The sequence below is a fragment of the Podarcis tiliguerta genome (genome assembly GCF_965153285.1).
Source record: "Podarcis tiliguerta genome assembly, chromosome: 2".
Taxonomy (NCBI): domain Eukaryota; kingdom Metazoa; phylum Chordata; class Lepidosauria; order Squamata; family Lacertidae; genus Podarcis; species Podarcis tiliguerta.
This window is the reverse complement of record NC_139535.1, coordinates 78,597,492-78,837,110: the sequence shown is the minus strand read 5'-3', so window position 1 is coordinate 78,837,110 and position 239,619 is coordinate 78,597,492. Positions and strand designations below refer to the sequence as shown.

At 41.2% G+C, this 239,619-nt stretch overlaps 2 protein-coding genes and 1 long non-coding RNA gene across 9 annotated transcripts; 1 reads left to right on the top strand and 2 right to left on the bottom strand.

The window, feature by feature from the left end:
- Positions 1-10,050: 10,050 nt before the first annotated feature.
- GABRB2 (gamma-aminobutyric acid type A receptor subunit beta2) lies at positions 10,051-116,571 on the bottom strand. 7 transcript variants are annotated; one of them, XM_083430859.1, is made up of 12 exons: positions 116,054-116,571; positions 114,860-115,093; positions 114,632-114,723; positions 113,541-113,608; positions 81,512-81,732; positions 66,800-66,882; positions 33,076-33,213; positions 31,367-31,519; positions 28,504-28,748; positions 22,683-22,793; positions 17,207-17,257; positions 10,051-13,168 (listed from the first exon to the last, which is right to left on the bottom strand). In XM_083430859.1, the coding sequence occupies exons 2-12, from the start codon at positions 114,934-114,936 to the stop codon at positions 12,821-12,823; spliced, it is 1,587 nt and encodes a 528-aa protein (XP_083286985.1). In that variant the 5' UTR covers positions 114,937-115,093; positions 116,054-116,571; the 3' UTR covers positions 10,051-12,820. The 7 variants fall into 7 exon arrangements, with proteins under 7 accessions (XP_083286985.1, XP_083286987.1, XP_083286986.1 ...); XM_083430861.1 differs by having other exon boundaries at positions 114,860-115,073; XM_083430860.1 differs by having other exon boundaries at positions 115,952-116,065.
- A 62,132-nt stretch (positions 116,572-178,703) lies between these two features.
- Positions 178,704-207,512, top strand: GABRA6 (gamma-aminobutyric acid type A receptor subunit alpha6). Its single transcript, XM_083427129.1, has 10 exons — positions 178,704-178,875; positions 179,091-179,230; positions 179,768-179,835; positions 182,777-182,997; positions 183,099-183,181; positions 188,376-188,519; positions 189,275-189,427; positions 190,126-190,385; positions 203,388-203,651; positions 207,422-207,512. The coding sequence occupies exons 1-10, from the start codon at positions 178,838-178,840 to the stop codon at positions 207,470-207,472; spliced, it is 1,422 nt and encodes a 473-aa protein (XP_083283255.1). The 5' UTR covers positions 178,704-178,837; the 3' UTR covers positions 207,473-207,512.
- Positions 207,513-226,942: 19,430 nt separating this feature from the next.
- On the bottom strand, positions 226,943-227,524 carry LOC310670051. Its single transcript, XR_014507502.1, has 2 exons — positions 227,331-227,524; positions 226,943-227,115 (listed from the first exon to the last, which is right to left on the bottom strand). It is a non-coding gene; the product is annotated as an uncharacterized lncRNA (long non-coding RNA).
- Positions 227,525-239,619: the final 12,095 nt, after the last annotated feature.

The window sequence follows — 239,619 nt, the reverse complement described above, 5'->3', positions numbered from 1 at the left end:
ACTCTTTGGCAGGCTTTAAATAACTTACATCGACTTTGGATATAATGGACCAGGGGTGCAAGGGGTGTGGGGCACCTGGGCGCCGAATTCTGGGGGGCACCAGGCACCCACCACTGAAGCCGCTTAAGCTCTTAACTATCTACCTATTATGAAATAATAATTTTGATCAAGCTAGAAAAACAAAATACATATATACCTAGGTATTATCGAAATGTATACCTACTGTTTCACTAAAAGACTTTCGACTTTGTGCGCTCATTTACCAAAGATGTGCCGTGCCAGCAGCGGTGCTGGTCATTCACAAGGCTAAACTAAATTTGGGGGCGCTGGGTGGATCTTTGCACCCCGATGGCACATATGCTAAAGACAACACTGATAATGGAGGGCTGTTAACTAGATGTACTTATAATATGCAGTTGGAAAAGTTACTTAAAGAATCCATGGAGGGGAGGAGGGAAGTCTTAAGATTCGAAAGAATCTTGTATAAAATTCAAATATTTGCAAGAATATTATTTTTGTGAATGAACTTGTAAACTAATATAGTGGTACCTCGGGTTACATACGCTTCAGGTTACATATGTTTCAGGTTACAGACTCCGCTAACCCAGAAATATTACCTCGGGTTAAGAACTTTGCTTCAGGATGAGAAAAAGAAATCATACTCCGGCAGCGCGACAGCAGTGGGAGGCCCCATTAGCTAAAGTGGTGCTTCAGGTTAAGAACAGTTTCAGGTTAAGAACCGACCTCCGGAATGAATTAAGTACTTAACCCGAGGTATCACTGTATAAAGAAAACCGAGAGAAGAAATCCAGTACTGAAGCATTCATTGAGGAATCATTCAGGGGCAAGTTAAGGGTCAGCCAATTGATATTTTTTCCCAAAACACTATAATTTAACATGGAATTTTATCCTGTCTTCTAATAACAATATTCAGCAGCTTCGTGTGCAGCTGGTTTTGAGCACCTCAACACTTGGAGCTACTTTAAAGTTTCTAAAGTTCAGATAAATGGATCTTCTAAGTAGGAGTCTATAAACACCTGGACTTTTTTCTTCTGCTCAGGCAAATCGACAGTGACAGTGGAATAGGCAATTGCGGCGCAGGGGGAGGGGACTTTGGTAGTGATAATAATCAATTTGGTGGCATGACTGTGGAAAGCTGCAATGGCCCTTGAGAGGAATCGGAATACTTTTTTTCTGAGTTAAGATGCTAAACAAACAATCAAATCCATTACTTTGAAATAATATCATATTGCTCAGCATTATAGAAGCAAGGCATCTTCGTTTTACTGTCTGTTTTTATCATCCGTTGTGCCAATGTTAAAAAGCAATAGTTTTATAAGCTGTAGGAGCCAATCTGCTGTTGTCTGTCTGTATATTGCTGAAAACTTTACATGGTCTGACAGAGAAAATTGCCCTTTGCATTCACTGTTGAAAGAGGAAACAAGCTGAAAGTATGTCCAGTTCTTATAAAACACTGACAACCTCACAATACACCAAGCAATAAAAAGAATAGATTTTCTATCCTCTGCTTAAAGTGGTAGAATAAAAGGGAGCTGGAAGAAAAGGGGAAACTTTTTTAAGGGCCATGTACGCATCAGAGTTAAACTGGGTCACTCTGCAATGCAACGTAGATTTTTACCGCATATAAATTTAGCAGCTTTCTTTGGCATTAGGTGTGTGCCAGCAGCATTTTTCTGTTATCTCAAGTTCAGAGCAGGTCCATTGAGGTACTATGAAATTTGAGCCAGGTATCATAAATTGTAGTAGTTAGAATAGAAACTGTTGTCAATTATAAAAGACATGTTGGTTGATGTTGCACCTAGAGTAAGACTGGGGAAATGTTAACTGAATCTGAAATTGGATAGATGCAAGTAGTTTTCCTGCTTGTTTTTCAAATGCATGACTGAGCACTCTCTCCTTAGCTGCATGTTAAAAAATAAAACAAAAAAAAAAGCTTGCGAAGGCAAGGGATTCAAGCATCTTTTCCTGGAAGACTAATGAATATTAAGTTCTCTTTCAGGAGATTCACAGATATGTATTTCCACTGGAAAATCAGGGATTTGTGCGCAGTTAGGAACAAACTTTCACAAGAGATCATAGAATCATAGAGTTGGAATAGACCACAAGGACCATCGAGTCCAACCCCATGCCAAGCAGGAAACACCATCAGAGCACTCCTGACATATGGTTGTCAAGCCTCTGCTTAAAGACCTCCAAAGAAGGAGACTCCACCACACTCCTTGGCAGCAAATTCCACTGTCGAACAGCTCTTACTGTCAGGAAGTTCTTCCTAATGTTTAGGTGGAATCTTCTTTCTTGTAGTTTGGATCCATTGCTCTGTGTCCGCTTCTCTGGAGCAGCAGAAAACAACCTTTCTCCCTCCTCTATGTGACATCCTTTTATATATTTGAACATGGCTATCATATCACCCCTTAACCTCCTCTTCTCCAGGCTAAACATGCCCAGCTCCCTTAGCCGTTCCTCATAAGGCATCGTTTCCAGGCCTTTGACCATTTTGGTTGCCCTCCTCTGGACACGTTCCAGTTTGTCAGTGTGTCGCTGCCTCTGAAAACAGGAGCCTCAGTCACATTCCTGCCTTCTCTCTTCCCTGCTAACAATACCTCACCATACTGTGTGCTTTGCCACCCTGCTTCACTTCCTTGGTTGCTGCTTGGGGAGAGGGGCTGTCCCACATATGTTTTTTACTAGTTATTTGAAATATGCTCGGAGTCGAGAGTGGTCATGCTTTTTATTCAGCTCATAGTGGTGAGGAGGAATGGAAATTTCCCCAAAATGTCTGCTTTATATACATTATTTACACAATGGGCCCCACGTGATTGGTTAATTTCGGGATTCCCCTGTAGGCCAATCAGGTTGCAGATTCACTTCCACCTGGAGCTGGATTGGATGTCTCCTGTGGACCAATCAGGCTGATGCATTCCAAATCCTATTGTTCTAGGCCCAATCAGACTGCTGTATTTTGGATCCTATTGTTCTAGGACAAATCAGACTGCTGCATTCTGAATCCTATTGTTCTAGGACCAATCAGACTGATGCATTTTGGATCCTAGTCAACTCAGTACATAACATTATTGCAGAGGGGAGGAGGAGTTGATTTGGGGTTGCTGCTGTCAAATTCATGCCATACATTTAAAGCACATGGCTTCCCCCCAGAGAATCCTGGGAACTGTATCTCCCATCTCACAGAGCTACAATTGCTAGCATAGGTGCCAACTCCTTGGGGCCCTGGAGCACCCACAAAATTCCCCATGAAGAAGCCGGGCACCCACAAATTTTGGTGCCAGGGCCCTTCACGCTGCATGGGTACCCATGGCCCCGGGCACCCAAGTCATGGGGCCAAGCTGGTACTCCTGATTCTGAGCATAGTTCCCATGATTCATGTGGTGAAGTCACATGCTTTTAATGTGCATTAGATGCGCTTTTAATATATGGTGTGGATCTGTATGCTGGCGGCTGCCTGTCTTACCTAGCATTTAGTTCCAGTCTGATGAGCGCTCCAGGAATTGCACTTGGAGAGATCCCAATTTGATAATTAAATTCAGAGTGCTTACCTCAACTGTAAGTCATCAGCCGGTGACTAAATACACAAATGCATGTTTTGACACGAAACTACAGCTATGTTGCAGCCTCTGCTTTTAAGTGTGTGCTCCTTTTCATATTGTTTCGTCATTCCCCTTCAGACCCCATTTGATACCAAAACAGGAATGTGGTGAATGTGCCAGTGTGGTGTACTGGTTTAGGTGTTGGACTAGGACCTGGGAGACCAGGGTTCAAATCAGGCATGGAGCTCACTGTGTGGTCTTGGGCCAGTTCCCTTCTCTCTCTTAGCCTAGCCTACCACACAAGCCTGTGGTGATGATAAAGTGAGAGCGAGAACCATGGATATCATCTTGAGTTCCTTGGAAGAGAGGTGGGATATAAATGCTAAAATAATAATAATAATAATAATAATAATAATAATAATAATTATTTTAAACCCAAATGAATATCAACTCACCAAAAATCTGGAAAAAATACAGCAATCCTGTTCCAAAGCAGATCTTAACATGAATTTCCATGTGCAAGCTCACTGCTGAATTTTCTTTCTCAGAGGCAAGGTTCAGGTTGGTTTCTATGCTATTTAAAACTCCACAATTTTCCTCTTTGACTGAAACTGTGTTTCTTCAGAGCTTCCCATTCAGAATTGCTTCAGAGTCAAGTAGAAGCTCTTTATCTCATGATCTCTTGTTTGCAATTCAGCAGGATGCTGGCTTAATTACAGAATGTGATGGTGGCTGAGTTTACGGCCCACCAGATGGTTATGTCAGTTGTTAAAAGCGCAAGATCCCCACCCATCCACCGGAATGTTGTCACAGCTCTCCTACGCTGGATTGGCATTAGTTAAGATGGCTGCTTTGTTTAGCAGTGAATGAAGTTAAGGAAAGATGGTGAGGTTTGCTGCACTTTTGTAGATGCCAAATGTGCAACAATATGGAGGACGCCATAGGTTGTGTGGTTTCAGCTCCCTTAGGAAAGCTGGAATTTAGATGAAGCTGCTTGGAAAAATTTGCAACACATTGGCAAGGTGCATAATAAAGGTTAAAGGCATAGCCTGTATTGCCAGTACAATTTGCAAAAGGTGGCTTCTTGTAAAGGACAAGGCAATTTATACCTGGTGCTGGACTTGCTGCACTAGACAGCCTATTCCCTTTTAAAATGTGCTGTTTTTATTTTGATTATGTATTTTGTGGTTTTATATTCTGATTTTATTCTGGGAACCACCTTGAGACCTGTGGGTGTAGGGCGGTATATAAATTCAATAAATTAATAAAATAATAGAAAAGTGAAAATTAAATCATGTGTACAAGTGGAAGCATGAAATCTGAAAACATAGCACTGTAGGAAGTCCTGCATGACCATTTGTGGGAAGACGATTTGCCTTCCATTCATGGTTTTATTTTGTTAACTCCCTGCTTTTTCTGCATTGTGTTTCTCTTCTCCTACTTCCTAGATTTAATGCTGGCTTTTTCTTTGTTAGCATGAAAGTCAAAACCTGCTCAGATATTGCATGATGGGCTATAATTTAATATGGTATTTAACCTTTTAAATGTGCTTATCCTTTTGTCTTTTTTTTTTGTCTACCGCTAAGTCATTTCACAGTTGAGTTGCAGTAGTCAGCAAATGAACCCATTCACAATATCCACATGGATATCACTGAAATAAAACCAGCTATGAATATCAACCAGCTACTTCTTCTTCTGCCTTCATAAAACCTTCTATATTGGGGTGATGCACAGGGATGCAAGATTTAGGCTGGGTTCTCTGCACGGCGTTGTGACTCTTGTCTATTTCTTGACTACTCCCCATGCTTGTCGAGACAGTAAGCTCTTCTGTGCAATGCCTTCTTTCATTGTAAGTCCTCTCATATTTGCATAGATGGCATTATGTCAACATTATACACAAAAGTGTATATAAAAACCCACCTCTGGGATCCCCACTCTTGTATGCTAACAGTGCAATCCTACATATTTCTGTTCAGAAGTAAATCTTGCTGAGTGCAATAGGACTTAACTTTCAAGTGGGTATAGCTTTGCAGCCTGAAAAACTAAAACCAAAGCAGGGCTGTGCATTAGTAGGTGGCTTAGTGACCAGGGACTCTCACTGAATTCTGTGCAGCAAAACAAATAGGCTACAAATGGCAACAATATTGGGAGATAAATTGGGTTCATTGGGTACAGATTTAGCTCACATTCCAATAAAATTATTGGGAACACGTCCTTTAATTTTTTTAATCCTTTAATTTTGCTTCCAGGGCATTTTGAGATGTATTTTCAACAAACATGGAAGGTAGTGCGCCAAACAGCTAGAAACTATTTTTAAAAAAGAAAAGAAAATTAATGCAGCCCTTGGATCACCTTGCAAAACTGTAGGTAGTTGACCAGTGTTCTGGAGGTACATGCATTAGACTTATTGCAGAAGTCTAATGCATGTACCTCCATCCTCATCCATGCACTGGTGTGGACGGTGCAAACCAGGGATACTGGCTCCAAACTGTGGCACAGACATAATTCTCTCTCACTGTTCATGGGCCCTTTTTTGCATTGAGATGGAGAAATGAACTTGCTTGGAAAAAATATGGGTTTGTTCCCACTGATAATAGTATAAGGTCAGTGGCAGAGAAATAGAGAGACAGATTAAGAGTGAATCAAACAATGAAATCCAAGCTTCAATTGTGCTCCAATTTAAGCTGTAAAAAAATCACCAATTGGAGACTATCCTCAAGGTTGTATATAGAGGAAATCCAGCAAGAGAAATATATGTAACTTGGCCTTTTACATATAGTCATATTGCTACCACAGGGGAGATTACTTTTATTGTAAACCATCTTGGAAGTAAATTAAGAAATTGTCCAGTAGCACCTTAGAGACCAATTAACTTTGTTCTGGGTATAAGCTTTCATGCGCATGCACACTTCTTCAGATACAAAGTTGATCTGAAGAAGTGTGCATGTACATGAAAGCTTATACCCAGAACAAACTTGGTCTCTAATTTTTGGGACAATTTTTAATTTTTATTTACTGATATTTATTTCAACCGCGTCAGACCAACACAGCTACCTACCTGCACCTTGGAAATATTTTATATTGAAAGGAGAGGTATGAGTCAAGAATAAAATCAAATATTCTTTTACATTTTCTTTATTTATATTTTTTTTAGTTTAAGAATTACACACTAGCCAACATTATTATATATTTACATGCTGAAACTGGCTGTAGTAAGTTTAGATTCAAGAAAATATCTCTTATGTGCTACTCAATTTACAATCATCATTTGATTACCTCCATGATCCCAGAGGTTAGCAGTCCTTTTGAGAAAAACATGAAAATCTGATGCAATGATATCCACTAGTATTTTGCATTTTCTAGCCATTGGAAAATGTGCATTATGTGCATATTAGAAAGGCTACAAGGTCATTAGTAAGGCTGATGATTACTACATTATGAAGTAAATAGTACTAAGTAAAAAAAGAGAGAGAGAGAGAGAGAGAGAGAGAGAAAGAAGAACGGTGCAAAGACAGTACTAACAGAACCATTTAAACACCCATGCAAATTAAAATGTGAAAACTCAAAACATAGTCATCTTGATAGAATTTTTGGATGTTTTAAATGCCTGTGTTAACTAACTCAAACTGTACAATGAACCTTAAATATATTTCTGGGTGAAATTTTCTATAAATGGCATTAACAATGAAAACATATAAAATGCTGATAAACTTGAATTAGATAACTTTTAGAGATGTGTGAAGCATTAAGAAAATAATTTAAACTAACTCTCCAACTAATATCAAACTGCAGCTAAGGTTGCCACCATTTCAAAATAATAGTAACAACAAATTCATCATCAGAGCACTTACAGAAATAATTTGACGCATAAGATATGTGTTGTATATAACCTGCAAAGATAATGAATTCCAATGTATCAATTAATTAAAATGGATAGAGATGCTATCTGTATAAGCTAAAATATGGTAGTGATTAATTAACATTCCATTTATTCCTCAAAAATTCAGACAAATGTTTCCTAGTGCATTTTGTTAAACTTTACCTTTGGTGTTAAGCAGTGTCTTGATAGTGTTCCCTTTAAATAAATTTCTAAAGTAAAGATTCTTTGGCATGGGGGGGCTGGAGTAGGGCTAGGTTGGTGAGGAAGAGACTACTATACACTGACAAATATGCCTTTCTGAAGACATTTACCTTCATGAAACAATGTCTAGAGGCCTGACCTTCATTTATACTCAAGGGGAATGGCGCAAAGAGCATGTGGGGTTCTGATATGCACATGGAACTCTAAATGTGCACCACCCTGCTTTGGTGTTTGGTACGGAGGCACCAGGCCCATGGTAAACTCATTGGTAGAGGACAATCACACAGGCACAGTTCTTCTGTTCTAAGCCCACGTACTATAACATGCATTGTCCGTCTGCATTGCTCATTGTGCAGACCGCTTGCCTTTTAATTCTCCCATAACTGGAAACATGAGCTTTGTTCCTCTGTCATGACGGCAAAAAGCCACTATGTTCTAAAAGGTAGAGAATTTTTAAAGGAGCCCATCATAACACACAGGTCAGGTCTCCTCTCTCTACCCATAGGTATGCTCAGTCAACTACATGACCTCATGTTGCCTGGGGTCTACTTTATAGCATGCTGATTAGCCCAAAGGTTAACTCAGAGCTGCCCATTAAAATGGAGTTGTACCAGCCCTATTCTCTCAAGATCATAGCTTTAGTGCAAGTGAACATCAAAGCACATCTTTCTGTTGCCGTGTCTACAAAATTCGGCTATGGATCTCCAATCTTAGAAGGAGCACTGCGCCAGCAGTTACTGCCCAGTCTCTTTAGTGTTGAGAAAGCTGAAATATCAATCACTCAATATGTGCAGGTATTTACGAGATGCTAATGCAAATAGGGCATGCGCACATGTACATCAGAGCCACTGGGTGGGGTTGCTAACTGAAAACTCTCAGTCGCTTGATTTCTCTCTGCATTGTGTCAATGATCCAGCTAATGGTCTGTGCATTGACTGTTATAAAGTTGCACTTCCCACAGATTTGTGTGTCAAAATTCTTTTCTGGAATCCAAGTCTTATGCAAAAGGGTGTTTAAATTATTCTGCTAGAGAACTGCAAATATTGTACTTGGTATTTTTAAAAAAATCACTGAACAATTACTGTTTCTATTGACTGCTCATTTACAGCTTATTTAAATATTTACATGATTTTAGGACACTAACCTAAACCATAAATAGAATCAGCTTTTTGCCTTACATTAAGTACAAATTAGAAGTTAAAAATGTTAAGAAATCTGATAATATTTACACATGTTCGGTTTTAATTATGATTGCTCACTTTGTATGTTCTATGTACAGATAGCAAAATGTTATGACCACTACTTTAAAAGTATTGTACCCTGGCCTTCCTTTTCACTTTTTTCCATATAAATATTTCGTATTTTTTCAGCTCCTTCTAGGTATTAGGACTTTTTTTTTTAAGTTACTAGTGGACAATGTTTTTATTTTAAAAAAAGAGAAGAAACAGGCAAGCAATGTGAGAGCTAGTCTATTTTGAGATGCTAGGAGGTACAGTACTATCATAATGTCAAACTGTGAAATGCTTCGTAAGAATTATATGCATTGATCTGCTGATATAGAAATGCCCAGTTACCCTGTATAGTAAGATTTTAATTACATTAATAATTTGCTTTCTCAAAAAAATATTCACATATCATTTGAATATAGAAAGAAAACTGTTATTAGCTTATTCCTTTAAAACACCGATGTAAGAGTCTAGCCCAAATCCAGACAACCACAAGAGCTACAGGAGGGAGGATGCTTGCCTGCATACCAAAAAAGAAATAAAGAAAGAAAGAAAGAAAGAAAGAAAGAAAGAAAAAGAAAAGAAAAGAAAAGATAGGGCTCAGCAGCACTGTTTTAGTCTCAGCCCAGATCATCCACCAGGAAGGCAAGAGCAGGCAGTGCTTGTTTTTGACTCTGTGAGCCCTCTTCTCCTTTCCCATAACTGACTGGCAGCATAAGCATCACACCCCCTTCAGTACAGATCATCTCTATGTTGGGGGGCAGGAGCATCACGACAGAGTCCATGTGACCTTTTGCTTACTCCTCATTCCTGTTTCCTTCTCACTGTGCAGATGTGATATAATGGGAGAAACCACGATCTCACAACTCTGCTGGGCTTACAAACAGTTTGATAGATCTTGGAATTTCATCTCCCCGCCCCCCAAATCCCTTTTGGCAACCTTCCTGCACCTCAATAAAGCAGATCTGTGGGCAGAAACCCATTTCCATGTGGGTCGCTCTCACTGGATTAGGATGTCTGTGTGCATATAGCACGCACACACACACAGAGGAATATATATACACATATTGGCATACATGTCTATATATTCGTTGTTTGCTTGGATAATGCTTAGTGTTTTGTTTCGTTTGCTTACATTAACTTTGCTAACTATGAAATTGGAACACAGTTTCAGGTTTGCTTTTTGTTTTTTAAAAAAACATTATTTCAGTTGCACTGTTAATGTACATATTACCTTAACTTAAATGGGATTTGTTCCCCAGATATATCTATACTGTATATCTATCTATATATGCACTTACTCTCATGTTCTCTATGCATTGTGCTTTTGTGTCTGGCAGATTCTAAGTCCCATCCCACCCCCATATTAGAATATAAAAATTCTCAGATGTTTCCTTCAGTGCTATTATTCAAGACTTTTGTTTCCCCCTGGGGATGATAACAGAAAATGTTCAGAATGACATTGCTTGGTTCTTTCTTCCCAGTCATTAAAACTGCAATAATATAGAAACATAACATTCCTTAGGCAAACACAAATATGCTGCATGATTCTTTTAGTTTGGAAAATGCATATTAGACTTACTAGCAGTCATATACAGAACATATTTACAGAGCATTGATTGCAAAGATATTGTTAAAACTGTGCCGTATTATATAGTAATTTTGCCATAAATTTCACAAAGATGAAGAGAAAACACCTTAATTGCTGGCTAGTATGCATCCTGAAACCTGAAAAGATGGAGTGATTATTATGTGGAAATATAGACCAAACAAAACTGTGAGAGAGTATATTTTAGCTCAATTCAAAGGTAACCATGTATTTAAGTTTGCTTTATGCAACGATATTATGGTCCCCCACTTTTTTAAAAGCTTAATCTAGTCTGTACACCTGTACACAGTATTTAGAATTAATTAGCTCAGAAACAGGGTAGTCTGTCTATTCCTGGAAGCATCTTTTCCTTAATAACAAAAAGGACCTCATGGAGGTGATTGTTTACTTGCTTTGTTATCCCTGTGGGTAGAATTTCATCCTCTCATTGGCAAGGTCAGATAATATTATGGCTTGTACTATAAACTTCCAGATATCTTAAAGTGCAGTACTAGGAGCTGATTTTGTAGTTTTTATTATAGCTGACCTGTTGAACCAATGTGAGAAAAAAAGGTATTTTCTTTGAAGGCCTATAAATCCCATGCATTAATTACAAGGCCAATATTTTTCACACTCCTTAAACTTCATTTCTTAAAATAATAATGGGTGTTTGTACAAAGAAAATGAAAATCAGAAGAAACCATGAATACAGCATAGCTCAGCTGTCACAAAAGATGTCCTAAGCAAGGGTTGTTTAAAACATGACTAGTCCAGTTGTGGATGACATCAAGACAGATGATGCCCTGACTTGTGAAGTGTACTCAGCCCCAATGCACATGGAAAAACATGAGTCACGTGATCAGTATTTTTTACAAATACATCATGATGTTCGAAATTCTCAACAATCATGTATGAACACTGGGTGCTCAGTTACCCCAATTTTAAAATTCTTTACAGAGGAAATGCTCAAACACTCATAGTGCTACTAAAAAGTCAGGTGGAGAAGATACACCAATAAATAAATAAACTCTGCAGAACTGACTGGAAGATTCAACAATACTTAGTGGATTTAACTTTTTGCCTTTATTTTGTCCCACCGTTTCAGGAATGGGGACCATATAATAGTATGAATTACTTGAAGAAAAATGGGGGCATTTCTATTGTTCATGATTTTGAGAAAAATAATTCAGCCTCTTCCACCAGAAGATGCTGGAGAATCCAGCTATTTAAAATAAATATTTCCCCCCCAGTACTCCCTTAAGTATTGCGTCTAAAAAGAAACACTTCTCAAACTGAATGCAATGGAACTGGGTGAGGAAAACAACCCAACTCTTATAAGTTTATAAGCTGTCTGTCTTTTAAAATATATATTGTCTAAACAGCAGACGTGATTCTATTCCATCTATTTGATGTGGAAATGAGATACAAATCAAAACAGCAACTGAGAATCCGTAAGAGAGGTTTATACTAACAAGCAAACTGACACCAATTATTTGTATAGTCTTTACCTGTCCCTTACATTTGGAAACATTTGCCACTGTTTTCTCTCTTCCACAGGGAAGGACTGAGCACCGAGAGAAAGCCTTGCTGGCCCACTTACATTTGGCACTTTACACTTTAGACATTATGCTTCATGGCACACTGTAGCACATAGTTGGGAATCTCTCAAACAACTCTAAGGGTCCTTGTCACACAGCACGGTAACCACTGTGCTGCATGAACTCTTTGCAATTTATCTTCCAAATGAAATGCTTTCAAGTTTCATGAAAACTCCTCACTCACCCAAAGCTTCCCTTCTCTACATCAGTAACATCATCTATTTGGGAAACCTCTGATACTCATTCCACATGGTATGACGGTAGGCACTACTTAATTTCAAGTTAATGCATTTGACAGGTAACACAGGAAGATGGTTTGGATTGCAACTATAACACTTCTCTCCATCCAGGTAATGTTGTGAATGCTCCAGATGTGAAGAGAGGCATGAGATACATTGCTCTTTGAACTCAAACCTATTTTCTTGCTTCCTCTTTCTGTGCTTAAACTTATGAGTGCTAAAAGGAGGGTGGAAACAACAGAATGAGGAAGTTTCAAATTCTGCCTCCAAATATCAAATGCTATTATATATTTAAAGGTCATGTTGTATACATTTGTACTGTAACTTAAATATTTCACAATTTTGCAAAGAAAACCCAAACATTACAAAACAGATTATAGAGTGGGCCAGCAACTAAGGTGTTTTAAAATAATTTTTTGTCCTGAATAGGTTTTTTTTTTTGTTTTCCCTAAGTCCCACATTTGGCTGTACAACCGATTTTGAAGAGAAATCCAGTTCTTGATAGCTGTGTGGCTTTATTTTGTTTTAGTTCACATAGTAAAGCCAATAGACAATATTGAAGAAGGAGAAAACAACAGGGAAGAATATGCGTGACCATCGATCTATGGCATTTACATCAGTCAAGTCAGGGATGGTAATTTTCAACTGAGAAGCACGTCTCCTTAGCCGGCTTTTCTTTTGTGCCACGTGCCGTTCCAGCGCATTGCGGCCAAAGCTGTGTCTTGGTAAGCCAGCCTTCCGGTACTGAATACTTGAAGTATCATAGGCCAGCATAGTGCTTCTGGGGTCCCCAAGGCCTATAACAGCTTCAGAGGCAGCCATCTCATTTTTTATTTCAAGCGTGCTCAACAAAATGTTTTCATGTGGATCCATCTGGAAAACACAAGAGGTTGTCTTAGAGTGTGTAACGAAACGTCAGACTTAGCCAATCATCAAGCAGGCAAGACCCAAGAAGTCCAACTCAATGTTGGCCTACGGAAGTATGCAACTTAAAGTGGCATACATACATTTACTTGTGGGTCCTGTATTTCGAAAGCACAGGCAAATACATTGTATGGCACTGTGAGTAGCCACATGTTTGTCTGGCAGATATCTCGGAAACTTGCGGCACTGCCACTATGCGTTTGCATGAAGTGCTGCACTTTGCTGGCCGAAAAGTTCTGTTCTGACAAGACTTCTCAGCATTTACAATTAGAATGAGCTCAAAAGAATGACGCAGCGATGAGATACATCAGATATAAATTCTGTACTTCATCACAGGCCTTCTGTTTGGATGCAGTGTGAAATCCATTGGAACAATTTTGGAACTCTCATATCACTAGAGTTCAAAATGCATATTTTGATATAAAGATTAGATTCTGTGTTTAGAGAGAAAGCTGATGAGCTGTTTTACACCTGCGCTAGGACCTCTTTCAAGTTGCAATGCCCAGGATAACAGTGTTCAATTCATCGTGGAACATCTCATCAGAACAGAAGGCTGGCCATGGCATTAGGCTGCACTTCAGAGGCAAGTCTAACCAGGCATTCATTTCAGAGTATAATCACATTAAATCTCAACACTGGTTTTGAGAGTGTTATTAGTAACTTTTTAAAATGTGAGATTATATAGTATACTGTAATAAAAAATAATAATGCCATGTTGTTTCTGGCATTAACTGTACAAAAGGAAAGTGGCAGAGCTCTCTGTTACTCTGAGGTAAATCTTTCACTATCTGCATTTTTCCCCTCAAAAAAGTTGCCATTTTGCTTGGCAGGAGATAAGTACCAATCCTTAATTTTAATAGCTGTTATAAACCAGTTTTCTTATCAGACAATTAAATTTAAATTGATGCTGAATATTATGTTAACACATTTTATAGCAATTCAGTAAATTCTTTACATTTTCATTTGAAAAGTGATGTGTTTTATTGGGCTGACTTCTAATGGGGGACAGATTCCATTTTCATTACATGAACATATGTATAAATAGTTCAGAATAAACTGCATTTTTCTACTCTTTCACTAGCAATTCCTTACATGATTGTGAACTCAAATGTGTCCGCAGGATTCTCACCCCATTTCCCAGGTCCTCACTCACTTGCATTTCGGCAATAGTTCCACCTCTGTTAATTTCTGCTGCTAGAGGGCTTGGAGAATTTTAATTCTCATTTGACAGTATGTATGAAAATTTTCTATGGAGAATATTTATGGCAAGGGTTTCTCAAACTTTGTTTCTTATCAAATCTTGCCTTCATTTTTTATTCTTCCAAGCATAAACTAAGGGAAAATTAAGACAACTAGATAGGTTTAGGTGGGATATAATACACACAAACAATGATATTCTGAAACCGCTAAAGAGAGCCACACATTTAAAGTAGTCTTCCACGACTGCCATTTGCTAGATCAGGAGCTGTGGGTGGGCATAAATCAAATGCGCATCTGAGTTTGGATGCTGTATGTCAACACTGCTTTATTTTCAGGTCCATTTATTGATAAGAAATAAATAAATAACATTGCCAGCATGTAAATTTGATTCACGTGTGTTTAGGGAGGAGGCCATACTTTCAGCCCCATCCCCACTGTTGCCTGTTCTTCCTGCAATAATTATCTGTGCTGCATGCTGTTTTCTGCAGAAAAATTCAAATGTGCACACAGCTACTTGAGTATACAGGTTATGTGTGATAGGCATACTACAGGTGAGTACGTGCTCACACATTTGCATTTGTCTGCTAACAACTACAGACAACAGGGACAATATGGATGTACACATGAGTAATGAGTAGTTTGAAAACTGCAGCCAAAGTTTTACATAGGTTTATAGATTATCAGTGAGGATTTATTATTATTATTATTATTATTATTATTATTATTATTATTATTATTATTATATTTAACTGATTTAACTCATTAAATGTTTATCATGATATTATATCGAAAAGTTGTTTTAAATCAAGGATTCTGAAGTAAGCTGAGTATGTTAAATTTGAAGTTGTGCTGCTAAACCCATGTGGGACTTTGCTTCTTAATTTATGAACATTTAGGTTTCAAAAGATCAAGGTGTAATTTAGTCAAAGTGATCCAATTTTGCTTTCCTATTAAAATCATGCGGAGTCGGGTATTGTTTGAAACCCCATATAATTTCTTTTTGAATATCTGGAATGAAATTGTAATTCAAAATCTGTTCCACTGTCACAAAATATGCCTGTTGCATAGGATATGTCTGAGCTGGAAAACATTTACGGTCTAGCCTGTAACAAAAGCAACTTAATTCTGATCAGAATGCCTGGAGTAGGTTCTCTACCACTTCCCATCGAAACAAACAGCACATTATTTCTGCAGTCCCATAACAAACATTTATGTATGTATAAGCATAGCCATTTCATTTTACAAGATATTATTACTACCCCGTCACTGAATTTTGAAGTCAGCCAGCCAATCCCAAACAGGAGTAAACAGGCAGGGGGGAATATTCCGGGGCCCCCACAGTGGATAATTGCATATTTCAACATGTATTTCATGGCATCAAGCTTTATTAAAGAATTCACCATTTTGCAAACAGTAAATTCTTTATAAAGTTGTTTTTTAAAAAAAATCATTTTAAAACGAAGGAAGTTAGTCTTGTGACACAAAAACTGCAAAACAAATACGGCATTTTCAATTACATCCAAGGTTAAAGAACAGGAGCACTGGTTAATCTGAACAGCTATACTGGGGGTGGTGGGTAGGTTGGATGGGGTGAGTCACACAAGCAGGGTAGCAAAGCTATTTTAAAGTTTCATTTTCCATTTCCAGTCAGAGTCCAGACCTCAGGAGTTAAGCCAGTCTTCAGCCTTCTACACACTTCAGGTAAAATGGAACTGTGCACTTGGCCAGAGATAAATTTGCTTGAATGTAAAATAGGGGTTGGTGTATTCTGACAAGGTAACTTTACAGAATATTGAGGGTATGAAACACTGAGTAAAAAAGTGCCTGGTAATAAATATAAATCAAATTCTCAAATGGCCAGCTTTGGAGTCTTCTATGGCTGCTGCGGAGATGCGATTAACGGTTGCTGCAATGTGAATAACTTGTCACACACCCAAAAAATTTAGGAGAAAAACAGCATATAAGCAATTTAGTATTACTCTTTTTTTCTTGTCAGATGTTTTTCTGCTGTTATCAGACACTTGTCTGATAACACCACAGTTTGAGAAGGCTGGAGGTCTCTACACCTTTTCCAAAGAGACATTGGAAATTACTACATAGCCGTAAATTAGTAATGGATGAACCTCCCAATTGATTTACTGTATAGCAGTTAGAAAGTGATTGCACATGTCTTCAAGTTTTTCCTCGTTGGAAATTGGTCTACCTTTCATTTCCGAAACAGGAAATGCACAAGGTTACGATAAAGGATAAAAGGATGAAAAGTAAATTGAGCTGATTTTTGGATCTGAAGTTTTAGGAAGGCAACTGAGAGCACCATTGCAATACAGCAGGTTCACCCATCCCTAATGAAAATGTATGCTTATAACTATATAGAAGCTTACAATACAACAGTGAAACACATTAATTCTGCAGGGCGCCTTTTATCCAGACGGATCCCAAAGCGCTTTACAGATTTTTAGAAAGCGACATCACTTCACCAACAAGTGCAATCACCTCTCAGGCGAAATGGGGTGGCTATCTAACATCGCCAAACAACGCATTGTATTTTAGTACAGGAAATGAAGAATGCTGTAGCCAATTAAAACTATGCAGTGGGTGGGTGAGTGGTGGGAATGGTTCAGAAGGTAGAAGACAACTTAGAATACAACTAAAACTTGGACAGGATCCTGGCATTAAGATGCTAGTTCTTGCAAAAAGTGCCGTGGGATCTTTAATTGACCACTAATGGTCCAAGATCTCACTAGTAAGTCTCTAAGGATAGAATCATTAGAAAACAATAAAATATACCTTTGTTGAATACATTTCTGGACAATGATATGTGCCAATTATTCTTCTGTCCTGTAAGTTAATAAAATCAAGACCGGTTTCCATAGAGAAAAGGCAGCTGTTAGCTTTCATTAAAAATTAATGTACTATAGGCTATTATCATAAACGATGCACTTTAATTAAAAGCACAGGGCAATCTGAGCCAACAATCAGCAGAAGTATATCCTTGGTTTAGAGGTGCTGTTGTTGTCTTGGCCCTGACATTGTAGACAACACAAATTTGTAATGGAAATGTACAGCCTCCGCACACACAAAAACCTGGTCATTTTTGACCAAGAAAGGAACGATGACATGTAAACATTAGTTAGGAGAGAGGGGAACAACATGGGGATTTAAAAGATGGTAGGGGGAAGGAAGTCTGGATGCTGATGTGGTTCTTCAGCCACATAACGGGATTCTTGATAGGGCAAGACAGACTTTATGTATAAAAAAATCCACAGAGCAGGGAAAATAGGTAAACGTGAAAGGGGGACAAGTAACAAAAATAGAAGATGAATGGTGCAAAATATTAATTTGAACATAATAATCATGGAGGTATCAAACAATCACTTTAAATGATAACATGACTAAGTCATAAAAATAGAATTCACTCTTGGGCCTAAAATCAGCTTGCAAAATGTAGACCACAGAGCATGGGACATTGCTGACCCTCCCAGCTCAAACAGCAGATAGACCTACGTGGCAGGTGATTCCGAATATCTAGAAACTCCAAAATGATGGCTCTCTATAGGTGTTGACTCTTTAATATCAGCAGCACACAAATCTAACAAATTATTCAGGTGTAAAATAATTATAACTATATAATAAAGTGACAGTTTTTATTTAGTGGTTACATTAGTAGCTTTCTTGCTTTAAAAAAACAGCTTTATTCTTGTACTTCTGTAGTGCACATTTATTATTTACTATCAAACATGCATCAAACTGACACAGTAAAGCATTCAGCCCTTCAATTCCATTGCCTGCAAGCAACTCACTTTTAAAACATGGACAAACAAAGCTGTCAATACAGTCATACTTTTTTTATTATTATCTCTGATTCTGAAATCAAATGAAACAAAGAAAACAATGTGTGAGAGCACTAATGCAACATTGTCAAAGTTGGCCCAATTATTGGATGGATTGTCTTATCCATTCAGCATTTCACCCCTAACAAAGCCCTTCAGTAAAAGATCTGACTGATTATTTCAAATCAGTATGTCTTCCTTACTGTCCTTCGCTCTACTCTTCTTTTCCATGTCTGCCCTTCCCTTTTCTCAATTTATTTAAGACTGCTCCTTCTGTCAAAACCTTCTGTTTTCCTTTCCCTGCTACCTTCTCAATTCAGGTAAAGAAAAGGAATTGAGAAGGTTTAGCCTGTGCTGGACATGGATTGCTCAGTCAATGGCAGTCAGAGAACCTTAGGATCAAAGCAGTTCAGTCAAGGGCAGCAAATGACTCTTTAGTTTGCTTGCCTTGTTGTTCTACAACAGTCAGTCCTTCCAGCTACTCTACAGCTATCACAACAATATACCGTAGATTACCGGGCCTCTAATCTTGTGCACTTGACCCATTTTAAGATTAATAAATTTTCTGAGAAATTGTTTCATCGATGTACAATTTACTATATAATTTTAACAACAACTGAAATAAAGCTGACTGAAATTAGATCTGCGTTTACAAATGTGCACCAATAGGTGTGTGTAATTGCAACCCACTATTTGCCCAAATGATACCACTGCTTCTGTCGAAGCATTATGCAGTTGTACTTTTCTACACTGTCTGAACTGCTACATTTAAACATTCTATTTGTGATAGCTGTATTGAAATGTATTCTCTATAAAAAGATCTTGAACAACAACAACAACAACAAAAATACTTTCTGAGAATTTTTCTGTCATGGCGAAAGCTAATTATTTAGCTCTCTGAAAGGATTGGAAGGCAGGCTTTCAGATTATGTAAGATAACTGATGTATCTTAAACAAGCAGAAGCTGGATACGCACTGTCCTTGTGCAAATTAAAGATGGCATTCTGAGATTGTTGCTATGGACAGAGAGCTTTACACAGCTGACTTGACCTTTTTTCTGATGTCACCAGGAATAGCACTACAGACTGTATGTAGAAGCTACCTTGTGACCTTTTCTGTAAGAGGCCACAGGCAAAGTCTGCTGCCACCACTGCCTCACATTACCTTCAAAGCAAATTCTTACATAATGCTAATGGAGAGATGGAAAACAATGGCGTGTACACTGCTGGTTTATAGAAAATTCTTACACAACAGCAATGCATAGTTATAAATAGTTGCTTTTAGGCACTTTCTTAAAAAAACCCAACAAATTCAATGTGGAAAATATGGATCAAAGTAGTCATTTATTGCAGACTGTTTTAATTTTGGCAACTCTCTAAACCTGCGAAGTATGCAGTATAGATTTTGACCACATTCAAAACCAGAGCTGGCTAACCTATAGCCCTGCAGATATTGTTGGACAACAATACCCATTATCCCTGACTGTTTCCCATGCTTGTTGAAGCTGATAGGAGCTGGAGTCTAACAGCATCTGGAGGGTTACAGGTTTTTCATCCCTGTTTTGAGCTGTAGCTTAACCATAAATATTTACATGGTGGAAAGCCATGTATACTTAAGCATATCAAAGCTTCATGATATCCTAAACAGTAGGAATAACTCAAGATAAAGGCAAACACTTAGCAGGATTCAACTAATGAGTGCTATCAGCAGGAACTCTGTGCAAGGACTTCCTCTAGCACAATGGGGTCCCCCCCTCCAAATGGATGTCCCTGGGAATTGGATCTGGGGGGGGGGGTGTTACTTTCCCTATACTCAATTTTTAAAGGCACTGGGATGTCAGAGGAAGTGGAATTTCCTTTACGAATTCCCCATCCCTGTCATTCACAGTTTGACACCTGACACTGATATAGCATCATCATACAAATACATCTGCATTTATTGCACTTTTTCATTGGCATATTTATGGAAACTGTAATGAGCGGACCAGCTCTATGCTACATTTATTTCAAATTCATTTGAATTTTTGCTTGTCATCGTGGGAGTGCAAAAGGGATGCAAACTTGATAGGTAGCTAGAGATTTAGTACTGAGCAAAACTGGTTCTATCTCCTTTGTGGCTACGAAATAGGTAGCCTTTATACTGCAATTCTCTTTCCACTTTCTCATGGACCTATGAAACTACTGAATGACACTGACAGCTGAAATGGGAGCCAAGAGCAACACAAAAAAGGTCTCCCACCATGTTCTTCAATCCTACCTTCACTAGCAAACTAAAACACAATGCTGGCTAAAGTCCCTCAGGCTTGCTCTTTCTTAATTATGCCCCTCTCCCACCTCTTATTCTGGCTAGGGAAATTTAACAAAATGACCTGGAACCGGTTGCCTGAGATGGAGACACTTCTCAAACAACACAGAAATACAAAAAGAGAACACATAATACTAAATAAAAACACAAACAAACTGATAACCCTCCCCCCCTCAAAAACATTTAAAAGGACATATACAGTGGTACCTCGGTTTACGAACTTAATCCATTCAGGATTAAACTGAAACTGTTCTTAAACTGAGGTGTGCTTTCCCTAATGAAGCCTCCCTCTGCCAGTGCCCTTCCACCATTCGGATTCTGTTCTTAGACCGAGGTAAAGTTCGCAAACCGGGACACTACTTCCAGTTTTGCAGAGTTCGTAAACCGAATCATTCGTAAGGAGGACTGTTCTTAAACTGAGGTACCACTGTAATGTTAATCAGCCAAAGGCCTGGTTAAAGAGAAACTGGCGCCTAGCACCTAAAGATATGTAATGAAGGCACCAGGTCAGCCTTAGTTGGTTGTTTCTGAGACAATGAACAGGCTTCCAAGTTTTCAAGCATGCTGTCCGTAGATATGTGACATAATACAGAGACTACTGAGCCAAAGTTTATCATTATATGCAGAGTACTCTTAAATCACAGCCAACATGTCCACATAATATACCTTATCTAAAGGTGCAGATGCTGGCCACATCAGTTCAGACTATATTTTGAAGTGGGGTTTGCCTCATAGAATCAATAATGGAAGTTTTATTAACATATATTGAAATGATTTAATTGTCAAAGGAAGTGATTTCTATATGAACGCTTCTACAAAATAGCAGATCCTATTTGTGTATTATTGGACAATGATATTGTGGGATAAAAGTTTAGACAAGAAAAAATGTGTTTATAAGTGAATAGACTTGAAAAACAAATAAATCTCAGGCAGTAAACTAAAAAGAAGTTTGCTAGTAGCAAAGGCAGTTGAACTTTTTCAACTTTTGCAACCAGAAAGAACATGTGCAAATCCGTACAATTCTGTAAAAGAACTGAATCTTGGCACAGAATTCTAGGCTCCCTTCTTCTACTAAACACTGCTTAGTAAATACTGTTGCTTACTAGCTTGTTATAAATTACTACTGCTGTTATTACTGTTGCATCTTCATATAAGATAATAAGAGCATGCAAGGTGCATCAAACAGGTTAGAGCAGTAGCAAGAGAGAAGAGATCCCAAGAGAGGAAACAAGGGAAGCTCAGAATGTTAAATCTCAGATAGGCATAAGCCCCAAAGAAGCTATCCAGAAAAAATTGCAGTGCTAAGAAGTTATTGATAAATGATTTACATACTCTGCATGGAAAATGAAGAGAAAAAAATTGCTCACTGAAGGAAACAGAGTTGCACAATACCTGGAACAAAGCAAATCCAAGATGGTATGATATCCAAGCAGTGTGAAAAGTTTTATGGATTAAGATTTCTAGTTGGCTTTAAGTATGAATGTATATATATATATATATATATATATATATATATATATTAAAAATAGCTAGTAAGCCACAAATGGAAGAACAAAGCTCATTGGGAAATAGATTACACAAAACAAGTAACTGCTTACACACACATATATACACATACACAGAGTCTCATACAAATAAAAGACAAACTGAAATGCATCCAAAAAGAAACTTTTCAACTTTCAGGCACTCCTCAATGAATCTGTGAAAAACTAATGAAGACTAAAATAATCTAGAAGGAGCCATAGTTTCTCCTAAAATTAGGAATAAGTTAAAATAGTGACTCCATACTAGAACCTTAGCAGTCAACTCCATAATAATAAAACAAATGGAGTATGTGCTATATTCACAAAGGGCTAGATCAACATGGTTTAAAGCTAAACCTACTGAATTAATTCATAAATTGTCATTGCAACATAGATTATTTATATAAAAATTCTTTTGTTGCTTTTCTACTAAAAGAATTCAAAGTGACTTACAATGTATGGATGATGAGAAAACAGTGGATATTTTATCTGGGTTTTAGTAAAGCATTTCATACAGCACTATACAATATCTTATGGTTAGAAAGCCAACATAAGATGTCTTGGACAATTAGTACAATCAAATGGATCAAAAACTGGCTATCTAACCGTATTAAGAGAGTAATCGTAACTGGCAGTCCATCTAGATGGGGAGAGATTTCCAGTGGGATCCAGGGATCGCAATTCGGTCCCATTTTGTTTTATATCTTTATAAAAGATCTGGAAGACAAAGTAGAGAATATGCTAAATAAGTCTTTTGGCTTCTACTAATTAGGGAATGGTGAGCAGAGCTAGAACTAACATAGTAGTTGTAAAATAACTCTAAATACTTCTTTGAAATTGGATGATAGATTTACAGACCATATTCTAAATTAAATGTGAGACAGAAGGTAACAGAACACACGGGAGCTTCACAGAAGAAAACAATAGTAGGCTTTGCTAGTCATGCCTGTGTCAAATATCCAAAATGATTTGAGCCTTTTGGACTCAAATACATCATATCTCTTAAAAAGCCAAAGACATTGTCACATGGAATGGCAGAAGAGGAAACGATCTCACATGGAGGTAAATTATAAGAGCTAAGTGGATAGAGAGCTTGAGGAAAGTAAAGAGAATAAGGAATAACATGACAGTCAACTGCAGGAGATTCAGTCAGAAGTAGAGGTGTAAGTGCAATTAAAGCCATTAAAACCAATTGATCTGACAAAACAAGCATTAAGGTAGTCTTGACACTATCTTCCCAGGCTGAATGTGCGGTGTCAGCACTGAACAAATTACACATTTAGAACATAACAGAAAGGGAATTCATGGAAAATCAATGGAAGAGGGGCTTCAATGGAGCTGAAGCAGCTTTGGATCAAGATTTAATGCATAAAATATAATATAATTGATCTATGAATGCATGTTTTCTTGGTAAATGGCTGTGAAATCACCATATGGGTAAACCCTTATGTTTCTTTTGCTAGCAAAACTGAATTAAAGGAAGAATTGAGATGCAGAGTCAAATATATAAACACAAAGTTCACATACTTATAACATGGATACCCAAAAAAGAAAAGAAAAAAAGGAGATACTTGGTAAGAACAGAATGTGAATGTGAAACAGAACAAACAGGTTTCACAGTATATTTGATTCATGGGCAAACCTTTGAGCCCTAAACTCCACCCTGGAATGCTAAAAACCTGACAATGACACTTGGGTAAACATCAAGCAGCTGCATTCAGGACAATAGACAAGAAGTAGAAAGGTGTTACCACTAAGCATGTCTGAGGGCTGTCAATTACTAGGACAGGAGCAACAGGACACATTCTATTAGGTTTTGCTTCTGTGCTGGCAATCATTAGGTTGAGTAGATTGCTTTCTGTTTTTTGTCCGGAGCTGGAACTTTAGGGACTGACTGTGGTTATAAAAATTAAATAACAAAAATATTTTGGGGGCACCGTTGAGAGGATCCACAGCATCAATTCAGATAGGCTTATCTGGAATGGTATTAGGCCAAAACTTGACTGTTTCTGCAATTTATTCTGTGTCGAGTTAAGGGCTTCTTGTCTGCCTGTGAATTTGGTCTGCTTTTTTTAGCAGTTGTCTTTTAGATTTTATCAGTTTAATGGGTTATAATTTACTTCTGGTATTTTTTTGGGTGTTGTTATTATACAGCACCCTGGGATTCATTGGTATGGAAGGTGAATTAGAAACATTAGCAATAAAGTAATCAATAAAACCTGAGACTGATACCCTTCTTTATAATTTGTAAGAGCTTGAGAAACACCCCTTTGGCATGCACAATTCTTGTCCTCTCCTATTTGATTTCCTCTTCCTTTTCCTTTGTCTATAGCTTCCATTGCAACCATGGTTACACTTGAAACTGATATTTGAAACCATAAATCAGGCATTCTAGCTGCACCCCCATCCTCATGGTTGCTGCCCTATTTGTGATGGCAATGGGGAAGTCTCCTGTACTCATGGAGGCTTCTGAACATTTTAAAAACCACAAAACGAAGGAACCTCCACAGATACAGGTCTCCCTGATGCAGACAGCCACTGAGGAACATTTAGAGGACGACGATGAGGAGGATGAACAGGCAGAACTAGTATGCTTGTGGACATTGTTCCCTCCTTACATGTTGACTTAAGCCCTATTCACTATAGTGCTGTTTACAGTACTGAAAAGAGAAGGGTTGGGAGAATTCAGGCCAGATGGAGAAGATAGATCAGGTGGGCCCTTCAGGATTTAGGGAAATTTATACTTGCACCAAGCTACACACAAAGGTTGTTGAAAGAATAAATGAAGCTATCCTGCTGTTGTTTCCAAGAAGGGTTTTCTGAAGAGTGAGAATTGTGACCTCTTAGAAAATAAGAAATGTTGCAAGTTACCTTTTATGAAACATCAGACAACTAATAGCACCACAAAACTGATACTTTGATTTAAAAAAATCACAACAGTTTTGTCATGCCTTATGATACACTGGAGGAACACTTGGTTGTATCTAAAATGTTGGTTCATCTCTGGAGATAAAGTTCTGAAACCATTTTCCTTTGGCACCTGAAACTTCACACTGACTTCCATTGGCCTCTGGAAGCAGTGACAAGTAGGCACCGATGTTCAAAGATGCTCAGTGGCTCCCAGTTTGTTTACAGGCTCAATTCAAAATACTGGTCTTGGTCATTAAAAACCCTAAGCCTGATACCTGTATATTTCAAAGTTCCATCTTCTACAATGGTAACTAAACAATTGGTTCAGATCTTCCCTAGAAGCCCTCCTCTGAGTGCCCCTGCAAGAGGCCAATGAAGAGATGGCCTTCTCTGTCACAGCACTCAAATTGTGGAACTGTTGCCCTACATATGCTCATTTCACACCATCCATGCTTTTATTTTGTGTGGTCTGTTCTGTGTTCTTGAACCTTGACAGCCCTATTCTCTTTTTATACATCATCTTCTGTTATTATTTATTTATGCTTCTATCTTCATTGGATATCTTGTTGTACTATAATTCACCCCAAGTCTAATTTACAAAAGGTAGAAATATATTAAATAAGCAAGTAAGTAATATCGATCAGCCACAGTCTAAAAGGAGACAGTCTAGGCACAGAGAAAGGAACCATGTATGGAAATGGAGTTCCCTTCCCTCTTCTTTGGAAAGCTGATACATATAGAGTATCATTGAGAAAACCTTTGCATAGAGCAAACCTTTGCATGAAAATGTAATATTTGAAATGGCTCTATGAGTGAATGGCTTCTACATTTCCCCAAATAAAACTTGAAATTATAATTTTGGCAGAAAATATTTAATATCCAAAAATTAATCATTTTTTGCCAATAGTTTTTATTGATTTTCCAATTTTAACCCAATTACACAAATTAATTCCAAATTAATACAATTTTGTTTAAGAGGTTTTCCACAATCCATTCTTGATGCGTCTTTATGATCTAATACTACTGCATTTCATATTCTTATTTACTTCTAGCACAATCCATATTACAAATTATCACATAGGCAACAGCTGCACTCTTAATGATTTCTATTCATTTTATTATATTATTTAACTTTCAAAAAACTTCAAGTGAGGAACAACAGATTTTCTTTTCTTTTTCAATCTACATGCGCCCGAAATTAATTCTTAACCCACCTTTATTCATTGGTTTTTTTTGTAAGCACCTTCAGGCATTTTTGGCATGTTTTATTATTTGAAATGTTGAAAAAAAGATTTTAAAAACAGACATGTACATGCCAATACAGTTTTTTGTGTGTATGTGTTATATAAACTGTTTTTGAGCACCACTATGAGAAGATAAGGCTACTGTGATGGTTGCTTCCTGTTTTTATGCAGTTTACCTCTGTTAATTTGCAACTAGAAGTCAAGCAAAATTACCATAGTACCATTATTGTAACAAGCTGCAGGTAGGGAACAGGGAAATGAAGGGTTGTATCCAACAAAGTACTCCCATTCACAATAATTTCTGCTTGCATGACAGACCTCTCCCTTCCTCTTCTCTCTCTGTGCTCCCCCTTCCCAATCTGCTTGGGGGAGTTGAAGGAAATCCCAAAGCAGATTTAGAAGGATGCACAGGGAGAGAAGAGGGAGGGGACATTCCACTACATGAGGGAAAGTCTTTGCATAAAGGGGGAAAAAACCCCAGAAACATACCAAAACATCTAGCCCAGAACCGTGTGAATCCAACAGTTATTAACTCTTTCTCCCTCAGTTTTCACACATTTGAGAAAATACGACTTGGAATTTGGATTTTTTAAAAAAAATAAAATACACAATTTTCTATGAAATATTTCAAGTTTTACATCTATACAATTTTACAAATAAATCCATGCCATATTTGCTGAAATGATGCTTTTGCTGACATTATAAAAATGTAAGTATACTTATATTGATTCTGTATTCTCTGTCAAGTTTATACCCCCTTTTGGTTCTGTTATAGAGTATCACACAGCTTTTAAGCACGTCGTAGTTTAGCCATCATTTTGGATTGTTCCTCTGAGGAACAGCTGGAAAACTCATGAATTTTTAAGTCTTCAAACCTTCTGCCTGACAGATGACAGCAAAGCCTATAGTGAATACAATCCATCTTGTAAATCAGGCTTCAAAAAGAGGAAAATGCCACTAAGTGACAGTGTATCTAAAGCCCAAGGCATTCAAGGGCTTTCCAGATGATTTGGGGTGGGGTTTTTTTTGCATAATAAATAAGTGTACAGCTGTGACAATTGGTTGCTCAGGATCCAGGCATCTATGGATCTTCTTCCAATGTAGGAATATTGCATTTTTTAGCACTGCACAACACCATGTTAAATGGGAAAAAGTTGTTTTCTTCAGCTGCTACACTCTTGTGTTAGACTTTTAACAAGCTAGAGAATTCATGCTATGTAAAACCATGGGGAGGTCTGTTTAGAAGAATGATGAGCGACACTTTCTAGAAAGAATTTGCAACACCAGTTCTTATAAGCTTGTGACACTTTTGATGTGTTTAATGCTTTTAGTAGTGCTGTGCATCTTATTAGACTGTTTTACTATTAAAATACTGTTGTGGCATTTATTGAATGTTTATTGCTATTGTATTTTACTGTCAACCGCCCACTATACAAAACAACAGCAGCAAATAAATATTTGTTGGGGGTGAGGGTGGGACACAAGCACATCAAAATTTGAAAATAGAAAAAAGGGAATACTAACAAAGTCGTCTATACTATATTAATGCCCCCACCATCTCATAAAACTTTTGCATTGCTTTGATTATTTTTAAAAAGCCATCACAGCCATGCACTATTTGTTTCTTTTGCGTGGATATAAAATCTTTTGTAAAGATCCACTAATGAATGTGGAGAAGTCTATTTTTGCTGATTTCCCTTCTCATCTTCAGCCCCTAGAAAATATGCTGGGGGGGGGGTGTTCTAGTTTGGAAAGTGTCATGGGCAACTGTAAAGGTAGCAGGAAAAACTGCCCCTTCTGTGAGCAAATGCCTCCTCTAGATCAAATACTCTTCTATAAAAGCACTTCTTCAGTCTATGCAGAACTGACTGCATCCCTATATTTAGGTCTCTGAACATAGTGTGTTTATGTCCAGAGCACAGACACACAAATTTATTTTTCCCATGGCATATGGACTATCTTATCCCTTCCACAATGCTATATCTTCATCCATTATGTAAAGTTGGAAGTATCATATTATGAACATTGGTTTGGAGCTAGTTCAAGCTTATTTAATAAGACTATAAGGTGTTTTGTTTTGCTCCCCCCCCTTGCTTAGTTTTTAAAAAAATCATCTGGAAAGGCTGTATACTGAAAGCCAAGATGGCCCATAAAATTCCTACTGGACTTGTGCAGCAGAAGAACCAATGTAAAAAAAAAAGCTCTGTTTGGAAGAAAATGAATTGTCTAATGCTGTAACTGTAAGAGGCTAATCATGTTCCATTAGAACTTACCTTATTGACATCCATTCGTAATTTTTCATTGTTAGCACTGGCAGCTTTTTCGGCTGCTTTCTTCTGGCGTTGTGGTCCCCTGCCAAAGAAGATGTAGTTGACTAATGCATACTCCAGTAGGGCCATGAACACGAAGACAAAGCAGCCCATCAGATACATGTCAATGGCTTTCACGTAGGGGATTTTGGGCAGAGTTTCTCTGAGATGAGTGTTGATGGTTGTCATTGTCAGCACCGTGGTGATTCCTGGGGGGAAGCATCAAAAAATTCAAAATAGTGTGTGTGTATAGATATAGATAGATATAGATATATAGATAAAAATATTAGGGGGAGCTGGAGTTCACTCTAGAGTAGAACTAGAAGAAATATTTTCCATACTAGCTTCTTTTTGGTTTTTGGGTGGTGATGCTTATTACAGTAATGAACAAAAAAACATTAAATGCTACGAATTCTCAAAGTCAACACCATGGAAATCTTTCCACTTGTGTATCACACAGGTTATAAGGTGCACCTATTTCTTCAGTGTGCTGGTTTTGCTTAATATTTTTTTACATGTTGTCTTCTGGTTTGAATTCTCAGAAAATCTTGCTTGAAGACCTTGTGCAATATACATTAGCTTGAATAGAGGGAACGGTAGAGAATGCATTCAACCTTCCTTTAGGTAATGTTTCTTCTTAAGAGCTATGTAAACCTGAAGAGGCTTAAGTTTAAATTTGCATTAGAGTTGGATCCTTACCTGGAATGCAAGGTTCAGCAAACTCAAAAGGCTTGCTAATGTAAACTGTTTTAAAAGACCAGCTATATTAGTTTGTAGCAGCAATTAATAATAATAATAATAATAATAATAATAATAATAATAATAATAATAATTTATTATTTATACCCACCCAGCGGGTTTCCCCAGCCACTCTGGGCGGCTTCCAACTGAATATTAAAAACCAATTTGATCATTTATTGGATTACTGCTCCAGGAGGTTAAAAATATTTGTTTGCATTATCAGTTTTGTTGGAATGGCAACACAAAAACTCTTTCAACCTCTGATTTGTGTATAACTGTTGGGTGAATGAATCACAAGTTGAAAGAAAGTAAACAAACCATGACAAGGCCAGTGTCTTATGAGCTGTTCCTATTCTGCCTTGGGACACAATCTAGAGTCATCATTCACAGACCCACATAAAAGCAAAGTGACTTGTCAATTTTTCTGTCAGGGACAAGAGGGTTTGAACTAGGAATTGTGGGGTCTAGGTTTGGGACCTAAGCTGAACTGTAGACTGTGCATGTTCTCAGGCTTCAGAGCTTTCTTCAGGCACAAAAGGACTGTGCAACATCAAGTCGTGTGACAGGTGAAGCCTGATACAAATCCTAGAAGCCATGCCTTTTACTGCTGTATGGTCACAGATGTAGAACCTATTTGCTACTCTTCAAGCCCAGACCTGGGGTTGGGTGCAGTTCCACTCAGCTCTGGACAGCCTTGGCAAATGTCAAGACAAGTCAACAAGGGCATGTGACTGAAGGAAGTGGAATTCCTTGTCTGCATTGCCTGGAGTTTTTACCACAATGTAGCCAGAGGCAATACTACGGTGTAAATAAGTCCATGGTAACTGGTATTATCGGGATTCAGCTCGGTAAACTATTTTACTTGTGGAATTTGAAATGCCCATTAAGAGAAGCAGCCATACTCCTGCAAAGTAGAATCCTGTTTCAACTTTACCCAAATTTTACCTAAGAAGACAATACTACATGTTGAGATAGGAGCGTAGTAAAAGATACAAAGTGACACCATTGGTTCATTAGCTGGGTACTTCTCTATAACGATGGGCATAGAGGCTTTCTAGAGTTCAGGCAGGATCTTTCCCAGCCCTGTGAAACAAGAACCTAGAGACTGAACGTGGGGTCTTCTGCATGCAAAATATGTTTTCTCTCCAGCTTTGAACCCTCCCCATAGTCTGAGGAATTACCAGCAAGGTAAGAATATTTTGTAATTTTTAGATTAAATATATTGCAAGAAAAGTAGCTAAGGTTGCAAAACTCTATGGTCCCTGAAAAGGTGATCTCCCTGAAAAGGTCTTTTGGATCTCCCTGAAAAGAGAGGTGTGCTCTCTCAGGGGAAGATCTAGATTTATAAGCCTCTCTTTGAGGCAATTGAGAAGTCTGCCGTTAGTGCTCCTCCAACCAAATTAGAAAGGGGTGGAAAAAACCTGTGCTCCACACTTTCCACATGAACTGGCAGGGCATAGGTTCTTCTAATTCTATTTCTCCCCACTTCCCACCTCATATAAGTTTGCTCCACTAAGTAAACAGTGCTAATATAAATTGCAATGATTTTAAGCTAATTCGGAGAAGAAATTGTTTTAGCTGGGTTGTGATGACTCAAATTCTGAATCATAAATGTAAATTTAATAGGTAGTAGTACACAACAAATGCTGAACACCAGCACAAAACATCACACAATCTGGCTGAGCTGAAGCACTTGTATTTACTTTGATTTACTCACTTTAAAATTATCTCTAAATATTTTATCCAAACTGGTTCAAAAGAAAGCTTTTCAGTGCTTAAATATATGTAAACCTGACCAGCCTCCAAAATTAGTACAGGAAGCACATTCAAAGGGCAAGAGCCAAAGTAACATTAGTGCAAGAAGAGCTGCTGATGCACAGGTGAGCTTCGTTGTGTGATGGGTATCACAAGTGGAAGTAGCATAATGGCACAAAAAGTAAATGATAGAGTTAAGCTGTGCAACATTCCACCATTCTAAGTCACCCATAGGATTTGGCTATTATGTTATGTTAGGAAAGGAGCTTCTGTTATGGGTGGCTGGCACAACAGGATAGCACTCTATATATGTTGAACAAAAAGTGCTTACCTAAAGCCACTCTGGCAGCTGAAGCATCATAATTGATCCAGAATGAAACCCAGGAGAGAATAGTGATCAGAATGGAAGGCATGTAGGTCTGAAGTATGAAGTAGCCAATGTTTCTCTTGAGTTTGAAACTGAGCGACAGCCTTGGATAGGAACCTAGAACATAATTTATGTTTAGAAGGTCAAGTTTCCGTTCTGTAGCCCTGCAAACACATTGTTAACATTTACAACCCGCAGACTTTTATTGTAATTCAACACCCATAAGGCAAAAATAAAATTTATTATTAAACAAACAAAATGTCAGTTTCTTTAATCTGTGCCTAAACAAAGATGTCAAAAGTTCACTGCCCCTTTGCTAACAGGTGTGCATACACCGAAACCATTAAGCTTTGCAGTAGCTCAGCATCCAATACTGCATTTTGACCTTTGCATGTTTTACCTTGCTATTGTCACTTTGAAATCACCTGAAGTGCTAGGCTCAGAAACTGGTTCATATACTCATAGCCACAAAATTCAGGTAAGCAGAGTTGTATTCATTCTGTACTAGCTGTCATATCAATCAAACATAACAAGTTGTCATGTTGGGTATTTATGGCATGATTCTGCTCCTTCATCATTATCTTCCTGGCAGGTGATGCCAGAACATGTAAAAACTCAAAATAGCCCCTGTGTAACCAAATAAGCGAAGAGTGGAAAAGACCGGGCTGGGAAAAGGGAAATGAAAGGGGATGAGAAGTAAAAACGCCAGAAACAGAGCAATATTTAAAACTGTTTCGGCTCCGAGGTTTGTTTAGGCCTCCCACACAAACCTCCTGTGAGAGGAGCAAAATTCTGATCCTTATACTTTCAAACCACTGATCTCTGCTCCCAAGAAAAATCAAACTGGGACAACTGTTCTGCACAAATCCATGAAATGCAAAAGTGGTATTTGCAATCAGACTTGATTAGCAGTCCGGATAGTTACATCCTGTTCTCTCTGTGTAGCAGAAGCAGGAGTTGCACATCCTGTTTCACTATCTGAGGAATGTGCTGCCCCCACCGAAGCCTTACTTATTGGGGTTGCACAACAGCTTCCGGCAAGATCTCACGAGAGTTGCATGAGATCTTGCTGGAAGCGGTGACTGCTTCTCCTCACTTCCATAGTGGTGGTGGCAGGGGCGCCACCCCATGGGATTCCACCATCCAAGGCAGCTTGCCTCAGTCCGCCTCATGGGCAGCCTGGCTCTGGAAAAAAAGGGGGGGGTAGTATCAAATTATGATTCCATATGGTGTCATCAGGCATAAGAAAAGGGCATCCATATATTTTAATAATGAAAGTGTATGGGAAAAGTAGCTTGCTTTTTTATCAGCTTTGAGAGTGGCTGCGGAAAATAGAAAATAGCTTATTCGTTCAGGTCGATTAAGTTTGATACCCTTTTAAAACAACAACAACCCACATTGGCTGAATACAAAAGTATTTATTATATGTACACCACAGTCCTATACATGTTTGTTTATGTACTGTGTTCAATGGGACTAACTTCTAGGCAAGCATGCATAGGACAGCAGGTTTTAATAAAGAATAAATTGTATTGGTTTGCCTATTCAGTGCTCATTTGTTTATTCTTTATGCGATCCATGCAGTTAGTCATTATGTACTATCCAAAACAACTGATGCGAAGCTTTTCAGCGAGCAGATAGATGCATTTCCTTTGTGGCACCCCTTCACAAACCTGTCGAGAAAGCAACTTTCTTGGTGATAAGTTCATAGTCCACAATGGAGAATTGCGGCAGTTCAATCTTTCGCACTCCTGTAACTGCATTATCACCCCCACGCCAGTAAAATTCAATATCATCTGTTGTGTAGCCATCTGTAAATAAAAAAAGGAGGAAAGCTTTAGGACATGGAACACTTGCGGTATCAAATCTGCTGCAAGAATAATCCAGTCATTTTACTTCGGTTTATTCTTGTTCGAGATAAATATTTACAAAGTTCAAATACACCGAGCACTTCTGCTATGCATACTCTGTACATTTCAACTGGCCTTGATTTAATCTGGGACAAGTGAAACAGAAGCCACTTAGGAACAGGAATCAGAAACCACTTGGTAAGAATAGAGAAAGGGACTTTTTTGTTAATGGTACCTTGAGAGCGGCTAGAAGACTGTCTACCCTCACCCCATTCCACCTCACACTTTTGTTGTTTTCACTTGATATATTGTTTTGTTGTTTTAAAAACCTATGAAGGAGTGGGAAAATGGGTTAAAAATCCTGAGACAAATAAATAAGAGAAATAACTACTAGCTTATAGCCTAAACTGATGAGCCTAGCTAGTAGCTGACAGATTCAGATTTTTGACAGAGGAATCCAGAAGTACCAGGTGAAAAACAGATTTAACAAAAATGAAATCTGCATTTCTATTTTGCACTAATTTAATCCTCTTATACCCAGTTTGTACAACCATAGCAGCTGTTTAGAGCTTTGATTATTTATATACATATCTAATAATCATCTACCTTTCTTTTTTATATATAAAAAACACTCTTAAAAGTTAAAACTCCTTTTTTCAAACAAGTATCACATTTCTGTCAATGTGCTTAGAAAGAATGTCAGGGAGTAATCATGGAAAGTGAGGAAGATTTACGGCAGGGCTGTTGGGCTGCAAATGAGATATTTCTTCTCATTCCTCCGAGGCTGCACTTGCTTCTTCAAGTCTGCTTTTCCAGTACTTACAGCATGTGCTAAACAGACTTTTCTGAGTCAGAGCTCATGACTGCTGGGTGTGTGGCGACCAGGAACACCGCACCAGCTCAACGATCATGCTAAACTGCCTCTCACCATTACTGGACTGCATCCTCCTGCAGGCAAAGTGCCTGAATGGAAAAGGAATGTCACTTGTGCAGCTTGTTGATGACACCAGCAAAGAAACTGTGGGACTGATGCAGGAAATGACAAGCGGCAATTGAGAGAAAAATCAAAGGCTCGGCAGAGGAGTATCAACGTGATCCTCCAGTTTTAGATATACAGATCTGACTCCGATTCCTCTTATCTGATTCATGAGTTCTGTAGCCTGCAGACCCAACAGAGGTCTATTTAGCTATTTAGGGATGCTATTTAGCTAAAAATGCAGAATTTAAATTAGTGCAGTTTAAGTTCCACCGCAATCCAATGAATATACTTTGGGAAATAATCAAAGGCATATTGATTTCTCAGAAATAGACTCTTCTGATTCTAAGTAAGCAAGCAAATAAAACAGAGTAGAAACAGAGCCCCCCTTTCTTTCCCTCACTGCACTCCCAAAATCTGCCCTGAAGGGTCCACCAACCCCACCCCCCATAGAGTTTGAAAGTGTGTGGGGAGATGCAGGGTAGAGGAGGGCAGGGGGAGGAAATGAAGGTGAATTCTTGTGTGCGTGGAATCTCACACACAGATAGGTTTGAATACAGTGCTAATAACTATTTACAGGCCCTTCTGAGCCATTTACAGCACAATCCTATCCACATCTGCTCAGAGGTAAACCCCACTGAATCCAGTAAACTTAATCTCTGGTGAATGGGTAGAGAACTGCAACCTTAATTGCTTTTACTTCCCTCATTGCTATCACGGACTTAATTCTATACTGAAGCCTGAGAAATATTTCATACTTCAAAAATTTATGTTTTCATGCTCTTAAGCAGCTATTAGCATCTCTGGAAACATTTTTCATTTTTCAAAAAAGAAGAAGTTATTTTGGTAGCATGAAATACGGAGCTTCAATCAGGGGCAAACATGATGATGTCCTTGAACTTTATTTCCACTATTGTTCCTTGTTGCCTGCAGCACTCACTCTTTGCTTTCGCTGGAAAAAGCGGACACCAACATGCTGTTTCCTACTGAGTTAACCATATGATTGCTTCTCAAAGGCAGCTGTAAGCACTGATTAGTGACATCATCCTTTCATTCTGTTTCCATCAAAGGTGAGCACAGACTACATGTATAATATTTCTTTATGTTTCCTGTTTAAAATCTCCAAACAATTTTTGTATGCATCCTGCAGAGCTTTCTGACTATATCTCTAATATATATCTGTGTAACCTTGTTATCATGGTGCAATCTACGTGGCTGACCAGACATGGCACACTACAGTAGAGTGACAATTACGAGGACATGACAGTGAAGACTGGAAGACGGGGCAAGTCTAAGCCTGAGGCGGAGGAGGTAGTAAGGGCAGAGGAAGAAAGGTGACCCATTGAGGAGGCAGAGGTGATGTGTGAGGCAGAGCACAAGAAGAAGGAAGAAGGAGGGGGGGGCCTTCAAAACACACCACAGGCGTAAACATGCTGCTAAAAGGAAGGTGAAAAGAAGGTGCATTGAAATTCCAACTTCAAGAGTTCAAAGCATGATGTCAGTTGTTGAATTTGAACTGCAAGGCAGATCTTGATATGGATCAAGCATGCAGAACCAAAACAATTCCCTACATCTGGCCTAAGGTGGGGAGGAGGGCAGTGTGAGAGGTGCAAGTGGGAGCAGGGGGGTTTGCAAGGGGAGAAAACATGGGCACAGGTCCTGCAAGTTATAGAAGAACATACAGAAAAAATGCATCAAATACAAATATAATCCTAAATACATTTATACAGAATCTAGCTTCTCCGACATCAGTGAAAATGGTTTCAATCTGAGGAAATGTTTGAATGATGATTGAGTTGGAAATTCAATGTCCAACTTCTTTTATTAGGCCATACATAAACACACGCACACAACCACAGTAGTTTTATCAAGGCATCAGTTCTCTCTTATCAACAATGAACTAGATTTCCCCATTGCCACCCAACAGAGGTCTGAATAAGAACTGTTTTAATACACAGGCTGCAGAATTTTCATCTGAACGGAATTCAGTGAATGAATCATTCATTTCTTAAGGATTAACTGGGTCATTATATTTAATCCTTCTCTAAACTGGTGGACATGTGTTCCGCTTGACTGTAACATTTTCACTGGATTTGTGTCACATTATGTTTACTTGCTTCTTAAAAGACTGAAAAACTAATCTGCTGTGGAAAACCAACTCTATTGCATTTTAAGATCCATTACCTGATTTTTCTGTACACAAATATATATACTGTTTTAATGTACTTGCTGAGAACAGTAAGGAAGCACAACCACCAGGGACAAGTGCATAACTCCTAGTGCAGGTGTGATCCAATTGTATGAAGGAAATAAATACAAGAGATCTAGCCTAAAATTAGACACAGCCCAATAATTGGTGATGGTGTCATGATTAGACCTCTGATTCTTCCAATATCCTAAATTCTAGAAACATGTGGAGCCCCAAGTTTTAATATATCCCTGAGAAAGCATCTGCAAAGGGTATTTAAGAAGTCTTATTTCTGAAACATTCACATCTCAGGGCAGCACCTACAGTCACGAGAAATTGACACTAAATTTATTTAGGAATGTTTTGTCATAGGACAGGCCCTCTGTGAGAGAAGGAGACCCTCAAATGCTCTCTAGTGTTAATCTGGATTAGATATGGGTATGTCTTTATTAGGCTCTGCTCTTCTGCAATATCATTGTACGTATAAGTCCCCCATCTAGTAAATGTGGCCCACACTGCATAGAAAATATTATCTCTGAGAAATAATAAAAAAGCATACACTTGTAAACCAAAAATGATCAAAATTTCCAAAATTAATTCACTATACAGAATAACAGATTTTAATGCAAAAACTAAAAATTTAGAAACATATTGTTTCTGTTCGAGCGCTTAAAAAATCATTAGTATGGAAAGGTGGGGTTGGAACCCCATAATTTTTGTGATGTAGACCCTCTCCCCCAACAGCTACAGTTCTTAGCAAGGTGGAATGCGATCATGGCTTAGATACAATTGGCGAGAGTCATGTGGTGGGATTTCTGGATTTCTTTAAGGGCACCCCTAACCATTTCTCCATAATCCAGCCCCCCAATTTAATAAATAATAAATTAGACCAGGCATAGGCAAACTCGGCCCTCCAGATATTTTGGGACTACAACTCCCACCGTCCCTGATCACTGGTCCTGTTAGCTAGGGATAATAGGAGTTGTAGTCCCAAAACATCTGGAGGGCCGAGTTTGCCTGTGCCTGGATTAGACAAATTAATGGAGGCTATCAGTGGCTACTAGTCTTCATAGCCATCTGCTGCTTCCAGGATCAGATGCACCCAGCCTCTGAACACAGTTGCTGGGGATGGGGAATAACAGCAAGAGACTACTATTCCCACATGCCCTTGCTGTGAGCTGCCCATAAGCATCTGGTTAGCCACTGTGAGAAAGGGGTTGGGCTAGATTCACCTTTAATCTGATCCAGCAGAGCTCTTCATGTATTCTTATGATTCAAAAAAGTACACATACTTCTGTACTTCCTGGGATTATCTGGTGTTTTGGAACAGAAAGATTTGATATTTATATATTACTCATTTTTCTGAAAGGCTTACCACTGACACCTGAACATTCCCACAAATATACCACAAAAGCTAAATGCCATCACTCAAGTGAAAAATTCACACAAAATCTAAAATGCAGACACCAGTTGTTTGTGGAATGTTACAGAATAGATTGTAGACATACTGAAACCTGCAGCCTGCCATTGCATCTCTCTTTCACTAAAAAGTGAAGAGAATGCAATTTATTGCAAATTCTATGTGTCGTTTATAAAAGTGCCCCAAATTTTCTTGTTTGCTTCAGTTGTAATTGGTTATTAAAACTGTAGGTTGGGCTGACCAAGCTATTCTTCCTGGGCTTATAATTTGTTCACTCTGTTTCACACCTGGACATAATAATTCATTCTTCTGTGCAGTACTGACTACTATCCCAGGTAACCTATGCTATTTCACAAATCCAAAGAAAACAAGCATAATCTCCATGACCCAGATCAAGCTACTACAAGAAGAGAATTTTAGCAATGTCTGCAGTACCTGCAGCACTTCTCAAAACACCATTTGAAATTCCCTTTTCATCGTTCTGATAGCACCATTACTTGCTGTAGCAGAGCAACGAAGCTATGTAGTCCCTGATCCAAATCTCTACCCAAGGATGTTTACCATCCCTGCTCAATATCAGATGCTATGGCATACTATGTGAATGCAGAAAGGGTCCATCAAAGGTGCTTATTTTGCCATACACAATATCATCAAGTGCTGTTGTACTCAGTTCAACTTGGACACACTACTTATAGTCTCTGCAGGCCATTTAACAATTTTGACTTTTGCTCTGAAGGAAATTGAAATCCAAAATAAGAGGTCAAATCAAAACAACCAACCAACCAACCAACCAACAAACAAACAAACAAACAACAAACCCAATTTGGCAAAAATAAATAAATAAAAGAGGTTTGGGGGAAGAGAAGTGGCATTATTTACAAAAGATGGTGGTTATGAACAATCTTAGCAGTGCCATTTTGGCACTGAAAAGACAACAAAAATGTATGTGCCTGGATATGCCAGAAACCCCAAAATTTTCATTCTAGCTTTCAGTACAAAATTAAAAGATTAATGAAACATAACCAGTGAAATGAGGCACAACAATACCTTCTAAGTCAAGCTTTTCGTACAAGCACACTAATATGTAACATCTAACCCCTATCCCCACTTGCTTGGCAGGCTAACGTGGTAGTGAATTAGAACCATGAATAGAAGAAGTGAATAACATCTGGCAGCTCCAATAATGCTGGCAGTGAAATTGCATTAGTGCTCTACTTTGCTCAATTATTCCACAGTTATATCACAAATATAAGTTGCAAGGAATAAACCATAATTCCCAAACATAATGCCCACAATGTAAAGTTACCAATTTCCTTTGTTATACAACGTGCCTATGGGGAATTTCCACTCTGTGCACCAAGCACTGTATTCTCGCAACTTGGGTTTTGGCACATGTACCGTAACATGAGTGTGTTTCATTAATCTGCACTGTTTCATTAATCTGGTATGCCAAATGTTTCCCTTTCCTGGAGAGAGGTCTGCCTTAGCCACAGTAATCCATGCTCTAGTCATGCCGTGGCCTGGGTACTGTAATCTACGGTATTGTGCTCTCTGTTGGGGCTGCATTTGAACTTTCCTTCAGCTAGTTCAAAATACAGCTGCCAGAGTCCTGACAGCTCGACCATGTAATACCACTTGGGCATGGAAGTTGGCTCATGTAACACCATCATTACAGCAAGTGCACTGTTTGTCAATGCATTCCTAAGTGCTAGCTTTAATAATTAAATATTTAATAAATTCGACTTGATATATCTGAAGGGCTGTCTAAAGCATCAATATCAAATTGACCATAGGTTAAGATCAACAACAGAGCCCTCCTAGTCTGCCCACCAGTTAGTTCAGGGAGGTCCTTTTCTGTGGTGACCTCACAGCTCTTGAACTTCATAACAACTTATTTCTGGAAGGCTACCACACAACAGTGTTTTCAAAAGCCTTGGAAACCTACCTGTTTCAGGTAGTCTTCACATGACAGATATCTCTGAAGGCTTTATTGAGCTTTTAATTGTACTATGAAATTATGTTGTATTAGAGTTGCCATATGAGGGGTACTCAGAAAAATGGCCTATTCATATTTAAAAATAAAAATAAATTTCCATCCGAGTTACGAGTAATTTTCAGGAGTTGTAAACGAAGTAATTCATTCTGACATTCCATTTTGGCTTTTCTGGACTGAGTAACCTGTTGCATGGTATCTCTAAGCAGTAACATGAAAGGGCACAGGGATTTCTTACTCATGTTCACAAAATGGTTTTCAATAGTATACATGGATTTCTTCCTTTAGCAGTTCATCTAAGTCTCAGCATGACAAGAGACAATAGGGCAACAACTCTAGATCCTGTATGGTGCCAGCCTATAAAGACCTGCATTTTGCAAGCAGATTCTTCCAAGAGGTTAACCTACTCTTCCAAGTTCTCTCAGTGGTAGCCTCTTAATTATGTCAATATGCATATGAGTGTTACATAATCTTGCCTCCTGGGCTAGAAAAGGAGGATATCTGCATGCAAATATTCATTAAAAAGAAGCCAGCAATAATATCGTAATATCTTTACATACATAAAAGGAACTTGGCCTCAAAGCAAAAGATGACACACTACATTTGTATGCAAAGAACACCACACAGGCTCATTTATGCCTGGGTATGTGAGTCTTGTACCGACAGCAGAATGTATTAATAATAAAACAATGAAATAAACTAGCACAGGAGGGCTTCAGATTTAGGGGATGATTGGAGAATACTAAGCCATGATCTAAAGAAACCTGGGACTGTTGGAAACTTGATCATATGCTGCTGGAGCTCAGAGAAAGAATATGTGACTGCGTGCCTAGTCAAGTAAAAAAGTTTAGCAGAGCATAGTCTGGGGGCGATCCATATTCTAAAGAGTAATCCATAGTGTGGCACAGGTACCTTACAGGGTTTATGGAACATGATTTTTCTTCCTGTCCTATCTCAGGCTTTTCTGTGCATAACACAGCAGAGCGTGGAAACTCATGTCTGCATAGGGTTTCTCTTTGCTGGATCAGGATGATGGACTAAAATGAACTAGCCAAGAATGGATAAGAAGCCTCCTCTCAAGGGAGAGCTCAGAGCTGTGAAACTACATCGGAGCAGTAGGGAAACTCAGGCAAATATGCCCCTCCAGGCCTCTCCATCGAGGGTACTTTCCCTAGACCATGCTCCCCTCCTCAGGCCACACACCCCTCTTCTGAGGCTTCCCATACCCCTCACTACCTGTGTTCTGCATCCTCCCTGAGTGCTTTTGCTTGGTGAAATACGTCTGTGAACTGAAAATACCTATTTCTTGCCCGGATGGAGAGGTCTCTGTGTGCAGAAATCTCTGGCTTCTACATGGTTGCAGTACAACCTAGTCACATCTGTTGCCTAACCCGCTTTTGCCTCTGCGCTCTTCCTTCAGTGGAAGGTTGCTTATAAGCAAATGCAGCTTTTAGGCTAATAAAGGTTTCCAACTCTGCTATATAATTTAATGAGACTTCATTAAATTTTGTCACCTAAGGTCACAAAAAGAAAGAAAGAAAAAGGACACAGCCTTGATTTATTTGAGCAGAAGTTTATCTTCCGGTAATCGTTTAAAACCGCATTCAGCACAGTTCCAAGTTTTCAACGATTTATCTGTACACTGGAAAAATGCCTGCCAGATTTTGGGAATGTACTGTATAAGAAAACAAGCCCCCCAAATACAATTGGCAACTGCAACCACCCTTCCCGCTCTCATATGGATTTCACCAGCTTTCCTTTTTGTAGCTCCCTCTTTTCTTCTCCGTTAGATGCTGTGTTTGCTTGCTTGCTTCCTCCATACAGAACTTGGGGCTTTCTTGCCCTCTGCTGCCTACTCCACTTTCCCCCTTTCTAGCTATTTGACCCTTCTCTCTTAGGTCTTCTCCCACCACCCTTGTTGGCCCCACCTTCCCCACAACTCTCTTTCCCCCCCTAGGACACCAGTTTTGCCTAATACATCTCCTCTGAAGCACTTGGGAGGTAGTCATCCACAGATGCTCTGATCTGGATGCAGTATGAGCAGAGATGACTTGGCCACTGTCGGGATAAGTTCCAGTTCCCCTGGCACAAGGATGTTGACTCAAATGTGTTTGTCCTGCCACATGTACTTCCCGACCGCTGCTGATCCCAGTTTATAAGAGCTAGCTGGAGGGGAGTGGCTGAATTTGTCCAGGGGTTGGTGAGACACTGAAGGCCTGGAGGTGCTAATGGCCTGGATGAGGGCCAATAAACTGAAAATGAATTGTGACAAGATGATACTCTACTGGTGGGTTGCTTTGATGTCAAGGTAAAGGGTAGATGCCCTGCTTTGGATTGGGGTCAACTCCCTTAAGAAGTACTCACAGCACCTGCTTCTTCAAGGGAGTTTAACTCCTTGAAGAGTCCATGGAGGCTGCAGCTAGTGCAGCATGCTACCTCTTCTCCATGATCTGCACATGGTGCAGGGACCAAATTATTGATGAAGTGCCTCTTCTGGTATGTCCCAGCCTGGCCATGGAGATCAGTAGAGGGTACCATCAAAGCAAGGCTAAGGGATAGCAACTTAGCTGAGGACCTTCTCTCTGTGGAATTCCCAGCCTCTGGAGGCCTGCCTGTCATCACCTATACTCTAATTCTGTTGGATACTGAAGACATGCCTCTTTACCCAGGCCTTTGAATCTTATTGAGGTTGCTCTTTAGGGTCAGTGAATTTAACAATCTATGGGATTGTTTTACCTTGTTTGCTGTTTAAAGGCTTGAGATTATTTATTATGATTTTGTATTGTTGTCTACCTGTGTATTTTATATTCTTATTCTGAGCTGCTCAGCAATTTTTAAAAATTAAGATTGATATATAAATGGATTTAATAAATAAATGATCTAAATGAACTAAATAATGCTGTCATTTGTTTTCCTTCTCAGACATTATTTTGAGCTTAACAGTGCTCACTTTCTAAAATATATTCTCAGAAGAAATGTTTGAACAGCAGTTTTGAACCAGCAAGAGAGCCTTTGGGGCATAATTTGTACTGTGAAAATGCCACCTGTCTGTGTGTTGAAGGCATTTTCCTTCCAGCTCACTGCATACCTAGAGCATTTGGACACCCTAGTCAGAACTGGATTGGATTGGATTGGATTGATCTTTATTACGGCCATTGGCCCGTTACACGACAGTTTCCCATACCAACATATTATACTTAAAACTCCAAATTTAAAATCGCCACAGCTTACAAAAGACAAACAGTAACCAAAGCAAAACAAAAACAAAAACCACCATCATACAAAACAGGAACCACCACCATACATTGCAATAAATTTGTAACCTATACATCACCCTCTACTCATAAATTAATCAGGGGTATCAATGGTGATATCGCCCCTAGTCAGAACTCTCACTCAGCAAATTCAATTATCCAGTCCCAATAATTCCTGAGCTCTTAGATACTATAAAAATAAAGTTCTTTTGCTTGTCATAAGGAACATGTGAGCTTCTGTAAAAATAAATAAATCATTTAATTGTTTGCACTGCTGTTTTTATATTATACCACTTAAAGGTTATTGCTAACATTGCTTTTCAAGTGTGGAATCTAAGGTTTACTTCTGAAGCTCCAGTTCCAGAAGTATTTAGATATTTCAAGCTGGAAGACAGACTAAGAAAGGGAAGCTAGTGGGTCAGCTTCTGGATTTGTTTTGCTCAGCATGTACAAAATGAGTGGCAGGCCAGATCAAGGTGCAATGAGGTTCTTAAAATGTGTTTATTTATTTAACTGCAGACCTGACAGCTGGATGTTTACATAGTAATGTGAAGCAGGGGACCCAGATATTTGAATATATATATATATATATATATATATATATATATATATGCTTTCGTAGATTTTCACGGGTACAGGAATGCAGGTTTTGGTGTCCTCGGGTGTCTTCCCGTGTAAAAGTTGGGGTGTCTAGGCGACGTTTCGACGAGGTCTCACTCGTCATCTTCAGGCTGGTGCTTTCGGCTTCTTGTTACTGGAACAGAGCAGGATCTTAGTGTTTGAGTTCCTATAAATACTGTTGAGGAGGTGTGGTGTATAGCCTCCAATGTTCTGGGCAGAGAGGAGGTTCCCAGGCTAGTGTGCCTTTTCTTCTTTTGTTCCTTAATTACTTGAGGGATATCTTGAGTGATTTCTTGAGTGATTTCCTGAATCCCACTTAGGTGGGTCATTAGGTGTGGATTAGTTGCTAAAGCCTTCGTGTCTTGAACTCTTGAACTTTGTGAAGAGTTTTTCTGAGAAGATGGCTGTACTGCACTTGGTTGTGCTCTGGCTTGGCTTCGTGTATAGGGGCGAGCTGTGGTTTTGTGGCCTGTGCCAGCCAGATCTGTGTAGGGATTGCAGGGGGGTGCAGCATCCGGAGGTGCCACCCTGGTTTGGCTACTGGATGGTGTCTGTAATTTATCTGTGGAGAGGGTCTGGGTTTGGGTCTGGTGTGGTTGATTGGTGATGGCGTTCTGTGTGCCTCTGGATCTGGTGTCAGATTTTGTGGGGAGGGCTAATTTCCAGATGTCTGGCAAGCGGGATGTGTCGTCACGCTTGTTCATGTTGTGAGGGTGTTTCTCTATCTCGATGGCTTCCATGATTATTCTCTTGTGGTGATGTTCCATGTTAAAGAGCAATTTGGAATCTGCAAAATTAATTTCGTGTCCTGTTTCTTTCATGTGTTGGAAAAGAGAGGAAGTTTTTTCTTCTTTTTTGACGGCATTCTTGTGTTCTGCGATACGTGCATTTATTCGTCTGTTTGTTTGTCCAATGTACGTGGCTGGGCAGACTTTGCAGGGTATTTCATAGACCCCTTGGTTTTCCAACTGAATTTTATCCTTGGGGTTTCTGAGGATATTGGCTATTTTTTGGTTGGTGCAAAAGGCTGTTTTGATATTGTGTTTATGGAGGATTTTGCTAATTTTATCTGTAGTGCCCTTGATATAAGGAAGGAGGGCTATGCCATTGTTTTCTTCTGTGTCTTGGTTTTTGGGGGGTGTTTCTTTTTGGATTAGCTTCGTAACCCTGTTTTGCTGGTATCCATTGGCAATTAACACATTTGAGAGATTCTGTAACTCAGTTGTCAAGTGGTCTTCGTCAGCCAGGCGTTTGGTTCTGGAGATGAGAGTCTTGGCTACGGAGTTTATTTGTGCAGGGTGGTGGTGTGATTGTGCATGTAAGTAGCGGTTGGTGTGTGTTTTTTTCCGGTAGATAGTGTGTCCTAGGGAGCCATCAGGTTTTTTGTAGATTAGGACGTCAAGGAAGGGAAGTTGGTTGTTGGCTTCTATTTCCATAGTGAATTGTATTTTGGGGTGTAGGCTGTTGAGATGTGTGAGGAAGCTATCCAGTTTTTCTTTCCCGTGTGGCCAAATTACAAAGGTATCGTCAACATATCTGAGCCAAAGTTTGGGTTTGTGTTCTGACTTGTCTAAAGCATTGGTTTCAAAGTGTTCCATGTACAGGTTAGCGATGACCGGTGAGAGGGGTGATCCCATAGGTGCTCCTTCTATCTGTTTGTATCTTTGTCCATTGTGGATGAAGTACGTGTTGGTTAGGCAGTGGTTGGTCAGGTCCAAGATGTATTCGGGGGGATTGTATTTGTTTTGAATGGCTGTCAAGGCTTCATTAATGGGCACTTGTGTGAAGAGAGATACAACATCGAAGCTCACAAGTAGGTCATTGGGTTGTAGGTTTTGCTTCTTTATTGTTTCTATGAACTGGAAGGAGTTTGGAACGTGTGAAGAGATGGATTCTGCATAGGGCTGAAGTTGCTTGGCGAGAAATTTAGCGAGATTTTGTAGAGGTGAGCCTATGGAGCTGACTATTGGTCTGAGTGGTGTTCCTTCTTTGTGTATCTTGGGGAGGCCGTAGAGTTTGGGGCATCTGGATGATTTTTCTCTGGGGATGATTCTTAGCTGGATTTCTTCACTGATAGGAGAGGCTTTTATTTTGGATTTGGTGGTTTTTTCCAGATAGGTGGTGGGATCTGTTTTTATAGGTTGGTAGGTAGGGTCTTGGAGTAGATTTGATAGTTTTGCTTGGTAGTCCGATGTGTTCATCACAACAGTGGCATTGCCTTTGTCTGCTGGGAGAATGATTATGTTGTTGTCTTTCCTCAGGTTGGTGAGTGCTTTCTGTTCTTCTTTGTGTAAATTGCTTCTGGGTGGTTTGCTGGAGCAGAGGATGTTGGTGACTTCAAGTCTGATTTTATTGGCTTCATCTGGATTGATTTTGGTTAGGCTAGCTTCGACTCCGCATATGATGTTTTCCGTGGGGATGCGTCTCGGGGCGACTGCAAAGTTGAAACCTTTGGAGAGTACTTTGGTTTCAGTTGAGGTGAGGATCCTGTCTGATATGTTATGTACTGTTTGTTTCATGGGTTGTTGTGGAGGGTGGCTGGGCTTCTGGCGTTTCTCTAGTTTGTGGAGTTTGTTGGTGTGTGTGTCTGTCTTGTGTGAGGTCTCCGTTTCAGCTCTCCAGACGGCTAGTTGTTTGCATTTGTCCCAGAGTGCAGGGTGGATTTTGTTACAGAGTTTGTATTGCCCACATAATAGAACTCTGTTTTAGATTTACACCTAAATACTTGAGGGTGCCTGTCAAAAACTTGTCATATTTATCCAGCTATGGATCAATATACCTTACTGTGATTGCTATGAAATAGGATTGTTATTAATGCCTTGGATTCATAAACCAACTGAAACTTTGTCTTTTAGCCTTTAATGATAAGCACATTTGCATTTTTGTCTATCCATTCTGGAGATGTATTACACCATCTCTATGCCATTCTTCATCTCCCGTAATTTCAGAAGAGGAAATTCTTCCTGGAAAGAGGAAAAAGCTTATTGCTAGCATGACAAATAGCCTTTTTGGCAACTTCTAATTTATTACAAGCCTACACAAAGAGCATGCATGTGTGCATGCATGCACGCACACACACACGTTTGGATCATTGTTCAGCAACTGAAACCTAGTGCTGATATGCAATATGCTTAGGTTTGGGCTTATTTGGAGCACATGCTGCACTTTGTCAGAACAAGCCAAGCTCCCACCACAGGACTGGAAGTTGAATGCATTATGATTCCATCAGCGAGGCCTTAGGGAATACTCCATGGATATGGTAAGGTATCTAGACACCCAGCAAAGTATCTATATACCCAGCTAAGATATTTTACATCCCCTGCCACTGCACTCAGCACTGCCTCCTTTAGTTTCTTCCTATCCTCCTTGGCCTCTCTCTGCAGTGCTAAGACCTTCCTATTTAGAGGTGAGACTTTAATTCCTGTTGATGAGAACTACAGAGTTCTCCCCCAGTCCATATCCTGAAGACCATAAAGCACACTTTTCATGCATTTATGTATCTGTTGTAAGTTTCAGTATCTCCAATTTTAAATGCCAGGAGCGATATCAAATTTCTTCCTTTAAGTTCACACCGGAGTACCCTGGTGATGCAATTTCTGATCTTTGCTGGCTCCAATAAACATTTTTGTGAACCTATTTCCCCTCCATTCTAATGTTTGACCTTCTATTGCAACGTAGACATTCAGTGCCATATTTTACACTATTTTCTCACCTGCTCAGCCCCCATTTCTGGTCTGCCATCCTCCAGTGCCCAAAGCAATAACCCAAGACTATCTAACAGCTCTGCAGGGTTCCATTCAGAGAACTGCCAGTCCTTGGCAGAGCAGAGCACATAAGAAAAATTCTCTTTCTGTTTTCACAAATGTGCATTGAAGAAATATGCTATTGCTCAAGGTCTCATCGGCATTTACTTTCATCTTTCCTCACATTTGTACCAAAAATACGACATCTTTTTATTATCTTAACAAATTAACAAGACATGGCAGTTCTGCTGCAATCATGTTATATAAACATCTCCCATGAAGATATATCATTAGATTATATTTTAAGCTCCCATATGTCATCAGAATTCATGCTGAAGCAACCTTACAAAGCAATCTTTATGACAGATTTCTATGGATTAACCAGGTTCCCCTCCCCTCTCCCAACAATTTTCTCTGACATTTTGTTAAAACTTTAATACTCTAAGCATTGACAGTTGACATCCTTTCTGACACTACTTTTACCAAACATCAGCATATGCTACAAAATAGTAAATGATGCCTTGCAGATTTAGGCCTCTTAGCTTGAAATACACAGAAACCAATGGCACCACCAATTAAATAATTAATTCTATTAACTCTATTATGCACTATTCAGTTTTCTGGCTTCTTTCAGAAATCACTTAGATCTTCTAGATTACTTTGCATTGTGTTGTTCTTGCCGCCCACTGCATAAACTTTACAATGTGCCGTAAACATTACAGCCTTTATTAATAGGCAGCATGTATTTAAATAGCCTTTTATACTCCAGCTGCTGGTGATGTACATGAAACATGGCGTTCGATGTAACTGGAGCTTATGGTGGGAAGGTGAGGGAGTGTAGAAGGGATCTTAATGGCCATTTGCAGGCCTAACAGCTTTTAGTTTTTTACAGACTAGAGCTGCCAACATACACAGATAGGGGCAAATCATAAGCATCACCATTATGGGCCAGTGCAACTGGTAATTAACAGTTGCTTCACACAAGCATCTCTGGATTGGTTCCCTATAATACATGTTTCATATCTATCTATCTATCATCTATCTATCTATCTATCTATCATCTATCTATCTATCTATCTATCTATCTATCTATCTATCATCTATCTATCTATTATCTATCATCTATCTATCATCATCTATCTATCTATCATCTATCATCTATCTATCTATCTATCTATCTATCTATCTATCTATATCTATCTATCTATCATCTATATCTATCTATATGGGGTCATGGTGGCGCTGTGGTCTAAACCACAGAGCCTAGGGCTTTCCGATCAGAAGGTGGGTGAGCTCCCGTTGCTCTGTCGCAGCTCCTGTCCACCTAGCAGTTCAAAAGCACATCAAAGTGCAAGTAGATAAATAGGTACCGCTCTGGCGGGAAGGTAAACAGCGTTTCCATGTGCTTCCTCTGGCTTGCCAGAAGCGGCTTAGTCATGCTGGCCACATAACCCGAAAGCTGTACGCCGGCTCCCTCGGCCAGTAAAGCGAAATGAGCGCCACAACCCCAGAGTCATCCGCGACTGGACCTAATGGTCAGGGGTCCCTTTACCATAATATTTGAAGAAGAAAAAGGCTTCTCAATGCTTTGAGATGGGAAAGGCTTTGTTTCGAATGAAACTAGTTCACATTTCTATGGGAGATTGAGGTGCAGAGGGATTTTGTTTAGAAGAAGGAGGGAGATTAGAAAAGTGGGGAAAGGCTTCATTGAATCTCCTTTAGAGTTAATTGAATACTAGTTACTGAAACTATCAGCAGATGGAGCTGCTGCTTTACTTAACCCATTTTAAAGAACATACCAAGGAGCAATTTCCACCCATTATAAATAGCAGTTTCAAAGGAGTGATTTTTGTCAGGAACCCAACAAAAGAAGAAAGGGTAATATTCCTCTTCCTCACCTGCTGCAATAACCCAAATGCTCAACATTTTAGAATGGGCATTTTAAAAGACATGCATATAAAGGCAAATATGAATTTAACATCAGATTTAGCTTGGCTCAAACACTGTGTTTAATTATGAGCGTAATATGTTTTCACATGCTAAAACAGCCAAAAATATCAATTTTTCTCCATGATTCTGCTTTTTCAAACATTTTCTTGCTGAGGACTATTAGTCCTACGCTTCTTGCATGAGAAAGCTGCAGGAAAATCCAATGAAGGGCTGTCAAACCCTGCACTAAAAATACAAGGGGGTAAGCATTATTAGAATCAGTCTTTTTTTTTAAATGGAGGTATAGTTTGTATGGTGTGTGGCAGTGGTGGGGAATCTCCAAGCCATAGGCCTGGCAAAATTCCTAATTTGGCTCCCTCAAACCAAGGCCACCTGCCTCAAATCTAATGTTGTATGTGCCATGAGGTGTGAACCTGGCTGGGATATGACTGTTTCAGTTACATAGATGATCCCTGCAGAAAGCCAGGTTGAACTCACCGCCTATAATCTAATAGGGCAATGAATCCAACCCTGTTGTGCAACTGGCTTCCCTATGGGGAACTGGGCCATGCAGCTGATTCTTAAAGAAAGCAGCTCTTCTGCTGCAGTTCCCAAGCACCCAACAACCAGCTGTCCTGTCCCCCATTGAACCCTACTGGAGTATCGTACATATGTCAATAAAGGTTTGAGAGTCTGACATCTCAGCATAGCAAGGGAGGCTGTAACCAGGTGATCTTGCTTATTCAGTCTGCTGTGCAGGTGTTAAGCACTGACTCAGAGCTCCAAGGCTCCTGCTCTGCCTTCTTATGATTCTTTATCTTTAAATCAGACTTCGACTGCACAGCGTTTCAGAAAACTCATTCCAAAAGAGGTCAGCTCCCAAGTCCTTCACATTGGGGACTGTCATCTGTAAAGCAGTACACATGGCTACTACTAGGGTAAGATTATGGGATAGCGTGATCAGAAGAAGAGACTGAGGAATCTGGTTCTTGAGTTCTCAGTTGTTCTCTTTGCAAATCTGGAGGTCCAGTTAGTCAAGAAGAAGTGTGCTAAGACTCCTGAGTTCAATTTTATATATTGGGTGTATGGTATATCCAGATTTAAGTGAGAGAGGGGGGAGACAGATAATACAAAGCATTATCACTACTTTCACAAATCCATACCTTTTTTTTTTTAATAAAAAATATTAAATTATGTTCATGTGGAACAAACTGTGCCGGATTTTCAGCCCCAGCTGGAATCTCCCTAGTGAGCTTTACTATACCTTCTGGCTAAAAAAGGCTTCCTAAAAATCAGCCAAATCCCTGAAGGAAAATAAAAGGATTTAAACATAAGCAGCTGCCCTATGTTGCTTGACTAACAAAATTTAAAGAAATGTGTTCTTAAGAATCCATGAACTGAAAGCCTAAGGCTAGCCAATGGTCCATTTCAAGAATGGTCAAGTGGACTCTGAAATAAAATAATAAAGCATTCAGCCAGCCCACACCTTCTGGCCATTTAACAGCCCAAGATAAAATTCAGCTCAACCAAAGGAGGAGGAGTATAGCTAATTCTATTCCATGGAGCAAATATGTCACCGAAATGTTGAATATAAAAGTGAAGACGGATATTCTAAAATGTGGGGGAAATGGTTTCAACATGCATTTTCTGTATTCTGAGGAATTCTGAGGAACACATCCAAAGTGATACTTAACTTCCTGGTCTTCCCTGCCTGCTTGCTGCCTCAAATTCTGTATGATGTCTAAGATAGACAACAGTTTCCTGCTTACTAATTAAATGTCTCCTGTTCAACACTTCCACTAAGGAAATACGACACTAAGGTATAGTGCTTGCAAAATGATCTCACAGTGGAGGGACATGGGAAAAGCCAATACTGACTTTAGCACAGAGCACGCTTGTCATCTAGTGGTTAGAGCGACAGGCTAGAACCTTAGAAACCACAGGGTTCAAATTCCCACTTGGCCATTAATTTCACTGATTGATCTTGGGCCAGTAACTGCCTCTCAGCCTAACCTACATCAAAGAGTCATGGGGAAATAAATGAGGAACAGAGAACCGTATACACGACCCTGATCTCCTTGCAGAAAAGCGTGGGATAAAAATGCAATACATTAAATAACAAACAAAAACATTATAACATAGGATCATTTGGATGATGTCCATGAGCCTGACAGGCTTAAAGAGAACCAGAGAGAAGGTAAATTTTGCGTGCCTTTTTTGAGCCACAGCAGGACCAACCATGTTTATGAAATAGGAATAATAATAATAATAATAATAATAATTTATTATTTGTACCCCGCCCATCTGGCTGGGTTTCCCAAGCCAATCTGGGCGGCTTCCATAGAAACAAAAAATACAGTAAAATATCACAGATTAAAAACTTCCCTGAACAGGGCTGCCTTAAGATGTCTTCTAAATGTCAGGTAGTTATTTATCTCTTTGACATCTGATGGGAGGGTGTTTCACAGGGCGGGCGCCACTACCGAGAAGGCCCTCTGCCTGGATCCCTGTTGCTTTGCTTCTCGCAATGAGGGAACCACCAGAAGGCCCTCAGCGCTGGACCTCAGTGTCCAGGCAGAACGATGGGGGTGAAGACGCTCCTTCAGGTATACTGGGCCAAGGCCGTTTAGGGCTTTAAAGGTCAACACCAGCACTTTGAATTGTGCTCAGAAACGTACTGGGAGCCAATGTAGGTCTTTCAAGACCGGTGTTATGTGGTCTCGGCGGCCGCCCCCAGTCACCAGTCTAGCTGCCGCATTCTGGATTAGTTGTAGTTTCCGAATCACCTTCAAAGGTAGCCCCACGTAGAGCGCATTGCAGTAGTCCAAGCAGGAGATAACCAGAGCATGCACCACTCTGGCGAGACAGTCCGCGGGCAGGTAGGGTCTCAGCCTGCGTACCAGGTGGAGTTGGTAGACAGCTGCCCTGGATACAGAATTGACATGCGCCTCCATGGACAGCTGTGAGTCCAAAATGACTCCCAGGCTGCGCACCTGGTCCTTCAGGGGCACAGTTACCCTATTCAGGACCAGGGAGTCCTCCACACCAGCCCGCCCCCTGTCCCCCCAAAACAGTAGGAAGACTTAAAAAAAACATTTGCCAGACAAGGGTGTGTGTGTGTGACTTATTACAAGCAGAGATAAAATATGTTTTATCAAGCTCTCTAATGGAGAGTGGATTTGTTGACTGGGAGTTTACTGTTTCCACCTCATATGTCAACATTACCAGCTACTGGGTTTCATAGAAAACAAACCTAAGTATTTGCTTGAATGCATGATTGTCAACATTCATAATGTAACTTATGGAGAACATATTGCTTGCCACATTGTATTTATAAATCCAGCAATCTGTGTTGATGAGGTTCAGGAAAGAGAGTTCTTCGGAGGAGCTGCATCAGTGGTAACAAATGAGGCATTACATTACCTTCTATCACACTATCAGCATCAACAGCTGAGATTTAAGGGGCTTCTGCAGAGGGCTGGAAACGCTTTTTCAATTATGAAATGGATGCAGGCCACTTCTGAAGGAGGCTGCAGATTACCTCTGACAGCACTAGTAGTATAATCCAGTTTAAAGCTATACAGACTAGCCATGGAAGTAAAGTCCACCAAACTCAATCGATCTAATTTCAAGTAGACATGCATTGGATTGCACTGTAAGGGAGAAACGAGGTGCTATGTTAAATACATGTATGCATTTAACGTAACCTTTTTGCTTTAAAAAAACAGCCATTCAGGGAGGGGGAACGAGCATGGTGGGGGAATTAAACTCCCTACAAGCTACAATGTTGATGGATCCCTGGCCCCTCTGCTATTTTCTCTTGAAGGGAAGCTGCAATTGGATTGCAGAAACTGTAAAGTTAAGTAATTATATTAGAAACTGACTTTTTTTTTAAAAAATGCATATTTGTAACCACAACCGTGGGAGTTTGTCCTTTGTCTTCCTTGTAAGAGTTTTGATTTTAACATTCATTCAATACCTTCTAACTTCTGGGCATCGTAGCTTTGCCATGTTCTACTTATACACACCATTCTTGCAAATAAAACTTTAAAAATGTGAAATTGGCAAGACTTCCCCCTTCAATTCTGCAGCAGTCTTGGTAGACTTTCAAAGCAAAATGAGCAAAACATTTTTTTAAATAAATAAATAATGAAAGCCATTGTTTTTGGAATGGTGGCATGATCTTCCTTGCTATAGAATCATAGAACTGGAAGAAAGAATATCACTGAGAGCACTAATCAGCTCCTCAAGATTACAGGGATTTGAGTTCTGTCTTCCTCCTCCTATGAATAGGATGAGCATTACCAGCTGAGGATGGACTGTCTGAATGTGAGGCAATTCTCAAAAAATTAAAATACTATTTTGTTTTTTATTCTTGTCATGTTTCAGGATAAATATTCATAGAATCATAGAATCATAGAATCATAGAATCATAGAGTTGGAAGAGACCACAAGGGTCATCGAGTCCAACCCCCTGCCAAGCAGGAAACACCATCAGAGCACTCCTGACATATGGTTGTCAAGCCTCTGCTTAAAGACCTCCAAAGAAGGAGACTCCACCACACTCCTTGGCAGCAAATTCCACTGTCGAACAGCTCTTACTGTCAGGAAGTTCTTCCTAATGTTTAGGTGGAATCTTCTTTCTTGTAGTTTGTATCCATTGCTCCGTGTCCGCTTCTCTGGAGCAGCAGAAAACAACCTTTCTCCCTCCTCTATGTGACATCCTTTTATATATTTGAACATGGCTATCATATCACCCCTTAACCTCCTCTTCTCCAGGCTAAACATGCCCAGCTCCCTTAGCCGATCCTCATAAGGCATTGTTTCCAGTTATTCATTTTGAGATAGCCCAGCCTTTCATCCTCCAAAGGACTGGAAGAAGCAGAGCTGTTAATTCACAACAGCAAAAAAGTTAACAGTCTTTGCCATAGCAATTTGGAAAGACAGTATGTGCCAAGTTTATATTCCCATGATACTGCACCATATGCATTTTGTAATTTCTGAAAGCTTGTAAAGTTTCCTACTGAAGTAGTCGTGTTACAACTTGCATGCCAATATGCTCTAGCAAACTTGCAATGGCATTTTCTCACATCAGTTACCATAGTTTAGGCTGATAGGAAATGACAACTGCATCCCCTAGCATTGCTAAAAGTTAGATGAAGCCTTGGCTGAATTCTCTTAAAGGAACTGCTGTTGTTGTCAGACATAAACTAACTCATCACTCCAGATTTCATAGATCTAAGGCATGGAAAATGAGAATATTTCTAATGGCAGAATGCAGCTACATTTTCATGATTCATACAGACTTTGAACATGCTGTATTTGCAATACAAACAAAATACTGATTGAAAAGGACAAAAGTAACTTTGGATGGCACAATGTGTTCATTCTGTGCAAATGTCATTCCAATCTAATAAATATAAGATTCCATGTGGTTTAGTGTTTCATTATATTATTTCATAATCTTCCATCTAATGAAACATTGCCTTCCTTTACACTATCGGGGTCTCTTAACGATCCAGCACTTTGAGTTGGCTCATGCAGTGCAAATCTCCCACATGTTTGTCACTGGAGAACGCGAGGCCACAACTGGGAGGTGCTCATAGGTTAGTGCTCCCACCCAGGGGCCAACTAAGCAGTTGCAATGACCTGTGCTATTATGTCATCTTACAAATTGCAGTAGATGCATGGACAACGTCATGTAGGTGCACTGATTAATAGAGAATACCACCTTTGTAAGAGCCTAATTGTGAAACCCTGCAGACTCCCTAAGTAGCTTCTCTGAGCCTTCCCTGAACTAACATTCTGCTACCTTCATTGATTTTGACACTCCCATTCCAAGGACCAACCGAAGTGGTGCAGCACATGACACCCCCTCTCCAAATTAAGATATTATTATTATTATTATTATTATTATTAACCACCCATATTATTATTTTTTTAAAAAACCCATAAGACATTAAAAAATGTCCCAATACAGGGCTGCCTTCAGATGTCTTCTAAAAGTCAGATAGTTGTTTATTTCCTTGACATCTGATGGGAAGGTTTTCCACAGGGCAGGCGCCACTACCAAGGAGGTCCTCTGCCCAAGGCTGGTGTACTTATTTTTCAATCTGAGCCTGATAATCCCACATGTGCCTCTTTGGTCGCTGACAGTAAAAGTGCAATCATTATGGATCTGTAGCTTCTAGTGTGGTGTGCCAGCCATGACCTTGCCACTGCCCTGCCCCACTCCATCTAGCACCATCCAGGAAAGCTGCAGAGATGCCGGTGTTGGGAAAAGCAGCTCTGCACCACCATACAAGACACTACTGTTATGAACTAATTAGCTGCCCATTCAATACATCCAGAATCAGCTGCCCTCCCACTCTGTTTGACGGAATGGCCAGTGCTACCCATCCTCCTTCCCAGCTCCTCCACCTAGTCACGGTTCTCAAATGTTGAACGAAAATCCTCTTGATAGGGACCATAAGGACTAAACTAAGCATGACTGGCAAGATCTATGATTAAGATCTCCCAGCAATGTAATCATAATTTAAAAAATAGTAGCTGTAGCATGCCACCAATCAGATTAGCACTGTGGCACTGGAAATATTGTTCACCTGATAAAAATTATGCCCCTTAGCTGCTAGTATCTCTACAGAGCATATAGTATTTTGGGGGGTGGGGGACAATTTTATTCACAAAAACATCACCAGTGGGGTGGGGGAAGGGCTAAGAGCCCTCTTCACCAGCATTACAGTCCTAAGGCCATTCTCACCACAGCTGCTTTGTTCACTGATTTAACCATCTCCTAACCACAAGTTTTGTCTCCCATGTCATTGCAAAAACAAGATTATTATTTTTTTTAAAAAATGACTACTAATAGTATAATAACGCTTACAGTAGGTTAATCCAAACAATCTGTGATCAGATATTAGAGCCACAATGAGAGATGGTGAGAAAAGGATTATTTTTCTGCTTTTAAAATATATTTTTCTCCTGTTGCCCAAAGTAAGAAATTAGCCCATTTATGCAATTCTACTGGATGACAAAGTTACAGAAGTGGGAATTTGGACTGCAGCAATTTTAAGCTGAGCTGGCAGCACTTTCAACAAAAGAAAATACTATGATTAGCAGATTTCATTATTCCATACAAAAATAGCTGTTCAGTTCTAGCAGGTTTAAATTCTTGTTGCAGCTGTTATAACAACCGGACATCTTCAAAGCCTGAAATTCATCATTTTCCCATGCCAGGAGGTAGGGGTTATTTATACAGTCATTTACAAAGCTAAGTTATTGGTTCAGAAGCAATGTGTAATGAATGAGGCAACTCAGTTTTCCTAAAAGATTTTGCAGAAATACCTAAGGTACTCAGCCTCCCCGCTTCTCTAGAGGCAAAAAGTATAATAGGAATGAACAACACCTGTTCTAACCTAACATGAACTTGCATGTTTTCTAGTATGGGTCAAGACGGGAACATCTTATATGTTGTTTACTGGTCTGGATAATAAAGAATCATATATTTAGTTAAACAAAATGTCTTAGACACGTTGAATGCAATGATAGTGCTGTATTGCTTGGTGAATATGAGACAATGGAATATGAGACAAAGACCCACAAAAAAATTATCTTTCAGTGCAACTAAGGACATAAAGATTGACTAGTATTAGTTCTGAAATGCACCAGAAACTCCAGGCAGTACCTTTTGTGGGGGAAAGAACTGGAGAATGCCTCTACCAGCATGCATTCACTCTGGGATAATCCATTTGCCACTAGTGATGCCAATAAATCAAACTCCCAGTATATTTATTTTGAAACTTTTAAGTATGGATTTACTAACCCTGCTCCTAAACTGGACACAAAGGACAACCAATGCATTACTTAGATAATCTCAGAATTCCAACAAACACAGCTTATACTCATTAAGAATGATGCAGTTCTCCAATATATAAAGTTTGCTGTTTAATATTCTATCCAAGGCACACTAATTACACTTCCTCACTTTTTCTTAAAAGCAGATGTCATTTGCTAGATTTTTAGAGCAGATAATGAACAGCAATGAACATACACAGTGTCAAGAACTGCTGTCAGGAACGTTAGTAAATTTTTGATCTTATGGATACGTTCAGAGTAGACCCTAGTACCGTCGGTGAAGAGTTATTTGACAAATGAAACAAAGGCTACAATTAACTCTCTCCACGGTTTCACACAGTGAAAAATGAACAGGACTCCACATGCTTCTGTTCTTCAAAATGCAAACATGGGTATTGTTTTGTAAAATGTCTTATAGAGCAGCAAGATAACACATTACGTATCTATATATGTCTACAAGCAATAACAGAAATTTGGCATTCATGAGTGTTGCACAGCAGATCTAAAGTATCACATTTTAACCAGAAATCAATATGACAGAAATCAATACTCCTACTTTCCTGGAGCAAGCCCCACTAATCCCATTGACACTTTTTTCTGAGTAGGTGTGTATAGGATTACACTCAAAAGTAAGACCCAGTGAGCCTACTGAAATGTATTCCTAGGTAAGTGTTATAAGATTGCAATTTTGTTTTAAATCAAACAAAACAAAAACATTTCAAAAGACAAGGAAGGATAAAACTGAACAGCAGTAACAAAACTTTTTCCACTGAAGAATGGCTTTTTATGCTTCATACTGTACTTTTATTTAGATGTTTCTAATTACTCTGTAAGCCACCTTGAATCCTGGTTTAGGAAAAGGCAGGGATATTATAGAATCATGGAATCATAGAGTTGTAAGGGACCCAAGGGTCATCTAGTCCAACCCCCTGCAAAGCAGGAATCACATCTCCTCTCATTCTCCTCTTTTCCAAGCTAAACATACCCAGCTTCTTCAACTACTCCTCATAAGTCTTGGTTTCCAGACCCTTGACTATCTTGGTTGCTCTCCTCTGCACACGTTCCAGCTTGTCAACATCCTTCTTAAATTGTGGTGCCCAGAATTGGACACAGTATTCCGGATGTGGTTTGACAGTATTATTCCTATTATTATTATTATTAGTAGTAGTAGTAGTAGTAGTAGTACCTTAGTACATATATGTAAACACAACATATTTGCAGACAATGTTATGCAAGTCAGATATGTATAAACCTAATTGAAATAACTCTTCGCAATGAAGAAGAATCACAATATGCACGTTTTGTACTTTGTGATCTGAATTCCAGTACAAACTGCAGTTTGAAAAGCTGCTTTCTGAACATGTTAAAATGCTCACATTGTATACAGTCTTTTCATGCCACTGGACCAAGTTAGAATGCACATTGGAGAAACCACCATTTTTTGAAGACATGCCCCTCCTTCCCTTACAGCCTCCCTCAGTGTGGAAATGGCAAACATCTTTAGCAGAACCACGGTCATTCTCCTATATGCATTCTGAGGTGGTGCAGTCTTATGACAGAATTGCGACAACCACCACACGTTTGAAACACCTCTTATTTAAGCTTGTTCAATACCTTGGAAAGGATAGCCAAGGGGCTGTTTTTACTGAACAAGGATATCTATTTCTAGCAGAACAGGAAGTATTCTTCAACACAAGAAAATCATTTGAAAAAACATTTTTCTGCAGTCCCCTTGAGTGTGCAGAAAGCTGTAAAAAGAAGGGATCTGTCAAGAAAACCTTTAAACGAAATGAGATTGCATGTAATCTTATGTGTGGTATAAGAAAATGGGGGGGGGGGACCCTTAGCCTTTGATTCAAAATCTCTTTCATGTTCAACTGCTAGAGGAAAAGGTACTTCCCAGGGCAACTGCCATTCAGAGAATTTATCCATGCACATTTGCTCTCTATGTGCCACAAATTAATTTTATTATTCTCAAATTTATTTTTTTCAATGAAAGCTTTTTGTTTTATTTGAAAATGTATCTAGTCAAAACTATTTAGTGCGCTGTTTATTATCATCATTTCTGTGGCTATTATAAACTGTGAAACAAATTAGCCTTTCAGTGTGCATATGTGGCCGTGCATTTGCTTCTTCCTTCACTATTGTGAGCAATCAAATCAGGAAGTGTCCAATCAATCATGGTTCCCATTTTGTCTAATCTGGGAAATTATGCTTGCCAGCTTCAGAAAAAGTCAGTATATTAAACACAAGTTTGAAATTAGTTTTGTTAATAAAAGGTATGTGGCATGTGAACATACAGATTCTACTTTTAGCTGTCATGACAATCACCCATTGAAAGGCTTGCCCTTCATGGATTTGCCTAATTTTGTTTAAAATGCCAGCACTAAATTCAGTGCACAGTACATGTGTTGTATAAATATGTGCTTTTAATCGTTCTGAACATACAATCAGTTCCATTGTGTAATGAAGGTCTAGCATTATGACAAAAATAGTTTCTCTTTATTCACTACCTATATGGTTGCTAATCTGGTAGGTTTCTGTCATGCTTCCTCCTCCCCTAGTTAATTTGTTCCTAAGCTAGCCACCCAACCAACCAACCAACCAACCAAACACTAGTTTAGCCTTTTCTCATAGTGAGATACTCTATCTGGATGATCAGGGGGTCTCTAGTTGGCCATTTATTTATTTATTTATTTTTAAAATACTTTATTGACAATCTTATACAACAAATAAAGTATACATCTTCTTTTACTAGGTAAAGGTCAAGGGACCCCTGACCATTAGGTCCAGTTGTGACCAACTCTGGGGTTGTGGCGCTCATCTCGCTTTATTGGCCGAGGCAGCCGGCATACAGCTTCCAGGGCATGTGGCCAGCATGACTAAGCCACTTCTGGCGAACCAGAGCAGCACATGGAAACGCTGTTTACCTTCCCGCCGGAGCGGTACCTATTTATCTACTTGCACTTTGATGTGCTTTCGAACTGCTAGGTTGGCAGGAGCAGGGACCGAGCAACGGGAGCTCACCTCATTGCGGGGATTCAAACCGCTGACCTTCTGATCGGCAAGTCCTAGGCTCTGTGGTTTAACCCACAGCGCCACCCACGTCCCTCTTTTACTAGACATGAGTATAAATCTTATAAATGAAGCAACAACCATATACAAGTAATACTCCATGCGTTAACAAACAAAAAACTTTCTTATTCCTTTTAGTGAATTTTCCATTATGGTTCCAATCTCTCTTCTTTTATGGGGGGTGGGGGGGGGGTGGATGGACCTTATCTGCTGACTTTAGGCTTTTTTTTATCTAGGTCACTTTTCAGCTATTGCTTGAATTTATTCTGTCCTAATACCTCTCTGGGGAGGCGGGTGGCGCTGTGGGTTAAAGCCTCAGTGCCTAGGGCTTGCCGATCGAAAGGTCGGCGGTTCAAATCCCCGCGGCGGGGTGCGCTCCCGCTGTTCGGTCCCAGCGCCTGCCAACCTAGCAGTTCGAAAGCACTCTCGGGTGCAAGTAGATAAATAGGGACCGCTTACTAACGGGAAGGTAAACGGCGTTTCCGTGTGCGGCTCTGGCTCGCCAGAGCAGCGATGTCATGCTGGCCACGTGACCCGGAAGTGTCTTCGGACAGCGCTGGCCCTTGGCCTCTTTGAGTGAGATGGGCGCACAACCCTAGAGTCTGTCAAGACTGGCCCGTACGGGCAGGGGTACCTTTACCTTTAATACCTCTCTGTGCTGTGCTCCATCACATCTAGCTTTAAGTTTTCATATTTAGCTGCTTTCTCCAGCCCAGTTTGTTCCTTTCTTTCACATTTCAGCTGCTGTTTTAACTTCCTTACTCAAATCCTGGCAACTGACCTTTTGTTCCCCTTGGATTGTGATTTTGGATTACTTTTCTGGTAAATAATTATTGGCTCCATCATGATTTGCCATCCTTTAGAGCAGGGACAAAAAACCTGTAGCCCTCTCAGAGCAAACCATACTGGGCCTGAGAGTCAGGATGTGACTAAAATACATGATGACTATTTACATTTGTTGTGGGAGCAGATGTGCACCCCTGAAAAATACCCTACTGTACCAGGCGAGGAGACCACAGAACTCAAGACCATGCTGAATAACTAAGGAATGACTAATACCAAGATAAACGAAACCTAAACCCCTGAAAATAACCTAGCGTAACTGATTTTAAAGATTGTGTTGAGACCATTTTTAGTGTGCTGTGCACCCTAAAGGAAAGCACATAATCTATGGCAGAAAGCAAAAAATTGCCTAATCCCATGTTTTCAGAAGGTAAAAGTGCTTGAAAATGTTAGTAGTTGAATTTTTTTGTTGTTGTTATGCTGGTTTTTCTGTTGCTAAAAATACATTGTTATAGCTTCCGAGAATGATCTGCCATTTTTAAAACAAACAAACAAACAAACAAACAAACAAACAAACAAACAGCAACACACCCTTACACCTTATCCAGGATACTTTGTGAGCAGAGTAACTTTGTGAGCAATAGAAGCTGACAGGAGCCAATGAAGCTGACAGGCTTATAACTGTGTGTAAGCTGCATGGTACCTGTAACAACTGTATTATTCTTTCATGGCCACCTATGGTTTGATAATATATTTCTTTTTTAAAGTGACAGAAAAAGAGGGAGAGAATAAAAATTCTACCACTAGTCCAGTGTCAGCAAATGCACAATACAGGTTGAGTAGTCTGTGAAATTGTGGGGCTGTGTCATGGAAGTTACTCCTACAAGGGTTAATGAAATGAATGACAAGTCTGAAATGTAGAACTGCCACAGTCCAGAGCTGCTGGCCAAGGCATGTGTCTGTGTGACACCATATCTTAGAACGAACTAGCAAGGTCACCAGCAAGTGAAGGCTACTAGCTTGCGTCAGGGTAGTTTGGAAATTATGGAGAAAGAAAACCACACCATGTGAACACGCCCCTTACAAAAAGGACTGCAGCACAATTTCCTCAATACCCTTTAAAAACTGCACCCTGCTGTCTCCATGGCAAGTCTTTACCACAGAGAGATTAAAGGATGCTGAAAATAAACAAATAATATCTGACCAATTTTCCTTGTGATATGCAGTTCCTACGTTTAAATGGTGGGAAGCCTTTTTTTAAAAGAAAAACTTCACTTATCACAGCAGGTATTTCTTGACTGCAAACAGTCATATTGCACAAAAGTAGTATGCGTGCGAGGGGGGGGGGGATAAAGGAATCCTAGGAAATAGACTACAAGCAAAAATAAGCAAACCATTTAAAACTTTGTGGTAATTCTGAACAATGCAGTAGTCATAACTCACCCAAAGGGGAATTAAAGTTGAGTATCGCAATTCTGAAAATTCAAAATATTCCAGAAAAATCCTATTGGCCTTACAAGAAAACAGAAAGACACTCACCAAGGTGGGTAAGGGGCTTCTGAAAAGATGTGTGTCCCTCATGAAGCAATAACATGGTGGTTGTAAAGAATATAGAGGATTAATGGTGCTTTAATTACCGTAAGTACTATAATGGGGATGAGACAAAGATGACTCGGAGACAGAACTCTTCATTACATAGATCACAGCATTGTGACACACAGGAAGAAGAAATTAACTGTTATCCTCAAAATCATCATCACATCACTGAAATCAATGGTATGAGTGGGACATGATTAGCTGAACGTTTCCAAAATTATTTTAAATAATTTTCTGGTTGTATCTGCAAGCTACACACCATAGCTTTTACATATGGATGGTGTCATCTGAAAACCAGTATCCAGCAATTCCTGGGTTTCTTTGTTTTATTTATTTATACATTTAATGAGAGAAACCGGTGTTCTGTGAACTGCAGAAAAACATCTGTTTGCCTCTGGCACAGAGGCTCATTTGTTAACACACAGCTAATATTGGAACACAGAAAAAAAAAGTTGGTGGAAAGGGAAAAGTCAGATAACGTAGACATAGATTTTGTCCACTTAATAAAATAAAAAAGGAGGGAAAGACCAATGCATGCACTACAATATATTTTTCTGGGAGTACATGTCCCAAGGCTCTGCAGTCAGGACTGAGTTATATAATAATGAAAAGAAAAGTGGTGAAGGACATAGGCAAGATTGCAGAGAAGACCGGGAGCCCGAAGGCATGGGAACCAGGGATATTAAAACAACAACAACATTCATGTAAGCAGGCTTTCCCTCTTCCACTGTCCTCAACCCACTTACACCCCCTCCAGAAAAATTGTTCCTGGGATAGTACAGGGAGTGAAATTAAGATGGAGGAAGCAGTTGGTATAAACTGGGTCCTCCTTATGTGAAAGGAGGAGGAAAGTGAAACCAATCCATTTGGCAGGAATTGGTGCAAGGCTGCAATGGAAGAAAGGAGGAAACGATGGATAAGGGCACCCAGGGACTAGGAAGATTTGTAAGAAGCCCAAAAATTTGCTCAGCAACAGAAGATGGTGGGGAGGGTAGTGGAGTTGCCCTGCAGGTTGGGGATGGGCAAGGTAGTGGCAAGGTTGAGGGAGCTCTGGGTTGGTGACAGCACCATCCAGCCGCATCCAAGGAAGTGTTATGTCACTGGGAGGCTGATTTGTTATTCCCTAGTGTGGGTGGTGCTGTGGTCTAAACCACAGAACCTAGGGCTTGCTGATCAGAAGGTCAGAGGATTGAATCCCCATGACGGGGTGAGCTCCCGTTGCTCAGTTCCTGCTCCTGCCAACCTAGCAGTTCGAAAGCACGTCATAGTGCAAGTAAATAAATAGGTATTGCTCCAGTGGGAAGGTAAAAGGCATTTCCGTGTGGTGCTCTGGTTCGCCAGAAGCGGCTTAGGCATGCTGGCCACATGACCCGGAAGTTGTACGCCGGCTCCCTCAGCCAGTAAAGCGAGATGAGCGCCGCAACCCCAGAGTCGTTTGCGACTGGACCTAACGGTCAGGGGTCCCTTTACCTTTACATTTTAACATTAGGATACATGACTCAATAAGAGGCTGGCTAAAGATCCTGGCTTGTTAGGAAGCAGTAAGCCATGCTCTGGGTTTGGATGTAATAGAGACATGCTACTCATGCAGAATAAATGATGATAAGCCAGCAACCCTGGCTTACCATGATGTGCAAATTTCATTTCTACTGTATATCTAAGCCAACAATCTGAAGGATCTGAAAGCAAGGACAAATCTGCATAAGCACTCTTGCTTTTCCTTAATTTAAACATTTTCCTATGCTGTGAATTCTGATCCCACCTTCAGATTACCTTGTTCTAGTATGCCTATATTGTTATAAGCAACTGGCACTAATTTTTATTTAAAATAAATGGCTTGTTCTACACTTACCCAACCAAACCATTCATCCATATACCTGCCCGCACACTTCTTCCCAGGTGTAACCTTGGAATAAACTACAGGAATAATATCCCTCTATACTTTCCTTCTAACTAATTGTAGAATTTACTTAATTTATTTCTTCTGTACTGTAGTGCCATTTTTGTACCTTCAAGTGCCGTTTCAGTTGTTTTCCATATATCCTAAATGTGCTTTGCAGAAAGCATTTTGAGGGCTGCCTTATGACCTAATTCACCTACACAGAAAATATTGCACTCCCTTTACACACATATACTTAGCACCAGACTAAATGAAATGTAAGGCATTCCATCCTGCTGATACTATATAAAAAAGCACAAAGCTGGCAATATGTCTTATAAATTGTGCTAGTACTTTCTCAGACAGATATAAGTGGAAGGAAAATTTGCCTTCCCATAGTATTTCATGTTGCTGTTACTAATTCTGGGTCATTATTGCTGAACTGGAAACAACCGCAGAATATTGAGAAATCCAGGTCATAGGGAGGAATTCAACATCATGCTATTTTGATCGTTCCATCAGCTCCAGTGTTTCTGCTTGCCAGATGGAGCAAGCACCCTCTTCTCCTCCCTGCACATTGGTCTGGGGGAATCTTCTGATCCTCCAAAGTGGATTGGGGGAGGAGACACACAGGGAGAGGAGAGAGGAGGGAAGTCCCATTGCACTAGTGGGAGCCCTTGGGTTGGCTTCTGGTAGTTCACCAGGTTATATGAATCTGGGCCACAGTTTCCACTAATATAATTCAATGGTTTGGTTTTTCTCTGTTTGCTAACAATCCACCATTGCTAGTTATATATCACACACACATAATTAATCATACATGTATAGTCAATAAGCAAAGGCAGCAATTATTAATTATCCTTAAATATTACAAGTAAAATACTGAAAAATGCATTAGGTAGGTTAAACATCAAAGTTTGGTTTCATGGCAGGATTCAGCATCGTTTGGCCAATTAAAAATAATAATAATGGAGGGACTCATCAATTCAGTGCCACACGGAACCATGACATCACAGCTCATTAACAAACCACGAAGGAGTGCTTAGAATGCAGAAGGAAGGGTTGGAATTGAAGCAATAGTGGATGGGCATAAACTGTCAGCTATGTATTAAGGCCTAAACAACACCCACCCACCCACCTACAATTAAGGTCACACAGCACTAGGGATGCGTGAATCTGTCAATTTCAGAATCTCGCAGTTTATCATTTTCCCAATCAATAGGTGATTGATATCACCTGTATTGATTGGAAAAATGGGAAACTGAGAGATTCTGAGATTGACAGATATATATATATAAAATTCATCAGCATTATATGCTACTTTCTCCTAATATACACATTTCTTTATTGTATGCAATTTTGCCTTGTACAAACATTTGTGTTTGTGATTTTCATTAATATATGTGTTTTTATGCCATTTTGTATGCACTGCATGGCTGCGGAATTGCACTACAAAATTTGGATAAGTGTGAATTTTGAAGGGTGGCCGTATTTCACTTCACTTCTTCTTTCAAAAAGTGCAAATCATGTAAGATTACATTTAAATGCAAATTGAAATGGAATCCATCCCAGTTCCTCTCCAGCACCTTATCCTCCTGCATGAGTGCTTCAACAAACACACCCAATCAACTGAATATGTCAACTAACTTGCTGCACACAATGCTTACTTATAAAGTTATCATCAATGTTTTATGTTCTTGTGCAGAAAATGCAGAATTTGCAATATAAACACTGGGGGGAGGAATCAAACATATGAATCAGTACAAAGAGGCAGGAAATAATAATTAAAGTAAATACACATGATAAAGCAATCACGTTTGCACTGGGAAGCCTAATTACAGTGGTGCATACACCATCTACTTTAATGACCAATCTAAACCCTTCATTTAAAAAACCTGAAACAAATAGCAATCCTGTTCAGCAGCAGAAAAGGATAAGGAATTGATAGTAATCCTCATGCTCCTCGCATGAACTCCAAAAGACATTTGAGTGAGACTTTAAAAGCTGAAAATTGTCCATCAAACACACAAAATAAGTTCCTCTAATCCTTGTGCCACAAATTACTAATCCATCTGGAGAGCTAAATTTGTTTTGTGTGTTTACAAGGATCTAAATGTCATCCGACACACAGACAACTAGGTTAGTAGCATGTGGGTGCAGGGGCAAACATTAAACGTCTGAATCAGTTTGAGTACGTAGGATTTACAAAAAATAAAAATAAAAATAATGTACTTACAGCTCTCTATCTCCAGTGTGCAGTTTTGTTCATCCAGGGGGTATCTTCGTAGATCCATCATACATGCAGCTGTTGTTGTAATTCTAGGAAAAAGCACATACAAAAGCTATTTTTGTGGATTTTGTTCAATCTGCTTGATATATAGACAGATTCTCAAGTTCCAAGAAAAGTCAAGAAAACAATCCATATTTGCAAGGAAACAATCAATATTTTTGCCTGATTTTCGAACAAGCTGAATGCCATTTATATTGCTTTATGAGGCATTAGTCTTTTTTAGTCATGATTTCACTTCCAGTGGTCATAAGCCAGTAGTGGGTGGGTCATAGGCAAAAAGTGGGAGGAGCACTTACCTTACCTTTGTACAATAGCTATGAAAAAGAAATAGGTTTCTACATGCACGCACACACCCTTCTATCCTCAATCCAGGTAAACAAAAGGCATCATCACAGTTAAATGACACATTCTAGCCTGGCAAAAACACTTGGGGAGGGAATGCAGTATGGTAAGTGAGAGGTATGGTCTGGGGAGGAAGTCTGGATGAAAAGTAGTCCCTGCTAAGTGCAGATAATTATAGGACATCACCACAACTGGCCACCATCCCCAAAAATGGTCACACAACTTGTGGTTGTGTGAATCACTCTTTAGGCTTATGAATCTCAGATGAATTAAAAACCCAACAAGCAAGTTTTCTGGAACCAGTTCCTCTCACATAGTGGGACAAAGAATGAGGGAGTACATTGAGACAGAGCTTTTTGTACAGCACCATCTCAGAAGAGCATGATGTCTCGTGTATCCTGCAGTCTGCTGGAAAGATGCAGAACTGTTTGTGACTAATATTTCTTGCTAGTTCTGCCAGGGAAAAGGAAAGGAGTAGTGAGAGTGAGTAACTCTTCTGTGAAACCCATCATGAAGTTGTGTAGCCCTTCAGCCTTGAAACGCCACAGCCAACCAAATCTATAGAGAAATTACGTGTGTGTTTTTTTTTTGGGGGGGGCTTTTATCTCTCACAGAAGCCATGGCTCTACCACCTCCCCCCCCCTTTCCTTAAAGACTTCAGCTTTGGTCTGAGATATTGAATTTTAATAGAAAATTCTAATAATTGTATTTTTCTTCACAAACACAGCTTTCCTTACTCACACCTAATAGGGTGTCGGCTTCCCCACTTCCACACAAAAGGGTATATAAACTTATGACAAACATTCTGAGAAGATTTTCTGAGAAAACTTGTCCACAAAATATGTAGAGTAAGGTAAGTATTTAAAGTTCCTAGTTTCCTACCCACCGCACCCAGCAGAAAACAGGTATGCAATCAGAGGACAGATTTGAGTTCCTCATTAGCAATCTTCAGTATAGAATTATTTTCTGCACCTGATTTCATACTTTTATTAAAACCCTTATCAGAAGTCTCCCATGTGCAATGACTAAGCTCTGGTGACTCTCGTGTCTGAAATAGTTACAAAAGCTGTGCACTTGTAGCTCTGCCCAATGTTCACTTCTGCTTCTTGGAAGCATGCCTGCTTTGTGACAGTTGGAAAGGCTGGCAGCAGACCCAGTTATAATATATGGAAATCTGAGGACAAAACTGCCTTGTGATTAATTTCTCTCCTGCACGGAGAGATCAGCTTTGAAGAAAAATGGTTATGGCTTTTAGCAACAGTATTTTCTTCTTTTCTTTTAATTTGCTGCCTGTTGTGAAATTCAGGATAATTCTGTTTCCAGGTCCCTTGTGGAAAAAATAAAATAAATTCAAAGCTTCCCTTCTACTTGGGCATTAAGATGAAGTGGGGCATTTTAAGAAACCTTGAACTATAGTGACATAATCCCCGCTCCCCAACATGTGAACTTTTCAACAGATTTGGGACTTGAAAGTACTTGGTCTAGCTTGTGGGGTGGAAAAAAATACTGCCACAATCTGCTATTCTTCTGCTTTGCTTTGTTTTGCTTCTGGACTTTTTCAATCCAGGTGAATGAAAAAGCTTGTGCCCATGGATGAAATAAAGGAAAAAAGGGATGCTGATATGATGTTTCACACCATATCTCTTGGTTCACGGTTGGAGAAGGGAATTACAGTCTGCAAGCTCAGATGTTAACAGCAATGATCAGAATCTTATTGACCATGAGAATCATGTGATACCAGAAATCCAATATACTGTCCTTGCCTGCTCTATGAGCGCCCAAGTGGAGCAGGGCCTATGAGGCACAGTGAGGCAACCACCTCAGGCAACAGAGCCCACTTGGGGCAACAGACCCCAAGGTCAATCTTTCTTTCGCTTTGCCTTGTTCCTGATGTAGATCTTCCCTGATCCCTTCTTCCCTGGCAGGGAGGAGGGGCGCCATTTTGGAGTCCATCTTAGGTGCCAAAATGTCTTGGGCCAGCACTGATGTGGTGTAATACAGCATCATTGCACTCTACGTATACAGTGGTACCTCGGGTTACAGACGCTTCAGGTTACAGACTCTGCTAACCCAGAAATAGTGCTTCAGGTTAAGAACTTTGCTTCAGGATGAGAACAGAAATCATGCTCCGGCGACGTGGCAGCAGCAGGAGGCCCCATTAGTTAAAGTGGTGCTTCAGGTTAAGTACAGTTTCAGGTTAAGAACAGACCTCTGGAATGAATTAAATACTTAACCTGAGGTACCACTGTAGAATCAAACTGGGGAGACCTAAGTTCAAATCTCTACTCAGCCATGATGTTCACTGGTTGAATTTGAGCTAGTTTGTTTATCTCAGCTTAAACTATACAATAAGCAGAACCTAGGAAGGGCATTGCTTGTAGCTGCCTGTGTCTACCTCTTAAGAACTGTAGGAACTGTAGTTCACCCCTCACACTGCTATGATTTCCAGCACCCTCAACAAACTACATTCACAGGATTCTTTAGGGGAAGCCGTGTGCTCTAAATAGATGGTGTGTATGCAAACTTCTTCTTCACCTTGTGCCTTGTTTCATCAGCCTTCTGCATTTTTAATGCTCACATCCACTTTTACTATCTCTTTCTGCTAGATTGTATTGGCCTACATACAACTATTATCGACTTTAATCTCAAGAAAATAAATGTTAGATGGGATCGTTTTACTCATCCATCAAATTAGATTACTGCTATTTTAAGCACCCTGCCAGCAAATGGTGCTCCTCAGTACAATTTGTTCACAGAATTAATTAAATAAGTTACTTAATTTTTTAAAATCAAAAACTAGGCAGGCCTGTTTCATAAAGTTTTTAATGTTTTATTTATGCTGTGAGCCACCCAGAGTGGCCGGGGAAACCCAGCCAGATGGACGGGGTATAAATAATAAACACATTATTATTATTATTATTATTATTATTATTATTATTTCCAAACTTTCATGACCCTCTTTTTTGTTTTGTCTTACAAATAAAATAAAAATGAAATTGAAACCAAAAGGCATTTGGGCTAATGCAAAAATTGTATGCCATCTTCAGTCTGTCCTGCTACATAAATACAGCACAAACCAGCATCTAAGTGGTCACTTCATCATCAGGTTTAAGCTTAAAATCTTTAACCTCACAATAAGCACTCAGGTGACTGGCATATTTCACTGTGACTCGTCATTGAAACAAAAGGTCTTCTAAGCTAGACAGCTGTAGAATCACAATTTGTAGTCTATGTAGGAGGATTGCTGTGATTCTATGATTCTATAACTCACAGAATGCCACAGTACAAAGCAGAGCATTTGGCCATAACACAGAGGAAAGCTGAGAAACAGACACATAATTGAGTTAAGAATACAGTCTATCACTTGAGTGATTTTAATAACAAATACAGCTATAGTTATTGGGTCATTAGATGTGTCTGGTGTAGGAGTTGATGGCCCTATGTCAAAACCAGAAAAATGTAGCTAGACTAGGAGACGGCTCATATGTTTAAAGAAATGGCTGAATAAATCTGAGTGATGTGCATGCTTCTTCTTTTCCTACACAAAGAGCTATGTGAAATCAGGACTAACTGTTTGGGCCAGCTCATCTGCTATTAGTTACCTACCTACCTACCTAACTACCTATGTATCAAAATTATATCCTGCCCTCCTTCCCAAAGGAGCCCAGGGCAACAAACGTATCTGTAATAAAAGCACAAAGTGTGTGTGTGTGTGTGCGCGCGCGCGCACGCTCATACACACACACATATACATTTTAAAACTGTTTAGAAATCTAAAAAAACCCCATGAAACACAATAAGACATGTCTGAATAGGCCTGCCAAAAGATCTTTTCAGAAACCTAAAATGTTTCCTGATGCCTTCAGGAAGTTCCAAAATACAGGTGTTGCCACGCTATAGGGAAGCACAGAATTGACACTGAACAACATTTGTAGAAGTGCAAGTTCTGCAGATTGAAGTGATCAAGTAGACTTAAAGTAAACTCTGCACAAAAATTCTACAGAAAAAAACCCTGTACAAAATGCATTTTATTAGTTCGAGATCTCATTAAACAGCTGCCACTACATCTCCCTTTAATATTTTTTTAAGTCTGTTTTGATAAGGATAGCACCTTGATGTGGAAATCACTTAGTATACATTACCCTCCTTAAAGCATCACCACCATTAATTTAATAACATTCTAATTTTACTTTAATTTTCCCCCACTACTTAATTCAGTACTGAAGTCCATAAAAAAACCTCTCATGCTTTCACTTGAATTGGAAAATGCCTCCACTATCCACTATCCATTCCATAGTTCTTTCTATCTTCCTTACCGCTAGGACACTGCACATTGTCCCAGCAATCTTGTAGATAACAGATTTAGATTGTATTGAAAATCAGATGAACAGATGAAGCTTAGAGGAAATTAAATGAGGTGAAACAGGCAAGAAGTGAACAGATGAGACAGATGAAATCTCTCACTCTGTTAGCAAATAAATATACAAAAATTGCAAACAGAACATTTAACATAACTAATGCAATTTTGCAGGGTGGAAATCCTTATTTTTTTAAGGCAGAGAAAGAAAGATGGTTGAAAAAAATAATGACATCTTAAGCATGGGGACATTCCTAACATTTCAATTTCCTGCATATTTTGTGGCTGTATATGTCTTCTTTCTATCGCATTTGTTCATAGTAAAAATAATTGCCGAGGAAAGTGTTGGGGACTAGGGATATGAACACTATTTATGAAAAAAAAATTATAAAAAAAATTACAATGACTTATACACATTGGCCGGAATGTGCAATTCATTCTGGGACAGACCATCTTAAGGAGAGGCCACACTGGGAATAATACAAAGCCATTTGGATTTCTTTATTTTAGATAGGTTGGAGAGAAAAGGATGACAGAAGTGGAAAACTGCAGCAGCATCCTGAATACAGTTTCAAATTCAAAACAACGTAGCTAATCCAGGGACACCTGCATCAAATCAAGAAGAGGGCATACTATGTGAGAAATAATGCCTGAAGGGTTGAGAATGGCAACAGAGATTCTAGGCTGCCAAATCTGAGTCTTGGAGAGCTGGAAAACTTGCCATTCTGCTTGGACAGAAAGGGACATGAACACAGCCTGGGAAAACAGATAGTGCCCACCTCAGCTCTTACCCAAATAAATTATAACCCACAGTGCTATTTTTTCTAGAAAAAGAGGTGCTGGACCTCACAATGAATGCCTCCATTGTTAGAATGGCATTGGTGTCCACCTGAGAGGTGCTGGAACTGAGTTCCAGTGAGAGCCAGTGTGGTGTAGTGGTTAAGAGCGGTGGACTTGTAATCTGGTGAACCAGGTTTGATTCCCTGCTCCTCCACATGCAGCTGCTGGGTGACCTTGGGCTAGTCACACTTCTTTGAAGTCTCTCAGCCTCACTCACCTCACAGAGTGTTTGTTGTGGGGAAGGAAGGGAAAGGAGAATGTTAGCCGCTTTGAGACTCCTTAGGGTAGTGATAAGGTAAAGGTAAAGGTACCCCTGCCCGTACGGGCCAGTCTTGACAGACTCTAGGGTTGTGCACCCATCTCACTCAAGAGGCCAGGGGCCAGCACTGTCCGGAGACACTTCTGGGTCACGTGGGTAGTGATAAAGCGGGATATCAAATCCAAACTCTTCTTCTGCTGCTGCTGCTGCTGAAAAAATGTCCTGCTTACCCAAATACTTGCCTCTTACCCAAAGAAATCCTAATGCCTCACTAAAATTAGCAACATACAACTTGAATGGCTACAGGAAAGCAGTGTCCTCTGTGCCCTTTAGAGATTGCTCCAAAATGCTGCCACTGGAAGATGTGGAATTGCATGGTTCCTGAGTGACCTTTGTACATTTATTGATGTTTGCTGTACTGTGTTTTTTAAGAAAGCACTCCTATAAAATAGTATAAACTGTATTTTATAGGAGTGCTTTCTTAAAAAGCACAGTACAGTGGTACCTCGGGTTAAGTACTTAATTCGTTCTGGAGTTCCGTTCTTAACCTGAAACTGTTCTTAACCTGAAGCACCACTGCTACTGGTTCAGAGTTCAACAGATGGACAACACTAGGTTACCAAAAAAATGCCTGACTGAGCTCGCGAATGGATTACCCCTTAAAAACTGGGTACATCATTCTGCCCAACTGATGGGCAAATATGACCTCTCAGGGATCCGGGCTCAAAGAACTTCCCCTACATTCTCAGAATAATATTTTTAAAAGGGCCACAAGGGCAGTGGCTACTAAAAACTACTTAAACTCCATGTACCTATCCACATGCGCCCCATTATATTTTAAACTTAGAGAGGCCCATGAACATACGTTTTCAATGAACTGACTTTTGTACAACTCCGGAAAGCTGTTACAGAGTTACGATTAAATACAATAAACTCTTCTTATAGAGATGAGAGACATACCAGTAAATGAACATGTTTGTATTAGGGGATGCCCTGAATTAGAGGACCTTACGCATTATATCTTACGTTGCCCCTTATATAATGAAGCAAGAGAATGGTTTTTGACACCTATAATGACAAGGTCCCCTGGCCAGAATCCTTCTGACATGATTCTTTATCTCCTCGCAGACATAGATAAGCATATGACCTGGCGTGCAGCACTTTTTGCAACTGCCGGCAGGAAAATTAGAAAAAAATTATATAACCGAGATAGCTATCAACTGTAAAGGAGATGAATTTAATTGAACCCATCTACACCAAGCCGTATTTTTCTCACTAAACTTTGTACATAATTGTCTATTGTATTATTTAATATTACTTTTAATATATTAGTGGCCCTGTGGTGATTTTAGCTTATAAATTTTATTGTCTAATGTTTCAATTTGTATATTAATTTGTATACTAATCTTTGTGCAGATTAGGTCATGTTTTGACAATGTAAATGTTTTAAGTTTTTGTATCAAACTAGTATATATTTTATTGAATGACATTGTATACACTGTAGCAATCTTTGGCTATAAGCAATAAACTTGACTGACTGACTGACTATTTATGCATTGATAAAACTAACTCCAAGATCCAAATACTGAAATGGCTGCTTGGACTATACATGGGGATTGTATATTGAGACACTGGGGAGATAATGATGCAATGAAAGAATCCAAGAAAAAGATCATTTTTAAAGGATAGAGCTTATCAAAAGAAGCCTACAGCGCTGACTAAATCCTCTATTTTCTGAATTGACTTTGTGAGAGAATGTTCTGTGGCACTGGCTACATGACGTAAGGACTTTCTAAGCTGTGCTAATGTGGCTTCCCAACCTGGAGTGAATGGAGGCTTTAGCTCTTGTTTTTTAAAAATGGTTATGTGTATGTAGTTAATCTCATTCCCACTTTATTATTATTTTATTTAAAAAATAAGTAAGGCTACAAAAGCCTCAACATAGAAGTATTCCTATTTTTCCATACACATCATTAAGTGTAATTTTGTAGTTCAATTATTTATGTTTTAATGCTATCCCATTTTGAAATTGCAGAACAATCTGCTTCCAAGAAATCCACACACCATATAACTGAATAGGAACATTTATAGCTTTTCAGCTGAGTGCACAGCTCATTGAAATTCTAACAATAAAACCCAAAAGGAAACCAAACGCTCCACTCTTTTGAAACCTGGCCAGTTCCCCCACTTTGCTACTTAACTAAAGAAATATGAATGCCTCTCTAAAATTAGAAACATATATACAATTATTTCCCTCTTAACCAAGAGGTTTCATCATACCCCACTCTATCCACAGTATGCATCCCTCTCTTTTAGCAACCTTAACTTTCCATCCAACCGTCCCTTCTACCCTCTTAACTATTTGACTAGCTAATCCTACCAGGTGGCCATGTTTATAGAATTCCATTCCTCATCCAACTTTTTCAATCAAGCTCGAATTTTCCAAAAGATTCCACCCCCCCATCCCCTAAGAAAAAGGCCATGTGCAAAATTTTCTCTGAGCCATCCCATTATTTTTTGTGGCAGCCACCATTTCCTTCTACATTGCCTCAGAATAACACTACATTCTGTCCAACGTTTTCAAGCCCCAAACCGGGACCATGTGTCTTCTGGGACATACTCCCAGGTGAGTCATGTGACCCATGCCCCTTGCTCTCACCCCCAAAAGTGGTGGTGGGGGGAGACCTTGCATGGCTTTGATAAAAGTGCTTATTTGGTGCAAGAGCACAGCATGAGAGATGACAGCACCCAAAATGGCCACTGTGTGTGTGGGGGAATAGGACCTTTTTTTCCTGGGGCGCTTGGGAGGTATGTCACTTTGGGCAGGATGAGATTCATCCTTAGAAGCCCTGCACAAAGGCTCCTGCTTGCAGACTGGAGCTTCCCTCCTCCCTGCTTCAAAGTTGGCTTGGGGGGGGGTGCAGGAAAACTCCCAGACAAACAGCGGGCAGGCAGGGGAAGGAGATCATTTTGTCAGGCTAGCCAAAATGCTTGCCCTGACAGAACAATTGCCTGAGTGCAATCTTAAGTTCATCCCTAGGTCTGGGAAACTGCGGAAAATACAAAACAGAGGCCAGCCGTCAACACCACAGCTACTGCAGAAGCAGCAAAAGAAAAGAAAAACGTGGGGAAGAATAATAAAGCTGTGCTACTGCCACTGCTCATGATGATTCCCAACTGTGAAAAACTGTTGGAGAATTTCTCTTCCCTATGGAAAAATTCAGTCACATTGTCCTCCAGTCCCTCAGTCGCAAATAAAGTGCAGAATGCCGAGAAGCCTTCTGCTCACAGTTTTACTGTCAACAAACCCCAAAGTGAGACATCGCAGCAAAATGAAAGAAATAAAATAAACCCAAAGACAGGAGCATGAGAGCTGCCAAGTCATGATACAGAGGACAGTGACAGGTATAGTCCCTGCATCCACCTGGGGGGCAGAGCCCACAGAAAATGCTGTTTATTTAAGTCTGTGAGCCACAAGCCTTCTGCCACTAAGCACATATAGTACTAAACCCTCAAGATCATGACACAATCCAGAATACAAACAAAAGCCACTTACATGCCGAGCAGATAATTCACGTAATCAAGCCACACTCAGGCTTTTAAGGGTCAACAAAGCTGCAGCCCCTGCCCTACATCATATTTATTATTTTAGGGCTACTGCTGTTTTTATAGTTTTTATGGATTTATGTTTTACGTTAGAAGTTAATATTTATCATTGTCTTAAGTTTTGAATGTAAGCTTACATAAAAAAAAAAGAATTGCAAAGGAGGAGTAGAATTTTAAAAAGAAGCATTCAAGGAATTAAGAATCTAGAAAACACTGACCTATTTTAGAGATACAGAACAGCAAGGCAATGCATTTACCCTTCCCAATCCTGTCTCTTATGCGCACAGGCAGGGTTCATATAGCTACTATAACATTATTGAATTTATATACCACCCTATACCCATACAACCACACTTCTCTCTCTCTCTCTCCCCTAGCTTAAAAATACTAACTTTAAACTATTTTCAATGGTGCTTGTGAGCGTACACTGACTCTAAGCCCTCCAGCAGGCAACACCTTCACTGCCCTTCCACCTGCTGATGCTTTTGCACAAGCTGCCGCTAAGGCTCTTCATCACCTGCACTTCCCTACCAGCACTTTTCCCTACCAGCTGCCTTTCTTTAGCCACCCTAATGCATGGAGATAATATTCTTAAGCGTTTCACAAAGCTGTCCACAAAATACCTTGCCAAAGACTCCTAAGTAAGCTTAGCAGTCATGGAATAAAAGCAGAGGTTATCTTGTGGAGCAGGAACTAGTTAAACAGCAGGAAGCTGAGAGAAGGAATAAAAGGCAATTTTTGTGCTAGGGATCATTAGGAAAGGAATTGAAAGCAAAACTGCCAATGTCACAATGCCATTATACAAATCTGCGGTGCAACCACATTTGGACTAGTGTGTATGGTTTTGGTCGCCCCACCTCAAAAAGGATATTGCTGAGTTGGAAAAGGTTCAGAAAATGATCGAGGGGAAGGAGAAACTGCCCTTTGAAGAAAGGCTACATAACTTGGGGCTTTTTAATTCAGAGAAGAGGTGAGTCAAAGGCAACAGGATAGAAGTGTCCAAAATTTTGCATGGCATGGTGAAAGTGAAGAGAAGCATTTCTACCTCTCTCATAGCACAGGAACACAAAGTGCTTGGTGTTTTGGGGGTCCCCCCCCATTTTCTCTTCCTTTGGTCTCAGTAGGAGGGAGAACAAGTACTCAAACCCAAGGGGTAGCGTACTTAACCCCCCTCATCCAGGGGTCCGTTGGGGTAACCGGATCAAAAGCCTCCCTCAATCTACTCCAGTGCACCCTCTCTTCTTCCCCCTGCTGTGCAGAAATGCTAAATCAGATTTTCCATAGCTCATAGGAGAAGAATGAGTGTTCATATATTTGCAGTGTAATCCCACACATCTACTCAGAAGTTAGACTGACTGAGTTCAATGGGGCTGAGACTCAACACAGTATGTACAGGATTGCAACCTTATTCTTTCAAGGTATAGGAAGGCCACAACCTGAGTGCTAGAAGGCTATACCTATTACAAGCCCTGAGAACATAAACTGTTTTTCAAACAATAGTTTCTAGTGGCTAGTGCCAGAATCAGGCAATTCTAGCATCTAGCATCTAGTCTGTTTTAATGCTTTTTTTTTTTTTTTTACAGTGGATGTAGTTCTTTTCCTTCTGGTTTGATTTTTTGACATCTCCCTCTGGCCCTGTAGCATCTGTTCATACAGATGGCACATTCCAGCAAAGTCAAAGAAACTGGTGTCCCAACATTCCAATATATTATGCTATGCTTGTATGGGCATGTTGCAAAATACTGGGGAAAGGAAGCCATTTCAACTTTCTCAGGAAAATTAAAGAAGAAATCCAAATACAGAAAACTGATACTGTAGCTATATGCCTAGCTACCCATCCCACCCGTTTCCTCCCGGTGGCCTTTTGTAACTAACATTAGAACAACAAGACTATCTTGCAAAGGGGCTTCAATTGGTTAGCCTCAAAGCCAAGCCTTTTGTGACTTTCATCCATATTGGGAGTCTTCAGACTGCCTCTAAGCTTCAGTTAGACTCCCTGCCAAGGAGAAATCTGCAAGAAGACTTCTCCAGGTTTTGTCTCTTTGTAGACAGAGCTGGTATAGTTGGGCAAATAATAATAATAATAAATTTTATTTATACCCCGCCCTGCCCAGCCAAAGCTGGGCTCAGGGCGGCTAACAACAATCAAAACAATCCAACATTCTAAAAACTTTTCACCATAAAATCAATCAAAAACAAATTGATGGCAACCAGCAAGCAAGACCCTGTGCAGATTGCCAGAGGAGGGGGTCAGGCTGCGCCCTGACCAAAGGCCTGGTGGAACAGCTCTGTCTTACAGGCCCTGCGGAAAGATGTCAAGTCCCGCAGGGCCCTAGTCTCTTGTGACAGAGCGTTCCACCAGATTGGAGCCACAGCCGAGAAAGCCCTGGCTCTAGTTGAGGCCAGCCTAACCTCTCTGATTAATCTAAATGATTAAAAACGCAAGCTGATCTTCCCATTCTACGCTTGGCATTATCATAAATATATAATATGGTCTTTGAACTTTTCAAATAGAAGGACATTGGTAGCAGAAGCTCACACAAGGACTTCTGCTAGCACAAATGGGTTCCCCCCTTGTCCCCATTGCAATTGACTTGTGGGTGTTGTGAGAAGCCCCATAACAGCACAAGGGGGGCGGCGGGGGGAGGAGAAGTGGGATTGTTGTACCCAGCAAGCTGAAAAGCTTCTGCTTTACAGAATAATTGCTATAGCAGTAAGTTGAATTCCTCCCAGTATAAATACTAAGAGCAGAATTCTAAGCTTGCTTTCTTAGCTGTCAGACCTGCTGCGTTTAATGGGACTTGGAATGCTTCAAGACAGGTGTTTCTTGTGGGATGGGTGCTCCTCATGCATGACTTTTTTCTTTTTCTTTTTTTGCGGTATCCATACAACATTGTTGGTACAAAAATGCCAGCCCGTATTCCACCCCCACACTTACACTTTATAAGAAATAAATTAAGTAAGTTTTTTTAAAAAAGAGGAAGTCCTGTGGCCAACAACACATTTGCATTATTAAGCCCCCATATGGAAGTACCCTAATTCTCAAGCAACCGTGTTCGTAGTTGGAGCCTAAGTGTTATGATTTTCTCCCAAATATGGAATCCCACCAGGATGCAATCTGGTTTTAAAGTTTCAGGAGACACTAATCGTCACATAAAGTAGCAATCAGTTCTCTAATGTTCTTGCATAAAGTTAGTCATCCCTCCTCCTTGATCACACATATTTGCCTCCTGCTGCCTTTAAAAAGGTGGGTTAGAAAACAGATTCCTGGTTTTCTTCTTCTTCAAACTCTATAAGACAAACCATAGAATGCCCACAGAAGCTCAGTTTCCAAAAACCCACTAGAACTTCATGGGTGTCAAATGTTGACTCATCATTTAAAACATGCCATAACACCATGGAAGCAATAATAGGCTTGCTCTTCTGAAACATTTCACATCACACAGAAGTGAGCATCCTTCTCTCTTTTCTCCAAGGGGACAAGTTTTTGTATGTAGGCAGTAAAGTTTGAGAGTTTAAAATTAGCGCATTTTATGACAGAACTAAGGATTCCGCAGCAAACAACAGTCTGGGAATCCAGGCTGTTGTTTCTCTGCAGTAAAGGATTTTTAGGGAACAAGCAGCATCTGGGTGGAAATGCTGAGCTGTTTCCCATCTTTTGTATGACCCCCCAATGTCACGTTGTTCCCAGTCAGGGTTCTGAAATAGAAAACAGCAGGTGAGGAGAGGGTTAAGCATTCTACTTCTTGCCACGTCTTCTCTACAAATCTCTATTCCCCACTCGTAACTTGCTTTACAATAAAAAAGCAAAAACTGAGATCTTAGGGCTGATCCTGATTTCTGTTGTTTAGTGGATCTGTTCTTGTTCACTTTTAATTTCCCTACCTGGAACCATCTCCAGAAAACCCGTGTTTCTTTGTCCACTCTTGGGTAGTGCTTAGCTTGATTTTTCTGAGTGTATCTGTCTTGCTCCACCACCATCTGTGCTTGCCAGGACTCAGAGGGACTGTTCCTAAGAGGGGTGGTTAAGGGTGTTCTAGGTTGTCAGGACTCCTTTTAGCTCCTCCCCCCATGTTTTTAAGAGGAGCCCTTAAGGGCACTGTGGGCTTTTGAGTCATTGGTACTTCCTCTTCCCTCTCCCTTCTCTGAAGACACTGGGTCCTTTTATTTTTTAGAGGACCAGGTTTGTGATTATGCAGAGATGTGATAAAATGAGAACAGAGGTATGAGCTGATTTATTTATTTTTTGACGGGGTCATTTGGAAAAGGAGGGGGGGGGGGAAACCAGGCAATAATAACTGGAAGCATGCAGTTCAACCTTTTGGAACTCTAATAAAAACTGGGAGGGGGACAGGTGCATGGAAAGAAAGGGAGAAGAGGAGACTGCCTCACCTCTAGATACAGGAGAAGCAAAGTATAGGTGGGCCCTTAGATTTTAAAAACAACACTTGACAGCTCTGAAATATTCTACCACAGCTGTAATTATGATGGCCTTCCAACTTCATCATCTTTATACTGATCTTTATATCAGTTGCCACAAATATACTTTATTTTGATGTGGATATAGGCTGTTTGGAAAACTCACTTGCAACTCGAAAAGGTCAAAAATTAAAAGATGGTAAGGTGGTGTCTCATGTACAATGTAGATGTTAAAATGAATTCTTACCTTTTAAATGTTTACAATATACTAGTGCAGGAAAACTAGTATTTCAGAAATATGCTGCAGCAGTGCAGCTAAAGTCAAGAAGGTAAGCAGAGCATTTGTTCAAAGGTTAAGCACATATCTTTCAAACACACATGTAATCAAGCACATGTTTTCTGGCAAAAAAACCCCTGCTGTATTGTCTGTGCTTAAAGTAGCTGACTTTTTCACAAAGGCATACACTAACAGTATATGATCCACTTTTCACAGTTCAGTTTTCCTTATTAAAAGCTACATGGCTAAGTCTGCTTAGCAAGGAACATGTCTGATTGAATTGAGTGAAACTAACTTTCAGGTAAACATGCACAACACTGGACTGTTCTGTCACATATCAACTCTACCAAAGTTGCATTCCAGAAACCTCCCCTCTCTTCTTTGTTGCATGTGTTTGTATAAAACTCAGTATCACTTAAAGTCTCTTAAAGTACTTAAGACGGGTGGGCAAGTCCAAAATCACCTGGAACTGAAACTATGGAATGCTGGAAAATAAAGGAAAAAACAAATCTTAGCTTTAGATATTAAATTATGGCATTTTAAATATTAGATGCTGACCTGAGACCATAGAGAACTGTCCCATCAGGATGTAATCGAATCATTCTGTTCTTCACAGTGACACCATGCACAAATGACTTCTTATCATTCAGGAAGTAGGTATCGGGAACCCAAAGCTGATCTGCTACTCTATTGTCCAGTGTAAGATTTAAAGGTATTACATTATACGAAAGCCTCTTATCCCTCCATGCTTGCTGAAAGTACATTGTCAAGGTATAGTCCTGAAATGATAGAAGAGAGAGGGGAAAATAGGTTGAAAACGATTTTACCATTTCTTGTGTTACCTGAGATATGCAAAGCAAATCAGGGGTTCTTCCTGCATAACCACCAACATACGGCCAAAACCTAAAACATCCATGTCTGAACTACATCTGCCTCCTAAATCATAAAATAAGAGGTGCACAAATGTTTTGAGTTATAGGATCACCAATGAGTAGCATGATAAAGTCTTTTAATTATTCTACCTTCTCACATTACAGGCAAAAATCTTGAAATCAGAATAGTCAAGTGACCATCCAATAAGTATCCTTTGCTCATTAAAAGGGACTTTATTTAGTATGATCTGCATTACTTGATTAAAATGTGAAAATGTTAGCTTTGGAAATGTACTTCCAGTTCTCTTTTTGCAGATGTCAGTGATAAAATTCCTTTATTTACGTAAGCAACTGAAATAACAGTGATAAAATGAGGCATTGTTTCATCAAAGCATCTATCCAGCAGTAAGACAAAGTATTGTGCCCAAGAAAGACTATTTAATAGTTTTGAATACATTATATTAATTAGATTAATTAGAAATTTATTTGTCATTGTCCGTATATACACAGTATACACAACAATGAAAATCAAACGAAAATCAAAATAAAATAACAGGTTTAAAATAACAGGTTTGTGATGCACCATGCATTTAGTAACACAACTACTTAAGATTCAGTTGGTCAGACAAAAACCAAAACCTAGGCAAACTGTCACGTTCATCTAGGTCTCATATAGACAGTATAGAACAGCGCTGTCAGCCTGAAGGAACTACTAATCTGTGATCTTTGAAAGAAGAGCAGTTATAAATAATTTATTATTATTATTATTATTATTATTATTATTATTATTATCAATAATAGTGTCCTGCTGAAATGAGGTACCTGTAGGAAAGATCTTCCCTGAACTTCTTGGCAGTGTACAAGAACTGTTTGTCAAAATACTCACGAAGGCATATTGTACAATAGTTGGTACAGATAACTTTCCTTTCCTGTTCCCCCCTTTCAATTGAAGTTGAAATAATTTTATTCATTCAGACACATAACACCGAGGCAATCCAATTATCCTGTTTGTGGGGGCAGGAACAGTTTCACTTCAGGTTTCATGGTCATTCCCAAACTTGTAACTGAATATATTTAAATGCTCCAGTACAGCATATCTAAGGCCAGATGCTATTTGCAGCTCTTTGCAACACGTATGCAGGACATAATTTCAACCTATGACTGCATGCAGTAATTTACTGCAAATATTTATAAGCAATCCAAGCACCAAAGCATTCAGCTGCCCCTCAGAAATTTAATACCAGAAGTGCAATGTTTGCACAGTGAACAAACACACTTTTTATATTCTATTATCTGGGACCATTAACAAATTTTTCACCAGAGTTTCCTTTTGTCAGAGGCAAAAAAGGAAGTTGGAAGGAGATGACTTATGCATGTGTACTGAGATCTCCCTTAGGAATGAATTTGCCGCATACACTCTTCAGCTTCCCTTCAGCCCAGAGCAGAACACTCAGGCATATCCCCATTCATTTCTTTGTGCTCAACTCAAAGGCATATGCAGTTTCAATTGAGTAAATTTCAATAAATCAACACTGCATCTCAGTCTCTGTGTGTATATATGTGTATATATATTTTTTTTAAAACCACACACCACCATTTGACTTAGCAATCATTCTCATCTCTTTATCATAAGTTACTGTAATTTTTATTTAGATTGCAGATAAATAGTTGATCAATCCTTCACTAGAAAGTCCAAAATGCACAAACACTGTCCACTGATCTTACAGATTTTCCCTTTAGATAATAAATGGATGATTTTCTGCCATTGATGAGACTTCTATACCAATTTTAAAAATTTAAAAATTGTCTAGCAGCACCTTAGAGACCAACCAAGTTTGTTCTTGGTATGAGCTTTTGTGTGCATGCACACTTCTTCAGATGCACTGAAACAGAAGTCACCAGACCTTTATATATAGTGAGAGGGTGTGGAGGGGTATTACTTAGAAGGGTGGTAGGAATGGGTGATTAGCTGATAGGTGTGGTAAACCTGTTGACGACTGTTAACGACTGCAATTGGTCTTACAGGAAAAAGCAAGGGGTGAGATGGCCAAAAACAGCTTTATCATGTATAATGAGATAAGAATCCAATGTCTCTATTCAGACCAGGTTTCTCCATGGTTTTAAGTTTGGTAATAAGTTGTAATTCAGCAACTTCTCTTTCCAGTCTATTTCTGAAATTCTTTTTGTAATATGACAGCTACTTTGAGATCTTAGATAGAATGTCCTGGGAGACTGAAGTGTTCTCCTGCTGGTTTCTCTGTCTTGTGTCCTTATATCCCTTCTCCTTCAGGACTGCAAAAACAATTCCAGCTGCTTCTTAATTAGCATACCATGTTTTAAAATATGCAAATCATGATTCTGAAGTACCATTGCCCACCGTGTAGTTATACAAATGTCTTCAGTTATTAAGAATAATGCTCAAACTATCTGTGGATGAGGTCTGCAGAAGGTAGCACTCCAGAGAAAAAGAATAGAAAGTATCAAGAATGGAAACACCACATTGAGAATCCTAGACACAAACACACCCCATCGATTGTTTACAAACCTTGTACCTTTAGCAGAGAAAGCAAAAGCAAAACCCTTCGTGGCTAAATGCAGAGTAAGAAACTTGAACTCTCTAATGGGGGGGAAAGGCTGGATTCTCTTGGCATACTAACATGTATCTAGCATTTTGTGTAGACTTGGGCACATATTTTAAATAGCAAATTCTATGTTATATAACATTTAACAGCATAAAATGAGTTGTTTTTAAAGAAATTTTAATCGCAGACACTGTTCAGTTTAAACAATGAAGATATTTATCACTTACTCTTAGTAAATTCATGTTTGCACCAGAAATGCCATCAATTCAAACAGGAATGCTCAGTAAGCTATGTGCTGCACAGTGCTGATTTAGCCTGCTGCAAGTTTTGGCATGCAAGAAACAATTTCAACTTACTGATACCCCTAAATTTTATATGAAATAAACTGAAATATGAAGTCAACAGATTTATAGTCAACCTAGACAAAAGGCTGATTATGGCAACAGATCACTGAAAGAGAAGGAAAATAATGACTGCTGCCACCCACTCACTCTTAACAGGATTAGTATTCTAAACCACATTTTATTTTATTTTATTTATTGCAATAATTTGTATACAGCTTAACACTTCAGTTTCTAAACAGACTACAACAGAGATACAGCATAAATTAAATTAAATTAAATTAAATTAAATTAACTATTACATAGAATACTGATGGGGATGTGTCTCCCCAACATCTTATATATCCTTGGAGACACTCATCATTCCTCCTAACAATGAAAAAATGAGTTACTCAGCTGAGAGTTCTTTCACCCAGTTTCAGCACATCAGAACAGCACAGTCTGGGGAAATGTTGGCAGCAGTTCACCTCAGAACTGCTATTTCCTCTCACAAATGTCTTGTCTTGTAATTATAGATAAAGGGTAACAGCCTATAGTTATTCATCAGCACACGAAAGCATTCTAAACATGTGCAGAGACACTCTCTTTATTATTAAACATGTTTGGCAAGCTCTGGTGCAAATGAGGCACTGGCTAAGGAATAAAGCAGCAATTTAAAATGTCTGGCAGCTGAAGCGATGGCCCAACAATGCATAAAAACCAATTTGGCAGTAACAAGCCACAAGTGTACTTAACACAGATAAATGAACATCTAAACTGTACACCAGAGAAGGTCTGCTCTGCGATGTGAGAGCGTTGCATAAGTGACTTTGCAGACTCCTCAGGAAACTTGGCACAGGCCAATATTTAAAAAGAATGATAGATTGCTGAGTTACTCTCAGATGTGTCTTTGCCAAGCAAAGGAGGCAAGCTGACCTAATTATTATATATCAGTTATAATATTGTGCCAAGATCATTTTGGGTAACATTTCAATAGACACATCACGGAGCTGTTCAGTTACTTTAGTGAGCTCAAACACCTTTCGAAAATAAAAAGGAAATATATAGAGGAGTCTATATAAAGGAAAACAAGGCACTTCCATAAATTCCTTTGGTCATAGCTGTTCTTTACCAAGCCCTCTCAAAGCTGTAAACTGCAATCCTGAACACGTTTACTTGGAACTAATCCTACAAAAAAATCTGTACAACTTATTTCTGCATGAACATAGGTAAGATTTGTGCTTTTTCTTAGGATTTTTAGCATATGTTTCTATGGAAGCTGAGCCACATTGAAAGGATAAGTTGTATCTTCCCAGAGTGTTGTGCGTGTGTCTATAAAGACCTTTACTCAGTACAGGGTTGAGATATTTGTTCATGGGTGACTAACATGTCCCTCATATCTCTTATATCCCCCATCCTGATTTTTTACATTTACATTTTATATTTATGTTTATTTTTAGTGGGGCTTTTTGCAGCTTGCTAGGCAGAGTCTCTCCCCTCCATTTTAATTAGCACAATTTATTTATATACTGCTTTCAGTCCAAAAACACCTGGCTTGGGCCTTCCATGTTACTCTCCAAATTTATCTTCCTCCCTGGCTAGTCCATTTCCCTACCAGTCTCATGGACCCAATAATTGCAGGCCACTCAATGCTGGGAGACCAAACGGTGCAATGGGCTTTGTGGAAGCCTTTCTTCGTGATTTAAAAAAATATAAAAAAATATAAAGATTAAGACCCATAGGGCAGGATAGGCACTTAGGCTCCAATCCAGGTACACTCAGTGGGACTTAATTATGAAAAGATACATATGCTTAAACTCCTAATTGTACAATAGAAGGTATCAATAAAGGTGAAAATATATAGATTCTGCATTGGTAACAAGCAGTAAAAAATGACAACAGAAGAGTACTTCCACTTCTATTTTTATAGCCAGTGATTTATGATTTAGTCTGACTGTAAAAGCTGGTTGTTTAGAATATGTATAATACAAATGCAAAAGAAAAGTAACAATGCCAAACTAAATGTAGGTTGTTGAAAAGAGTACACAATGTGCTCTTCTGGAGTTGAAGCTTATAATAAGAACAAATTCATCTTCATCATTATGTGCTGCTAAACATCAACATCAATCAAGAGACCATTCCATAAGGAGGCACATGCATTCTCTCTCACACGCCTGCACCTCCTTCTGCTAAAGACATCCTGTTGCAAAAGGTGGGGCTCTGAACACTGCAAACAAGCATGCTAATATTTATGAAAAGAAAAAGAAGAAAAGCTGTAAATTGGAAATAAGAACTACTAAGTGAGTTCCATTTGGTGCCCACATTCCTTTTCTCAAAAATTTTATTTCGCTCCATAAAGCTCATGCCAATTTCTTTTAACATTATCTTTTTGATATAGTCTCATCCCACAAAATGAACAGTCATGCTTGTAAAGATCAAGAGAGAGGATCCTATTCAAAATCTACTAAGTATGGGAAAATGAAAAGGTATTCACTCAGTGCTGAAAGAATATTTACTCTGTACCAGGTAAAGGCCCCTCAGGAGTAGGTGCCACAACACAAATATCCGATCTAGGGTCTCCACCCTCCTCATCTCCAATGAGAGGAAAGAGGAAGAGGAAGAAGACCCTTTGATAATATTATACTATTCAGGCTCATTCAGAAAAAGGTGGTCCCTTAGGTATCCTGGTCCCAAACCATCTAAGGGGCTAAAAATTAAGAAGAACGTTTTAATTTTGCTCAGAAGCAGACCAGGATCCATTGCAGTTGCTTTAAAACTAATAGAATATGTTACAAATTATTGGTCATGGTCAGCAATCTAGCTGATGCATTTTGAAATAAGTGAGTTTTTATTTTCACACACCAACAGTATATCCACCTTGATTATTGATTTTAGACATCAGTTCAGCATTTCAAACATACATTCTTAAGTGTTTCTTTAAAAAAATAGTTTATTTTATTTTATTTCTATTGCATTGTTTTCTTTTCAATACGTTTCACTGATTTTGTATTTTTTAATATAGTTTTCATTCACATTATAAGCGACTTCAAGCTTTGGAGGAGGAACACACAAATAAGTAAGTAAACAAACATAGACCACTGCTGTCATAAATGGTTGGAGCAGCTTCATAAAGGCAGTTACAGCTGCTAATTTCCTTCCGAGTTGCTTGCAAAAGGGTATGCTATGACAAATGTATAATAGCAAATACCAAGCATTTTTATTTGTATAAATATATATCTATTTTCTAAGGATTCGGGTTACAATATAACAAGACATCTCTTCTGATTGCCAGCTAATAAACACAACTGTCTCACGACCAGTGGGAAGCAAACAAATGACAATTGTAAAGCTGAAGAGAGAGAGCGGGGGGCGGGGCGGGCGAGGGATGTTATTTTGAAGCTAGGATGTTCCTCAGAAGCTTCAGCCTTAATAACCAAAAAGCTGTGTGCTGAGGGCTACTTCTCTAGTTACTACTTAAGTCAAATCCAATAAAAGTTAATGGGGGATTGCTGGCCTAAAACAAGTCAGCAATGCAGTGCTGTTGCAAAACAGGGAAATGCTATATGGCAAATCTGAGTTCACTGCAATGTAACCCAGATCTACCTTTTTCTGCAGTCCAAGGAAATGTGATATACGTGCTAAAACAAACAGCAGCAGCAACAACAACAACTGTGGCATATAGCCACGTTTTCATAGAATCATAGAACCATAGCTGTCAACTTTCAGATTTGAAAATAAGGGATCAGCAGCCTCGAAAATAAGGGATCAGCAGCCTCACCTGTCCCAGGGACAGTCTACAGGATATCTAACAATCCTGGATAGCAGCGGGAAGCAGCGGGAAACGGCGCTGGAATAAGGGAATTTCTCACAAAAAAAGGGAAGGTTGACAGCTATGCATAGAACTGTAGAGTTGGAAAGGACCTGGGGGTCATCTTGTCCAAACCCCTGCAATGCAGGAATCTCAACTAATGCATCCAAGAGAAATGGCCACCCAAAGCTCAGCTTAAAATGAAGTAGAGTCCACCACCTTCCAAGGGAGTCCTCTCCACTGTCAAAGAAGCTCTTACCATCAGAAAGTTCTTCCTGATGTTTAGTTGAAACAAATAACATGCTTTTGAATTGTTGACAGTGAATAATGATTTTCTATATTGTTCTGTACAGTATTGGTATTCATCTGGTGGATCAATGTCCTCAAATGGGTCGTTGCCCTGACCTAAGACATACTGCAGCACCACTGTATTTTATTTGGCTCAGGGTATATATATATGCAAAGAAGATGGGAGGGAAGAGAAAAGCAAGGGAACATTAGAGAGGGAAAATGTTGATCAAGTTTGTTTACCGTCAAGGGTTAGCATAAACAAAGAAAATGTAAAAATACAGAACAAACAACGATAATGGCTACATTTCACTTCAAAATGAAGAGGACATCATATGAAAAGAAAAGATAAGTATATATGGTTAAAAAGTGGGCTTCATATGGCATGTTGTGCTTAAAGCTGCTTGAATCCTGATCTGCAAAGATTTTAAACTACAACAACTACATTAACCAGAACGGAGCTCAAAAGCAATTTTCATGGCTTTCCAAGTGGTGAATATGCAAAATTTTCCCGTATAAAGTCTGGGAAATTCTCCCCCCCCCCCCCACAAAGATAGAAGCAGCCGTTCCTTCTCCCACAACTAGCAGAGATTCCAAAATGTTGAACACAGATTTTCTTGCTAATCTTAGCCTGCTCTACAAAATGATGGCCTGATTATGCCTAAATAAGAGCAGTATTCCATTGCTGGCACTACAGAGAAAGGAGTAAAGGCAAAACAAAGGAAATGTTACTTAGGCTTTTAAAAAAGGAACTAAATCACCCTTATTCAAAAAGGGCAAATGTATTGAATTCTTCATTATTAGTGCTTGATACTAATTACTAAGAAATATACCAGGCAGACCTTTCAGAATTATTTTCCAATGCACTATGCAGGTAGGAACATGAGGGAAATGTCTTTCAGTAAATGCATGCATGAAAAATGATGCACAAGGGAGCTAGGGAACTAGGCAGATCCATCTACTCTTCAGGACGGGAGCCGAGATGAACAGAAGATCTCAGTTAAACCCTACAGCTTGTTGGAGCAAATTCTTTGCATGGAACTTTCCAAGGTCCTGAAACTCCAGTCAGCCACAACCTGCCTGCTTAAGCTGCTCTCGTGGGCTCCTGTGACATTCCAGGTACTGTTCTTAATTTATGGTAATTTATTTTTTTGCCTGTGTACACATTGATTCTAAAAAAGCAGTAATCACAGTTCATTTGCCTTTTTCCTGGAAAAAACAACAATATAGCTATAAGCTTCTCGTAATGTAGCAACACATTTTCCCTTGCAACGAACCCTTCCAGAATCGCAAAAGAATACAGTACCCTGCTCTTTCCCTCCTTATTTAGCAGTGCAACGTCTGGTGCTCTGTGAAGTGAACTAAGGAATCAAACATGTAGAAAATAATTTAAAAACCAACCCTTTCAGAATGGTGTCGATGTTACCCTGGAGGTCTAACCTTGTCGATTCCAACCACTCCTCTGGGCCTAATGGGTCTAGCTTTGGCCTGACAGGCCATCTGTCTTTCTGAATCTATTTCTACCTTGTGCACAGGCAGTTCTACTGGCCTGTGCTTGACATTTGGTGCAGAAATGCTGTGGGCCTTTTTACGGCTAAATAGAGAGTCTCCCACAACTAATTATTCACACTGTATCCATTTCTCAGTGATAAGGCAGCATCCCCCTTCCCGATTTTATTGATTAGGCCAGTGTGAAAGAAGGAAAGGAGAAGATGTGCATGTGGGAGGAAAAGAATGAAAATCATTCTCAATTGCTAATACAATTCTTCTGTTTAATTTGTAGTTTGAGACTTACTTTAACAATTGCAATCCAATACATTTCAATACATCTAAACTACAATGCAGTAGAATATTGATTATGATTTTTTTGGAATGGTTGCAAGATGTCTCCTAGCAAGCAATGATCTGGCCTGCATGAAGACCAGATGTGGAAAAGGGAAGAATGGTTTCACACTTAAGATGAGCGTACTGCCATGAATAATATGTATAATTTGTTGTATTTGTTGACATATTCCCCAAGTGTCTTTTCAAAAGACTAATGCATTATATCACAAGTTTCTTTTGTGGTAATGTGATGTTGGCTTGCCCAAGGTCAGCTCCTTTTTGGTCTGAAGTTGCTTGTCAGGGGGCTGGCCAAGACAGGACAGATAGGACGACCCTGCAGCAGGATCCAGTGGCCTGGGAAGGTCTTGGCTCAGGTTGGGAGGGCCCAAGGAGCCTGGTGAGAGACTTGGCTGTGGGTGAGTGTTTCTACTCACCCTGTTCCATCTTCCCATCAGTCCCTACAGCATGAGGACTCTACCTCCATCTCTGGAGTTGTCAGAGTCTTGAGTCTGGTTCATTCCATCAACCATAGCCACACCTGCCTCTCCAGGAAACACTGTTGCCCTGCTTGTCCTGTCCACCTGAGGTGATGCACCGCCTATCACAGAGATGCCACTGAAAGCATGAACAGGCAGGTCAAGTTCAGCCCAATCTACGGTTGCCCAATTTAAGGAACCAGTTGCTGTGCTAAGCTGTGCTAATTGTCCTGTGAATATAAAAGCTGCTGGTTTTGGTTTCATTTTGTTGTTTTCATTTCCTCCCCCCCCCCCACTTCAGTAAATTTGCAAAAAGAAAAAGAAAAAAATTGCTACCGCCAAGAAGCAGTGTAACACAAGAGCATTGCTGAAGTATTACTAGGAGTTAAAAAAGTCATATAATTGCCAGGCTTATTTTAATATATTATATTTTACACTGGATATCCTCTATTTTTATCTGATGTGCAATCATAATTACATACTGCAAGTTTTTTGGACAGAGAAGAACTCCAAGGGGGAAAAAACAAAAACAAAATATCAAATATAGATAGCCATTCATTAGCTAAGATGCTTGGAAAATATAACTTTTTACCAAGTTTAAGTAGTGAACAATAAGAACCTGCTGATGAGTAACTAATATGGACTAGCACATTCTATTAGTAACCTGTACTGTTATTCCCTTCCAAGCCTTCCAAGCAGGTTGCTATCAGAGTGGGTGGATCATCCATCTGATTTGTAAAGATGCTGTTATACTTGCATTGCTAATTGCTTTTTCACATACATAGAATATTAACCTTTTTTCTTTCTTTTCTCTTTTGGAGCCAACTGTCCAAATCAAGTGCATCAGGATCCAAAATCTTGGATCCCCTGCAACTGGATGCACAAAAGAAAATGAGCCAAATTACCATTTCACGTATTTGGAAAGCTTTGTCCCTAAGCCATACAAGTAACATTTATTTAAATTACATGATTTAACGGGGGGGGTGTGTGCTGCTAGCCGACTTGCCCTGGAAATTCTTTAACATATAAGCTTGCTTAAGATTAATCACAGACTTACCAAAGTATTTTTTTTTACTTTCTATGATATGGGTGATATCCAATGATAGTCATACTCAGATTAGACCTACTACCAATGAACCTATTCTGAGTATGACTACCATTGGGTATCACTCAATTTCTTAATGACAAGGCATAAAGATAATGCCTGCTAGGATTCAGGATTTTCACAAGGATGATAAATTAGTAAAATCTGCATTCTGTTTTTTATTTAAAATATTGATCACTTTCAGTGATAAATCCCTAATGAATATACAACCGAATAAAACGCATCAGACATAAAACAGCAAAGTATTAAAAGTGAGCAGATAAAATTATCCTTTAGAGGGAATTGCTACCCCGTAGAGAGCAAGTAATTAACTACTGCCATCACACCCATAAAAAACTCAAGATACAACGTAAGTTTCAAAATAGGTTATAACAGATTAGAGGAACTGCCCAAACCAATTAACAAGATCAACCAAATCAAAGTAGTCCAAGCAGGAGTTATCCAATAAGGGGAGAATCTGATTCCCCCCCCATCTCCTGAGTCATGTTTACAGCCATAATCTGTGACCATGCAGCCAAGGACTGGAAATAAATCCTTTCTCCCTGCCATGTGACCCTGACATGCACAACAGGGGCTCTGATGCCCAGTGTTCACCACACCTAAAAATCCCCAGGAATGGAATGGGCTAGCACACAATTTATGAGCTTTGAACTAAAACAAACTGAGTTCTCACAAGGATGTAGTGAGGGGGAAAAATGATTGGGTACATGACTGTGAACCCTGTCACCTGGAAATGACTGTAATTTACCACCTGCAGCTTAAATACCTCTTAGCATATTTGCTGGCCACAACAACGCCAATTCCTCAGCAACAGAAATATATTCAAAAGCATGCGGTCTGGAAAACTGTTGCGAATTTCCTTATTAATTCACTTTTTTTGTACAGTAATGTATCTAAAAACAATTTGAGATGCATTGTTAGCAAGCATTTCTATCCAGTTAAGACCAGTCTGATTTTAGCTTTCTGGTCCTCTTGCTGGGAAACCACTGCAGTGCCTTGCTAATCAGTGGGGAAGTTCTCTAAGTTCTCTCTGAATTCTTGCAGACTGTACATCTGTTCACAAACTCATCCATAATTTGTATATCACTTCCATTTCGTTATTTAAAAAAACACACACCAGCGGTTTGAATGAAAACGATAAACCGAAATATCAACTCACCAAAAGGAAAAAAGAGAGAAAACAATCTTAATCAATAAATCCTAATGGGCACCAAGTTAGATAGCTAGATAAAGCACCACCTAAGAACATTCACATGAAGCAATCTAAGAAATTTTTGATTGCACATGCATAATCTTCACAACTGGAGGTGCTGGTGGACTATGGGCTAGCTATTTTGAGTGGAATGCATGGATCACTGTAAAATATCATATGCAGGATCAGGGTGTTGTCAAAGTTGGGGGGGGGACAAGATCCAGGATTTCATCAAATTTCAGTGTTACTTCACATGGAGGAGGAGTTGACAAATATGCCTGGGAAAGGCCCCTTTTTGGTGAAACTGCAGCCAAATCAGGTTTAAGTGCATAAGGAGGAACAGCCAGATATTTTGTTGTATATGGAAGGTTGTACTGCTGCAGAGAAAAGCTGATCTGCATTGAGAAAGGTATTCTGCATCGACTGTGCATAACATGGTAACATCTATATACACCTTTATTCTACAGAAGTGGTTCCCCATTTCCCCCCTCACAGAACACTTGAAAATTGATAATGGTCTTGGTGGACCACTTAATGATTTTTCAACCTGTTGCAGCAATTTCAATGCCCTGTGCTAGATGCTGTAAGAATTTTAGCTGTGTTTTTATTACTTCTTTTATTTCTTATATTGTATTACAATCTGCCTTCAATAAAATTTAAACTATAGTACAATAAAAAAACTAGACAAAAAAAGAAAAGAAGCAATAAAAATATAATTTGATATCAATATGAATTTTAATATTGACATGCCACAGACCCCACAAACGATGTTCGCAGACACAACCATTGGTGATGCATGAACCAAAGCTTAGAAATCCTTATTCTATAGCCTGGCAATGGTTAATATTTTCATGCTAAATGGAGCACCCCTCCACAAACAAGATTACATTTCAATGTGATTTTTCACTAACAACTGTTACAGACTGTAGCAATGTAGACAGAAGGAGCAAATTTGGTTTCTTTACACAATCCACAATGAGTTTAAAAACTACAACTATCCATAATGGAAAGAGACACGACACAACAGAAAAGTGGCCTTTTAAAATAGTGGTCCAGAAAAGCCTTCTTCTACAGTGCATCACAATATTCAAAGCACATCAAGACACAGTAATGCCCAGCTTATTACACACTAGTTATTCCAGAACAAGCAAGTATAAACAAGTTTAGCCGAAAGGTCAAAGAATACTGATACTGCCATTCTGTGTATGTCTACACAGAAGTAAACCCCACTGAGTTCAATAAGGCTCACTCCCAGATTAGTTGATACAGAATTGCCACTTAAATGGAAAACAACAATAATGATGCTTCCAGCCGTTAAAGGCAGTTGTCAAGATTATTTATGCATGTTATTATAGAAAGTTTTCAGAATGTAATTGCATCTCATTTTAGTCTTGTTTTATTCAGATTAGTTCATTTCTTTAACTTCTGGTTCACTTGTCAACTGTTTAATTTGGAAAACATCCCACAGAATATCTTACAATTCATGGATCCTGCTTTTTCCTTCACCTTTCTGAAGATATTTGAGGTATTAAGGAAATGGAGTGTGGAAATAAATCCCAAAGATTTCCTGTTTTATTTGTTATAAAACAGAACGCCATGCTTCTAAATATCAAGGAGGAAATCATTTCTCACACATGCAGTCCAAATGAAATTATCCATTATAGAGCCAGTCTGCATTTCTTTTTATAGCTGCTCTAATTATTAAACAAGCAAAGTTGTGGAATGCTTCAGTATCCTACTAATTCCATGCTGGATTAAAGTTCTTTTAAACTCCACTGCTTTTTAATTATACTGCTGATGAGAGTCCCAAATACTTCCAAAGCTAAGCTCTTCAGATAAATTGCTGCAATTCCAACCACCACCTCTCTTTCCTCTGGGTCCTCTTTCCAATGCAGTCTTAAGTGCTCTCAAGTCCAGTTCCTTAGAAGAGCATATGCAATATAGCATTGGAATCCTTAATAAGAGAAGTCGTGTCAACTGGATTATGCATAAACTGGACACCAGTGAATTCAGGCAAAAGAAAAGGGGGCACACTAGCTGTGAACTGCAACAGATGCTATGACCAGCATGCCAACAATTGTCCTTCAGTGCCACAAGAGGCCCTGGAGCTGACGATCAAAACCAATTCTGCTGCTTTAATTGTTGAAGACTCATTGAATCTGTTCATCTACAGATGCCCTCCTTTCACCCTTCCATCCCTAACTAGCTGATCAAGAGGTTGTAAGCAGAGACGGGGTTTACTTTTACCATCAGTTGGCAAACAACAATCCTGACTCTTCCCAGAAGCTGATGTTCAAACTAGGAAATGTCGCAGTGTGCTACTAATGCTGCCTTCTTTCTGCCATTGTACGAGTGGTGGGATTCAAGAAAATATATCACATATATAGATTGTTCTCCTTGCTATTATTTAATGGTTTTCATTAACAAAGGGACTGTCAGCATTCCATATTATTCCAGAGGGGCGGTTGTTCTGGCCTGTTACAACAAATATTTAAAAAATATACTGTGTCACTTTGAAGACTAATAGTGTTTTTCTGGACTACTGAAATGTATACAATATGTACAGCATATTCACAACCTTTCAGAAAAGTGTAATTGTCAATAATAATACCTTCCTAAATTTGCTGTGCTAATCTTAATACCTGTAGTGGGAAAGGATACCTAGGTTCTGGCAGTCTGAAACACATACAATTGGATTCAATGAAATTTTAGGTCAGAACTTCCATGCTGGGGTCTCTTTTATGTTATGGGGGGTTGAGGGGGAGAGAATACTGCCTTTTGGTCATATTATTCAGAATTCCCCAGTGCACCAACTGGGCAGAATTTTATGACTTTTGTGTAGTGAACAAAATTTGGAGACTCAGAATGGGAATTCATCTGCTGCCTGTCATCACATCATGTGTCAGCTGCATGGTGCCCTGAGCAACATGCATGCCTTTAGCTTGTTCTAATTTTAGTTTTGATTTATTCATCTTCGCTCATTTCTTTTGTTCTTGGGTCACTTCATTCATCTGCAGTGATTGAAAAACAACACAAGTACAAATAAAGGAATGCTTGCAAGCCATGGTAGTGCATAACATGATTCTCCACAAACAGTCATTTGTTACAAGGTTGTTTTAATTAGCTTTTAAAGGACAAGGCCAGTTAATAACCTAGAGGATATATTTGTCACAATTCACATTCTTCTGAAGAGGTAAACAGCATAGACAAGGTAAGCAACATAGATAATTCTTCCAACATTCATTTGTGAGACCACAGAACTGAATATTCCACTGATTATGCCTTCATAGAAGCATTATAAAAACACTATTCAAATCATAGAGAGGTATTTAATATGCACATGTTGATTTTGTGTTGAACGGCTGGGCAAATGGTAGAGGTTAGAAAAATTCTCGCATCTTATAGGTATGCTTTCCTCAGCAATGAATTGTTTTGCCCCCAAACTTTGGAAAATAAGCATATACATAATAGCTCCACTTTAGTTAATTAATCTACATTTATCTTACTAAATTCAAAATGAATTTACATAAGGAAGGTTTCTCTCAACAGCTTCATTTTTGAGCAGAAATCAACAAGCACTAATGCAAGTCTCAGTCTAATGATGTTCATTCCCTACCTGCACTAATTTCAAAAAATTCACTAGATGATTGGCAGAAAAGTCAGCAACCTCATTTTGGAGGCAAATTCCTAAACAGTGCTTCTTTAAAATGACCACCACCACAACAATCTGAGAGTTGGCGAGAAAATGATTTGGAAGTGATATTTCAAATACTGCTGGATAAACAATGATAAATAAAACCATTTACTGTTTCTATAACATTTAAAATTGTTTAAGGTGATATTATGTTTAACTTCTGTGGTGGTGGTGAGTACGCAGTTCTAGATAATGTTGTATTGACAAGAAGCCAGGATAAAGAAGCAGGCATTAGGGCTCTCGGATCTGGAAGAAGAGGTTGCGTAAGATAGGGGGAAATGACTGCTCATGGGAAGTAGGCAAGCGCATCACCTTGCCCCCATGATTGAGGGGGCTGGGGCCATGCAACAACAGCAAGCCGTGTGTGCACACATAACATCAGCACACCCTACAGCACACCCCGCATGCCATGCTGCCACGAGTTATGTTTTAACATGTCTTGTACTTTCTCTCCAAAAATGCCATTAGCAGCAACCAAGTCAAAGGGGATGGCATTCCAAAGTGCAAGGGCAATTGCAGAAAATGTCCATTTTCTGGTAAACACCCTGTGATATTCTGTAGAGTGTGTTGCCACATGTAAAATTTCTGCAGATTTTCTAAGTGATCTTACAGATCTGTAAAGAGGTAGGCAATCCTTTGGGTAACCTGGCTCCAGTTTTTTTTTAAAAAAATCATTTATCTGCTTTGATTTAAATAAGTATTTCCAATTTACTTTATTTTGGGTCTGACTCTGGTCTCTCTGGTTACCACAGCGGATTCAATGAAGCAAGCTCATTACTGCCAGTTAAAGAACCTATTTTCGCCTGGAATAGCAGCAGCTAAAAGAATTTTCCAAGGACACAGAACAGGAATTAAGCTACTACATATGGCTGGAACTTTCCCTTTTCAAAAGGAGGATCAGAATGAAAATTATCAGATGCTTTATAACAGATGATCTGCTTGCAAAAATCACTATGCAGCATTAGCCAAAGCATTTTAGGAATATCATTTGTAGAGTCAATGAACCTCTAATATGTGGCATATAAAGCAGCTTTGAACTGGATAGGGGGTCATGATGTACTAATTATTTGGTTACTCACATAGTGGCTTAGGCGCAATTGTACAAAGTTTAAGGCATCAAATTGTGTAGCACAGCTCTCCATAAATCTCAAGTTCCAGCATTCTAGGGTTTGTAGTTGATCATAAATCCTTGTTAAAATGGAAACCAAGCTAGCATTAACTGTGCTGAACAGTAGTACTGACACAACACTTGACAATGGTTAAGAGTAGCAGATGGAAGTTTGGAGGAATCTGTGTTTCACTACATACAGTAATTCTGTAGCAGTGTAGCCCTATGGTTTCCAATGTGGCACACTTTGATACTAAGCAAGGGCACTGCCCCTCCCAATTTTCATTAAAAATGACTTTTATTGTTACTTTCTTGTTTGCAAAGGTTACTTGTTTTGAGACAGGTTAGGTATTTTTCCTGGGTTGCTGTGTTGTGTGTGTTATTTTGTGGTGCTTCTTAGATTTCCAAATGTGCCCCAGGCCCAAAATGATTGGAAACCACTGCTGTAGCCAGAGGCACCAGGTTTCGAAGCAGAATGTGGGGGGTTGACTTTATGCACCTGACATCAGGACATCGGGGGAGTCAGGGGCAGAGTCAAACATGGCTCAACCCCCAGGAGATGGTGCCCCTAGCTGTAGCCCATTCCCAACACTTTAACCATTGTAGAAAACTTAATTTATTTTTATCAAATTAAATATTAATATGTTAAAAGTGAGCTCTTCCGTGAAAGTAGCAATAGTGTTATTTATTTAACCCTGAGATAGAAAGGTTGACCAAATCATTACAATGAATACCATCAGTAAGAAAAGCACAGCACTTGCCTATATTTCTTCATGCAAACTGAGTATTAATTCATAATTAATATTTCATTTTTATGTAATTTGCCATAGCAGAATTTTAAAACATCACATCATAGACAAAATGGCACACTCAAATCAAGAGAGTTTTAAATGGGAATCTGCCGCCACAAAACGTTGACCTTTTCAACTTTTCCTTTTCCTTGGAACTCAACACTAACTTATGCAAACCACTGATACTGATGAGTTGGTATTGCCCAGTGCCCACAAGCAAATTTGGAGACAAAAAAATGAACAAAATGCAGGCAGAGTTTGTGTCTCAGCATTTAGTGTGACAGCTTACATTGGGCAACTAGTCAGAATTCAGAGTGAACTGAGAAAGACACCAAGTTCAATTTTAGAACAATTTTATAAAGAGAGGTTTGTGTATCTCTCTCTGTGTGTGTGAACTTGCCTTTAAAATAGGCAATAAGCAGGTTAGCAGTGAAGATGGCAATTAAATAAAAACAAATTCGAAGATAGAGCATGGCAATTTTTAATTATCCCAAAGGTGCACATATCCGTCAGGTTTTCTGAACACATACAAATATTGCTTATAAATGGGGATAATCCTGTTTGCAGCTAGTTATATAAGCTGAGCATATACATGAGTAATAAGCATGAGCTGTCAAGCCCTTAGCAAGTTACAGTTTACTATCTTGCCTTGTGTCTCAAAACATATTATCACCAAAGGGCTGGCTTCTGTTGCCCCAATGATGCAAAACAAGAACATTTTAGAAAATATACTTTGTAATTTGTATATTACAAAGCACAACTAATGCAGCTGCCTAATTTCAGTATAAATATGGCTTTGCATACTTTTGGATTAAACTGTCCATGCTCCAAAATTGGCTTGTGGGGAGTGCGGGGGTGGGGAATCCCCAGAGAAGCGCATTGAATTCACACAAAGTGTGACATTGAATTCTGCCCTATGACTATGCTTTTGTAAGGTTTCGCTTTACTTTTAAAACTGTTTTTAAAATGTGTTACATAATAAAAGCATACATAATAAAGTGCAGATATGATACTGCCTAAACCTTATTCTGTGATGGTTGTTCGCTCCTCTTCCTCCTCCTTTCTTTGGCGATCACTCATAGCTGAGAAAGATTGTCTTCCATGAACACAGTCTTAACAGTGAGTCTGTAAGATTTTGGCCAGCCACAGCTAATACAAAGATAAAGCGATGCCTCGATAGAACAGACTGCGGAAACTATCATCTATTTAAAAAAAGAGATTGATAATTTTGACATCCTTAAAGTCTGCTGGGATCTCCTCTCTCTCCCAGATTTTTTCGTGAAGTTGTTGTGGAAGTTCAATTCTGCCCACTTGGAAGACTTCGGCAGGTCTCCCATCAGGTCCATTGGCTTTGTTGTTTTTCATTTGGTTAATAGCTGCACACAACTCTCCCAGAGAACCTCAGCAGCTATGGGGGAGCTGCAGTTAAGGGGATGCTGATAATGTTCTTTCCAACGCAGTGCAATAGGTTCTTTATCTTTTAGAAATGTGGTACTGTCTGTTGTGCGTAGAGGGCATATGCCATGATTTATTGGCCCAATAAATATTTATTATTTTGTGGCTTTAAAGAAACTCTGTGCATCGTGAGTGTCGGCTATGTGATGGATCTCTTGAGCTTTTTTTTTTTTTATATCCACCAGCTGTTCTTTAGTTCTCTGGTTCTTCTTTGAGCCTCAACCTTAGTGTTGGCATAGATTTTTTCATAATGACATAGTTTCTATATCTTTACCAGATCTGAAAAGTCTTCCTTTTCTTGTCAAGAATGCGTTCAATCTCACTGTCATACTCATCAAACCAAGTCCTGGTGTTTATTGGTTTGGTATCCAATAGTTTGTTCACAGGCTGTAATAATGGATGTTTTTAGCTTGGTCCAGTGTTCCTCAATGTTATCAGGAAACTCCGAAAGCAGATGGTCTTTAAGAGTCATTTGGAAGCAATCCTGCTTAATAGGATTGAAGGGCTTGAGTGTTCATTTTGCACCTTAGTTTCCTTCCTTGAAGCCTGCACTGAGGTATAATATTGATAGCCATCGTGAAACGTATTAATCGGTGATCTGTCCAGCAGTTGTCAGCACTCGTCATATCTCTGACAAAGAGCACATCATGACTGCTTGTGCCTCCATGATTTATTTATTTTGTCAAAAGAGTGTGTTGGTAATAACAAAGTTGTGCGTTGCACATATAGTCAAAAGTCAGATTCTATTCTGGTTGCTGTTGTCAATTCCTTCTTTCCAAATAGTCCCAAGTCACAGTTCGAAATCTTGCCCAACTCTTGCATTAAAATGCATTTACCACCCACTCATACAGATATCCCCTTTTCCTTTTCAGCCCTGGAAATAATGATAGTGCTATATTTGCAGTGCTTTAACAAAGAAAAAGAAAAACCAAACTAAGTGAACATAATTTGAAACCATGATCGGAGATTTGGGCAATTTTTAGTAAGAATATCAGTGATGAGATAAATGTTTGCCACAGTTAAAACTAAAAGGGGGGGGGATAAGTGCACAGGAATAAGTCTGTGAGTTCTGTATCACCAAACTATGGTTCTGTGACTAGGCAGTGTTTTATCTTCGCTGGAGAGTGAAGGGTTATTCATATTTCTATTTACTGTGACTCCAGTGTGCTCCTGTTGTTGTTTGTCTTAAACTAGGTTCACATCAATCTGCATCCTGTGGCTTTTAGAGGAATACTGCTATTTGATGCACTTTCCCTCAAACCAGCTTCCACCTGATTAAAAAATGGAAGCCGCCATTCCATTGTAGTGTGAAAATATGTATTATGATGATCAGGATGGTTTTGTGAATGCACGGATGACAGAATGTGCACAGGTGAAAGTGTCACTGGTTTAGGGAATGAAATCATGGGGAGAAAACATCCCTGCCCTGATATGAACAGTTATTAAATATACCAAGAAACAATCACAAATATACCAAGAAAAAAGCAAAAAAAAATGTCCAGATTCGTCGTAGAGGTCTTGAGAAATGTAGAAAATAACAGGATATATTTATCTGAAAGTCTTCAAACTTACACAACCCTTTAAAAATTAGCTGATGAAGGTGAATACATCAAAACAGGGCTCTGTCCTGGTTTCTAATCCATAACTGACTTCTGACTTCTGCTCAGTGATTGAAACTAAGACCTCCACGACGAATCTGGACTAACATGAATTTATCTCTACTCATAAACTCTTATCTCTATTTCTGTAATGAATTATTGTGTTATACATATTTTTATGAATTTGAGTCTGTAATCTCTGTTAGAGTTTGTAATCTCTATTTGAGTTTGTAATCCTTGTCAGAATACATACTTTTGAATGGATTAGTTTTTGTTACTATTGCCTATTGATTTGCGAGTAGGGACCACTCCCACTATTGAAACTTACATTGGCCTGAGTTCTTGGTGTGCTTTCCCCCCGATATGAACAGTTGCAGGAGAAATTGACTTAGAGACACAGCGGGGGTGGTGATAGTGTTGGTAGTGGGGAGACAGCAATGACCTTGCAGCATTTCAAGAAACTAATGTGAACACATAGAATCTGCTTTGCCCTTTCATACTTTTTAAAAAATATTTAACAGAGAAAAGCCACCAGGAAATAAGAGAACCTTATCATGCTTCCCTGTTTATTCCTTAAAGCATACAGAATGAACCTTAATGCAGAAAACAGGATAAAGATCAAGACAGGGTCAGTTTCTCCCTACTGATCTGAGCTAGTTACCCTAGGATGCTAACACACTTGCTCCGAGACCCTAAAGACACTTTTTTTTTTTAAGTGTATGCTTAAATGTATGCAGCAGGGAAACCTAATGTTGTTTCTTTGGAAAAGCAAAGTGGCATCAACAGTTTGATTCTCCACATTCCTCCAGTTCAAACAATGACTGAGTTTGTACATACAGTGGTACCTCGGGTTACATACGCTTCAGGTTACATACGCTTCAGGTTACACACTCTGCTAACCCAGAAATACTGTTTCAGGTTAAGAACTTTGCTTCAGGATAAGAACAGAAATCGGGCTCCGGCGGCATGGCGGCACGGCGGCAGCAGGAGGCCCCATTAGCTAAAGTGGTGCTTCAGGTTAAGAACAGTTGCAGGTTAAGAACAGACCTGCGGAACGAATTAAGTACTTAACCTGAGGTACCACTGTAATGCTGAACCATTCCATGGCTAAGATTGAACAAACAAGCATGCTTTCCTCCTTCCCCACCCTTCTTCTTGCTACACTACCCAGATCTAAGCTTGTGGTTTGTCTCTCTCCAGAAGAACCATGAACAGTAAACTCAAGAACCAACTTTGGTTATAGCTGCCTTATATTGAGTCCACCTGGCTCAATATTGTCCACACTAACTGCTAGCTGAAATCCCATGTTTTCAAACATGGGACATTTCTAGCTCTAACTAGAGATCCTGGGGACTGAATCTGGGACCTTCTGCTTGCAAAGCAAGTGCTCTACCTACCACTGAGCTACATCCCTTCAAATCCTAAGCATGTTTAGTCAAAAATAGGGCTTACACTCTTGTAAGCATGTTTAGGATTGCAGCCATCGTCACATTGTTCTTTTATGCTTCTAGAAGCTGGAAGATTTGTAGAGAAAATATGTATTATTGTGATGAGGCTGGTTATATTTTAAGTGAGAAATCAAAAATCTATTCTGCTGTACTTAAAGAACTTCTGGAAAATGACAATCAATCAGACGCATTTAAACACATGGGGATGGAGTTGTTTGCCCTCACGTAGCTTTAAGCAACAAAAAAACTCAAAATATCAAAGAGTTCATAATGACTATTCTTTAATTATTATTTTTTTTTAAAGATACATGCACGTTTCTGTTATCATTACAGAAATGTTACCCTGTGCTTTTTTCATATAATTTCTGGTTTCTTTTCTTTTTTAAAAAAAGAAAGCAATACAGCTAAGAGATAGTTATTCAGTCATTGTACATACAGAATAGATGCCTCATCACCAAAATGTCAAGTGATGCATCGAGTGTTGATGCATCATTCTGTTCTCAAAAAGTCAACCCAATTAAAAAGTTAATCAAAATGAAATCCTGCACTTCAGTGCTCTTATGATTATGAGTACCTTATCTAACACATACTCACTTCTGATTTGATGAAAAACAGTTTCCCCCTAAAAAATAATTATTATTAATTTGCTTACTGTGTTCAGCTCTGGAGACTGGACATCATGCTTATTTATTATATTTATTAGTCAACTCATTAAAAAAAATCTCTAGACAACACACTGATTAAAATAAAATACATTAAAATTCAGCATGGAAACCATAAGCAACCCTACATGTTAAAGAAAATAAGAAAAACTGAAGAAAATATAGCAAGAAGTACTATGTGCAACTACAAATACATTTAATTTCAGCCACATACACTTTCTTTCACTTAGATAGTATGGAAATTTTGGATGTTACATTACATGAAACAGACTGCGACTACCTACCACTATTTCTGTGGAGCAGTGGGAGAAACTTACTCTTGATGTTATAGAGCCACTAGCCCTAAACCTATTATAGCTGCTCGATAAAAATGAAGGATGCAAAAGGAATCATCGTTACACAATTAAAAAGAAGTTTGCTCTAGTGCTGAAGCGGGTGGGGGGGGGAGAGATAAAACCTCTCCTCCCTTCACGCTATTGCCCACAATCATTTATCCCAGCTACCCCTACGTACTTAAATAAAAAGGGGTGGAAGTAACTGCATATCGTAAATAGCACTAACCACACTGGATAACAAACCGGACACATTATCATTACACCTTTTAAGTTCATCCCCACTCAAATACTGAGTTCGCTTAAATGTTACACTACTAGGAAGAAGGCACCGTTCCATGTCCCAACTTGTATTGTGACTGCAAAGTGTCCTGCCTCCTCTTGGGTCATGCACTACAGATGGGCATGCTGACCCAAATGCTCCTTGGATTCATTCAGAAATAATCCAGAGTTATTGGTGGGGAGGTGTTGTGGGGGCACTGCACTGGAAAAACTTATTTTCCAAGGGTTCGGGAAAACACCCACTTGTTTTTACCAATGTACCCAAAAAACAAACAAACAAACAAACAAACAAACAAACCCCTCACTTCTTTTTATTGACCTATCCAGTGGTTGCAGAAGCAGTAGTGGTGTGTGGTGAGAAAAGGAAGGTTTTTTCTTTCCCATCTCCCTCCTCCGTCTTAGTTTCTGCAACATCCTGGGTAGCAGAGAGCATATCTGGAAGATCATGGAAGAGGCGGATGCAACTGTGTTAACCCTAGGGAGAAATGCTATGTCACTGTCTCCCAGGTTGCTGGTATTTCTACTGTATGGTGCTTTTAGGGCTGAGTTTTCCAGGCTTTTTTCAAAGTTGTAATTTAATTTTTATTGTGGCGTTTTGTATTGTTTTTAGCATATTGTACACCACTTCAGGTGCTGCTTAAAAAGCGGGGAAAGAGGTACAGCAGTAATATTACTGTCAATAGTTTAGTATATTTTAATGCTAAAGTAAACAGCATGAAATACTTTATACAAGCAAAAATGCAAAGTTTTACAGAAGTAGGTTAGAACGGACCTATGTCTCAAATAAATAATTCATACTTTCAAGCTCCCATAAAACATTTAATAGGCAATAAAGCTTAAGAGCCAGAGTTTTCAAAATTTCTCAGACCCCAAAATTGATACTAGGTTTTCAAACAAGCTTAATGCCTGGTTTGTCTCTTTCAACTGAAGTGGACAGCTTTTTCAAAGCACTCAGCACTTCAAGCTCAGATTCTTATTATGAAAAGAGTCTGGCAGAGCAAACATCCGGCTGATAGAAACTCATACAATTTTATATGACCAAAAAACACAGCTGAAATGTAAGAAATGCTTTCTACTTGCTCCAGTGGCAACAAAAGCTATAATTACACATATTCCAAGTCTTCAAGATCTTTTTTTAAAGTATTTTAAGCTTCTCCATCAATTGATCTCTGTATGACTTATTTCCTAACCATTTTCTCCTTCTCCCATCTGCTTTCTAGTATGCATTTTCTAGCTTAGGAAGCGCTGATCATTGTTTCACATTTAAATATGGCCCAGTTCAAACTAAGCCAAAATATGAAAGAGCCTTTTGCTTCTGCATCCCTTTGCTTCTTCCTTCAGCACATGCCTAAATACCAAGTTTCATCTCAGCTGAGAGATTATGTTGACAACTTCCAAACAATCCAGAATCCTAAACCAACTTCAACTTGTTCCAAAATTCGGAACCATGATTTCCCAATAAAGATGAAACAGAAAATGATTCCTCCTTAGAGATTTCCTGGTTTAATCACAGCTCATGCAATGGGGATGGTGCATCAGCAAAAGACTCATTCGTGTCTCAGATTATTAAGAAGAAATATGATTGTCCAACAGTCTCTTCAAAGCTCCTGCTTAAATTTAAAAGTTAACTCTTCTCAAACAGATAGGGCTTGGTTGATACCAGAGAGGGGGCCCTTTCAACAGCTGTGCCTAAGCTCTGGAGACTCCCCTTCCAAAGGAAACCCATCACACCATCTCCTTATGAGCCTTTTGCAAGTTGGAAAAAACCTTCTCTTTTAGGAAGCATTTGGGCTGTGGACTGCTATATTAAGCAATTGGTCTCTGGATTTTTGTTTTGTTAGTCACTTTGACCTCTTCAGAAGAAATGTCAGATAGAAATTATTCCCATAAATAAGCCTGACTTCCAGAACACATCTGTCTTTCTAAAATGCCCTTCAGCCATGAAAGCCAACTCTCATTGGGCTGGCTTGCCTGCTTTGAGTGTTAAAAGGTATAAAAAAAAGTCAAACCGATAACACATACTGAAGACTTAAAAAGCAACAACACTTATGCTTCTATAGGATATGATCCGGCTCACAGAAACTGGATTATTTGTCAGTATTTCTCTTAGTAGAATTTCCACTCAGCAGTTAAAGTATTTCTGAATATTCCAACATTCTGTGACATCACAGCACACAGGGAACAGCTGGGGGAGAGGAGTTTGTAGGTGGCAGGCACCAACTTCCTAGTGAGAGCCAATTTCAAGCCAATTGTAATTTTTAATAATTTACTCTGCCTTTGTTAAATGTAAGGATTCGCTCACTGTATTGTTCCAGTTTGTTCTGCATTACTCATATAACCACAAACAGCATAATGGCATACATAAGCCACAGGAAACTTATCAGATTCTTCAGCCTTAAAGTCATGTCCAACACTCAATCATGCAATTAAAGACCAGTACGATGACCATATAATTAATACTATAATAATCAGTAAAAGCCATTAATGCCAGTGCAGTGTCCACACTACAGTACTTATTACCAAAGTCCTTGTGGTTATATTGCTTGTTTCCTGTGTTGTTTTTCCAATGGCTAAATGTTAATGCAAATATGTTAGAGAGGGCAAAATGTTTAAATACTTTTTTGTCTACCCACAGTATAACTATTACAATAGGAGCATCAACATCGATGTATAAGTTTAATTGTTTCAGCAGCAAATTTAGTTTCCAGAATAGGCATGTTAACTTTGTAGCAGCAACAAATAGCTTGAGAGCTCATTTAAAAGAAACTTGATAGCCTCTAAATCGCTACAGAAGGGTTTGTAATGTTATTAATTGCTTAGGTACCCTTATTAAAGTTAGGATGTGGGTCAGTCCTGACAGGCAAATGGTATAGTCCTGGCTAACAACAGACAATCCCCATCATGGCAGTCTTCTTTCCCACTTCTTTCTGGAAACACTGGGGCTCATTTTCTTACAATGGTTCATTCTGGTAATGGGTGACACAGACCCCAAATTCAGAATGAATCTGATCTTTTTATACTCTCTCAGAGAATTAAATGGGCGAAAAGACTTTATCTGAGAGGTCTCTGGGAACCATCCTGCCAGCTTATTCATCCATTCCACTCTTTTCTCCAAATCTCTGCTTACCATTTTACACTTGTTCACATTGAATTGCATTTGCCATTTTATCACCCACTCACTCAGGTTTGGAGAGGTCCTTTCAGAGCTCTTCACAATCTCTTTTTAATGATCCTGAACAATTTAGTATCATCTGCAAACATGGCCACCTCACCACTCACTTCAGGTTAAGAAGCACAAGTCCCAATAGTGATCTTTGCTCCACTTCAGAGAACTGTCCATTTATCCCTACCCTTTGCTTCCTGAAACTCAGCCTATCCATGAACTCCAAGGGGACCTCTCTTCTTACTCTTTGACTGCTAAGCTAGGTTTGCTAGGGAAACTGTTTCCAGTTTTCCTGGCAAAGAACACAATTGAGGCTTCTGAACATGCCACCAAGACTACTGGGGTATGTCATTTGAGCTCCTCCTGGTTGAATGAATTGAGCCAAATGGATTTAGAAAGTACAGACACACAGTGTATAGAAGCACCAAGCATGTTTGGAGGTCTTCAGTGTCAACTGGTGTCAACAGTCCTCTGTACTGTTAATTTCTTCCCCACTATTGCAACCTAAGCTTGGGAATGCATGGGAAGAGGCAAACTAGCTGCACACTACACCGGGGGCAGTAGGTGCTGAGCAAATGAATTACAAGCTCAGGTGAACTTTGGAGGGAGGATAGATTCCCTATATTTGGGTATCTTCAATACTTGTGTAGTTTAAACATACGTACACATCAGTTCAACTTTGACTATCTTATGTGTACACTGGAGCTTTTCTGGCCTCTGCAAAGGCTTTAACCTGCATGCTGTTTATTCTAGTCCTTCCCTTCATATGACTCCTCAGAAGAAAATGATGATTTGTACTTTGCAGATAGAAACCATTGCAATGGTCTCTAAATTTAGCAATCAGTGAAATCTGTTCATGTGGGAGCCAAGAAGATTCTTCAAAAGCAACCAACAAACCAATCACAACTTCCTACTGGATTTGGAAATCCAGTTCTTTCTGCTCCAGAATCCAGTGGGGAAGGGGCGCTCAGAAATTCCATGGGAATCCATTGTTTTAATTCAAGCATGCAGGTTCATCTCTGAATTTTGTTTCCTGTTGAAGTTACTTAGATGATAAAAAAGTTCCAAAATATTACAAGAGCCCTCTTCACTTAGCCGCAGCTGTGAAATGCACTATGGGTAAATGATGCCCACCTGCACAGTTAACAGCAAACATTATCTATCCTAACATACATTTCTAGGATAATGCACTTGGCTGAACAAAATTTCTTAGCTAGGCTATATTATTTGTTATAAAATAGTAACAGTAATATTTTCAATCTCAAGAGAGCTAGTGCCAATCAAGATAGAATGATAGACATAAAATATTGACAACTAGGTACAAAGTCAACTATTCAAAAGTATTCTCAGTGGTGTAACTGCTGCCAAAAATCACTTTTGCGTTGTCAGGATTGCACAAGACATATTTGAACCTTCTTGTGTACACTGTTAGCTCACAAGGGAGAGAGGCTTAAAAAAAATGGGGTGGGGTGGGAACAGTGATGTGCATGTGTGGTAGAGTTGGAGCACACCGTCTGCAATGAACTATATTTAAAAATGGGGAGGGACATGTTTTCAAAAGAAGGTGGTGGAGCAAGGGGTGTTCTTCCTGGTGTTCAGCATTTGTTTTATCATTCCTGTTTTTAATACACTTGCTTGATATAGAAGGGGTACTAAGCCTTTGAAGTAATAAAGCTGTAAATAAGGTCACAAAATGGCTTGCAGAAATTCATAACTGCAAACTACAAAAATTATTGGAATATGTCCCTATCTGCAGAGGAAATCACATTTTTTCCAGCAATGAAATACTGCCATTTGAGTGTTGGGAAAATGTGATTTATCGCAAACAGAAACACATGTGAGGAAAGGCAACTAGAGTGTCAGTGCCAGAGTAAAAAAAAGCACATTTTTATTGCAGAACAAAAATAAACTGGCAACACCCTGACAAATTAATTAAGTTCTTTTTAAAAACATCAACAACCCCCCACTCCTTGTCAACAAGCCTGTTTACTGGAAATGTGTGCTTGCTCTCATATGCCACTCTCACATGTCACTCAGATTGTATACTGATATGTATACTGATACATATATGCTGCTTTAGATAGATCTCCACTCTTCTCACTTCTGCATCAACAATTGTTCTTGTGCATTCTTTACCAATATATCCAGGACTGGAGGGAGGGCAGAGGAGAGGGTGTGTGTGTGTGATAATCCTCATATCTTCTCAAGATATGGTTCTGCGTCAGCATTTACTGACAAATTAAAGGCCAACAATATGTTAGACCAAACGTTAGATGAACAATTAGAAGCTATTACATGACAACTATGTTCAAAAAACCTGGGCTAAAATTTTCTATCATTTAATAATATTGGTGTTACTATTGACAATTGGATACTTGTAGCCAACAACCCAATTCTATGAATGTTTACTCAGGAGTGAATCTTACTGCATCCAATGAGGCCTACTGCAGGCAAGTGTGTGTGTGTAAGGCTGCAAACATAAAACACTTGCTAGGAAAAAGTGGAGCTCACTTTTGAGTTCACATGCTAAGGATCACGCTGTAAATCTTCTGTTTTGTCACACATGCCAAGGTTTAGCTGTGCTAGACAGTAACTTGTACAACATTTTGAATATTTGACTTTAGACTTTGGGGGGCGGTGAGAGACCACTAGTTTCAATGAAATGTAAGTGAAGCTCTAAATGAAGCAAAACACCTTTGAAACTGTAACTCATGCTTTTGACCAGACAAGCCCAGTATAAAAAGGACACACACTCAATCTTGTACAGCACAAGGCTACTCATATCTACTCAGAAGCATGTCCCATTAATTTCAATGGGCTTATTCCAAAGTATTGCATTGGATTGTAGGCTTAGCAATAGTGAATGACCAGGAGCTGTCCATGGTACCACGTGCTTCTCTTCCCTGCAGCCCTTACACTCTTCTGCTCTAGTTCTTGTTACCAGATTTAAGTAATTGTTAGTTGGCACCAGTTGCAATTAGGGTTAATATTAACTGAGGATTGACCTTAACTAGGATTTGAAAGTAGCTTAAAATTCTGGTAAGAGACAAACACCAGTTAGTCTAAACTAGTGTTTCCCAAATACTAGGCCTTCTATGACAAAATGTCAGAGAACAAGCTATGCAGGTCTATGCAGAATTAAGCTCCAATGAGCTCCAATGAGTTCAATGGGAGTTATGCTCAGGCAAGTGTGTATAGGATTGCAACCTCTATTTTTTTTTAAATAAATCAGATCACACTACAGGAAAGTGAAGAAACTCTGTGTTGTCCTTGGCACAGGCACATACCCACCATCTCATGAAATAAGTTTGCTGACAATTTTTTTATCTTTCATCTGATTAAAAGAAGCCTTATGAGGCCAAATTCATTTTATCCAAACAGGTGGGTTTTTTTTTTTATAAAAAAAAAGAGTATTATCTAAGTAGGACTATGAATATTGTTTTTCACACTATGTCCATTCTTCATCTGTACAGAGACCTTTTCTGATACTAAAGTTTCAACATTCAAACTTCTGGAGGACACATAACAGACTGCATTATCTTCTTAACAAAACAGAACAGTTCCAGCCATCAGATCAGAACAGGTTCTCATTTTAACACCAGTCTTGCAGATCAGGTTTGTAAAGTATGAGACTCTTGAACAAAATAAATGTTAATATTTCCAAAAAGGCATTAAAACATGGTATGTGTTACCCAGGTTAGTTTTACTAAGTAGTGGGCTGATTTCAAAAATATAATCTGCCATTTCTAAACATATAGACAAAACACTAGGGGCATGCTGGAATATGTTCACGTGACAGTGATCTAAATTCAAAGTTCAGCGCCTCTCACTAGACATATTATACTTCAGGATCACTTTCAGGAAGAAGGAATTGGAATCATGCATGGCCTCAGTGATCACGTTCCGACATGGTACAACAAAGTCCCTCAACATGAAACATGCAAAGATTTAATATTTACACAACCATTTCTCAATACATTAGAAATTGAATTGTTCTTTCAAAGTTTGGAAGATTATGCCTATCACAAAGACACATTAATAACTTCTGAAGGAAAAGTATCACACCCTGACAATGTCACCGAGTCATGTCATGCTAATATGAAATAGAGCCAAATATCCCAAGCAATGATTTAAAAAAAATGTAAACACAGTGCGTGGGGGTGGGGTGGGAATCTGTCATTTAAATTGAACATTTTCTATTTGAACTCTAGGTCTCACTCATTAATGAAACTGAGCTGACACAATTTCATGTCATTATAATTTGCCTGGTTATCTCATTAAAGCATAGTCTTCCATATTTTACAATGCTAAGCTACTGTGATCCTTTAACAAACACAATGGATATTAAGGTTCAACACAGTCTGCAAATGAAAACCAAAAGTTCAAAAGAAGTTAACCCTAGTGCTTCTTGTTACTTTCTTTCCTTCATTAGTGGTCTGCCACCTGAGTAATGGATATATGATGAGGCTATCTTATAAATATATATATTTAAAAGTGTTTTAGCAACTCTAGATTAACTAGTCTTACAGATAACGCAATCACTATGCATGAAGTTTTGTTTTAATAAAATAAAAATAATAAAAACTTGCCTCAAGTGTAGCATCCTACAATAGGGCAGTCTTCCTTACAAACTTTTCAGTGTGTTTACATGGCTTCTACAACCATTTTTAAAAATGGAAGGCCAAAGATATGCAAGACAAAGTGTGACCACATTTTATGCGATCCAGGTCCCATTCCAACATATGTACACACCCATCTCTTCACCCTCTGTACTTTCATTTAATAGTATGGCTCTACACATTAGAACTGGCAATAAACTTATATGAAGCGTTTATGCAACATTTAAAAACTGCATTCATCAACCTAATTACAACTTTATGTTTGGGTGTAGAACATTCATCTCAATCCCCATGCCTCCCAATAGTAACTGAAACAATTAAACTGTCCCAAATACATGATGAAAATGTTAAAATATTCTGAACTGTTGTGCAAATCGATGTCAGCAGGGGGCGCTCCTGCATGAAGCAAAAGGAGGCCACTATTGTTCCTCTAAGTCTCTCAGTAGCACTTAACTATATGTCTGAAATGGTCTCTCCTATATACTAAGACTGTCAAAAATAATAATAATCGTACCAGCTTTTTACACACTAAGAGTCGTAGTGTTTAAAAGCCTTTTGGAATAAACTTGCAGATGTTAATCTGAAGGACAACGTTTTATTTCAGTGGCTGTACAAGAGGCCTCCTAAAACTCATTCTAGTAATTCTATGGATTTCCCCAAAATAACATAGGTTACTAGCATTTTTCTTATTCAGACGTTTCGGATAAAAATAGCCCAAAATCAATAGCTTGAGAAATTATTTCACACTGCTTTCTGACATCTATGTAGAGAAGACGCAAGCACCCAATTGGGGGTGTGTGGGGGGGTGGAGAGATGGCCTAATTAACTGGAGAGCACTGGTGCACATTGGTGGTAAATGAGAAATAAAAGCGATAAAGTCAGAAGCTGCATTCACAGTTACTGATTCCACAGACCCTTGTAAAACCTGGTTGGGGGGAGATGGACTGAAAGATAAATGAAATACTCACCATATTGACTTCTGACACCATGTCTATGCTGGCAATGTCTATGTTCATGCCAACAGCCACAGGGGGACCTGCAACACAAGATGGTCTGCACTGTGATCTCTCACAATTTAACTCATTCATGCAAGCAATATTCGGACTGAGGAAGGGGTGGGGCAGCAGGGCTTCATTTTAGCCACGAGTTTGCCTTGCAGCGTTTCTAGGATCGCCGTCAGCAACGGGTGCTTTATATAACACACACACACACACGTGTGTTAATAATAGGGTAAAGTGTCTTTAAGTGGCTGGCCGGAGATACACCCCACTAGACTTGCAGTGTGAGTTTCAACCCAGAGGCTTCTGTTCCTGCTTGCTGCACGGGCTCAGTCCGGTTAGCCGAGCCCTTGCAAGCAGGCGAAGCCGAGCGAGAGGGACGCTGACTCGGGATTCAAGGAGGACTTTACGGGGCTCTCGGAACCGCACGCTCCTCGGAGCCCACTAACAGCATAGTGCCGTCTGTACTAGCGGCTTCCACATACGTTCAGAGAGGGTCCAAGGACCCGGTTTAGCATACACAAGCACAAACGACGCGGAAACCTGCTCCCCAACGCACAGCTCACGGGGAGCAGAATGACATTTTCATCTCGCTTAGCCGAACATCCTGTACTCAAAAAAAGGAGAAATGTTTACTGTGGCCACAGGCACAGCACACCAGGCTTGGTGACACGGATGCTGGGGAAACTTAGGAGATTTGCATCTCCATAAAGCCAATTAGCCAAGCTTTAATTACGCGTTAATAGGTAATCAGCGCACACGAGACCAAGTACTGTATGTATTGATACAGAAACATACAAATATAAACACACACACACACGAGGAGATTTAAAGGATCGTGTCACGGCCGTTCTGGACTAAGGGAAATTGGGGAACAATTGGCTTAACTTTGGGTCGAGCTTCAGAAAATGGCAACATAGATGCAGAGCAGGAGCAGCGCTCACACCACGTTGAAAACACACACACGCGTGCGCGCACACACACACATACACACACACACACTCCGGAGAAGGGACAGCCTGAGCGTGGAGCAGGCTTTTCTACAAAAGCAATCGAATTACCTCCGAAATCTGGCCTCAGCCGAATGTCGTATCCTTTCAGCAGTCTATCCACGGTCTCTTTTACCAGGGACATATTGCTGGGATCATTAGCACTAAAGAAAGGGGTAAAAAGACATGAGGAGAGAGCGGTTTTCCCTGTCTCTATCTCGCAAGATGCATTCTGCACCTCCCAGTTATACAGTACAATTCAAAGTGAAGGCGAAAAAGAGAGACCCTTTGGCCACTTACCTCTGTGCACACACCACTGTTATGATTAAGGGCAACGACCAAATTCCAAAGCAACCCTTTTCCCGGACTCTCAGCATCCCTTTAGCTTTTGATATGATTTAGGGCTTCAGTGGAAGAGAAGAAGAGATCCAACTTATTCTAGCCAGTGCAGTAATTCTAATGTGGAGCGCATGCGCACGGCGTACCACAACATCAAAAGGAGCAGTGGTTGCTGCTGGAGATGGAGCAAATTTCCTTGCCAAAAAAAAGAAGGAAAGGAGGAAAGAAAAAAATTAAAGGGGAAGAAGGAAATGCATTATTTAAAAAAAGAGAGTAATCCACAAAAGGATTAAGAGGTTGTTTTTTTGTTGCTGCTGTCCTTTTAAGTAAAATAACATAGACTTCAACAACCGAGGAAGTTTCAAGAGTTGCAGGTTACAGCAGTTTTGCAACCTAGTTTAAATGGGGAAATGTGCAAAATCGGATTAGGAACGGAAGGAAAAAGAGGTTAAAATGGGAATGCAAGGCGTGCACATGGGGGAGGGGGAAAAGCTAGACTTTATGCTCTTTGGGAATAGCAAATGGTGGGTGAAATCGCGGGGGGGAGGGGGCCCGAGTTAGCAATGGGTGGCTGGAAAGGGCTCAGCCTATAGCATTTGGGGGAAGGGGGGATGTGAGATGATGACGAGTTTCTTGGTAGGGGTGAGATGGTTGCCTGAGCTCCTGGAAAAAGAGAGAGAGAGAGAGAGAGAGAGAGAGAGAGAGGTGGTCTTGGGGGCACAGAAATTAAGAGCGGGGGATCGCTGGATGACGTCGTGGGTCCTGCGATGCTCAGGATTCTTTACACCGGAAAAAAAGTAAAAAGTAGGATCTACAGAGCCTTAACACCATGCAAAGAGGCTGAGACAAAAGGCCACGTCTTTCTTTTTTCGGTTTTTATTGTATTATTATTATTCCACCTAAGGAGATCGAGCATCTATAGAAGGGATGGGGCGATGCGAGAAGGCGATCGTGCCTAAATGCACCACCACATCGTGCCTAACTGCACCACCACCATTCCTAGGAAAGGTGGGGTGGGGTGGGGGGCTGGAAGAGGGCAAGAGGGGAAGTTACCCGGACGAGAAGTCTAGGCTGTCAGTGACCATGCTGCTGCTGCTGCTGCTGCCGCCGCCGCCGCCGCCGCCGTGGTGCATTTGGCACTCACAGCCTCCTTACCTTCCCTGGTAGGAAATTGCAGAAATGCACCGCTCAGGGCTCGAATCGATGCCCGCGAAGAAAGCGCAGAGGAGCAGCGAGCTGATTTGGGGATGCTTTGAGTGACACTTAAATCCCCAGAAGCCGAGCTAGACCCGAAAGGCTTCCTTGCAAAGATGCCTGCTGCTGCTGCTGCTGCTGCCGCCGCCGCCGCCAGCTCCTTTCCTCCTCCTCCTCCTCCTCCGCCGCCGCCACCTCCTCCTCCTCCTTCTCGTCCTGCAAAAACCCACTTGGAGCCGCCGTGGATCTGTGCTGCTTCATTGAACGGATGCGGGGTGCGGGGCTGAAGTGCTCGCCTTGCCGGGGATAGCACGAGAAGCGAGGCGCGCGGGGCGGGGAAGGTTGGAATTAGGCAGAAACACTTGGATTCCTCAATTAAGCCACGAAATCTCTAATTCGCTACAGGGGAGAGAGAAGGAGAAGGAGGAGAAGCAGCAGCAGCAGCAGGGAGAGGAGAGGAGAACGGGGCGGAAGGGGGGGGGCGTTCCACGCCGCGGGAGGCGGAGGGGGGCGGCGGCGGCGGCAGAGAGAGGTGAACTGTGCTTGTGTAGGAGACGCCGAGAGCCTCGGGTAGCTCCTCAATAAACGTTTAGTCATTCCGCACACACAGACCGCGGCAGGCGGGTTTCCAGCCCCGGCCTCCTCCTCCTCCTCCACCACCACCACCACCTCCCCGCCTTTTGCCTGCTGGCTGCCTAGGCTCGGCTTTTCGGGAAAGGCTGGAAGCCATTCTCCCGCACTGGGCCGTCCCCAGCCCGAAACTGCCATTACAAGCACACAACACACACACACAAGCTCAGGCCGCTTCAGACATAATAGGAAGGCGCCTCTCGGCTGCCCGGAATGAACAAAGCGGGGTCGTTTTCCTCAGGGAAGGCCTGCCCCGTTTCAGGAGCCCAGGCCTGGCTGGAAGGGGCGGGAAGCGGTGGCGGGGGGACGTGGCGGGAAGAAGAGCGGCGGCGGAGGCGGCGGCAGCCAGGCTCTCTGGTTGAGCACGTCTAGCTGCACTGCCTTGCCCAGCGCCTGTCAACCGCAGAGGCGGCCTGAGGAGACGGGCTACCGCAGCGCTCAGCGGCGCGGCCCGAGAAGGGGAGGCGGCTCCCTCTCTCTCTCAGCTGAGGCGCTTCACCTGAGGCGCTGGGCTGCTCCAGAGCGGAGGCCGCAGGCGGGAAGAAGCGGCCTCGCGTGGCGCAACACAGTCCTGCCCGCCCACCGCTGCTGAGTGCCAAGGCGGCGGGCGGAAAGGGGGGCGCAAAATGTCCGCGTGAGGCAGGAGAACTCCCCGCGTTTCTGCATAGCGGGTGTGTGTGTGAGGTGCCCCCAGGCGGGCGGAAGCAGGGGGAAGGAGTGTAGGCAGCGAGGAACATGGTGGGAGCTCAGGTGGGAGAACGGCAGCCCCCGCAGAGCAAAAAGAAACTCGACGTCGTCCACACCGGGAAGCACATTTTTTTTTACCTCAGGTCCTGTCCCTGAGGGTACGGGGAGCCCGCTTTAAACTGAGGCTTTTTATTTGGACTCCACAACCGCCTCTTATGGTGGCGCAAGTGTCGAGCGGGAAGGCTCTTCGGGGTCTCTCCTGCGCAGTCAGTCCGTCACACACGCGCCCAATGCAGTAGCGCCAACTCGTTTGGCAGCGGCGCTCCGGAGTCTGCGAATGGCTTCGGGCGGCAGACCTGAGATCGGAACTCCCAGTACTTGGAAGACAGTCCCATTGCGATCCAAACAAAACAAAACAGCAGTTGGAATGGCCTTCATGGAAATCATAGAATTGGAGGATCATGGCCAAACTTGGCGCTCCAGCTGTTTTGGGACTACAACTCCCATAATTCCTAGCTAGCAGGACCAGTGGTCAGGGATGATGGGAATTGTAGTCCCAAAACAGCTGGCGGGCCAAGTTTGGCCATGATCCTCCACTTCTATGATTTCCATGAAGGCCATTCCAACTGCTGTTTTGTTTTGTTTGAATCACTAGTCCAACCCTCTGCAATGCAGGAATCTTTCGCCCAGTGTGAGGCTCGACCCCACAAACCCTGAGATTAAAAGCCTCGTGCTCTACTGACTGAGCTAGCCACATCATTTGATGTGGCATCATTTGAATGAATGGGGAGCTGTGGGCAATAGAAAGCATATGCTCATCTTGAGGGGGTTGCTGGCTCACAGCACCCTGAATTCACCGTCGCTCTCAAACAGCGTTGAGGGACCTTCCACTGGTCAATCCACTTTGACTCTCTCCTTCAGTTGTCAGCGTTCAAGGGAGCGCCGTTTCCCCACCCCACACTAGCCAGCTTCCATTTGGGATCCTAACCACAGGAACGATGAGAAACATTCAAAATCCCCTGAATCCTTTACTGGGCAGGTTATTTCCAACAGCAAGGAGGAGGAGCTGGCCTCGGAACATACACAATCCATGTGACCTAGTTGCCACTCTGCAGAACTATGGGGATTTCTGAAGCTGCAAGGGATACTGTTGGAAAGGGAAGTGATATATGTAAAGGGAGTTGTTGCTCTGCCAAGATGGGAGGAATGGGGAATCCGAGTTAAAGGGTCATGCAACAAGAGGTCCAGGCTAAAGTTGGCGTGCCACAACAGTGGAAACAGCTTCTAGGAGCATGAAAAGCTAAGTGGTGAAAAGCAGCATGAAAGAGGCAAAGTTGAACAGGGAGGAAATATCCCTGGGACAACTATCTTCAGGCAGGGAGGAGGCTAGAAAAAACATATGTGCATACTGAACCAGCTGGCAACAACAATTAAGAATATTGTTCTGGATTTCCTGGCTATTGGACAAGCAGCCATGGAAGACAGCAACCTGAACAGATTCCTGATGCAAGTTTTCCTGGGTATAATTTTGAAATTTACAAATTGACTCTGAGGCTGTGTCTTTCTTTCTTCTTTTTGGTTATGGATACTCTCTATAGATACCTCATCCTCTATATGGATGAGCTCCCAAATTCATAGCTCTTTGCATACCTCCGAAATGGCTTCAAAGTTTAATCCTGTGAAGTTTGAGCTATGCACATGACTGAATCTTCTGCCACTATATTTCCCACAGGATCCATTTTAAACTTGAAACTCATCTGATCTCCTGCCTTGGGGAGGCTGTGTGGAGATCCTTAACTCCATGCCATCTGACCAAAGGCTATATGAGAAGGAGCTAAGAAAGGAGCTGGGGTGTGGCTGGGGAGCAAAGTCATCTTCTTCCCCAGCCTTCCAGAAACCTGCCATTCAGCTAACAGAAATGCATGTCTCCCCACTGAATATGGGGACGGGAGAAACTGACAGGAAATAAACTGTTTCCCTTTGACCTTTTTGAAGGTCAACAATCAGCTGGGGGCAGAATTAGCTGGTTGGGCACAAACTTTATTTCAAACTGGGAGCACCTTGGCTGTACTAGAAGCTATCCTTCGGTTCAGATGTTTACACGTTTTCCGACTGAGTACCCTGCTTAGGGGCAGCCAGGGTTGAATAATTTGGATGCCTGACAGCCTCCTTAGCATAATGTTCAAATGACAGAGATGAGTAATTCAGCCTTCACTGTTCCCCTTCCTGCCCCCCATCTTGTTGCTCACCTGGGAGGTATGCTTACAACCATGTATTTTGGTTGTGGACACATCCAGGAGACATATAAACAGCAGCAAGCATGGTACATTGTTTATGCCACTGAAGTTGATCCACAGGATCAAATTACCTGCCAAACATCTGCACTTTTTAAACCACCTTGAGTGACATCTACCCAGTGCTACCTGCTATACAATTGCATTCATTTTGGTATAGTTTCCATGAAATGCAGTTGGTGGGTGGAAATTGTTCAGCAGCAATTGCTTTCAGGTTTGAATTTTAACCTTTTTCCCCTGGCTCTTTAGTTGTCATCTTTGGAATAGTTGCTTTTAAAAAATGTGCAACAGCAATTCATTAGTGACTCTTAATAATTTATTTTCCTCTGTTCTATTTGCATTGCAATCTTCTTTCATTTTCTGTGGTATACAAGACCTGCCAAGCCTCTTGTGTTGAGTGGGAGCCACTTCTAAAAACTGATGCCTCCTTCCCACTGTCAAATGTGACCTTTGCTTTTGTTCCTGTCAATTTCACCTCTACTGAAGTTTCCTCAACAGCCTTATTTGCTATTAAGCTGTTCAAGAATCGAGTTGGCTAAATCAAAGTGCAATATGTTGCAGTACATCTCGGCTCCTTTGCAAGCTAATTGGCAATACTCTTGCCTATTTGCTCTGATGAACTGAGTCAGTATTGGCCATGTTTGAAAGCTAAGGTTTGGCCAGCTTGTTATTATTGGCTTTTAGTTTATTTTTAAAAGGCCTAAACTCAATTTTAAGAGGCAGCCAATAAGCTGCCCATCCCAAGGGAATGTGGTTTCCTATATATGTCACCACAGCAGTAGCTGGAGGGTCTGGTTGGGCAAGAGAATTGTCAGATAGGAATTCTACCCTTCATTGAATTTCTGGTTCAACTGTTAGTAAGTTTGTCACCAATCAAAAGTATGTTTCACTCACTTGGGTTCTTGGTGTAACCTGTGCCTTCTTCACTTCTCACTGACTTTTCATGGCCACTGCACTCATGGCTTTATAAGCTATTGGTTGTTTCAAAGGTATGTGTGGGTTCTGTTTTGCACAATCCTGAAGGCTTTTCCCTGTCAAAGGATGGATGCAATAGCTTCTCTCTCTCTGGTTCTTTTCCTGCTTTCTCTTTTTTCTGCCCAATGGAGCACATGGTTGGCCTACAGCTCATGCAATGGAAGCCTTCTTGGGCAGTGAAATGGCCTCTATAGGACTTCTAAAAGTGGGTAACTAGAGCATGCATGTTTCCTTTTCTTTTTATGAACTTTTGAGATAAAAGAATCTTCCTTTTTTAGCCTGATTTGGAAACAGTCTTTTCTTTTAGGTTTCGAATTCTAGGTGATGGGATATACTAATAATAAAATGAAGTTTTTGTTTCAAGTGCCTGTGTTTCAAGAGCCAGTGTGGTGTAGTGGTTAAGAGCGGTGGACTCGTAATCTGGTGAACTGGGTTCACTTCCCCGCTCCTCCACATGCAGCTGTTGGGTGACCTTGGGCCAGTCACACTTCTTTGAAGTCTCTCAGCCCCACTCACCTCACAGAGTGTTTGTTGTGGGGAAGGAAGGGAAAGGAGAATGTTAGCCGCTTTGAGACTCCTTAGGGTAGTGATTAAAGCGGGATATCAAATCCAAATCCAAACTGTGAAAACTTACTAATATCATAGAGCACAGCAGAACATATCAATTGGTTATGTCGGGGTTTTGTGATGGATTGGGTTATTACCAAAATGTCTGGTGGGCAAAATAAAAATTAATGAGTGTTAATTATTAAGGTCCAGCTGACATGGTGACAGTCAATGATATGTTTCTCTGGTTTACTTACTGTTAGTATGTGACTATAGGTATGAGGTTAGGTGGTTGAGGGAAAACATTTGTTGTCCTAGGTCACACTTGCCTCATGTCCTTTCTTACCTTCTTTCTCCACCTATAGGAGAGAAGGACTCTACAGACATGAGGCTGTTGCCTAGCAACACCCCCTTCCTCTCTTCTGCCGCATCTGGCTAGCCAAGGGAAAAGCCAGAAAACCACTGCATGACAATTTCCCCATGTGTCTCTAGCTTCCCTTTCTAGTCTCCTTCTGCGCATTGCCATGTCCAGACTATTGGTACCCTGTTCCTTGAAGTATTGTACAGAATAGCCTTCCCCAACTATTGGGGGAAACTTGTGCATTATAGGTATATTTTACCACAATTCCTATGCTGACTGGTGCTGATGGGAGCTGTAGTTCAAAACATCTGGAGGGTACGAGGCTTGGGAAGGCTAGTCAAGAAGGAAAAATCCATCTGTTTCAGTGTTTTCCTTGTGCAATTCTTAAAAGAGTATGAGTTCTTGCAGGCTTTCACCTGGCATCGGACTTGGGGCCAGATTACCTGAAAGGCCATTTCCCATATATGTGTACCCAAAACTTAAGATCCTCTTTGGAGGCCCTGCTTTTGGTCCCCTTGCAAGTGAAGTGTGACATGTGGCTGCCAGGGAGATGCCTGCAGTGGGCTTGAAGGCACAGGGCTGGCAGTAGCACCCCAGCCATGAAATAGTTTTCCCAGGAAGGCTTTCCTGAAATGTCCATGGGCTTGGTGTAGACCACCAGTGGTTAGCGAGCATCGCTCAGCGTATCCAGTTAAAAATCATACAGTATCTAGCATAGCAGGCAGAAAAATCATTAGATGGTTTGTAATGATCCTCAGCAATTTTCATGTGGCCTATATGGGGGGGGGGGGGGAGAGGGGCACTGCTTTATTGCCATGAAAGTTTTTGTTGTCTTCTATTTGTTGGTTTCAATTATTATGTATTATATTTTTAACCTTGTTTTGCTGGTAACCTCATGAGCAAGTATTTATTGATAACTAGAACGGTCTGTTCAATAAATCACTACCATCTTAGCTCCATATGCAGTGAGAAGAAGAAAGGGAGGCAAGATGAGAAGGTCTTCTGATCATATCTAGACTGTACTGCACATGGGGCCGTGGGGCCTCTGACATTATGTGGCTCAGTTAGTGTGGTGGTTCTTATTATTGAGCGTTCCAACAGTTTTTCAAAAGCTATCACAATGTTTACAAGTTGAGTTTCTGTCAAAGACAGGAAAGTTGCCCATTTGGCTGTGAAGTCTTGGCATAACAGTTTCAATATAAAATACCCCCCCCCCCATGGCATAGCAAGCAACTTCCCTTAAATATTACTTCTAAGTAAAAATGCGTAGGGTTCCACCACACATATACAATCCTTACTCTGCAAGCCCAGTAAACTGTCCTAAACTGAAACTAATTTGTATCTTTGTATCTTCCCTCCTTTTGTATCTTGTAATTTGTATCTTTCCCCCCTTTTTGTTTTTTTAACTGCTTCCTGCCTGAAGGCATCCTGATACTTCAGGGAAATGTATCAATAATAATATTGTTTCATTGGTTTTAGTGAGAGTAAGGAATTTATGTAGCTAAGTGCTAGAGCATCTCTACTCTTTTTTTTGTAATTGTATACCGTTGTGTCCCTCACGTATCCCAGGATGACATGTTTTTATACAGAGAGACCTGGAATTAAACAAAAGGGTCTGGTGCTGTCATGTCTACTTTGGTTCTTACAGAATAAATTCAAATTGTGACCTGAACCCTTCTAAAACTAGTCTCACTTGCTGCACTCGTGTGTTACTTGAGAATAAGCTAATGGATTTTATTGACATTTGATGTGCTGGTGAGGTGCACAGAGCCTTCAGTGAGCATGATTGCAAATTAATGCCAATTCAGGTGGATGTGAGTGCTGCACAGATATGGAGAAGTATCAAAATTAGATAAAGGTGCTTTAGTGAAATAATAAGGGGGGGAAGGATGGCAATATCTGGCTGACTATAGAATTGCAACTTCATATTACTTTGAAGTAATGGATAATTTTTTGTTGTTTCTATGAACAACTTGATTGGCTACAAGATTAGATAGGTAAGAACATGCCTAATGGGCTGCATTGTTTTTTTCTGGGGGGGGGGGTATTTCAAATGTATATCCAATTTTGTATTGGATCCAAGTTTTTATTAACCATTTAAAGGTAAAAACAGCAGTCTTGTAGCACCTTAGAGGCTCACACGTTTGCTATGGCATAACCTTTTGTATCTAGAGAGTTAGAATAATAGGTTAGCTTAATACACAGATTTATACAGTATCAGTGCATTTTAAAAGACTGTGTGATGGGTTTTTGTTTTTTAAAAAGCTTGTTTGGCAATTCATGCATATCTGTAAAATATGGTATTCCGTTGTGTTGTTGGTAAGTTAACAAACTTGCTGCATATGTAACACATGTCACAAACTTTCCAGTTGCAGTGAGAACCCATCCCTTGACCTGTCAGAGCTAAATAGCATATACCTCAATAAGACAGCAATGCACAAAAGTCCATTCAAAGTATGTGTTATAAATTCAATGCACTTTGAAGACTGCTCGTATGAGTATGTACAATGAATGCACACAATTTCTGTATTTGATAAAGAAATATATTGCTTGTGTTCAGAGGCAAAGAAAGTCACTTGGGCACCTGGGGCAGCAAGCCCAGGGCTGGGGTGCACCGCCAGGCCTCTGGAGTCTGCCTGCCTCCTCCCACTGAGCCACCCTACAGCTGGGGGGGGGGGAGGCAGTGGGTGGACCATTTGGGCAGCATGGAGCCTGTGCACGCTCAAATCACTGCGTCTCTCCCAGGAGAGACACGTGGCTCGGGCATACTGCAGGCCCCGCAATGAGTGTCACCCGGCATTTTGTCACACCCCCTCAGTGGTGACACCCAGGGTGGACCGCATCCACTGCATCCCCTTCCTCTGCCCCTGCTTGTGATGGGTTAATGGGCAATATTTCTGTTGCTGTTCTATGGTTTGAACAGGAGTATGCGAATCTGTAGATCTCTGCTGATCATGGCATGAGCATAAGATTGACGTAGGGGCATAAGGTTAAGGGTTAACACATACTCATAGTCAAGTGTGTGCTATAACTCCAGCGAAAGATCCTAAACCTCTCAGCAGGGTGTGTATGAACATACCCGAATGCTTGCTGCGCTTGTTACACAATTGTAACAACAGCTCATTAAAAACTAAAGAACATTGTTGTTCCCACGCCCACCTTTAAGGAAAGAGACTGACCTGTATTTCCATCTTGCCTTATAGTGAACTTCTGGTACTTTAATTCCCTAGAGAGTTTTTTCTGGTCCCTGACATTCAGCATAAGAGTCTGAGTCACACTCACAATCTAGCACTTAGCTCTGATTATTCTTTTTTAGATGTTCTTATAAATCAAGAAATGTTTTCTTTATTCAGTTCTGTGTTTCTCCGTCTATTGCTTACTGTTCCTACCCCCCCCTTCAGCCATCCTTTGCTTCTTAGGCTTTTGTCACTTGTTCTCCTATTTCCTTTGGCCTCTTTCCATTCAGCTTGCTAGCCCTCTGCTTCCTCCATATTTTGTCCAGCACCCTTTTTTCCATTTGCTTGGTAGGAGCATAGCCTTATATTTAAACAGACCATTGGTTGATCTTGGTTGATTTTGTCAATTTCTTTTTTTACTTCACCATGTTTTGGAGGTGGGAGGATTATGGGAATCTGGCAGAAGATGCATTGGTTGATACAAATTGCAACCCAGATGTTGAGTGATGCATAATAGCAAAGATGGATATGGTTTAAAATGCCGAGCAGGCTCCCAAATGAAAGTACCTGTCTATCCCCATAGTTCAGAGATTTTCACTGAAATCTCTCACATGGTGCGTCATCCTTCATTTTTTCAGAGGAATAAACAAGCAATGTTAATCTGTCAGCTCCAATTGCCACTTTTATTTTATTTTCCTCGCAACCCACTCCCTTCGTATAGGATTTTATGTACATTAGTATTCTGTTGCCTTCTTGCATGGCATGCCTGCTTCCTGGGCTTCTTACGTATATACCTGACATGTGGTTTCCTATGTGCACAGGTAAACTCTCACAAAATCCCGAGATTCGAATCCGAAGGCATGAAGAAGAGATTACAATGTGTTAATATCTGAACCAATGCATAATCTTCTCAAGAGGTGGGATGGATATCACTCAAGTGGAGCCAGGAGTGTTAATAAAGTGCTTGACAAACAGGGACTACAGTCAGTAAACCTGAAAGCCTTAATCAATTAATGGGTTTGATTAGTAGCTTAATTCAGTAATCACTGATTTAAAACGTAGGTGTTTAATTGGATTTTCATCAGGACTGTTTTTGGTGACAGGATTTTGGTGCTGTGAAAACAAGAAGGGAATATTATTTTGGATATGAAGGGCTCAGGGAAAAAAATGAAAATGCAGTAACTTTGAAGAATGTTTGTTTTTTAAATGTTCATGTTCACCAACCTTTATAGCAAACAGCATTGTGAAAATTAAGCCACTGGGCAGTAAACACGTGCATTATCAAACAAATGCAGCAAAAGTTTGTTTCCAGAGGCAACACTATTTACTTTTTCATTCATCTCTTCTTTCTTCTGGCATTTTAAAATTAATACTAGATTATAGATCTATCATCTATCATCTCTATCTATCATCTATCTATCTATCTATCTCTATCATATATCTATCATTGTTTTAAAGAAGAGCACAATCTACAATGACCTTTTCACTTTTGTTTCACTTTTGTTTAAAGGTCATATTTGTCCTCAAGCAGAATGCAATTTACTTATTCTTGTTCACAGCAGAGATGAAACACTGTACTCAAGAGTGTGTAGGTCTGGTTTTGAGTCATGAGACACTGAAAAGAAACCCTACAAAGCAAACCCCTACGTAGCAATATATTTGCATGCTTTATATCTCTCTATCTTGTCACTGAAGTAAGACTGGCTTTTATTGAAACAATGGATGAAGGGCTATACTTTGTAGCAAACTGTATGGAATAGATGGAGCTTGTCTCTCTATAGGATGCTAGTCACTTGCTGATATCTTAGGGTGAGGCCTTGCTCAAAATTCCATCACAAAAGGAGGAGAATCTGGTAGGCATTTGGTACAGGACCTTCTCTAAGGTGGCTTCAACTTTTAGGGATCCAGTTAACTATTGAGAACAGTTTTAGGTCAATTCAGCAGACTCAGTAAACATATATGTCTTTAGGCTAGTATTTAATTGGGCCTGTATAATGTATAGCAGAGGTGAGGAACATGTGACCTCCAAATGTTCTTGGACTGTAGCTCCCATCGGCCTCAATCTGCATGGCCAATAGCCTGGCATGATGGGAGCTGTAATCCAGTGACATCTGGAATGCCACATGTTCCCCTTCCCCAATGTATGGGTTTAGTAGTAGTTAACTGATTCCCAATATTATGCTACTGTTTACAGTATGCTTCTTTTTTAAAAGCTAGATGCTATAAATATTATGTATGTAAGTAAATAAACCAAGTCCGGCATTGTTGTAATTACCTTGACATCACAGATTTTCCAGCTCTTGCAAAACAAACAAGGAACTCCTTTTTTAATAATAATAATAATAATAATAATAATCGGAACTATCATTTAAATAGCACTTAGAACAGAAGCTTGGAACTGGGAAGATCGAGGCCATATATCACATCATTTACTTACCAGAGCAAGGAGAGTTCATGTGTTAGTCTAGTAGTCCATAAAATGTTGTCATTTCTCTGCTCTGTATTTAGTCCCACAGCTTCATTCCCCCCTGTACTACATCACAGCAGATCACAGGTAGAAAGAACAGCTATGGAAGAGGACTCTTAGAGTACTAAGAGTGACATTTTCTTTTGCAGTATGACCTTTTATCCTAAAAATCTTGGAGTTGCCAATATGGGTGATCCCGCTTTCTTCTCAGCAATCGTATTAAGTATGTTAGGTTGGGACATAGAGCTTTATGGCTGGGCAGAAATTTCAGTCCAGATCTTCTTAGTCCAGAGTTAATACTCTCTCAGAACTAATAAACCACATTTTCTGACATCCTCATCAGAAGAGCTCTGAATGTTCACCTCTAGGTGGATTATAGTGAGTAAGTGGATGTCACTGAATGGTATGATGCAAACAAGGAAGGTAGAGTGATCACCCTATGTGGATGCAAAGGCACTGGTGGGGCCAGTCTGGCATGCCTACTGGTGTGTTTCCACCTCCAGGATGGCCAAGTTAATTTGGCACCTGAGATAAAAATATACCAGAAATAAAATAAAATAAAATAATAAAATAAAACAATAAAAATAGAGCAGTAGTAAGCAACTACCAATTCCTATTGTTTCTTGACATCCAAAGCCAGCTGCCTGAAGCACCTTCCTCACTCTGCCTAATGGCAAGGCTGGCCTGTTTGGACAAATCAGAATGGCGTGACATGCACTTAACTGGCTTATACATTTGGCAGATGTTACTTTTCTCAACCCACTGAAGGCAGGGGAGGTGTATGTCCAAAGATGGATGTGAAGCACTGTAGAAGAAGACTTTTATGAATACTTTTTGATTTTTAATCAAAATCTCCAATATCAGCTCAAGTGCCTCCTCTACTATGTCATGCAGGTGACATACTGATTACCTCCATCATCAGAGGCAATTTGCTTCTGGGCAACAAAATTGGGAAAGTGCTGTTTAACTTATGTCTTCCTTGTGGGGCTCCTGCAGTTACCTAGTTGGCCTTGGTGGGAACAGAATACTGGGCCAGTTAGGCCTTTGGTCTGACCCATCAGGGCTTTTCTTTCCCCCTAACATTCTTAAATTCAGGTGTGCTTCAGCTGTAATTTGAGAAATCTGCAATTTTAATTGAAATGAGAGGGCGTGTGTGCATGCACGCACATATGCACATAAAGAAATAAATTAGTGGTCTGCTAAACAAATTGTTCACCAGCAGTGAAAAGAGACAATAATATTTGTTGGTATGGTAATGTACCAAATATAGACTAGCTGATGTCAAATAGGGACATAATTTGGAGAGACAATTTTGAGTACAGTAAACAAAAGCTCCTTGGAACTGTTCATTCTGAAGCACAGAAGAGGAAAGGCTACTCTTGACTTTGCCCAGAGTAACATACAGGAATTGATTCAGAAAGGAAGAGTGGTTGAGCCACAATAGACTGGGCAAAATATAATTCAATTTGACATCTTCTGTGCAATCATACTTAGAGGTAGTATTGTGACACTGAACTTTAATAGTGTGAGGGGCTTTTTTTAAAAAAGAAAAAAGTTGATTTTTTTTTTGATTTTTTTAGTGAGAAAGACCCTGTCTGTAACATCATAGACTTGTAGAATTGGACCCTGAGGATCACCCTGCCCAATCCCCTGCAGTCAGAAATATGCAGATGTCCTGTATTGAGATTGAACCTGCAGCCTTGGCATTAACAGCACTGTCCTCTAACCACCTGAGCTATCCAGTAGTACAGAATAAGAATCCATAGAGAGCAACATGGAGGTAGTTTGCAAATATCTAAAGTTTTAGTTAAGAACCATGTAAGGCCCATTTGAGTCTCAGGTCCAAGGGCTCTCCCATCTGTTTAAGAATCTTTACAGAAGATGCTAGTGATTGAATCTGTGATCTTATGGATGCACAGCACGTGCTGCAGCTGTCCTAACCAAGTTGCACAAACCTAATACCCAAGTATCGAAAATGCTTAAAATAGTAAACAGCAAAGGCAAATAAAAGCAGCAAGGAAACAAACTGTGGCTGCACATTTAGACATATTGCCCCAAATGCCCCATTCATGACAGGAAATCTTGCCCAAATGAGTTAAAAGATAAACAAACAGTAGCTTGGAACTTAAAAAGAATAATAAATCTGAATACACAAAAAAACATCAATAAGCTTGTGATTCTGAATGCTCTGACTCATTTTACAGGGTGGTTTTATATCTCAGAAGTAAGTCTACTTTGAGTTAAATAGGGCTAACGTACAAATAAGAGGGTACAGAGTTGCAGTGGAAGCAATTTTATTGTGAGTGGGAAAAGAAGTGTGGAAATGATTATCAGCAAATGCATCCATCAGTCAAGCATTTTTGAGTCATCCTCCTAGATGTGTGTCCTCCTGGCGGCTGAGAGCTGCAAGCAAAGAGGAAGCCATTGTCCACTGTGCAATGTTCCCTTCTTTTCATACCATATGTGTTCTAAATTTACTCCTCTGTGCCATTGGCTTCGTTGTTTATAATCCAAAACCCCACAACGTAGCCTGCTGACATGTCTGCTCTGGTGCAGACACGTCACCAGTTTTAATAAAGCCTCGGAGCTCAAAATAGGTAAACCCAACAGGTGCTGAACACGTATGATACTGGGGTGTTGCAATCTGTTGTATACTTTTGATTTGTTGCATTCTTTTGACAGCCACCTAGAGACCCTTTTTAAAAATTTTGTTCTGTTATGGGGCAGCCAATAAATAATACAGACATAATTTCCAAGAGAAGCGAACCTTGACTATCCTAGGCATTTGCTTATATAGATTTGGATCCTAAGATAAGTTAACCTAAGCACATTCACAGAATAAAAGTTCCTTGCCTCCTCCTTTCCGCTGCAACCACTTACATCCCTTGGAAGCCTTCCAAAGTCACTGGGGAGGAGGGTACTCATGGAAACTGTGGGCTGGGCTGCAGGGAGTTCCTAGCGTAAAGAAGGGATGGGAAAAGTGTCATTGCATGAACCTTCTGAAGTTAACTTATCTCAGGATCCAAGCCTTTATATGGCATTGCCTCAGACAGTCATTAAGAAGCCCCCATTTAAGCAAAGGTCAGATCCATCCAACTTCCTCTTTCAGCTTGTGGACCTCATTAATGAAATTGTTGAACAGAAGGAGCAGCTGAAACAGCTGAGAAACCAAAGGAAAGGTTTGGAGGATGAACAAAATATATACAAGTATATATACCCTTGCTGTTTTTTGCCCAAGAGTGGACAGATAAGTGATCATATAACTAGGATTCGCAAGATAAAATGAATAAAAGAACATATGCTGGGTGGAGAGAGAGGTTGTATATAATTATATCTGCTGCAGCCCTTAGGAAGATTACCTCTTTCAGGCCCCAGCATGTCAGGAAGAGAGGGATATGGGTGGCACTGTGGTCTAAACCACTGAGCCTCTTGGGCTTGCTGATTGGGTGCGCTCTGGCTTCCTGCTGTTTAATCCTGCTGGCCACATGACCTGGAAACCTGTCTGTGGACAAACACTTGCTCCTTCAGCCTAAAAAGCAAGATGAGTGCTGCACCCCATAGTCGCCTTTGACTGGACTTAACCGTCCAGGGGTCCTTTACCCTCCCCTTTTTACCTATGTCAGAAAGATATGGAAGAAGGGAGGCGAAGGGCAAGCCTCCTTTCTTTCCCTTTCCCTTGTACCTGCTGCTGTTGCTCCAAACACCACTGCTTGCCAAGGAGCTTTTGGGGAGAATTTGTGGGAAGAGGCAAGAGCTGATGGGGGCAAGCTGGGAATTCTTCTTTGGCTCATTTTTTTTTTAAATCCAACATGTAGAAAAAGTCTAGGGTTTTAAAAGCTTACCTCTCATATGAAGGGTACCTTGAGCTCTCAAAGTTCATATCTAAACCCCTGGAGAACTTTCCTGGCACAACTTTCTACCTACACAAACTATGATTTCCAGAGCATGTCCTGGCAGAAAGTGAAAATATGACCGCTTCTGCTATGTCATGTAGGACAGCAGAAATTTCCACATTGGTGCTAATGATTTTCTATGACTATATCTTGCATGACCATCTTGTTTATTTGTTTATTTTTGTTACATTACACCTTGGGGTTGATAAAGTAGACACTCTGAAATTGATCCCACCCCAGGAGACCTGGAAGAGTAGAGAAATATTAGCGTTGAGTCATGGAATAGGGAAGTATAATCTATATTTTTGGTATATAGCTTAGTGAGGTTCACTACTTTCAAAGAAAAGGTGATATGTCTGTCCCAACAGCAGGGAGCACGAATAACCCAAGCATCACGTGATTTTAAGATGCATTCCAATATATTACAGATGTACTTGCAATGCTTCAAATAATAGTGTCAAATTTTCTTCCTACCATTTACAATGGTACCTCGGGTTAAGAACTTAATTCGTTCTGGAGGCCTGTTCTTAACCTGAAACTGTTCTTAACCTGGGTACCACTTCAGCTAATGGGGCCTCCCGCTGCCGCCGTGCCGCCGGAGCACGATTTTGGTTCTCATCCTGAAGCAAAGTTCTTAACCCAAGGTACTATTTCTGGGTCAGTGGAGTCTGTAACCTGAAGCATCTGTAATCTGAGGTACCACCGTATAGACTTCTTTTATGCAAATATATACTCAAAATGAGATTTAGCATACTGAAACACGGCACAAGTGAAACTAGCAGAAAAAAGGGGGCCGCAACAATCCTTTGTTCAGGGGCAAACAAGTATAACATCTGAAAAATCTGAATAAGTTATATTCCCTTGTCTCTGAGGAAAGTGAAACACACTGGACATATCATATTTCTTAGTTTCTAATAGCGTAGCTACATGCTCTGTTAACATAAAGGATTGTCTACTGTAATATGTTATATGTGGGGCTGTTTTTGAAAACTGCTCAGAAATGTCATTTATTTCAATATTCTTTCTACAGTCTGTTCAGGAATTGGTCTGGGGGAACAGTGAAAGGACATTTCTGGCTACTGATCCATTTTCTGAGCAAAGTGTTGGTGCTCAACTTCAGAGGTAAGAAACCTATAGTTCTCCAGAAGCTGGACACTAATTTCCATCAGCCTCAGCCAGTATGGACAATGATTGGGGCTGATGGGAGTTGTAGTCCAGTTCCAGGTCACCCAGTCCTGCTTTCAAGCCCTATACAAATTAAAGCCCATGTACCTGTAGCAATCACTGCTCACATACTGATTCCCCTCACCAGAGGTAGGGGAGGTGATGATCACAGAAAAAGAGCCTTCTCAGTGGTAGCAACCCATTTGTCAAATGCTCTGCTAGCAAGAAGCCTACTTGGTGCCAATATTCTTATCCTTCTTTTGCCAAGCAAAGGTCTTTTTATTTTCCTATGATTTAAATGTATATTAATGCATTTTCTCTGTTAACATGTTACTATGCTTTATTTGTGCTCTATCTGTCTGTCTGTCTATCATATCTATCTGTCTATCTCTCTCTCTGTCTATCATCTATCTATCTATCTATCATCTATCTATCTATCTATCTATCTATCTATCTATCTATCATCTATCTATCATCATCTATCATCTATCTATCTGTATCTATCTATCTATCATCTCTGTACTGAGGCCTTGTCTCTCACAATCACCACCCCTGCAAACTTAATTGGGAAATCAGTTTGGAGAACCGGACCAAAGAATGTAATCACTGTGCCTTTTTTGCTGATAATGTGATGAAGGAAGGAAGTTATTCTGCAATGAAGAGGAGACCAGTGCTTGAATCAGCAGCTTCAGTTATCTTGTGGCATCACCATTGTGTACCTGATTGCAGTCAAAGAACTTCAATTGCGTCATCAAAGAACTTCATTCACTTTGATTTTTTTTGAATTATTTTTTTTTGCATAACTCTTGAGACAGACCCTTCTGTCCTGCTTCAACAAAGACTTCTGAAAAATAAGAGGATTTCTTTGTTCTAGAAAACTTCAGATCATTTCCCCATAAGCACTGTTAGGGGGGCTCCAAAAAGGCCATTTTCTGAACCTTTGACTCTTTACTTCCTGTCATATGTATATAGGGTAAAGGTAAAGGGACCCCTGACCATTAGGTCCAGTCGTGACCGACTCTGGGGTAGTGGCGCTCATCTCGCTCTATAGGCTGAGGGAGCCACCGTTTGTCTGCAGACAGCTTCCGGGTCATGTGGTCAGCATGACTAAGCCGCTTCTGGCAAACCAGAGCAGCACACGGAAACGCCGTTTACCTTCCTGCTGGAGCGGTACCTATTTATCTACTTGCACTTTGACGTGCTTTCGAACTGCTAGGTTGGCAGAAGCAGGGACTGAGCAATGGGAGCTCACCCCATTGCGGGGATTAGAACCGCCGACCTTCTGATCGGCAAGTCCTAGGCTCTGTGGTTTAACCCACAGCACCACCTGTGTCCCTGTCATATGTATATACACATACATAAATTCAGATATTGCATTTAAAACAAACAAACAAACAAACAAACAAACAAACAAACAAACCTGGTTGATGAGAAAGGCTTTGCAACATAAAAATTACTGTTAATTGTTAAGTGTGTGTGTGTTTGTGTATGTATGATTTTAGTGGTTAACTGAATCCTTATATAAATGTGTGCTCTGGAAAGCCTGTATTTGAATATTTGATGAACTGCTAGCTACAGCCAGAATTTTATACATACCATCCAAAATTTAAGTCCAGTGACAGGCTGCCTGCTACATGATGTGGAGCAGACAAGCTTTCTAATCTAATGTAGTGTTTCTAATAGTCTTAGCGGGCTGACATTTTTCTCATGGTTACAGTAGCAGCTTTATGCCACCTGAAGATCCATCCTTTAGAAATGTCCCTCTGATCACTGATTGTGTGTGTGTATTGCTCTCTGAAGTGAAAAGTAGTGTCAGTGCCAGAAACAAATATTGCAAGGAGGGGAAGAAAAGAAATGATGACCTGGCTTCTCAGGATAGGATGGGGAAAGTCCTTATCTGAAATGCGGAGAGCAGCTGCCAGTCATCTGGTCTCCCTTCCCGTCTAGTTGTAGGAGTAGAACTCCCATCATCCCTGACCATTGGCCATGCTGGCTAGGACTGATGGGAGTTGTAGGCCAGCAACATGTGGAAATAAAATGAGCTTTCTGGATATTTGCAATCATTTCACTTTCTCCTTCCTTTGGCTTAGCTCTCAGCATTCAGTTTCTGTGTTTCTCATTTTCTGGGTGACTTGCTCATATCATCCACCAATTGTTTCTTGCTGTTGCATCAGCTTCTGTTCCTCAGATTAAAAGGCTTGTAGGAAGCGTAGTTATCTGACAAAAGAAATGAACTAACACAGGGGGGAAGTATATTTTTGGCTGGATGTATGGAAACTGCCATACTCCTAGCAAAATCACATCCCTGCTAACAAGGACACACACAAGTCGGGAGGCGGAGTCTGTCTGGATGAGACCCTGAGACCCTTCCAGTTCTTGGGATCCTGTATCTGTGGAGATAGAATATATAAGAGCAAGCTTGCCAAACCCGTTCCTTTATTAAGGCAATGACCTTGGCTCAATAGTTAAGCACCACAATTAGCACAACCGAAGAAGTTGCTCTGTGCCATAGAACAAATGAGTGGGCCTTTCCTCCCACACCTCACTAACTGCTACAGTTGTGTGCGAGAGAGCTGGGGAGCCAGACATATTTGCTCTGTGGTGGCCTTTTTGAGTGCTAATGCTATGAGCCCCTCCAACATAGGCTCAGGTTGTAATGCCCACTCCCCACATCAAATGGGGGGCGCCTTTTGCGTGATCTTGCGCAGCTGGACTAGATGATCCTCGGGGTCCCTTCCAATTCTATGATCCTATGACTATCCCAGCCCAACTCCTGGTAGTTCAGGCTGGCTTCATCCTGCCCAGGCTGGATACCTGGAGGTCTCCACCTACCTCAGCCAATCACCCAATCCCGCCTGGGGAGGTGTTGCCAGGGGATCAGCCAGGTAAGGGGAGGGACCGCCCTGCCCACACAACAGAAGGTGAATCTTACCTGCAAAGCATCAGTTGGCTCCAGAGCTTCTCCCACCCTGCTGTCCCTCAGTTAAGTCTTCTTTTGCAGGTTAACCTTTTCCCCACAGGTATGCAGGCACTGCTATGTCAGGGTTGCTGTTGAAGGGCTGGAAAAGAATTTTCCTGCATTGGCAGGTTTTGCCTTTACCGTAGCAAAACATCACAACTTTGGCAGTTTCAGGGCTTGGGTGGAATCCTTTAGTCTATTTTCCTAAATGGGGGGGGGGGGCATGAAGCGGTGACCCACACCTCCTTGTGGCAGTGATACTAGGGTTCCCCATTAAAGGGGTCTTGAGGGGAGGCATTGGCCACATGCCAAGAGGTTGTCATTGCTCTCCCCTCCAACAGTGTTGAAACGGGGGGGGGGGGGGGGCTCTGTTTGAACAGATGCTCTCCAGATCTAGCCCAGTCCCCACATGTTCTGGATAACCCTGAAGTCTCCCACATTCCCAGCTGGGGACTGGGAAGGATAAATGCCCAGTGCCTGAGCCAAGATCTCCCTACATCTGAAACTTAATAAAGTTGTGGCCAATTTTAATCCCACAGCAACATTGTCTTGCGTCATTATTCTGCTCGGGGGTCACCTGGGGTTGGGGGGATGTCCATGCAAATAAAAACATATATCCTAAAGACACCAAAGCCTCTACTGACCTTCATTTCAAGGAAACTGAACCTTGGGTAAGTGCTGGAACTCCTGGCCATGAGACTGGCATGTATAGTCAGGGAAACGAGTTATTGAAAGAATAGGAGACCTGATCCATTCCAAACAACAGAAACAATGAATTGAATGCCCAGTAATATGGAGGCTTATGACACGATTGAGAACCATTCACAATCAAGGCAATAAATTCCACAGGGAGGCTTCACGAATAGAAAAGGCTCTCTGCTGCTGAAGTTACCCAGTGCATGGAGGGCAGAGGATCTGAGCAACAGGATCACAATGGAGGAGGAAGAGCCAGCAAGCACAATGCTGCCTTCGCCTTGAACAATACTAATTGTGTAGTTGGTTAACATCTGAACAGGGCTCAGAATAATTCCTAAAACGAATCCTGAAATTTGAGCATCCACAGTTTGCCACTGTTTCCAGTTCCTCCGTTTGCAGTGGCGTAGTGTGGGTTGTCAGCACCCGGGGCAAGGCAAGTAATTTGCGCCCCCCCCCCCGCTGCACTGTCCCTCCCCCAGATAGTCCCCCTCTCTCTCTCCGCACCGCACTGCACGCCTGGCACCCTCCCCTCCACAGTGGGCGGCGACCCGGCGGCTCGGATCGGATTCGCACAGCCAGCACTGCAGTGAGAGAGAGTGAGTGAGCCAGGTAGGGGCAGAGAGCTGCGAGTGCGAGCGCCCCCCCCAGATGTTGCGCCTGGTGCGGCCGGCCCCCCCCTGCACCTCCACGCTATGCCACTGTCCGTTTGCATTTTTCCTTTCCTCTGACTTAGCAACACACACATGGAAATTGCTCCTTCATTCTTGATGTGATGGCAAGTATGGTTGCGTTAAGATTTCTTTCGTGTGGTGCTTTACTGATGTGCATGTGTGCATGTGCGCACTGATGAAACACAAAAAAGCAGTCTTGATCTGATTTGATTCAATCACATTAACATTTATTTTCTTGTGGCATATTATCAATGCATGCAGGAGCACATCAGTAAAACACGGCACAAACGGAATCCTGATGTAGTTATACCCAATCACATCAAGAGGGATTTCTTGCAATGTATGCATGCACATTGGTAAGGAGGAAGGGTGATATGACTAAAGGAACTGAAGACTGCAACAAACTGCACGCTTCAACACTCTGTAGAATATCCAGAAATACAAAATGAAAGATTTGCAATGCATCAAATCTGGTTTAGAAAAGGGACTTTGGAATGTCTAGATCTGCAGCAAAATCTGAATGTAGAGAATTTTGGAAGCATCCTTCCATCCACCTGCTGCCTCATATTCAAATAAGGAATATTTAGGAGATGTAAAGATTTCTATATTCTGCCTGCAGGAAACCAGACAGGGTATGAGAGTATGCCCAGCCTAAGGAGTTAAAAATGTATAGAGGAAACACAGAGAACAGCACAAAAGAAATACATCGTCATTCTGTTTCTGATATTACACACACACACACACACACACACACACACACACTTGATGGATCTATTCTACCATGTAATTTATTTCAAAATAGCAGAATTTTAAAATGTGGATCGTTTAGAGCAACTTACTTTTTGCAACCTATGAAATGTTTGCCACTCAAGACTGCCCACGACTTTAATCATCAACCTGGGAATACAACCAATCAAATTCCAGCTGCCAGTAGTTTCCTAGGTAACCGGTAAAGATACTGACATAGATTGCGCACGGTGAAAGAAATGAAATATATATAACATCTGTCTATCAATTTATCTATCTATCTATTGATCTACACACACAGTATGTTTTGAAAAGGTTAAAAGGTATTGATAAAAACCAATACAGAATTGAATGACATGCTTAACTGTGTCGTTGCACAGTAATGTGTGTGTGTGTGTGTGTGTGTGTGTGTGTGTGATTGCTATGTGGGATGGGTGGTGCCCACAGTGGTTTATCTGGTTTCTAAATGTGCCCAATATTTATTGCCCCTACTTACTATTTTATTGTGCCTGGTTTCACTTATGAGCCACTAATAGCAAAAGAAAAAGAAAAAACCCTAGAGAGGACATATTTACCCTCTAAGTTATGTCAGCAAAAGGAACAGCTACATCTTCCTGTTCCTTCAAAGCCTCCTGACAAATTAGCTTTTGTTATTCGAGTGGTTAACTAATAGCTCTGGAGTGGATTATTTATGTTTCCATGCAATTTTAGAGAATGGCATTGTAGACTTATATTAGCGCCACAATATAAATGTCATTGGTACACTGAAGGAAGGTCCATTAAGCTACCCACAAGGACAAAAGGGGGCACCTATTCTTATTTTACTCCATACACATATATCTTCCTGGTGTTGTTATTCTGAAAGCACACAACCCCATGGATGCAACGTTTTTGAATACCCAAATGGTTCAGTTCAGATGTTAAATAGTTTTCGTAACATGCAAGCACTCTGAGAAATTCAACATTCTCAATCACTTGTCGGCAAAGAGCCAAGTACCACACAGGTTGGTTTGCTTTAAATCGATTCAGTTTATACTGGTGATATAAATCAACAAGCATGTCTCCATGGCACCTAGCACACACACAAGGGGTATGCAACCAATCCATGCCGGACCTGAATAACAAAGCAAATCAGGGTGATTTTACTTCTCCCCAACTTGAATGAAAATGCCCTCCGTCAGAGACTCTGTGGCTCTGTTTTTCTAGATTCTCTAGTTATCTTTTTTATGATGTACCAAGCCCACAGCCAGCAGGGGTGGAGGGGGCAGGCTGCAGGCATTCATTCATTTCTTAAAAGGAAGTCTCTGGCCCTCCGAGAAATAAAGTTATGGCACAAAATATTCAGGTCCTCTTCTGGACAATTTATATGAGATGAGCTAGTGTGATCGCTCTTGCCTTTCAGTGTTTTTAACCAATGAGTGAAGTAAGAGCTGTGACTAACTAGTGAGCTTTTTGGACTCCAGGCAATAGGAATCCCTAAAGAGCTGCTGTTTCCTCCTTCTCTTCAGTGCACTTTTCCTGCATCTGCCTCCTTTTTGTGTCCTTTGAATCTCTGCTGTTTGCCCTTCCTTTTTTCCTAGAAACCAGGATGCATTTTTCCTCTGGTGGGCACGTCTGAGTTCAGGCACTCCCTAGTAGTAACTTTCTGCAAATATACTGCAAAATAAGCATGGGTGGGTGTTAAGTGATTCCTCCACTCATCCCCACAAAAGGCAAAAACTTTGCCAAGAGACCTAGGCATGTCTTCTGCTGTACAGGAGCTAAGGACCAGACACACATGAAGACTTCACCGTATAGTTAACTTACAGTACACTAGTACAGGATTTCAGCCTAGGTTTTGGTTTAGGGTTGACATGGGGATCAGGGTTCTGCTGCCTTTATCAAACATGTGGTAGGGAAAAATTCAACAGGTCAAGCCTTTTCTAGTATGGAAATACAATTATGGGAAAGCTTCACCTGTACACAGTCCATCTGTTAGGCATGCTATTGTGTGTGTAGCCATTGATTTATTTTGGGGCCCTCCATTCCACCTGCAAGAGATAACACATATTTGCACGAGATACAAAGCACCAACTGTGGCCTGTTTTGCAAGTTGGACAGAGGGTCCAATGTATATACAGCATATTGGGCTCAGAAAATCCCTGCACCTGAATATTTAAAATATAATATTATTTGATTCCTGAATATTTAATGCTAGTCCTCTTTACAAGCTACACAGTAAAGCTATGAAAGTAGGTAATTTGATTGTAAAGTTAATAAAATGCAGTTTGAATCAAATCTTTCTCTAATGTATTTTTGGAACATAGCATTTTTCTATTTAGAGCCTACAAATTGTACGAACAAGTTGAATCAACTGATTCATTCTTTCCTTATATGTTTCCTTGGAAGCCTGTAAGGCCATTCAACTGATCTGCATTTTGAATGTGTCACTTGTAAACCCATGTTTTCAATACTCTCCAGTGCTGTTTAATTTAGCTCAAATTTGCCCAGTGTCAGGATGTGAGGCTATGATGGGTCTTGAACTGATGATATGAGGGATGTCAGGTAGAAATTCAGCTGACAAACTTCAAGAAAAGCACTAGACTGAGAATTCAATTGTGTGGAGATGGGACTTCCTTTTTACATTTTGACAGTGTGCCCCCCTTGACTGCAGGACCCAGAAACAGTGAGAGCTGTATGTAGGAATTAATGAAAAGTTAAGGACCTTGCTCACTGGTCACTGTTTTGTTTTGTATGTGTATGTTTGTTTTGCTGTGTATGTGTCAAACAGCAGTGAGAGACTGCTGGTGTCCTTCTACCGAGGCTCCATAGAGAGCATTCTTACATACTGTATTTGTGCTTGGTTCTCCAGTTGTACAGCTAGGGAGAGGAAGGTGCTCCAGAAGGTCATAACCACAGCCCAAAGGATTATTGGTCATCCTCTCCCATCTTTGGAAGAACTGTACGGTTCCCGTTGTCTTAGGAAAGCAAACAACATCCTGCAGGATTCATCTCACCCGGGACACAGTCTGTTTGCACTACTGCCTTCTGGCAGGAGATATAGAAACATCAAGTCAAGGACAAATAGACTGAAAAACAGTTTCTATCCAAGAGCTGTGGCCTTTTTGAATGCTGTAACTCGATAGTGTGACCTGGGAGTTTGATGGGTGTTGGTGTGGGTGTGGCTGGAATGTGGTTTGTTTGGTTGTTGTTGTTGTTTTGCTTTTGTTGTTTTTAAGGGATGGCATCCAATTTCGTTGCACTTGTGCAATGTTGCACTTGTGTAATGACAATAAAGAATCTATTCTATTCTATTCTATTCTATTCAAAGTGTTTGTGTTCTTTCTAAGTCAGGTTTTATTCTGTCAAAGGTTTTTATACATTAAATTTTTTTTATGCAAATACAGCCCACAGTATATTATCTCTATATACTGAAGGTAGTGCTGGCTTTGTTGGAGAGAGTGACTTATGACAGCCATGCAATGTAATATAGCCCCGTGTCCAATATTATTTTAATACTGCTGTCTGGGGCTGAGAGAGATCATCTCACAACAGCCCTGTAATATAGCCCAGATATGCTTTATTTATACACACATGTCTGGATGAAGGAGATTATCTGGATCTTTTCAGGATGGCTTCCGGCCTAATTTTGGCACCAAAATTTGGCACCTTGGTCACCATAACTAATAACATTTACTTGGGGAGAGATGGGGAAGTCCTACTGTGTTGATTCTCATCAATCTCTCTGCAGAGTTAGACACCATCGGAGTGACTCTGTGGATTTGGAGGAGGGGACAATTGTGGTTCCACTCCTGTCTACAGAGTCACTTCCAGACAGTAGCATTGGGGAACTTCTGCATTTCTGCTATGGGGCCCTGCAAGTTCCCATCTTGTTAGCACCAATAAGAAACTGCTGGAATCTGTCATATGGGGATTTGGAGCACAGCACCATCAATATGTGGGTGACATTCATCTCCCTCCCTCTCTCCCTCTCTTCCATCTGAATCAGGAGAGGTGGTGCACTTGGTAGACTAGTGCCTGGAGGCAGTGATGGCCTCAATGAGCACCACTAAACTGGAACTGATTCCATTCCTCCATGCCTGTTCACTTCTGATAGGAGAGGCGGGCTGAGGAAGAACAGTTTATAGTAGCAGAGCAAGATAAGGCAGGGAAGGAGGGTGAGCTTTGCTCCCCTCTCCAATGCACTCCTTTTAGTATAGAGCGCTAACACCCTCCTCCAATTCCCTGATTTATAAATGTATATACACACATATATATGCATATCTGGTTTGGTTCTTAGACACACTGCTTACTCCTCTTAGGTGAAGGTTTGGAGATCATTGGTACAGCACACACTTTATATGCAAAAGGTTTCCAGTTTAGTTCAAGGCATCCCCAGGTAAGGCTGGGAAATGCTGTTTTTTCAAACCCTGGAGAACCACTGCTGGTCAACACAGGTAATACTGAGCTAAGCAGACCAAAGGGAGCTTTCTATGTACTAGAGCACTATGTTGCTTTAGAGTTCTTGTTTGCATGGCAGACTGATGACCAGGTGTGGGAGAAAACTGGCCATAACTGTTTATTGACTACAGCAAGGTAAGTGGGGTTGGCATGGCACTGGGTCAGGATTGGATAACTCTTATGACTCCCAAGCTGAAGCCTGATACACCACCCCAGAATGCCCACTGGGGAATGCCAAAAGGAGACAGTGTAATGCATGCCATGTGACTGTCATTTCACTGGTAACCTGCGATGAGGGGTGTCAGTCCTGGCCCACCCTGATCTCAGCCAGAAGCTGGAATGCCTCCTCGAGACCCCTATGAGGGTTCTCCTCATCATACCCAGTGCCATTTCCACCAGGTTGAGACAGTGAAGTAGAATATGCCCAACAATCATCTGCTATCCACATAGGAAAAGGAAAAAAACCACAACCACAACCCTCTTATCTGAAGGCCAATCATGGTTGACTGTAAAAATTTATTTCTACCTCTAGAATTAGTGGTCACTTGAAGCCTCAGTGGAAGACTCTAAAAGCAAGGGAAGGAGGGATAGAAAAGGCCATGAACGTGAGAAAGAAGCTGCTTCTACAGGTAACAAACCCTTTTAAAGGGGCTGCTGTCACACCTTTCCTCAAGATCTTACCAGGAGGAAGTCCCCCACTTCATGGTGGCAGCTGCAGCACCTCACAAGCTGACTCTAGTCTTAATCCCTCATCAGGCCAATTTTCAATAATTCAGCCTGCATATCTCTTGCTATTGAGGAGAGGAAACTATAGAGATATTAGCCAATGAGTTCTTACTCCAAGACTTAAGAGCACAAAAATGTCTGTGGAACTCCCTTGGCCATTTTTGATCACTGCAGCTAGGACACTTGCTAGTTCTTGGCTGCAGAGTGCCTTTGCTGGATGCTACATCGGTGGGCCTTGGAATTCAAAACCTAAACATTTCACATTAGCTCCATGGCACTCATTGTTCTGCCCCAAAGTTGCAGGGCCCCCTCTGACTGCTGACCAGTGACAGTCACAGAGGCTGCAACTCCTGAACATGCATCAAGCCTTCTGATGTTTTAAAAGGCTTTGTGGTCCCGAGACCAGAAAAACAAAGTAATGTGCAAGCAGATCCACACTGTTGCATCAAAGCAGAGAAAATGACCTGATGGCATCAGTTGGGGCTCTGAAAAGAGAGTAAAAGGTTGTGTAGCAATAGTTTTGGCAATGTCCATAGCTCCTTCTCACACTTGGGGTTTTAGTTATTTATGTAACAGGTAAATATCTAAATAAAAGGAGACTTGGGTACCAAGGCTGCGGTCCTATAGTCACTTAGCCTAGGAACTAATTGAAACGCAGTAGGATTTACTTCTGAGTAGACATACACAGGATTTTGCTGTAAGGAAACTCATGAATTCAGTTTTGATTCTAGTAATTTACCCTAGTTTATGTGACAGAAGAATGAGCTATCTGTTTATATAGCTGTGTAGGGAGACCATAATTTTAGTCTATCACAGAGACAAGGCAAGTAAGCATCAGAAACAGTAGAGCTGGGTTTTTAATTCAATATATGCCCAATTAATTTAGAGACAGAAAATTGGTTTAAATTCAAGTGTCTGTCTTGAGATTGTTGATTAGATGAAGTGTTGCCAAAAAACTATTTCCTAGAAATTGTATACTTTAAATAAAATGTTTTATTTTTTTAAAAAAATAAAACAGTATTTTGGACAGAAGAATCTCTTTAAAAGCTACTTGTTCTCGAATCTCTTATTTTTGCAGTACTTAGGTCAGCCGTTCAGACTGCAGGGGGGAGTAGTGGAGGGGAAGAGACGTATTTATAAAGAATTTGTATGAGAACAGATTGACCCAAATGTAAGTTACTAAAATAGATTATATTAGCTAGAATGAAGCACATTGCATGCATGCAATCAGCATGAGCTTTGTGAAGATGTCAGATCCTGTATATATATTCTGGAACATATGCCTAGGTTAATTCAAGGTAAACCTTTTCCTCAAGGAAGTAAAGATCATTTATAAATACACGTGACGTAGAACAACATCCTCATAAAATTAAAAATGCCTGTGAGTACTAGTAGAAATTCCAAGTCTTCTCTATTTAATTTTTACCTGCGCAGAGCAGGCAAAACAAGTGGTCTATTTTTAGACCAGTCTTCTAAGTAATTAATCATTGGGGTTAACAGAGTGATAACCAGCACAGTCAATTTTCTCCTTTAGACCTGTAGGTCTGAGCATCTAAGGGGGGTGGGTGGGGGTGGGGTCCAAAAGAGAGATGCACACTGCCTTTTCTGTCTGGAGGTGAGATAGCTGCAAAGGCAAGTGTTAAAACAAGAGCACAGGTTCTGTGTGCTTTTAGACATTGCTTATAATAGGCACTGACAGAGGAACCGCAAGTGACTCATGCTTCTTGTGTAATGTGCTGAGCAGCAAGCTGCACATCCCCAGCCCATCCCCACTGTGGAGAGAGGCATGGGCTCCACATGCATCCAGAACCCATCCATCTCAGAACATATTAAAGCCAGCCACCCTCCATTTGTCCATATGGGCATATCCCATCCATTTTGATTTCAAGGTTCTCCTTTTGAATTTCTTGTAGTCAGGCCTGCTTTAAATATTATACAGAGTATGGCCAAAGCTAATCTGACACACCTGCTCTGGCTCAACTGTATGGAAGTTTACCAAGATGAAGGACGCTCCCAATTTTCAGCACTGGGCTATCTTTAACATCATTTCCAATATGCCCCAAAGAATCCTATTTCCTTAACCCATCACTAGGAGTGGTGGACATGGTCTAGGCCATAAGAAAACTTAACATGCTGGCAAGCATGAACAGGGTTGGGGTAAGAATGCCACATGCAACATCATGCATGCAGATTTGTACCACTTTAGGCTGGAGGTGGATGTCATTGAATGTTCTTATAGAATCATAGAATTGTAGAGTTGGAAGGGACCCAAAGGTCATGTGCAATGTAGCAATCGCAACACGCGGTTCCCCATCCAATTTGAAACCATACCAGACCCTGCTTTGCTTTGTAAATGTGTAAGCAGTTTTACTGCTGCACGACCCCCTTTTTAAAAACCCCTATTGGGGTGTAGGTTAGTAGAAGAGCATCTGCTTTGCATGCAGAAGGTCCCATGTTCAATCCCTTGGTATCTCCAGATAGGGTTGGAAGAGACCCCTATCTGAAATCACAGAGAGCTGTGGCCAGCCATCGTAGATAACACTGAGTAAGGTGACCAATTTCCACTATCTGGGCTCAGGTACAAATGGCATTGCCCAAACTGGCCAGTGGCCAGGTTTCAGAGTGGCAGACAGGGCTCTAAAGGGCCAGAGGTGGATAATGTGGTCAGATGGGATGGAAGTCAGGCTCTCCAGCTGCAGCCCATTTTAGTTTTATAGGTCATCTGATACCTTCTGGGCTGACTGGCTGCAGTTTCTCTTCCTACCACTGTAGGGGGTGCTGTGGTGCAGCAAGACTCTGGCCACCCTCCTGGCAGGGGTGAGGGGGAGAGAGAGCAAGGCATCTGGGCCTTGCAGCTAATTTCCTGGCTTGAGTACACTGGCGCCTTCCAGCAAAAAACTAAATGTCAAGGGAAAGGGTTCTCTCTGACATGCCAGTTTTCTGTGTGAAGGGATTAATTTGTTATATGGAGGAGCACTTTGTCACCTGAAATCTGAAGCAACAGACCCCACCCCACAAGTTTACCAGCTCAGACCTTTGCACCCAATTGCTGTGTGTATATATAATTAATATTACTTTAGAATGCTGACTGCCTCAAATGCATATATATGGCCATTTCAGCACTAGGGCTGTGGACAGCACCAATAGGGAAAAGTCAGAATTAAAAGAATTAAAAGGAAGGGGCCTTGCTGTCTCTGGTCTTGTCTCCTAATCCTTGAGCTTGTTATATCCCACTTTGCTCACCAAAGAGGTACACAATTCTCTCCCCCATCATTTAACCTCCACAACAACCCTGTGAAGTAGGTTATGCTGAGAGGCAGTGATTGGCCCAAGGTCACCCAGTGAGCTCTATGGCTAAGTGGGGACTCGAACCCTGGTCTCCCAAGGTCCGGCACTCTAACTACACCGCACTGGCTGGACAGAAGAGCCAAGCCACACAGACAGCTCTCTAAAGCACTACTGTTGCCTATATCACCACTTCTAACATACTGCACACATGCAATTCAGCCCTAAGTGGTTCTTGTCCCAACTCAACTGCCCAGCCCTATCTAGGTCATATCTAGTATCATTAGAATCACAAGCAATTGTATTGAATGGAGCCTTGGGTAAGGACCATAGCTCAGAGGTAGAGCATCTTGTTTGCGTGGTCACAGGTTCAATCCCTGGCATCTCCAGGTAGGGCGGGGGGGACGGGACGATGATGATGACGACACACTGTTGGAATCCTGAAGAGCCTGTCAGTCCCTGTAGATAATTCTTAGCTAGAAGGACCAATGGTACAAGGCTGATTCCTATCTTCCTATGGTATCTTCAGAAAAGTTTCCCAGTTGCTGCTCAGGTTTTCATTATAACTCTTAACCTTCTGCTTGCTGTCTGATGCCCTCCCTTCATTTTCTGCACCTCGCAGGCTGAGGCTCAAGCATGATTCCAAGTCTTGTCATGTGCTATGAGTTGCTTAGCTCCTTAATTAAGGCTGCTGCTCTCTCTGATGGAACATTTCAGAAGCCAGTTAGCATTTGTACTCTTCCAAGTCTTGCTCTAAAGCTGCTGCTTTTTAATGAGAACTTTTGCTGTGGTCCACATAACTCCAAATGGCATCCAGCCATTATGCTCAGGATCTGACAGGTGGCCTTTTCCATTCAGCTTTCCATTTAGGTCAGAAATCAAACCTGATCCAGGCAAGCAGGCTCAGGGGGAATTAGAGAAGATGGCTGTGCTGTCCAGGAATAATAAGGAATTTACCTTTCTATGGCACCAATATAACACAGTCATTTAAAGTTAGACCCTACTACATGGACAATTTGAAGTGACTGCATTGTAGAGGCCAGTCACTAGTGGTAAAACACCAGGCTAGTGATCACATAAGTTGGCTTTCCCAGCACTCACTATTAATTTGCATTAATTTGCAGTTGCAAATACCATAGTTCTGACTCCATTTGCAGCACTCAAGCAGCCTTGATGATCTTGTCTCAGTGTGCAAATACTGGTAGCTCTGTCAACTGACAGATTAGATTGGGTAAGTGGTAAGATTTTGGTCTTTGATTTAGTTGGTGAATATTCCTATAGCACACCAGATTAAACGTGGATTTCCCAACCAGTGCAACGGTATGACTACAGCAAGCATAATTTACATGTAAGTCGCAGCAGGTACTTACAATCTCTATTTTGTTTTGCACACAATTGGCAATAAAAGCACATTACATAAAAATAAAAATAATATGGGATATGCCAGAGGCCCAAACTAACAATACTTTATGTGACTGATCTTAGATACTGCAGAATAAAGAAGGGGAATGCCAGCACAAATATCGGTTCAGTCAGTCATAACGCAAGATGGAAATCTTTTAAACATATATGTGCAAAATGCCATCACAGTAACTCAGCCAATTGGCGGCAGATGCACCACTGCCACAAGTACAATATAAATAGAGTAGATTGGTGGGGCAAAGATTAAGGAGAAAGACAAGATTCTTCAGGATGATATAAGAGAAAACAGAAGAAAACAAATTGTCTGGGCTGATCCATTCAACAGCATTGCAAAAGTGGTTTTCAAGCAGAGATTTTAAGAAAGAGTAGCTTGATGGGTAGGATATGTTCCCAATAATAGGAGCAGAATATTACAAGGCATGATTCAAAAGAAGAATATTTGTTTTGTTTCCTATTTCCTACTTTCCCTGACAAAGCAGCTTTTGGAAATGAGACTTTAGGTGTTTTGTTTTGTTCTGTACTGGTTACAACCATAAAGGTTGAGTAGGTAGTGAACAAGCTGGGCTAGTCAGGCAATGCAAGCTACAAAAAATAACAACAGTACAAATTCAACAGAAAGCACCCTTTAACTTCCAATAACTTTTCTTCCAACCAGTATAAAAAAATAGAACTGCTTTCTCCTGTTGGCCCAATTATGGACCAAAACCATCCCAATTTTTAGCTAATGTCTTTAGAAGGCAATGTGACAGCCATGGTTGACCAAAATGGAAGACAAGGGATGGGACTTGTGAAGTTCATGAAAACCCTTCCATATTCTGAGCACTGATGCAGCATTAAGGTCAAAAACTACGGAGCAGATTTAATGAATTCAGTATGGTAACCTTAAACTTTGCCTGCCACTGTACTGTGGGAATAAAATATTCATCCCAGCGCTGTTGCTCCTCAGTAGATGCCTAGATTGTAGCTGGATAAGCTATTGACACCTTGTCACAAACAATTAGGTTTAGCCCCGTCATGCCTGTCAGCATGACAGAGCAGAAAATAAAAGGTTTGGAGTCAAAGCAGCTGCCTTATACTGATAGTCCATCTTGCCGTATACTGTGTTTACAGCTCTGAGTGGTATCTTTTCTGGGTCCTTTTGAGCCCCTGGTACATGGGGTGTTTCAACAGATACACTGAATGTGAAACTTCATATTTGTAAAGCATTCTGTACCATAGAACCAAGGGACAGCTCCAGGTCTGAGGCTGAATTGGACAAAATGCCCACTGACGGGGCCCTCTCCTACTTCAATGGATTCCCCCTCCACCCTCACCAGAGGGTTTTCCTGGAGGTAGCAACAGCAGGTGGCAACAGTGCTGTGCTTCAACAGAGACGTCCATTTTAATTTCCATAATGCCCTACAGCAAAGCTATGTTGGGAGCATTGGGGGAAAATAAAATGCGTCTCCACCCCCATTGTTCTGCCCGGGCACTGAGGTCCAGCGCTGAGGGTCTTCTGGTGGTTCCCTCATGGCGAGAAGCGAAGTTACAAGGAACCAGGCAGAGGGCCTTCTTGGTAGTGGCGCCTGACCTGTGGAATGCCCTCCCACCAGATGTCAAAGAAATAAACAACTATTGGACTTTTAGAAGACACCTGAAGGCTGCCCTGTTTAGGGAAGCTTTAAATATTTTATGAAGCATTGTGTTTTAATATTCTGCTGGAAGCCGCCCAGAGTGGCTGGGGAAACCCAGTCAGATGGGTGGGGTTTAAATAATAAATCATTATTATTATAATATGAAATGCTGGCACTATAGCCTAGAAAGAAGAGTTTAAGGTGGAGGGGGCAGGCTGCATGGATTGCGGGGGGGGGGGGGGGACGACTAAGGATGGTGGGTCCTAGTGCTGGGCCTGAATAGTAGTATAGCCTGTCACACAAAATGTTGGAGGTATAACCGCTTCTCCTCTGGCAGTGTAAACACTAAAGTAACAACTCGGTAAGCAAAACAGAGGGAGGAATTCAACCCAGCGCTAAGCAGACCACTCTGTCAGCACAAAGCATTTCTGCTTTTCTCTCCTCCCCAAATGCGTCAATGGGAGGCACATGGGGGGCAGGGAATGCAGGGAGAACCCACTGCAGTAGTGGAAGTCCTTGTTTGGGCTTCTGCTGATGGGACTCATTAGTTGAATCTGGCCCATATTTGCAAGAACCGGCTCTACCAATCAAGCCTCCTTTGTACCCTGAAGTAAGCAAGATAAACCATGCCGGGGTAGCCAGTGTGGAGCCTTCCCTGCCACATGTTGCTGAATTCCCATTATCCCTGACCATTGGTCAAGCTAGTTGGAACTGATGGCAGCTGAGGTCCAAAGACATCGGGAGGGCTACCCTCAAACTACACAGTGTCATTGGTTTCAATGCATTCTTATTAAGTATCTGTTATACCGATATATCTGCCTGCTAAGGCAGGTCAGCAGCTCTGAGAAATGGATTCTGCATATTGCCACAGCAGGTGTTTCAGGAATGTGATCCTGTTACATAGGCAGCACGGTGTTCTATCATGGGGTTTTGTTTGGTTTCTGTTAGCAACCAATGTAAATTTTTGCATGATTCTCCTATTTTCTACTTCTGCTTACTTCTGTATCAAGACAAGGCTGAACATTATGTACAGAAGAATAATAGGCAGCCTGCTCATTGTCTGTCTGTTTTCTGGGGCTAAGTTAATACTGGATACCTATGCATTTGTCAAAAGGTTTGGAGATTTGTTTTTTAATCAAGAGTCTTCAGAAAATAAAAAATGCAGTGGAAGGGTTGCACCGGCAAAAATAATAAGGACTTTTCCCACCCTTTCCACCCCGGTGCACAAAGAGGGAGGTGCCCAAGCAAGTCGCTTCCACCCCCTTCATTGCCCAACTGCAACATAACAGCCCTGCAATGCTCCAGTGGGTCTTACTCTCGAGTAGTTGCATCTACCACCCTCCCATTTACTTCTGCAACCCAAATGGTAAGCAATTAATTTTCAAGCTTCCCTTGTGAGTTATGGGGAGTGTTAAGGCAGCCCAACGCTCTCTTGTAAGTAACCAGCACACTCAGAAGAGTGTGCTGGTTACTTACAACTCTGGTCCTAACCTCCAGTAGCCTGAATGCCAAGCATCTGGGCATGTGGGGATTCTAAAACCCCAAGGTTGGCAACCACACACGCTCCAGCAGTCAAATCAAGAAACTTTGTTAGGAATCAGGTGTGCGGGGGAAGCAGGCAGAAGGTCAAAACCGAATACAAAAGAAACCAGAGCTCTACAAGTGAACTAATCCTGAACTACACACTACACTAGCTGTTCAGGTTTACTCACCAATAAGCAGCATCAATGGACAACTTTCCACACAGTCCAGCTTGGAATCCTGGTGTTGGAAAGAGAACAACAGGATCCCCTGGTTATGGGAGGTGAATGAGGCTGCAGGGGCAACTAAGCTTTATAAAGTTTTCTCCCTTCTTATAGGAGGGGTGACCACTGACTCTTCCTGACTGATAAGCTTCAGAGTTAATTGGTCAGCTGTCTCTGCTCCTCAGGCCCTTTAAGTACCATTTTTGCATATAGGTTTAGCACAGGCATGGCCAAACCTGGCCCCCCAGCTGTTTTGGGACTACAGTTCGCATCATCCCTGTCCACTAGTCTTGTTAACTAGGGATGATGGGAGTTGTAGTCCCAAAACAGCTGGAGGGCCAAGTTTGGCCATGCCTGGTTTAGCAGGAGACACCTGACAGACTGGCTTAGAGAAATGGTGGGCAGTTTAAATCCTTGCTCGCTAAATCTGCTCTGGAAGGTTGGGGGAACCCATAGAACAGATTTAGGGGGTGCATGGGAGAGAAGGGGGAAATCCCATTGTATGAGTGAACCTCATTCCACACATGCATGTTCCACTTAGTGCTATGTTCATTTTCACCCACAGCTTCTAATTTTAGGAATATATAAACTGAAGATGTAGCCCAATAGTATCTGGAGAGATACTGTTTTCCCACCTTTAATGTAAATCTATAACAAATCAATATTTTGTTGACTGATGCCTACAGGAGAGTAGAAAGGACTATACCACTTTGGAGGGAGATTCCAGTTTTTAATTCCCCTCCAAGTTAGAAAAAGGTGGGGCTGCAATAGAAACTAGTATATCCGGGAAAAATGTTATATTCCAGTCTTTGACTCGCTATTCTATGTTTCTAGTTGCAGACAGTTTTAACGCAGGAAATGGACAATAACCAAAGATGGGATCATGTGCTGTCAGTTTGAAGTGGTACAGGCCATTCTGTGCCTCTGTAGACCAGGAGCAAATTAAATAAATAATTGGCATAAATGCATTTACAGGGAAATGTCAGAGCACACAATGGTGTCAGTAAATTGCAGGCCCATCACATATGTATTTAGGACTGGGGTGGTTACCACTAGTTTAACAGCAGTACATTGCTACTAAGCTTGAACTGTGGTCTGGAGTGCTTATTTAAAAATAGAGTTTGGATATTCAGTCATTTGCAGTGCTACCATTGCTTTGGTTACAGCTCCAGCTAAATGTGTTGTGTCAGCAGACTGTAATACACACAGACACTTTTAACAGGTCACCAACTGACTAAACGTCACACTTAATTTCTATATTCCCTCTGAGCCACATTCTTGAAAGCTGAAACGCTCATTCATCAGGACCCAGGCTTTCAAATGCTGTTTCTCTTTCACAAGATGACAAAAGGCCAACAGTTGTGTTTCATCTGGATTGCTAAATGAACCACATTGTTAATTTGAACCCCCTCAACAACTGACTGTGTTTTATTTGGGCGCTGTCCTCTTGGGTACAGGCCAGGGCCCACCCACACTTTTCTATTTTTGGAAGTTTTGCTGCAGGCCTGCATTAGGAGCCCTGCCACCCTGCCCTCTTGCTGCCAGCATCACCATACTTGCTAATGATGCCATCACTTGCACCACCCACCCTGCCACATCTGTTGCTGGCACCAGCCAATTTTGGGTAAGATCTCACATGAAATCAGCAACACCAGTGCTGCTTCTCCATTGCTGGCAGAGACATGGGGCAGCCAGCCTTGTGGGCTTCTGCCAGCTTGGCCCTGCCTGTTAAATAAAACCTGTTACGTTATTCCAGCTACTTATTGTTATAGATTTGAGGAGGTGTTTCATTGGGGTACAGCCCATGCTGCAACATCCTATTTGATCATGTATTTGAGATCTTAACTAGATGCAAAGCCTGGAACTCGTAAAGTCATCTGGTTCTCTTAAAGCAACCACAAAACCCCCACTTTGGATCAGGACTACAGTGCAGGTTGCAATTGTTGTCCCCACTGCTGTGGGTCCAATTCAGATTGGGGTCCCCATGGTTGCTTTTGGATAAGAAAATCATTCTCCTGTCACAAATCTCCCATGTAATCTCTAGATTAGCCTTGAGGTGCTTCCAGACAGGTGTTCCTCATGGGATTGGTGTTCCTCATTCAGGAGCCTTTTTGTTTTTGCATTTGATCACCTTCTTCCACTTAACACAGCCAGCAATGAAACTGGATATTGACAAATGGGAAATGACTTCTCTCTTTTCTTTGCAAGTGTGAGTTGTTGCTGGCATCCATCCATCTTGAGGGACAATGGAGTGTGTCTCCGTGGGTGAAGCCAAACTGCTGTGTTAGCAGCACCAAAGTGACTTCCCTGGTGTGCAAGCCTTGGCAGTGTATATGGAGGTCCTGGGCTGCCCTGTTGACAAGACCCCACTCTTGACATCACTGATGTGGTCCAAAGGAAAGCAGAGCAATATGTTTGGCACCAGCTTGGCTGCTGGAGCTGACAGAAGGAGGCCATTCAACCATCTTAGGGACTCCACACTGGTTCTTCTCCTGAGGATATCCCACAAGGCAGCAGATGTTTAGGATCAGAGTTTTCCTTCTATATGGGCCAACTTCCCAGCTTGATGAGCCCCATCTACTCCTGACTTCCCTCTACAGTATGTGAAGTAACCACCTTCTTGACCGTTGGACCCACTATTGGCCTCGGCTTCTCAATCTGCCAGAGCCTGCCTTTGCATGCAGATGAACTCCCTAACTCACCAAGGGTTTGAGATCCATTGGCTATCATCACCTGGTTTAGCTGACCAGTCAAAGCCATTCCTGGGGTGTGGCCACTGTTGCATGCTGACAGCTTCTAGGAGTAAGTGCTATAGGTAAATAATAAGATACACTTCAAGATACACTAAACTTAAAGATGCACTACTTTGCTTTTTGTATATACCAAATGCAAAAAACGGAATAGTGTGCAGCTGGTATTTAAGCCCCTGAGGTAAACAGGCTCTGTTAATATTCAGGATCTGCTCCGGCATTCTCACACTCAAAATATCAGCAGCTGTCTAGGGAGAGGACCATTACATTGGTAGTTGGCAAGCAATTATGCTGCTGTTTGGGCCGAACTCTTTCTCTATATGGCTTGCTGCCTCCAGATCTCCATCTTTGTGCTTCCCTCCCCACTTTACAAATAGGAAATAAAGACATCCAGTGCTGTTCTTATTCTTCAGGTGCTTTTGGGAGATCTACTGTTGTTCCCTTTAATGCTCTGGGCAGCAGATAATTCTTAACCAAGGCCATATTTTGAACTCAGCTGAAAACGCCAACAAAATGAGTTCTACCCATTCCTGCATGAATTGGAGCACAGGCAAAAGGCACATTGAATTGCTCATTCCTGGTGCAAATATGAATGGCCCTTCTTTCCCTGTCCCTCCACTCCCCCATTCAGTACCAAGCAGGACTTCATATATATGCTCTGTTGCTGACAAAGGTAATTTCCATGTGATTGTTGTAGGTGAAAATATAGGCTGGTCTTTAGTTAAGAGGTTATCTTCCACACAAGATTAGCAAGACTTAAAAAGAAAAAAGATTATGATTTTAATTTATTATGATCAAATTGTGGATAATTCCAACGCCAGGCCATCTCCAAATTCTGAAATATGGCAGGCGAAACAGAGTGTAACTAGCCCTCCTCCTCACTTCTGTATACCTTTGACCACCTCCATATCTCTCCCTACCAACCATCATAGGGATGGCAGTCCCACTCCCATCCCCTGCCTCGGTCCCAGCCAAGACACACAACTTCCCTGACCCACCTCTAGTAAACTGAATACATACAGTAGAGGATACTGTCAGGGGACAACAAGTAGGACACACACAAAGAAATGATATTGGATGTGACTTGCACTCCAGCTCTCACCTGGGATAAACACTCAGCATTCCTCGTTTCCCACCCAGTAAGGTCACCATTCCACGCTGGATTGACCTTGTACTCCAGGGACATGAAATCCATTTCCACTAACACACACAATTTCCACTAACACACACAATCCATTTCCACTAACACACACAACCGACCACTTCCAGCCCCTCACACTAGAAATGGTCTAGACCAGGTATGTCCAAAGTCTGTTTTGGGGGCCAAATCAACCCCTCCTGTCAGTTTTATCTTGCCCTCTGGCAGTTTACTTATTGGTATCAAATCTTAAAAAAAGCTCAACAAGGTCAATTATAAAAAATACCTCAACCTAAAAAAACCCTCAACAACTTTGAGGGGAAATCCTAAAAAAACCTCAGCAACTTTGGTTGGCGCTCAAGAATGCTCACTTCATCAAATCTGGCTCTCTTTGAGACTCTAGAGAAAAACTTGACAAGTCCCCCACCCATGTATAAAGACAAATAATACCACACATAAAGCCCTACTCTATAAAACTATTGGAAGAATTGGAAGAAGCTGCAACCTGCAGCCATGAGTGATGCCTTTCCAGCCATTTTAAACCACCATCAAGTAATGTGATTCCACAATTTCTCTTTTTTAAAAAGCTAGTTCAAATGTTGAACAATCAGTTGCTAATGGTGTCCAGCATTCCTAACAACCTGAGATATTGCGTCCTTAACAATGTCTGTAATACTTGTGTCTCTGCATGGTTTTTCTGGCCATTTGATCTTCTTGCATAATTCTTTTTGGCACACGCAATGGCAATTGTCTATTCCAAAATATGCAGTCTGTCCTTTGTAATAAATAGCACTGGTGCCAACAATGTGCCTTGAGAACTGCAGTAGCTTATTAAAGTCTCTGATGAAGTACTCATGAGAAAAGTGAATGTTTTTGGACTGGGTTTTTAGTGTTGTGCTTGGGGAGTTACTCTTAATAGGAGCTGTTGTGTTGGGTAAACTCTGGTTGTTGTATTGGCTGTCGACATTGCTCGAGGCTGCTAACTTGTATGGTTTGCAACATTCTTCAATCCTGATAACTTGGAACAAGAAAAAAAAGATAAGTGATGCTCTTAATTTTTGCTTTCACATGAATATTTTTCTTCTTGGAAAGCTCATGTCAGGGACTGGGAATAGGAGGAATGGTGGAGACCGCCTCCCCACCCTGACCCTTGCAGGGAGGAGGAGGAGGAGGGGGGGGAGGAGGAAGAAGACAGTACAGATTTACAACAGGGGTTTGAGGGAGGTAGCAGCTCAAAGGCAGATGAGGGGAAAAGCTGGGAAATCATGGGAGAGCCAGAACAACAACACACAGCTGGCATGTTATTAGAAAACATCCCAGATCCTCCATCTCCCAGAACCCGAACCCGGCAAGCCTTAAAAGTGGGAGAGCAAAGAGCTCAAAGACAGAGGGCACGTAGCAGTACCCGTAGAGGAGATGATAAAAATGATGAATGAAGAATTGGGAGAGATGGGGTGTGTGTGTGTGGAGACTTATTTAGGACAACACCATTATGCAAGAGCCTGGGTTTATAGGCTCTCTCTGTAAAGATTGAAATAAAAAAAGACAGTAAGAAACTTTTTCTTGTCTTTATACTTTCCTGGGCAACCAGCTGGGAGCTGCTGATAGCATCCTGACAGCTCAGCTGTTAATATAGGAAATGGCTGTATCCCAAGCCAGACCATAAACTCATCTAGTGCAGGAATGTCTAACAGCTCTCCAAGGTTTCAGGCAGGAGACCTTGGGAATGGTCCTCTGATCTTTTACATACAAGGCATGTGCTTTACCAATCCACCCCCTAAATACAGGTGGGGATGCTCCAGTTTTGGGGCAAGCTTACTGAGTGTATGCGTTTTCTCTGACGGGATTAGTTAGTTGAATTCTGCCCTAAAGATGTGTACATTGCACACTCACTTAACACGCTAAAATTTTAGAGAGGGTGCAACATATCCATTAGCAAATGTGTTGTAGGCCAAAACTCATTTTGGAATCAAGTGTGAAGGTCATTGAAGAAATAATTGCATTTGATCCAAAAAATCTGACTGTTGGTTTGATGCCCAGAACAGAATTATTTTAGGCAAGAGGGAAAACCTACTGCCTGAAAGGATGACAGCATGCATCAGGGCACAATAATGTTCTGACAGATCTTTGGAAACAATAATTCAGCTAAAACAGAGATTCTCGAGATTTATCATAATAAGCTGCCCTACGTAAGGAAAACCCCCCAACAATAACAGTTTCTAGCTTTCAAAATCTAGCTACACCAAAACAATTACAGGCACATTTGGACAGTAGGCAAGTGGGTTTGGGAAGAAGAAATAATGAGTAGGTCCGCATGGAATAACAGCTTTTATGTGCTCCTAGGAAGTGGGAAATATATGAAAAACAAGCTTGATGAGTAAGAAGAGATGATAACAATGATAATGCTTATGATTTGAACAGCACCTTCAAGTGTTGAAAATGTGTCACATGTATTATCTAGTTATAATACATAATTACAACAGCACTCTAAGGCCAATCTGGATGTCATCAATGGAGGATTCCCTTTTGTTTGGCAGTCTCAGAATTGTGGCCTGTGGGTGTAGCAGGAATGATACACATTAGATGATGGTTTTGGTCAAAAACAGCCCACAGCTTCATTGATTATACAGCAGGTAAGTGGGGTTGTCATGGCAGCAGAGTGAGGTTTATTTCATCATTCCAATCAGCCCTTCCTGTTGGAACCATATTCCACCTCCCAATGTACCCTTTGAAGTTGATCAGTGTTGGACCCAATGTGATGCAGGCCAAGCATCCAGGATTCAACTTAGCAAATGTGGGAAGAGTTTAGGCAAGGCTGCCCCCCCCAGGGTCCTTACAGGAGCACCCAATGCCATTTTTTGTCACAAGAGAAGGATGCAAAACAGCCTGAATCCCACCCAACCCAACTACTGCTGCAGCCACACGAAGAGGCTGGAGCATAGGTTGCCAAGTCAAGGCATCATTGCCCATTTTGAGCAGGTGCACACCAAATGGGTAGAAGACCCTTGATGACCCTTTGCTGGCCACACCACCCATGCTTGGGTCACATCTGGGTTAAAGATACTGCAACACACTCTTCCTGAGGCTCCCTTTGAAAAATGTCTGCAGGCTTCAGCTGGTGCAGAATGCTTCAGTTAGAGCGTCAAATGGGTTCTGTTTTGTGGAGGACGTTGCTCTGATCATTATCTGATTTTCCTTAGCTCCTGCTGTGTGTTCCAAGCCCCATGCAAAGTGCTGGTTGTCACACTTCCAACTGGGACTTCAGGAGCTGCCTTCTCCCACATTCTGATGTCTGATGAAGGCTGTTCTATTCTGGGAGTGAGAAGTTGTCTACCCCACCACTGACTTGTTACTTTGTTGTTGCTTCTTCCTGCTGCTTCTTAAAATTCTGGTTCTTGATCTTGCCCTGTCTTGCTAAACACTGTTGATTATTTTAGTGTCCTTGTTTTGCTATATTTATATGGTTTCATTCTATTGCATTTTAATTGCAAGTTGCTTTGTGAGCCCCATCATCTGAAAAAGCAGACCTTAAATTTACATATAAGGCTGCGCACATGCCAGACATTTAGGGTGGAATTCAACATAGTGCTAAGTGGGTTATGTGTGCACAGAACAGGGTCTCCGCATGGAATGAGTCTCCCCCCTCCCCATGGATCCTGTATTGTGAGTGGCCCTCATTCCATGCATGCAACTACAGTGGTACCTTGGATTACATACGCTTCAGGTTACATACGCTTCAGGTTACAGACTCCACTAACCCAGAAATAGTGCTTCAGGTTAAGAACTTTGCTTCAGAATGTGAACAGAAATCGTGCTCCTGAAGCGCGGCAGCAGCAGGAGGCTCCATTAGCTAAAGTGGTGCTTCAGGTTAGGAACAGTTTCAGGTTAAGTATGGACTTCCGGAACAAATTAAGTACGTAACCAGAGGTACCACTGTACTTAGTTGAATCCTGCCCTTAAAGGACATTACCTCCTCCAAAGAAACCTAGGACCTGCATTTTGCTAAAGGGGCTGGAAATTGCAGTTCTGTGAGGGGTAAGCCAAAGTTCTGGGTTTGTTTGTTTGTTTGTGGGGTGTGGGAACTCATGTACTTTAAATGTATGGGGTGTGGAAGTGGCCTAAATAAATAAAATGCAGTGTCACTGAAAAATTAAAGCTGCATTCCAAGGGCCATGTTCCAAGATGGGCAACTTTCCAGGGGCCGTGTGCCAGTTGATGGGAAGAGCCAGAGGCAAAAGACGTGTGGAGCAATGGTTGTGATTCTCATAATTATACAGTAGGCTACACTGCATCCATACAAAAGTCAGAAGTTTCTATACCTCCACCCACAAGCACCTAGACAACATCTCATCCTTGAGTGTGGTAAGCAAGAGACTTTATCACAGTTCTGGGATGCATTCCAGCTAGGCCAAAACACTGAAAGAGGGTGTAGAGCAGGGCTGGTGAGGGGGCTAGGAAAAGTCCCAAGAGCCAGATGTTCAGCACCTAGGCCTGGGGTTGCCCACTTCTGGGTTAAACATGCCCAACTAACTTTTCCAATATGGGAGCCAAGAGGAAACAGCAGGAGGCACACAATTGTCACCCTTAAAGAGGAATGGAAATACTTACAAATGTTCAAAATGAAATGAATATTTCAGTTTTACTGTTCGTATTGTATGCTTGACTTTCTGAATCAACAAAACAAACACATGGTTTTAAAACGAATCTTTTTTAAAAAAGGCAAAGAAGACTGCTTGCAGCCTAATTTGTTCTTGAAAGTTTTTGTTCCAAAACATTTCAAATAACAACCATTGTTCCATTAAATAGTATTTCTAAATGACTCAGAATAAGTACAGTTGTGATGGCGATATTTCAAATCCTATAAAACCAGTCAGTCATTGTAGTATTTCTTCCAGTAGAACACAATTGCTGTTGCTGCTACCAAGAGATTCATAAATAGTTTTAAATCTATTATAAGCTGTATTGCCCTAATAACCTAAAAAATACATTGAGTGGGATATTTTATATCCTGTTATCTGTGGATGGCAGTGAGGTTAAGGAAGGTCTCTGGTGCTTTCCCATCCTCTTACCTGCTTTTAAACGGTTTCGAGGAAAATTGACAGGATAGATTTACACCAAGTTCAGGGACATGTCAGAGTATTGAGAAAGCTATGGATCTTTTGGATTCATGCTTTTCTCCAGTATGCCCAGAAAACATGGTGTCATCCACCCCCCCCCTTTAGCCCTACTGATGTCAAAGCTAGGGTACTAGGAGGACCAGATATGTGGATATTTCCTCTGTGCTGGGGATCCAACATCTAAATATCCCTTTCCAACATTGTGCCTCTCTCTCTCTCCAATCGTTAAGAGGGAGATAGGATGTAAGCTATGCCCATTGAGATGCACTGGAAGAGGTGATAGGATTGTAGCCCAAGTCCATTTAGTTGACTTCTATGTTGGCTTGACACGGGTGGCGCTGTGGGTAAAAGCCTCAGCGCCTAGGGCTTGCCGATCAAAAGGTCGGCGGTTCGAATCCCCGTGGCGGGGTGCGCTCCCGTCGTTGGGTCCCAGCGCCTGCCAACCTAGCAGTTCGAAAGCACTCTTAAGTGCAAGTAGATAAATAGGGACCGCTTACTAGCGGGAAGGTAAACGGCGTTTCCGTGTGCGGCTCTGGCTCGCCAGAGCAGCGATGTCACGCTGGCCACGTGACCCGGAAGTGTCTTCGGACAGCGCTGGCCCCCGGCCTCTTGAGTGAGATGGACGCACAACCCTAGAGTCTGTCAAGACTGGCCCGTACGGGCAGGGGTACCTTTACCTTTACTTATGTTGGCTTGAACATCTTCTGCAAAATGATTGTCAAACTCCTAGTACAGCTCCATGGACTGTGCTTGGTTTCGTGGGCAGTCGGTGCCAACATGCTTTAGTACACCAGAGGAGACTCTCAATTCTGAGCCAATAGACTAACATTAAATAATATTTGAAATCATGTTTGAACACCCAGCAGCTGAATATTGGGGTCACCTTTCAAATCTAACGTATTGAAGGAATATTAATTTGGCTTTGACTATAATTCATGGATTGACCTCCAAAGGATGCCTCTGATTTTGCCTGGTCGGCTAGAATGGCTACCGATTTCCTATGAATGCACCCTTCAACCAACATTTACAGGGAGTGATTTTAGATCTTGCACTCATTTACTCCAAAGAACTATTGATCCACAATGGTGAGATTCTCCAAACTGCCAGCTTTATCTCTGTATGATAGGTCTGATGCAGAACAACAAGATTAGAACTGCAAAAATTTTACTTATACATTCTTAGCACAAGCAATCTTAACACCAGAAGCAGCAGCAGGAGGAGTGATTTGAGCTGTGCAGGAAGACTCGGTCCCACTCAGACCCTTGGATTTATGCTAGTCTTTCTTCCCACAATCTGAGTTAAACCAGGTACTGACCTTTACTAAAACAGAGTGTTGGTACTCTGCTTTTTCTGTGGAAACTACCAGAAACCCCCAAATTGAATTTCCATCCCTTGACATTTTGCATTATCAGGCTAGGTTCACCTGAACTTTGGAGCTGGACATAGATTTGCATAATTTCACTTGAAGCTTTGACTTTTCCTATGTAACAATCATCCATGCATATAAAAGTGCTTGTCTCTCCTTACCTTCCGACAAAACACCACCCTCATTATTCTCAATTTTAGACCCAAGATGTCCCAGCGGTAACCACAAGAGTTAGCCAAGCATGTCAACAGGCCTTTTCTCTTCTTACCTACATATATCAAGTTCCATTTTCTTGTTTCAGTCACCTATGACCTTTAAAACGTATGTCAACCTGCTTGCCAAAAGTATCGTTTTCAATAAAATAGCAAGCCCAATCTTAGTGATTCCAAAGGGCTACACTTTGTATATTGTCATGGACTGGCTGAATGCAGAGGAATGATGGGAAGCAACAGCTGGGGAACCCCAAAGGGAAGAGCTCTCAGAGCTAGGAGAATGGTGGTGGGATAATGATGAGTGGCCAGAGGGGGAAGATTGGGAGCAGGAGGTATATGAACCTGAAGAGATAACAGGGTTTAGTGAGCAGGGAGAGTCTGTGGCAGAGAGAAGTCTAGAATCAGAATCAGAAGCAGGGGAGGAGGGAGGCCAAGAGGCAGAGATGAGTTAGGCTGGTAAAGAAGCCATGGTGTCTCCCGCTCCTATGGTGACAAACTCCCTTCCCCACTCGTTTCCCAGGAACAGGTGAGGTATGAAGCTGGAAGAGCAGAGACAGGTGTCTCAGCGTAGCCACAGATTGCTTGGGAAGGACCTTGGGAAGTCTCCATAGCTTCCTCATAGGGACAAGACCTACCAAGAAGAGTAGCTGTACTCATTAGGTCTTGCACTCCTGGGCAGACCTTGTTTCTTCTAATCAAGAGTTAGCGTCACTTACTTTGTGTGATTTATTGCTGGCTTGCTCCTGACAGATATTCAGATTTTAGCAAAATGAATAAACATGTTCTCTCTCTCTCTCTCTCTCTGTGTGTGTGTGTTACACACACTGCCACCAAGAAATATAAATGTGCTTCTTTTCAAAAGTATGGTTGAATGTAAGTATATTCAGATGCTTAAGACACACAGAACGCCCTTCTTGGTAGTTTCTTTCTTTCTCTGTGTGTATTTGCTCGCTGTGTGTTTGGCAGCTTCGTCTCCTAACACAAAGTGTTGCAAATCCTGTTTCACAGCATGCACGAGCAATTTCCATCTGTTGGTTGAGTAGATGTACATAACTCCCCCCTCCTCAATGCCCACTGCTTCTCTGTGCCAGAACCCTGCCAGCTATATGAACTGGGCAAGAGCATGCCAGGGAGTTCTTTCCAGCTCTTTGACTTTCAGACCCAATTTTGGTTCTGTCATTACTTAGTTTTCCTTCAATGCATTTTTACATCTTGCTGGTTCTGGAGTGTGTTTAATGGAGCTTTCCACAGCGGTGTCTATACATAGAACTGCCAAAGTCATCTTCTTAAATACACTTCACAGAGAGGAGAAGAAGGTTCAGAACACTCACATTTTGTACCAACAAGTCTTTTTTAAAACATCTTCAGTCACCGAGGGAGCATGCCATCCACAAAAATCCACTAAGAAAATGTCTTGTGCACACTCCATTGAAATGAATGAGAATTGAACATGAACCCTTGCACAGCTCCTGTTAATTTCAGCTGTTAGTGGTGGCACCCAAGCTGTAGAATGTGCTCCTAAAGGCAGCTTGCCTAGAAACTACATGGCCATCTTTTCAGCACCAGACAAAGGCTGTCTTAGTTTCACAGGTTAAGAAAGAAAGAAAGAAAGAAAGAAAGAAAGAAAGAAAGGGTTCAATCTTAATTTGATCTGTTTGTACTCTACTATTTCTTTTTTTTTCTTGATGCATTTTTGTATTTTTGATATATTTTTTATTTGAAATTTGTGACACCTTTGGTAAAGGCTGTTCTCCAGTTGGAGAGCTCACAGGCAAGTGTTTCCCAATTGTTGGTGTTTATACTACATTTTTTAAAATTTGCCTTGAGACAGTCTTTAAACCTCTTTTGTTGACCACTAGCATTATGCTTTCCATTTTTAAGTTCGGAATAGAGTACAGTGGTACCTCAGGTTACATACGTTTCAGGTTACATACGCTTCAGGTTACAGACTCCGCTAACCCAGAAATAGTGCTTCAGGTTAAGAACTTTGCTTCAGGATGAGAACAAAAATCGTGCTCTGGCAGCACAGCGGCAGTGGGAAGCCCCATTAGCTAAAGTGGTGCTTCACGTTAAGAACAGTTTCAGGTTAAGAATGGACCTCCGGAAGGAATTAAGTACTTAACCTGAGATACCACTGTAGTTGCTTTGGAAGACGATAATCAGGCATCCACACAACATGACCAGTCCAACGAAGTTGATGTTGAAGAATCATTGCTTTGACACTGGTGATATAGTTTTCTAAAGGGTAGGAGGACAGTTTATTAATAAAATAAAAATAAAATATTTAAAACTTCCCTAATAACAGAAATGGGGTCTCTCCAGACACCCCTTTGTTCTCTTGATGCGATTGGAGAGGTCACATGTGATCTCACTTTCAAAATGATTTGTGCCTACAAAAAAAATGGGTTGGTCACACTGTGCCACTTCCAATCAGTACAAATCTGTAAGTTCTGGCAGAAATCCAGCAAACATTTTATACCACCAATGTTCCTGGTTTATTTTTGTCCCACTTTTGTTGCACTATAGTCCTTCCAAACAGCAATAATGTGGGAGTACAGGAGAAGTATCACAGAACAAAATGAAAGCAGAATAAATCTACCAATGATGCACTATTATTGTGTTGAGAACACATTGCACAATACACCCACAATAAAACACCCATCTGGAGGTGCCCAATAAAATGGGATAAAAGTATCAATGTTAGATTTCAGTTCCAGTTTATCATCTGCACTCCGGATCAATTCAAATACAATTTGCAATGAGTCAGGGGAGACCTTACTAAAAAGGAATGTTTTGCAATATTTCCATAGTTGGACAAACTCAGTCCTTCCTTAGGAGCTGTGGGTCATATACTAAAAAAAAAAAAAACAGTTCTGGTGTGAGTAAGCCCAGCTCTGTGCTCAGAACAGTTAGTTTCTTTATCTTATTTTATATAATGTATTCTGCTTCCAAGACTTGAATTTTCAAGACTTTTTACTTGTTTGTTAAGGGTTTCAGTTGCAGGGAAAACTGAAAAAGGAACGCGGTATGATTAATAAGTTCTTTGATGCAAGTTGGTCAAAAAAAACATTGCAACACAGTGCATTCTACTGTAATTTTATGATCAGTGAAAATATTTGACAAAGTTCGGGTAGGAAACACAGGTTTGTAAAGAATGTGCACTTGCATAGATCAAGTGGCTGAAAAAAGAAACTGATTAATTTTTGATGGGAATTTTTTTAAGTGATATTGCTGAAAAACTAAAATTTGCACCTAATATTGACTAGAACAAACTTTTAACATAACTCTCACTTCAAGCATGGCAAGATAAGAAAAATGGCTCTTATCGTGGTTTTATGGCATCTGTCTTGATCCATCAGTTTTTGATATAAATTTTGACATAAAATATAACAGGAGAGAATAAAAGCCTAATATAGCCATCTTCTTCATCATCAAGTCTTGTTTTATGGTGTTGTTCCTGGCTCCTGACCAAAAGGAACCAGTTTATGGCCATACTTCATAAAAGCTCAGAGATATTTGACAATATAGACAAAATATATGTGCATCAAAATATACCACTTCAGACCAAACAATTTGAGCCATCCCTTCTTTATGCCTAGCTGTATATTTTTTCAGAACCATAAATCCATAAACTATACGTAACAGGTAGCTCTGGTTGAATGGTATTCTGAAAACATAAACTAAAGCTTCTACATCAAGTACAGGCTTGTAACCCTGTGCTATACCTCTGCTCTGAGAAAAATGGAAAATAGAAACTTGTACTATTCCTCGCTATCATTTGCAATGTAGCTGCTTCGCCAAGCTGGGGGTAGCCATGGGACAGAAAGGGGAAGGCATAACCTTTCAGGAAGTGGGGACAAGAGAAATGTACCCGCTACCTTCCTCTAGAGACGACTTATTCCTACCATCCTGAAATTCACAATATTTTTTTCAACTGTTTCTTCATCTGATCGTTCTGTTGACACAAGAAGGGTGATAAAAGTGTTGTAATAGTGTTGATTTAAATAGTGAAGATTTATTTAAAAATACATTATTATTTTTACTTCAGATTAATCAGTAAATCATATTGCTCCCAGAAGCATCTCAAATCTCCTATTATAAACTGGTTCCTCAGAATGTGACCTGTTTGGAGAACTGATCTGCCTTTCTTTACAGCTTATGGTCTATGCACTATGTTGCTGCAGTATGAATAAATGAATGAATAGTATTTAAAGAAAATGACTGTTACTAACAATAACCTGCTTTAAAATCCCTGTTTTCACACAAACAGGGGCATTGCTTTGATTTTCCTTTTTTGCTGTGCATATGAGACTGATCCCAGTGTTGAATTTCACTAGTTTACTGGTACTGTTTCTCAAGCAAAACTCTTCAGTAGTAAAATCCTGTCCCCCCCCCCCCCCCCGTTCCCTCGTGGTCAGCCATTGTTAGAACTGTGCATTTGCTGTTATTGCAACAAACTTTATGTTAAGATACTTCAAGCAAATTAGTGCTGCGTGTTACCAAAATTTGGAGACGAAAAATTGTATCCAATATTAATCACACACAAACCCACTAAAATGAATATACAGTACATGACTAACTTTGGTCAATTGATTTAATCACGGAATCATAGAATTGAAGAGTTGGAAGGGATCCCAAGGGTCATCTAGTTCAATCCCCTGCAATGCAGGAATCTCTTTTTTAAATAACATTTTATTAATTTTCCAACAATAACAAAAATAAAACAAACAACAATAAAAGCAAAAACAAAACAAAACAGATTAACTCCCTCCTATTCCGTTCCTTTGTTCCATAGCATTTCAATGTATTACATGTCCATTATAAAGTTTTAACCATTTGAATTACTTATTTTCCACTCATAATAAAATTACAAGTAATCTTAATACCCTGCCAATGTATTAACCTGTGTACATTGCTTCTGTATATATGCAGTAAAGCCCGTCCATTCTTCCTTAAATTCGTTGTTGTCTCTTCCTCTTAATTTCATTGTCAATTTTGCCATTTCAGCATATTTCATTAATTTAACTTGCCAATCTTCTTTAGCTGGGACACTTTCTTCGTTCCAGCAATGCAGCAATGTCAACAAAAGCATCCATGACAGATGTCAATCCATTTGGTGGATCTTATTGACATCCAACACCCTTTTAGAATGTGGTGCTTTTTTTGGAGGTGGGGGGAGGTTATTGGGTTACTGCTATTGGTTTGATTTTATATGTTGTGGTCTTGTGAACCGCCCTGAGACCTCCGGCTATAGGGTGGTGTATAAGTTGAATAAATAATAATAATCCAACCCTTTCTTAAAAAACTTCCAAGGAAGGAGAGTCCACAACCTCAGCAGGTCTAACCTGAGCAGCCAAAAAACAGGGATAAAAAAGTGATGAGTAGATTTTATGTATGTTATATAGTGCTACCTTTAAAAAAGGCTACATAACTGACCTATAGAATAGATTGTGGTGAGTGTATGATGAAAGACTTCAGCATCTCTCAGCAGGTGAGACGAGTCATCTAAATAATACCAGGGCCGCTTATAGTTTTCATGTTCAGCAAGACTTTTGCCTAAATGAAAAATGAACAAGAATCCTTGGATTGCTTCCCTATGCTTTGAGAAAGCAACATACAAATATGAAAACTTGCTTAGCCAGCTTTCTGGTTTACTAATAGAGTGAGAAAAGGGTTTAATGGAAAACCTCAGCATCTAAAAGCTAAGGAACAAAGTCGCCACAGACATGTTAATGGTGTTTATAATAGGCAGGCTGAATTACATGGAATTATTCCCCCCCCCCCCAGAAAGCCTAGGGACTGCATTTTTTATCACAGCTATAAATCTAAAGAGACAAGATGAATGGTATCAAGGAGTAAGCAATATTGTTGCATTAGGCTGGTTGTACCCAGTCCCACCACCCTGTTCTTTACAGAACCTCTTTTGACTCATTTCAAAATGAGCAAAATGTTTGGCAAAATATTTCCAAATGTCTGTAGCAACAACCAGCAATTAATGAGTGAAGTCTTCTTTCCACAGATAAACCCTTTTTTGTGGATAGCTGGGAAGGGAGCTGGTCAGAGGGGTAGGAAGTGAAATCAATGGAATCAAGTCAAGAGACTGTGACACATGGAGGAGTACAGTAAGTGTGAAGGACATGCCCAAAGCTGCTGGTGGCATGAGAAGTGGTTATGGATACCCCATGTAGGAGCTGCTGGCAAAACAAAATGCTGCAGAGGATCCCGAGAACTGAACTCACTTGCTCAAAGGTTGCATTAAATTAACCTCCGGACCTCAGGGTGTAACTGAATTCAGGGCAGGGATCCATCTTCTTGCAAAACTATACAAATAATAACTTAAGGGCAGAATTCAACTATGTTGTTGTATCCAAGGGATGATGTCATGCGTCCCAAGTTGCCGGCTTGATAACACAGCAAGCATCAATAATTAAAAAGAGGTTTATTGTGAAACAAAAAGATCACTCCAGATGGCTGTAACACCACCTCTGGCATCATCAATCACGATGACCCTTCTGAAGTCCGCTTCCGGCGTGACCAGAAGCAACTGTACTTTTGCTTCTGAAATATTTTGTTTTGTTTCTGGTCTAACAGCCTGCCCCTGAGCTGATCCTGGTCTGACAGGCTACTTCCTTCTCTGTTCCCACCTAATTGAACTTCCTGAGAACTTTGGCTGGGTTCCATCCCACTCCAGTCCTCCCCTTATCATCCTGCATTCCAAGGGGCGGGGGAGTTAGCTCTCTCTGCTGTTCATCCTGCATGAAAGTTAACCCTCTCTGTTCCTGGTTGCTTCCTGCAGTTGGCTGTAAGATACCACTGAGAGCTGGCTGCAAACCCTCAGAGGGAGCTGGCTCATTCCTGACAGAGGAGGTCCACTCACACAATGACACTTTCTCCTCCCTCTTCTTTCCTCACATGCTCAGGAGAATTGAGGGAACTCTTGAATTTGTTTACAGAGCAAGTGGGGGAAGTGTGAGGGCAGAGAGGGAGCAAATGTCGCACACTGTGAATGGACCTTGTTCTAAGTACACGTACAGCACAACTTGGTGCTGTGTTGAAATCCACTTACTTATTATTGCTATGATAGCATACAATGCTCTTCTTTGCACTCACTTCAGTTGGGTAGCACCAGAGCAGTTCCTCTGGATTATGTCACCATGTTTTTTTACATAAGGATTTGTCTAATAGCATCTGGTGATTTTATTTTTTGGAGAAAATAATTGTTTGCTTCTGCTTCTCCACACTTCTTGCAGCTCTTGCCAGCTCCATCTTCCCACTGAAATCTATAAATACTGAGAAAGAAATTACTATAACTACACACACACACCCCATAATAATAATTTACACTGGGCCAAATATTCTCAACTAAGAAATATATTTTTTCCACTAAATGGTCAGGTAAAAATATAGATTTTAATGGTACAGATATTTTTTATTGGAAGTGACATAAAATATAAGCATTAATATGAAATGTTTTGCTAGCAGTATGATACAAGGCGAAAATAATAATTCTAAAACTATAAACTGGCTTCCTTGTCAACCAGGACATGTGGTAGATTTCCTTTTATGTGGCTGTCAAAGCAAATGTTTAAGCTGTTTATCATAACCTTTAATTTACTCTCCCAGATTCTGTTACTTTTTGTGAAAACGGTAGCAAAAAACAAAGTCGTTTTGCCAAGTTTTTTTGGGGGGGAGGGATGTTGTCCTCTTGAGGGGTTAAATTGTTTCAAGGGTTTTCAAAATGTTTGAATGAAGGTGCATGCTGCAGATTTCTAGGTGTGTGCTGCAGATGATGTCTTTTCTGCATGAGCTTTTTATCACCGTAAGTGTGATAAAAACTATTCCACTGGAATTATTGACATTTGTCACATTCAAATAACAAATGATTAGTTGGTTGTTATGCACCCCCACACTCTCTGGCCCTTCTTGTTGAGGGTGCTGATGATTCTAGAGGGAATGATCTTGCATGTTCTGGTCTTTCCACAGTTGCCCCTGTAGGGAGGGCAAATGTGGTAGAAGAGGTTTCTCTTAAGGTGTTTTCGCCAGTGATTTGTCAGCAGCCAGTCTGTATGGCGCTGGACTCACATACTTTCCGTTCTTCCAGCACACAGAGATTCTAGTCTCTGGTCTGAAACCCCTTCGTGAAAACACCAAAGGCTGCACAGACACATTAATTGTTCATCTCACAGTCTATTCCTTACATACATGCCTACTCAGAAGCAGTCCCCAATGTGTTCAAAGGGACTTAGTTACTGGTAAGTTTCTACAGGGTTGAGGATTAAGTTACAACTTTTAGTTATACATCTCAGATTTTATCTGTTCATTTATTATCACATTTATATCCCACTTTTCCTCCAAGGAGCTCAAAGTAGCATGCATGGTTCTTCCGTTTGTCCAATGTTATTGTCCCAACAACCCTGTGAGGTAGATTAGGCTGGGAGACAGTGACGGGCCCAAGGTCACCCAGTCAGCTTCATGGCTGTTATGGGACTTGAACCCAAGTCCTACTGTAGCACTCTAATCACTACATCACACTTGTAAGTGTGGAGTAAGGAGTACACACTGGATTTGTGTGTACAGGACTGCATGTTACGTTATATTTCTTAGTCATCCTGTTCACACAAAAGAATTAAAAGGCAACTAGTGAAATCGCTTGTACTGTTTTTATTTGACAATAGAGGCCAATTGGCCAATCTTGGTTTTAGTTTAAAAGGGTTGGACCGAAAGGGAGGGTGTGATTTCAGGAAGAAAGGGAGTGTGATGGCCTGGGATTCAGACTCAGAGGTTGAACCTGAGGAATCCCAGCCTGTGCAGGGGTCCCCACCTCCAGAACCAGTTCAACTGGGGCTGGGGCCTGAGCCTGAAGGGTTCTCACCTGTGCTGGATCCTCAGGTGCAGGCACCAGCTGAGGCTGCTCTGGCCCCTGAGGTGATGAAGGACCCATTGCCTGCAGGTGCTCCACTCTCAGCCATGTCAGGGGAAGAGGAGGTTGCCTCTAGGTCAAGTAACCCTCCAGCCTCTCCTGAGCTACAGAGGCTCAGGGCAGAGAGGTGGAGGGAACTTAGTTCCTGCAGGAGCGGTGCTTGCTTCCAGGCCAGTAGACCGGGGCCACCCTATGCCTCAGGGCAGATAAAAGCCAGTCAGCCCCAGTCCCAGGTTGTAGGAGCAATGTTGTTGCTAGCCTGTTCCTGCCTGCACCCTGTCCTGCTCTTCTGTCAGGGTTCCTGACCCCACCCGACTCCCTGCCTTGGACCCAGCTACAGCTTTGACGGACAGCCTCTATACTGCACCATCAGCCTCGGACTGGACTCGGACCTTGCCTCTCAGTTAGCCCCCAGGACCAGCACAGGGAGGGAAGAAGTGGCCAATTATCCTTTGTGTGCAAGAGCCCCCAGAAGTCTGGACTGGTTGAGGGAGGTTTCAAAAGTAAAGGATAAATTTAGGTAGAGGTTATCAGTGGCTGTGTTCTACCTCCATAGCAGGAGGCAGGAGGGGAGAGTGTTTTTGTGCTCAGGATGATGGGAGCTGTAGACCAATTTCTGGAGGACCACTGCCCCACATTCTCAAGACTTGTCACATTTGCATTTTAATGCTAAAATCCCTCAATAGCATGCTAATTAAACAAGTTAGTCACTTCCTAAAATTCAAATGCGCAGTAAATTTGAACATAATTTACTATTATGTGTAAATATATTCATAATTCATGAAACCATTACTTTTAATTCCTGAAACCAAACACCGTCTGGCTACCACTGTATTGATTTATTCAGGAAAGAAATGTATCATAACAACATTCAATTAACACATCCTGTTCCATGGGGAGGGAGGAATTAAGCTTAATTGTTTAAATAAACTAAATTTTAAATAGGCTACTCTGAACTGTATTTCTGCAGCATATTCAAATCCAGATTAGAAAGATTTTATGTCTCTTAAATGACAGAAACAAATGCTGAGGCTTAGGCCCTGGGATTCAAACATGCCATACCAAACAAATAAAAACAAGTACAAACAATTTACACCTAAAAAGCTATACATTTTTCAATATGTCACAACCAGGAATGGATGAATCTGTCAATTTCAGTTTCTCTCAGTTTCTTACTTTTTTCAGTCTGAAGATCAGTTCTCCACATTTTCACATCAGTTTGCATTTCCCCCCTTAAAAGTCCTCATGAAAATCAACATCTTTGGGTCATTTTTGATGCAATTTTGCCTAACGTACATATTTTGTCAATCAATTTCCTCTAATACAGTGGATTTTTGTATGTTTCCTTCACCAATACCGGTCTTTCTATGCACATTTTGCCCAAGTTACATTTTTGTATACATTACTTGGTTGGAAACTGCACTGCAGAATTTGAAGAAATGCAAATGTTAAAGGCCAGCTATGTGTCGCTTTGCATCTTGTTTCAGGAAGTGTGAAGTAAGCTCATTGGCTGGAAAATGCCTGCTAGGCCTAGAACAAAGATAGTGCCTTACAAGTCCAACAGTTATGGCTGGAGGGCAGAATTAGTTATCACAGGAAGAGCAACAATACAGCAAGGCCCATTACTTGGTTGCCATGCTGGATCTATGATGCTATAATCAGCTATGTGGTCTTTGATAAAGGAAACAAAATGGCACGTGTTCTACTGTTGAACAAATGGGGGTACCTACAGGATGCAGGAAGGGACGCGGGTGGTGCTGTGGGTTAAACCACAGAGCCTAGGGCTTGCCGATCAGAAGGTTGGCGGTTCAAATCCCCGCGATGGGGTGAGCTCCCGTTGCTCGGTCCCTGCTCCTGCCCACCTAGCAGTTCGAAAGCATGTCAAAGTGCAAGTAGATAAATAGGTACCACTCTGGCGGGAAGGTAAATGGCGTTTCCGTGCACTGCTCTGGTTCGCCAGAAGCGGCTTAGTCATGCTGGCCACATGACCTGGAAGCTGTACGCCGGCTCCCTTGGCCCGTAAAGTGTGATGAGCGTCGCTACCCCAGAGTTGGTCATGAATGGACCTAATGGTCAGGGGTCCCTTTACCTTTACAGGATGGAGGACAACAAGAGGTAGGGGTAGCTTGAGGCATTTTGGCACCTGAGGTGTAAAAGCCCTGCTTCTGCACTATTAGCGAGGGGGCAAACTCCACAAGGAGTCTCATCCGCCAGTTGCATGGTTCTTTGTGTTTGAGCAGCATCCTTTTTCTGTCCACAGAGCTGACTCCTTGTTTTTTTCTCAGGGATATGTCAAAGATGCTCAGATTTATAATAAAATGTATAAAGGTAGACGGTCTGGGAAGCCTCGTCGCCTAAAACTAGCTGTCTCACCCTAACACAATCACCAAAGATGCTGGTGAGGGTTTTTCAATAAAGTTGTGGCCAAATTAAATTGACAGCCAATACATTCTGATCTGTTAAGTGCCTGGACAGTGAGGCCTGTTTCATCAGTATATCATCCTTGGTGTCTGAGAAAAGTAGACTAGGCTCCTCATTTCACTTGCTTTGCTTCATGATTCAAGTACGGTACTTTGTTCCCATACTGTAGAAACCAAATTCTACCAACATTGTAGTTGCCTGAGTGCACATCAAGCTGCAGAGCTGTGTAAACAACAATTATGGAGCTTGAACTATTAAGTCAAATAATACTGATCAAGGTGCAGTCAATTGTGTGTATTAATGGTTTCTTGGGAAGCAAGCTGTGCATGAAGAGGTGTGTTACCTGTTCCCCAGGAAAATATATGTATGCAAGTGCAACAACTCCACAATTACAAAATAGTCTGATATCTTAATTCATGTCCACTTCCTTGGCCATCTTGCAATCTTCCAGAATTGTGATAGAACTGTGAGCTGTGCTGGGCTTTTTATATTTTATAAGGAAAGGCTATTTTATTCTCTTTGCATAGAAGGTGCAACAGCAGCACCAGATCACATGTTGTAACATCTAAATAGCTAGATAAGAGTCTAAACTTTCAGTCTAAAACTGTTAGGATGAAAGAGATGTTCTAATTTTTAATACTAATGAAAATATGTAAGTAACCACACCTAAATAGTGCCATTAATTGGATATATGCAGTTTTGAAGACTAACTAGATTGGGTACAAATAAAGTATCAATTATAAGGAAGAAGGATCGGCTGTATTAAAAGAAGGAGGGTCTCAAAATCTCAAAAGTGGATGCTCTGGAATCTAGGATCACTTTGTGTTGTTAGATAGTTGTACTTGACCATCTGTTAACTGTCAAAAAATTGTTAAGTGTATCCAGGTGATCCCAGCATTCACCTTGGATTTGGCTTCCTTGGAATGAAGATTACTAGAGACTGGTGGCATTCTGTGATAAAAGTTTTATCAATAATAATAATAATAATAATTTGCCCTGACCAAAGGCCTGGTGGAACAGCTCTGTCTTGCAGGCCCTACGGAAGGATGTCAAGTCCTGCAGGGCCCTAGTTTCTTGTGACCAGATCGGAGCCACAGCCGAAAAAGCCCTGGCTCTGGCTGAGGCCAGCCTAACCTCTCTGTGGCCTGGGACATCCAAGATATTTTTGTTTGAAGACCGTAAGTTCCTCTGTGGGACATACCAGGAGAGGTGGTCCCGTAGGCACGAGGGATATACAGGCTGAGGAGGAGAGAGAATGCTCACTGCATTCCATCAGATTTCCAGGAAGTGTCCCATCTCCATAGTGTTGGTCTCACAGACAACAAGTCAGGTCTCTGTCTTTCTTTCCCAGTCAGGTCTCTGTCTTTCTTTCCCAGTCCCAGTTCCAAGACTGCCTGGATATTGTTCTCTCTTAAAATTGCCAAGACACACTGATGGCATTACCTCCATTCAGGAGGGAAGAAAAACACGCCCCTCTTCTGCTCACCTTCCCGATCTCCAGCTACTTAGTTTCTGTGGATTTGGAGTTGTTGTTTTTTAGCATGAAGACATGTGAAGAAGAATCCCAGCAAGTCCAAAGTTGAGCTATGAGCATGCTCTTAGTAACAAATGAATCTTCACAGACACAAAAAAACATGGATTGCCATCTGTCAATAGTTCCATCAGCATATTTGCTTACGGACTTGAGGATAGAAACAGATTCAAAGCCTTAGAAAGATAATGAAAAATGAGATTGCTTTGACGTTTTGGAATATTGCTATAAACATACACACAGATCCAATTGTCTGGCTGACAGTGGGCCCAAAAGGCACATGCTCTGCCTTTTTAATTGGCTTTAGCAAGAGCTTGCAATATTGTTGAAAGAGGAATCCTGAAGTTCCATCCCTTCAAGACTAGTAGGTTTATATAGTTTGCTCTATCCCTATGGCTCAGGGTGAATAACAGTAGTGTTACGTTAAAGAAAGGAAGGGAAACTGTTGTGTCCCTGAAGGAGCGACAGTCAAAGCTAACTGTCACACAAAAAACTTTGGACGACAATGACAGCAATGAAGCGGTCGGTGGCCGAATTGTACAAAATAGTATAATACAGTGCACTGAACTAAAACCCAGTCAGTTCAGAAAGAAATATAATTTGCAACAGAGTTTAAACATTTCAAAACAACATATGTTGCAATGTAACAAACCATTCTTGGGTGCAACTAAACTCTCTGTATGTATCCATCTCTGTGTTTTTTAAAAAAACATCCCCCCCACTTCTGTGTGAGTATAAGAGCACGTTTTCGAGCTACATGCATTTCAATATTTCGAATCTCTTTTTGTTTGTTTTCTAATTTAGCATCTATATTGATTTGTGGTTGTGGAAAGGGGTTTCCTTTGATTGGCTGCTTCACTGAGGTTCTATTGCATGGACAGGTGGAGTCCCCCCCACTCCAGGTGACCCCCGAGCGGAATAATCACTCAAGACAATGTGCTATGGGATTAAAATTGGGCACAACTTTACTAAATTTCAGATGGGAGACCTTGGCTCAGGCACTGGGCATTTATCCTTCCCAGTCCCCAGCCAGGGATCTGGGAGACATCAGGGTTATCCAGAATGTGTGGGGATTGGGCTGGCTCTGGAGAACATATGTTCAAGCAGAGAGCCCACCCCCCGTTTCACCGCCATCACAGGGGAGAGCAATGACAACCTCTCGGCGTATGGCCAATGCCTCCCCTCAAGACCCCTTTAACGGGGAACCCTGGGATCGCCGCTGCAAGGGGGGCATGGATCACTGTTTCATGCCCCCCCCCCTTTAGGAAGGTAGACTAAAGGATTCCGCCCAAGGCCTGAAACCGCCAAAGTTGTGACGTTTTGCTACGGGAAAGGCAAAACCTGCCAATGCAGGAAAATTCCTTTCCAGCCTTTCAACAGCAACCCTGACATAGCAGCACCTGCGTACCTGTGGAAAAGAAGTTAACCTGCAAAAGAAGACTTAACTGAGGGAGGGCAGGGTGGGAGAAGCTATTGAGCCAACTGTCGCTTTGCAGGTAAAATTCACCTTCTGTTGTGTGGGCAGGGTGGTCCCTCCCCTTACCTGCCAATCCCCTGGCAACGCCTCCCCAGGCGGGATCGGGCAATTGGCTGAGGTAGGCGGAGACCTCCAGGTATCCAGCCTGGGGAGGATTAAGCCAGCCCAAACTACCAGGAGCTGCAATGGGATCTGGGGGGCTGCGCTCGACAACGCAAAAGGCACCCCCCATTTGATGTGGGGAGCAGTCATTGTGTAAATAGAAGGACTGTGAGAGGCTGTGGAGTCCAGGTCTGTGGAGTGTCAGGCATTTGTCCAACTTCCTGTTTTTCCAGTCTTAGACAGCTGGCACATGTGGAGATGGAGTCAGTTCCCGGGTTCAGTGCTTGGTGTCCCAAGTTGTACTGGCCCACATATACAGGGATATGTATGGGAGAGGCATCCCAAGCTGAAAGCATCACCATCTGTTGTTGATGATGGTGGGTCCAAAAATAACTAGGCATTGTGTGGTGATGGCCGTCTTAAACTCTTCCATCACCTTCTCATAGGGTACTAGGGCCATGTTTTTTTGTTTTTTTGTTTTTAAAAACTCATATTGTGCCTTTCATAAGAAGCTCAACATAGGGTACATGGTTTCCCTCCTTCACAACAGCTTTGAGAAGTAGATGAGCTTGGGAGACAGTGACTGGCCCAACATCATCCAGTGAGCTTTATGGCTGGGTTAGGATTTGAACCTGGAGCTCCTCAGTTCCAGTCCCATAGTTTGATCACTACTCCATTCTCTCCCTGATGCTTTTTAACATCTTTATGCGCTCCCTTGCCCAGATTATCCGGAGCTTTGGGCTGGGCTGTCACCAATATGCTGATGACACTCAGCTCTATCTGTTGATGGATGACCACACCGACTCGGCCCCGAACACACTGACCAGATGCTTGGAAGCTGTGGCTGGATGGTTTCGTGGGAGCCGATTGAAACTAAATCCTTCAAAGACAGAGGTCCTATGGCTAGGTCGGGATGGCATGGGGATGAGGGACCAACTCCCTTCTCTTGCGGGGGCCCAATTAGTGCCATTGCCTTCCGTTAAGAGTTTCGGTGTAATCCTTGACGCCTCCCTTTCCATGGAGGTGCAAGTTACAGCAACAGCCAAGGCAACATTTTTCCACCTTCGCCACATCAAGCAGTTGGTCCCTTACCTTTCCCGCCCCGACCTGGCCACAGTGATCCATGCGACGGTCATCTCCAGGCTTGACTACTGTAATTTGCTCTACGCGGGGCTGCCCTTGAAGCTGTCCCAGAAACTCCAGCGGGTACAGAATGCTGCAGCGAGGCTCCTCACGGGGTCTCTGCCATGGGAGCATATTCACCCAGTGTTTTTCAAGCTGCACTGGCTCCCGGTGGAGTACAGGGTCAGATTTAAGGTGCTGCTTTTGACCTTTAAAGTCCTTCATGGCCTAGGACCCTCGTACCTACGGGACCGCCTCTCCTGGTATGCCCCACGGAGAGCCTCAAGGTCCATAAATAACCACACCCTCATGGTCCCAGGCCCTAAGGAAGTTAGATTGGCTTCAACCAGAGCCAGGGCCTTTTCAACTCTGGCTCCAGCCTGGTGGAACGCTCTGCCTCATGAGACCAGGGCCCTGCAGGATCTGATTTCTTTCCACAGGGCCTGTAAGACAGAGTTGTTCTGCCTGGCCTTTGGCTTGGAGCCAATTTGATTCCCTCCCTCCCTCTCTTTCTTTTTTCTTTTCCTTCTCCTGCGATGAGGCTACATTTTAATATTTTAATGTCCCATTATTTTAATGTTGTATTTTATTTTTGTTTTTAAGTTGTAATCATTCATCTTGTTTTTATTATTGCTTGTAAGCCGCTCTGAGCCTGGCCTTGGCTGGGTATAAATAAATAAAAATTATTATTATTATTATTATTATTATTATTATTATTATTATTAGTTGGATGCACATTAAGTTCCTAAAGTATGAAAGACATTGGGATCTTATATGTTCATAGGGAATTAAGTGCTTGGTGTTTTTAAAAAGTATTTATTTATTTAACGCAATTGTGTTTATTTGGTACCATTCCATGCATAATTTTATAAATTCTATTGTGTCACCTCTTACCTCCTTTTCCTCTAAACTGAAAAATCCTGAACATTGCAACCTTTTCTCAACCCCCTTCATCATTTGAGTTGCCCTTTTCTGAACCTTTTCCAACTTGGCAATATCCCAAGTGAGTGTAATATCAACGTCCAAGTAGTAGTTAATTTACAACCTTTGTTGCCACCAGTTAACCAACTGATTCTTTCCAGAAATATAATGGACAATAACCTTTTTTTCACAGTCCGGTTTAATTGAAGTGCTTGGATTCCAAACAATTTGCTCCCCTCAGCTTAAAAATCGCCTCACTTCACTTTCACTGGGTTATGGATTGGGCTGGCAGTGATTCTTACCTTTTAACACACCAAATTGCAAGTCACGACAAAGCAGCATTGGCAACAGAGAACAGGATGACATGATGCTAGGCCCAGGTGGAGGTCAGGCAGAAGAGATGAGATTTTTCTTTCTTCCTTTCAAAAATCGATGCATATGTGTTTGAGAGCATGCCTGCACTATTGAGGGAAATGTTAACAAATTTAGTTGAGGCGTTCAAGGCCTGGTCATAAAGGGCAGAAAAGAGCAAACTGGTCAAATGAATTTTACAGGAACCCCCCCCCCCCCCAAAAAAAAAAGATGGGGCGGGAGGGTTCTAATGATGTGCAGGCTGCATAATAATATCTCTGTGAACCATAAAAATAATAAAAGCTGAGGCCATTTCCAACATAATCTCTATCAGCAAGATGCCAGTGCTTTTCCAGATTTCCTAACAGGTCCCTGCTAATTCCATGCCAAAACTAGCAGTGGATTTCTTCCTTTTAATCTCCCCTAATGCCTTATTCGATTATTGTCACTGCTCTCCGACCGGGCACCGTCCCTTCATACTGTAATTCCACAACTGAAGCTCTCAGATGAGCCTGAACGACGGTGGGGGAATATCAGGGGCCGACCACACACACACTCACGCACACACACACACACACACACAGAGAGAGAGGGCGAAGAGGAGCCCCTGGAAGGCGGGGCTGGCAGGGAGAGGAGGGAGGGGGGAACCAGCCCAAGTCCATCTGCCCATCCACACTCCTCTAGAGCATTAGGTCTACGGGTATACTACTGGTAGTAACGAAAACGCTGAGTGGGAGGACAAAACTGAAGGAAGATGGGTCCTACTCAGATTTGCTCCAGTTGACCAGGTTGGCATCCAGGTCCTGGGCAGAACGCAGGCATGGCTTGGTGGCTTCCTTGGATTTGTTTCACTGCGTGGTAAGTAAAGCAAACTTGGGTGCAGAAGAAGTTGGGGCCAGCCTTGCTCTTCTACACCTTGGGACAGCAAATGGCCGGGAGGGCTGCTTTGCTGTTGATCCAAAGTGAAGCAACTTTTTTTTGGGGGGGGGGGGAGTAGGGGTGGTGGTGGGAGTAGGTTTGGGGCAAGAAGGGAGCCTGTGGGTGACGGCGGGGCTCTGTGCTTGCCTCTGTAGCCTCCACAAGGTGCTGGCGGACGACCCCGCCGCCGACGAGGGCGACCTCTACTCGGAGAACATCTCCCGGATCCTGGACAAGCTCCTGGACGGCTACGACAACCGGCTGCGACCCGGGTTCGGCGGCAGGGGCAGCCCAGGTCCTTACTTGTCTTGTGCACCTTCCCTCTTTCCCCACGGCGTTTGACCTCTCCCGTTGAGCCGCAGCCTGCGAGCCACAGTTGCCTGCAAGGCGGGCTGCGACCCTACACGTCCCTTCAAGGGAGCCCCATCGGACACCGCGGCGTTTGGGTAGTGGGTCTTGGATTTCCGAGTATGCGCCGCTGGGGTCGCGCTGCAAGCGGGGGGAAAACCCGGCTTGCTCCTTACCTTGGGGCCGTTGTGGGATGGGGGCGTCTTGGGGGGAGATTTCACTGAGCCAAGACCAACCCCGTCCACCTCCCTCCCAGGATTGCATCGCCTAGACCCCGCCTTCTAAGAAAGTCCTGTTTGGGCATCTGGGGAAGCCAAACCAACCCTACTTTTTGCTAACTACGTGCAAACAAGTTGTTTCGTCCCTCGGTGGAGGGGGAGGGGGAAGCACCCTAAGAATAAACGCCACCCATCTCACTGAACTCTCTCCTTCCTCCCCTCGACGGTGCGCACGCAAACTTTCGCCCCCTGGAACCGCTCCCCAGGAGCCGTGACGGAAGTCAAGACAGACATCTACGTGACCAGCTTTGGTCCTGTGTCAGATGTGGAAATGGTAAGACACCCCCCACCAGCAACTCACCCCCCCCCCCAGCTGTGAGAGGAGCCTTAGTGTCAAAGGAGATCGCCCCCCCCTTCTCCCTCTCTGCCTCTCAAGCCCTTAGGCTGCAAGGGAGCTTGCTCTGCCCCTGTTTTCTAGGATTCATTACGGTGGCATCTGAGTGGACTGTCATTAGAGCAGATTACTCGCTTTAATCTTCTTGACAATCTCTGCCTTGCAGGGACCCGGCCGTACATTTCCCGTTGGGGCTGCACAGAGAAACGGTTTTGCACGACTGCGATGGGCCAGGCGGGGCAGTTTTAGCATGCATCTTTTTTTTTTCGAGGGGAGGAGATCTGTGTGTGCGTGTGTTCGAGCACACTTGCAAATCAAATATTTAGATCATAATGCAAATGTCTAGGTTCACTTCCCCCACTGCTCTCTGGCCTTCCTGGGTGGAAAGCAGGGTTTGTTGGTTAAGAGGGCATCAGAGCTATAAGAAGATTGCGGCCGCTTGCACCACAGTGCGGAGAATTATACACAGCAGAGCTCGGAGCAGGGGAAGTAAACTTCGCCAAATGCACGTCAGGCAGGGAGTGCTCCTTTTGCTCAGTGAAAAGAGCAGATGGCAACAGGCACTCAGCTATGGAACCTGGGGTGGGCTCATCAGTATGTTGTGTGTTTGCCCTTGATAGACACTGTAAACTTCCTTCCTAGTGTTATTAGGATCCCTTACATTCTGGAGTCCGGCTATGCACACATGACATTTTATTCTAGAATCAATGGAGACCTGGTGCTTGCTTTTTGCATGTACAGTGATACCTCAGTTTAAGAACAGCCCTGTTTACGAACGATTCGGATTACGAACTCCACAAAACCAGAAGTAGTGTCCCCGTTTGTGAACTTTACCTCGGTCTAAGAACGGAATCTGAATGGTGGAAGGGCACCGGCGGCAGGAGGCCTCATTAGGGAAAGTGCACCTTGGTTTAAGAATGGTGTCGGTTTAAAAATGAACTTCCGGAACAGATTAAGTTCGTAAACCGAGATACCACTGTAGTCCACACACAGTCTAGATCTGTTGCATTTTTTTTTCCCCCCTGAGAAGCATTATTTGTTCCAAAAATGGAAGCTTGTTGCAGAGTGATTCTGCATTACCAACAGTGTATCCATTTGAAAACAGATATAGGTGGTTCCTGGCAATCTAAATTGAAAGCAGCATGTTCAAGACAAGCAAGAACTATTCTAAATTGGGGGGGGGGGGTACATTTTTGTGCTACAAACTCAGTAGGGTGTATGCATCTAGAATGCATCGCAATGCGCTGAGAAGAGAAGTGAAATACGAGGTACAATCTCACAAATATGAGTGGCATAAATGATTGTTAAAAAATAAAAGCAATATATAATGCCATAAAAGTTGGTGAGGCTTTTGATGAGCAGGGATATAAGTTATAGGGGAACCACAGAAGTGAAGCTTTCCATAACCAGTTTATTTACTTAGAAGTGCAGTCTGATCTTCACAGGGAACATGGAGTGGTGTATTCAGACCTAATGCTAAACTTTGGTTCATGCAAGCAACCTTTGGGCTTGGCTGCTCCTCTCACCTCTTCTGGTGTGGCTTTGAAGAGGCTATCTGAAGCTATCACTTTTGCTTCCAGTTAATGGCAATTTAGCATAATTTCCAAACTTCAAACTGTGGTTACTGTTAATTATAGTTTAAAGAAATAAACCAGGATCAGAAACCATGGTTTAAAGTTGGCTTTCGGTAAACCATAGTTAAGACCAAACACAGTTTGCCCAGGTTTGGACGTAAGACTAAACTGTGGCTGTACCAGAGGAGAATGGAGTTGATAAGCCCAAGGCTTGTTGACATTAGGTTAAATCATACTTGAGTGTTGTGTCTGAAATCAGCTAGTGAGTACGTCAGTGCCTGCTGGGAACTTGTTCTGTGTAAGCGTTACTGAAATTGAATGAGAAGCAGACAAAAACTAGGATTCTTATTTATGTGAACTGGGGTTTTGAAGGCAAAATCTTTATGATGCAACAGCCCTGGTGTTTCCAAGAAGACAAAAGTTAGGTTATAAGTTGCACCGTTACCAGAATAATAAAACACAGTGTTCTGTCCTGAAGGCTCCAATCTCCCTTCCAAGTTCTTCATCATATTGGATTTCTATAGGTGTCTGGCGTGTTTGGGTTGGGGGTTGGATGGGGAAGCTTGGTGGGCTGGGTTAGACCCCCTTGCTAGAGATTTCCCACTACTCATCTACAGTGAACATGGCCCTCTTGATCCTACAACTGCCTGCAGGTGGAAGGGACCTGGTTCAGGAAGTACTATCAGTGTGAAGAGAGGGGATAGAAGAAGGCAGGAACTGATGTTTGAATAGCACAGCAAGCAGAGGGGCACCATTTGCAGCAAATGCCTTAGGCCAGACAGTGTTGACTGTCTTGCTTATACTTCAAGCCTCCTGAATCTCTTCCTCTTTCTTATACATTAGTTCAAAAACAAATCTATAAAAATGCACTAAATCTCTTCCCACCCACTCCTTTGGCTCTCACTCCAGGAAAGCTTTTACCCAACCACAACCCAGTTAAATCCAAACCTCTGCTAAAAAATAAAAAGAAATGTCACCCTAAATCAATACCACATATCTGTTATAAGGCATTAGTTTCAGGAATTACATTCTGTTTTATGAATACATATCAAGATATCTGTTTTTGTGATAGCAAATTATCCATTATTCACTGATTAATTTGGGGCAATTTATCATGAAATAGGATATGTTTTCCTTTCATAGGCTGGCTCCTTTTTAAGGAATTACTTAAGGATAATAGGATTAAAGTGATTAAGTAGTGAATGGAGTGTGGTTAACATGTGCATGTAAGCCTTCCCACTAAGTAACCATATATTGTTACTCGAGAGGCTGGGTCCTGATCTTCAGCTCACTTGTTTTCTCAATAGGAATACACCATGGATGTTTTCTTTCGGCAAATGTGGATTGATGAGAGGTTGAAATTTGGTGGGCCCACTGAAATTCTGAGATTGAACAATTTAATGGTCAGTAAAATATGGACACCGGACACCTTTTTTAGAAACGGGAAGAAGTCAATTGCTCATAATATGACAACTCCAAACAAACTTTTCAGGATAATGCAGAATGGCACCATCCTCTACACCATGAGGTAAGAAGGCACTCTAATGGTATGTACTTTTGTTCTGGCATGTATTTCCCCTCCCCATCTGCTGGTGATTTAACTCAGCTCAATTTTGCTCTCCTTTGTAGGCTTACCATTAATGCTGACTGTCCTATGCGTCTGGTGAACTTCCCTATGGATGGACATGCTTGTCCCCTGAAGTTTGGGAGCTGTAAGTCTGCAAATAGTTCCTACCTTTCAGTGAAGCAAAGTCTTAGGCAACATAATATACTGCCTCTTGATATACTGTTTCTTGAAATAGGGTCTTTAGCACAATCACTTATAATGCTAGTATGTTTCTTAAAAATGGGCCCTTAATGAAATAATTTGCTGCAGTAGGATCTTCTAGGCTAGGCAACTAGGTCGGCTGCTCAAAGCAATGCTTTCTTACAGAGTTCCTGGACTGTGCTTTCCATTGTGCTTTGCTACCTCAGCTGAACATGGCCTTGGTAGTAACTTGTAATGATTGGTGAAGTAATAATAATAATAATAATAGGTAATAGTCATAAGTTTTCAGTGTCTGTGGTTGTAAGTCTGGGGTCCATCAGAACTGACACTGAGTCCCACAGCCACTTTCCTTATTTATTCCTTTAAGAAGCATTTTATATTTAAGGGGCAGAGGAGAATGAAATGCTTATTCCAATCTTAAGTTACAACCAGGAGTACAATTTTAGTCATTGCTGTAAACCTTTTAGAGAAAATCACTTGGTAAAACTTGGCTATCCTCAAGAATGATACCTGCTTGGGTCAGTAGGCTTTAAGATAAGGACTCATAGGCCGGGAACCTATGTTGTTGTTCAACTCTCATCAGCCCCAGCCAGCATGGCCAATGGTAAGGGAAAATGGAGTTGTAGTCCAGCAGCATCTGGGGAGTCAAAGATTTCGCACCCTGTGCTAAATCGGTGCCAAGGGAGAAAATGGGCACACACTCAACCCTTTATTCTTTCCCAGCGAATCTATTTGCCTAGGAGTCTGCTGCACAAGGACGAGTTAACAGTGGGAGAGAAACTTAACCATTGTGCACTGAACCTACCTATCAAAGCTTGTGTAAAGCCTTGTAATTGGAAGCTGGGGATGAAAGATGCCATGTTTCAGATCTCAAGTTTAAAAAAGCTGTCTCATGGAATTTGATTTAGGATGTGAAAACAAGTTTGCCTTGAGTCTCGCTTCAGGGTGCTTTGCCCAAGTTGATGGGAAAATAAAGGCTCTTTCCTGAATTTAATTCTTAGTTTCACATCTCCCTATCCAGTTCTTTGGCAAGGGAAGTGATATTTGCTGCCTAGTCTAGTAGGAATATGGAAGTTCTTACCTGCTGGTGTGGAAGGAGGGAGAGTACCTAAAGACATGATGAATGATGCTCTGTGAAGGGTACCATGGCTTCCTTTCTTTCAGCCACAGGTTAAAAAGTATGGGCAACATTTTTGGGTTGGAGAGAAACTTCAGTGGTTTCTGCATAAACCTGGATATCATCACTATTGCTTAGTTATCATGCATGATAGGAATAGTTACAATTAATGATTTACTGAGGGAGGTGGATGTGTCTTGTTGGAATTGCAGTATAATACCTCCTGAAGTTTCATCTACTTTGAAAATTAGAACACAGGGATGGCATTAGCCTTCTGCAACAAAAACGACAGTGTCTTTTGGCACCTTATAGACTAATAGATTTATTGTGGAGTAAGTTATTGTGGACTAGAACTCATCTTATCAAATGCATAAAATGTTGATCTCAATTGGCAGATAGCTGTCCATTCATCCACCGCCCACCGTATAGAAAAAAATGTATAAAACATAGGCTTGGATCAGTGCTTAGTTAGTTGCTAAGTTGATCCCATTGAAATTAATGGGACTTAAGTCATGACTAACTTGTTGGATTGATTTCAGTGGGATCTCTGGTCAACCAATTTCATTCGGAACTAACCCACTGGGGCCAGATGGCCATGAAATGCAAGCGGTACAAATGGCGACAGTTCTGTGTAAAGAATAAAATTATGGTCAGCACAGTGACCATATACAACAAAAGTGAGGAGCATGGGGAGTGAGATGGTTGATAGCTGTGCCCTTTTTGAGTCTTTTCTCCATCCACCAAGACCTAGGTTGTCATTTCAGCCACTCTGGTATGGTTACTTAACTCCAAGTTGGTCTTTAATAAAATATCTGTCACTCACAATTTGGTCATAGATGAGGGAGCTAAGTTGGTGTGTATTACCAAGACCTGAGTGGACTAGCTGGGTGGAATTGGCCTGGTGCAGTTTTATCTACCTGAGTACTTTGGTAAACAGCAGGGCAAGAAGGGTGTCACTGTGGTCCATAAGGATTCTGTCTCACTCACCAGACCATTCCACTCCTGCGTAGAATTCAAGGGATTGCATCTAGTGTGGGCCCAGGAGGCAAAATAGAGGTGCTGCTGCTGCCTCACCCACCCCAACTCAGGACTTCACAGCTACCACAACAGCCATGGAGCATGCTGCAGTGCATGCCGTTGATTTGGTATTTGTGCCAGAACTTAAAGCGGATAGTCTGGAGCAGGGGGCTTGTAGTTTCTTTTTCTTTACAGTCTTACTTTGGTTGTCGAACGCCTTGGTACTCATACATTTTAGTTCCCGAATGCTGAAAATCTGGAAGTAAGTGTTTTCAAATGCTTTTCAGAACCTGAACATCTGACATGGCTTCTGCTTGAGTGCAATAAGCTCCTTCAGCCAATCAGAAGCCGCACCTTGGTTTTCGAACAGTTTCAGGAGTTGAATGGACTGCCGGAACTGTTCGAGAACCAAGGTTCCACTGTATCTGTTTTCCACTTAACAACAGTCATGTCTAAATGGTGTACAGGAAAGTTAATCCACTGTCATGGTCAGACCATTTCTTGGTGAGGTTTGGTCTGATGGCATCAGTTCCTCCTGCAGGGATTGGGGACACATGAAGATGGTCCACTCCCAGAGACTAATGGAATCTGATGGATTCCTGAATACTCCGAGGGATTTTGTGACAGAGGTGGTGATCTTATTGAGCCCTATTGTTGCTGTGGAACGGTGTGGTGAAGCAGGTAATCAACATGTTCGCTCCTATGCGCCCTCTCTAGTGGCACAGAGCCCCGTCTTCTCCCTTATTTTCAAGGCGGCTTAGGAAAAGGAAGCAATTTGGACAATGGCTAGAATGCAAGTAGAGCAAATCTCAGCAAGAAGATGACACAACATTTGCTAGAGCACACGATTGCTCCTACCACATGGTGGTGAAGGTGGCAAAGAAGGATCTCTGTTGCATCCTCAGATAGCCATGTGGCAGAGTTGTTCTGAGTGGTACGGGAATTTTTCTTTCTTTCAATAATGTTAGCAGTTGTAACAAAAGTATTATTATTATTATTATTATTATTATTAATAATAAACAAAAAGCCCTGCCAGCTGACATTGAAATTAAAATACTCCACCATAGGGGAATTGTAAAAGATTGATTCTTGTTAATATGATTTTAGAACCCTTAGAAAACTGCTCTGACAAGTTTCTGAGGTACCTTGAGAATAGAATTGATTGCCCATAGGCTGAAATGGACACCAACATTGAGACAGGTTCCCAATAAAATGGAGACTTGGCTGGTGGCTGGTTCACAGGCCCAGAAACTGGGCACATTACCTGTTTTGCACAGAGCTGCACTTCCTCTGAAGGAACAGACACATATTCCGGGGGATGCTCTGAGATCCATCACTGTCATTGGAGGCACAAGTGGTCTCTATGGAGAGAAATACATTTTGCTGGCATTGGCTGGTAAGGCTTTTCCTGGATAGTTTGGCCAGAATGATCCATGTGCTAGTAACCTCAAGACTGGATTAATGTAATATGTCAGGCTGCCTTTGAAGTTACTTCGGAACAGCCATGGCTAGGATTGCCACCATGAACATATTGCACCAGTCTTGAAAAAGCTCCATGGATGTTTTCCGCATGCTACTGAGCAAAGTTCAAGCTGCTTGCACTGACTGAAGACAGAGAGTCTTCATTCTATAGACCTGCCTATGAATTAAGATCTATGGAGGAAACTCACCAAACCATTTCTAGACTTCCCTCCCTTCCCATAAGTGGTTGGTGCTGATTCTGCTGAGTTTTTGGCATCAGCTGAATGCCTTTTTTGCGTTGCTATTTTACATTGCTGGTTGCGTGCTAATTTGGATATTTTCCTGCCTGTTGTTGTTTAAACGTGTACGTGATTTTTATGTCAATGTGATGGTAATGGGATTGCTCTGGTAATGAAGAGCGGGTAAGAGAAATATTATAAATAAATAAAACCGTGATGGGGGAATAATAATGCTGTTGTGACTGGCTGCTGTGCTAATCTGGTGTGCGTTTAAATTTTATGCTGTGCCAGGAAGGGGAACCTTTTTCAGCCTGAGGACTGCGTACTGCATTCTGGGCAAGCTGCCAACGGCAGAAGTGGGCAGAACAATTAATGTAAATTTTACCTTTGTAGAATAGGCAAGTTTCTACACCCACTCACAGACCCTCGTGCATCCCCCATCCAGGCAAACAAGAGGCAGTAACTGAGTTCATGGGCAGATTTCAGCCTGGCAAAAACACTCGGGGTGCAAAACAGGGTCAGTGAGGGGTGTGGCCTGGGCAGAGTTCCAGGAGCCAGGCAGAGAGGCTTGGAGAACTGCATTCGGTGGCGAAGCTTCATGCTCTGGCACCGGGAGCGGAGAGCAGGCGGGGGCGGGGCTGGCGCACGTCCCAGGGGTGTGATGCGCCGCCTGTGGGGGTGGGACGCCCAGCGCAGGGGGGGGGAGCAGCCGTGATGGCACCCTGGGGATTGTGCTGCCGGGGGCGGTGCACTCCCCCCGCACTCTTCCTCTGCCAGTGGCTGCATTGTGCCAGGGCCTGCATTGTACCCCTTGCGTTTCACAGCTATTAGGACCTCCTGTCCACAAGTGTGAAAGTTGCATGGAAAGTAAAGAGTCATGCTGGAGAAGCAGAAAACGTTTGCCTCGTTGGCTTTTCCTTCAGCAAATGAAATAGGGGGGTGTCCATTTCCCCCATACATCTAGACTGCGAGATAAGCCTGGAGCAAATCCCTGAGTCTCTTTAACCAGGAGAGTTTGAAATACTTCTCCTTGCATTTTCAATACTCAGACCCTCTAGCCCAACAGGGAGTCTGCAGAAGCCAAAGTACAGTATTCCCTGGCCATTCTGAACTAGAGCAATGTGATGGTTCAATAACAGCAACAGGAACAGTGCATAGAACATAGATCACACCACACTGTGTGCTTCAGCAGCAGCATCTACCAAAGAAGAGATTTGCTGCTTATTTTGGCACTAGGAGTTAAGTATAATTAGCACATGACAACCCCCCTCCTCTCTCTCTTTCTCTCTCCCTGCCTGACTCAGATGCCTATCCTAAAAGTGAGATTATTTACACCTGGAAAAAAGGACCATTGTATTCGGTGGAAATTCCACAAGAATCTTCCAGTCTTCTCCAGTATGATCTTATAGGGCAAACAGTCTCTAGTGAAACGATAAAATCCAATACAGGTAAGATCACATCTGCATGCAGAGTGCCAACATTAGAAAATGACCACTGAGATTTTCAGCATGGTACTTTTTACACGCTCACAATGTGACTTGTCTATGTGTCCAATGGCACGCTTGCTCCAAATGCTAGTCCTTTGGAGAATAAATGATAATGAATCTATTGCTGGGAGTTCTGATGGCTCCTCCCAGTTCCAGGCCAGCTCTCTTTGCTGCCATGCAGAAGGCAGTTATAGGCTGAGGTGCAAAGGCAAGGAAGCGGGTGTGTTATGGGACTCTGAATCCACACTTTGCTCAAAGCTTCCTAGGCAAAACTAGCTAAAATACCATTTTATTCACAAGGTTTATATACAGCAGGAACACTTGGGAAATACAAGATGTTGTCTTGGGTGTAAAATTCAGCTTCCTGTGCTCTCTTTCATTACCCCCCCCCCCAAAAAAAATTGTTTAGTCCATATGGTTGTGAAGTTATGCCTGGAAGTTTGTGGACAATGTCTGTTGAAATCTGAGAAGCCTAGCATTTCAAAGGGACGTGGACAAGACCTCCCTAATATAAAGTAAAACCAGAATTCATTGAAAAATATGGGGGAAATGCAAAAGGGTAGAATATGTTGCAAATGCAGATTTTCCTGATAACAGAATTGTTATTTTTTAATGATGAGTACACACAGCCCTCCTCCCTATGTGTTTATTTAAGACTTTCCAAGATTCTCTAATACAAGGACAAAGATAATGCTGATATACTTGTTTCCTAACAGGTGAATACGTAATAATGACTGTTTATTTCCACTTACAAAGGAAGATGGGCTACTTCATGATTCAGATATATACTCCCTGCATCATGACAGTCATCCTCTCTCAGGTGTCTTTCTGGATTAATAAGGAGTCTGTTCCAGCTAGGACAGTTTTTGGTATGCTGGTATTATCATCTCTGCCCGAAACCACTCTGCATCATTCCATTTATCCACCATTTTTCATTGCTTTGTGTGTTTCTCATAGGCGAGTATTCACTTCAGGTACTCTATTTCCATCTGCAAAGGAAAATAGGCTACTATCTCATTCAGACATACATCCCCTGCATTATGACTGTAATCCTGTCCCAAGTTGTGTTTTGGATCAACAAAGAAGCTGTCCCAGCAAGAACTGTGGCTGGTATTCATGCTTTCTTCTCATGACCTTCATTTCCTCATTGCTTCGTTCGTTCAGGGTATTGTACTGCGATAGAGATTAGCATTGTTTTTAATTAAAGAATGTGACAGAGGAAAACTATGTGTTGAGGATTTACCTGGGGGTAAGTGCCACTGAATCTTCTGTGTAGTCATGGATCTAACTGAACTCTTGCTGGGGAGATGGTTTCTAATGAACTTCCATAGCATCTCATTGCAAGCCTGTAGCTCTGCAGCTGTAGGAATTGAGTGTCACTGAACGCTTCTCTGCTCCTGCCAGTGGAAATGAATAGTACTTGCTGTGGCTTCTAGCTCAGGCTGTAAATCTGTTTATTGGGTACATGGCAGTTACACAAAGAGAAGTTGGTGTGTGCAGAGCTTGGAAGCCTGAAAAAGGATACATACAGAGGCCTAACAGCTTCCTTGTCACCCTTATTTTGCAGGGATCACCACTGTCCTCACAATGACTACGTTGAGCATCAGCGCCCGCCACTCTTTGCCCAAGGTGTCTTATGCTACTGCCATGGATTGGTTCATTGCTGTGTGCTTTGCCTTTGTCTTCTCTGCACTTATCGAGTTTGCAGCTGTCAACTACTTTACCAATCTTCAGACTCAGAGAGCAATGAAGAAGGCAGCCAGGGCAGCCGCACTAGCAGCCGCGCTCTCAGCAGCTACCGTACCGGCGGAGGACGAGATAGTCTCGGTAATTGCTCACATTTCTGATAATAAGCATCGTATAGGAAGAGACAGCCAAAGTAGTGAATGCCAAACAATTGAACAATATTAAAGTGATCTTAGTCTGGGAGAGGTTGCATAATCAAATCGCATCATCAATGCAGGAGCTGAGTAAGTTGTTTCCCCAAACTTTTAAAAGTGAAAGCGCAGGGATTATTGTGTGTATTTATATATATGACTGTATTCCATATCCATTTTATCAGAATATTAATTTTCAGCCTATCCAGTTTGCACAGCAGGAAATATTGCCAGGCAAATTTCTCCAGCCTTTCTGTGTCACTGGCATGGAAAGCAACGCAGTATACCCTTCAAGGGGATGTGCACACGCCATATATTCTTGGACCAGTTTGTAACTGGCATTCTTTAAGTGGGTCATTGCGGGGGGGGGGGGGAGAGAGAAAGGGGGGGATTAGACTTTACAGAAACTTGGCATCTTCCCATACGCTTGGAAGTCTTGGATGCAGCCCAGCAAAAGTTATGGAATGGCTGGAATCTCGCAGTGCCCAACTCACATGAGATATTAAAGGGCTTTACTTCATAGAAGGAAAAGCTGCTGTGCTTGTAATTTCAAACATCTTGTGTTTCCATCATGATAGAAATGCAATTTAAAAACTGCTTGGCAGATGCAGCAGTGAGAGAGACCCTTCTGGGCAAAGTCCCACTCCCCTCTTTGATTCCTCAATGCCCTCGTGGTTCAGAGATTCCCTAGATGGCCCCAAGATACTTCTTAACTTCCTTCCCTGTCTCCTCACTGGGATTCCTACCTTTTTTTTTTTTGCCAGCCCTGCTCATCTGCATCAGCAGCCCAGCAGAGAGAAATTAAGCAGGTGAAGCTTTTCCCATCACTTCTTTCTGTGTCAAGGAAAATTTAGCTCCTGAACCTCTATGCAGAGTCACAGGGACAGAGCCATCTCCTTTGCCCTGTTTCCTCCACATGGATCTGGTACAGGGAGAAGAGTGAGGAAGGCTGCAGTCAACTTCACTGAACAGGGAGCCTGCAGTGTAGGGATGGTGAACTTAGCTTAGAACTGATGGGACCCTAAGTTGAAAAATACCTGGAGGGCCACGGGTTCTCAGCCCTACAGTGGTGGCCTGAGAAATTCTTGCCACACAGATGGAAAGGACAATAGCGCAATGGTAAAATATATGCTAGCTATGCAGAAAGTCCTTTGTTTAATCTTTGGCATCTTCCAATAGGGCTGGGAAAGTCCTACAGACAACAATGAGCTAGATCAGGGATATGGGAACAGCTCATTCATTCATTCATTCCTTATTTATTCCATTTGTTTACCACTCTTCACAACACTGAGTGCAGGTAGTCCTTCCAAATGGCCCATGAGGTCATTTCTTGCAAGCCAAACCCACCTGTCACTGAGGTGACACCATCTGACGTTACCTTCTAAACAGGGGTGGAGCAAGGTGGGGGTGGCGAGGGCGGATCGCCCCGGGTGTCATCAGAGGAAGCATGCAGGAGGCAGGTGGGCAAACAAGTGGTGGATGGAGGGAAGGAGAGAAGCAGAAGCTCCCTCAACTCAGGACCTAAACCCTGTAACCCCCCCCCCCAAAAAAGCTCAACAACTTTGGCCAACCCTCCCCTAAAAAAAGCTGAACAACTCCTGGCAATGACAATGGGTAGATCACAGCTAGTCTTTTTATACTGTGAGTAGATTGCAGTCTCTTGCGAGTTCAACTAGATTTCAATGTGGGGTGTGGGGTGACAAGAAATTTTCCGCACCTGGTACCACCTGACCTTGCTACGCCACTGCCTGTCAATCATTCCTGCTGATGCAAGTGCTTTCTGTGTCACGGCACATTTCCATGCCTTACTGCAGCACCTCCAGTTGATTGTGGCTTCAGTTGTCACTTGTTTCAGTGGCCTGGCTTAGGATGGCTGCTTTCTGTGTTCATACTAGATCAGGCCCCAGGAAGCTGGAAGATGGCATACATAACCTGTTACGGGTTTCCCCCTTATTTATTTCCTTGGGTAACTTCCTTTAAAGTGGGTTGCTGTGGTAAAGTAAACATAAGGGCTGTTTTACCACATACTGAACACCATATCGGTTTATGATACTATTCTATGCTATGATTGGTATATTTTTCCTGGAAGCATTTCCGGACCTTTAAACAATTTTATGTTGGATGGGCAGATGCTTAATGGATACACTTTTCCACACCGCTACTGTTCCATGCCCTGAAAAACATCTGTTGAATTTTATGCAGGTGCCTAAGGTGCAGGAGCTCTACCAGGAAAGGGAGAAATGCTCTTTAATAAACTTGTACCTCCTCTTCCATTAAGGCCTGCATGACAGGCAAGCAACTGAGGAGCTGAAGTTTTCCCTGTCATTGAAGGTTCTGTTGTTGAACATTTACTAGTTGTGCAGCTGTTCAAAGTACAGGAACCCTGAAAGAAAAAAAAGTCTTCAATGCTTTGACCACATTATGGAGTTGACAGCATAATTCAATTATATTGAATTGATAATAGCCAGATGCATACAGACAGATTAAGTGAAGGAAGGGGGAAAGCCTCCACTCCTTCAGATATTAGAACGCCCAAAAATAAGGTGCTGCTCTTTGGATAACACAGGCTTGGGTGTTTTAAGAGCTACTGCTAGTGGGTTGGAGCGTGACTACAGAAATGAATTCCGTCCAAGAGGAGTCATTATACTTGGAATAGGATAGTGCTGAGGGTATATATCCTACTCCCTACCCCAGTTGCTTTCCCTCTTCATTTCTACTCCTGCTGGTAGTCCTGCATGCCAGTTATTCACCGTATAGGCTGCTGAAGTGTAGGAGGTCAGCCATGTGTTTGATGATCAAGCTGTGTAGGTTTTACTAACGCTGATATTATTGTTTAGTCATATCTGCTTGCGGTGGAGAAGGGAGGTGGGTATAGATTGTGTTCATCTCTTTTATGGACAAAACATTCTGTGTCTTTATGGATGCAGAAAACCAGAAGCAGGGAACATTTCCTCCACCACACTGCATCACACAAAAAGCAAAGGAAGCCGAACTCTGGTCAGTGCACCACACTCAGGGGCCAGGTTTTTTCACTGATTTCTGCAATCAGCACATTACAGTGATAAGGATTTTCCCTGGACTGTGACTTTCCTGCATGTTTGAATGCTTCCCCACCAAAATCTCCCTCACCTGCATTTGGAAAAAAAGCATGTTAGTACAAAAGTTAGGCTAAACATTGCTCCCTGGCATGCTGTTTTCCTATGCACGTGTTTTGGAGTTGGTTGCAAGGTGGGGAATATAACGCATGCTTGTATGTTTTTTTCACTGTTATGGACCTTAGCATGTGCTTTTTTGTACATATTACTTGTCTGAAGAACTGCATTGCTAAAGTGCAGATTTTGAAAGATGGCTGTGTTTTGGTTTGTGAACTTTCTAGAGTCTCCTTTAAATGCAAACTGAATCAAATCTTTTCCCCATCCCTATGTGTGATATAACAATGCTGGATTTAGGATGGGATCAAGAGGGACAGAAACCCTACTCAGGCATTTTTTCCTCTTCATATAGATATGGAAGTGGAGATGAGCACCTTTACTCCACCTGTTCCATTGCATTTCTGTTCACCCTTCATGAGTTGGAGGGTGATGGTCCATAGCAGGGAGCTTGCTCAACTCCTGCAGACTCCCTAATACACAGTGCTGATGGCCACCCTCCTACTGTGAATGGCTGGGAATGTGCCAAAGAGGACAGGGCATGAGTGCTCATCCCTGTTCTTCCTCTGTGCGATCAACATTGCATATACAGTCGTACCTTGGATTCTGAATGCCTTGCGAGTCGAACGCTTTGGCTCCCGAACGCCGCAAACCCAGAAGTGAATGTTCCAGTCTGTGAATGTCCTGTGGAACCAGAACATCCAATGCAACTTCCACAGCTTCCAATTGGATGCAGGAGCTTCCTGCAGCCAATCAGAAGCTGGGCCTTGGTTTCCGAACGTCTTGGAAGTCGAATGGATTTCCAGAACGGATTCCGTTCAACTTCCTAGGTACCATTGTAGTAACAACTGACTGGAGAGGATAGGGAGAAAGCAGGATGCCATAGTTTCTTGAAGGGCTATTATTGCCATTAAAGGTAATGGTAAAGGCACCCCTGACCATTAGGTCCAGTTGCGAACGACTCTGGGGTTGCGGCGCTCATCTCGCTTTATTGGCTGAGGGAGCCGGTGTACAGCTTCCGGGTCATGTGGCCAGCATGACTAAGCTGCTTCTGGCAAACCAGAGCAGTGCACGGAAATGCCGTTTACCTTCCCGCCGGAGCGGTACCTATTTATCTACTTGCACTTTGATGTGCTTTCGAACTGCTAGGTTGGCAGGAGCAGGGACTGAGCAACAGAAGCTCACCCCATCGTGGGGATTCGAACCGCCGACCTTCTTATCAGCAAGTCCTAGGCCCTGTGGTTTAACCCACAGCGCCACCCACGTCCCTTCATTATTGCCATTAGGAGGGCTCAAACAAAAGGGAGAGCTGGCATTTTGCTTATAAATATGCCTATGTATTTTAAACACACACACACACACTTTAAAGTAGTGTGGTTGGAAAGATTGCCTTTTGGTGACAACATAACCCCTCTCCCCAAGTTCAAGATCGAGAAGCAGGGATAAAGCCTGCCTGCCATCCTGCTGAAGCTGGTTCCAGCTCTGTTGCCAGCTGACGATAGCTGGCAGTGCCTGTAGTTGACAGGGCCTGTACGCCTAAGGCAGCACCTTAATGTTTGCATTTTTCATTGCAATGCCTTATAGACACTTGTAAGAATAAGCGCACATAATAGGCTTGCCAACGCTCAGGAAATGCTATATAGCTTTTAAAAAATGTCATGACATTTGAGAAGGGCTCAGTAGAAATGACTGAAATATCATTTGATTTGTCGGTATCACATTGCCTATTAGGTACACAGCGTAAGAGCAAAATAAGGTTTACAAAAGCAACATGAACCAATGCCAGACAACAGGAGTGGATGTCCCTTTTAATGACTAGGGCTGGATCCTGTGCACATTTATCTGGGAGTGAGATGTGCTGGACTCTGTTTCTGAATTTGTAGGCACACAAATGGAGTGCAACTTAACAGTACTAGCATTATTTGAGTGCCACTTTTCAGAACCGAAGCTCTCCATGAAATGGAGAGTTGAATGGAGTATCCTGGATAAGGGGATGGCTGGCTGGCTAGAACACATAAGCAGGAACATTTCAAATTGGAACATTTTTATGTGGTATTATGTAGTTTTATGTAGAAAAACAATGACCAACATGCATGCAGAAGGGTATTGGAGTCTCCATGTGTGATGGTGGTGATTGGCAAAATATTTGCTTGGGCCCCCAACCAAATCTTCTAAAAGGGTATCAAGTAATATCAACTCCTTTGATGCATAATGTTGTAAGTCAAGTACAGCAAGGTCTATTTATGGGGGTTATTTTAATTTTGTATCCCACTTTTGAAGCTCGGGTAGCTTTCATGGTGGCTCTCCCATTTTCCAGAAGCACCACTGTCACAACCCCAACAAGAGAACGTTTGGGAATTCAGAATATATTCACTTTCTATGGACTAAATGTTTTGGCATCAAGAACAGTGAATTACAAAAGGAGAGGTGGATATATATATATATATATATATATATATATATATCCCTGTTTGCGGGGATTTTTAAAAAACAAAAACAAATAAACAAATGTTTTCTATTTCATTCTTGCACAATAGATATTTCTGCTTACAATCTGATTTCGATCTGAGCTATGTGTTATAGTTGTAGGAGACTATATTAAAATAGAGCAACTGTGAAGGTAAAGAACGTTGAAGGAATATCTCAGTTCCTCTTAGAATTGCAGCACACAGTTCACAGTAATACTGGTAGCAGACAATATACTACATTTAAATTGCTGGATTTGTCCTATATTTACATTCTGTATTCACATTCTCTGTATATATACACATAACAACTCATTAAAAACAACTAAAACAAGGAACCCAAACCCAGCAAGTGATGCATCAGGTTGACTAGTGTCTGTGCAAATCTTGATCTGTTGCTTCCATGAGACTGCAGTGACATCGGGAGATAATGCATCTTTAAATGGCGCATGGAAAAGCTTTTTACCTGCCAGGATTGTATATATCTCCTGCTGCTAGTGCTACTGACATTAATAGCATCAAGAGACCAAATTGCAGAAGTTTCTTTCCCAAATATAGAAGCAGATAATGGGTAAGAGGGAGAGAGAAAAATGAATGTAGGCTGTCCTTTAATTAATTTAGACTGGAGATTTGAATAGAATTCTGGAACAGGCCTGGATAAAAGAAGAAGAAGATCAACGCGTGTTTTATAAATTAGCAGTGCTGTGGGATATTAATGTTGCAATAATAACAATAATATCATTTAAGTGATTGTCTCTCATATTAGTCAGTCTTTTATTGCCGGCATGGTTTATTGTTGGGATGACTCTTGATGGAGAGACTTTCCATGTGATAGGACCCACCTATTGAGAGGCTTTCTCTTTTACCAGTTGTAATCTCCAAGTGTGGCTGTCACAATGTGGGAAGTGCTGCTCAGATATTTGGTAAAGGGAGATCCTTTTAACCCTCTCTAAGAGCTGGTGCTCAGGGCATTCAATGCACCTGTTTGCCAACAGACTGAGTGCACACAAGGAGGCCACACTTTTTCACGCAACACACAATTAAATTATATCTTCAACATAAATCAAGATATAAACTCAGTTCTTCTAAGATACTGTGATTGCCACTAATAGTATGAGACCTGAGACCATTGTGGAGGAATAATCTATCAATGATTATTAGCTACACCACCTTAAAAATAAGATTCCTGTATACCTCTGATTACTAAATACTGGAGACCAAGAAGGATATTACCCACCATCCATTGTTTGTGAACTTCCAGACTGCTTGATTAGATTGTGTTCTTGTAATGATATCAATTTCACAGAACTCATGCTGTTTAATGGTAATATTTGTCACTTGCAGCAATTTTCATTTAACTGAATATGGGTAATATCAGCTTTAGCTATCCATGTACTTGCAGTTGTAACAATTGCTGAAGCAAAAAGACCAGTGGTCCTATCGCCCTGGAAACCCCAGGGCTATCATCATGCACTGTCCAATGTCAGTGCCATCTTGTGACATTATACTGCCTGAGGCGGTGCAGCAAATGGCAGCCTCCAAATCGGCCAAAATGCATAGTAACCCAGGCTAGCCAGTCACTTATTTTCTGTTTCTATTTATTAAATTTGTTTGTCACTTTTCACAAACAGGACTGCTCCAAAGCAACTTACAGCATAAAACAGGAGTAAAACACAATACCTAAATGATTTTAAAAGAACAAATCCTATTCACCTGACTAAAAGATGAACACTAAAAAGGCCAGAAAACAACTCACTGCCCTCCCAACCAACCACCAAAGGTGGGAGAATGGAGATAGACTTCAAGGCCTGAGAGCTGGAAGCTCCATTTCATATTATGCCATCATACTAGGAATTCCATTTTTAAAACTGTGAAGCTGATCTGATCAGTCACATGAACCAAAGGAGAGGATTTGCTGTTACGAAGAGAGATTTAGTGAATTTAGGAAGCTTCTTGGGACACGGGTGCCACTGTGGGTAAAACCTCAGCGCCTAGGACTTGCCGATCATTAGATCGGCAGTTCGAATCCCCGCGGCGGGGTGCGCTCCCGTTGCTCAGTCCCAGCGCCTGCCAACCTAGCAGTTCGAAAGCACCCCTGGGTGCAAGTAGATAAATAGGGACCGCTTACTAGCGGGAAGGTAAACGGCGTTCTGTGTGCTGCGCTGGCTCGCCAGATGCAGCTTGTCACGCTGGCCAGGTGACCCGGAAGTGTCTTCGGACAGCGCTGGCCCCCGGCCTCTTAAGTGAGATGGGCGCACAACCCTAGAGTCGGACACGACTGGCCCGTACGGGCAGGGGTACCTTTAGGAAGCTTCTTAGTATCATAGAATTGGAAGGGACAATGAGGGTCATCTAGTCCAACCCCCTGCAATGCAGGAATCTTTTACCCAACGGGGCTTGAACCCACAACCCTAAGATTAAGAGTCTCATGCTCTACTGACTGAGTTATCTTGGACAGTAGGAGTAGCTGAGTGTGAACCGGTAGCCTGTAGACACTGGAGATAAATTGCAGATATATTTTGATCCCAAACTGAGGTCTGGCATCGCAATTGGAACAGGAAGCTGTTCTTGCCGTAAGCTAGTTAAATGGATTAGGAGGTGGGAATTGTATTTTTTGTACATTATTCTTTTAAGAAGAACTGCAAGAATGGGAACTCTATTGGCAATCTATGGCAATTATGCCAAAAGGCTCTTCTAGTGATATATCTGCTTGTTAAATGTGAAGCATGCATATTGAGCAAAGGTAATAATCTGATTTTTTCCCACAATAGCATTACAACATCAAACACCTATATCCTGAATCTAATACATTACAGAGGAAATAAGAGAAGTCCATTTCCTGACTGCCAATTTGATGTTATTGTAATTGATTTCTTTTAACTTTACTGGAGATGCCACTAAGGTACATAATTTGCAGATATATGGAAAGTAGAAATAATAACTATATCGATGTCTTGGTGTAAACTTTTTATGGCATCTAGGAACATAGAGAAGTATTCATTTTATGTGACTGCCTGACTACAAGTTGCACTGATAGCAGGAATCAAATATCCATAGCACAAAGCGGACACAATTTGGTGATATTTTAATATGAATACCCCTTGAAAGTATTCCACAGAAATATAGAATGGTAGGTATAAATTGCCTCTTTAAAGTACAGGGTGAATAAATAATACCCTCAAAATAAGTTAGTACAAGTGTTAGCAGAATGCAATGCAATAAAGTATAGTAGCTGCATTTTAAGACCTCAAGCCCCCATCTTCACTATCTAAGAAATGTGCTCAAATTTATTGCCCTCTTGGAGAAAGTATTAGCATACTAAGAAGAAATATAAAATCTCATAGAAATTCAAGTTGAGAACACTTAACAGCTAAAACCAACACTAACACCCCAGCTTAACTGCCATGGATGAAAGTAAGGGTCACTATTTATATAATATATGAATTGACCCAGTGTCCATGAGATTTCCTTTCATCCATTAGAAATAATTCCCACTAAGAAACCATCTGTAGTTGCTGTTATGGCACGGGCAGTCTTTGCAATAGAAGTGGATATCCATTCTGAATTTTTGTTGGAACGTGAAAGACTGGGTTTGGTCCAAAGCTTTCCTGCTTATCCTGACATTGTTGACCCTCCTCCCTTCCCCCCTCCATCATAAACAGAACTGGAAGAAGGCCCCAGAATTCTGGGCCTACCTGTGTGTGACATGTGCTGCGATTAGCATGCGGTGTAACTCTGTCCAGAAGGGACAAGGATTCTAATAAGGCAGGCGGCAGCGCTTTCATTCCTTTTGTAAAGCAAAGGCACCTCAAGCCAAATCTGAAAGTGACTGTGACTGAAAGCAGTGGCTCAAAGACTCCATTTATAGAGCAGGATTATTATGATGATTAGTGCAAGTGGACATGGATAACCCTCTTTCTGCTTCTGTGACACATCTGTGGATGATCTCCCCTTTAAATCTGTCTTCGGCTTGCTGTGTAGGAGGGAAAATAGAAAATCAGACATCTGTGTTCCTGATAGGCAGAGCCCCATCGTATATATGTACATGTAGACTTTAGAACCTTCTGCAAAGCATTTTCCCTGCCAGTTATTTGGGTTAATGTGAGTGGCGAAGGAATGACGATTCAAGAAATGGACATTTTAGAATGGGGAGGTGGGGGGGGAGCAGGAGTGACTGAGTTTGTTTGGTCTACAGAAAAGTAGGTCACTAGAAGATCTGCTCTTTCTGAAAATCAAATACGATGGGAGAACACCCAATTATCCCCATCACTGGGGATCCTGTGCATATATCCAAATGTTGTATTTCCATTCCATTTCTGAAAGAGGCCTCTATTAGGAGGTGCTGCCAGTTGCTATTGAAATGGGAACTCTCTCCAATCCCCTTCCCTTAGCTTAGCTTTTTGGGAGTTTGTCTCAGAATTGCTGGGATATGAAGATATCCTTGTGTTCTCTGTACCTCCTTTTATTATGGCAGTCTGTAGCGCATGAGTGAATATATGTGCAGTGAGAAAGAGGATTGTAGCAGAAGCTCCATCTCTACTTTCAAAAGTGTGAAGGCTTCATGGATGGATAGAGAGGGAGAGACAGACTCTCATGTTCTATATACAGTGGTACCTTGGGTTACAGACGCTTCAGGTTACAGATGCTTCAGGTTACAGACTCTGCTAACCCAGAAATAGTACCTCGGGTTAAGAACTTTGCCTCAGGATGAGAACAGAAATCGCGCGGCGGCAGCGGGAGGCCCCATTAGCTAAAGTGGTACCTCAGGTTAAGAACAGTTTCAGGTTAAGAACGGACCTCCAGAACGAATTAAGTTCTTAACCTGAGGTACCACTGTACCTGTTTATCTGAATATTCTAACCAAAGATGCAATAATACATATTGGATATTTTAGAACAGGGTTGCCTCCTGGGTGGCTAATTTGTAACTGTGGAGCCAGTGCTTAAGCACAGCACTTAAGCCGGCCTTCTCTAACCTGGCAAGTGCTTTGGTGTGCTATCAGCCCCTGCTAGTATGTTCCACAGGCAGGGATGAATGGAGTTGGAGTGGACTAGGTAAAGGGACACCATCTTAAGTTGTCAGTGGCATTTGCTGTGTAGCACGGAATGAATCGTTTGCTTTTGCAATGGAAACGCTTGGTGCTATCACTGTATCACACTATCAGATCACTGGCAGGGAACCACAGTGGAGATGAGCTTCATAAGCTTTGCAATATTCTCCCAGGGCCAATTCAGGTAAACAGATCACTTGGTAATAATCCCATCATGTGCCAGCTTTCTCTATCAATGACCATGGCCTGCGTATGACAAAGAGGTCTTCCCTTAGTGGGCCGTTACTAAGGAAAGCAAGAGACCTGTCTACGAACAGACCCATTTTTTTTTTGCTACTGAGACAGCTGCATTAGGTCTTTTGTTTTCCTTTTTCAGTCTCAATTTAAAAATCTGCATACATTTAAATAATTGAAAAGTGTGCTTACATTTAATGCAATTAACATGTTACGTTAATTCTTTTTCCCTGTGGGAAAGTTTGCATCTCTGTTTGGTAATGAGTTTGCCACCATGAGTCTGCACCACTCAGACCTAGGAAGATTATTCTGGTTCTGAGATATGTTTGTTAGTGAAGTGGGAGGTTTTGCAGAGGAAAAGCCTATGTGCCTCAATTCCACCCTCAGCCTGTCTCCTCCACTGTTCCCACTTTACACAGTGCTGATTGCTGCATGGTGGGAGAGGGCTTTTCTTATGAAAAGTTCAATATATATATATTTTGTTAACCTTGCTGCATTAAGTGTGCATTCTGTAGTTGATTTCCTTTGTAATTCTTTATTTTTAAATTGGTAAGATAATATTTTTGTTTCTTGTTAATTATATTGCTTGGAATATTGGAATATTAACTTTATATTTGACTTTCTCCAGTAATGTTTTATTCTGGATTGTTTTATTTCATGTTTTAATGTAGTTTGTAAACCCCTTTGAACTTTTTTTAAAAAAATATAAAGCAGTATAGAAATGATGATAATGATGATGATTATGATAATATATTAATGGAAATAACTATACACTCATATCCAGATTGTGTTGACCATTGAAGCATACAACTATCCTTTCTACATCAGTAAAACATAGAACAAAGCAAATCTTGATGTAATCCTTAAACTGCTGACAGCTGTTTTTTAATAGTGTTTTGTAAAGCCCATGTGCACATCATCAATACAGAGAAAGGGAGACGGGGATGTCCCAAGAGAGGACCAAAGGAACTGAAATCTGTGGCAAACTGTGCAGTTTGCAAATTTTGAAAAGGCAACAGTGGGACAAAGGAGAACCTGGACTGCATTGGCTTCACGTCAGAAATAAGATCATATAATCCAGAATATTGAGAGAAATTTAGACTGGCAAAATTTCCAAAACATTTCTAGTTTATGAAGAACACTTGGCAATGCAGAGCAAAACCAGGTGAAAGCACTTAGCCCAGAACCAGTGTTGGGGCTCCCATTGCTTTGAACCGAAAGCTTCACTCTCCTGCTTGCATCCATGTCTGTATCCCCTCAGTAGTGAGCATTGAGGCTCCATTTGGTTTCTTCCACTCTTAAATGTGTTTGTCCTCAAGCCTCCCTTGCAGACACTCACGCACAATTATGTATCCTTGCTGGGTGACACACAACATGAAATGACTCTTAAATATATTAGCCCCAAACTGCTGTTGTAAATGCTGCAGGCCATAGCGAGATGTGGAAAACAAAGCCATATAATAATTTGCGTTTGGTAGAGGTGGAAATTGAGAGAGCAAAGTATTCTTCAAGTCCAGAAAGGAGAGGTTGCTAGGAAATTATAGGAGAGGGGGGCAGCATATGGAGACCATTTCGGTTCAGTTTTTAAGTGAATGCAATATTTGATGTTTGAATTTGTCCTTGGAAAATTACAATTAGAGAAAAGGGCAGTTCACTACAGAAATAAAACAGTTGTTGGCTTTCTTCCAATCTTCCTTTTTTAAAACATACACACAACAAAATATGTCATCTCTGGATTCTTCTATAAGGATGTTTTCTCATTTCATGTCAGAGCATTCCACCAAATATAACCTGCCAACAAAGAATGGAGATCAGAGGGATAAGATGCAGATACATAGATTTCAAGGGTGACAACAATGACTTCCAGTGTTTCTGTGCTTGTTTGTTTCAGGTTGATTTTAGAGCAGGCAGTGGCAGCTAGGGGGTGGGGGAATGATTAAAAAATGGAAGAGGGGAAAACAAGAATTTAATATTCTTAAATATTAAGTATGGTGAATAAAACCACAGAGCCGAGTTTCTTGTAAACTGTGTCGTAACTATATTTCTCCTTGTAGCACTCCGACTCCAACTGCAACTTGAAGAAGCGAGTCAACTCTATGACGTCTCAAACAGATCAATCCCTCGAAACAAGCATGTTGTCCAATAGTGCATCTCAAAGTCAACAGACATCTGTTACTACGCCACCGCCACCACCGCCACCACCCCTAATTGGAGGCACGAGTAAAATAGATCAGTACTCCAGGATCCTCTTTCCAGTGGCATTTGCAGGATTCAACCTGGTATACTGGGTGGTTTACCTTTCAAAGGACACTATGGAAGTGAGTAGCAGTATTCTCCAGCAATATGAAACCTGAATCTGTATTGAGCTGAATTTAACACTGAAGGAGAAGTTTTGAATGAATAGCTATACCATGGGCCCACCACATACAAGTACTGTAAGAGTTTGCTTCCAGGGGTCCACGCACAAAGGCCAAATTGCACAAAGTCAGGAACCCCTGGAACTGCCTCCACAAAGTGGACTGCTGCTTACTGTGATCTGAGAAGGTCACGGGAGGCCCCTGAGAGCTTCCCAGAGCCCTCCCTCGACCTCCCCAGACCCCTGTAAGTGAGGAGGTGCCTTCGTTACCAGCCTCTGGGACACTTCCAGAGCCCTCACACCTCCTTCCCAAAGCCTGGTAAGCAAGGAAAACCTGCTGGGTGGATGGAATTAAATAAATGAGAAGTGGAGAACTTTGTCTTGCAGGCTTACTGTAGTTGGTATCTTAAAGTCATGGTCAAGGCCATGACCAAAAGGGATTTACTTTTCATTTTGATGGAGGAAAAATCAATTCATGAAAAGGGAGGGTGCAAGTATGGATTTTCTTTTTCTATTAAAGTGACTGGGCAAGCTGGTTCATGCAGGAGTTCCTTCTCCTACACAGTGAGTGAGAGAGAGAGAGAGAGACAGACAGACAGACAGACAGACAGACAGAGAGCGCTAGAGAATATAGATTGACTCCTAAGATAAGAAAGTTTCACATTCCTTCTCTCCTGCAACACCCCTGCCAGCTTCTCTATAGGGTCTGGGGCCTCTCCTGAATAATGGGGCATGGGGTGGGGTGGGGTTGTAGGCCAGGGATGGGATACAGAACTTTTCTTCTGTAAACTTCCTCAAGTTAACTTTTCTTTAGGATCCAAGCCAATATGTTTATTTTGTATTTGTTTGTTAAATTTGTATCTTGCCTTTCCAGCAAACAGTACTTAAAAGTGGCAAATGATGGCAATACAAATGCAATGGTTGTTCAGAAGTTAAAGCCAGATGAACACCTGGTGGTTTGCTTTGGGAGTCACCAGCTAATCTGACCAGGAGATGGGCTGAATCGGGGTAATCAATGTAGAGCCCTTCAGATGTTGTTGGGTCTCCAAACTTCCATCCAGGCAAGATGGCCAGAGGTCAATGTTTATGGGGGCTGTAGCACAGCAACATCTACAGTGCATCATATTGGCTGCCCCTAGGATGGATAGAACAGTCTGCTGCCTTGAGCCCTCATATGATTACCATCACCTATGAACTTGTTGATGTCATTTGACTCTTCATATGTGATAATAAGTTGCATTACCCCTGTTCACAAGGAATAAATAATAATAATACCTGGCAATGAAATATTATATTTGGCTGATATGGGGTGGGCATTTTAAAACTGAAAATCTACTTACAGTGACATTATCTATAAGCTAAATCATGTTTCCCCACAAACAGGAATAGTGACTCCTGGGGAAATAAGTTGCTTCCTAACTGTATGGTGGTAGCCTAGATCTTCAGGCACAGTAAAAGAATTCTATTTGAGGAGTAATTGGTTGGTTGTGTGGTTTAAGAATCCCACATAGTGTTTCTTCAAGTGTAATTTATCTGGGGCAAAGTGACAAATTCAAAACACAATCTCCAAGGTAAAATTATAAGCGGAGGTATTTGGACTACAGCACTTTGTGAAAGTCAGGTTTTGCTGTCATGGGGAAATGTGGGTTTACCACTGAAATGCTGACAGATGTTTAATTGCAGAAGCATGCCTGGTGATGTTTATAATTTGCAAAATCAAAGTATTAATATCATTGTTTTAAGAGGACAGACATCCCCTTCTACGCAAGATCAATTTGCAATTAATTTAGATGGAATGTTGCAGTACACAGCTTCTCTATCATACGCACATGACTTTGGACGAATGCCATATATTTCGTAGTTTATCTAATGCAAACACACACTTCTGGTAATCACAGTGGGATTTACCACTCTGCAAACTAGCACAGACAGTCACAAGCCAAGTACAGAGATTGATGGAGTAAGGATTTTCCTTTCCATTCCATTAAAGAAGCTGCCTGTGTGAATGTAGAATTAGGGACAAAAGAACATTAATTTTTGGAAATGCCACAAATAGATTCTCTCACTCCAAGAAGATTTGCTACAAAAAAATGTGGACCTAAAATAAAAAAGTTTATAAACATGTTTTTAAATAGACAAATGAATATTTTAGTCTTCAAGCCACCACTCACCCAGGTCTTTAGCTGAGCTTTTAGGATGCCAGGGAAATTCACTATCAGAATGTTTATCAACAGTACAGTTTCTGAGAAAAAAGCATAAGATTAATGTTTTGCAGAAGATAAACTTCACACTGTAACTGTATGCTTTGTTGGGCGGGAGAGACAGGAGCCCAGGGAGGCAGAGCTGAAATATGGGGGCTGAGTGGAAAGAAGAATTCAAGAGCAGACAGAAGGGTCAGAAAAGGAAAAATGAAAGATAGGATGGGTAAAAGAGTAATCAAGCTAGATAAAGGATGGTTTGAGAGAACAGGAAGTTATGAGTACAAGGAAAAGTGGGGGGAGAGGGAAAGCCTTGCACCGAGGAGGAAGAATATATTATTTAATGTGATGAAAAGGAAAGGAAATTGTGCTTGGGGGGGGGGGGAGGTCATGGACCCTGTTGAACAGGAAATCCAATGACACAGGAATAGTAGGAAGCTGGATTTTACACTCTTATTTGAAACAACCAGCCACAGAGCATTGTTAAGTATAAAGTATAAGTATACCTACGGTATATTGTCTAATTTGCAATGATAATGAAATATCTGCTGGGAGGAACGCAGAGAGAAGAAACTACATGGTGCATCTGCAGCAGCACAACTGGACATCTTCATCTGCCCCAGCTGCAACAAAACATGTCTCTCCCACATTGGTCTCTACAGCCACAGCAGGCTCTGCGACCTCCCAACAGCTTGACTTCACCCACAAAGGCGCACTCCTCCATTTTCTTCCAAGGAAGATGGATGCCAGCACAATGACAATGGAATATATACATTGGTACCTCTGGTTACAAACTTAATTCGTTCCGGAGGTCCATTCTTAACCTGAAACTGTTCTTAACCTAAGGTACCACTTTAGCTAATGGGGCCTCCCACCACCGCCCCACTGCTGCCGCATGATTTCTGTTTTCATCCTGAGGTAAAGTTCTTAACCCGAGGTACTACTTCCGGGTTAGGAGTCGGTAACCCGAAGTGTTTGTAACCTGAGCTGTTTGTAACCCGAGGTACCACTGTACTTGTTTCCTCTTTGTTTCAAAAAGATGAAAAATAAAATAAAATAAAAAGTTGTGTTGAGGTGGAGAACTGGATCTGACTGATGGGCTGGATTCTTGTCTCCCCCACCCCTAATGGGCCATGTTTGACAGGTTGGTGGGGTTGCTCACCTGACATCACAGTGACGTCAGGTGACCCATTTCCCCCATGTGCTTTGAAAACAAGGCATGTGGACAACGGCACAGTTCTTAAAACTTTTAAGCATGAACTTCAGAATTATTCACATGTAAGCTTTTATGGAACTACATTTCAGTTACTAGGCAGGTGGGAGGGGAATGTGTAGAAAAGAAATAGCTAGAGAGTCATTGCCATGCACACTTCATATTGGGCCTTATTGAGTCACGTCAGCTACGATTCTTCCGTACAATAAGCTGCTGATTTAGGTCTTCTGAGACAAATGAAAATCAATAGCACCCATGTTGCTGATTGACTGCCCTGTAGGGAGTATTTTACTGAATTTTCCTTTGACTCTTTCCTTTCAGTTTTTTGAACCTACTGCAATGCATCTTCGAAATGACCATCAAACCAACTGATGGCTGCAAACTCAGGTGCGACAAAGGACCAAAAGACTCACCGGGCTAAGTGACTGGTTCTAAAGACAATTGTGGGGCTCTGGTCACTGAATGTAAAATACTTCAGTGTTTGAAGACATCACTATGAACTCTTGGCACAATCCATGTAAAGTATGTACCCCATGGAGGGTGATCACTGGAACAAGTCCTTCTATTGATTCCCTTTGTGTTTTAGCTCGTTCTCTAAATAGCTCAGGGCTGAAGCTTGGGTTTAATTATTCACTTATGCTCAAATTGTTGCTCCCTACAAGGTGCTTTTCTAGGCCATGTATCAAATTGCAAAGCATGGTGGTGGAATAATACTGGCACAAACATCAGGGTGAGAGGCTGCCACTTAACCAAAAAATTCAGACAAGCACACTTGTAATTAAGCTGACCTAAAACCTGATTCTATGAGCACTTACTCATGAGTAAGTCCTGCAGAATTTAGCTTACTCCCTGGTAAATGTGCATAAGACTAGTAAATGTGCACAGGACTGCAGCCTTTGTCTCACCAAGTTAAATGGGAAAACATGAGCTAATGCTGTATTTAAATATTCCAGGGACAGTAGCATTTTATAACAAAGCAAACCAGACTCAGAATAACACCTTAACATCCTTTATGTACCCTGCTTAAGTCAAGGTCTTTTAGATTTTTTTAAGGTGATGTATAACTTTTGATAGGGACGTGGGTGGCGCTGTGGGTTAAACCACAGAGCCTAGGGCTTGCCAATCAGAAGGTCGGCAGTTTGAATCCCTGCGACGGGGTGAGCTCCCATTGCTTGGTCCCAGCTCCTGCCAACCTAGCAGTTCAAAAGCACGTCAAAGGGCAACTAGATAAGTAGGTACCGCTCTGGAGGGAAGGTAAACGGCGTTTCCGTGCACTGCTCTGGTTCGCCAGAAGTGGCTTAATCATGCTGGCCACATGACCCGGAAGCTGAATGCCGGCTCCCTCGGCCAATAAAGCGAGATGAGCACTGCAACCCCAGAGTCGGCCACGACTGGACCTAATGGTCAGGGGTCCCTTTACCTTTACTTTATAACTTTTGATAAATGAATAAATGAAATTCATAAAAGAGAAGGATCTGCAAGCTTCCTTTCATGCACAACTTGGGGCCAGATACAACTAAGCTGATGAGCTGGAGGAATCCATATCTAAACGACTTTTTTAAAGCGTTGACCTTAACAAAGAGACAACACTGCCAATGGGGCTCTGCTTCAGGCAGCCAAATGTGCTGGGCTGAAAGGGGTGGGTTGCTTCTCCCTTTTCAGATTTTACTCCTCTTCAACTCCAGTTTAAGCAGAAAGCTTTCTAGAACACAATCCAGAACTGAAGCATGCACATTGTTTTTGGGTCTTCCAGCTCACTTGAACCTTTCCCCCCTTATGTGACACCCACATCTTTGGGGGCAATGTTGCATTGAAGTGCACATGTGCTCCTGCACATTAGTAAAACACTACATATCAAGGGATCTTGATACACCAACATATGCCGTCACATAAAGGTTGGTTGTTTTTTTTACATAATGTGCATTTGACAAAACAACACAGAAAAATATTCTTGATGCAATCATGAATATGTCTGCCTCAAGATGGATAAAGCACAGCATTTGCAGATCAGTAACACACAAGGAGATCCCTTGTAATGTTTAGTCCTCCCATCTGTAATGTCTAGAGCCATCTAGTCTGGAGAAATAAACACATTGAAGTTCCCATGCTTCACCTCAAGTGAGCTGTAGATTAAGATGCATGCTATTGCTAATGGAAAAGTTATAATTCTACTGAGCTTAATGAAATTGTTGATAAACACCAGGTGAGAATTTGGCTTAGAACTAGCAAAAGATTAATATATATATGTTAAAGATGAATGCTGCACATTTCATTCTGCTATGCATTTTCATCCTACTGTATGCATCCCCCCGATTAATTTTTTAAAGAAGAAAGATCTACAATTATGATTATGTAAATTGCTTGAAAGAAGCTGAACCATTCATTGTTGGCATTCTCTGTTCAGTTGCATCTGTATTTCTCGTGTGTCTTTATATAACATACAAAGTATTGCCAACAAGTTTAGTGGCTCCCTTTTTATTTTATCTGGAGGTATTCCAGTCTGTTGTAACACTTTTATAACACACATTTTTGGGACATGCTTCTGAGATTTTATGATCCTGAATGTAATGGGAGAAAACTTTGCTAACCAAATTGTTTCAGCTCGTTTTCCTTCCAGTGAATGCTAGTTTGGGAGTCCGTAGCGTGACAAATGGCACAATGTACTCTATGTACTCTATATTCTGTTCAAAGCACTGTGTGGCTAAAGGCTCTTTAGTACAGTACAGGAAATGACGGAAGAGAAACTGCAAGTGATTCTCACCTCTTCCTTTTACAGTTCTGCTGCTACATGCAAAGGGAGGGAGGGCTCTCATATGCCAACCCCCAAGGGAATGCTCATGCTGCACTATTGTACATTAAGGTAGAAGAATTTTAAAAGGAATCATCTCTTATTTTATTTTACTATTGTTGGTAAAAAGTCACTTTGGAAAATGAATCTAATTTAACAACTGTAATGTATATATATTATATGTACATTGTAAATATTCAATCACAGTTTTAAACTAGTGTGATATAGCTTGTTACAATAAAATATAACTAAGGATATATTACATTTGGGGGGAGGTGAATGAGAATGAATGTATTTACTTCTGTATTTTGTCATAATAATTAAAAATAGAAGAAAATAAAGCTCTGACAGCAGTACAAAAGACTAAATAAAAACCGTGAGCATTTTTAATGTACCCAATTATAGATAACACATGAATTCCCTACTTTTTTATGTACCTGCATGACAACCCTATAGTTTTACCAATGGAAAGCATAACTGAAACATTATACATGGCACACTTTATGGTACCAGTCATAATAATAATTTATTATAGTTTATAATAATATATGTATAGGCTTCATTTGCGAAATGGGAGAATCTCCAAAATAGAGGGTCTCTGATGCATCTTAAATAGCCTATACAACTTGTACACAAAAAGGTTTGGTTTGCAACAGAACTTCCAATGTCTGAGAAGTTACGGGCAGGATAAAAAGGTAAAGGTACCCCTGCCCGTTCAGGCCAGTCTTGCCAGACTCTAGGGTTGTGTGCTCATCTCACTCTATAGGCCGGGAGCCAGCGCTGTCCGCAGACACTTCCGGGTCACATGGCCAGCGTGACAAGCTGCATCTGGCGAGCCAGTGCAGCACACGGAACGTACGGGCAGGATAGTGGATGCAATCTCCTTACAAGCACTCAGTTCCCCAGGCATTTCAGCCATCTGTGAAGGGCTACATAGTTAATTCTGTTTGTTAGGTCAAGGATGTGGATGCTGTGGCCTTCCAGACATTGCTGAATTACAGGTCCCATCATTCCTGACCACTGACCATGCTGACTGGGGCTGATGGGAGTCCAACAGCTTCCAGAAAACCACATGTTCCCCACTCCTGGATTAGAAGATGCATAGTCCATATGAAAAGTACTCAAATAGCATGGTTGCATCTTTCCTGAGTCCTGCTGCAAAACTCATACACGAATCAAGTTTTCTCCAGTGAACTTACGCAGAAGATGTTACTGGCAGTTTGTATCTGATGCAATCGATCCAGAATCTGTCTTGGGTATCATCATCATATGATGTTAAACAGAGGCTGAAAGAGAAATCCAATCTCTGCATAATTCTGAAATGAGAGAGAAATGGGAGTGTGGGAGTGAAGCTAATTACACAATGCTGTCATCATTGAATAATATGATATGAAACATGTTGGCATCTTCAGCAAGAGAAGACAATCAATTCATTTCTCTACTAGACAGCGATATATTTAGATCAATGGCTTGTCATAAGTACGATACCTTTAGATCTGACCACATGCTCAGCCTCTTCAATTGACCTTGATTCTATGGACTCCACCATTGACTGCATAGTGATGTCAGACTAAGGGCTACAAGGAACTCCACGCTGAGTGAAAATGATGAAAATTGCAATCTGAGAGGATGCCCCATTGAACTCTATGCACATGTATAAGACTGCACTGTAAGGCTCTGTCTAGAACAGGCCTGCACAACTTGTGCCTCTCAAAGCTGTTAGCTGAGCACAGCTAACAACAACAACAACAACAACAACAACAACAACAACAATAGTATTGTTCATATGCCGCACATCTGACTGGGTTCCCCCAGCCACTCTGGGTGGCTCCCAACAGATTATTAAAGACACAATAAAATATCAAACAGTAAAAACTTCTCTGAACAAGTTAATGATGTTCCTGCCCACCAAGACAAACAAATGACCTTCACAAGCAGCCATCAATAATGGCCCAACACTGACTAGATAAACCTGCTCTGGTTTCTCAAACTGCTGGCCCCCTCAAGAAGAAAACAACATTGGGGCCCTCAAAGTGCCTCAGTCCCTCAGAGCTGGTGCCTATGGGCACCAAGGACTTTCTTCTTTTCACTGAGCATTTTATTTCTGCTGGTTTTTTTAAAAATTATTATTCTGTCATATTTTTATGCTGGAAGAGCCAATATAGTTTTAAGTGTATTTAGTATTGTTTTATGCCTTGAAAGGATTTGTGCCCTGAAAGGTGGTATATAAGTGATTCTAATAATAAAACACAATAGAGAGGGAACTTTAAGAATAAAAATAAAAATGTGAGGCTCTGTTTCACTTGCATCCTGGCGTGTGAGCAAGGCCTAAGCTGACCATGCTCAAGGAAAATGCCTTTACAAAAGAATGGCTTGACTTCAAAAGACAGATTGGATGCAGCGAGAGGTTGTTATTTTTGTTTTAAAGACAGCCATGCCAATTCTGTCTTAAACTGTGAAAATTGTCTATAAAAATGGGCTATTTTACAACCACATGAATCTGTTCAGTTCTGCTGAGAGGCAAAGTGTAGCAAAACAAAGGTGCTATATTTTAATTGGATTGGTTTCAGTTAATGCATGTGTGCAAGTTTGTGCTAGCAAAACTTGCAACACGCAGCAGAGGTGGGTCTTATAGTAGATGTCATCTTGCCTACTTATTTTTTTTGCTACCATTCTAAACAATAATGTTGATAAAAGAATAGTTATTTTCATTGTTATAAAGGGTATATTAATTGTATATTAATCTGCCAAGCTTGCTGCAACAATTGATACTGAAATTCAGAATCAAGACTGTGTGATACTGGTGAGGCAGAAATCATAGGGCTTTCTACTTGATTTTCAGGTATCAGAACTGATCATTCTTGACCGTTAAAGGGTTAGGTTGTGACAGGCAGAGATCCCTTTCCCATTATTTATCTTCAGACTACGGATGGGTGAAACTCTGATTTTGGTTTCTGATTTATCCAACCTTAAGGTTTTTTTTCCAAATTTCTGTATCAGTTTGAGAATTTGCTGAAAGCAATTTTGTGCATTTTCCACCCTAGTATACCACATTTTATGCAATTTTGTCAAATGTACACATTTTTGCAAGCAAATTTATCTAATGTCATGCATTTTTGTTCTCATTTTCGCTAATATATGCATTTTAGGCACACTTTATGTATGTTTTTGTACCCATTTTATGGTATTAGAGAGCTTGCAAAATTCAGAGAAGTGTGAGTTATGAAGGATGATTGTGTTCCAGGTGGCATATTGTTTCAGATACAATTCACCTTTTTGGTAGATTTGCCTTTAAATATGAATGGAAACAAATTTCTTTCCCATCCCTACTCCACATACACCCTTTAAAAAACACTATTAGTAGCCTAGCAACATACGATGGTCACTCTATACATGTAAGAAACATGTAAAAGAATATAAAGTTTGGGAAAATGCACACTAGGGGTTACTGAGCCTGAGATAGATTGCATAGAATTAAGGCAAAATCATGAGGTGTATAGAAGGCTGTTCCCCTTTTACCACTTCCCTTTCAATGCCTGTCCATTTGAAAACAAAATGCCACAATAACAAGAAAAGCAGCACAGTAGCAATAAATGATATTGTCCAGGCCCAACTACAGTAATTTCTTATGGCTAATTTAAGAAAACTTGAAGGAAAATGGGATGGATCCAGGAATCTAATGTTGCCCAGTCTGCTCTGCTACATCCAGGTTTCTCTGCAACCCATTTTGCTATAGAAAAAGAAGAAGAGTTTGGACTTGATATCCCACCTTTCACTCCCCTGAAGGAGTCTCAAAGCAGCTAACAATCTCATTTCCCCTCCTCCCCCACAACAAACACTCTGTGAGGTGAGTGAGGCTAAGAGACTTCAGAGAAGTCTGACTAGCAGGTCACCCAGTGGCTGCATTTGGAGGAGCGGGGAAGCGAACCTGGTTCACCAGATTATGAGTCCACTGCTCTTAGCCACTACACCACGCTGGCTCTCAATGCAGCACCAACTGCAACCCAAGACGGTCATTACATCACTTCCCTCTAATCATTGTGTCCGTATCAGTCTCCCCTTGATATGTCTCCATCTAAAATGCACAGACAATATTTTTTACTATATTATATTTAAGTGATGGACATTAAAACACCTGTTTCCTAAACCCAACAATTATGTAAATTAAAATTCGCAACTAGTTGGCTGTACTCACCAAAACAAAGCCAAAGCACTTTACAGCTCCTTCTGCTGATAGGTCTCAAGACCTGTCAAAACAATTCTATTTCCTCTTGCTAAGGCTATTCATCCTGAGGGTTAGGGTCAGCAGTGGCCAATTTATCAAGTATCACCTGGGTAAGACAGATATGTAAGAAATGTCCCATCATTTGAGGCATCTTTCATTTATGTAGTTTTTGAAAGTTGCTTTGAGTCACCTTTGTAAGGAAAAGCGACTAATGTAAATGATATCAACAACAACAATTTGAGCAGCATGAAGGAATTGAGCATTCCTGTCTGGAATTACCACATCTAGATTGGGCAACCCAGAGAAACTTGCTTAGTTCTACCCAGGAATTGTGGGGGGAAAGGGCAGGGTGAACTTGAAAGAACACAGTAGCCCATCAACTATCTGCAGCTGAGCATATGTTGAAGCAGTCACATGGCTGCTTTAACAAAAGCCAGTTCCCACCTAGTTCCATACAATGCCACTGTGCCATACCACATCAATTGGATCAGGAGAATTGGCCTTTTGTTGCTGGATCATTTCTACAAGCGGAGCATTAGTGCATGAAAGCACAATCTGTTTTTATTATTACCAGTGCGCCCTGTGGTTTCTCTTTCATGCTACCTTTTCCTTGCATAATCGTATTTACTTCCCATATACATCCCAGCAGTCATCTTTGAGTCAAAGCAGTGCACCAAATTTTCTGTTTAGCAAGAGGACTTCTTGTTTTGTTTACACACTCCTCTCCTTGCAGACCCCCACATATCCTATTGTCAACAACCGTAATATACAACCGCTACACTTGACTGACCTCAGTTGTAGCAAAATCTCTGCAGGCTGCATGCGGATAACACAAGGAACAGATGTAACTTCTGGAATCGCTCCTACCTCAACTAGTTTTCCAACTAGTGTTAGTGGCGCCCACCCTGTGGCATGCCCTCCCATCAGATGTCAAGGAGATAAACAACTACATAACTTTTAGAAGACATCCGAAGGTAGCCCTGTTTAGAGAAGTTTTTAATCTTTGATGTTTTATTGTGCTTTTAATATTCTGTTGGGAGCCACCCAGAGTGGCTGGGGAAACCCAGCCAGATGGGCAGGGTGTAAATAATAAATTCTTCTTCTTCTTCTTCTTCTTCTTCTTCTTCTTCTTCTTCTTCTTCTTCTTCTTCTTCTTCTTCTTCTTCTTCTTCATTTAGAGTTTGCTTATTACCAGGTGCAGAGGGTGAGGAAGCTCTTGCTTATAACAATGCCTTCCTGCTTGCTTAAATGGACAGGCCTCTATCTTCTGCTTATTGGGCTTGACCTCCTAGCAGCTTTTTAACACAGGGGGCTATCCTCTTCCTTTACAAACCCATCGGCCTCTAGGTTTTGGGATTCTGTTCTCAGAGGTTTCTATTCTCTCTCTACCAGGTTGTCATGGAGACTAGGCATTCTAGCAGAGTAATTACTCCACTTCTGCTCAGGCACCTGAGTGTGTCTTTTAATCGAGATCATGACAACGAGGGTAATCGGATGGGGGCTTAGCTAATAAGGGTTCAATGCTGATGCTAAATCCCAAGTTAAAAAAGCAGCGCCCAACAACATTGCAACATGAATAACAACATCAATAATAAACATTGATAATGATAAACCCACAAGCCAAAACAAGTGTTGTATTTATGTACGTTGCACATCTGATGTGTGGAGTATGGCAAGTTTTGACTGTTCTGTTCAACATGCCCTGGGCTGGGCTATGTTAAGTTCATTGGTGTCCTGAAATCATGTTTGGGTGGTATTACTTAGTGGAAGGGGAATGGTAAGAAGAAGAAGAAGAAGAAGAAGAAGAAGAAGAAGAAGAAGAAGAGGAGGAGGAGGAGGAGGAGGAGGAGGAGGAAGAGGAAGAGGAGGAGGAAGAGTATCACTACCTGAAGGAGTCTCAAAGCGGCTAACATTCTCCTTTCCCTTTCTCCCCCACAACAAACACTCTGTGAGGTGAGTGGGGCTGAGATACTTTAGAGAAGTGTGACCAGCCCAAGGTCACCCAGCAGCTGCATGTGGAGGAGCGAAGATGCGAACCCGGTTCCGCAGATTACGAATCTACCGCTCTTAACCACTACACCACACTGGATCTGTGTGGCAATGTGGTGCAATGCTTAGGTCACTGTAGCCAACATGGCACACCCCAGATATTGTGGACTCTCAACATCCCTGATCATTGACCATATTGGTAAGGGCTGATGCGAGCTGTAGTCCAAAACTTCTGGCTATCCCTTCAGTAGCTTAGACAATTGGCCTAGGGGCTACAGAAAGCCAGGCTACAATCCATATTTATCTATGCTTGTGAGGATTAAATGTGTGGGAGAAAGCTTGAGCTTCTTAGAGGTAAACCAGAATATAAATGAAGTAGCTGTAGATTTTACATCAGGAATGCAGCATCCATGGTCTTCCAGGTTCTGCTGGTCTCCATTTCCCACCAACCCCAGCTAACATGGCCAGCCAATGATGGCGGTTTTAGTTAAGGTGCCCAGAATGTTTTCTGTGGATTCTCTCTCTCTTTGCTTTTGGGTTCTGTACTTTGTCAGTAGGCTGTACCCAGGACTTGCAGGACACCTACCTATTAACTTTCATGATCAAGCCACTGTCCAGGTACAATAAATTTGTTTTTCACATTTTGGTAGTCTTATCTTATATTTGCATCTTGTACAACTTCAAAGAGGTTTTACATATGGGTAAATTCAATATCAGTGGAGAAAATGAATGGAATAACTATGGGGGGGGGGGATATTAACCAGATCTTTCGGTTTGTCTGTAACAGGTGGACATCTTTTGACATACCTGGGATTAATAATAAGGCAAAGCAGTCTTCCAGTATCTAAAATGGGGTTACATTCCTCCCACCAAAGAGAACAACAACTACCAGACTTTTAGAAGACATCTGAAGGCAGCCCTGCTTAGGGAAGCTTTTAATGTTTGACAGACTACCATATTTTAATATTTTGTTGGAAGCCGCCCAGAGTGGCTGGGGAAGCCCAGCCAGGTGGGTGGGGTATTATTATTATCATTAATAATAATAATAATAATAATTTGTTGTTGTTGTTGTTACATCTTTAAAAGGCTACAATTTGATTCAGGTTAAGTACAGATGTTAGCAGTATAAGTATATGTTGGTTTTACAGAACACAAGCCTTCCACAATCTTTGTGTGTGTGTGTGTGTGTGTGTGTGTGTGTGTGTGATGCTTAATCTGTTTCCATTCCTGTCTTTAAATCAGTCTCCATTTGTCTGCCTTCCCCCCTGCTCAGCTAACATTTCTTTGGGCAGTTACTGCATCCCGTGGCTCTAGGTGTCATTAGGATGCTGAAAATACTCAACTCTTGCCTGACTACTCCTGCCCTGGCCTCTGTTATTTAGTCCTGCAATGCAAACTGCCTTTCAGATTTATCAGCATGGATTTCTTCCTGCAGGCTTAAACTCAACATGTAAAAAAACCTTGCTCTTTCTACTTTACTACTCAAATTGATTCAGCAACCCAAACCTGCTGATACTTCTTCCTTCAGAGCATTGCTGAAATCTCTGCCTTTCTAGGTTTCCCCATGGCTAAGAACTTGGCCCTTCCTTTAGCTCTTTCCTGCCTCTCTTACCACAACTGCCTTTTCAATTGCCTCCCTTTCTGCCATCTTGAGCCATGCATTTCTTTCACCAAATTCATTACTTCTGCTAGCTCTTATAATCAAATGCTTGTACTCCTATTTTCTTTCAATAGTTTCTTACTCCTTTTCTCAGTTGTCTTCATCTTTCTATCCTTATTTGCAGAACCCTTCATGGTCGCACCCCTGATAATTTCCTGTTATGGCTGCAGTTGTAAACTTTCCTTTCCACTCCTGCTCCTTATCATTTACAAATGTTTAAATTATCCTTTACTTTATTGCTGCCCCTTACTTTTGAAATGTCTGCAGTGTCTCTTCTGTTTCTGATTTAGCATTCAGTTTTAAACCCCTTCCGTTTAATTTTTTTGAGAGATCTTTTCACTCCTGACAGTAAGAGCTGTTCGACAGTGGAATTTGCTGCCAGGGAGTCTGGTGGAGTCTCCTTCTTTGGAGGTCTTTAAGCAGAGGCTAGACAACCATATGTCAGGAGTGCTCTGATGGTGTTTCCTGCTTGGCAGGGGGTTGGACTCGATGGCCCTTGTGGTCTCTTCCAACTCTATGATTCTATGATTCCTAATAAGTCAAGAGCATTCCTCGCAATTACAATTTTAAATGTGGTTTTCCTTGCAGTTATGCAAATGCACATTACCCCTGGCTCATCCTTTTCCCCAACCTGCTATATGCCTTTCAGACACAATTCTTGTTTAAAACCTTATGTTTGTATAGGGCCAGGCACACTGCTGGCATAGAATCAAAGAATCATAGAACGGCAGAGTTGGAAGAAACCCCGAGAATAATCTAGTCCTACCCTCTGCAATGCAGGAATCTCCACTAAAGCACCCATGACAAATGGCCATCCAATCTCTGCTTCAAAAGTTTGACTTCCAGCATATATTGGGGTAGTTGAAGTCTCTCATTACTACTATATCTCTCCTTTTTAAATGTTTGGTAATCTCCTCTAGGAAGGTATCATCCAAGTCTTCAACCTAGTTTGCTGACACTCACAGTAAATTTGCTATTAGAGGGAGTGATACACCTGGGATATCTCACAAATGTACAACATCATTTTGTTTGTGAACTCTTTCAAAGGGTGATCAGTTATAAACCTGCCCATATCAATATAAGCTTATGTAAACTGTTGTGAAAATCTCCCTTTCATAGTCTCACCCCACCCCCCACCTCCGCTGCCAATATCCTATTGGTGATTGTGAACAATAGATCTGTGTATAATGGAGAATGATGAGTGGTTTTTAAACGCAGAATGGGATCAACACCCACTTACTTCACTGAGGGTAGGAAACCATCTTTCTCCAAGTACAGCATGTAAAAGAAGGTGAAGAAGAAAGCCATTTGGGAATTTGGCTGGGATATTGGTTTAAGATTTTAGGTTACTGGTGTGGCTTTTGTGGTTATTATCCAGATGTGGATAATTTAGCAGCACCTGTTTTGCTTCAAGCTGTAAGTGGAATATCAACACTGCTTCAAGCCACCCTATAGCCAACTGGGTCAATCCTTCCCTTACCTCAGCTACAATCCTCACGATGATTGCCCGTATTTTAATTTAAGGGAGCATAGGGGAAACAGATATAAAGGCAATGCTACTTGGAAAGATAGAATTCATTCCTAGAAATGAGAGCCATAGAGAAATAAATGGCAAGAGCAATCTGAGACACCAACGCCAACAACAAAAACAATTTTTAAATTTATATCTCACCCATCTGGCTGGGTTTCCCCAGCCACTCTGGGCGACTTACAATATATATAAAAACACAACAAAACATCAAACATTAAAAAAATTATCCTATACAAACAACAAACCAACCAATAAATCAATAGAAACCAACAACAATAGCAATAACAAAGTTTACAGATATACTCAAATTAAAATAACCGCCAACCCAAACTAAACATTTAACCAGCACCAACCTGACAAAAACGAAAGAGGAACCAAAATTAGAACCATTTAAAACATTTTAGCCAGTTGCCCCAACCCAAGAGTTGTTCCAGCAATGTCCCTCCGGTCTCCCAGGAGCCTCTTTTAGCTGTTCAAGGCGAGTCTGGTTCCTGTCTCCCAGGCCAGGTGGAAATGGGCCTTGCAGCAGAGAGTGGTCTTCCTTGCAGCACTCATGGCAGCAACAAGAGCAATCTCTACAGGCTAGAAAAGCAGTGTGATAAGCCATCTACATCTAAGGAGATACACCACTATTCCATTGAGTTACAAATAGCTGGATTTTCTGACTTCGGGGGGGGGGGGAGAAAGCACTTTAGGGAAAGCAAGAAACAGCAATATTTTGGGTCATGATGTCATACTGGTGACATGTAAAACGTGGGCAGTGCCAGCAAAAGACATTCTGTTACCTGAGGCAGGCACTACTGCCTTCCTTCCTTTCCTTTCCTTTCCTTTCCTTTCCTTTCCTTTTCCTTCCTTTCTTTCTTTCTTTCTTTCTTTCTTTCTTTCTTTCTTTCTGCTTACTTGCTAATTGCCTTACTGCTACAAGCACGGTGGCAGCACTGGGTGTGCCTTGGCCTCTATCCCCTCATTCCCTCTCACCCTGAGGAAGCTCAAAGTCATTTTGGGCAAGGTCATCCCGGAGATTTCCTGTGGTACTGAGTTGGCCAATGTGACAAGAAATTATTTTAAACATCATTTATAACAGCAAGTGGTTCATATACAATCTGGGTGGTGTGGGGAAAGCAACATGGGCTGTTGAGGAAAGTGAGCATGGGCTGGGGGGAGGGTTGGCACTTAAAAAACAACTCTTCCCCATGTCCACCACCTGCGACGATTGCCTCATTTTGCCAAATGATAGAGCTGGCCCTGAATATGAGTGAACAGATCATAGCTATTCCATGATTAATGTTCAGTGTGGAAGCACTCCTCTAATATATACCACAGCTCTATATTCTGATATAAACAGATTCTATAACAGAAGTTTTCATTCCTCTCTTCCCCAAAGTAAAATGGCCTCATAAAGGCTGTTTTGAGCTTTCCACCTCTTGGGAAGGAGGGGGAGGGAGACAAAATGCCTGCTATTACAATAAATGCAGCAGCTTTCACATAAAAATAAGGCCTACATGCTGGCCAAAAAACACATACAAAAAACTCTTTAGGGAAACAGAAACTGAACACCGAAGCAGGGCCATCTTAAAGAAAACTACACATGATTAATTATTAATTTCCTTCTATTTTGTGTGCAGAAAGAAATATAAGAAACTGGTCTCACTGCACTCCTCAGTAGCTCCATTCAGAGCAATTCTGCTTCTCAAAGAAATTGAGACCAGCTGGTAAATAGGATTCATTCCACATCAATAAAAATCACAGAAGCAAAAATAAAGTTTCACATTCTAATTCTAGCACTGCAGTTCTAGTACTAAGTCTCATGATCTCCACACCTTGCATTTATTTTTAAACTTGTGATTTGTTCACTCCCCCTGCATTTATTTTGCTACATGTCTTCTCTCCAGAAAAGACTTGCCACTTCCATAATGAACACCTTCCTAAAATCCTGCGTTGTTAGAAGCATGTGTAAATATGTGTGACTGTGACACATTGTATAAATTAATAATTCTGCTAACAGCTCCAAGTTTTCTTTCGTCACATACATTTGTGTGTGCACCAACCTCACCAAATGTCCTCCATTTTTAACAAGATGGAGGAGGAGATGGGCTTGAAGACAGCCATCTTCCTCTCACTGGTGACTGTGACTCCGTTCCGGCTCTAATGCTTGACATCAAGGCTGTAAAAGTCAGAGATCGAATAAAGAACAGCAGAAAGACAGTAAATGATTGCTTGTTGAATCTGGCATGTTCCCTATGATAGGAGCCAAAGGGCAGCAGTTGGGGGTCTTAGAAAAGACTGTTCATCAGTTCCAAGTGCTTTAACTCAAGATAAATTCTCTGTTATTCAGACAACTTTACAGTCCTGTTTTGGATATGATATCCAAACCAATTAAGCCAGAATATCCAGTTTCAAACACTTAAACTGATTCTCTACAGACAGGTTGTCTGTTGGCTTACATCCAGATACTTCTGCCAAACTGAGTATTGGCACCCTCAAAGACAAAAAATGCCACCTCCATGCCAGCGTTTAAATATGAAAAAGAATAAGATTAAAAGATTATGACAGATCCCTTAGATTCCTTGTTTCAGACTCTCTCTAGGCATCCTGGACCAAGTCCATGGGGGATAAGTACATAAGGGTTCATAATGGTTTCCTCTGTGACGAGATGGTTCTGCTGAAAGAAGATATAACAGTGGCAGGAATATGCTCTGTTGTGCGCAAACTTCTTGAACGTGGTTTATGTATACAGAAGAGTGGTAAACAAATAAAGTGACTGACTGACTCAGTATCAAAGAAGGCAAAGGGCAGATTAGTTTGGTGTATTCTCCAGTCAGTTCTGCCAATTGTACAGGGGGGAGAGTCAGAGATTGAATAAAGAACAGCAGGACCCCGCTGAATGAAGGCATCCAACATTGCATCCAATGATTGCAGCCAGCAATGTGGTCATTAGCGAAGGGTAATATCAACTAGCCCTAAATCAGGCTTGTTGAGAATTGTACCCAATGACTTTTCATTCATTGATGTGTACTAAACACAAACGAAGATGGAAAGTTCTATGTCCTACATAGAACCATTTAGTTGTCAGAACAAATTCAAAACTTAGTTTAGCTGGTCACATGTGGCAATGATTAATGTGTATACAGATCTTTCCCCCACTTGTGGGGTGATATACCAAGACTGATCTCTTGCAGAGTTTATCTTACTTCCCTTAATTTGCAAAGAAACTGATTATAGGTTGGGAATTTATGCTATTTATCTGAATTTGCCACAAACAACTTTTTTTTTAAAAAAAAACTACATACATACATACATACATACATTGAAGGTTAATTTAGAGATTTATTAATACATGGAAAAGATTTTGAAAAGATTTGGGTAGGGGAGAAATGTGATTCAGTTTACATTTGAAGATGAACTTACTTGATTTATACTTTCTGAAGCAACAGGTGAACCAAAACGTAGCCATTCATTGAAATTTGCGCTGATTCAGATTTCGCAATGCAGTTCTCAAGCCAATTGATGTGTACAAAAATGCACATATATTAGCAAAAATAACAAGTTAAAATATGTTTTCTAAGGCAACATTGCTTTGAAAAAATGTTTATTTTAGGCAAAATTGCACACAAACACCTGTGTATTAGGGAGAAATGATGAATTTTCATGATGACTTTTTAAAAAATTGCAAACTGATTCAGAAATGTGGAGAACTGAATTTAAATTCTGTAAAATGAGAAATCAAAATTGAATGATTTGCCCACCTTTAGTGATGGGGTGGGGCTAGTTAGGGGAAGATGGGTATAAAAAATGCAGGCAGTTAAAATGTGTATAAGATAAGAGAGCAGATGCACGAAAAGCTACTGTTGAGTATGAACAGAAATAAGTCAAAAGGACAACTGAAAAGTAAGAACTCATGGAGTGGAACTGAAACAAAAGAGGTTTTAAAAAGGCAGAGAAATAATATTAAAATTCTCACTGTGATGTAGTTCAATACAGATACCCTGAAACTCAACCTTATATGGCTGCTGTCCCAGCACAGCTCTTCCTAGGATAAGACCATTAAAACAAATAATTTTATGTCAGAACAGAGTGAAACTTCTAGTGCTGGAAGTCATGCTGGGTAGAACCTTGTTAAAGAAAAATTATATTGGAATATTTTTCCCCCCAGCAGAAGATATAAAAACTGAAATTGATTGCAGAAGCAGTTTCCAATAATCAGAAAAAATAAACCAACCCTGAAATGATATACACATCAAATGCAACATACAATTGATGCATATATTCAGTTACAATCGAGAATGGATGGATGGAAATTTGTAGTCCATAAAAATAAAATGCATATTTTTCAACATAAAAAGTATTGACTAGCCTTCTGCTCCAGAATTATATTTACTGTTCCTCATTCAATCAGCTGGCTGCTGCTTCTCATCTCTCTTAACTGGCTTTAGCAGTGCATAGGACAAAACTATGTAAAAATAAAAATATATCAGTACCTCTCAGCTTTTTATTATAGCCCTTAAGAGTACTATTATTATTAGGTCTAATTTTTGTAATCAAGTGCCTTAAAGGTGACTAACACAGTAAAAATAAAATAACCAAGTCATTAAAATCAAATAAAACAGCAATAAACACAAACTAAAACAATCATCTGACAATATAGCTAAAAGGAAGAAGTCCTACCCACCTGACATAAAGCACAAGCACAGCAAAGGCTTCTGACAGTCTAACTACTCTCCCAATTAGAAATAATAAGCCTGGGTAAATGTGATGCGCAAATTGCCTTAGCTCAACTCAGAACTGGGTCAGCAATTTTCAGCATCATCGAAGAATGCTAACCCACTGAGTTGAGGAGCCATCCGCCCGCCAACATCACTTTCTATGGTCTTTCTGCACAGATAATAACAGAACCTGCACAAACCAGCACTTCCAGTCTCCAATTTGTACGTGGTCTAGAAGGATGCTATAGCTGATGATGCAGGTGGTGCTGTGGTCTAAACCACTGAGCCTTTGGGGCTTGCCAATCAGAAGGTTGACGGTTCGAATCCCTGTGATGGAGTGAGCTCTCGTTGCTCTGTCCCAGCTCCTGCCAACCTAGCAGTTTGAAAGCATTCCAGCACAAGTAGATAAATAGGTACCGCTGTGGTCAGAAGGTAAACGTTGCTTCCGTGTGCTCTGGTTTCCGTCATGGTGTTCCGTTGTGCCAGAAGCAGTTTCATCATGCTGGCCACATGACCTGGAAAGCTGTCTGTGGACAAACGCCAGCTCCCTCGGCCTGAAAGCGAGATGAGCACTGCAACCCCGTAGTCATCTTTGATTGGACTTAACCGTCCAGTGGTCCTTTACCTTTACCTTTTTACCTTTAGAGCTGATGACTTTGAATGCAGAGGAGCTGTCCAGGAAAATCAACACCATCGTACTACCCGCTCTCTGTTTCCTGCTGAAAGTTTACGGCGTTACCACAAGTGCGATGATACTTTGTCCCCTCTTATCCTCCATGTGCCCCATCTCCAAATCTGCTCCTGAGGGTTGTGAGGAAACCCAGAACAGATTTAGTGGGTTCACGGGGAGAGGAAAGGGGGAGAACATTTTGTTGTGCAAGAGAAATCCTTGTGCTGATGGAACCTTAGAGTTAGCGCTACACTGAATATAACCTTATGTTCTTCTATGATGGCACACAGCCCATTCCATGAGCTTCCCAGATGGGCGGGGTATAAATAATAAAATTATTGTTGTTGATGTTGTTGTTGTTATGTGTCTAGACTGGCAGTTGAATATTATTTTAGTACTGGCAATGGGAAACCTCTGTTGTACCTGAGGCGACTGGAATGTTATAGGGGTGCAAAACAGGCCATGTGGCACAACCAGGTCTGTTCTTCAACAGCAGAGTATGGTCAGGGAGCTTAGGGGGAACAGCCACCTCTGCCCCACAGCTTCTGCTGCCTCATTCTACCTAATGGCAGGACTGGCCTTCTTAGCCATATAAAAGAGCTACAGGTTCTGGCCTGACTCTTCAGGCTGGGTGAGCTGTCAGTCAGACAAAGATTGACTTCTCAGACTGGCTTCTTCCTGGCTGGACTCCAAACCCTGAAAAATGTATTTTAGATGTATGACATAGTAGACAGATGACATAATGAAGGGCAACTAAGGGCAATGTTAAAAGTCAGTTTTAAACTTAAAAATACAAATTACTTCAGAGTTCCCAGATTAGTCACTGTGTTGTGTCTACGCACAGCACAACTCTCACATTAACAAGGCAAAGTGGTAAAAACCTTATTCTAACAACTCATATTTTAAAATGCTTAAGGAAAGCTGTGATTAAAAAAATCCCTCACAAATCTCCCCAAACAAACTAAGGTACTTCTCATGGTGATTTCTTCTGTGGTACTTTCTTCCCACATATTTTTAAATATTACACTGAAAATGATTACGGTAGTTTAGTAGTTGATTTGCATAGTTTTTGTTAGTCTGTTGCGTCAGTGCATACCATTAAGTACTCTTAATGCATTGATTTAGAACTCATTAGAGCCATTGCAAATGATTAAGTCAATAGAAGAGTCCACATAATTAGTGAAATAATGATGGCATAATGACACCGACTGGGGTTCGGTTCTCACTGAGGTGTCAATTCTGCGCCTGGGAGGTCAGGGAGTTCACATGACTGAACGCTCCTCTGCCCACAAAAATCCCTCCATACAGGACATTAGATATCAGGAAGGGTACAAACCTAGCGTCTGCAAGCAGAATTGTTTTTTTTTTTTATGGATCAGTATTTGATTGCATGCACCCCTTGCTTGAGGGATGAAGTGGTATAGTCCAAAGACAGATTTGTTTTGTTTTTGTTTGACTAAGGGCTAAACAAACAATCTATTATATTGTATGTAATGTGACCGCAGGACATTCATTTTTACATATTTAGTCATGTTTACCAGTGTGGAAGTGGCACAATACAGCATCAGTAGAAATTATCTAAGACTCAAAACTCCCCCCCCCCCCCGCAAAAAAAATTTATACTTTTAACAAATAATGGGACGGTCTGAGGGGATACATCAGACAAAATGTGCTTCAAATTTTTTTGAACAAGCTCCATCCCCAAATTGATCTACAGTACATCTAGTTTCCCAAGTCTTTCCAAATCTGCATCTGTAATTGGTTTAAAGATGTTTTAAGGGTATTTCCAAAAATTTTAAAATTGTTTTATTGCTTGCCGTTTGCCACCCTTGGCTGCTTCAAGAGGAAGAACAGGAGAAGAATAGAAAAATAATAAAATAAAATATAGTTCTGAAAAAATTAATTTTACCTCAAAGGATGAAACAAACCACTTCCAAGATTACTTAAGACTACCCATAGTAGATAGCAAGGCTTGGTAAGGATAATTTTATCCAAAAGTTTAACATTTTCTATATGCAACCATTTATATTGTTGTTATAGTCAGTTTAGATCTATATACCTATGAAGACACCTGTGTGTGTGTGTGTGTGTAAGGGGGAAACACCTGCAATTATTCTATAATTTGTTTGGGGCTGTCTCCAAGAGAATAAAATCCCTAGAGGCCCACAACTGAGCCCTATAGAGAAGACGTGGAACACATTTCTAGTATACATCTGCAATTGTGCTGCTACCAAACACCCACCCCTCATTCTATAGAAACATAAAACACATAATGCTATTTTCTGGCACTTTCTCCTTTGTAAACTCTACATGTTGTGTCCAGTTGTTTGTGAGGTCTTCTCTGAAAAACAACAACTTTGGTCTCTTGATCATTCTGGTGCAGTCTTTGTATTTAGAACCGTTCCCAAATGTCTGAAGAAGGCATTGTAGATGACACAGTATTGTTGAGCTACATCAAGAAAGAATATTTTCATCGTCAATTGGGGTGGATATCTTGCAGTAAACTCCCACCCTTACTTAAGAATAAAGAAAATATCACTTTAGGGGGATAGATATCAGAATAATTTTTCGTAGATTAGTGGCAGGGACATTACAGCAAAATTGAAACCATGGCAGCGAAGAAAAACAAAATGCATTGCACATTCTTCTTTTGGCTTTTCTTACACTTTACACCTTCAGTCTGCTTATATCATTGGCTCAACGGTTCTGTTTGTTTTAAATAAATCCCACAGTCTGTGATGCACATTATCATGTGCAGTTCACACCCAGAAGTCGCAGACCATTGATGGCAGGGTTTCTGGCCCAGCAGTCCGGATCTTTATCTTCCCCCTCGCCATGGACCATCTTTGATAGATGTGTAGAACCATCCACATGTCAATCATCTGATGTCATAATGGCATTGTCCCACCCACTTGTTGAAGTTGGCCCATGGAAGTTGGAGGGAGATACAGCCAAGGAGGATTGAACTCCTTCCTCATTTGCTGATATGTGGGGAGCTCAATCCTGATTTCTAGGCATGTCTGTATCTGCCACATGCTTTTACATGACAGGGGTGGGGCGGTTGGGCATATTTTGAGGGAAAATAGCTTCATGGGCCAAATGGGGAAATCTGGTGGGCCAAATTTGGTCTGGCAGGGGGAGAATCCATGATGTAGACACATGTAAGATATTAGGTCAAAAACCCCACTGTAGACTAATTCAAGCAGTTTAGGTGAGAGAGCATGTCACAATAGGTCCCCATTAAAAGTCAGGATCTACAGCAAGTCCTCATTAAATGTAGATGTCCAGACATGGCCAATGTTTGCATATATTTCTGGGTAGCTGAAAAACTGCCGGGGGGGGGGGGCATGGCTTAATTCTGTAGCTACTGTTTCCCAATATGATGGGCATGCAAATATGGAACTGTGATAACTCATGAAATAGAGCATGTGGAAAACAGTTTTTTGAGCCACAGAGAGGAAGTTACCTGCCACCACTGTGCTGAGAATAATTACTACAACCTTGTAAACAACGAGCAAGAAACTAGTCTCTGCAGCCGTCTAAAGGCATGTAATTGGAAGCGGATGCCGGCACTTCACTGCCACCATGCAAGGCAGTATTGCAAGAAAGTGAATTGATCAGGAATGCTGGGCACATGCCAAGAAAACCTTGCAACCATCTGACACTTCATCATGCAAGGCCAGTCACTGAGAGTCAATTTGGCAAGATGTGGACTGCCAGAAGGAGGCAGAGGACAAAAGCCTTGAAACAGAGGGCTACATGCATCATTATCAGCTTAACATCAAAACTCCTTTGCAATAAGTTGGGTTCTTCCTAATAATTCCATCCCCATTGGGCCACAGCAGGCATGTCCAAAGTCCATTTTGGGGGCCTAATCCGGCCCTCCGGTCAGTTTACTCTATCTTTGTTCTCTCTCTGCGTTCTAAAAAAAAGGTCAATAATTTGGGATAAAATTATATAAAAAGCTCAACAACTTTGGTCCTCAAATCTGGCCCTCTTTGAAAAAAGTTTGGGCACCCCTGGGCTACAGTATTCTTTGCTTTGGAAAATGTTGAGAACCTGCCCATTCAGTTGTGTCAGCCTTTCATGCCAATTTTCTGCAATGCAGGTGTTCTTTGTATCCTTGCTGACATCCATACGAACAACTCCAGAAACTCCAAGGACCTGTTTCCATTGATGAGAATGCTTCATTTTGCAGAAGTTACTGCTGTGTAGGAAAGTACTGAAGTAGGAGTGGAGTTCATGATGTTTTATTGAGACAGAATGGTTTAAACCATACATTCTGCCATAAATGGAACACACTATGCTCAGTAATGTCCTGGAACATGAACAGTGAGGGATGGGAAGAGGAGAGCTGGAATGCTGATGTCATCTACCAGATTTCCAGGGTAAATGGTGGACTTGCCTTGCTCTGACAAATGAATGAATAAAGGAAGTTAGAGAATGAAGGAAATAGTCAAAGCAGAGTTTAAATACTTCTATCCTACTTCAAAGTCCAACACATTTCTGGTCTTGTCAATTTGAGTGAAGATTTTCCCCCCAAATACCTAGACTTTTAAAATACCTAGCCCTCTGTTTATTAAATTTGTTGTTAACTTTGAGGGTGCAATGAATTCTGTTTTGTTGTATTTATACAGTTGTTTCTTTTTTATCACTGTTTTATGTCTTACTTTGAGTTTCATTTCTTTCTTTTTTGACTTGTAATCCATCCAACGAACTTAATATTATGGAGTGGCACATAAATTTAAAAAATTCAAGATTGATTGCATATCTCATTCAAATGTGAAGGTTGCTCATCAGGCAGCTGAATATATTTTGCTTAAACTCAATATTTTGTGCAGATTGAGCCTACACAGCAGTTCAATGGAGCCTACTCTCAGGTAACTGTGCATAGGATTGCAGTTGCCCCACATGGTTGATGAGGGATATGAATCTAGGTCTTCCCTGTCCAATTTCAATACACTAACCAGTAGGGATGGGATTTTTTTTATTCAGTTCACAATATACAAATCAAAACACAGCCATGCTTTGAAATGTGCACTTCTCCAGCAGTTCTCTAGCTACACAATGTGTACAAAAATGCATATATACAAAGGTAAAGTGAGCATAAGAAATGCATATATTAGTGAAAATAGCATGCAAAAAATGCATTACATAAAGGAAGACTGCTGTGCAAAAATGTGTATATAAAGCAAAATCTGCACTAAAAGGTTGCTGAATTTTCATGAGGACTTTTTTTTGAAGGGCGGGATTCACAAACAGATATGGAAATGAGGACATGGGGAAAATGAGAAATGGAGAGAAACCAAATCAACCACTTTGCCCATCCCTACAAACCAGCACTCTACCCTTTGCCACAGCTGTGTTCAATGACTGCTTGCTTATCATAATAAATTGAGCAGTATACTATTAGACATTTTTTGAGAGGGGAGCTGGGGAGTGTTTATACACACAGAAAGATGCATCAATACACCTGCCATTTTTTCTTCTCCAGAGACAGAGCTTGGGTGGCTGTCATGATGAGTTCCTGCACTTCAAAGGTTACTGCTACACCACTGGCTATGTCCAGTCAATCAAAGGTATGCACGGCTTGATGCTGAAGTGACTGAAGAAATGATCTGAAAGGCGTTCTGAGGGGAACCAATCTAATGAGTTCCACGATATAATTCCAGGGATCACAGTGTGCAGGGATGCACTGCAATCCGTGGCTATCATGTATTATTTCAACTACTGCTATAGAAAAGTGGGAGGCTGAGAGTAAACTTGGAAGAAATCCTTTGATTACTGCAGTCATGTCTCTGAAATGAGTGTTTTTCTGTATATTATGGATTTTATGGGGGGAAATGATCACGAAGGGTATTTGGAACTGCATATAGAAACATTTCAGGCACTGATTTCTCTTCCGAGAGTTTGTATAAATTGCATTATTCTTGGTTCCTGACATGCCTGGTAGCACCAGGCAGCAGGATCAGACCCTTCACCATCTCCTCACTGCCACTCCTCTTCTTTCCCAGCTGTCTGCTTCTTCTTCTTCCTCCAGCCACATCTCCTGCTCTTTGTCTCTTCTCCTTTGCATCCCTCTATGGAGAGCAGGCTCCCATTGGATGTAAGCCCAGGAGATTTTGCTGCCTGAATGGAAGGACAATATGATGTCCCAACATCACCACCACACCACCTTTCCATGTACAGGAGTCCAATGGACTAGCTCTTGAATCTAGTTGCAGGATGTTGGTGATGGGACAACATCTACCACTACACCTGAGCGAACCAGGCAAGCTTAGAGGGTGCAGGACAGGCTATGGGGCACACACAGTTCTGCCCTCCAGTACCTGCCATTTCCCACTCGCCAGCACCTCCTGCCTGAGTGGCCACCTCATTCTACAGGAGAGAGCAAATCATGCACCCATTTCAAGGGTGGGAGGGACACAGCTAAGGGACAGGATGCCACAGAAACACACAGCTCTAGAGCTGGCCCTGGTTCCTGACACTTGGAGAGAATTGAGAAACTTGAAGTTGAAGGCCCATATCTGTAGCACAAGTTCATCCACAGGCGCTATGCTGTTGTACAGACAAGGAAGGGAAAGTTTAATGCCGCATCAACCGAAATGCAGTGAGAGCAGACAATCGTAGATCTTAGAGCACCTCAGAAGGTATCATTGCTGAAATGGGAAAGAGTAATTATGTGTCAGAACGGCAGCTTGTGTACCATTAAGCTCTGGCACTTGCTCACTAACATCTTGAGAGAGAGCTAACAAATGCAAAGGTGATGGATCACATGGAAATATCTCATCATGTTCTTTGCGGGTGGAAAGCAGAGTGGTTTAACACCGGTGTCACCTCTCCTTTGGCTCATCCTGTGGAAAGAAAATCCTTGCTAGGTGAGGGATCAAATGCAGTGTTTTGCTATGAAATCCTGAAAATTTTAAGAAAGAATATTTCATATTATTTAAAACATGCGGTCTATCTCAATCACATAGTGACAGCAAACATTCTGTGTAAGGCACAGGAAAGCTATTGAAATCACATGTGAAGGAAGAGAGGGTTTTCTGTGACATTTTGGCTCTTTATCTGCTGTCATCGAATTATTTTTCCATGGACAATTCTGTAATAAAATGTTTGGCTTTGTGGGCATGGATGTTAAGACGCTGTGCTAAGGAATGCAAAGTTTTAGGACATTTGTGGTTTTTTGCTGTGTTTAAATATTATTATTTATTATTTGTTAAATTTATTTCCTGCTCTTCCTGCCAAAGGAGCCCAGGGCAACAAACACACAAAAATTAAAACAATTCAAACATCTATAAACAATCCCAATACACATCAGGAGAAATCTCTACCTAAAAGGCTGGTTGGAAGAGGGGGGTCTTCAGTAGGCTGTCTCCTCCTGGTTTCATCTGTTGAAACAGCTACAAAATGAGAGTTGTCTTTTTAGTGCATTATTATTATTATTATTATTATTATTATTTTGACCTGGCGATTCTCACTGCCTCTTTCAAAGTTATGCAAGATTTTTATCTGTGCGGTATGAGCAAAGAGCTCAGTTAGGTGGGGAAGTCCCACTTTAATTAACAGCAAAATACTATTGGCAGTGTTTTGGGGCTTTGCTCATTTTACCAAAAAGTAAATTGTCAGTTGTGCTTGTTAACATGGACTGATAATTATAAGTCTCATACATAAACATATTTTTCTTGACAAATTTTCACCTAGCAGCCTCATTAGAATAATGAAAGGTACTATGAGCAAATAAGTGCAAATACTGGAAAAATCTTCTGTCTGCTCATTGCTTATCATAGAATCATAGAATCATAGAATCATAGAGTTGGAAGAGACCACAAGGGTCATCGAGTCCAACCCCCTGCCAAGCAGGAAACACCATCAGAGCACTCCTGACATATGGTTGTCAAGCCTCTGCTTAAAGACCTCCAAAGAAGGAGACTCCACCACACTCCTTGGCAGCAAATTCCACTGTCGAACAGCTCTTACTGTCAGGAAGTTCTTCCTAATGTTTAGGTGGAATCTTCTTTCTTGTAGTTTGTATCCATTGCTCCGTGTCCGCTTCTCTGGAGCAGCAGAAAACAACCTTTCTCCCTCCTCTATGTGACATCCTTTTATATATTTGAACATGGCTATCATATCACCCCTTAACCTCCTCTTCTCCAGGCTAAACATGCCCAGCTCCCTTAGCCGATCCTCATAAGGCATTGTTTCCAGGCCTTTGACCATTTTGGTTGCCCTCCTCTGTACACGTTCTAGTTTGTCAGTGTCCTTCTTGAATTGTGGTGCCCAGAACTGGACACAGTACTCCAGGTGAGGTCTGACCAGAGCAGAATACAGTGGCACTATAACTTCCCTTGATCTAGATGCTATACTCCTATTGATGCAGCCCAGAATTGCATTGGCTTTTTTAGCTGCCGCGTCACACTGTTGGCTCATGTTAAGTTTGTGGTCAACCAAGACTCCTAGATCCTTTTCACATGTACTGCTCTCAAGCCAGGTGTCACCCATCTTGTATTTGTGCCTCTCATTTTTTTTGCCCAAGTGCAATACTTTACATTTCTCCCTGTTAAAATTCATCTTGTTTGTTTTGGCCCAGTTCTCTAATCTGTCAAGGTCGTTTTGAAGTGTGATCCTGTCTTCTGGGGTGTTAGCCACCCCTCCCAGTTTGGTGTCATCTGCAAATTTGATCAGGATGCCCTTGAGTCCATCATCCAAGTCGTTGATAAAGATGTTGAATAAGACCGGGCCCAAGACAGAACCCTGTGGCACCCCACTAGTCACTCTTCTCCAGGATGAAGAGGAACCATTGATGAGCACCCTTTGGGTCCGGTCAGTCAGCCAGTTACAAATCCACTGAGTGGTAGCATAGTCAAGACCGCATTTTACCAGCTTCTTTACAAGAATATCATGGGGCACCTTGTCAAATGCCTTGCTGAAATCAAGGTAGACTACATCCACTGCGTTCCCTTCATCTACCAGGCTTGTAATTCTGTCAAAAAATGAGATCAGGTTAGTCTGACATGACTTATTTTTCAGAAATCCATGCTGACTATTGGTGATCACAGCATTCCTTTTCTGACATCACAGCAGTTCTCATAGAGCCAGCAGAGATATTAGTCCAACCGGCTTAACTATGTGTAAATAGCTTCTCATGTGAGTGGCTAACCTGTTTAACTACAGTGGTACTTCGGGTTAAGTACTTAATTTGTTCTGGAGGTCTGTTCTTAACCTGAACCTGTTCTCAACCTGAAGCACCACTTTAGCTAATGGGGCCTCCTGCTGCCGCCGCGCGGCCAGAGCCCAATTTCTGTTCTCATCCTGAAGCAAAGTTCTTAACCTGAAGCACTATTTCTGCGTTAGCGGAGTGTGTAACCTAAAGCGTATGTAACCTGAAGCGTATGTAACCCGAGCACCTTCTCAAAGCCCAGTAAATGCTTGTCTAGCTTTGAGAAGGAGGGAAGAAGAAGAAGAAGAAGAAGAAGAAGAAGAAGAAGAAGAAGAAGAAGAGAAGGAGTTTGGATTTGATATCCCACGGCTAACATTCTCCTTTCCCTTCCTCCCCCACAGCAAACACTCTGTGAAGTGAGTGAGGCTGAGAGACTTCAGAGACGTGTGACTAGCCCAAGGTCACCCAGCAGCTACATGTGGAGGAGCAGAGACGCAAACGCGGTTCACCAGATTACGAGACTACCACTCTTAACCACTACACCACACTGGCTCTTGAAGGATCTGATAGGGTCGTAGAGTCCTCCTTGCTCCTTCCCAAAGCCAAGCAAGCACTTCCCTGGCTTTGGGATAGAGTTGGAGAGCTCTAGGACCCTGCCAGAGACTCATGCCTCCTTCCCAAAGCTCCTGGCACTGCAAGGGCTGGGCCGGGGCTCAAATGGTCTTGCACAGGGTGGCATTTTACCAAGGTCTGCGCTCCCCCCACATTTACGCAGAGAGACTGACTTCAGAATAGGCATGCATAGGATTATTCAACTAAAATTGTTATTAGCCACTGATATTCCTATCCTCTGTGAAATTCCTTAATCCTTAAAAAAACAACTAGTGGTCATCTTCCCTACACTTTGTTGATTATGGGTAGTGCAGGGCTCTAGGCTGGTTGATGGGGTGATTAGAACATTAGCAATTAGGAAGTCAGAAGTGGGAACAAGGTGGAGTGCTATTGTGTAGAAGGTCAGAAGGTCAATTGCCAGAAGGTAACTATTTGGAAGAGTGATGGGTTGGGAACATTTTGGTACATTAGGCAGGAAGTACAATATTTTTCGCTCTATAAGACACACCAGACCATAAGACGCACCCAGTTTTTGGAGGAGGAAAACAAGAAAAAAAATATTCTGAATCTGAGAAGCCAGAACAGCAAGAGGGATTGCTACGCAGTGAAAGCAGCGATCCCTCTTGCTGTTCTGGCTTCTGGGATAGCTGCGCAGCTTGCATTCGCTCCATAAGACGCACACACATTTCCCCTTACTTTTTAGGAGGGAAAAAGTGAGTCTTATAGAGCAAAAAATACGGTACATAACTATGGAGACTAAGAAAGCTTTGGGAAGTGATATTGGCTGGAATTAGATTAGGATACACTTTGGGTTTGATAATTACAGTGTTTCAGGAAAGAGGGGTAATAATTCTGGGGTGTGTGTGTGCTGTACAATAAAATTATCTGCTCCCATCCCTCATATTAACCTACACATGATTCCAGAGATGTTTCATGTACAGAAAGACTTTTCATCTAACAACTTCTGCATTCTTCAGCAGCTATGAAGGTTGAAACAAATGTTACTTATGGCTGTGTTCAGCATTTTAACTTGAATTTATTTGAAAGTAACAGGGTTTTCCCAGTAGTGATGTATGGAAGTGAGAGCTGGACCATAAAGAAGGCTGATCGCCGAAGAATTGATGCTTTTGAATTATGGTGCTGGAGGAGACTCTTGAGAGTCCCATGGACTGCAAAAAGATCAAACGTTTCCATTCTTAAGGAAATCAGCCCTGAGTGCTCACTGGAAGGACAGATCCTGAAGCTGAGACTCCAATACTTTGGCCACCTCATGAGAAGAGAAGACTCCCTGGAAAAGACCCTGATGTTGGGAAAGATGGAGGGCACAAGGAGAAGGGGACGACAGAGGACGAGATGGTTGGATAGTGTTCTCAAAGCTACCAGCATGAGTTTGACCAAACTGCGGGAGGCAGTGGAAGACAGAAGTGCCTGGTGTGCTCTGGTCCATGGGGTCACGAAGAGTCGGACATGACTAAAAGACTAAACAACAACAACAAAACAGGGTTAAAACTATTTGGAAAATGATAAGGAAAGTTAAGATGTTGCCATCAAAGGACTGGAATGCTTAAAATTATACCTTTAAGTTTATACCTTTACATTTTCCTAACCCTGTGTCTTAAATGTATTCTTAGTAGTGTCACTCCATTAAGTGTTATATGCTAATGATATAATTGAGCTCTCTAATTAATTCTAATGACAGGTGCTGATGACACAAGTGCACACTACAGTCAAGTTGGGCTCTCCTCAGGGTTATCAGAAGGTCTTGCTTCAAACATTTCCCAAATTCTCAATCTTCCTTCCAAACTTTATCTCTCAGGCACATTTCTTGGCATCTGCTCAAGTTTACTTTTCGAAGCTGTTTTAACCCTGCCTAGTAAGAAAGTTCCATTTTCAGCTTTAAAAAAAGGTTTTTTGTTTTTTTTTAATGAAACAAGTTTCAACAAGAGGTACTCAAGACTATGGTATCTCTAGAAGCCATAATGCTCTAGTGAAAATGGGGTGGGCACAAGGACTTCTAAATTCTTCTCTGGCTTGGATTTCAATCTGAGCAGCAAGCCAGAGAGGAACTAATTCCTCCCACTTGCCTACTTTTGAGCTACCTTCCACTTGTAGAGGTTCGGCTGGTCCGTTAGAAGTGGCAAGAGGAAGGGAGAGACACGTCTCTCCATCTTGACTATAACTGGAGCACAGCTATAGCAGTGTGATAGCAGTCCTGAAAAATATCATTTCCCCTAGAGCCAGGAATGCCACCTTGGCCCTACAACTATGGGTGCCCGGGGCCGTGGGTGCCTTGCAGTGTGCATGGTCCTGGTGCCAATATTTGTGGGTGCTTGGCCTATTCATGAGGAATTTTGTGGGTGCTCGGGCACCCAGGGCCCCAGGGAGCCAGCACCTATGCCTAGAGCTATGTAGTAACAGAGTGCTTCAGATGTAGGAGTACAGGAAAGAGATTTCCCTCAATATTTCCTCTCACCTGTTGCTTAAGGCCAATACTAGCATGGCAGCAGCAAGGTAAACCTGTGAAAGGAGGGGGTCAAGAGGCAGGTGGGTTAATGGAAGGGGAAGGAAGTTTGGATAATGATTGATGGGGTAAAGAGGGTTAAAACCATGCTCAAGGCAGCTTAGAACATAAAAAGCCCACATAATCACCAACATAAAAAGTAGTCATAAGTAAATAAAACATCAAAATGTGCACAACCAACTTGATCAATTTCCACATACAGTGGTACCTCGGGTTAAGTACTTAATTCATTCTGGAGGTCCGTACTTAACCTGAAACTGTTCTTAACCTGAAGCACTACTTTAGCCTATGGGGCCTCCTCCTGCTGCTGCTGCCGTACCGCCAGAGCACGATTTCTGTTCTCATCCTGAAGCAAAGTTCTTAACTTGAAGCACTATTTCTGGGTTAGCGAAGTCTGTAACCTGAAGCGTATGTAACCTGAGGTACCACTGTAATTCATAAGATCTAAAATACAAATACAAAATTAATATCAATAAGAACAATCCCCTAAACAATACCCCAAACCAAGCATCTATTCAGCAGCCTCAGCTTTTGCAGCTGGGGCCAGTGAGGGCCCACCCTTCTAGGCCAGGTGAAAGGCAGGGAGCAGGTCTTCCAGGACTCACACACCCCTCCATATTTGTGGAAGTGAGTGTGTGTGTGAATAGCTTGGATTGCCAAGTCTAATTATGACTTGAACTAGGAGTGGGGCTCCTAATAGCTCTAGTTTCAACTTCAAATTACTTAGACTTAAAATAAAGCCCAAGGCTGCAAATTATTGGCTTACATAGGCAACAAGGTTCACAACACAATCAATCACTTCCCACCTTCCTCAGCAATGTTTGATATATTCAGTAAACTTTTCTTCTAGGCTGTGCTTCTGCACAGTGGCTAGGAGAGGGTAGCTGAATATGTTGTTGGGTTCCAACTCCTTTCAGCACAAACAATAGTCAATGTTGTGCGTTGTCGTCCAACATCTGGAGGGAACCATGTTTCCTTCCCCTGAGCTACTGAATAAGCAGCTTTACTTGAATCCCTTCCCTTTATCAGAAACTTTCTTGGTACAGGGATGTACTTAGTCGGTATATTTAATGCTGCACAAACCTTCAGAAATAGGTTCAGTTTATTCTGTCTTCTTTTTCTATCTGCAGAAGCATCTGTTGTTTTAGTGGGAGCCACGGTTCCTTTGATAAAGGCACTGTATATGGAGATATTTCTCCCTGAAAAGCAACAAGCTTCAAAGCGCTCTGCCCAGCTGTTCCCCCCGCTCGTCTGCTTCAGTGAGCTTGCCACTAGGGACCCATGTTTTGCAGATATCCTAGTCGTTTTTGTCCAATACGCCTTACAAAAAAATGAACAGCTTTCTGAGCTGCAGACCTATTATCCAGCTCCAATCTTGCCAAGATCATTTCCATTAACTCCTTCTATTGCATCCAGCTCTCTGCAGTTATTACAATTTAGAAGCATACAGAGAATACGTTTCTTGCATTAGCTTCCATGGAGGTCATCCCTCATGACAACACACACAGTTTTGTGTGTTATTAGTTGAGGACCTACGTGTTGACAAATGAATGAATGAATGAATTAACAGGAGTGTTGGTTTTTTTAAATACGTTGAGTGATCAAGGGATTTGCAATACAGCAAGCCAACCAGGCAGGTATAGGGGAACATTCACTTCAAATTAAATGTGACCCCTGCCCCCATCTTCTGTTTTACACAGCCCAGAATAACTTTCCCCACAACCTAAATATCAGTATTTGCTACGTGCTGGTAAAGTTGCAAGGAGGAAATAAACCAATGACCCACTTAATTCAGCACAGCTGATAGTTAAGGTTTTATTTTTGGTATTTTATTAATCAGGCACACATTCGATATGTAACCAGTAGCCTATAAGTGAAAGTGAATGATAGCGCCTGTGTCAGAGTGAGTCCCCAAGCAGCACTTCTTGGGAACAGACCCAGAAAGGTTACCAGTTTCCAGATGGCCAGTCTTGGGCTCCACATGTCATGCCTGAAATTGCTCAAAACAATATTCAGAAAGAACTATAGGACTTCTTATTTGTTGGTTCATGATATTTGGATCAGTTGCTGTAGCATATTTAATTCCAGCGACATATCTTTGCTTATCTTGAGTGTGTGTGTGTGTCACACATACCTGTTACATATATGCTGGAGTATATATATGTAGAAAAAAAAATCAAATTAATATAACTAATGTATTTAGTATATTATACTATATTAATTTATTTTCAATGCCTAGTTTTTCGCAGTTTGATCACAATCTAAGTAAAAGTGTCATTGAGGTCTCAGAAGGGAGGGAGTCACAGGCACCACTGCCAGTTGGCTGAAGCATGGCATCAATGCCAACTGGGCAAAACATCTGCTCTTCCACCTGGAAGGATGATGATGGCAATCTGCAGCCTTAACAATGGATAAAGGAGGGGGGGAAATGTATGGCTAATAATTATACAATCACTGCTTCCAACCCATTTTCTATTTGGAAATTAGCACAAATTAGTCCTTATTGAAGTTATTTAACAAATAATCCTCTGGCTGTAATTGCAGTCCGCTTTACAAAATGGAGCGTTACAAATGTCAAAATGTGCAATCACCATTCACAGGATCTTAGGAAATGCCGCACAATGTTAGACCAAAGGTTCACCAAGCCTCTGCCAGTGACC

Excerpts from the sequence above, each read along its gene's own strand:
- GABRB2 (XM_083430859.1), bottom strand. The coding sequence starts at position 114,936 with ATGCTGAGAGTCCGGGAAAAGGGTTGCTTTGGAATTTGGTCGTTGCCC. Across the intron at positions 31,520-33,075 it reads GAAAGTTGCTTTCTCGACAG|GTTCCTATCCAAGGCTGTCG; the intron begins GTTTGTGAAGGG and ends ATTATGTTCTAG. Across the intron at positions 22,794-28,503 it reads TACGAATGGATGTCAATAAG|ATCTTTTATAAAGATATAAA; the intron begins GTAAGTTCTAAT and ends TTTGTCTTCCAG.
- GABRA6 (XM_083427129.1), top strand. The coding sequence starts at position 178,838 with ATGGCTTGGTGGCTTCCTTGGATTTGTTTCACTGCGTG. Across the intron at positions 188,520-189,274 it reads AACGATAAAATCCAATACAG|GTGAATACGTAATAATGACT; the intron begins GTAAGATCACAT and ends GTTTCCTAACAG. Across the intron at positions 190,386-203,387 it reads CGGAGGACGAGATAGTCTCG|CACTCCGACTCCAACTGCAA; the intron begins GTAATTGCTCAC and ends TTCTCCTTGTAG.